Raw genomic sequence first — 285,090 nt, 5'->3', positions numbered from 1 at the left:
TTTCATGACCTTGTGAACAGGAAGTAATTTGGTCAGCGTTCATAAGGGTTGGCAGCTTTCAAGCACCCAAAGGAGGATGTGACCGTCTCCGACAGCAACTGAAACAACAGATGCTTCTTTGACGGGTCCCTTTGCTGCACATCTTCTTCATGAGTTGGTGGCTTGTGTCCTAAGTTTGACTTTGCTGTCCCAGCTTCCGCCCCCGCCTCTTTCCAAGTGGGCTGCCTGGCAGACTGGGTCATAACCAGTCATGACTGGGTCATAACCAGTCATGACTGGGTTTCTGCTGGCTTGGCTCCGTTCTTCTCATCAGTGTCCTCGTCATCATCAGGCTCCAATGCTGGACTAAGGTAACGAGGGGCTGAACTTTGTTCTGACAAAGAGTAAGAAGCTCAAGGCTGATGCAGGTTTGGGTTGTTGGACCATGAAAGGGTCAGGTGGGTCTTCCATAACGCCTCCAATGTGTCTGCATCAGGAAATGTTTTGAAGCGAGAGCTGCGATGAGGCGCAGCCAGCCAGTAAAGCGCTTGATCGTATAAATAGTCAAGTCACGTGCTCCTGTGACCTACCTTGTGCTCATCTTCTGCCAATCCACACGCCACTCCTGGACCTCACCTCTCACTGATGATGCTGTTGAGCGCTCAGGTGAATGTGTTCTTTTCCAATGACGGGGTTATTTATGGGCTACTGTCAGCGAGCAGCGTCTCCTATTAGGGAAGCGCAGGCGAGGGGCCGCCACCTCTTTATTCAGCCCGGACCCAATGATGTCTGGGCTGAGTGCGCCCGGTCTGAAGCGCGGTGCCCGTCATCCATCTTGTTGAAGCGGGTCTCTGAGGGATCCCTTCCAAAGTGAGGCTCAGCTGGATCTGCCCGTGGATTGTGTCTGGCTGTCCTGATATGTAATAAGCCCAAGGAAGGTTATATCACATCCTGATGCTCTGCTTCTGGTCTTTGTTGCCTCCCGTCTGTGCCCAGGGGTCCACGGCTGCTGTGTCCACTACTTTCTTGGCAACACTGCAAGCAAAAGGCTGCCGTTCTTCTTGGTGGAGGTCACGAGTAAAGAAAAAGAAAGTCACAAGTGCGGCGGCTATAGTTTCCAAGATGCGGTATTGGGTGAAAATAGGAAAAGTACGCCAAATAAGGCAAAAAGGGTGGTTTGGTAGAAGGTACTCTACCTCTACTTCTATCTGGAAGTCTGTCTGCACATTCCAATACATTCATTCATATGTCATGAAACTATGTCATGCTTTGTTTTTATTTGCAGAAACCTCTCTCTTGGAAGCGGACCTAATGCAAGCATGGAGAGACATTCCATGAAGGGAGCAGAAGTTGACTTTGGCTGCAAACGAAGTCCTTGGCTGTCATAAAGCTGAGAGAATCAAGCCCAAGTATTGATGAATGAATAAGTATCTATGTTTGTAAATGCTAAGTATTGATGAATGAATAAGTATCCATGTGTTTGTAAATGCTAAGTATTGATGAATGAATAAGTATCCATGTGTTTGTAAATGCTAAGTATTGATGAATGAATAAGTATCCATGTGTTTGTAAATGCTAAGTATTGATGAATGAATAAGTATCCATGTGTTTGTAAATGCTAAGTATTGATGAATGAATAAGTATCCATGTGTTTGTAAATGCTAAGTATTGATGAATGAATAAGTATCCATGTTTGTAAATGCTAAGTATTGATGAATGAATAAGTATCCATGTGTTTGTAAATGCTAAGTATTGATGAATGAATAAGTATCCATGTGTTTGTAAATGCTAAGTATTGATGAATGAATAAGTATCCATGTTTGTAAATGCTAAGTATTGATGAATGAATAAGTATCCATGTGTTTGTAAATGCTAAGTATTGATGAATGAATAAGTATCCATGTTTGTAAATGCTAAGTATTGATGAATGAATAAGTATCCATGTTTGTAAATGCTAAGTATTGATGAATGAATAAGTATCCATGTGTTTGTAAATGCTAAGTATTGATGAATGAATAAGTATCCATGTGTTTGTAAATGCTAAGTATTGATGAATGAATAAGTATCCATGTTTGTAAATGCTAAGTATTGATGAATGAATAAGTATCCATGTGTTTGTAAATGCTAAGTATTGATGAATGAATAAGTATCCATGTTTGTAAATGCTAAGTATTGATGAATGAATAAGTATCCATGTGTTTGTAAATGCTAAGTATTGATGAATGAATAAGTATCCATGTGTTTGTAAATGGTAAGGTGAAGGGCGGCTTCCCACCACCCAGCAAGTAAAACTAGAATCCTAAAACTATAAAAAAGTGTTCCCTGTTAAAATGTCAACGTTTAACGGAATGGATGAATTGGATTCCATCATTTGGGACTTGCAGTCGGACCTTCTGGAAGAAGGTGCAGACAGAAACCGGGTTCCAGTAGCCTCCCTGGTGACGTTCTTTCAGCGGGATGCCAGGCGTACCCCCCAAGGTGGTGGTGCAGCTACATTTGAACTCTCCGTGAACTTGAACAAATAATGGATTTGCACTTGTTGGTGGAAGCATCACCACAGAGAACTCCAAGGCTGCCTGCATGAGGTGTGAGGTCAACGAGGAGCACCCAGAGTCTTTACAGATTTGCAGGGAGCACCATTGATCTCGCCCCAGTCAGAGTCTGATCTAAGAGATAAAAGTGAGCAAACGAGAGGGAAACCGACTCGCTGTCAGCCGCAAGTCAGCAAAGGGCAATTCTAGCCTGCAGGCTGCCTTTGAAAACGTGAAGGGCGAAGCATGGCGGATGAAGCCACGAGGCGGGGGGGGGGGGGGGGGGGGGGGGGGGGGAGCCGCAGCGGCTGTAGTGTTTTGTGTATTGTGAGAACACGGAGGGAGCACGCAATATCTACTCGCTGACAGGTTGGCCTTTTATTGGCAAGCATGCCAGTGAGGGCATCTGCCATGCCTTTTCATGAATGTGTGCACTCATCTTTGTACCTGTTCTGTCTTGTATATAGGGCACGGGTAAGGGAGGGCAAGGGCAAGGGCAAGGGCAAGGGCAAGGGCAAGGGCAAGGGCAAGGGCAGGGGCAAGGGCGGGGGGGGCAATGAAGCTAACGGGGGAGGGAAGGCGGAGTAGCCAACATGCAAACAGGGACGGTGTGCAGGCCCACAGGTCAGTCGTACGGCCCCCCTTTCTGTGGCCTGATTGCATATAAAGAAGCCTGATTGGCCACTCCCCCTTTCCACCGGTCCGGTCCATCTTGGCACCCCCATCCGGGTTGCGCTGGGGTGATGTAAGGCTTGCATGCATCTGCTCAGATATGAAATATTCCACAAGGCTGGCAGTTCTTATGTTGATGCTAATGCTACAGGAAGTCAGCAACTTTGACACACTGCCCGCCTCAGCAGTCGGCGATGACCCCCTTCCGAAACCTCCCGGGGGCTGACATAAAACTCTTCCACGACTCCACAATGGTTTTATTGAACGAAGCAGAGGCCCAATAGTTTGTTCTTTTGGTGTCGTTGCAACTTTCCCTGACCTTGAGCGTTCCGTCTGAGCAGATTGCTTACACGGAATGGAAATGTTCCGCTGCGTCTTTAGACATTCCTGGTATTTCTTAAAGCTACGGTATGATACGAGCAAACGCCATCTGTAATGGCGGCTCCGCCTGAGTTTGGAGCAACACACATCTTGATGGTGACACGGTGATATTATTCATGAGGCGGAGCGGCCGAGCCGTTCGCTAAACTTGAGCCAAACAAAACTGCTGCTCATTAGGCAGTGGGACATTTGCATCACTGCCCCCCCCCCCCCCCCCCCCCCCACGACAGCAGGCGCAGGCGGGGATGCGGGAAGCGCCTTTCAAAGAAATCTTAGTTTTAGCTCTGAGGATGATAGGCTACACGGGATTGTGACAGGGAAGGAGAGGTCCGGGGGGGGGCGGATTTCTGGAGAAGAGAGGAGGGAGGTGACAGAGAAGGGAGAAAAGGAGAAGAGAAAGGTTAGCGAGGAAGAGGTGAATAAAAGAAGGTTCATTATAGATTCACTGAATCGACAAGCTGTCAGGCCGGCGAGGCCGCGTTCATGTCGCGGCCCTCACCCCCCCCCCCCCCCCCCCCCCCCACCTACCACCCCCCCACCCAAAACCTCGGCCTTCTTTCTTCACCTTTGGCTACATTCACATCCTGTCTTTGTGCTCTGACCCCAACCAACTTAACCAAAGTCCTCCCATCATCCCCGCTTGCCCCCTCCGCCTGCTCATCACTGGCGGGCCAGCGGTGAAATATGAGCTGCCGGTAGCTTATTGATCCCTCGCTCTGAAGATGGATTGATCAGAGACAAGACAAAGCGATCCTCGTGCGTCCCGCTTCTGCAGCAGAAGCCGTGCCAGCGGCTTCAACGCTTCCAATTGATTCATGTGATCAATCTGGCCATGATGCACCGAGTGGGACGCCGTGCTTCCATGCCGCCCTTGTTTCACTTCAAACGGGGCAGGTGAGGAAACGCACACCTTTATCTGATGGGAAGGAGGCGTGGCCTAGCTCTCTCGGAGGCTGCATCGGTCTGTCTCGCTTCGGTGTTTCAGACCATCAATGGGGGCTGCATGGTGGAGGAGTGGTTACCGCGGAGGCCTCACAGCTAAGAGACCTGGGTTCAATTCCACCCTCGGCCATCTCTGGGTGGAGTTTGGATGTTCTCCCCATGCAAGTGTGGCTTTTCTCCGGGTACTCCACTTCCCTCCCCCATTCCAAAAACATGCTAGCTTCATTGACCCCCCCCCCCCCCCTTGTATGAAGTCAAGACGTTGTGGTCTTGATCATCTGCTGAAGACCACTCCCGTCATGCAGCATGTGTCATTTCTCTGACTGGACCCATGCGTGTCCATCAACAACATGGCCTGCATGTCCCGGTCCAAATTAAGGAGAACAACGTATGTAGAAATGTACGGGGTGCATCATCACACCCATATCTCATGGAAAAGGAGGAAATGGCAGATTTCCCACAAATGTGGGTGTTTTTGTGCATGCGTGTCCATTGAGGCGCTGAGTCTGCGGCGGTACCGTCGCTCTTCCCCCATCACAGTAAAATATGCACAAACATGCTCGGCAATCTCGTCCTGTCTATTGTGTATATGTGGAACCTAATAGAAGTATGGATCTGCTGGCATATGTTCTGCGGCACGGTGACATTTGATTTCATGAGCTCAATACCCCGCCTGGCCCCAATCTGGTGTCCATGTGACACGCTGACACTTTGGGCAACTCTTGACAAATTGTCAACATGTAAGTGAGAAATGTTTTCACGCCGCCGGGATGAACTTCCTCATGAGAATGCAGGGAATATAACTCAGCCCACATTAGAAGGGCCCTCTTCACCTCTGGGTGACAGGAGAAAACTTTGTGTGGTAGCGATCAGCGTTACGCCCTGTGATAGACAATGATTATAATTCTGCAACATAAATGTTACATCAGATTGTCCTCTGCTTGCAAATGATGACCTTTCAAACAGCAACGAGTGAGCACTGAGGGAAAAGCTAACCTTTAGATTTAAGGACGAGTTGCTGCGGTGTCACAGTGCCATCTAACGGTGGAAAATTGCACTACACGCATACTTTCTTTGGGGATACTGAAAGGCAATTTATGTCCTTCAAAGGCTCATGTTCAATGAGGGTACGTGTGAATTAGACGTCTTTGTCAATTGGAAATGTACATCGTTAGCTCTGCATGTATAATTCATGGCTCAGCTGTCAGGTGCGATATTTTATGCATTTTCCTTTTGTGCATATGGAAGCATTTCCAATCTAGCATCTGTGGTCGGAAGAAAGTCCTTTTGGACTGACATGTTTGATTGCGTGGTTTTAAAAAAAGAGTTCATGCGCTAATTTCACAATTCATCTCTCCGATAATTGCCGCCATCAATATCAGTGGAGACATTTTTGCCCTCATTTGCAGAAACATAGTTTGGGATTTTTTCAAATGTCTAGCAGTTATGATTAATCCAGGCTGACAAAGGGTAGAACGCCATCCCACAATGGAGCACAATGACTTTGGGGTACTTTGAAGGGGAAGCCATGCAGGGGGAATGAGTATACAGTATGTGCAAACAATACATGACATCCATCCATTTTCTGTACTAGAGTATGCTGGAGCCTACCCCAGCTGTACAATACATAACATAAAATATCTTCTGAATAAGAATTATTCCTTATTTCTCACAACTTATTGTCCACATTTAATGTACAGTGGTGCGAAAAATGTTTGAGCCATTTTTGAGTTCTCCTTTTTTTCATGTTTGTCACACTTTCATGTCTCAGCTCATCACACAAACGTAAATATTAGCTAAGGACAACGCCACTCAACACAAAATGAAGTTCTTATATGAAACTGTTTTATTATTGAGGGAGAAAAAAATCCAAACCGACATGGCTCGAAGAACGTAGGGACAACTCATCCAAGAGGTCACAAAAGGCCAATCTTGCTTTTCCTATCACTTCTACTTTGCTGAATTAGTACAATTTCCCTGACCTGGTGGATTATTATGTCCAGTTTTTCTCAGGGTAGGCTGATTGCAGGCCGGCGGGGGCCAGGAGGGAGGGGACTCATGCTCAAGTCCAGCCTGGATGAATGGCCCAGTGTGAGCACCCCCCAAGGAATGGCTGCCAGGTCGGATTCAGTGGTGCCTCGTAACACCACGACACAAATGTGTGCCTTCATTTCAAACCAAAGATACTTACATACGTTTGGAAGAATGAGTTATGGTAATGAATATCGCTTATGCAAAATTTCTCACTTATTTTACGTGTTTCCACGTTTCCACGGACGCCATCTTGGCTCAGACCCATTTCTCGTCTTGGTTTGAAAGTTTGAAAACAAGTAGGCTACATGGAGGGATGAACCGAAATTGACACTTTATAACAAGTCATGTTTGTTCGGGATATCTCTGCACCTCAATCGGTGCTGAGTGACTACTTAGCCGTTATTTCGGTATCTTGTCTCCGTGCGTCTGGGAGATCCTTGTAGTAAAGCAAGCAGCTTGACTTTCCCCTCCAGACCGGTAGGAGCGCCGTTGAGTCGAGTCACTCGTCCGCGCGTCCTGTACACTGTCAGCCATCTGGCGCAGTCAGCTAGCTCCATTAGGATTTGGAAAATGGAGGCTTGACCCAGCGAGGAATAAACGAGTGCTCATCGTCTGTATTTCTCTCGTGTAGGTGGGTAGAGCAATTCGGGTGTCATTTTAGTTGCTTTTACTTGATGTATGTGAGATGCACTGGTTCTTTTACTACTGTACAATTTGCAAGGTTTGTCCAGTTAACGCCTACTGCCGTAACGCCATGCAAGGTTGAAGGTGCTTAGGCTCGCGTTAACTTAACTCATCACATAACTCAGATTTAATCAACACTGGTGTTGATAATCGATTTAAATAAGAATATCCACTAATTTATTCATGCACCCTTGAATTGTTGTTATAGGACACGCAACTAGCAAGTTCTTTGGCTAGCTAGCGAGCTCATGCTCGTGGTTGACTGTTGAGCTACAAGTGCATTAACCAAATGTCGACATCATCGTTTGTTTCCAACATAATACCAACTACGATTCGTTTAGTACGTAAAATTGACGTGATCCGGTTGGTTTGGGCAAGACACCGTGATTTATCACATGCCCCCATGTCACACTGTGCTTGTTTGCACTTTGCTTGAGCTAACACCGTTTAGCGGGTCGCTAGCACCATTAGCAAAGATGGCTGAGCGGCCATTATCAGACAGAGTGTGATGCGAGAATATATGCTCGTGGCGTCGTTCCTTCATTGTTTTTCAACACTAAAGTTGAATTCAGCAGTCTGTCGACATTTTACGTGATTGTAAATCCTGCTGTGATGAAGGTGTTTGCGGTCCCGGGATCATGCGTATTTAAGGCCGTGTGCAGCCTTGTGCTGGGCCAGCTACGTCACCGGCTAGCAGAAGCGCTACTCGCAACGGCCTGGTTGACATGTTTACATAGAAAAATACATCGTAGTCCTCGCTTTCTTGCGTGCTTATATTTGTGATAGATACATTTGATAATCATCCGTACCGTCACTGCTTTTGGGGTATTAGACGCCCCCCCAGTCACGTGGCTCGGTACCGCCACACAGGCGCAATGTCGGTGGCGTTTCAATCCCCTGCCGCCAATGTTGCGTGTCATTTATTCTATTCGATTGAACTTTTAAGAATATCCTAAGAAGAAAACGTTAAACAACGTTAAAATGGTTCTACTATGACTGCTACTACTACGACTATTGTGCGATTGTTTCACTGACCCCTATAAAAGAAAAAAAAGCCATCACAATTCTTGATGACCTGTGTAATATTTGTTGGAATCAATTGTAATTGACAGCTGGAGACCCCTGTGATTAGTATACTGTTGTGAATAACATTAAGGTAATAGTTCATGTGGGCCATTTCAGAAATAATGTCTTCATTGTTTACATATTGGCCAAAAGCTCATATCTTGAGCTGTGGTTTATTTATCTGGCAGATCTATGTTTAGTTTGAATAATGGAAGGTACTGTTGTCCAAATTGTATTCTAGTTCTATTTTTTATATCATCCACCTGTTGACAATTGACATGAACTTTGTTGACTGCTGGAAATGAAGCACATATTCAGAATAATGACTCAAACTGTTATTGTTGATTTTTATGTCAACTTTGGTTCACTGACCTGTTTTGTAACATTAGGCCATGCATTATGGTCATTTACAGATCTTGCCACCTGCGTTTCACTTCAGCACTTACATTATAGAATCTAATATTTGCAGGTTGCAGTATTTTAACCTAGTGAGAGTCAATGGAAATTTGTTTTACACGTGGTAGCATATTTTCATAAAACACTAAACGCGATCATTGTGACTTTGAAGGCACGTAGTATATGATAAAGGACTTGTTGGAACTCACTGACTTGCTTCCTCTCTGTGCAACATGCGGCTCTAACAGTTGGGCAGTTTTAAACGTAGACCTGCACAAATCAGATTTTCCAAATGAGTTGATCTACCTCCATTGCAATATATTAGTGACCCTGTTGTGCTCTTCTCTTATACATTCAGTTTGAAAGTAGTGATTGACTCCATCATCCATGGAGGAGAATGTGAGCCCTGAGTTCACTGTAGCTCCTGAGCCAGAACAGAGCCAGGACCAGAACTGCTCTCAAGGTATCTTGAATGAGCTTCTTCTCCCTTAATAATGCGGCCCTGGGAGGCCTGCGCTGTACCGGGTGGAACTGTGGTGTCACTTCATCTGCAGATCACGTTGGTGGTTGGAAATTGAAGGCACATAAGAGCCAAATTTGAGCACCCCCCCCACACCCACCCGTATTTGAAAAATGCTAAAGCTTCGCCGTAGCAAGTGCTGTGATTTCTTTTCTGTGATCGTCTGTCCACAGGTGATGAAGAGCGGCCCAGTGAGCAAAAGCAGACAGAAAGTGAAGATGTGGTTGAACAGACAATAGAAAAATCTTCCAAAGCCAGTGGTGAATTAAAGAAAACTTGGGGGTTCCGTCGATCCACTGTTGCAAAGAGAGAGATGCCGGTGGAGGCAGCGACTGACAACACGGACAGACGTTATCCTGTACGCCGCAGTGGCAGGCAGGCCAAGCGTACAGACAAACTGGAGGAATTCCTCTCTACTAAAAGAGTGCAACGAAAGAGCGCTCCCCCAACTCTGGAAAGTGCAGATCCTCCTTCACAAACCCCAACTGATGCAGAAACTGCATCCGAGGCCAGCTTAGATGGCACAGCAGACACAAAAACGCTGGAGGACAAGCCTGAGCCGTCCGACAGGAGAACGCGAAGTAGCACGAGGGAGCAGCAGGCTCGAAAGTCGGCGCGATGTGGCAGATGGACACGACAAAGCGCCACAGTCGAGGGAAGCTCCGACAACGAGGACAGCAGAGATGGCACTGAGACACAGGAAAAGGATGCGGTCAAAACCGGGGACTCGACTCACTCCAAAATAGACGAGGGAGGTACCAGTAGGGATCAGCGCCAGCCGGAGATGGATTCAAAGGAAAAGGAGGAAAATGAGCAAGCCGACACCGGGGGCGACGAGGAGAGCACCAAAACCGAAAGTGAACAGAGTGCAGAAAAAGCTGGACTGCCGGTAAAGCGTGGACCAATTAGAACATACATTAATAAAAAAAGGGCCGCCAATGTGAACAGTAGCAACGCAAAGGGGTCTGGCTCCGGGCAGGCTGTTGGCACCACAAGCAAGTCTCAAGCACAGGAGGACAGTGACGACGATGACGATGATGCGTCTTCCTGTTCCTCTTCATCTTCAAGCAGCGAGTCTGATGGAGGCTATGACCCCAACGCACTTTATTGCATCTGTCGGCAGAAACACAACAAAAGGTTTGTTTTCAATGTTTACCTGCTCTAAATGTCAACACGCTGTCTGGGTTTAGGGTTAGGATAATACCTACATCTGCGTACTCCTTTAAATGCTTACACAATGCCAGAAGTCCGACTCGTGCAATAAATCAGAATGTACACAAAGAAATGTTTAACTGTACTGTTAAGCTACCAATGATGTGGATGATGATGTGTATTGGACAGCATGAGGACATTTGAACACAGTGAAGCTATGGGAAATGCTAGTCAGGTGGATTGGACACAGAGTAGCAACACCCCCCCCTCCCATTCATTCAGTTTGTGTGAATAGAACCAGTTCTCTAGAACTGGGGTTTACAAACAGTCTCAACCTGGGACCCACATTTTCAATTAGTCATTTGTCACGGCCCACTTTTATTTATCGCAAACAAAGCAAATGTATTTATATGATTTTTATCATCTTTTTCAACATCAATATTCGTGACATTGAAAAGGCACTCACTGGCTGGGAAGAGAATCAGCACCTCCAAGGAACCTCCATGGTTCTCGGCCGTAAAATGGGAGTGTCATCTCTGGGTCGGGGTGGGACCCTGCCCCAAGTGGAGGATTTTAAGTACCTCGGGTTCTTGTTCACAAGTGAGGGAGGGGTGACGCACGAGATTGACAGGCAGACTGGGATGGTGTCTGGAGTGATGCAGACTTTGGCTTTGGGTAGTGGTTGCTCAAAGTGACCAAAAAGAGTTTTTTCTGTTGGGGTGGCTGGACTCTCCCTTGAGACATCACGTGAGAAGCACTGCCATGCGGGACAAACTCCAAGTAGAGTCGCGGCGAGTCAGATGAGGCGGGCTTCCCGGACGCCTACATGGGGAGGTTTTCAGGGCACTCCGGCCTCAGGGAAGACCCACGACTCACCTGGGAACGCCTCAGGATCTGCCGGGAGGAGCATGACAAAGTGGCTGGGGAGAGGGAAAGTTCGGGCTGTGGCCCCTGTGATCCGAACTTTGATAGGCGGAACAAGATGAATTGATGAGGAGGAACATACCTCCATGGATACAAATTGCATAGATATGCCTTTATTCGTCCCTCAGTGGGGAAATTTGTAGACTACATAGACTACAAATATGCAATAAGCTATACGACAAAGAAGACTAAAATATTGCTCAATTTTCCTTCATAATACAAAAATAAGTCCAATTGTTTAAATGTTGCATATTTAAATGTAGTCTTTGCCTAGCTCTCTGAGCCACCCAGAATGGAGCCGTGAGCCACATTTGGATCCCGGCCCACCAGTTGAGTATCACTCAGAGACAACTCAATGCATGAGTGCTTGTTGTTGATCAACTCTTAATAATGCAACCCCCCAATGTTGATAAGGGGTACAGACTCTGGAATGTAGGACATTTGCACTCCTGCCACATCTTAAGCCCGCTTAATTGTAAACTTTCATCACATCTGGAAATTCAATAATAAAAGGATAAACCGGATCGGATTAAGTCTGATCCCCCTAAATTGACCAATGAGCAATCTGGATACAGTACGTTAGCAAAAATGTTTTTTCTGTCTTTGATAGATGATGAAAGCATATACTATACATATATATTTATAATGAAATATTTCTATACAGACAAACTTTGTATTTTGATAGCAAGAAAGTAAACGAGTGAAAATGCTTTGATAAAAAAAAAACACAAACTTGAACACTTCATATCAGAAGACAGTCAAACTCAAGCTGCGAAGTAATAAATATATATTCAGGATTGAATTTGTACGCCAAGTCCACAAATACTAGCTATGTATTTTGAAGCAGGAGAAATTGACAGAACGGACTTTGCTGCCATTACAAGTGTCCTTGCTCACTAGGTTCATGATCTGCTGCGACCGCTGCGAAGAGTGGTTCCATGGCGACTGTGTGGGCATCACAGAGGCTCGGGGGCGTCTGATGGAGAGGAATGGCGAGGATTACATCTGCCCCAACTGCACGGCTAAGAAGAGCCAGGTGATCAGGCCGGCGACCTCCACGCTGTCTATGAGCATAGACATGGGCAAGCCCAAAGCCGGCACGGCTCTTCAGATGTCAGCGCTGCAGATGGCTGCGGGTTTTGCACCTTACGCCGACTTCAGTACCGCAACCAGTCCAAGTTTGGCAGCGCCCCCATCTGCTGGAAGTGAGGACATGGGTATCAAAGGCAGGATTGAGAAGGCCTCAAACCCAACGGGGAAAAAGAAGATAAAAATCTTTCAGCCGGTAGGTCCTAACAAATATTCTGAGCTTGTTTATGATGAAAAACGGATCTAAGTTTAAATGTGTGATTAATGTCCCAAATCACAGGAAAGTTGGGGGGAGAACGCCCCCATTATTAGTTACTGTGATGTTCTTAAGGTGCTTCACAAAACATTTCTTACTGCCTTGCTCATCGTTAGCTGTTGATTGTATTGTGTACCGACCTCAAGCAATCACCACAGCCGGTGCCACCACATGCTGTCCAGAAGGGGGCGCCAAAGCCGGGAAAGACTGCGGCGGCCACATCAGAGCTGAAAGCGCCACAGATGGAGCAGAAGGTGGCTTCAAACGTGGAGGTGAAAACAACGGCGACGGCGGCAGCAGAAGAGAAAACTAAGTTGGCGGCACCGGAGGATACTTCGCTTCCCAAATGTATTGGGCCCGGCTGTGGGAACAACGCCCAGCCCGACTCGGTGTACTGTGGAAACGACTGCATCCTGAAACATGCTGCCGTGACTGTGAAGGCATTCACTGATGTCAAAGAGCCCAAGGACTCGGCTCAGAAATCCAACTCTGCGTCAAAGGTAATCTTGACTGCCTTACGTTGAGACAAGATGTTCTTTACCTTCACATAACGTTTATCTCGTGGGCTTCTACTGCTTTGATATATTGCGCAGATGTAACTGCCAATAATGCCTTCTCGCTGTACTGGCATATTTAGCCTTCTCCACACGCGTCCACACGTGCAACATAGTATGACCACAGACTATTGATGTGAACACGACTGGGAGTCCAGAAATATTTGTTTTCACTATTTTGTCAGGCTGTAACGGTGCCACATTAGTTACCTTGCTATTAAGGGGACAGTCTGGGTACAAATACATTTTTGGGCATAATATGCTCAAGTAACAAATTACATCTGAATGAATACAATTGGCCATCAGGTTACAATTTTTTGTTTTTAGGAAAGCATAACACTGCAGGTAAGTAAAGCAGTAAGCATGAATGATATTTAGAATATGTAAATTATTTGTTGGCAAGAAAGTTCCAGCTTGTAGCTTTTATCTTTGTCGGTTTGCGTCTGGGCTTGCCTTTTTTTAAGGCCAACTTTTACCTTTTAAAAGATCAAGACAAATCTTTTTTTAATTTTCAATTCTATGTATTGAAATGTTACATTATCCATAATTCCATAATTTTTGCAGTTTGTGCTGCGGGTCAAAGAAATAAACAAGCCATGGTCTGCAATTTTTGGACACCCCTGGTTTACCCATTTCACCAGGAAGGCTTGTCTAGTCAGAGGATAGGCTGCATGCTTCCACGCCTTGCCTTTCATGGCGGTGGTAATGCACACTCCCCGGGCTTGTGGCGGTACCGTGCATGCCTGAATAATCTGCCTTTTCATGACAGCTTGTAGTTGGTTGCAGACCAAACGCACGATACCAGAAACCTGTCGCGTCTTTTACTTACGATGGGAATTTGGTTGGCCTCAGCGGACTGAAAGATCTCAACACATGTACCGTTACACCCCTCCCGTTTCGTCTTTTTGTCACTATATGACTAAACGCTTTAAACGCTTTGTGATGTCAAGTGTGATGTGATCACAGCTTGCAAGCTTACTCAAGTTTGCAGCCTGCCTCTTAAAGGGCCATACACGCTGCTAAAGTGTTGGTGCGTGCCATTCTTGGTCACCTGTAAGTAAATATTGCTACCTTGAACGGATTTGGCATTTATTTAAAACGGTAGGCGGATACATACTCTACAGGCTTTGCTGTAGCTGTGCATCACAGTCATTTGGGTATTTCATCATAATAATTCTTAGTACTTTTATTTCTATATGAAGTATTCACTCGCTGTACCTGGTGCAAAACAGGGCATAGAGACTGGTGCTGCATCTGCATATGAATCATGACAGCTAATGAACAATTCCTGCCCATACACCAGGAAGCTCTTAAATGCAGCTACTCATCACTTCAGTCAAGTAGAGGAGAAAATAGGAATGGATCTTGAACAGATTCTCTTGGGCTTGTCAAAGCGCCTGGGTAGAGGTATTCATTCAATCTCCTCATAGCACCTCACTGTGTAGAAATAACTCCTTGTCCACCCTTGTAAATGATGTTCAATGTCGCAAGGAATCAATGAGCTTCGTCTGGAATGAAGTTTGTGTAGCTTAGTTGAGTAAGGACGGGTTTTTTGCTGTAAGAAAGGATGACGTTCTTTGAAAAAAAAAATATATATATAAGACCGCCGCCACTGCCAGCTAGCATATATTAGCAGTAGTGCTTAAAAGGAACACATGGTTTTGCACAATTCCAAATGAAACTGCATAGAAATTGTCTTGAAATTGAGTATGGCGTGAATAAAGTAACCGGCGTTCATGGCTGGAGTGTGTGGTGCCTCCACGCACACAACAGCAGTCTCAAGTGAGGCCATAAACGATTTCCATTCATGTTATGACGAGACATGCACGGATGGCTAACGTGAGTAGCTAAACTTAGCCAAATTGCTATCCTTGGCTGACTACAAACATTGCTAGTGCGAGTGCGCGAGGGTGAGTCTGCGTCCTCTAGGCAGCAAGAGCAAATTGGCGCCCTCTAGGCAGCTGGAGGAACCTGGTGCATGCATCCCCCTGAATGCGTGTTTTATGTATGTACCGTACAGTCTATTTGGTTGTCCCAGTCATCCAATCCAAGCTGTGGAACTCATTAGGGGAATAATGAGAAGTCTAAATCGTTTGTGTTCCCTAGCAACGGTGTCCCAAGATGTTAGTTTTGACTCCTGGTGTTAGCTGTGATTGCACAAGGATGAATAGTCGGACAAAAAAAACCTTTTCAAACGACAAGACTGCACGAGTGGAAGCTCCAAACAAAGACGTGCGAGTGTGGCTCCGAGTGCCGCGTTAAACTCCATTGGCTGCCACTAAACTGCGTGAATGCGTGTGCTTGGTTTGACCCCATCCAGACCGGAGCTGCCAGCGGGACTAAGAGCCCTAAGGACAGCAGGGGGGATGCGGAGAGCGATGAAGGTGGAAACTGCATTCCTGATGATGACGACGAGGATGCTCATGCTGTGGAAGAGCGACCCTCGCCTGCCACCGCGTCCTGGTCCAGCGACCATAATTACATTGCAGTACCACCAGAAAAGACTACACCCATATCAGCAACAGTGTTAAACAAAAAGTGTATGTATCTCTCTGAGGGTCTTCTTGTTACTTGTACTTTGTTTTTCCATCCTAAATGTGCTGCCCTTCATGCTAACCTAAAACAGGAGGGCTTGTCGTAGTTGTTAAGTGTTGTGATTTGAATGATGTAAGCATGCGCCCCCGGATGGCATGGTGGCAGCTGCTGCAAAGGTAAGTGCGTGATCTGGCTTTTGGGTGAGTATGATCTAATTCGGTGTAGACAGATCCTCCACATCAGCTTCAGATGATCAGATTTTGAAGGGCACACCTTTTATGAATCTCCATGAGGGTTGTCTGTGGCAGTGTGGCGGTGACCGTAATTGTCCCGCCCTGCCGGAATTGGCAATCTGCATTAGCGGTGCTTGCTAAATGAGGATGCTTGGGCCTCTGCTGCTACATTCTCTTGAGGGGAAGACCAGCTGAGAAAGCATTTAACATCCTGATGCCCATAGATGCCCATAGATGCCCTAAAATCATTTTGGTTGGAGCGGGTAGTTTGTTGGTCTGTGTGGAGGGTCATTTCCAAGAATGTCAAGTGTGAGTTCCTGACACGAGCAGGTAGGTCTCCCAACACCTTTCATCTAAAGTATGAATTTGTCAAGCAAGTGGCATTCTTTTCCCCTGTAGGCTGGCATGGCGTCCTTTTTTGAACCTTTTCAACTCATTAAATCCAATGCATCACTGACCGTGGGAAACTGGCTCAAAATAAAAAGATGTGACAGATTTATGGATGCCTTCATTGATTGATTTCTGAGCAGTGTTGGCTTGCTGTTGGATAGCCCGTCAGGTTGAACTGAACAAGAGCGTATGCAGCTGCTAAATAAACACGCAGAAGGTGGAGGTGAAGATGCTCGCCCGCATGACCAGCAGCCGAAGCAAGAGCTGCTGGCTGACTCCGTCCAGGGTGCGGAGTCCAAGGTCACTTGGAGAGGCTGCAGACAAGTTGAGAGGCGTGAGAAGATGGGCTGGGATTTAACAACACACGGACTCACAGAAACCTCTGAAGATGGGATGTGATTGGACCAACACGGCGTCACCCAAGTGTCCCCATGTGGAAACGTTTGAGTGGGGCCGTGTCACACCTTAGTCTGGATGCTTTGTATGTTTCTCTGGAGTGCCGCTGAGGACCCTGCTAGACCTTTTATGAGTGAATGATCACTTTGGACACATGGCAAAGGAGAAGTCAACATGATCCATAGTCACAGGAAAAGGGCTGATCATAGAACAGCTCGTGGTGGTTGGCTTACAATTTTATGAACACTCCTTTCATTTTGGTTTGTGAGGAATAATGACTGCAGTGACATGAAGATGGATGGTGAGGGAATGTTGCTGAGCTCATCAAGTTCGGTTTGAAGATTCATGATGTTTGTGTCCAGACCAACCAAACTAATAGTGGTGGTCCAAATTGTAGTGCTTTAGGGTGAAACAACTTCCATGTTGAAGTCTGGTGCTTTTAAAAGTTGGCGAATGTTAATGTCAAGTATTGTCAGTGGCGTTCTTCTTAATCTTCACAGCATGTTCACCTTGCTCCGACTTTTTTAGTGAGGGAAGTGTGTCCATAATGGGCTAAAACAGCATGACGTGTTTGCTGTTTTCACAAATAAACACGAGTTATGCAATCAATGCAGGCACACGTGATGTAAACTCAATGACTGGCTAATCTGTGTTGCAATATGATTTGAATGCTTTGAGTGATGCTGTGGAAATGGAGCTGGATTGTCATGCTATATCTAAACATGTTGGTATTTTGTGATTTCCAGCCTCAGCCAAAGAAGAGAAGCAGACTAAGGAAGCAGCCCCAACTCATGAGAAACCCTCCTCTGAGTCCAAGACCGTAGTAAAGGGGAAGAAGACCATGACCACCAGGTCCTCCAAGGTGTCTCCAAAGGGGAAGAAGCCTTCCCCTCAGTCCACCAGTTCCAAGGCGACAAAGAGGCCCGCGACTCCTCCCAATAAATCGTCAGTAAAGTCCAAGAAACTGCGGACGGCGACCACCCCTACCCCGTCTCCGTACCCCCCAGGCCCCATCCACGTCACAGGAGCTCTGAGAGTCACAAAGTCCAACTTTACTATTCCCAAGAAGCAGCCTCAACAAAAAGACCCCCCATCCCGCAGTCCGTCCTCGTCCTCTCCAAGAGTCCCATCATCTCCAATGTCTTCAGCTCCCCCCAGTCACTCTTCCTCACCAAGACCTCACCATCCATCCTCCTCAGCCCCGCCCGTATCGCATATGCCGCCTCCCCCCAATCACCAAATGAGACAGAATATCCGTCGCTCTCTCACAGACATCCTCTATAAGAGGTGAGAATCCTCAGAACAGGTTTTCCAACTCCATAAAGCATGTTCCATGATGTTCTGCTTCCAACGCCTGTGTTGTCCTTCCCACCCACAGAGTGAGTGACAGCGATGATCTGAAAATGACCGAGAGCGAGGTCGCCCGGCTGTCCTTTGCCATTGAAAAGGAGATGTTTAACCTATGCCTGAGCACAGACAGCAAGTACAAAAACAAGTACAGGTCGCTCATGTTCAACCTCAAGGACCCCAAAAACAAAGTGAGTCAACACACTAGTGTTTGCATGACAGGAAACGCTAATGCCGGCAATTCCAATGTGCCATGTACGTCAGGGCCTGTTCTACAAGGTGATCGGAGGTGAGGTCACACCCTTCCGACTGGTCAGGCTGAGTGCTGAAGAAATGGTTTCCAAGGAGATGTCAGAGTGGAAGAAGCCAGATCCACCTCAGGTAAAGGTTTTTCATCTTCAAACTACAAAGACATTTGGGTCTATGACATGCAGACTTTATGATGAGGTGTCGTTGTTGGACCCCCAGGCGCTGTCATCCAGTTCAAGGGCCCACTCAGGGCGTGCCAAACAAGGCAGTAGGTATGACTCCCACAGCATGGATGTGGAGGATGTCCCACCGTCATCGGATGCGGATGTATGTATCTCTGCCACAACTTCATCTGCTCGCATGGCTTCTGCTGTAGTAAGTGGTGGCGCTCTCCTTCTACCACTTTCACACTTTCACTTTCCACTTTCACCTTCAAGTAAACACGGTAGCATGGCTAGTACTGTCCTTCCTCTCTTCTACCGTGCCCCACACCGTGCCCCACACCGTGCCCCACACCGTGCCCCACACCGTGCCCCACACCGTGCCCCACACCGTGCCCCACACCGTGCCCTGAATGACAGTATGAGCATCAAGCCAGTTGCTAGGCTTTCTATTAGGGTTTCAGGACAAGCCTTTTATTGTGCCCCCAGGACCAAGATGAGCCTGGCCTCGCTCCTCCGGCTGCCAACCAGTCGACCGCTGAGGGGAGCAGCAGCATGCCTGATATTTTCAGTAGATTGCTCAAAGACACCACTTCAGAGCACAGGACTCACCTGTTTGACCTCAACTGTAAAATATGCACAGGTAAGTAGAGAAATGACACACTTGTCCTGATCTCTGTTGTTGTGTATTGTTTTACCTTCTGTAACTTCACCGCAACTGCAGAATTCTCAGTCCAGCGTGACATTGGCAATTTATGGTGCCATACCAAAATCTGATTACTAATAGAAATATTTTTATTAGGCCTGCTTTCCATTCGTCGTTTGCACGTTTTCCTCCAAATTAACCGTTATATTAACTGTATTTTCAAACACAAAATGTTAATTGCTACAAAATTAGAACTATATAATTACAATTTCTATATTTATTCACTTTTTAATTTTTATTATGAATACTATCCCTCCTTGCATTGTCACCCCTAAATAACGGGTTACTGCCGTTGCTAAGGGTATTAAAAAAAAAGCCAAACGTCTTTGCGTGATGCCTGTAAATTACCCTTCAGGTCAGAAAACAGAAGAGGAGCTAGCATCAAAGAGAAGTAAACACACCAAGAAGCCCGACCACCCCAGACAAGAGTTTCAGTCAGCCTCTTCTGGCGGCCAGCCACAAGTGTACCAGCAGCACGTCCCTCCGCCGTACCAGTCTGGCCTAGAGCCGCTTGTTCCAGACCCACAGACACAGCTTTACCAGGAGGACCCCAACAGCATGGCCCCACCTGTCCAGACCCCCCCGGCCATCGTCCCCACCATTTCATCTGTCAGCATCACACGCCGAGACCCGCGCATGGCCAGACATGGATCAGGCGTTACTGTCACCTACACTGCTCCGGAAAAACCCATCAACAACATGGTGGAGTCGCTCCCAGGTCCCGCCACTCTTCCCATGGAGGTTGCAGCTAAGGGACCCCTACCCATGCCCCCTGCTCCACCACCGCCGCCGCCCTCAGTGGCTTTGTCCAAGCCACCAAAAACAAGGTAATTCATGACAATCTGACCAATGGATGCACGCCACTGAAGGAAGTTATAACAGTTCATTTGAAAACGGTTGTCAGTCTCCCGATCTTCAGCAAGGGGTTAAATGGGGTGACACGTGATCAATCAACCTTTGAACATTTCTCCTAAATTGGCTTTGCTCCTTGCAGTACCTCTGATCCGCCTCTTGAGGGGGAGACTGCAATCTTCCTCCACGGCCAAGAGAAGATATGGAAGGGCTTTATCAACATGCAGTCTGTGGCCAAGTTTGTAACTAAAGCTTACCTGGTTTCCGGCTCTTTTGAGTACATAAAAGAGGTAAATAGCATACTACTATTTAGGGATTTGTTCAGATTTGATGAGAAATGTCCGACTCCTCACATCTGATGCATGTTGTGCAGGATTTGCCAGACACCATTCATGTGGGAGGACGAATCTCTCCAAATACAGTGTGGGACTATGTCGGGAAGCTGAAAACCTCATTGTCCAAGGTTGGTTTGCACAAACATTTCATTGTATTATATCATTGTAAAAAGCTGCTCATTAATTCCTTTGCTTCATCACAGGAGCTCTGTCTGATCCGGTTCCACCCAGCCACAGAAGAAGAGGAATTGGCCTACGTGTCGCTCTTCTCTTACTTTAGCAGCAAGAAAAAATTTGGTGTGGTGGCCAACAGCAACCGGCGGATCAAAGATCTCTATCTCATCCCGTTGAGCTCGAAGGACCCACTGCCCTCCGAACTTTTACCGTTTGATGGACCAGGTAAGCTTTTAGACTTGAGGAAGCGCTCATGGGTGTGAACTAGAATTTAGATTCATGCGTTTGTACTGTAGGGGGCGCTCTGACCATGTAACATTGACTGCTGTGTGCTTTGCATCTCTTTTCTTCCCCATAACTGATGTCAATTAATCAGTGCTTATCTTCCACAAATGCACATTTTTATCAATAGAAAGGTTATAGATATGGAGGTTATGGGTAGGGGTGCTCATCAGCATCTAAACAAACGTAATGAAAAACACAACATGACACAACAGTCCTGTCTCACCTGCCTCCCCTGACTGAAGTCACTGAAGAACATGATGAAGTGTTTGGTCTAGACTTAAGGTTGTCCTTGTGAAGCTCTTGGCATCCTGTTGGTTATGTTTACCGTTTTTAATTGCTCCATTTGCAGGACTTGAACCAGCTCGGCCCAACCTGCTCCTGGGGCTCCTCATCTGCCAGAAGGACAGAAAGCGTGCTGCTCCTCCGCTGGAAGCTGACGAGAAACGTTCTAAAATTCAAATGAAAGATGCAGACGACACCGGGCTTCCGAAGCCACTCCCCCCTGTCAAAGTGGAGCGAAGCACACGCCAAAGTTTAGAAATTCCCTTCAGCACAACCCCTCCAGGGTCTCCTCCAGCCAGCTCCTCCGAGACGTCAAGCTCTGCTGTGCCCACCTCATCCGTCTTTTCTCTCTTGTCGTCCGTTAAAGCGCCTGCCACATCGACTGTGGCTGAAGTGGAATCCCCATCCTCCTCCAGCGCTGCGGCTTCTGCAGCAGCAGCTGCCACTCCTCTGCAAACCATCCTCAACACGCTTTTTGGGAAGAAGAAGCATGACTCGGAAGCTTCTAACTCTCCATCTGAGCAGGGCGCAGAACATTCCATCCCACGCGCTACAATGTTAGATCCAATCGTGCAGCAGTTTGCACAGATTTCAAAAGACAAACAGGTAGACGAGGATGAAGATGACCGGCCCTATGACCCCGAGGAAGAGTATGACCCCAGTATGGGCTACAGTGTGACTAATAAACCAGCTGAGGTCATAAACGCACCCGTGACAGCACAGAGCGAAGTAGATGATATAGCGTATGACCCTGAGGATGACTCAATATTTGATGAGGTCAATACTGTGGCAGGTGGAACTGTTTCAGGAGAGTATGGTAGCGATCCCGAAACGATCCCAGACAGCCTGAAGCAGAAAGGAGATCCGACACTGCAAAAACAAGAAGAAGCGCAGATGCCATCTGCTGGCTCCGCCGGGGCTTCACTGATTCCCCCGACCCTTTTGGGGAGCAGTCAGCTACTGCAGCTAGGCAAAAAAGTGGAAGAGCTTGTGAAAGCTTCGACTGCTCCGCTAATCAACCAGAGCAGGGACCCTCGTCAGATGCCTCGCAAGGTGGAAGGTAGCACGAAACCAACAGATGAACCCGAGGACAAAGAGGAGTCGTCGACAGGCAGCTCTTCTCCACCACAGCATTCGCTTCACGAGCCACGGTTGCCGACCGCCGCTGACCCACCCGACTCTTCACCAGACTCTCAGATACCGCCGTCGGAGGAAGCCAAACCCGAGTCCCTGCCCTTCATGGACACCGCAAAGACAGAGGTGTCCATTCCTTTACTGGGAGAGACGGTGGACCCTGACATCGAGTTCCACTACACGGACGACAAAGAAGAAGAAAGCAAGCAAGCTGAGCCAGTCAAGGCTGAAAAGGAGATGGACAAATACAGTATTTGGCCAAATGCAGCAAGTATTCTAAGAAGTACTGAGGAGTCACAATATGACGACACTAGCCAAGACGCAGCCATTTCTATCTCCAGCATTGAGCCCTCAAATTCGACTTCCACAATACCAGTTCTCACTCATAGTCTACCTGGGAGTGACACTCACTCCCACCATGTGCGACATCACCTGCCGGCATCGGGATTTGACGAGTACAGGCCTCCAGCCGACATCCCTCCTCCGTCAAATTTCCTCCTACCCCAGCAGATGCAGGGACAGAACCCCGTGATGAGGCCTCCACCAATGTCAATACCACCACCCATACAAGGTCTTCCTTCAATGTCCGCTCCCCCTCCTATGCAAGGGCCCCCTCCATCCATTTACCCCCCCGGACACGGTCCTCCTCCGATGCAAGCTGACAGCAACCGTCAGTTCGGTCCTCCTCCAGCTCCCTTCCCTCCCTACCAAAGCCAGTGGCCACGCAGCCAAGGGCCACCACAGCAGCAGCCACCCCCGAGACCACCTCAGAACCTTATACCACCCAGAGTACCCCCACCCTACCCGCCAATTGGCCAGAGAGGACCTCCACCTCAAATATTTGATCCTCTCATCCCTCCCCAGCACACCGGACAACAAGGACTTCCTCCAGGCCTTCCTCCTCCTGCTACCTTTGATGCACAGAATCAGCTGCCCCTGCGATTTACCGGCCCACCTCCACCCTTTAGTTTCCCTGGAAACAGGGGTCCTCCTCCTCCTTTCTCAGGACCCCCACCGGGACATTTTGATACCAGGCATCCTCCTCCGTCCCACTTCCCGGGGTCAAGGGGCCCCGCTCAATCACAGTACGGTGACCATGCAAGTCAAACGGCAATCCAGGCCCAGCCACCAATGTTGGACCAAACCCGCGGGCAAAGGGACCAGTACAACAAAGAGGGGCACTCGTTCACTCATGTGGACCAGCATCAGAACCATCCTCACCATCCTTTTAAAGACGGTCCGGCTCAATCACTTGGTCCGGTTTATCGTGGCCCCCCTGCTCCCCCGTATGAGGACTCAAGAGGCCCACCTTCCGGTGTGGAGATGAGTCCGCTTAACCAATTTGGGGGTTCGAGGCTGCACTCGCCACCACATCGAGGATCTTTTGATGAGCGCATACCTGTTCCTCCTCCTCTTCAGGAGGGCAGAGCCCCTTTTGGTGGGTCGGAACGTTACCGCTTTGATCGGTTTTCAGACGACGCTAGACCCATCCGTCACAGTGGTCCCCTGCTCCCGACTCCAACAGAAGCCCCCATTGGTCTTCCAAATCGCAAGGGAGGCCACAGTCCAGACCGGCGACGGGATGACTACTGGCGTCGCCATTCCCCGGAAATCTTGAGGAGAACCAGCATCAACCGAGAGGACTCAGAACCCCGGAGCACGGATCTCTTCAGTCACTTTGAAACGGCCCTCAGAGAATCCAGTTCTGGTCCCTCCCAGTCATTAGAAGAAAGACTGAAGGAGCTCTCTGGTGATCACAGAAGAGACAGAGAGCGTGACGTCACTCACCCTGGGAGGACCTTACTGTGGGAGAGGAGCAAGCGCTGGAGCAGAGAGCGAGACTGGGACAGAAGCCGAGAACGGGACGTCAATCGGGAGCCGAGCCGTGAACGAGATCGCAGCAAAGGGAAGGAGGCTGAGAAGCATCAAGAGGCAGACGTGGAGCGACATGGAAGTCAAGACGCAGACAAGAGGAGAGACCGCGACAGAGAGAGGGACAAGGACAGGACCAGGGACAGGGAGGCTGACAGGAGGGATTCCGATCGCGACAGAGGAAGAAATGTCCGTGACAGAGAGCGAGAACAGGACCACGAGCGGGATAAGAGACGGGACAGGTCTCGAAGCAGAGACCGGGATCGGGGCAAAGACCGGGCGGGTCGGGAAAAAGACAAAGAAAAGGACGGTGACAGAGACAAGGACAGGGAGCGGGACAGAGACAAAGATCGGGACACTGACAGAGACAAGGACAGGGACCGGGATCGAGACAAGGACAGGGACAGGGACCGGGATCGAGACAAGGACAGGGACCGGGATCGAGACAAGGACAGGGACAGAGACAAGGACAGGGAACGGGACAGGGAGCGGGACCGAGACAAGGACAGGGAACGGGACCGAGACAAGGACAGGGAGCGGGACCGAGACAAGGACAGGGAGCGGGACCGAGACAAGGACAGGGACCGGGACAAAGATCGTGAGACTGATAGAGACAAAGACAGGGAGCGGGACAAAGACAGGGAAAGAGAAAAGGACCGGGAGAGAGACAGAGAGAAAGAAAGAGACAAGGACAAAGACCGAGACAAAGACAGAGATCGAGACCGAGACAAAGACAGGGACAGAGAGAAAGAGCGAGATAAAGACAGACACCGAGACAGGGACCGAGACAGGGATCGTGACAGAGACCGTGACAGAGAACGAGACCGGGACCGCGACCGGGATCGGGACAGAGAACGAGACAGGGACCGAGACCGAGACCGGGACCGCCGAGAAAGGAGGGAAGACAAGAAGGACAGTAAACACGAAGCGTCCAAGGAGAGAGAGAAGACTACAGAAAACGATAAAAGCGTTTCCTAGTGTGTTTTACCGACACGACTCCATTTGGAGGAGAGACTTTCGATTTGCGACCACTGGAATTGACCGATGTGGACGCCAGTGGCCATATTTCATTTCCATGGATTCCACGTTTTCTATTTTCTATCATACGAGGTTATGAAGTTGTTTTATCGCGTCGGCAAAACAAAAGCCAAGGCCAATTGGGGTCACGTGACTTTGCTGCGTCCTAATACTCATCACTCTTGTCCAACACGTTTTAACAAGAAAACGACATCCGGTCTCACACACCATGTAAATATGAATGTATCTGTGTACATACTGATGTTTTTAATAATACTTTTCTAAGTAGACAAAATAAAGCCATATACCTTGATGGATGATGACGTAACTGAACCGCTGGGCTGCACAGGAACAAATGGCTTCCTTCATCTACAGTACCTAACACCTTTGTTTCAGATCAACCGATTAAACATTTTTCATCACATTGGATCTGTCTGTGGAATTCTTAAAGGGCATCCCAAATTCTCAACACGGATAAGGTTGATGGATTTAACCAAGGTTGGACAACACCAGACTGTCACACATTCCCGCCACAAACCAAAAAGCTGCCTCCTGCCGTCCACACGGTAGGACGCATGACCAATGAAGTGGTTTAGAAGGCCAGCGTTGCAGATGCTCTTCATCTGATGATGCGGCCTCCGGTCCTCTGATGTGACCCCAATTAGCACGACATGGAGTTGAAAACCCAGCAGATGCTCCTCAAAACCTCTGTGAGCCTTGCAAATGACACGCAGCCCGTGTGCTGTTAATGAGGAGGCTGGGGGGTCACTCAGGGACCAAGTGTGCTTGGTAAAGGTCAGCCTCTCCAGCTCCTGCTTGAGTCCACACAGCGGTACTTCAGGCGAGCCACGCCCTCCATGCTCACCTTCTGGTAAATTAGAAGAAAGGAGGGAAGGCCAGTCGCTTCCAACGTGGGGCGAAGCAACCCGAAAGAGGAACCCAAAGGCTGAAGCAGCTCCAAACATGTTTGGACACCATCTAGTTGTGGTTACCAACTTCATGGAGCATTGAAACCGAAATCAACCCTCCAGAAGTCTATATCTGTTTTCATGAAACCTGGTTACAGATATATGTGCTATTATAGCTTCATAAAAGGTTTGAAGTGGTGCGTTAAATATCAATAAACCAGCATGACCAGTCAGCAGGGACAATTAGCACCTCGTCCAATATGCTTGAGGTTGGAGCTGGTTGGAGCTAGCTGGCGCAGAGAAGGAAGTTTCTCTTCCAATCTCATTATTGTGCTAGGCTGACCGCCGGTGATGGTATTTATGGTATTTATGGTATTTTCACTATTTACCAGCATTCTTGTGCGTGTTAGCGTCAGTTAGCATTGGCTAGCTACGGTGACGTTGCTAAGATGGCCATCGCCACCGTATTTGGACTTTCTTGGTCGGACTCTAACCTTCAAGGTATCACAGTTGATGTAACCAACTTGTTGTGCGTCTCTTCGTGTCAGCAGCGTAGAATGTGGTTTTTATGCAACTTCATCGTACAAATCGGGTGTCCCTTCTCAGCCACCGTAGCCGGCAACAGTGGCAAATCACAAATGATCGTCCGTTTGAGGAAAATGGCGATTTAAAAAGCTTTTACGTTGCTTAGGATCATTTGATGCAGCATAAATATTACAACAGACTGTGTATAGAATATATTATAATCCAGTTTTACTTTAAAATAAATTTAAAGCACAGTTGAGAAAAAAATTGACACTGGTAGAACAGCGCCCCTATCTGGTCGCAATGAGGAGTGTGCGGATGTATCCTGTGGGTTTGCTCATTGTCGTGTATTGGAATGTATAGTACACTCTAGAATTAGTACAATTATTGATACTTCATAGTCTAGTACTACATTGGTGAACTCCATTGAACGGAAGGTCAGTATGTTTTCTACGTACCTAATCCTTCTTTACAAACTTATTTCAGTCATGTTTAGCTGACTCTGACTGGGATTAAACATCATCATGGTATAAAATAAAATCATGGTATAATTATGTACCCTTTGTTGCCGCTAGAGAGCAGCATTGCCGCATGTCAGTTTTGTGCACAGCAAAGCCCGCAAGGCACATGGTGAGCACTAACCTGACGCTCATAAACGCAATGAAACACATTTATTGGAAAGAATCCAATTTTACAGCTACTTTTTATCTTCGCTATCATTTAGTCACTTTGAGGACAGCCATGGTTTCAAATGAGTGTTAAATTGAGTTAGAATAGAATGACTGAGCCCTTCCAGCATGGTGGTCCTAAATGGCAACTCAAGTTTTCATCTGCAGGTGGCGCTGGCGACCTTTCATAAAATGTCCAATGTCTGCGTCCACAATCATTTTGATGGCGGGTTGATGGCAAGTACGGATATGCTGGCAAACCAGAAGGACAAATCTTCTAAATGATAATCCCGGTAATCCAAAGATACCCAAGATACCAAAGATACGGTTCCTCACAAACAGAATATTCAATCCACTCTTACTGCACGGCGATGGAGTGGTTAGTGTGCAGGCCACACAGCTAGGAGACCAGAGTTCGATTCCACCCTGTGGAATGTTCTCCCCCTGCAAGCAATGACTCTCGGGAAAGGTCTCATTGGAGATTGGAGGCCAGCTTCAGGCGGAAGTGGTTGGAGTTGCTTGGACGGTCCAAGAGTACCAAGCAGGACCTCCTACAGTCCGTGTCAGGTCTTCACATCTTCATGTCTTTAATGTAAGCCCGACGTGCCTCACCAGCCGTGAACCTCCCTGCTCTTGGTGAAGACGTTCTGCTGTTGATGGCTCTTTCATGTCCAGCCTGGCAGTCAGGAATGCAGGATTCAATGGGGGGGGGGGGGGACCAAGGCCTTTGCAGGAGTAACTAGCTCTAACCTGGCAGGAATATTGGCAGCCTGAAAAGAAAACAGACGCATTCAGTCTTTGCAGAGCTTGGCTAAGTAGTCATCTGTGCTGGGGGAGAAGGGGGGGGGGGGGGGCACAAGGAACGGTGAAGCAAGTAAGACGAACGTTACTGTTTATTCAAATTGATCAAACGTGAGGAAATCAGGATTTGTGTTGGGAAAAGTGGTGATAATAGAAGTTCATTTGGGAGCTAATTGCTCATTACTTTTCATTTCCAGGCAATTTTCTGCTTGTGAGGAACAGCTTGGGAAAGGCTGCTAGTTTTCCACGCTTGTCTCGTTTGGTGTCAGACAGATTGCCTGCTTGACGAATAGCAGTTTAGGCTGAGTGGGGAAGCAGCCATTAGACGGCTGCTCATGATTGGCAGGACCCCCGAAGAAGAAGAAGAAGAAGACATCATGAAGTGGCGCCCAAGACCGTGTTGCAAACATAATGACGTTCAGGTTCGATTCACCCAACAACTCTGAACATGTGAGCGTGTTAACGGCGTTTACTTTTCTTGGACGAGCGACTGATGTGCACGACCTTTGACCCAGCAGCGAACGCAGCGGTGACTGTGGAGGTCCAAGCAGGAGTAAACGAGGAGCATAAATGGCAGAGGAAAGCGACTAGAATTGAACCTTGAACCTTTAGCTCCCCAAGGCTGGTAGCCAGCATCCACACCAGGATCAGCAAAAGAAGACAAACGCAGTCGTAGGGTTAAGGTTAGGGATGCGGCCAGGCTGTGGCCAGCGACAGATTCATGACGTGGGGGTGTCTTCATCGGTGGCGGGGGGGCCTTGGTAAACGACAGGCTGTAAAAAGTGTGACAGTAAGGAGCGAAGTGGGGGCAGGTTGAAGAAAAACCCCAAAGGACGAAATGCAAAAGTCCTCCAAGTTGAGTCCAAGCACTTGAAGAAGTCGTCACAGGGAAGAATCAAATCAAACATGGGAAGCGTTCGGGAACATCGTCTTTGAACAGCAATGAAAAAGATCCGGCCACGGAGCACGAGACAAACAAAGAGCCATCCATTATGTCGGATAAGAAATATATCCTTCAACAATGTTCAGGCGTGGGTGCGGAGGGAAGGAGCGGGACGTCGGTTCCCAGTGGAGAAATGAAGCCAAGTTATTCATCGTCCTTTAGCCGGGATGTGTTGAAGATTGACAACCCCAACTGTTAATCTTTGGGAATGAGCAAGTAGTCAGATCTTTGCACTAAATAATTCACTCGCCCGTGCCTGACTTTTATTCCATTTAGGACTTTTTACTCCTGTCAGCTGTGAGGATGCAAGTCATTGTGGTTGGATCGTGTAGTACTTTGTTCTGCTCCCGGCCTGCGCTCAATTATGCACTGACTGAAGAACTAAAAGAAAAGGAAAAGGATGCTCTCTGCTGTACGGAGACTATTTAGTAGCGAGTATCTGCCACATCCCAGTGGGATCCGGTCCTGGGATCCAGTCATAGACGCATGCTCGTAAAGCATAAAAGACCATCCTTATGTCTCCCGAGGATTGGGGATGACAGCAGTATAGTGTTTACCATATAGTATACTGTATACTGTATACTGTATATAGTAGTATAAGAACACAAGTGCTGGCTAAACTCTGTTTGGCGTGAATACAATAATTGGCGTTGATGCCGGTCATGCAGAGCTAGCATTCACCAACACAAAAGCAGTCTGCCAGACTAGTTACTGACTATTTACTGACTATTTATACACTATTTACAGTCTATTTACTGACTATTTACTGACTATTTACAGACTAATTATTGACTATTTACAGACTAATTACAGACTATTTACTGACTATTTACAGACTAATTACAGACTATTTACAGACTAATTACAGACTATTTACTGACTATTTACAGACTATTTACTGACTATTTACTGATTACTGACTATTTACAGTCTATTTACTGACTATTTACTGACTATTTACATCGATGTTGCTGCTTCAATAGGCTATGAAGTCAATGATAGCTAGCGCCAGCGTATTCCAAGTACCAGTAGTCGTACTGATTGGCCTAGTACCGGTATTTTATTGATTGGCCAAGTCCCAGCAGTCGTACTGATTGTCCAAGTATCACCCACATTGCGGCCATCAGGGGTATCTCAGTAGAGGGTAGATCCCATGGGGGTGAAATGATGGCCTCGTCTTTCCTATCGTACTATTTTTGTTGAAGCCAGCGCTTGAAAAATGCTTTATTTTTATCATTCTGTGATATAACGACTTTCATATTCCATTGAGCGTCTTTGCTGGTCTGCTGAGCAGGAAGCAGACGTTTCCATCAGCAGAGCGGCGCCTGGCATTCATCATCAAAGGTCTATGCAGGAAACCCAAAGCTTATGCTGATCAGCATCTGCTTGGTATGCCAATGGTGTGAACATCCTCTTCATCCTGCCCACACTGTTATTTCTCATTAGCATACACGCTACGCTCTGGCTACTCATTTGGTAGGTACACACAAATAAAACTAATGCCGTATAATTAATAGTCTGTCCATACTGCCAATTATGTCCCATTGTATAGAAAGTGCTTGAAAGAGGAGTTAACTCACGCTTACTAACACGACATTAGACGTCACAGCAGGTATCTTTTATTGTTTATACTGTATGAGTTACACCTCATGGATCATACCACAAAATGACTCAAACCAAATATTACCATTGCTAGTAGCAATAAAGTTATACGGTCCAAGAGAGGATCAAGCTCTGTTTTTAACTGTCAGATTAAGGCTGCTACTAATTAATTCACTTCTTAGTCAATTCATCTCAAGCTCGTTGTTTGCATTAATGGAGTTATGGTTTGGGCCTCCGCCATTGCTTCTCGTCTGGCGGGGAGTGAACGTAAAGTGGGTTGCCGGGTCACGGGTCACCATGGTAACGTGACCACCCGCTGTCTGTGAATGCACCTCCCATTCTTGGGGAAGGACACGAGTGGGGACTCAACACGCCGGCCGTCGTGCACACAGCTGCAGATACCCGCTGGAGCGTCTCAGCGCTGCAGCTCTCCTGTTGCAAACACTTCCTTTAAATGTGCGACGTTTGGGTGGAAAACCTCCACAATTTGGGTGACTGCTTGTCATTGCGGCGTGATGGCGGGTCCCGCAGCTAAACCCGTTGAGAGCGAGCCGATGCCCGAGACGGACCAAATCAATATTCCTATCGACGGAAGATGCGGCCTTCAAAGTTGGCGTGGAATTGTAGGCAAACATTTCTCTGGATTTCTATGCCACAGTAGGTGTTCTGCTGAAGGTGTAGCCTTCCACCCCGTGTATCGATTCCCTCCGGTCGGTGGTCCCTGGCCAAGCATGGAAGCCAGTGAGGCGATGATTAATGGAAAGAGAGTTTTACCGCCTTTCAAAGTTCTTTATCCTCTGAAGAACTGATGGTGGCCTACCAGCTGGAGGACTGGAGGGCTGGGACTGCTAAGATCCACCAGTCTTTGGCGGGGGCATGCTGGAGCCTATCCCACATAGACAACCATTCATACCCAGGTATGGTACGAACCGGGTCTTCCCATCTCAGGACTGTGTGGCCTACATGCTAACCACTCGTCCACCGTGCGGCCTGTTGCAATATTCGATACTAATATTGTCACTGTAATACCTCAGGGCAGAGTATAGTAATGGTAGCAACAATATGTAATACTTTACATTCCATGGAATGTCATGTCGATGTCAACCACGGATGACCTTTCTTCTTGGTGGGTCGACCTTGTACTCAAACTGCTGAGACATTACCTTTGCGTCCACTAGATGTACATTTCTTTTCTTTTTGTCAAATAACAGAAATTGCATGATCCACATTTTCCATGTCTGCGGAGGTCAGCAGTTAGGCGACAAGAAGAGATCAAACGTTGATATCAGCTTTAGAGGAAATAAAGACAGAAATGATGGAGAAACTGGTGGAAACAGTAGAGGATATTTTAACGTTCTTTCCAAAGCCACGTTGAGGAATATCAGGTGGTTGCACACCAACATGGCCAAAAGTAGGAAGAATCCGTCCCACCTGGTCTCCGTGTGTCTGTGTCTTGTGTTAGTCGGCTTAGTAGCTTAGCATGGGGGCATTTTCTAGTCGGGAAGAAGAGAGTAAATAATGTGAATGAAGAAATGGCTTCTTTATGACGTCTTCCCGTAGTTAGGCACATTAGACGTTAGCATGGTGTGGAAAACGCTAAAATGCTAAAGCTACTTAGCATTGAGAGGCGTATTGAAGTTTCTTGAGAGACTTGGGACTGGCCAGTCTCTACTTCTGGATGGGATTGGGGGTCCAACACACATGGGCGGATGTTAAAAGGCCACATTTGAAAAAGATAACTCCTATAAAGTCTTTCTAAAGTAGCTGTTTATGATCAGCTCATAGTTAATAGTTTGAGCAGAAACCGTAAGTGTTTCTATGCCCTTGGCAATGTGACCAACCACATCAGAGTGGGCGTGTCTGGAGGCGGGCCATGGGCGGGATCAATTAAAACAGACGGTTTTCACAAGAACCACAAAATCCAAAGCAATACAGATGAATAGGTGCAGATTCTGGAAGAACTTTGGGTGCTGGTTATTGTGTGGAGCTGCTCTATAGGAGATGGATTGGATTTGCATGATTTCACAAGAGGAAAATGGATTCGGTTAGAGTATGTTTCAGTTTGAGGTGCCTCAGAGCGGATCATTTATTACTTAGCACATAAGCGGGAAAAAAAGGTGTGGTGTTGGCCGCTAAAGGCACGGCGAGAATGAGAATTCAAAGCAAGTGCTTGACGAGTGAAGGTACACGTATGCGAATAACTCCCCGCGTGTTCCCTGAATATGCTGCAGGGACTGAATGAAGCCACCTTGAAACGCCACATTTTTTAAAAGAGCCCCTTTTGACGTTCAGTAATTGTCAGGCATCCGCTCGGCTCCTGTATGCAGGTGAGGAAGTCATTAAGCGATAAACATTTCAATACTTTCAGCGCTCATGAAGAACTGCTGCCCGAGGACCTTGGTCTTGCTCCCTTGAAAAGATCTCTGTGCGCCTATGCTGGGATTAATTAGCTGCATCAAAGTGCTGTGTGTGATTTCTCTCAGGGTCGGAGCTAAAGAACTGATCTATAGAACCTAATACAAAATACAAACAATTACCAATTGCTTCTTACAACCCACTACTTCCTTTTTGGTACATATGATAAGGAAAAAAAGATGCCCATCCACAATCCTGAAGGGACGCAAGAAGACCCTTTCCCATTCTGTCCGTTCTGGATTGCCACCTGCTGGTAGTTTTTTGTTCATAACAATACGCTTAGTAACGGTGTGAGGATCAACACTGAAATATTGATACTTCCTGTAGCCGCTCTTCATGCTCTAAAACTGATTCCCAAATCACTCAAGTCGTTGAAGGGAATATCTGTCTGAAACATTTGGAAACCACGGCAAGGTTTTAGCACCAACTATTCTTGGTTGGTTGGCATGCGGTCTCTTGGATCATGAACCTTTCCATCCATGGTAAGGGCGGCACATTCACCCCCCCCCCCATTCTCATCACCCTCTCTTCTTGCTTCTAAAATCTGGAGCTCATCCGTCATCCTTTCCGCCTGAAAAGATACAGTTGTGGCGTCTCCTTGGTCCCAAAGTCTGCTGGGTGTTGTTGTGGTTGACGGAAGGACCGTTTCAAGCATAAAACCTTGAAGGGCGTTGATGTTTTTTAGAGGGCTTTATTGTTGGAATAGGTGAATTATTACTCATATTACTGCATTGCTAGTGAAAAACCACCAGCATCAGGCGGCTATTTGGAACACACAGAAAAGACGTGTGGTCTTGTCTCACATTGGGATTGTGGATGATAGACAAAATTCCATAAAAAGCACAGTTTTCCCTGAAGAATCTAAACTTGCTGAAAAAAATACCTTTGACAGCCATCAGGCAACGCTGCATGACATAACCGCTTGCCATTAGCTGCAATACTTGGCCTTGGTTGGTTGGTTGGATATTGGTTGGTTGGTTGGTTGGACATTGGCATTGGTTGGTTGAATATTGGTTGGTTGGATATTGGTTGGGTGGTTCGTTGGACATTGGCATTGGTTGGTTGAATATTGGTTGGTTGGACATTGGCATTGGTTGGTTGGATATTGGTTGGATATTGGTTGGTTGGACATTGGCATTGGTTGGTTGAATATTGGTTGGTTGGACATTGGCTTTGGTTGGATATTGGTTGGTTGGATATTGGTTGGGTGGTTGGTTGGACATTGACATTGGTTGGTTGGATATTGGTTGGTTGGACATTGGCATTGGTTGGTTGAATATTGGTTGGTTGGATATTGGTTGGGTGGTTCGTTGGACATTGGCATTGGTTGGTTGAATATTGGTTGGTTGGACATTGGCATTGGTTGGTTGGATATTGGTTGGATATTGGTTGGTTGGACATTGGCATTGGTTGGTTGGATATTGGTTGGTTGGACATTGACATTGGTTGGTTGGATATTGGTTGGTTGGATATTGGTTGGTTGGACATTGGTTGGGTGGTTGGTTGGACATTGGCATTGGTTGGTTGGATATTGGTTGGTTGGACATTGGCATTGGTTGGTTGGATATTGGTTGGATATTGGTTGGTTGGATATTGGTTGGTTGGACATTGGTTGGGTGGTTGGTTGGACATTGGCATTGGTTGGTTGGATATTGGTTGGTTGGACATTGGCATTGGTTGTCTACATTTTTAACCCAGCCAAGCAGAAATAATTAGAGAGATTGAAGTTGCTTCTAATTCATCTTGAGCCCAACATACTTTGAGTTATTACTTCTCCCAGTTCAAATATGTCACTTTCCATAATGAAGCCAATTTGTTTGTAATAAAGCAGCAATAACTATTCATATAGAAATTGTAGCACTGGTGAAACAATCATTTTCTGTATTTTGTTTATGCTGCGATGAAGTGAAACACTTTCACTTTGATGGAGCCGATTTCACTATTCCCAAAAAGATACACAGCACCAAGATGTCTGCTGTTTAAATTGGATGTAAAAGGTAAAGGTTATTTTTTAAACCGTGTGTGTGTGTGTGCGTGTGTGCGTGTGTGTGCGTCCTGCCTGCAGCTAACTTGGCTCCGTGGGGCTGTGCATCCCTTGGAGAGGTGATTAAACAAAGAACCGGGAGGCCTCGGTCTGCCTCTGCTGGAGTCCAGCTGGATGGGCCAGTTCCTGTGGTGCTTCACCTGACCCTCACATCCTCCGTGATCCGACATGCTCAGATTACACGCTGAAAGACAGAAACTGCAGTACAAGTGCAAATCCTTACTTGCAACACTTTGGGGAAACATCAGCGACTCCATTATTTTCCAACTGGCATGATCATGGACGCTTATGAATAATTCTTGCTGGATGGTCTGCAAGGGTTCATACTCAAATGATGGGAAATACATTTATATTCATATGAATTCATCATTTCTCCAAGGTGTTTTCCTTTGGTAGCCGCTAGCGAGCAGGTCACGGCATCAGGTGGAGATCTTGAGCTGATCAAAAACGATAAGTCCTCTGAGAATCCGGCCTCACCCCCGCTGCATCCAAACCCCCGACAGCACCTTTTTACGACTTCTGTGACAGCATCGTGTTTTGTTTTTACTCTTCTAGCAGCTTCTTTCGTTGCGGAATTGGTTGATTTAAGTTCACAAGGTTCTTCTATACTTTTACCTTCTAAGTGTGACATTTGAAAGAACTTTTTACTCTTCATCGTCACTCGACTCCGAGGGAGCCAAGAACCGCTGGCAGTCATTCAAATGATGAAATGTGGCCGCCTGTTTTGTTTCGGAACAATCAGCCTGCAAGGAAGCACCCCCCCCCCCGTGTCATGTGACAGTTTGTTTAGGTGGACTTGTGTAACCGTTAGTCGCCGTGCCCTCCACTGGTACTTGGGTAATGTATGGCACGCCAATCTAGTCAAAGCGCTAAAGCAGCTCGTGGCGCTTTTATATTTTCGAGGATAAAGTTTATCCTCCGCTTCTTATAAAAGGAGAAAGTTGAAATTGTAATAAATGGCGATTGAATGAAAAGAGATGCTGCACATCCGTTTGACCGAGTACTTGCAGCTCAAGGCCACCCCGGGCGGGTGGGGGGCGGGTAGGGGGACTGTATTATTAACATTCTTTGTGTGGTCTACCTGCCTCTCTTAAATAATGTACAGCATACGCCTGCGTGGCGCGCGTTTATAATAAAATCAACTACAAGGTTTTCCCATCCGATGTCGGAAGGCTTAGTCTTCTGTGGATGATAAAGGTCGGATAAAAACAGACTGAGATGATCAATTGAGTTATAGAAGTGTAATAGAACGGTATCATACTCATTAACCAGCGACGTGCGGACTGGGGAGGCAAAATGATCAATGATAATTCATGTGCTTCAAAAACAGCATGAGAACCAGTCAGAAGCATTGACCAACATCGGTTATGGCCAGTTGAAACATCGGTGAGGAACCGGTGGTGAACTAAGTGAATAAGTAAGCTGCAAGTAAATAATCATGAAATCAGAAACAACCTGCAGCAGGTTCCACTATCCATTCTTCATAGAAGACTTCATGAACAACCATCCAATGGCAGCCATTGGCAGCCAGAAGATGTTAGCAGGACTCTTAACAAGGTCTGGAATGATCCTCACAACGAATGGTCCGTGGAGCTTCTGTCTCACACCAGCTTTGTGTTCTTAGCGTGGAAGGACTGTCCAGCCTGGAAGGTCTCCGTCGCCAGAGGTTCTCCCCTCGTGGAGCATTGGACCCAAAGGCAAGGATGTATTGACGTGGAGGAAGGCGTACGGTGCCTTGAGTGGTGTGCCAGCAGACAGTAATGTATGGCTTTTAAACCTGAAGAAAGGCGAGGTGAAGTCATTTAGAAACATTCAGCGTTCAGAGTGAAATCCGACCAGGAATGCTGACACCAGCACGACTCCCGAGGGTTCTGGGTAATGCTCTCCTCTCCAAAAGCAAACATCCACAGTCAGCCTTAAATAAACTGCTGACAATTTCCTATCAAACTCCCATAAACAGTAAAGACGTACGAGTGCAAGCTAAGCTCCGCATCAAATGGAAACAGCAGGATGGAAGATTCCGAAATGATTCCATTGTGTCGGACTTCCATCTAGGAAGAGGACACAATGGGGGGGGACGTCTTCAAAGGCTTTGTGGCCACGTCACGATAGATCACAGCAACGTTTGAGAGGCAGCAGAGTGGGGGTCGTTTCTAAAAGAGCTCCCGCCCCCGTGGGTCGGCGCTGCAAAGTAAGCGTCCCATTGCAGTAACAATAACCCCACTGCGACTGGCAACGCGGCATGCCGCCGCTTTGGTACCTCTGATGATGAACGATGCCGCTCGGAACTTCTTTCAGACGAGCATCACACCGGCTCTCATTTCGCCAGGCACCGTTTCACGCAGCAGGCCGGGAACGGCCCGGAAAATAATATCCATCAACATCCAGCCAAGCACTTGCGCTAACAGCCAACACAATTTGGAGCGCCCACCCCACCCCCGCCAAAGCCCCCCCGTTTGCGTCATGATGAACTGCTGGTATGGCTCATTGGAGGAACACGTTTGATAACGTGGACGTGATAAGAAGGACTCGTTTGGATTTGGGAGGATACTTCCTGCAGGTCTTGTGAAAAAGTCATTAGAAGATATTATTCATGCAAAAGTGTTGTTTCATGTTAATATTCATTGGACATATGAATTGGACATGATCTTTGTGTGTAGGCAGCGCTTGCTAGTAATGACTTTTTTATTTTACTGTCCCGGGATAATCCTTAATTAGGGTTCATTATGCTTGCTTGTCTATACGTGCCCTGGGATTGGCTGGCCACCAGTCCTGGGTGGACCCCGCCTCTCGCCCCAAGACAGCTGGGATAGGCTCCAGCATGCCCCCACATTTGTGCTCCACATCCAGCAGCTGGTTTATACAAATATATCTAATGAATGATATATGAATATGAATGATGCTGTTTGGGCTTGAATATGGGGAATTATTCTTTTTATGAATATGCATATTGAAGCAAATGTCATGTATTTTGTCAAGCATAAAAAGGAACTAAAAGACAGTGTGAACGATATGTAGTATTACACACTAGTCACTAGGTGTCAGTAACATTACTGTAATGTTCGGGGAGACAAACAAGCACCAGACTCTGCTCCTCCAGCATTTACATTTCCAGCAACACCAGACGGCCACTTTGGTGTACTTGCTAGTTTTTCACGATGCTTAAAAAGTACTTTCCTAATCGTAGAACTCTAATGTTCCGGCAGGCTCCATCAGTGGTTGACAAGATGAATTCCTCCTGAAGTCCGCTTGGATCCCATCTGGGTGCCACTGGAGGGAACCATGGACGCCGTAAACCTCTGGAGACCCCGTTGAAAGGATGGATGACGACTACTACCTCCCAATTCATTCAGAGTGAAAGACCCCCCCCAAACACAAATGGAGGTCCCAGTTGAAGACAACCTGCACTCTGAGAGGTAAAGAGCTTGAGGGTTTGTTTTTGAACTATTTGGGTTCCTGATAGCGGCGGTTAAAGGGAGGTTATGCCCGCTTTAATTATGCACGGATCACTTTATGAATGCGGCTCTTTGTCTTTGCGTTCAACGTTCCTTATCTCCAACTGGCTGGAAATGGAATTATGTAAATGCATGTTATGTTTAAAAACAAGCGCGTCTATTGAGACAAAACTTCTAAATGTGTCTTCTGGGACTCGGAGTGGAATGTGAATACAAACAGGATGAAAGAATTCCCAGATAATAATAATGCTACTGATATGCTAATCATTGGCTTAAAAGGCCCCTCGTGTCTTTCCAATGTTTTATGTGAAATGATGGATGGTCATCATGAGGGCCGTCTTGGTGACCAGCAACATGCGAAGTGAAGTATCAGAAGTAGTATTCGCTTTACCACCAAAGTACACACATGAACTGCCATGCAAATCTTCTAATATCTTATTCGCTAGCAGCCTTCCCGGCGCTGGTTTGGATGGCGAACGTGTCAACAACACAATTTCACAGCCCACAGATTAATCTCATCACCCCCCCCCCCCACCAACGATATTAAAAGTGCATTTAGTCTTGGTGTTTATGAACACAATCTTACTTATTCGTGTTCTCGTGTACGTGCGGAACAACGTGCTGGATGAGGAACATCGGTCACTGTCACTTTCTTTGGAATCTTTCTTTTATTGCCTTCATGACTTTCACATCATCCATCACATGTTTTGAGATGGGGGGGGGCGCTGAAAGAGGAGTTCAGCACAGCAGGGGACATTAGAACAGCAGAGGTGGCTTCTTCCTGCTTTTGGAAACCATTTTGAAAGGGTAGAAGTTGTTTTCCATTTTCTGCTCCTCACTACTGTATTAGCCTAGCCTAGCCTAGCTGCTAGCTCGTTCATCTTAGCAGTATGTTTAGCAGACAGGAATATAAACAAACATTGATTCCACTGTTGAAAGTGTTACTTTAACTATCTTATCTTATCTTATCTTATTGTAAATGTTTGACTCCACCACTGAAGCACAGCTTTTGGAATTGTGTAGCCGATAGCCGACAGTAAAGTTGATTTTGAAAAGTAGTTGCTGTTTAAGATGACAAAAAGAACGATGAAGAAGTGGCGCATAGTAACAAAGACAGAGTACTTTAGTTGGATTTACTGCCAAGTGCCTCCAAGGAATAAAGCCAAATCCTTGTTGTAGGACCATACGGAATTCCACTTTTCCCTTTGCTGATTTGCATCATGTTGAATTGGATCATATGGAATCAGATCGCATTGACTTGAACTAAATGATTATCGTATCGCATCGTGAAGAGGGTGAAATGTGTATTATGGAATCGTCCTCCATGCTGAGCCTCCGCCACCGAAATGAAGAGCTCACCGCTGACTAATGATACCCCCCCCCCCATCACATGAAGCAGCCACCCCCAATTTGCAGTCTGCCTCTCTCGTACAGTAGATGGAGGCGTAGCGATGGAGAGTCGATGCCAAAGAAAAGTTGGACAAGACAGTTGATAACTAAGCAGCCATTTTGGTATAACGCCAGCTAGCATATGATGTACGCTAGTACGCTTGGCTAGCTTTCATTATGGATAAAAGCTAAACAACACAAAGGGTATCTTTGTCATCACCTCAGATGCAGCATTGTGTTGTTGGTGTTGGACAAAAGATGCAATGCAGTCATTAGGGGCAGTTGCATCCACCACCGAAGTCACATGTTACATAGCATAGCATAGCATAAAATAGCATAGCATAATATAGCATAACATAGCATAATATGGCATAGCATAATATAGCATAGCATAGCATAATATAGCATAGCATAGCATAATATAGCATAGCATAGCATAATATGGCATAGCATAATATAGCATAGCATAGCATAATATGGCATAGCATAATATAGCATAGCATAGCATAATATAGCATAGCATAGCATGATATAGCATAGCATAGCATAATATGGCATAGCATAATATAGCATAGCATAGCATAGCATAGCGTAATATAGCATAGCACCTGGGCCGGTGGCCAGCCAATCCCAGGGCACCTGGCTGCGGTCCAGTCTTCCACAAGTCATTGGATGGGAATGGCAACGATGTGTTCAATGTCATTGTGGAAAGTTGTGGATAGATCTTTCAACTTCAATCCAAAAGGAACACAAAGTTGCCCCCACCACAAGACGCAAGGGAGCACATTAGCGTGCCTGGAAGCAACAAAAGCATATTTTACGTAGCTGCTGTCATAATTGTGCTTTCCTTTTCTCCCCATTATCCTCGTCCACTCGGGATTTCTTCTCTCCAGCATCTCCAGTGAGGACGCTTGTTAGCTAGTTTGTCTCTTCGTGTACGCACTGGCCGGTAGTGATTGTGTGCACGCCAACTTTGACCCTGAAATGGCGTAGTAGTACAATAAGTGTCCTGTATATTATTATTAAACGAAAGTAAGTACGAGAAAGCCAGTGGATACTTCATCTTCATCTTCACATCACCACGGATACGCCAACTTGGTAGCCTGTTAGTGGATCCATGGATCCATGGATCCAACTTCCTCCAGCCAGATGTCATCAGCGGAAGTAAAACGACTCCAACGTCATCTGGAGCAGTTCCCAATCAATATGTGACAAAACGTAGCATTTCAAAATAAAAGACATCTGCATTGATGGTCCATCAGCCAATTTGGGCGTCAATGGAAGGACAGTCAAATGCGGACACGACTGAGGGCCCGCCGTCGGGAAAGGAAGATCATCAACTGCTGGGAATAAATGAGTACAACATCACGGAGCAAATACTGCAAATACTGGTGTATTTGTACATGTAGGCCAGCAGGGGATGCTTAGCTGACCTGCAGGCCGCCATTGCCCTTAATATGAACATAATAGCATATTAGCATATTAGCATATTAGCATAATAGCATAGGCAGCTGACTCAAAAGTGCAGGTGGGACTCTTGATTTAGTTTATCTTGCAGTACATGTTGGGGGGGGGGGGCAGGCCTGTTGGTCTGGTCCCATGTTGTCATGTCCTGGCAAGGATGCGTTCAAAGCACAGAAAGGCAGTCTGCCATTTGAGCGTTATGATTTATTTAGGAAACAACAAAAACACATGGAAGAAGATTTGCTGGTTGCTTCCCGTTAAAGTGGAATGAGATGCCGTGTGGAAGCTTGTCGTCTGGTGTCCTCATCGCCCATCCTAGATTTCCTTCTTTACGTGAAATCCTTTGGATTGAAATCATCAATCGCTTTCTAAGGCAACACAAACTCTATTTTGCATTCTGTTGGTCAAGAATCGTGTTTTTCTTTGAGTCACGCCTTCTTCCACATCCTCTAACGCAGGAGACGATGCCGTTTTCTGTGGCCGGTGTTAATCCTGAAACCGGGAACCGAGTGTTTTTACTGGGACAATACGCCTCTTTATTTGATTCAGCCTTTACTGTGCTACCAACTGTAAATGACCCCTAACTCACCACCGTCCTTCCAAGTGGAAACACCACCAAACCGGATTGATGGAAAAGCGTGAGCAGATGAACGCCAGCACTTGTTACTTGGCGAAGGTCGGGATCAGCGGTGCAGTTAATGGCGGTCCTCCATCCGTTGGAGAAAGACAGCTGACCTCACACGGTCTCCAAACAAATGTCACCGGAGTCAGTCTTCCTGGGATTCAGTGGCGCCCGCCGGAGTCCGGCCAATTGCCGGCAGACAACAGAAGAAGATGGGAAGACGATAATACGGAAGAGCCTCGCAGGTGACATTTTGAAAAGGCTTGTTATTGGCCCGCAAGGTGGAATTACGGCACGTGTAGCTGTAAAGACCTCGGCGCGGCGTCTGGAAAGATGTCAGCCGCGTTAACAATATGTCAAGCTAGCAGGCCGAGCAAAGAAAACAAAACCAGGAAGACAGAAAGCATCGGAGCGGCGAGGTAATTGGCGGTATCAATAAGGAGGCAGGCTCGCCACAGAAGCATCGTAAATGTAATCAGCGTTGGCCGGGAGAACGGCTCCTTCAGGATCCATTTGGGGGGGGGCGGTTAACATACTGCCGTACTTGAAACAACATAAATCATGGAGGGGGGGGTCATTTGTCATTATTTGTAATATGACAATATGACAGTCATGCCAATTGATGACTCAGTCGGCTTTAGGGTTCGTTCCTTTCAAGCCCTCATCATTTTCCTGCTGACATCCATGACGTGGCTCCGCCCATGATGTATGGGACCGTCAGCGGGACGCCATCATCTAATTATTCCAGAGGTCATTTCAAATGGCGTAAGAGGGAGTCCACTTGGCCAACGCAACATCCGTCTGGAGGCAATTCCTTCCTGGGATGAATAGTCAAAAGGAAGATTTAGCGGCAGAACGAAGTGTCCTGCTGGACGCCATTATGGCTGCTATTTCTTTCCATGTCCATCTCCGCTACCTGTTGATGCTTGCACCTCCTCCTGTGTGATGTTCCATAATTAATGTGTGATGTGTCGCAGACGCACGGTAGAGTACATGCGGTTCCAAGTCCTTTTTGATGGACTCGTACCGTGTGCCATGTACAATTCAAGATGAAATGAGACGATTAAATCAGGACTATGTTGTGATGTACGCTCTGAGACCAGCCGTGAACAGCACAAACGACGAGTCGTCCACTAAAACCTGGACTAGCTAAGACTAGCTACGACTCGCTAGGACTAGCTAATACGGCCATAATATAATCGTACCATAACGTGCGTTCCCCTCACTACAGGTTCTTTACTTCCTGCTGTATGTCTCCAGCCAATTACAAATGGGCCCAGGCTCCAGGGCCACACGTTGGGCACCCTTGACTTTGTGGCCCTTCATCGGCGTTTGGCACGCGGCGTTGGCTCAAACTCCTTATGGCTCCATTTCTTCTTGTCGTGGGCGAGCGATGGTGGTTGAGGTGAGAGGAGCAGGGGGTTATCCTCCCATTCCGTGTGGAAGTGGTAAGTTTTTGGCTTCTTCAGTTTAGAAGAAAGAAATTGGAACATGCCAACTCCACACAGAGATGGCCGAGGGATGTTCCCATCTCCTGACTGTGTGGCCTCCATGCTGCTAGCATATATTTTGACTTGAATATTATATATATATATGTTATTAATGTTTACGTAGATTTTGCCACAATATGAAATATGAGTGCAAGTGCATTTTGTTTTTATTGCATTGTTGTGAACGTGAGACATCGAAGATGACTTCAGAGGACCAATTGAAGCTTTGTTGCCATGGGAACAAGACGTCGGTTTGTCCCATCAGTCATGATTTGTTGCTGGCAGGGCATCAAGCCTGGCAGAGAACGGCAGAGCACAGCTTGGAGACAACAATAAAGTTCCATCGTTCTTATTGACAACTTTCCGGGATAGTTGGGAAGTAGAGTCGGGAGGTTGTCAAGACTGGACCTGGGCCTGGGGCAGGCTTGGAGCCGGGTGAAGTGGAATCTGGATAGTTTTGGGATGGGAAGCAGGACTCCAGAACCCAGGCAGCTTGCGGAGGGAAGCAATGAATGACGTGCGAGTCAGGCTGAGGAGTCTTTTCCCGAGTTGAGAGAGAGAAAAGATATTTAAAGCGGCGCCGTGATTGATTGTTGACAGCCGCCGGCCTGACTCCCACACTCCAGACTCGGCAGACTTCAGATTAAACACCAACGGGGGGGGGGGGGGAGAATCCTACACGCGGGTAAAGGTCCAGACGTAAAGGTCTGTAGTAACTGGTGGATCTAGTCATTTGTAAAAAGTAATTATTATTTTTTGGATGTGAGGGCCCCAAAATCTATTTTTGCTTAGGGGCCCATGGAGCAAGGCACCATTGTCGTAGTTAGAAAACACGTGTGACTTTGTAAATATGCTTTTTAACACGATCAGAGCCCTGCAGACATGAAATAGCATCCCTATGGTGAACCTTCCACTCGTCTGCTACGAGACGCCACATTGAGAACTTAGACTGGATCTCTAATAATAATAATAATAATAATAAGACTTACTAATAATAACACTGATAGCAGCCATCTTGGAGACGTGGGCTGTCTTGTTTGCAGTATTGGATTCATGCTCAAGGATAGTTCTGGATGGAAGTACAAACTTCCATTGAGGGCGCTGTGTGCATGGGAACCGTACCCCCCCACCCCACCCCCCCGACATCAAGGCCTCTGTCATACTTTTTGAAGTGAAATAAACATTCACAAATGAATAATTGATTTTATATGCATTATTTGGGGGGGGGCTTGGGAATATGCATGTTTTGGGTTCTTCAAAGAAATACCTAATGCATAAGTAATGCTTTACACTTTCAAGTGTAAAGTCCCTATTTTGCCTCAGGTATCTTCTTTCTTTTCTTTATTTTTTTGCATCTGCTTCTTTATTCTTTACAAACAAAAATGAATAAAGTGAGATTGTAACAAAGACATGAAGGATTAAGATGAATTATTATTACTAAAGCAGGCTTGCTTACTTCTATTGTTTATACACGCAGTACGTACATCACGTCACTTACTAGTACTTCATAAAATACACAGGAAACCATGAACAACACCGTGTCGCTCTCCTTTATTCATGTTGGAAGAGGATCAGGGATTCTGTAGGCTCTGCTGCTCATGCGATGAGGCGTTCAAGGCCTTCAGACGTCAGCCAATCACAGGACTTTACCGTACGCCTGCTAGCTGGCCTTGTGAGGGAAATCTGAACTCCAACCGGTTAAAGAAGCGGATCCTCGATCTTATTGGCTCTTTATTTGCTCTAATCTGCATAACCAAGAGTTTGAAGGAAGGACAGAGTCGCCCTCTCCGTGGTCCCCGGGGGTCGTAGTCATCCACCCGGTAGCAACATGTGATTACGTAACAGCCTGCAGGCCTCCTGTAGCCTGAGCCGGTCACCAGTTACGGGATGGATAATGGAAATGTAATTCCGATGAAGAGATTAGATTCCGGCGACTTGACCCTGCGGCCTAGCTTAGCTCTCGCCGTAGCACATCTGTTTGGACGTTAATTGGCTCCCGTGGTTCAGGAGTCCTGCTTGGACCGGAGCTGGGCCGAGGGAGGAAGGAGGAAACATGGCGCAGACTTCTTTTAATCGATGTCATCCTCAGGGGTCGGCGTACAGGAAGCCATTAAGGAGACAACGACAGGCGCAGGAGGATTTGACACTTTCATTGGAGGCTATTTAACAGATACCAGGAACACTGGTATCTGGTGTACACGCTGGTATATTCTCTCATGTCACGGCTTCTTTGGCTTAGGTAATTAGCAGTCACATGATAACGGGATTGGATCTTGGCTTCCCAACATGGATTTAAGGTTGGACTAAGGTACAATCTCAATATCTTCTATATTGTCGCTCTTCAATGACAAGCGTGTTTGTCAAAGGGTATTGATCCAAATACGGAACAGTGGACTCTTACTGTGGTTAGTATTTCATATACGTATTGTATTCATATATATATATATATATGTATATATACATGTGGGTACCAACCCTGCTATTGGCCCATAATCATACAAGGATAATAAGATGTTATTTTGTTTACAGTAAAATCTGCCACTGACGTTCGCTTGATGTCAAAGTGTCCAGTTGGGCACCAGAGGCTGAAATTGCATAACAAGTCCTGATGTGGTATTAGCGTGAAGCATCACACGGTCATCCTGCCAAAATCAATATCCTTTCAGACTATATATTTATAGAAAGGACAATATCGGTAGAAGAAGAAATAGATGAAAGGCAAAAGTAAAGATGTGTTTTTCACGCGTGCAGCCATGATGGACCAGTGGATCAGTGTTTTATAAAGGCGACGAGGGTATTGAGTACTTGTTGTGAAGCTAAGTGCAGCAGCATATTATGCTACTGACGTTTCAACATTTAGCACTGAGAGTCCTTCCAGCCTCTCCCCACCCGGTTGGCCACAGTACTGGTACTGATTTACAAATCAAACACCCCAGCTAAAGACATGGCAAGGCGGGGAAATCAATGGAAAGTGTGGATGAGCTCGGTGACGCGCACGCTAGCGTCTTGGGGTTACTGAACAAATGCTGCTGATTGGACCGTGTGTCTTAAAGCTACACTCGCACTGACTTGGGTCATTTCCCGTTGACTCCGATCCTCCGGGAGAGAGTAGAGATATACTTGCTTAATTATTTTTCTTCCGCTGGAGCAGGGATTCTGCAGATAGTAGCATGCATGCAGAAATAATAAAAACTGAATGACTGATACGGCAGCGAGGGACTCGAGTGTCTCAGGCACGCTCAATCCCAAAAGGAATGACATTTCATTCATTGTGTCTTAATGAGCTGAAAACAAAAGCAACATCAGTCGTATCATTGATTAACTTCACATCAGCAACTAAAGTACTCTAGCTGGAACGTGTCGGTTTCAGCACCATGGCCAGCGTCTCATCAAGCATCGTTGGATGGTATTGAACAAGTCAGGCTCTTCTCTACTTGAATACGACCTATTATTATTATTAGTCACAACACTTGCACATTTAAGCACATGGTATGTTGTTTGGCCTAAACGAGGCACTAAATACTAAATCATGAACTAAAATACAAATAATATGTAGACATATTACAATGGGCTCTATGTGCCCTGTGATTGGCTGGCCACCAGTCCAGGGTGTACCCTGCCTCTGGCTCCAAGACGGCTGGGATAGGCTCCAGCATACCCCCACCCTAGTGAGGATAATAGTGGATGAATTATATAAAAATTTAAAATAATGATAAATAATAATTAAAAATTATATCATAATGTATTATAATGACTTTGATTACCTGCAAACTTTAAAATGTGAAATATTCATCATAGTATGTCGTTTCCAAGTGGACCTTATTCATATTTGATATCCTTTACTTTTTATATACTTTATATTTCGTATTCTTCAAGCCTGTGGTTAGAGATGGACCGTGTTGACTTATAACTCGTATGCTGAAAAGGTGCCTGCACCCCCGCCATCCATACTTTGCTATATTTATCGGCCCTCGTAGGCCTCGTGTGAGCCCCCTGGTACGCACATACGATGAAGGAAAGCGAGGTGGAGCCCTTGGACACCTCCAACAGCGAAAGTTGGCCCCACGGGTGAAAAGGTTAAGAACCTGCGCTGCGTATGAGCATTCAGCCCCACAAGCAGCACGCCGCCTCGCCACTCCCCCGGTCACTCGCGTGCGTCACGTTGCATAACCAAGGTTGCCACAGAAAGAACGGCTGACGGTAAAACGCTGAAGCCCATCAGTCGGCCAATTAGCGTGAACTCGACAGCCTCGCCTGTCCTTGCTAGGACTGAAATCAATGGCGTCAGGGTCGACTCACTATCTTCCACGCACATTTGGCTTAGAAGACCCAAGACTCTAAAGTGGATCGGTGGCACGCAGGACATGTAACACTGAAGGTACGGCGTCGTGGACATGACACGTTGGTACCTTCAGAGACAGGAAGCCAAGAGAAGAGAAGGAAGCGCCAGTGGTCACATGGAATTCATCAACGCATGATGAATGAATCCATTCAGGCCGTGGCCGAATCCGCATTTTGGTAAACAAAGTGAAACAATGTGCAAGAGGAGCAAGATGCCCGCGGTGACGACACAGATGAGTATTCCTGCTGTAGGCCTAATGAGGCCTGGTTCCATGTGTCTTGTTCTCGTGCTTATAATGAGGGTCAGCCCGTTAGCCCAGTCAGCTCGGATCCCTCAAAGAAGGAACGAGGAGGAGAGGAAGACAAAAAGTCGACGGTCGGGTTTTCTAGTCTGCTGCTCCTGGTTTATTTTAGCGTGGAAATAGGATACCCTGAATGCATCTTAAAGATTCTCTTTGATTTTCTCTTCTATCAGCAATTAACGACGAAGCAGCTGATACACAGAGAAGCCAATTCTAATTACGCTTGGATTCACGCACACGTTGCCTCCACCGCGTCGGCTCAGCAGAGGCTCTGTCGTCTGCTGGCTGCTCACATTTCTTCACCCTTCAGCAGCAAACCAAGCGGCCAAATAAAAAGAGTAAAAATCAATCCATTAAAAGGTCCCTGGTGGCGGGAACATGGAAAACACGTGGAAGGAGGAGAAATTACTGCGCTGTCCAATTCCACTTCCTGGTCGCTGAGGTCACTCGGAATTAACTGGGCCAAATTATTAATGAGTGTGTTGAAGTGGAAAAACCCGCAATAAGATCAAAGGGATGCCATGTTTTTGGGAACAAGCGCCTGATAATGACCCATGATAATTCATTTTCCACGGTTAATAAAATCAATCTTCTGTCGGTTTCAAGATTGAAGTGATTGAAGAAAAAAACCCAGCAGTGGTCCCTCGCCAATATCACGGCTTCACTTTCAAAAGGACACCCATTCATTAAGCAACCATGTGGGTTCATGGAATGTTGTTTGGAAAAATGCACATTTAAGCTAATTGTACACATGTTTTTAATGAAGCCTTTTCAAGCATAAAAATGGCAAAATGATCCAAAACACAAATATCAGCCATTCAGCCGATGCATTCAAAGACGCTAGGAATGACATGCATGCTTCACTGCTCACTTGGTGTCAGTAATGTTACCTTCAACTTTGGGGAGACACACACGCACACACACACACACACACACACACATAACCCACAGCACTTAAACGCAACTCTGAACCCCTGATGTCACTTCCTGTCTGCCGCCACTCAGCTCCCCAATGGAACACATTTACAGCAACTCACACTTATTGATGTCTTAAAGGGCTCATTTACCCTTATTATTTACCCTTATTTACCCTTATTATTTACCCTTATTATTTACCCTTATTATTTACCCTTATTATTCACCCTTATTATTGACCCTTATTATTGACCCTTATTATTTACCCTTATTATTTACCCTTATTATTCACCCTTATTATTTACCCTTATTATTTACCCTTATTATTGACCCTTATTACTGACCCTTATTATTGACCCTTATTATTTACCCTTATTATTGACCCTTATTATTGACCCTTATTACTGACCCTTATTATTGACCCTTATTATTTACCCTTATTATTGACCCTTATTATTGACCCTTATTATTGACCCTTATTATTGACCCTTATTATTTACCCTTATTATTCACCCTTATTATTTACCCTTATTATTGACCCTTATTATTGACCCTTATTATTTACCCTTATTATTCACCCTTATTATTGACCCTTATTATTTACCCTTATTATTTACCCTTATTATTGACCCTTATTATTTACCCTTATTATTGACCCTTATTATTTACCCTTATTATTCACCCTTATTATTCACCCTTATTATTTACCCTTATTATTTACCCTTATTATTTACCCTTATTATGTCTATTGTCAGTATTTTACTATTCACCATATTTGGTACTCACCGTATTCTATAACCTTGTGATGACCTTGAAGGCCAGCTCTTAAATGTTTGTCAGGTCTTTGAACCACGAGGGTCCTCAGTGGACGCTTTTCCAATGTCACTTGATCCCGGGGATCCCCAAGCAACGGTCTGTGGTTTTGGAAAGGGGGCCATTATCGATACTGTGTTTCTGTGCGGGCTTGGAGGGAGGTGGTGGAGCCTACCCCAGCTGACATTGAGAGGGGATGGACTGATGAGGAGGGATGAGGACGGATATTTCCAACATAAGTTGGAAGTGCTTTGTGTTCCATGCTGGTACTTAATATTAATATAAGTACTGTAATATTACTGTAATATTCAGTAAAACTTCAGAGTTCCAACTGGTGTTATGACTATCGGTCAATAATCAACGGGGATGGGTGGTTGGACTGTTTTCAAGCTGTAACCCCCCCCCTCCCCCCCAAGGTTCTACTAGGTTCTACTCCCTTGAAACCGAGTTTACTTCATTACTTTCCAAACATTTGAATGCACATAACACTCTCTGAAAGCTTCCTCATGAAGAAGATATGGCGGAGCTAAACGCTAACAATTCCAAACACACCTCAGCAACATCAAGGACTTTTAAGTCTTTGGCTTCGTGGGGCTCGTCTTTTAGAAAAGGGAAAGGTCAACTGCCGTTTGAGCGCTCCGTCTAAGTGGATTGTTGTGTGCTGAAATTCAAAGGAATTTGGGAATTATTGAACCACCTTACACTTTGTTTTCTTTCCCTCTTTTTCCCGTCACTTTCTATCCTAGAGAACCAGTACGAGAGGATTGGAACCACTTCAAAAGCAATGATGGGCGCCCAATTTGCCCTCATCTGTCCCAGATAATGAACTGACTTCCCTCCGGCTTGTGCTGCACGACTATGGATTACAACGCTTAGCCGCCTGTCTAAAGTTACACCTGCCGGGTGGTGTAGACGCTAATTTGGTTAGCTTTATTGACATTAAGGTAAAGACAAATGATCCTGAACGACATCAAACGCTAAATCGCTCAATTCCAAATGTTTCATTTCCTTCTACGGAGTCCAGCTTTCTTCTGAGATGGAGTCAGATAGACGTTTTCATCACTGGGGGGTCCCAACGCTGCGCAACTGCTCTCTGCTCCAGCGCCACTGAAATCAATTTGCAGGCCTTAAAATGAGCTGTGTCCAATTCCCATGGATATGTTTATTTCATTCACTCCAAATGAGATTACACAACAACGGAGTGACCCTGAAAATTCCCATGGCAAATTCATTTCTCCATGCATGGAACGTGTGGCGCTCGTGGAGGAAGTGCACCAAGGCGGTCTGTGAGCACCGAAAACTATTATGTGAGATCGTTGACAAAATACAAACATAGACGTTGGAGTTTATGATAAGAGCATATGGTTCAAATATACGTATGTTTGCTCCTCTGGCTGGCTTGTAGTAGTAGTGGGTAGGAACTGCAGGAACTGTAGGAACTGCAACCAGGATGTCAATCATGATGTCTGCAATGAACCGAATAAGGAAGATATCAAAGCCATCGGGGTTTGGTGCTGCCGATACCAATCCCGATCATCCATGAGTGAAATCGTCCGATACGATCATATACAGGTACATGCAGTATCACTGTTTAAATGTACTACTGGCTATATGGGGGGGGGGGGGGGGCAGGGCTTTTCTAGTGAGATACTTTACAAAATAAAAACGGTGAAGAGCTGCTCATTTTGGTAACATTTATTTTCATATTTTATTCCAAGGCAAACAAAGCCCCCAACATGGCGTCAGTGGGCAACAACAAAACCTCCACGGTGTTTTTCTTGCAAAACAGCAGAAGTCGTGGGCATGCCCCCCCCCCCCGGTGGACACGTCTGTGTTGGCACGTTTGGCGACCTTGAGTCCCCAGAGAGCTGACTCATGGCCTCTGATCTGATTAATTAGATGAACTCATGTGAACTAAGCCCAGCTCTATGCAAACTAAACAGAAACCACAAATCCATCCGAGTTTCAGCCTCTGGAAATTGCTGCGTAAAAACATCTCTGAGAACCAGAAGAGGGGCACAGATCAAGTCCTACTTCATTGGACACCAATTTCAAATCACTCAGAGTGATACACTTAGCTGGGGGGGTGAGTGGGGGGCGGCCCGGAGCCCACCGTAATGAGATTCATATAGCCGCTACCAATCTTGGGCCAGCGCTGACATCCCAGCTCCGTCCTCAAACTTCCTCACTTGTCACTCAGCCTTTCTTTTCAGTGCACGTGGCGTCCGATGTCCATTAGCGATAACGCAAGGAGGTTATGATGTCATCGTGGACGGGGGAGCATGGCGCCAATTCCAACGCTAAATCCACTGGATGCGGTTTTACATTATCCATACGTCTAATTTGGCCTGGCCCGCGTACGTACGGCGCCCCCGGAGAAAATGCACGGGGAGAACATGCTAACTCCACGCAGAGATGGCTGAGGGTGGAATTGAACTCGGGTCTCCTAGCTGTGTGGCCTACACGCTAACCACTCATCCGCCTTGCAGCCCGCTGCCGCTGTTTGATGACATCATAAGTAATTGCGAGTGTTCAGTGCGCTGAGGCGGGCCTACGTTTACTGTATTCTACTGTACTCTTTCATTAAACGTACATTTCTATTTCACAATAATGTCTATTATTATATTTCATTCATTCTAACATGTTTGCATCCGTTTTTAGAGCTGAAAGTCAAATAAAAACTAATTGGCTTGGAGCCCTCGTACACCATTCCCACTTTCACCCCCGCGTGCGGGTGCGTGTGATCACTGGGACCTGCTGAGCGCACCCAAGCGCACCCAGAGGGGGGCAGGGGACAGCTGCCAGGGAGGGCCAGGAGTGGAGGCTGCCAAGCGGCATTAGTCACGCCCATTACTCGTGGACTCGGGGCTGGCAGACACACAAGCCACGGCGCCCCCGACGTCCACGTAGCACAAAACTCTCATTAGGAATTTCACGGGAAGAAACGGTAGGGGGGCAATTAGAGATGGGCTCAAGATGCTTTGCAGAAAGCGATGAAGGATCATCATCATCAGTCCTTGGCACGGTAACACGCTCAGACATTAGCGTGAATTCCCCGGGGTCGTCTTGCCCAAAATAACAAAATGCTAGCAAACGCCGGCTAATCTATCCTGACAGTCCGAGAAGTCTGGGAATGTGCTTCCAAGGTTTCGCTCGGCCTCTCCCACCTTGCCGTGCCTCGAAGGACAAGTACGTGTAAAGTAGCGATGATGATGGTGATGATGATGATGATGATGATGATGATGATGATGATGGTCCCATGCACAGAGATGCGATCTAGGCCAGGCGTTCGTCTTCCTCTTTTAGAAGCCTGCTAATGAAGTCGCAAACAGGCGGACCCTGCGGGACATGCCCCGCCTCCAACGCCAAGGCGGAGTGCGGCATGCCGACTAATTGGGAGCATCCGTGCTTCCGGTGAAGAGTCACCTTGGCGGGTCACCAGGAGACACCGGATGAATTGACCCCGGTGTTGGCGAATGAAGTCGCATTTTTGGGCCGGAGTTTGTTTGATGTCCCCTCTGCTGTGACTAACAAACGCTTGCAGCCGTTTTCCTTTTATAGAATTCCCCATGATCATCATTCCGCAGCTCTACTCCCACCAGCCCACTCTAATGGGTCAGAGTGTGAGGCTGTAATGGCGGTGCTTTTAGCTTGCTCATGTGCACGGGAGTGCGGGGGAAAACAAGCTGGCCAAATATTTGAAGTGGGATGTAAATCATGACCAGGAAGTCAAGTCTGTTGTTTGCCATGTGGAATTTTCCAAGGATGGTGAAACTCGGTGTAGAAGACTCCCTCCTTTATTGCGGTTAATTGGTTGTGGATAAGTGATAAGTGAATTTCTGCAACCTGATTACGACCCTCTAAATACAGCTTTTAATGTTATTATATTATTGGAGTCCTCAAGCCATGAAATAGCACCCCTATAGTCACATTTCCAGTTGTATGGACATAAGAAGAGAAAACAGCGATGATTTATCGATGAATACATTCTGAAGTCCATAATGGAGAGAATCTGCTTGTGGCAAGGAGACGACTGTAAAAGGAACCATGTGACGCCATTTTGGTGCGTTGAATCTTACATTCCTGTTCAAGGTCATCCGTCACCTCTATTTCTGCAACATGGTGACCTTGCTGTGCTAGTCCGGGTTGATATTTGCAAGGCTCATAAGTCTGGTCCAAGGCTGAGGGCCTGGTCTTTAGTCAATGTCAAAGGTCTGGCCAGATCAGCTCTTCCGTGTTGATGACTCAGCAGGTTTGCACGCTCTCCGGAGATGCAGGTACCACCACGGAGATGGCAGTCAGAGAGTGTGGAATCATCAAATTAGGCCTGATTTCAATTCATATGAACTGTCTGGTCTCCTGCAGGTCTCCTGCAGGTCTCTTGCAGGCCTCTTGCAGGTCTCTTGCAGGTCTCTTGCAGGTCTCTTGCAGGTCTCTTGCAGGTCTCTTGCAGGTCTCCTGCAGGTCTCCTGCAGGTCTCCTGCAGGTCTCTTGCAGGTCTCTTGCAGGTCTCCTGCAGGTCTCTTGCAGGTCTCCTGCAGGTCTCTTGCAGGTCTCTTGCAGGTCTCTTGCAGGTCTCCTGCAGGTCTCTTGCAGGTCTCCTGCAGGTCTCTTGCAGGTCTCTTGCAGGTCTCTTGCAGGTCTCTTGCAGGTCTCTTGCAAACAGAGGACTGACGGAAGCCAAAGAGTCTGCTGGATGTCACGCAGGACGCAGCGAGACGAGGCGGACCCAAACCCCAGGACTGCATCACGGATACGGAATGTGGTGGTGACCATGCATAGCCATGTGGGAACAATGCGTGGGCGTGGTCAGTTTTGCCACCATTTTCGGGCACAAATTGCGTGCCAAAGTATGCGGAAGCAGGACCCAAACTAGTCTTCAGGCGTTGTTGCCACGTCGGATCAGAAGCAAAGAATCCAGCAGTTGTTGATTTGCTGCTTTGGTGGATTGATTTGACTTTCAGGGCAAAAAGACAAAGCAACTAAAATGTGAACGTGAACACGAAGGCGCCCACCAAATGAACTTCAGAATAAATAAAAGAGCAAAAAAACTTGTTGTGATCAAAATTCCTTAGTTCATTTCCATGCTGATGTTGTAGTTGGCCGCGGAGCAAAGCAGGAGCTGGAACCTTCTCTGATGCCTTCTCAGTAACGCGTCTGCTGGAGTTGCTGCTTTGCTGCTGGAATTGGTCCCGTGTCTCCGAGTGTGCTCTCAGAGGAAGGATGGAGTTTGATGGGCCTGACCTTTCATTTGCGTGCGCCTCCATGCACGGTGCACGGTGCGCCGGGCCAGAGAACACTTGTCAACAGCGTGCGCTCAAACAATATGTTTGTGAAGTCAGAGCAGGAGGAAGGAAAAAGGAGGCGGACGAGGAAAGGTGAAAAGGTCCTCCTCCTGCTCTTCCACTTTGTGCAGGCGGTAAAACCTGTTGGCGGAGTTTGGAATAAATGTGTTACACGAGGACGGGGGGGGGGGGGGGGGGGGAGGAACATGGGCCAAGCCAAATGTCAACATGATAAATCCAACCTTTACAAGAAGTCTCCGCCCCGAGCCGGCTTGTGTTCCGGGATTAATAATCACATCTCTCAAATTGTCTTGGAATCATTCATTCCCAGAGTTTGTCATACGTCGCCACTGCCGGCTCCATAAATCCTGCGCTTGTGGCTAATATATTCGCTGAGTCGTCTCCGTGAGACGCCTGCGGGGGAAAAAGGAGCGTTTTATTGGCGGCGAGGATGCTGCTTGTTAAACAAGCCTCATCAAAGCTGGACGGGCGCCGAGCTTGTGTGTCAGGTGGGGGGGGGCATCGTCATACACCTCGGCCGCACTGAATGCACCACACGACGTGCTGTCAGACGCCGTGCCTGCCTCGGACGCCTCGGACACCTCAAGGCTTCAGAAGTAAGATGGCGACCTCGTTCGAGTCTGCGCACCGTCGATTATTCCTTGTGTGGAAGACATTGGTGAGGAAAGAGCCGGAACACTCGATGTTTTTGTTCATTCCTCGGGATAAGAGAATCCTCATTCAGTAAATGAATAAAAGTCACTTCCTTAAACTTGATCTTCCTGCCATCACGTTCCTCACCACACAAACAAATCCGACTTTATGACCCCAAAACCTACGAGGGGCGTATTAGCCTGATGACATGAATGCTACTAATCCAATAGCCATTCTCTATATGATCTCCATCTAGGTCAACATTTCTATCCAGTATTTCCTGAGTTGCTTCCTGAGCTGTGTAGCCCCCCCCCCCCCCCAGCACTTAATTAGTGCAACGCGGAGGGCAAAGATTGATGGTTTTCATTGAGATAAAGGTAACCTTATCACATGACTCTTAATAAAACATTATTCACCAGGTCGGTGATGAAGCGCCCGTCAGTTCCTTCCCATGCTGGCCACGGACAGGCGGGTTCGACTCCCGCATGCTAGCTCTTTCATCTCAGCTCGCTAATAGGGGGTCACGTCTTTTAACCTGCCTCGGCAGAATAACGCACAATAATACGTTACGGAATTCACACCGCATCGGGAATCATTGGGAATGTAGCGTACATGCAGTCCTTCTTTTTAAATCATTTAAAAAATACTCTATATGAATTCATATAGCATGATATTTCATGCTTGAATACGCCATATTAGTATAAAAATATGCAGATTGAAGCAAATTCTACATATTTTTTCCCCCAAGTTGATCATTTTCAAGCATAAAAATGTCTAGATGAATATATATATATATATATATATATATATATATATATATATCAGGGACATTCAATGAAGAGCCAGCAATCTCAATAATCTGTAATCAGAATAATCTCGTCTACTGTTGCTACAGCAGCCCGCATCAAGCTAAAACTCAACACTGATGTCACTTCCTGTCTGTCTGCCACTCTGCTCCCCCATTGGACTCTTCTATAGCAACACAAGTTAACATGAGCCTATTAATCTCCTAAAGGCTTAATCACCCTCGTTATGTTTGCTATATTGGACAGTATGAGCGTAAAGGTGACTATACGGGTATTTCATGTCCCAAGAGTTCTAATAAAAATAATACAACTTTATTTAAAGGGTAGTGACCACACTCAAAGATTAGGTGGGACACGCCCATCAGACTAGATAGGACGGCCCTCGTCTAGTCCAAGTTCCTGCTAGATAGGACAGCTTTAGTCTGACCAGACCTGAGGAGAGCTGTCCTATCTAGTCCGACTGCTGTGTGTCCCACCTGGTCTTTGGGCAGGAACTGACGAAGCCGGCTCGGATGGGAGGCGGAACATCGGAACATCTTCAACGACAACCTGAACATTCCAGTTGTGACTGATTTCATCTGGGAATGGAATGACCTGGATGAATAAGAATATGGATGAGAAGTTGGTCAAAATATGTCATCCAGTATACGTACAGCATTTCTATACGGGAGCATCACTCCCCCCCCCCCCAATTGTGATGCCAGCCTTGAAGCATCACAGACCACTTTACAGTTGAATTTACAGGAGTTATTCAACTTAAGGTCTCACTGCTCAAATATCGGCTTTGTGGGCGAGAACGTGAGAACGTTATAAAAATTCCCCAGGACCCCCCAGGGACAAACGACAGACGACTGTACTGCCGTCGCTGGTTCATGAATATGTTTGGAAGCATGCCTTGCTCGTGCTCGTCCTGCTGGCTTGGCTCGGGCGCGCCCATTGATCTCCGCTTTTCAGTTGAATCAAAGTCGGTGGCGGCCGGCGTCTCCGGGCTTCGCCAGTTCAGGCGTACGCGCTTTTTGAAATGAAGACCGTTCTCAGGCGCTGGGCTCAACGAGCCAAAAGCATCTTTTCCTTGCATGTATTCTCGGCTTTTGCGGTCTCGCGCCGTGGGGCAGCACGGCTTTTAAACCAGGCTTCTTGAACTCATCTTTCCAGGGGCGGGGCTTGACTGGATGATCACTAACAGCAGCAGGCTGGTCCACCGCTGCGTTCAAGGCAGGACGGTGGGGATTCCAAGAAGGACAAATTGCCTTGCTCTTTTAAAGTCAAGTAAAACGCTGCTGAAAGTAGAAAACATCTAGTAGAATCTCAGGAGGCGGAGTCCGCCTCGCTGGATTAGCATACGTGCTAAACAGCTACACAACTTGTTGGTTGAAGCATCACATGCGGACTTAAACGCTGGATGGGGACTTTATTCTAGCATTATGTAACAGACGGCAGCTGGTGAGAAGCTACGTTGGAAGACCTCGCTCCCTGATGCCTTCACAGTCGCACTGGACATCAAGTCGGCAGCTTGGGATTTTAGCTGGACGGCCAGCTTGGTTAGAAGATGAGGTGAAGAGCGTAGTACTCTATATCTGGTGTGTAGTCAAGTCGTAGTGCAAGTACTAGTAGTAGTACAAGTGGTAGTAGACTGGACTAGGTGGGTTACAACTACACACGACAACAGACCAAACATGTTTAATAAAGTGACGTAGGCCGATCATCAGCTGAGACCTTAGCTGGGCTTTGGTCTCTTAGGTAGTATCAGTAGTACGTAGTTACGTAGTAATCAGTAGTACGTAGTTACGTAGTAATCAGTAGCAGCACCAGTCTTCTTAACCCTAAGAACCATCTGGGCATGCCTTATGCCAGCGTTTCCAGGAGGCTGATGGGAATGTTGCTCCAGGTGGTGAAGATGTCGTTGATGTTTTGGGCGTTGGGACTCTGCTGTTAATCTTTAACCATTTAACCTTTAACCCATATCAAGACTCACATGTGAATGTGGTAGACGCGTGTTGTTATGTGCACCGTAATAATGAGCCATAGCATCTACCACGCGACTAGATGCTATGGCTCATTGTCTGTCCTGAGTGATAACACCAGATAGATCCAAAGCAACGGAAGCGACAGGAAGCGATGTCGCGATAAGATACAACAAGGACACGGAGCTCCATCATGTGCGGCCATCTTTCCAAATGACTTTATTCCTTTTCTTCCCAGCTCTTATCAACCAGCAATAATTAAAGTCACGAGGGACTATTTTATGCTGGACATATAAACCTATTCAAAGGCGAATTAAAGATGTTATCGCCTAAGCTGAAATAACAAAAATCCTGTGGGGAATTATCACCTCGGGCTCCTCTCTCCGCTTCCATCATCCTGAATTCAAAGGAAATACGTCCTCAAATTGGAATATGAAAAAACAAACTATCTTGCTGATCTGAAGCATGTGTCATTTCCTCATGCCTTGACATAGCATGCTCACGTACAAAAGCAGACCTGCGTTACTGTGCATTTTGGACTTCAAGCAAGCGTCAGTGAAGAATCCGTGTGTGAATATTTCTTCCAGCGCAGGGAGCATGATGAGGAATGATTTTCACTGAAATTCACACGATGGAAAACGGGACACAAAGCCCCAGAAGAACCTGCGAGGGAGTTTCCATTTTATTGAACATACAGCGTCCCACATAATCACAACCTTCTCCTCGGGCCTATTATTCCGACTGGGTCATGGCGACCCCTCATGGAACGGCAGGCTGTGTTCCATTACCGTATTTCAAGACTAATAACGCTGAGACTTTCTGTCTGGAACACAATAAGGAATACGTGGGAGGCCGCCCGCTTTCGTTATGACTCGTATCTCATGAGCTTCTCATCAAGTCATTCAGCGTCTCTGCTCTCTGAATAAAATATATATATATTATATCTGAATAAAATATATATATATTATATCTGAATAAAATATATATATATTATATCTGAATAAAATATATATATATTATATCTGAATAAATATATATATATTATATCTGAATAAAAAATATATATATATATTATATCTGAATAAAATATATATATATATATATATATCTGAATAAAATAGGGGCTGCATTTGTTGGAACACAGCCTGGGAGCCTGACACTCCTAATCCAGATTTCAGAGTTAAAAATCGGACTTATTTACATTTTGCGGTGTTGGACCCAAAGGAGGTTCTCAGTTTTCAGTCTTCAGAACGCAAACCAAGCATTAAAGTCTTGTTAAACGGGCTGTTGATCAGCTGATCAAAGGTTTAAGACCACAACCTTTAAAAGCCAAAATCTTATGAATTCAATGTCATCTTTTGTCAGGGATTCACACTGGCATGGTCTTTTCATGGCAAAGGCAAAAGCTTTCTCTCTTTGTCTTGTACTTCCATTTTATTTTGTATTTTATGCTTGGAAATGCTTCATTTAGGCCAGGAATAAATACTGTATAATTAGGTTAATGAGCATATTGCTTTTAGTAATAATCGGCTATAAATAGGCTATATTTAACCACAAAAGTGATCTTTTATGGATTGATTCCTCTGTGAAGAACCGTGACAGAGCGAGGACGTGATGTTCAAACCACTTCAGTAAGTGACTTGTCATGTTCCTTTTCGATCTTCCTGCTCCGCCTGATGGCGTTCCCATCCACCTCTGCTGGCAATTAGCCGTGTTTCTTCAACCTTCTTCACGGATTTGGGATCTGCAATAAAAGTGTTGTAGCACATCCATTAGTTCCAGATGAAGAAGCTCTCTGCATGGTGCTCAAGCTGCCATTGTTTGTTGGCGTCAAGCTAAGTAGCGGACCAGCATCATGGTCTCCGCTGAAAACACTGGCCTTAGCGCTTGGACGGAGAAGTCCACGGTACACGGCCGTGACGGTGTGATGACGATACAGTCACGGCAGAAGGACAAAGAGCCATCTTCATCATCCTTGGACCATCCTGCATGTTCCCTTGATCAAAAGCCAATTGAGAACTTTTGGAGATGGCTAGCAAGCGGAGTTTGCAAAAGTGGACGTGAGTTCCAGGTAGTGGATGCCCCCCCCCGTGAGGCCATCTTCACAGCCTGGAGGAACGTTCCCACTGGGCTCCTGGAAACGCTGGCATCGAGCATGCCCAAACCTATTTTTGAGGTGATTAAGAAGAACGGTGCAGCGATGTTATTTCCATCATGGGGGGGGGGGGGGGGGGGGGGGGTTGTGTTTTTAGCTATGATCTTCAACGTTTGATCAGCTGATGAACATCCTGGTGACTCAAACGTTTTGTTGTCTCCCATTTGGAAGCTGGACTGAGAACCTCTTTAAGATGGAACACTGCAAAATGGTCTGGGGTAGTACAATAGCGTTCACAACTAATCTGGTGGGCGGAAGGTATAAAGGTACGTAGTAGTCATTACAGCCAAGTATTTCACACCAGTAAAATCAACGATACAATACTAGCGGTATTGTAGTACTAAGCGGTATACTACAGTATATTGTACTCCAAGCTACAGCCGCATATAAAGTCAAATGTCCACTTGGGTTGCCTGACGCAGTGTTATCCTTCTCGGTAGCTTTGCGTTTCTCCAACACTAAGTGCGTGATTAAAACCTCATTTGAGCAGTAATTCCAGCGTTAAGCACCTTTCCTTGTCCCGGGTTGGATTCTCATAATCCTCCCCGTGACGTACGCCTCTGCCTTGCCGAGGCCATTCCAACCTGCCAGTGCAACAAATGTTTTAATTAAAGGAGGAAAAAGCGAGCGCGGGCCGTTAGACATGCTTAATTGAGGTTGAGCGATGGGCCTTTCAATGTCAGAGGAAAACAAACAAAGAGACAAAGCTTTTTCAAAACGGGGAGAGCGAGATGGCGGAGATTTGGTTAGACAAACAGCTCACACTCGCATCAGCAGAGCAGGAGCTGGCACCATTAGGAACATCAAATAACGCGCTGAAGGACTGAGGCATTAAATATGAATGGGTGCCAGATGAAATCCTTCCTTGAGTAGGAGTTTGCCATCTTTTCCGATTGGTACGTTTGCATTCGGTTTGTTTGGACTTCCTTCCATCCGTGTTTACTTTGAGTTTAAAAGCACACATGATGGTGGTGGGAATTTGATATACGTCAGGCTCCTTCCCGCCGGCAGCAGGAGCACAGAAGCATGAAAAATGGTGCCGTCAATAGCATGGACTTATTTCACCATCCGATATCTTATTCATCGTCAGGTCAGGAACACTTTATGATTCATTTAACGGCCTTAGAAAATCTACGCTATTGTATCATCTCTGGATTTGCTAAGAATTGGACCTCGTTTCATAACTGGAACCAAATTCAAAGCAGAACGAGATGGCTGATTCGGGGTTGGACCAGTTCGTATGGGAGATGGGATGTTTTTGTAATTTGGTGTTATCAGAATGGACGCCCGCTCCATTATTCAGATATCCCGGAGACCGGTCCAACACATGCCTCGCCTGGGGCAAAAGTCTGACTTTATTGCAGGGAATGAAGCAGCCCGTGGTAGCACTCGGGTATACGCATGCAATCAGGAAAACTAAAATTGTTGCTCGATGACGCAATAGCAGTGCAATTGATCTGAACCTGGGTAATGGACGCTATAGGGACATTGGGTCTGGGGGTCTTCACTGAAACGCCACGCCAAAGTTCACCACCACAAAACGGTTGGAACGCTCTTTCCGTGCACTCCATGGGGTACTTAGTGTACAGTACACATACAGTACACATGTGTAGAATGTATACATGTATACATGCAGTATACATGTATATTTTTGGTTGGCAATGACTTGGGGCGACGTTGATGGCTGTTGAAGCAGTGACTCCTTTTAGGGGTTTTTTCACGTTGCTCATTAAGAGGATGACAAAAAAACAGAATAATTGACTTTGGTTGAATATAAAACCACCTGGCGAGCCCGGAGACCCTGTCTTACTATCGCCATCATACTATCGCCATCATACTATCGCCATCATACTATCGCCATCATACTATCGCCATCATAATGCCGGACACACTATGCTCATTAAACAACCACACAAAAAGTGTTTGGAGTACAAGACATAATTAGTTCATGACAACAAGAGAGTAAAAGTGTTCAGTGACGCTTGAGAGACTTAGTAGGACCTCATGAACATCATCCATCAACTTGCTGCTTCCCTGTGGGACAAAATCAGCTCCAAACTAACCACACCGCTTGTTTGTTTTAAAAACAACATGTCACTGTGGTAAAAAGTCACATTTGGAGCCCAAAGATGAGAAGCTAGGCGGCCAGTGACAGCGAGGTAACGCGTGTGAAGAAAGATGAACGGCAGTAGGTTTGGCAAGGGAGGGAATCAAACACGCTGGCATCAAAAGGCGTCGCCTGCGTCAAGCTGTCAAACTCAAACCATTGAGCTTTTACAGACGACTGTTGGTTCTCGTGGCAATACGGCCCAAGTCCTTCCTTTGTAGGCTCAGTACGGGTGTTGGCTACCATATGTGACACAGCAGACATGCACATTCATGTCATACATGTCATACATGTCATACATGTCATACATGTCATACATGTCGTTCATGTCGTTCATGTCGTTCATGTCATACATGTCATACATGTCATACATGTCATACATGTCATACATGTCATACATGTCGTTCATGTCGTTCATGTCATACATGTCATACATGTCATACATGTCGTTCATGTCATACATGTCATACATGTCATACATGTCATACATGTCATACATGTCATACATGTCGTTCATGTCGTTCATGTCGTTCATGTCGTTCATGTCATACATGTCATACATGTCATACATGTCATACATGTCATTCATGTCATACATGTCATACATGTCATACATGTCATACATGTCATACATGTCATACATGTCATTCATGTCATTCATGTCGTACATGTCGTACATGTCGTACATGTCGTTCATGTCGTTCATGTCGTTCATGTCGTTCATGTCGTTCATGTCGTTCATGTCATACATGTCATACATGTCATACATGTCATACATGTCATACATGTCATTCATGTCATACATGTCATACATGTCATACATGTCATACATGTCATACATGTCATACATGTCATACATGTCATTCATGTCATACATGTCATACATGTCATACATGTCATACATGTCATACATGTCATACATGTCATACATGTCATACATGTCATACATGTCATACATGTCGATCATGTCGTTCATGTCAAAAACATGTCAGCTTCTTTGGCCACTCCAAATTGTCCATAGGTATGAATGTGAGTGTGAATGGTTGTTTGTCTATATGTGCCCTGGGATTGGCTGGCCACCAGTCCAGGGTGGACCCCGCCTCTCGCCCGAAGACAGCTGGGATAGACTCCAGCATACCCTCGCGACCCCAGTGAGGATAAGCAACATAAAAAAAATCAGTGCATCCGAAGTCAAAAATAGTTGGAATCATCGAGAAAATAGCTTAGAGTTGAGTTGAAAGGACAAACTTTCTATTATGATTTGTTTTTTATTCATGAGGGTCTCTGCCTCCCCTGCCCCCCTTGACTGCCCGTCACTGATGGTTGGGGAAAGAAGTATTTGATCCCCTGATTATTTTACCCCCTAAAAAGCACATGGAGAGTCGAGATGTTTTTTGCCATGTTTACTGTTACTTTAATGTTTACTGAGAGAAAACAATATTTGATCAAGTTTAGAAATGAATTAGTGTTTGTATTCCATCCATCCTTTTTCGATGCCGCTTATCCTCACAGGGGTCGCGGGGGCACCCTGGAGCCCACACATCTGTATCATAGTCCCAAACGAGGGCAAGCTCTAGCTTAGTTATTTTTAATTATTCTTTTGTTGACAAAGTCATTTTATAAATCATGTAAATCATATACTGATGCAGAGGCAAAAATTAGCATCCTTAAATGTGGAAAAGCCTTTGGAAGATAAATAGTGAATAAGATAGCAGGCGTGTTGAGAAAGTGGAATCTGATATTAATAAATGTAACCTTCTGACAGCTATAATAGAGCTGTGAAGCCGACCTCGGAGAATTGAGGCATGAGGCGTGTTAAAGTGAAAGTGTTGAGGTCAGCCTATTGGAATGCAATATTGAATATGTATATAACCCGACTTGGAGAGGGCAGCGCTCGTTCACGTTCGCCGTGGTAATGACGCTTCCGGGCATGCGGCCGTTGAAGGCATGTGTTGAGTAATTGGCATACAGGGGCAGTTTGTGGAACGCTGACCCCTAGGGGTCAATCAACGGTCAATATTAATCGCCCAAGAGCAGGATGTCTAGACAGGAGTGAATATTAAACTCCAGCTATTACTTCACGTCACATGTTTTTAGTTCCAGTACAATAGTGTCGTAGACATGGGTCTAGGGTCTAAAATCGCCATCTTTTACATTTTTCAAAAGATCGCCCATTTGAGACTATTTTGGTGGATTTTTGGGAATATTGCCCATCATTCCCAATCCGTATGTGAAACATGAAGGCATATTTCTTTCCCTTTTCTGTGCATTCTAGCTAAGCTAGCTAGCAATGGACGTTATGGGAAATGATGACCAAGCAACAGCGGCGTTATTATTACTGTAGCAGCTAACATGAAAAACCATTCTTATGAGGCGAACTAAGACGATGCGTCGCTCTCCACTCAACAAGATGCTGGTTTGCCGTCAGCATTTGTCAAGAAGACACGCATGAATCAAGTTACTGAAATGGAGATGTGTGGCGGGGTACACGCTGACACGTGTCACTTTAGTCTGCAGGCTTTTGGCGGCTGTCAATACAATAATAATAACAATGCGGCTTCTATTGAAATGCAATATGAGAAGAGAATGTCATCACCCGTGTTAAATTTCCCCTCCGGAAAGTGGACGGCAATAAATCAGTGTGCCTTGTAAAATTGGAGGCGTTGAGCAAAGTCGGACAATCTGTGAGGTCCAGCTTAAACAATAGACAATGTGTGCTCATGGCTGCATTGGGTGATTAATTACACTTGATGCAGCTTTTTTATGTAGGTCTATAGTATGGACCCTCCTATTGCTGCCGTTGACTTTATATTGTAGAGATGCACGCTCTTACCCCAGATAAAAACCTTTAACAATGCTGTGTCTGCTGCAGTGAGGCTCCATCCATCAACACCGATGCTGAGTTAGGGTGTTTACGTAGCGAACACGAGACGCCTGCCAACCAGCTGAGAAGGAAAAAAGCTCTCAATCATTGATAATGATCCATCGCTATTTCCAGAGGCAGGAAGCAGACAGGTAGCTTCGGCAGGAAGTGAATGAATTTTCTTTAAGCTCCGGAAAGTAAATCACTTCCAAGACAAGCCGCCGCCCTCCAATACAAATGTGTGTGCGTGGTGCGCTTGAACGTTCTGGCCACCGGCAGGTTTTGGTGACGCGTCTGCACTGTCCGCCGATTTACCGTCACGTAGGCTGCGCACAGCGGTGCGCTGGACCAAATTACCGCTGCGCCACCTTGCGCTGCGCCACCTTGCGCTGCGAAAGTCATAAACAGGTCTTGTATGCTCTGGCTATGAAAATATTCCATGTATTAATATTGAATCGAACTTCTTGGAAACGCCCGTATCGAGGTCGGCTCTAGAACCAATTAACTGAGATAAACGAGGGATGCCTGCAAATCTTGAACAGACAGCTCATGTAGAATTGTCATTAACAGTGAATGAACCAAATCGTTTATTAAGAAATGATATCATCCTCATTCAAGAACATATTGACACCAGATCACCTCCAGATGGCAGCCATGATGGGCGTACTGTACCCTCACCAGATCACCTCCAGATGGCAGCCATGATGGGCGTGCTGTACCCTCACCAGATCACCTCCAGATGGCAGCCATGATGGGCGTACTGTACCCTCACCAGATCACCTCCAGATGGCAGCCATGATGGGCGTACTGTACCCTCACCAGATCACCTCCAGATGGCAGCCATGATGGGCGTGCTGTACCCTCACCAGATCACCTCCAGATGGCAGCCATGATGGGCGTACTGTACCCTCACCAGATCACCTCCAGATGGCAGCCATGATGGGCGTGCTGTATATACACGATCATGCTGTAGGTATGTCAGAACTGGTGAGAAGCTGTCAGTGAGACATGTAATGGCAACCCATCGGACCATTAGAGCTGCCCATTAGACCCGTGATGATCGTTGTCTGTCCGGGCCCCACGCCCCCAGTCCCACTTTGTCTTTGACCCAGGGCATTACCTCCCAAACAGCGACAGGGCTGACACTTAATGACTTTTCGCGATCCCACATGGGACTCGGCACATTCCCCCGTGTGCTGTTTGATCGGGAACGGCCGCCATCCAGACAGGGAATTGGAGTGTTCACCCAAGGCTAGAAAGAAAAAAGTCATGAAGTCATTTCAGCGCAGAGAATATTAAGTGAAATCACTCGTGCCCCGGGAGAGAAAACATTATGGAGGAAATGGGAGTGAAGATTCGCTATATTAAATCATCATCTGTCAGCACCAACAGTTTGCAGGTACTACTTCTTCACTCAACATTTGAAATGAAAAGAAAACACAGCCTTTCGGAACATTTTGCCAGAGGTAGAAATCAATAAGAAAACATCCACAAATTTCAGGGAGCATCCAATGCAGTCGGAGTGGATGATAATCCCGAGGCTGCAGTCGGCATTGTCCGGCTCCTTCCTCAGCTTTGTCAAAACACGATGGTCTCTAGCATGACACGTCAAATTCTATCTAATTAGAGCTCAGAGCCAATAGCACATCGATCCTTTCCTCATCCGGCTGGAGTACGCCATGTACTCGATGTATTCCTGCCAGGAGAAACAAATGGGGAATTAGGATGGTGTCCACAATCCCTACAGGCTGCCTCTCCTCCTGTTCCAACACCAGAGGTATTGTGGTAGGCTCCGGGAAATGGGAAGCTCATTTTGTTGTTGGCTGTCAACAACAATTTTAAGCATGTTCCTTTTAGAAGAGAACAGCAAATTGTTACATTCCGAGACACGATTCATTAAAAGACCCATCAAAATGTTGATTTGTGACGCTCGAATAAAGCCTGGATGATGATGCTCACCCCCCCCCCCCCCCCCCCCAAACCCTTCAGCTCGCTCCATGCTGACATTCTCGTTAGCTCTTAGTTCAGGTACAACAACCCTCCCATCTTTCTTTAATTGCCATTGTTCGCTCACGACAAAGGAAGCTAACAAGCTAAATGCATAGAAGCGTAATCCAGCCTTAATCCCCACGTCACCATAACCCACACTCTGGTCAACGAACCCTGGTTAGCATCGTTTATCTGTTCCAGAAGGGCAGACTCAAACCAAAACATATTTTTTCCCATAACAAATAATGCGGAGTTTGCATGTTCTCCCCGTGCATGCGTGGGTTTTCTCCGGGTACTCCGGTTTCCTCCCACATTCCAAAAACATGCTAGGTTAATTAGCCACTCCAAATTGTCCATAGGTATGAATGTGAGTGTGAATGGTTGTTTGTCTATATGTGCCCTGGGATTGGCTGGCGACCAGTCCAGAGTGTACCCCGCCTCTCGTCCGAAGACAGCTGGGATAGGCTCCAGCACCCCCACGACCCTCGTGAGGATAAGTGGTAGAAAATGAATGAATGAGTAAGATTTGGAGTTGAAAAACAATGGCCTCTTACTAGCCCGGGACAGCCATAGCGGCTGAAATGTACACCAGACCAGGGTGGAGAGTTTATTTTCCAAGACAGTGCAGCAGCATTTCCCCCAGCACACACAACAGGCCTCTCTCAAACCAGTTCACCCAGCCCCTTTCACCTGTGAAGGGCCAACCACAGGTCCCAATGAGAGGGTGAAGCAAGTCCAAAAGGTACCCGATTTACATTCCCAACACCCTTCATATTAAATATATTAAATATAAGTCCTTCAGGAGTCCCCCACTGAAGGGTCACTTTCTTCCACTTCCTACCTCCTATATATATACGTATATATATATATATATATATGTATATATAAACACTCAAGTACACCTAACAACTTGGATTCCCCAACGACCACCCAGTCAATCCCCCCCTCCTCCAGGTGGCATTTGGGAGAGTCCAATTGAGGTGATCAGCCTCTGGCCTGCACTCCCATGGGCGCGCCTCCATGTTTGGTTTGACGACCAATCGCCTCAAACAAAAGGAGAAAGTGATGAGAAATTAGGAAGAACACAAATGACTTCTAAATGAAAAACTAACTAACTCAAGTGGCACTTAAACTTCAATGGCAAACAAATATGATTACAGCACTAACCAAAATATATGTAAATAACTAAAGCCAACTATATACACAAAGAGAAACCGGACAGTGTAGGCGGGGCATACACCTGATCAGTGAGGGAAGATGGCAGCTCCCTCACAATATGAATGAACAAATAATGCACAGTTAGAGTCATAATGTATATTAATAACATGACACGACGTGCGCCAGATTAGATGCTAACTGGAAACTGCATGCAAAATTTTGGTGGTATTTTCTATGTAAACCGCTACATGGTAACCGGGGTGTACGCTAACCAAGGTTCTGATAAGGTTTAAATAAAACAGATCATCAGGTTTTGGACTCCATTGGGGTCAGAGTCTCCTAAAGCTTTAAGAACAAAAGCTGATGATATCCAGCCATCCACTTTCTATGCCACTTACCCTCACTAGGGCTCGGGGGTGTGCTGGAGCCTATCCCAGCTGTCTTTGGGCGATAGGCGGGGTCCACCCTAGACACCCTAGACTGGTGGCCAGCCAATCGTAGGTGTCTGTTCCTTCCCCAACATGCCATGGCTGTTATTGTGTGTAACACAAAAAGGTAAGCTAAGACATGTCTTTATTAGTCCCTCAGGGGTTAGGGTTAGGACATTCCAGATTAAAGCAGCAAAAGGTTCTACAAAATCAAGGAGCTCTATCCAGTATTTACAGTCGTGTACATGTTGATGGGCATGGGCATGATATACATCATGGGTATAACGTGGGCATTTGCACACTTTATGATGCACTTTATTATACATTGATATTGGACGGGATTTTTGGAGCAGTTCATATTGTATTGTGTTGTATTTGCCCACAACACCCCCACCAAGATGGTGATTTGGGACAGGACCGGTCAGACCTCCTGCTGGTGGGGCAATCATTATTTCGTTTTTTATATATGCCTGTTTTGTGCTACATAACTACTGTCACGGATCGAACATGTTTTATGAAGATGTGCCCGGTGATGGACCAGCAACCAATCTCGGGTGACCCCCGCGTCTGGCCCAACCCTCCAACGGCGGCTCTTAGAGCACAAGCGCCATAGAAAATGAGAAAAAGGAAAGAAAAAGAAAAGGCAACGGCATCCGGCCACCTGTAGGTCTCGCTGACCCCACAGTTTATTGTTTAGTGTTGCACTTAGGCAGGGTACTTTCATGTAAACACACGCTGTAAGTCAGTCCACCGCTAGCTACACTTTGGTCGCTATTTATTTCCGTTAAAGGTCAGAAATGACACGCAATCCCAACACCATTGCCGCGACACATACAAATGTGTTTGCTCAACATTTTCAAATACCACAGTAGCTTATTTCCTTTTGACACTTTAATACGTAACATAAAGTACCAAGGTGCAGTAAAACATGGAATACGTCTCGTGCTATCTGGGCGGGGTAAAGCACGGAGTAGCCTCTGTCTTCATCGAACAAATAGCATCGTTGGCATCAGTCATCTGTTCACGAAGGTCACATTCAAATATACATATTATTATTCTACTTTCCCAATAACAGGTAATACTACTATGTGTTCCAGACACCAAAACATTTACTGTCACTTTTACTTTGTTTGAAGGCTGGATTGTTGACAAAAACGGCCAGTCTAACAGGGACGTTTTGTGTTAAAAATGTTCCAAATAGACTATTACACGCAGCGTATTAATAACGCGACAAAATGCATCCCATATTCCACACGAATGGAGGCGAACCGAGGCAAAATATTTGTGTGCATTTGTGACATAAACTGGCAAATACGTACGCCAACCAAGGTCCGTTGTATTTTAGGAATCAACCAAGACTAGGGAATTAAAACCTGGTGCTATTTCAGCAGTAAAATATTGTTCATGCACATTATTAGCGTAGCTTTCAACCTTCTACTTCAATAATGCCGTACGTTTCTTCACCATTTTAATTATGACTCAGAAGCCTGCAAACATATGCCGAGGAAAAACAAGCCCCTCAGAAGTTTATACTCGGCTTGAATCACTACTTCACTTTTTCAGCTGGCAAAACTCTGTTCCGCCCACCCTCGGCCCCCCAGCGGTGAGCATAGTGGAGCATTTAGCAGCATGAGAGTGGCCGTGATGGTAATCATATGCCGTTGCCTTCAGTGTCCAATATCATCCTTCTGAACATGAATATCATGGATTTTCCCCCTGCGGATCATTTTGGATGACTTTCTTCAATAAAGTCTGCGTCTCACAGTTGTCGCTTGGACCTACGGAGATAATCCTTGGACTTTTAAAGATCGATTGACCACACAAAATATATCAGACGTATTTGGCTCTGTGTCGCTGGCGTTTATTCTTCTACAGCAGCAGAGGTCTGGGATGAGGACGTGTATATTTGTATGTATTCATATGCATTTGGAATAAAGAAAGATTTTTGTGTTGACCAGTTAATGGATTTACATTATTTCTCATGGGATACTCGGTTAAGGCTGCTTTGGTTAGAGTCAGACCGTGTGGAAAGCATTAGTGACGCTAACTGCATCACTGTGATGGATACAGTAGAGTATATGACATTTGTATCGTTATCCGGACCCATCCATAACGTCTGAAAATGAGGAGAAGAAATAGAAATAGATATCAAAGATGATGAAGACAAAGCTTTGAGTTTTCAAAGGGAGGCGGATATCAGGGCTTTCAAACCGCTTGACCGGGTCTGACATTTCCACTTACTTACCTTTCATGTGAAGGGCTGGCCCTTGGAAAGAAATGATGGAAGGCTGTTCAATATTTAAATACATCCGGGCCTCACAAGTTCATGCTTCTATTCAGAACCGCCATGAATATTGAAAACCCTCGTTCATGATCTCCAAATGCTGTTTAGGAAGACCCAATGAATGAATCATCTCTGGGGGGGTGATGAGGAGGCTTAATCATACTTGGGGGACTTGCTGACAAACGTCACGTGAAGGGGTTAGTTATTAATTATTATGCAGTAATTGTAGTCAACGGGTGATTGGAGAATGTTGGGTTGGTTAGTTGACTATAATAATACTTCATTCTATCCATTGTATATGATTATTATTGTGACATAAATATGTGTATATTCACAAACAAACACACATATATGAAGAAAACCAATGACACGCTAGCGGTCAAAGGTTTTAGAACACCAGTTCTTTGTAGAAATTCAGGTTGTTCAAGTCCGATGATTAGTTGGAAATGGACCAGAGGTTTAAAAAGGATAAGGTCAGAAATTGTGTGTATTTCAGATTTATACAAAAATGCCTTCAGGTATGCTTCAGGTACCCCAAAATGGGTCAACAGTTTAAATCAAGCCTTGGCAGTTGGTGCAACCAATTCCTACAGGAAGCGAGGCGAACCGTCTTAACACTTGTAGGTTTTTCCTCCAGAGAAATTGGAGTGTTCCTATACTTTTGACCGGTGGGTCCATTGGAGACAAAGTGGCGAATTGAGCGGCCGGGGGTTCCGTTTGAGACTGCTTAACGATGTGTCATCTTGAATAGAATCCCTTTGTTTGAATCCAGTCTGCAGGTCACACAGACTGAGTTTTTGCGCACGACTCCGCAGGAAGGGAAACATGACAACACCGCGAGTCAAAGCCATTTGCTCCACTTAGCTGCCATTCTGTCCACACGACGGCTTGTGGGAGTTTTATTCACAGCGCGAGGATGAAATACATGAATGGCGGACGACAAAGAGGCCGATTTCTGTTTCCATATGTTCACTCCCACATCTGCTGTAGCTCAGAAACAAACTTTCCAGAAGAGTCCACCGTGTGGGAGGCGCAGGGCATGCCGAGACACTTGCTTTAGCGGAGGAGCGCTACCTGGGAGACGGTACAAGCTGGTTATTGGATTCCAGCACATCTTGTTAATACAGGCCTTCTACTCCTGTTTGCCACTGCAATTTCATTTCGATGCATAATGCACAACATTAATATCAATACGCGCCCTATTGATTTTTCCACACTGCCTGTTTTGAAAGATAGGGAATTTTAGTGCTGAGAAAAGGGACATTCGATTGCACGGAATCCAATTAGCTGCTTTCACATCAGCCCAGATATCCTGAATCCGACCGGCTCCTCTGTTGGACTCAGACGTTAGAGACGCTTTGATTCTGGATCTCCTCCATCACACCTAAAACCCAGTGCCAAGATCCTAATTGATCATAATTATGATTGATCAATGCGCTTGACAAAGATGATGATGAACACATGCTCGCTTATCTGAAACCAATCCATGCTGAAGCGTCTATATTGGGAGTCCGGATCAATCATTAGTCTGCCATTATTGGCGGCAGGTTGTATATATATGACGTCATGAGGCGTTATTGCCATAACTTACCGTCCATTAGCAACCTTGTTTGTCTTTGTACTTTATGAGATCAAATGCAAATAGGAGGATGGCTGTCGCTTTCACGAGATGAAAATATTTCCATCGACGCCCCTTAGTGGGGAACGGCTGTAGCAAAGCAACCTGATTGGACGCCATTTGTCATGGTTGCACAATACAATAGCCCAATAGCATTTCTTACAGCGGTCTGTTTTGTTTTGCTTTTCACATTCGAGCGCACTCATGATGGTACAGGAAGTCGATTCCATCGAGTCTACCAATTAGAGACGCCATGAGCCACCGGATCACATCGGTGTCGGCTTTACTGGTAATTCTGTACGTTGGTAAAAGCTGGCTCCCTCAATCCTAAGGTTGACAGTCCGGGCTTTTGGCCCAACGATCAGCGCTCTCGTCCCGCATTCCGAAGGTCCTGTGTTCGAGCCCCAGTGTGGGGCAGCCTGACACAGGCGGGTGACCCGGGTGGGGTTGGAGGGGGTGTAACTGACGCTAGCCAGAGCGACTGCACAAGCGTATGTTGGTAAAACCTGCGCTGAACATTGGGTCAACAGTCTGGGCTTTCGGACGCTCCCGTCTTCCATTCCAAACCTTGATGCGATTTCTCAGCTTGCGGTATTGCCTGAATTGTCACAAAATTTGAACTCCCATCCTGTCAAGTGCGTTGAATGCATTCATCCGCCAATTCCCAAGCTTTCCTTTCACCCTTCCCTTTCACACCACAGAGGTCAGGGATTTAAGTGTGGGAGATGGAGGAAAACAGCTGAAGTGAGTATGGGGAGAAGCTGTCGTCAGGTCTCCTGTGCCAAAGAACCCCTCGGTGTCAGTGTGCCCCCCACCTCACCTTGCCCTGATCAGGGCCTGATATCAGCTTTCATCCGTCGTACAAGTGCAGACACTGAGTGTGAGTGCCCACTCGAGCGTGACAACTTGCTCCTTTTTCTCCATGTGCTTCTGTGAGGAAAGTGTGTGTATGTGCCCCCCCACCCCCCAGCCCCCCCGGCTCCACCGTGCTCAACTGTTCAATATTTATCTACGGCACATGTGGTGAAGACTGACTTGAGGATTAATGCAGTCTTCAGTCAGAATACAACATGTCAGATTTTCACACCGCCCCTTTCCCCTGGTGGCCAGATGTGATGGTTTTCAAAAGGAGGAGTGAAGCCCCCCCGCCCCCCCCCAAACCACCAAAAGGAGAGCCGCAGTCACACTGCTGCAGTTTACTGACACTCAAAGAAATAGAGCTCAACATTTCCGTTGCCCGTGCTCTACAGAACGTGAAAGTAGCCGACATGTCTTCGTTCCGGGGTCCGCTTTAGCTTCCCTTCGCCAGCACCCCCTTTGGTTGCTTCTCAAACGCTGGGGCGGGGTGCAAGAGGCAGGGAGTACTTTCAATGCTAGTGCAGACCTGCCAACATGTACAGAATCGGGGGGGGGGGGTTGAGAAGCACTGCGTTAGAGGAAGCATCATCATCATCATCTTACTCAAATGTAGCAGAAATGATCCTGCTCCATGGGAAGCCATGTTTGGTGTGGAACAACATGAACGGAGCCCTGACCTCAAACCCCATCTGCCACATATGGGACCCACCACAATAGATAAACTGGACATGTTGCTCCTGGAAATGGGCCAACATGTCGTCAGTTGCATAAAACGATGTGAGGACAGACCTTCTATCCACGTTTGAAGATTTTTTCAAAGGAAGAAAATGTGAAGGTTGAATTTTATTGTTTTGTCTTTGGAGCTGCGTTGGCTTCCTGGATCACGAGCACCAGAGCTGTGGTCAGGCTGTGGACTTCCTTGCTCCCAAACAGGTTCAATGCCCTTTTCTTTGCAGCCCAAAAGTGCATCTCCAGCATTTTTAGTCCCTGGATGGAGTCATTCATGGACAGCCCCTGACACACACACACACACATGCGCACACGCACACACACACACATGCGCACACGCACACACACACACGCACACACATTTGCCTTTGTCCATCCATCCTCAAGCAGCAAACATTGGGTTTCCCTGTAGAGAAATGTTCTTGCTGTGGTGTTTTAACAAAAGACCAGGTATTGTATTCTATACTGTTTATCCTGTGCTGTGCAGAGTCACTGGGAGCTGGAGCCTATCCCATCTGACAGTGGGGGAGATAAGTCCAGGCATTGTGTCTATTGTGTGTGTGTGTGTGTGTGTGTGTGTGTGTGTACAAGCTTGAAATGAGCCTCCCATGGTGTTGTTCCTGTCAGATTTCTTCTCTGCTTTGTGCTTGACTAACACGTTGGAGTACCGACAGGATACAACATTTGTCTGCTCCATTGTTGTTATTGTATGGATTGCAGGTTTCTCTGCCTCTGATTAAATCCAGCCTTACTTGGGCTCTTCCATCGCCGCCTGTTCATCTGCCGTTTGCAGATTGTTTGAAACCAAAAATAGAAGCGTTTACCAAATGAATCCATGGATTTGTAATTCATTGGAATCATGAAAGAATGTCCATGTCATAAAGATGATAGAAGCCCTTTGATACGGAATACCACAAATTACTGCATATTTCATGTTAGTAGGGATGCCCAGCCTAGCCCAGCTTAGCCCAGCCTAGCCCAGCCTAGCCCAGCCTAGCCCAGCCTAGCCCAGCTTAGCCCAGCCTAGCCCAGCTTAGCCCAGCCTAGCCCAGCCCAGCCTAGCCCAGCCCAGCCTAGCCCAGCCTAGCCCAGCCTAGCCCAGCCCAGCCTAGCCCAGCCCAGCCCAGCCCAGCCCAGCCCAGCCCAGCCTGCCCAGGACAATCTGCCCTAATGGACTCGCTTGCCCGCCTCGGCTTGTCCGAGTTCCCTCACTTGACAAATTTCAAGTGAGGGACCAAAATGTGAGGTTTTGGGCAACATGTACATGCTAACACTAGCTTTAGCCAAGAACTGGACGTCATTCATCGTACTTGTTTGGTCTTTGCATGGTTATGCTAAGCTTTGTCTATTCAGCATCATAAGACTGTCCAACACACAAGACGTTTATGTTCACGTTCAATGACAATTTAAAAAATGATACCATTGAAAGCATCATGGAGACCTTCCACCCAAGAACTTGGTTTGCCACCTTACCTCTGAAAAATATCGGCATGGAGAAACCAAGATCAAAACAAGGAATCGGAACCGGAATCGCTCCAAGTCCAAACGATGCCAACTCATGTGACAGTTTGCCGTCGTATTCTGGAGTCAATCCAGCAACATGTTGTCCGCTTCATTATGCATGGCGCGGTTCTCCGCAGCCGCAGATCTTCCCAAACACCAGCTGCTTTACGCGTTTTATGGAAAACGTCCGTCTGTGGAGGACCCGTTGGCCTCTTGGTGACCTCAAGTCCATTTGCACATACAAGTTCATCTGTCACGTATGGCCCGCTCATGTTTGATCCCCCGCTTGCCGGCCCATCCCCGCTGCTGCCTGACAGGAAGCAAACCGGTCCTGACGGGGTCCTCGACGGTGTCACAAGCTCACCGCAGAGAGCGCTACCTGTCTCCGCTTATTTCCTCTTTTCTGCTCTTGTGACCTGAACTCAACCGCTCTGAACCTCAGATGCCCCCCACACCCCCCCCCCCCCCAGCTCTCTGCTGAAACTGCTTTTCGCTTTTCCGTTCTGCTAGGTTTTTTGTAGTCATTCTGTGCTCCTTTGTGCAGGCGATGCATATTGTTATGTTCAAGAACCGTGACAAAGCAGCAACGACTACACAGTGATGAGCGCCACCCATGAGCGTTTCTTTCACTTTTTTAGCTCTGGTCTTCATGCCTTTCATTTTGTATTACTTTCGTTTTTGGTCCGTCCTGCTTTCCTCCTGTTTTACCGTTTTCTTCTCTCCTGCTGCCAATTTGTGTTTTGGATGATTTGGTTCAGCCGGTAGCGTGATCCGCTGTCGGAGCGTTGTTTGACGTATGCCGTTGTTGATTGTCAATGCGACTGCTCAGCTGTGGATCCTGCCTCTGCATAGCAAGACTCAATCATAAAAAGACTTTTACCTGCACTCGGGTCCTCGCTCTCCGCATCCCTGGGGTGGAGCCACAGTGCCGCCGGCGTGAAACGTGACGATGATCCGATATGAGCATGTTGTGGATGCTGTCATTCTCGGTGGGTTGAGACTAAAGTATTCTAAGTATTAATACTAGAGGATTAAAATGTGTCCCACAAAGAACAGGACATCATCAGGCAAAAATATCAAAATAACAAAACAAGTAACACATCAACACAACATGTAACTGCAGTATAAACACAAACGTACACACTCAGCAAAATCTCAGTTCTCAACAGAAAAGGGAGAAGAAAGGCTTTTTGTGAAAATAAACATGACGAAATAAACATCTACAATTTACAGCAACTGAACTGTTTGTGCATTCGTTAAAAAGTGTAACCTCTTATTGGCTACTCGGCGAGACGCCTTTTCACTTCCTGGTTGTTACGGAGGTGGAGAGACGCATGCCGAGGTCTTATGAAATGCACTTCCGCCACCAAACATGATGTCTTTTACTGTGGGGTTGCATCATCACCTCGGTGTACATCTCGTGCAAGAAAATGTAAAAGACGTATAACTACATATCTGGGAGCGAGCGGTTGGGTTGATAAAACGTATAAATACTTTGGTATCTTTGGTATCAAATGAGTTAAATGGCAAACGTATGCTAACTGCTGCAAAAGCTGATTTTTCTAAGAAAGTGACTAAAGTATGAGTACAGTGTGGTTGGCCATCATGGAAGCCAATGAAACGAGTGAATTGGATAAATGACAACATATGACATCCGCAGTCCCGGGGAATCGACCATTCATGCAGGATAACAGATCCCAGTTGCCCCATTTGTGTCTGGGAAAGATGTTTAAATGGCTGAAAATCGGCCCTCATTTGATGTTTGATCCCGCTCACCCGTAACGCAGAATGGTCTAACGTGTGATCCTGTCCATTGAGGGACACGATGAAAGCATCTCCACATCTCACGTCTGTTGAAAAGAACGTTGGTGCCAATGAATGTTGATGAATGTGCTGCCTTTTTTCCCCGAGAGATGACAGATATCATTTCATTCCCCAAAGCACACGGTTGGACCACACGTCCAAACTTCACAAGCGTTTTAAAGACGCTTCAAATCTTCATCCCTCTTCAGGCCACGTTGCCTTCAGAACGCTTTCTAACCGTTTTCCGACAGAGCGGCTCCAGGGGAAGAGAGGGTGACCCTGCTAATGGAAGAACTCATCTGCTTCTTCCTGGCTAATTAGTCCAATTAGCCAACCCCCTCCTCGCTGAGGTGACCCCAACACAGACGTAAGCGTTTGATGTGCAGGAAGTCTCTGCAGCGAGGATTAGCTCCTGGCTTCAATGTGCCACTATTGTTCGCTCCGCTTGTTGAAATCTGCTGTTTTAGATGTAATCAATGGGAGCTTTGATCATCATCCAATCATCATTTGGCTCTTTGGAATGGAAATAGTGTTGTTGTCTCTCATAATCTGACGGCTTGATTCAAACGTAAGTTAAATTAAAAAAACAAATCTTTGTCATCTTAAAGTCTAAAGAGTCTAAATATTTCACGAGATGATGATTGTGTAGTACATCAACGGTGACTAACCCCGCCCATCGTCCCGTGAGCCCAGTTCTGGTCGGATTTTGGTGAAAAAGACTGCTTGGTTTTCCGGGGCTACTGAAGTAAAAACATGGTTTCTGATCAGGAAATCGGCAAATTCAACCATTTTTGACTAAGAAAATGATAAAAAAAACGATGTGAACCAAAAGGAAAATGCATTTGTAATACAGTTCAATGGGGAAATATTCATATTTATCTTATGCGATGTATTGTTTATTGCTATCCATGAGCCATCTGGGTAAATGGCTTTCCAGCAACATGCAATCTGTCCAATTCCAACCTTTTATCATCTCTCTCCATAAAAAGTGGTGGTGCAGGCTCTGTTTCCTTAACCTACCCAGTCCCCTTAATGTCTGAATTATGATTTCATCCTTGGCTGACTAACAGCAGGTTGGACCTCCACTGCCTTTTTGTGCTTGACTGGCCATTGAAATGTCTTGGAAGTGTAGCCGATTCCCTGCTCGCTTTGTTTCTTCCCGTTATCCGCCAGCATGTACTGTATGTTTACAGGCAATTATTTGTAGGCATGTGAAGGTCGTCTCTCACATCCTTGTGCGTGTGCACCGCCGGATGAATGTCAGCCTGTGCAAGAGCTTTAGTAATGCCCTTAAAATACGGCGCCCATCCATTCCATTCATTATTTGTGCTCTTAGAAATAGAGGACTGTAAAGCCTGCATGCATCAGCGTGCTTTAATTATCCACGATTAGAAACATTATAGACTAGCCCATTTCATTTTTTACCATTTAGTATATGCTGGGGTTACAGGATAATTATCGCTTTGATACCAGGATCTAAGATGTCAGTGTCTGGAAAGCCTACGAAGACATCGGCACTGCTGAAGAAGCTGGGATGGAACGACTTCATATTAGTGATTTCAGGTACAGGTACAGGTACAGGTACAGGTACAGGTACAGGTACAGGTACAGGTACAGGTACAGGTACAGGTACAGGTACAGGTACAGGTACAGTTTGTGATTTTTAAAAAGTCATAAATAAGTTATCGGTTATCGTATGAGATATTGGTATTGAGAAGCAGAAAGTTGTCGGTATCGGTTTAAAAAGAACATGGTCCATCCCCCGTGTATACCTTCCCCCCATTGTGTTTATTTTCTCCTCCATTTCCTGTCAGGTTGCTCCCACACATCCCGGCTTCTCCCTGACTTTCCAAGTGAATATTTAACCTTGGCGAGGCTCAGGGAGCAGATGGTGGGCCCTTATGTGTGTCTGGCATGATCCACTGCTAATGAAGTGATGTTTCTATAAACACCTGACAGTGGGTCGACCTGGACCGGTTTTGGCTCTCGTGAGGCTGCCACTACATCATAACCGGGCTCTTTACTGCCACACTCCTGCGCCCGCCAACACTGTCCTCATATTGCAATATCTAATACCGCTCATCAAGCTCAAATGAGATACGCTCTCGTACTTGGTGTGTTTTAGTGTTGGAACCAAAACAGCCGAGCAAAGAAAGCATGGAGCTCCAGGTAGGAATGAGCCAGATACTCCTTATGAACCAGTATCCAGTACGGATAACGCATTTTTAATGGATACGAGTATAAACGAGTCATTTCGTCTTTATATGTATTCATGTTTTTAAAAATGGATGGTTCGATGACTGATTGGCTCCATTTCTATTCTTTATTTAGGAAGTCAAGAGCATATAAAACCTGTTTTTTTAACATATTAGAGCCTTCCAAATATGAAATAACACCCCTATAGTCACCTTTGCATGCCAAATGTTTAGTTTCTAGAGACATAACAGACTGACATGTTAGCATGGGGCACTTCCTTATTCCTGCTGTGGCGGATATTGGCTAATCATGTAACGTTACTGACACCTAGTGACCAGTGGGGAATACTACATCTCACGTCTTTGAATCATCCTCTGAATGCCTTTCTATGCGTGAACATGCTTAATTTACAACTTCCCAACTTCACTTTGTGTAAAGTCAAGTTATGTAATATGATGACATAATGTTCTCATCACAAAGCCACTCCTTTATACACTTCCTGTTGTTTTTTCCATTCCTCCCGTTGTCAGCACTGGGGCCACACTTTGGACACCCCTGCTCTAATCTATTTTTTTTGAGTCAACGTCCGGTCTGGTTTCCAGCCTGTCCTGGTTTTCGGTAATAAAAATATGGCGGCCCTAAGTTTTCCTCTCCTATCAGAAGCGTGCTGCTTTGGAAGTCGACAGAGTAAAAAAAGTCTGGTACGGGGTCAGTGTAAAATAAGGTGGACCAGGAAAAGTAAGCCTGTTTTTAGAAAGAGCTTGTTCAACACTGCCGGGAAAATGACCCCGCCATTATTCCACTCGTCTTGTTTGCACCCACGTTAGGTTCAAGCTGTCATACGCTGCTGCAGGCACACGGCGACGCTTGGAACTAGGCTAAGCTTAAAATGGACGGTTCACGTTTGCCAAGGCCTCGCATCTTTGTCAATAAACCACATGGATTGTCCAACAATTCAAATAAAACAACGTAAGAAAATGCACGGTATTAAAAATAAATACACAAAAACAGGACATCAGTTTTAATAAATGCTGTTTTTCACCACCGCAGGGAAAATGCAGAATATGAAAATGTATTCATCACTTCCCTTCCTGCTGGAGGCAAATTTTCAAATGTTCTTTGTCTTGCATCTTGAAGACAAAAGAGCTGTTTTAGTACGTCTAATTTTACGCCTCAACTCTCTGCTGGAGTCTGTGTAATCTTGGCTTAAGCAAAGCATTTGAGTGGCAATTGTTAGCCTTCGCTTGGTAAAACACCGCATTAGCTTTAGTCGTCCTGCGGTGGAATACGGCAGACGGGCGGACCGTATTCACGGTCCCACTTTTCATTAAGCCGATTAGCTTGGTGCAATCAAGACAAACATTGTCAAATACTCTTCCTTCTTTTCAGAGTCGTTTCTTCCACGTTGGTTGCCTCCGCTTCCCTGAGTCTTTAGGGATCATCATCAGTCTTCATTTTCAAACACAACGAGTCGCCGCAATGAGAAAATGGTCGCCGCAGCAAAAACCTCACAAAAACGTTACTGTTCAAGTCTTGGAAACATTTGGATGACAGACCAGGACAATCCTGTCCCGGCTGATTATGACGACACACACGTACTGCGAGCTGGGGTGCATCATCACCACTTCCTGGGGTGCATCATCACCACTTCCTGGGGTGCATCATCACCACTTCCTGGGGTGCATCATCACCACTTCCTGGGGTGCATCATCACCACTTCCTGGGGTGCATCATCACCACTTCCTGGGGTGCATCATCACCACTTCCTGGGGTGCATCATCACCACTTCCTGGGGTGCATCATCACCACTTCCTGGGGTGGATCATGACCACCACTTCCTGGGGTGCATCATCACCACTTCCTGGGGTGCATCATCACCACTTCCTGGGGTGCATCATCACCACTTCCTGGGGTGCATCATCACCACTTCCTGGGGTGGATCATGACCACTTCCTGGGGTGCATCATCACCACTTCCTGGGGTGCATCATCACCACTTCCTGGGGTGGATCATCACCACTTCCTGGGGTGCATCATCACCACTTCCTGGGGTGGATCATGACCACTTCCTGGGGTGGATCATCACCACTTCCTGGGGTGGATCATCACCACTTCCTGGGGTGCATCATCACCACTTCCTGGGGTGCATCATCACCACTTCCTGGGGTGCATCATCACCACTTCCTGGGGTGCATCATCACCACTTCCTGGGGTGCATCATCACCACTTCCTGGGGTGGATCATCACCACTTCCTGGGGTGCATCATCACCACTTCCTGGGGTGGATCATGACCACTTCCTGGGGTGGATCATGACCACTTCCTGGGGTCCATCATCACCACTTCCTGGGGTGGATCATGACCACTTCCTGGGGTGGATCATGACCACTTCCTGGGGTGGATCATGACCACTTCCTGGGGTCCATCATCACCACTTCCTGGGGTGGATCATGACCACTTCCTGGGGTGGATCATGACCACTTCCTGGGGTGGATCATGACCACTTCCTGGGGTGGATCATGACCACTTCCTGGGGTGAATCATGACCACTTCCTGGGGTGCGTCATCACCACTTCCTGGGGTGGATCATGACCACTTCCTGGGGTGGATCATGACCACTTCCTGGGGTGCGTCATGACCACTTCCTGGGGTGGATCATGACCACTTCCTGGGGTGCTTCATCACCACTTCCTGGGGTGCATCATCAGCACTTCCTGGGGTGCATCATCACCACTTCCTGGGGTGGATCATGACCACTTCCTGGGGTGGATCATGACCACTTCCTGGGGTGAATCATGACCACTTCCTGGGATGGATCATGACCACTTCCCAGGGTGAATCATGACCACTTCCTGGGATGGATCATGACCACTTCCTGCACATTATGCTATTCTGTGTACAGTGTGTTTATGTTTCCCACTCACTCATTTCTGGTTTGGTGATTTGGTGTCTGTCCATATTTTTATATTCTGTCATCGAGCCTACAGAGTCTACAGGTCTATAGATCTATAGGTCTACAGAGGTCTACAGAGGTCTATAGATCTATAGGTCTACAGAGGTCTATAGAGGCCTATAGATCTATAGGTCTATAGAGGTCTATAGAGGTCTATAGATCTATAGGTCTACAGAGGTCTACAGAGGTCTATAGAGGCCTATAGATCTATAGGTCTACAGAGGTCTATAGAGGCCTATAGATCTATAGGTCTATAGAGGTCTATAGAGGTCTATAGAGGTCTATAGATCTATAGGTCTACAGAGGTCTACAGAGGTCTAGAGAGGCCTTTAGATCTATAGGTCTATAGAGGTCTATAGAGGTCTATAGATCTATAGGTCTACAGAGGTCTACAGAGGTCTATAGAGGCCTTTAGATCTATAGGTCTATAGAGGTCTATAGAGGTCTATAGAGGCCTTTAGATCTATAGGTCTATAGAGGTCTATAGAGGTCTATAGATCTATAGGTCTACAGAGGTCTACAGAGGTCTACAGAGGTCCATAGAGGTCTATAGCAGCCCACATGGTTTGCCATCATGACTATAGATATTTCCTCATCCATGCTTTCATTGTCTGTTAAATCCTCAGCCATTGTATATACTGTATGCCTCCTGCTTCTGCCCCCCCCCCCCGCCCCCCCTTGCTGTGCCAGCACTTTGATAGCAGAGTACAGCAGCGTGGCTTAATGGGGGTTTGAGAACAGCCCAGCATGAGAACAGTCAATATTTCATATCTCAACCTGGAAGGAGACGTAGAGGGCAAAGTCAATTCAAATAGGGCGAGACGTATGACAACCCCCCCACCATTGTAAGCATTTTGTCAATGGGGGCCGCCACAGACGGCCGTGTGACGGACAGCTCCTGGATTCTATTAATTTGAACATTTGCAAACAGCCTCCGGTTTACAAAAGAAGGAAGCTGAAGATTGAGCTGATAGACGACAATAGACGTGACGCCACTTTAGCATTTACTACATTGTCCCACTGGGATGGATTCTGGACATAATGTGGGCAAGGCCAGGACGGCGTTGAATAGAAGTGAAGGCTAGTTTGGCTCTCGGCGCTGACGTGCCATTATGCTCGGCTGTTTTCAGCTTTGTGGCAAACTGATCCATTGTAGGGACCAAACCTCCTGTTTTCCCAGGATACGACTTGATTCTGAACCCCAACGTCACTTCCTGTTGGGTACTGGGAGTGTAAAGGTGACTATAGGGGTGTTAGTCCATGGCTAGAGGGCTCTAATCATGTTAAAAATTCTATTTAGAATTTAGTCACCTAAACAGGTCTTTTATGCGCTAACAACGAAAATATTTGATTTCTAAAGAAATCCTACTTCATGAATTTCCTCATCCTGACCGGGTCTGGTACCGATGAACTGCAATGAACGAGAGATTTCCGTCTAACTCTTCTATCGATGCAGAGGAGGCATAGTCTATTTTTTTTACTTTTCTAATTACTTTATTGTAATTATAATGAACTCAATAATTCCAAGTAAGATCTTTGATTATGCCTCTGCTGTGCCGACTGCCCTGGGCTTCTGTCCTGGAAATATGGCCACCGTATGATAGATGAATATGGTTAAAAGGGGTGTTGCCTTTTGAGCCGCCAAGACCAATTCCACCATCTGAACTCAATCATCATCCAGGCCTTTTCGCCGACGCTTGAACAAGTCATATTGGCTTCCGTTGCCCAGAGAATACGTTTACAATCAGTCGACATTTCTTCCAATATGCCCACAGGTTGGGGACATCTGCTCCCCTTCAGCCCCCCCCCCCCCCCCCCCCCCCCCCGCCACTCACAAAGGAACTCCTGGCTTGTCAGGGTTGAAATAGTTACTCAGAATGAGACAGAGAATCATGGCATGTTATTGTTATTCGCCCACACGGATGCTTATTTCTATGCTAATGTATTAGCCATTTCTAACATTTTCTTACAGCAAAATCAATAAAGGCAAAGAAGGCTGAGTTGTCTCCATTGTCTCCATCGTCTCCATCGTCTCCATCGTCTCCATCGTCGCCATCGTCTCCATCGTCTCCATCGTCTCCATCGTCGCCATCGTCAGCCATCCGAGCACAAGGATGCGGGTTCACCTGATGCAAATGAGTTTGGAGGCCAACGGTTCAATGATCTCTCTGTGAAAACGATGTCCTTTTTCAATGCAAGCGTGACAGGCGGAGTCCACGGCGTTGTACCTGCGGCTTTGTCTGGCCCTGCTTAAATGCTGCAGCTTGTGTTTGATCTTTACGCAGAACGGAATTTGGCTCCTGAACAGGGCCTCGCCACCCGGGTTCTGAACTGCTCTTTCCAGTTCTGTGTTTGTTTGTTTAACGCCAGCCTCTGCTGCACAGACATAATTAAATCAAGCCTAATCCACTATTTATGCATTCTCCTACTGAATTATTTGCTCAACATTTTTATGTGTTATTGCTTTTTTCCAAACACTGATGTGCTTGTGCCATTATTTGATGGAGCTTGCCTCCGCATCCGCACTTTTATTAATTAACCCGCACATCGCATCATATCCAAAGCAGACTCCATCAAAAAGCAGTAAATATGCATACTGCTCCTTTGGAAAGGACATCAACTACCGAGAGATGTAATACAGCACTAAATATTTCAGCAGATTTGGGCTTCACTTTAAATGGAACAAAGTGACACCCCTGTTTTTGGAATCGAGTGTGCAAGCAAAGCTTTATTATATGAATCATAGTTGCACATTACTTACAGACACAATCTCCGAGGCAGAATTACAAAGCGTTCCGTAGCAAAGAGCAACCAGAATGCCTTCTGTCATTTATTTTGTTTGCCCAAACTGTTGCGAGTCAACACAAGCGCAACTCAGTGAATGCTTGCAAAAACTTAAAGGCAGAACACGTTCAATTACACATCTACATTTTGATACATACGTCGCATCTGATGATACGAAAAGTGTGCCATCTAATTCAAAACACATGATAGTCACCTGATACTTGACCTGCGTGCTTCCATTACTGTATGTCCAAATCCGACGTTATCAGCCTTGTTTACTATTCTTTTTTCTATTTGCTATTTTCTATTTCCTTAATGTCTGACAATGAAGTTGGTGAAAGAGCAGCCAGGAATGTGGAATGCCCGTCCTGAGTTTGGAATCAGTTTGGAAAACAGACGGCTGTCAAAGTTTGCTAAGATGAAACGGACAGAAACATTTTGGAATGTTCCCACTCAAATGAAAATAAAACGCCTGGGTCCAGTATCCGTCACGGCCCAGAGGCTGGTCATGTTGTATTGAAATAGCAGTGAAATAGGATTGATGTCGGCATCCGCATGCGCTAATTATGGAGGCCCATAATACTCTCAGGGCACAGTTGTACTGTCTGTAATAACAAGGGATCCATTATACATTCTCCATGTCAATATTTGGACACCCGAGTCGAGTCTCAACCACAGAAAGTGCTTAACGATCATTGGAAGAACCGTATGATTTAATGATGGCAGCATAAAAACGTGATCATTAGTGACCTTTGGCTGTGTTGGGTGAACATATTTTCAACCTGGACTTTCCGCTTCACAGATCATTTGCTTCTTGTGCTTTTCCTTCACCCACACATATCATCAATATCTGGCAAATATGAAACTGGAGTGTGATAGCTCTCCATTGAAAGTGTCCAGGCAGGTCAACTCATGTTTCTGCCACAATGGAGGATGACCCGGGTTGCCATGGCAACAATGAGGCACGACTCTGCTTAACGCCAGCTCGTGTGTCATCAAAGCTTTTATTTGTATAATTATTTTACGTATATGCTGTTTCTCACTTTATTGATCCCCAATTGGCTAAATTGTCCTTACGCCAAGAAGACATGGACGTGATCTTTCCTTCTAAGCTGCCACCATGAGGGAATAGCGACAGACCTAAACTTCAATTCATTACTCAAAACGGTTTGGAAAAGCCTCAGCAGAATCGGAGCACGCATTTTTGCAGGACTGGAATCATGTAGTGCGGCATTAAACCAATTCACTTAGCCAGAGTTCACAGAATGACGGTGGAGACCGTTAGCCATCCCGCTGAAAGCCCGAGCTGTCATCTCGGAGTCTTATGGTGTCTGGGAAGGAAGTTACCTCTCTGTGCTTTTTCACAGCAACACTGGATGCCATCCGGGTGACGGCCCCAAAAGTAACCCCCCCATCCGGTACACTCGCTCCCATTGACAGCGACAGTCAAACTAATTCACGGTTGTATCTTCTTCCAAGCACCACATTCAGCTTCTGCCCCCCCCATACTTGTCTCCTGGTGATCCTGGTCTATGTAAACAGAGCTATGACTCATTCTGCTGCACAATTAAAAGACACCTCCAGCTACATTTGGTAGTTAGATGCAGACGCTACAAACCGGGGTCAAAGATCAAGCACACAATGGGGGGGCGATTGTTGTGTTGCCTCAGGTCTTTGCATTTGGATGCATGCAGGCTTTCTGGGTAGGGTGGGAAAGGAGCTGGAGGACTAAAAACCAACATTTTCACACATTTCTGCACATTGGATGCCAGATATTCACGAGTCAGCATTTGGATTTTGGAATGTCCCGTAATTGTTTGTGTGTAATCTTTGCTCAAACAGACCATTCTCTCCGCTAGAAACTCCTGAAGCTGAAAGCCAGACCAGACTAAGATGAAATATGGAGTTTAGTGGTTTATGCAGTTTTCATTTATTGTAACTGTTACACAAACGGCTCACAGACAGACTCGCCCTTCTGGAACAATCTGCCCAGAGAATGTTCTGCCAGAAGAGGAGGAGGAGTACCATACATTTAGAATAAAAATATTCCTACTTGAACTCACCACACAACAATAGATACATGAGACCAACACGGCCAGTTTGAAAGCTATTGAACGTCCAACAACGTACGTACGTACGTACGTACATACGTAGAACGCCTGCCCAGTGGCCCAGTGGCCAATCATGGAGGAATTCCTGGAGCAAAGGAAGGGCAGAGGCAGGAGTATATGTGTGCTGCGGTGATTGACACCCCAGTACTGTCCTATTCCTTTTGATGGGATTAAATTGTCATGACCTCTCAGATATGGAAATTGAGGCACGGATCAGAGGCTTTGGAAATGTCAACATTATTAAATTGTGAGACCAGTTAAAGGCACAGTTCACACACTTCCCAGGCAATTATTTGGGTGGGGGCCACGTGGAACAACTGTTACCTGACCTGCTATATAACGTCTCATAACGCTCCAGTCACAGAGAAGCTTTAGTACACAGGTCGGCTGATGGCGGTGACTACACTTGCAGAAAAAGGAGATGGCTTCATCTCGGTGGCGTTTTTCTGCCGTTAATGAGTGATGACCTATTTCATGGGGAAGGCGGAAGGGAGAAGGCCAGACATGCTAATCTTGCTAATCTAAACTGCTGGTTTTTGCTGCCACACTCTAAATAAAAATGGCCTGAAGCAGGAGGAAAGTTTCCTTCCTTCCTGAATTGTTTTGTGGAAAAAAGTCCAATCTCAGTTTTATATGAAATAAATAACCCTTTGAAAAACAAGTTTCATGTGATGGTGTATGCTTGTCTCTCAGTGTATACAAAGTATACAGTATGCAGTATGTAGTATCCAGTATACATTTTCACCATAGAATTAGAGTATTTTTCTCCCTTGTCGGTATCCACAAAAGGTCATTTTTAAATTCCAAGGTGAATCATGTCTGTGTGAAGTTCAGAGCCCATGGACATCATGAAACTTTGAGAGTCTTCCCTGGAGATGCTGGACTGAAAGCACCTTCACTTGCTGCCTTCACTCCACAGCGGCTTGAGATGGCGAGTGAGCTGGAGCCCGTCCAGTCCTGCAAAGGTCATCCCCAATTAAGCTAACATGATGTTTGGGTTGGGGGGGGGGGGGACGAGTGCTCAGACAAAAGCACGCAGGCAAATGGCAAAATAAGTGAAATATCAACAGAAGTGGAGAAGACAGGACACGTTTTGACTTTAAATGCAGGAAGTGCAAGAAGGTGCACATTTTTATATATTTTCATAAACGGTGGATCCCCAAGACGTAGTGGTCTTTGACATTTTTGTGTGAGGGGCAAAAAGAGGTGATGATGTAACTGCATGCTAAAAGAGGTCACTGTTCCATCGGTTTTAAGCCGTAAAAACCACCATGAGGTGGCTGCTAATGGAATATGCTCACTGGAGCTTGTTGGTGACGTGAGTACTGACATAAGTAACACCTTGAATTGTACATGAAACTTACCTGAGATTAAAGGTAGGCTCAATGTTTATATTTTATTTATTATCTTTGTCATGATAGAAATAGCATGTTCCGTATTGGATACAGTTGTTGAGTTTTTGGTTGAGCAATTGTCAAAATAAGGTTTGGCCTGTTGGAGTTTGGGTCAACCACCTTGGGTGGATGCTTGCCTTGGTGTGGTCCCATTGACGTTTTGGATGCACAAACGGCCTGAGTGGGACGGTGCGACCACTCCAGCATTAAGGCAACAAAACATTCCCTTTTTCCATCCATGATGTGTCAGTAGAGCCAAATTCCAAGCCCCTCGCCCTGCCCGCCCCCCCCCCCGTTGGAGGTGGGAGGGGTCGCGGTGACGCGGGGATCCGGCGGTACCGGCTCCCTCCGTGCGACCAGCCTCAGCATCTCTGCTCAGCGGCACTTGGGCGCCAGACAAGTAGGACGTTTTCTCCCTCCGCTCCAGAGGAAGAGACAAGATCCGGGATTTACCGAGACCCTCCATCCGTCCCGAAGTCGCATTTTGCAAAGATGAACGTAGGCTGCGCCATCCTGGCGTGCACCTTATTCGCGGGAGCGTCCTGGGTAAGATGAGTTCAATGCTTCGTGTGTTGGTCCTCCGTGGACTCCGTGGGCTTCCACGCTGACGGCACTTCCTGCTGCAGCGATGCGCTAAAAAGCCTCAGCGTTTAAAGTTGACAATATTCGTCGAAGATGGGCTGAAAAAGTCAGCGGCAAGTCGGCTCTTTCCGCTAATAGAAGCCGCATCGCGGTTAGAAGATCCACTCCGTGTTGGGGGGGGGGGCGGGGGGGGGTGCCATCAACTTGGTCAGCCAGGCTGGCTTCTACTTTGCTTTGGTTATTGCAAGGCGCCATCCATGCCAAATTAATTATGGTATGGATTTAACAGTACTTTGATTATTTGGGGTTGTACTATGCAGTAGTGTAGTACTGCACTGCTGTCTACGCAACGTATGAGATGTATTTGTACTTATTTGTTTCATTAACAAAATATGAAGTTAAGTTCATTTGTGGCTGCACGGGGGTAGAGTGGTTAGTGTGCAGACCTCACAGCTAGGAGACCAGGGTTCAATTCCACCCTCGGCCATCTCTGTGTAGAGTTTGCATGTTCTCCCCGTGCATGCGTGGGTTTTCTCCGGGTACTCCGGTTTCCTCCCACATTCCAAAAATTGGCCACTCCAAATTGTCCATAGGTATGAATGTGAGTGTGAATGGTTGTTTGTCTATATGTGCCCTGGGATTGGACAGCTGGGATAGGCTCCAGCACCCCCGTGACGCTCGTGAGGATAAGCTATATAAAATGAATGAATGAAAAGTTCATTTGTTCAATGAGCTGGGGTAGGCTCCAGCACCTCCGTAACGCTCGTGAGGATAAGCGGTATAAAATGAATGAATGAAAAGTTCATTTGTTCAATGAGCTGGGGTAGGCTCCAGCCCACTCATGACCGAAGAGGTGAGCCATAAAGTGAATGAATGATGGATACCTTCATGGTATTCATAGAAAGTACACGTCTGCCTTTAAGCTGTAGTACCGACACATGAGATGGTGTACAAAGCAATGCTGGTTCCCCGCCAAGCCGCCTCTCGGCGAGCTGCTGGTCACCATCGTTGGCGTTGTCATGATGATGCCAGTTGCTACGAGTGTTGCAACGACGCTAATAACAATCATCAAGATTAGCCATCAGCATTGTTATGGTCATTGTGCAGCAAATGTTACCCTGGATGTCGATTTCCTTTCTCCGACGTCCACTCCAAGGTACGGGAAAGCATCAGCGTCGCCACAGCCAATGCTGCATTCAATGGCATTGTAAAAAGGCGGTGAAACCATCTATTACCATCTATTAGCTTGCCGATGCTCACCAGTCCGCCTGCTTTTAATTCACAGGGGAGTAAGGCGGGCCTGTCCCTGAAACCTCCATGCAGACCAGGCTTCTCCCAGAACTTCTACACAGTCATAGTCCCCAGACTTGTACTGCATGGTCAGAACATTCTCAAAGGTACGTGCGCTGCCTCTGTTGAATCTCATTTCTCGAGTTGTCATTGAATGGCTCTCCAGTTGGTTTCTCTCCATCATACTGTAGAAGGTCAGAGTGCATTGTGGTCCTGAAGTGCGGACTAGAGCAGAAAAGAGGTAGCAATGGCTTAAAAACGTCCTGTTTTCTCTGCGGTGGTTGTCATGTTCCAAGTATTTGTTGCCGGGTACACAACTTCATGTGAGAAAGAATGCATTTTACTTTGCGTTCTCCCAACGTGGACTCATTTGAACGTCTTGGTGCCTCCTGTGGATGTTCACACCGATGTGGATGTTCACACCTGGAAGAACTAAGCTATTTTATTCCCTTGGTTTGTTTGCTTTTTGTCTTGTCAGTGCAGCCCGTCTTCAGCATCTACTGTGAGGTTCATTCCTGCCATGAGAAATCATGCTGCATGTTCTCCCGTCGGTCTCCTCTTTGTGCCGGGGAATCTGTCGGAAGGGAAAAATCTATCACAACCGCAGCCCGGTGTCTTGTTTTGCATGACTGACTGATAAACTGAGCAAAAAAGAGCCAAAAGCAAAAGGACGTAGTGATTAGTATGTCTAGTCCAGATTGACTTTACAGGAACGGTTTTGGTTTTGGTTTTGGCAACCTGCTCCCATTTTCCTGTTGAGCTGAACACGACCATGACAGTTTCCTTCAGCAGCCCAACATTTGTCTATTGTTTGGTCAAATCTAGCAGGAGGAAATGGCGTTCACGTAGTCGTAGCGGTTTGGACGTTTTGCGGCTCCCAGGAAAACAACTGAATTATTCTGCAGTTAATTTTGTTATTTTGAAGGCAGAGGAGGATTGCACCGCCGGTCAGCGGGGAACACGTCTGCCTGAAGGGCCTTTGGACTCAAGGTTTCTGCCTGTTTGGAAATGGGCCGAGGTGTCCTTGCCGACCCAAACTACGTTAGCCAAGTGAAGTACGTCCACTAGCCCGATAATTCATCTTGATAATTCCTCTTGTTGTCGCCGGATACCTTGTCGTCACTAAGGTTCATCGTGATTCATTAGCTCAGACTTTTCAATCTGGTAACCATGAAGTTTCCTCCAAATGCTTGGACTCCAGCAGCATCATCTCTGCTGCAGTGATAAATGTGCACTAGCTTGATTTCTATACGGTAGGACGCTAAGCCAGATGGATTCTTTATTTAGTATTAACGCCGTAACATTGTATGTGTAACCTGAAACTGTCAGGTTCCAAGAATACCAACGGGTCAGGGATGATATAATGGGGGTCCGGGCTGCTGGACCATTGGGACCGTGGCTGTTGTCTCCCTGGGGACTCTGACAGTGAACAATAGCGGAAGGACCAAAGAGGACTCGGTGTGAAGCAGCCTTGTGTTTTTCGCGGCATCGAGCCTGGAGCAGCAGCGGAATGGGAGTTGTTTTGTTGTCAAGTGTGGGTGGTGTGGATGTGATGACATTATAATTTTTAACACTAATTGACCCCATTCTGCATGCATTTGCTGCACGTCTTGTCAGTGAGTAAACACTAGCTTGTGTTTACTTTCATTTCGCTCTCTTCTCACTTCTTAAATAAGGTCTTATTAGCAATCGTTGATCAGTACCTGGAGGATACACACTAGCCACAGCCCTCATTAGCATGTTTCCTTCATTTGTCATCTACCCCTGGTCTTACAATGTGATGTTCATGAATCCATCTTCTAATTGGATGGACACCAAACCTGGCCTTTGTATGAAGTGAAGAAGAAGAAGAAAACATAAAGTTGGTCGTTCCTCTTTTTGGAAGTACCGTATTTTACAAACTATGAGTCTGATTTTTGTCATGGTTTGGCTGGTCCTGCCACTTTTACCCCGGTGCGACATTTATATGCTTTTATTCACACTGACAGCCACGAGAGGGCGCTGTAGGCTTGTAGGCCAGCATCTGCTACCCCTACCACTGCTCTACCATTGCGAATGTAAACAATGTACAACGTAAACACCAACTTAAAAAGACAAAGCAGAACGACAGAACACAAACACCAATCATACGGACACTGGGGTGTTTCTGTAGCTTCTGCCATATCGTTCCCTAGAATAGGATGTTTGATCATTGCCCAGAGTGGACTCTTGCAGATCTGATACCTCTCAAAATGTTCTTGGAAGATAATGAATACATTTTGAGCTCCCTGAAAAACGAAAAGACAAGGCCCCTTCTACTTTTGTCAATCTTTATTTTACCTCTTGAGTATCTGCACTTGAGTTGTATCCTGCCTGCCTGCACATAGAAAGTGGAGGAGCCTTGATGGTTGCTGTGAATAAGTCATCCTAGCGATGGAGATGTTTGTCTGAGAGCTGGGCAGGACTGGGGCCCCAATGGGTGGAGGGCTGGGGCGGAGGGCTGGGGCGGGAGGCTGGGGCGGGAGGCTGTGGCGAGACTTGGGTTGCAGTCGTGGTTCGTGCAGATTCCCGCTGTGGGCAGATAAGCCATGAAAAGAAATATTCCAGCGATTGTGCATTGCTGTGTAAACCGTCACCTTGCTCCAAGAGCCCGAACAGACACCTTATCTCGTTCTCTCTCTCTCTCTCTCTCTCTCCCTCACACACATGCTCTATAGAACTTGTTCAGTGTCAGGAACGGCAGCAGTGAGGTGTAGCACGTGGAAGAACACGCTTCTAACACGCTTTCTACGTGTTGCCAAGATGAGTACTTTGATGTCTGTAAAATCCACCCAGCGTTTCGCAATGGTTGACTTGTTCTTATTCCCCAGCCTTCGTCCTATAGACAGTCGATTAAAACTGTGCCATTGTTAAATAAAATGCAAAGTATGAAGAAAGAACATGAAACCCTTGGTAGTGTTGAAGTTATTTTAATGGTAACATTTGTGTACCATAGCATACCATTTATTGGAATAAGAATTTCTTGTTTATCGATCAAATATGTTCATAGTTAGCACAAACCTGTTTACAACCTTCTAAATACGCTTTTTAACATTATTAACGTTTGAAACGACACTCATATTGACTCGTATTGCCCAACATAGCGGCAATATATAGAACAGGAAATAAGACCGAACATAGATTGGCACAATCAGATCAGAGTTGCCAGGTCCACTAATTTTGCGAGTTATTTGCTTAGTTTTGGTAAAATGGCGTTGGTGGTTTTAGGGAATTGGTTCTTCAGTGGGACCTGACAACACTGACATTCCTGTAGCCCCTTTTAGGCATGACAAGAGAGAAGAACCGTGATATCTGTCTTGAAAACAAAACACGCTAAAAGTAAAAGTTGAAGTACAAAGTACGGCCGATGACTACATTTGTCATTTCGATTGGATTGATTCATTTTATTGTTCTATTCTTCTGTTTTATGAACCGTATGACTGAGAAAGTACACAGACATCCGAGCATCCATTTCTTACCGCTTCATGTTCAGGGTCACAGGAAGGATGCATCCCTCCCCAGCCCACGATGGCCGCCATTCATATTCACAACTATTGTCACAGAGTGGAAGATAAAGCCACGCTGACTGGGATATACAAGCATATACAGTATACACTGTGTATACAGTACTTTTACTGTACATACAGTACATATTGATATTTGTGAATTCAGTTAGAGGAAGGTAAAATTAGGCAGGTGGGCTCTTGTCCCCCTTATTTGCTCTCATATCTAAAGAGATGAAGTGCCTTTCCTTACTGGTCTCGTCCCAATGCTTTTGATTTATGGCCTCCTTGCAGCACCATTATGAACTGCTTCAGCTTTTGCAGGGCAGAAAAAAAATCACTCTCCGGTACGGTAGAAGATAAATTTAAGTAGGATCACGCCCTCAACAGCTAAACACTTCAGCACGTTTCCTATTGTTTTGTTCAGCTTCTAAAAGTTACTCACACGAAATGACTTGCATGGTGACCCCAATTAGACGACACAAGGGAAATCTGGCGAGGAGCCATATCTGCTCCGCAACAGCCCAATATTCGCTCCACACCAAATCAACGCGCTTCTGTAAGTTTGTCCAGACACAAGAAGTGTGTGTGTGTGTGTGTGTTTGTGTGTGTGTGAAGCGTTGGGAGGGATTATGTGTCCCTGCATTTGATAAGTGGGATGCCATTTTTTCTTTGACTCCTGAAGGTCTCTCTTGTCCTCCTGAGACTCTTTCATCTGTGTAGCCAGGACCTGCGTGTGGAGCAAGCTGATAGAATACAGGTAGAGACGAGGAGCCACATCATTTCTCTTTATCTCACTAGCCTTCCCACAAACCGTGGTGCGCTCCTTTATTCCTCAAAGGCCCTGCGACATGACACGCTAACAGAGCCAATTCCATGGAGCAAGCCACCCAAGACTTGGTACGCGCCACCGCACAGTTCTTCTCATCCTGGTCTGTGGTTGTTTGCTCTGTGGAGGTCGTCCATACAAAGTGGTCAGATTGATAGACTGCGGATGGTCTGTGTGGTAGGAGAACTATATGGACTTCAGTTATTATTTGTGTACCCTATTAGTCCCTGTCCACTGACCTTTGACCTGTGTTTGGGATCTTCCGGTGGCCGTGTGTTGGGTCATGCCATCGTCTACGTTCATGCAGGAGCTTTAGGTGATTATATCCTGGTGTTGTCACGTACTGTGGAGCGGTCCAATGGCCGGACCTCGGTCTGAATGTGGGCGTCTCTAAAGTCAGTCTCTACTGACTGACTGGTCACCAGTCAGCCAGTCCTGGAATAGGTTCCACCTCCCCGAAATTCTACTTGGTTTTTCTTTTCGTTTTGGGTGAGCTTTCTTATTTTTGGTTATTTGAGTAAAGATTTGCCATTGTTGATACTGACATTATGATACGTTATGATACATTATGATACATTATGATACATTATGATACTGTATGCCTCGGTTATCATCTGGCCAAACAGAGCCAAGCAATCATCTTGATATGTGGGTAGGTGGTTTATTCACTCACAAGAAGCAGTCTTCTCCTGCTAACGTTATCATACTAGCATGTTCACATACTCCCATACTCGTTTTTGCTACTTTCTTATGTAGACTCACAAAAACACTTACCACTGCATAGTAGCATTTTCAGCCATTTTCATAGGTAGACAGTTATGATAAGTGTTAGCATGCTAATGTTGGGATGTTAGCATTCTTTAAGTCATTCATCCCTTCCATTGTATGTTTTGGTCAAGGAATCTAAATAAGGAGTTAAATAAATGCAGGACTAATATTCAAGGTGGAAAAGACAATATGGGGGCAACTATGGCACTCCACGAATGCTTTCTAGTTTTTAATTTGAGCCTTAGTTAACTTTAGTTTTACATAGTTAACGGAATGAAACGGCAACCGCGTGGCTCCTCCCCCCTTCATCAATAAGATGTCGTAGCCGATTCCATCATTTAAAATCTTTGAACCAGAAGACGTCTTCACCAACGGGCTGACGCGGATGCTAAAAGTTGAGATTTAATCATCTGAGTTTGGTAAAAAGCCAAAAAGGCCTGTGATGACTTCCAGTGGTTAACACCCCCATGGATTGCCCTCTTCCCGGTGCCACTGCATTTTCTAACAAAATACGTGCAAACTAATAGTGCTCCGGATTCTGACCTTCAAATGGAGGTAAATGCAGCCTCCAGCCCGCATCTGCAAAAAGGCTGTGTGGGAAATCATGAAGCAATTATGTGAAAAAGGCCGAAAGTAGGTAGCTCTGATGGTGCCAAAACTCCAGTCGTTGGCAAGGGAATGAGGACGCCGTCGAACAGGAAATTAGAGGCAGCGTAGTTCATTAAATGGGGTAAATGTACCTTTCTTTCATGTTTCTTGGAAACAAATGACCCATCTGCTTTTACACTGTGCCATCAGAGAAGGACATGGATTGATACACGATGTACATTGATGGCAATAATTTATTATCATAAACCTATTTTCTATCGGCCGATCCATTTGTATCTCTGAGACCTCTGTGGCAACTACTTTTGCTGTAAATGTAAATCCGAATCTTACGGTTCATTACCAAGGTTTTTACCCCCGCCCTTTGACCCCAGGATTTACATTCATCTGAATTTCATCAGAATATCATCAGCATTTAAGATGATTTGTCACTGATATGCTGTCCTGTGTGGATGACCTGCTATTGTGGAGATGTCTCCGTCTTTTAGTCGGTTATTGGATTGGTAATAACCGGCCCAGCAGGTCAAATGTACTCACAACCAGACCCTGAAGTAAGACAATCTCAATCTCATAAAGTGGAATAACATTTTCCTGATCCTGACCCACTTCCCCTCAGAGCAGCACCCTGGTCAGCTTGTCAACAAATGATCATTCTTGTATTTATCTATTTATTTAGTTATTTATTTATTTATCTATTGGACTTTTATTACTGTGCGTGACTGACATTGGAGTTCATTTAGGTATAATAATAATAATAATAATAATAATAGTACAGTGCAGTAATATCGGTATCAGACCTGAAACCAAACTTGTCTGACATCACCGTCTTGGACTGTGCGTGATATATTCATGATATATAGTATAGTGTATGTATTATCAGTAGGGCTGCCACCAGCCAATCCGATCACAAGACGAGACGATACATGAGATTTGGTCTCTGAAAGATGACATGAGATCAAACATTACTTTTAGGAAACGTGCAGTGAAACAATTTATGGCAATATATTACAGTCTACTGTAATATCATCCTTTCGTTTATGCTGGCAAAGCTTGGATTACATCATCCAGCTTTTAGGATGACACTAATGAAAATGAATGGGGATGAGGTTTGAATAATAGCATCCTTTTAATAAAGTCATAATGAAAGGAAAAGGCTGCAATAAATGAAGCATCGATGAGACGTGTATCCAAGGTATTTTGCCATGTTTTATTTTGCCGTGGACAGAAGTCTTATATTTAAACTGTACCAAGTCTTTGGCACTGGAGAAGAATATATGTGTATGCACGACCCAGTCGTACTCCCATCATTTGTAAAACATCCAACATTTTCAGGGTAATCCGGAGCGTCGGACCTGGCTTCATACTCTCTTTCTGGGGAGTCACCATAGCTTTGCTCTTTATGGATGAGTTATGGCCAAACACTTTGACCTTGTGCTGCCACTTGACCTTGCACGTTCTGTGGCGCACTCAGCCGCCAGCGCTCGAGGAGATGAGAAACATGGGCCGATCCAAATGATTTACTTGTGGTCTGGCGTGGCGCATAGATCCCTTCCTGTGAGAGCAGCCACGGGTCCTCGCTAGGAATTCATGGATAAAATGCCACAATGTCAAAACGCCTCTGTGCCCCACGTTGACACAGGAATCTTCGATCAGTGGCTGCTTGCTGTTATTTACCAACACTTATTTATATGTGAATGGATCTGATTTGGTGTTTACTGGCAGTGGAGAAACAAAAGGATTACCAAGCAGCAACTTAATCCAGCCATCAATCTTAAGGCTCATTAGTAAGCAATGGAGAGGACTCCAAAATATATACTGAAAGAGAACGAGCGAGAGAGAGGGACTGGGTCCAAAAAGAAAAGGTAAACGAAACGTTTGGCACAAACGTAGCTCGTTATGGATTATTATAGATGTCCATCGTACGAGCGATACAAGCACAGGATGCGGGGGGTGCCATTAAAACGGGAAGGGGGAAAGTCATAGAATGATGACGGGATTTCAGTTTTAATCAACGATCACCACAGTCAATCACAGGCAAGCTGGAGCCTATCCCAGCTGACTTTGGGTGGAGGTCGCCAGTCCGTCACATGGCGCAGACCATTCACACCGTGGGGGCTTTTTAAGCCTCCTGATCTGAAACTCTGGATGGTTTAGCACCAGAATACAACATTCTAACTCCATGTAGAGGTCAGGAAAGTGGAAAAGCGTCACACGTCCCCTTTGAAAAAGTCATGTTTCTAGCTGGTTATTGTTTTCCGTTTGGCTAATATCACTCGCCTGTCTGGAAAATACGGTATTATGACAAAATTCCACATGGCTTTCTTGGAAAACGAGCCAGTAGTCAGCGATGGCCGCCCCAGGAAACGCAGGCAGTCTGGCAGGGAAACATCACTTTGAATTTTCACTGACTTTTTAACCGCTCGCTCACTTCATGACACATTTGCGCTGGAATGATCGTCAACATCTGGAAATACACATGAAGTATGTGCATGATGTCAAACACAAGCGCCTTTCTTTTGTCGAGCGCACCATAAGACAGCACATCTTTTGTCTTTACTTTGAGAGGGAGCCTGCTGATTTGCGAAAGAGAATATGCAGAGACAACCTAGATTTTTGACTGAAATACAAATCAATAGATCCTCCTTTTTGCTGCCAATGCACGTTGCCGGGACTTGTTGGTAGCATCGATTCCGGCTTCAGAGGAATCCGAGTTTTTGCCGCTGTCTTGTTTTGTCTGTCAGTGCGCCTCCCTTCCACTCTCATTCTTTTCTCGTCTATCCTCTCTGTAGCCTCCAAGCCTTTCAGATAAGAATAATAGCTCAGTGAACTCGTGGAGAAGACAGGCATGGAGGTGGAGGAGGGGCCGGTGCTGGTGACAGTGTTTACGCTTTGCACCACAGCAGTAAGACAGAAGAGACGCTAACTGAGGCCACTGGGAATAGGAGCCTTCCTGTTGCCATAAGCGGCTGTTTCGCCCGGGAAGAAGAGCGCCAGATGTGAGGGAATGGGATGGCGGCCGCCAAGTGAACGATGAATGGAACATGCCCCACCTTGGGGACGCCTCCCCCAATTTAAAATACCGATCATGCTAGTTATTTATTGTACTGTATAGACTGACATCCAAAGTGAAAGCAGGGAACTGCGACAAAACGGAGCGCTGAAGCATTCAAGCGTATCGAAGAGTCAGACCAATTTCCACATGATGGCAGATCTGCGCTAACATTGAAAGTCCCCTCGTGCCCCCCCAACAGTTCCCCACTTCAGTCTGGCTTGCTAAAGTGTGGTGCAGGGGCCATCTGTGGAACGTGGCCCAAATGTTGATACCAATGACCAATAAAACCGATAAAACCGACAAAAACCAAGAGATTTGTCTCCATGATTGACAGATGATTTGCCTGTGATAAAATACGTAACACAAACACCAACGCTGCTACTTGACAGAGAAAGATGACGGAACTATTGAATTAGAGTATTCTTTTTTTTACTATATACGTTGCATAAAACCTCCAAATCTGGCAACTAATTGGACATTTAAATGATGAGGCATAATAAACATAACATACGCTCCGGTAAACATTTCGTACGGCTCAAAAAGAGGCAGGTCTGGCACATTGCACATCCCGACGGCGCTAAAAACATGTTCAAAAGTCAAATTCATTATTCAATATTCAAAAGGAAGAAGCTGAGCAGAGTTTGTTTTAAAAAGTTTGCAGCAGCCCGTTTTCTTGGTCTGTTATTGGAAGTGGAAAGCGTCCAATTCCAAAGTGAGCTGAGAAGAGCCGATGCTCTGCAGAGTAAACGTAGCAAGAGAGACAGCCGTTTACATTAGAACCTGGCCGATGTTCCGTGAGCTTGTTCCTGCCTGTCCAAGGCCTTCTTCCGTGACCCCAACATACCGAATGGCCTTCATGTGAGCTAGTGATGCTAACAGCTGCGTCATTGTGTCTCCAGAGCTGAGCATCATTTCAGGTAATAATTACAGCGTTAAACAGATTTTGCCTTTTTCAGGCAGCAATTTGGCACACTCCCTTTCTTGCACTCAAAAGACTGGAGCAGATTTTGAAATTGTTCTTCACAGGAATCTCAGAATGTGCTTATTTTAGATGGAGGCCGAACACTGAAAGATTTACATCCCTGTTAAAGCGAGCATCAAATTTATAGCTGTGTAAAGCACTTTAGCATCAAGGCTGATCCTGACAATGCCGAGCCGGAATTGACACATCGTGAATGATGTCCTGCACGGGCTGGACGGAATACTTCAGATCACCGGGCCTGTGTGTTTGCTAAAAGCAGAGGGATTGTGGCTTTGCTGGAATTGGAACACAGCCGTGTCTGAGCTTCCACATGTAGCCTTTGTGATTTGCAGCCCACAGGTTACCGACTTAACAGCCTGTCGTCTTTTTCAATCCAGCCATCTGAATTTTAACCACGGGATAAAGCTTTGGACGGCTCTCTAAAGGTACTCTTGGAAAACACAGAGTAAAATGTCTGCTTGAATGAGAGCGGCTATCTGCAATGGGCCACCATCACCCACCCATCCATTCATCCATCCATCCATCCATCCAACCATCCATCCATTCATCCATCCATCCATCCATCCAACCATCCATCCATCCATCCATCCACCCACCAGCCATCCATCCAACCATCCATCCATTCATCCATCCATCCATCCATCCATCCATCCATCCATTCATCCATCCATCCATCCATCCATCCATCCATCCAACCATCCATCCATTCATCCATCCATCCATCCAACCATCCATCCATCCATCCATCCATCCACCCACCAGCCATCCACCATCTACCCATCCATGCGTCCATCCACCCACCAACCATCCACCATCCATCCATCCATCCACCATCCATGCATCCATCCATCCATCCATCCACCATCCATCTATCCACCCACCCACCCATGGTGATGGTGATTCACTGCTTGATTTGCATTTTCCCTTTTCTTCTGTATGAAAGCATCAAATGACGTGAGTGTGAAGCCAGGATTGGACCCACGTCTGCTGTTGTCAAGTAACACACGTGCCCCTTTGGGTCAGACCCAGAACTCATTAACGGAGTGCAGGCTCAGTGTTGGATGGCTGCGATAGAATGTGAACCCTTAAGGCCTGACGTGGGGGGGTGCATGAAGTAGGAGGAGTTGGCAGAAGACATGAACATCCATGCATTCATCTGAGTGATCATCATGGCGAGTTGCAAACAAGCCCTGCGCTCAAGGGGAGTGATTATATAAAATGGATTCACCACACACATCGGAAACGGATCGGACTTGATCGTCGTTCGCTTTGCTAAACCTCGTTGGCTGCCTTGCAGGCTCTTGTATGGAGTCTGCACGCTTCATAGTCTTAGTGAGGCCTTCACGATCAGCTTTGTCAAAGATAAAAATGTCAACTTCTGATGGACTCAGTGAGCGGCACCAACGTTGGATGTTTTTATTTACTCTTCAGGTGCACCAGCTGTGTTGGACTGAGGTGCTTATTAGCCGTACTTGTGTCATGCCTTTTAATTAGTACAGGGAGAATTGTTACTTCTACCTTAAATGGAAAGCAATGTGTGATTTCACCTTCAACATTTGTCACACCTGCCATCCGCTCTGGAGGACATTTTTGTGGAAGATCTGGAATTTTTTATCATGAGAATATTGATATTCTTTGTTCTTATGAGTAACACAAAACCAGGGTTGCGGGCGTGCTGGAGCCTATCCCAGCTATCTTTGGGCGAGAGGCAGGCTACACCCTGGACTGGTGGCCGGCCAATCCCAGGGCACATACGTATAGACAACCAGCGAAAACAATGAACCACTACGAAGGAGGAATTAGGAAATGGGCATTCATCTACCTTCGGCATCGAATCCACACACACACACACACGCACACGCACACAGGCAAAGGTCATTTGATACACTGGTGTCATTGTAATAGTTTGAAGAGAAGTTGGCTGCTGACTTAATGAACTCTTGTCATACTTTACCTTTCCCCGTCTCTTCCACTTTAAGACTTTTAGCTCCACTTAGCAGTCTCGCTGTGTCTGCTGCCATCTTTACAGCTTCAGTGTACGCACCCCGAAGCTCTTTGTGAACTTCTCCACACACTCCAGAGATTGTGTATCCCATGTAATCACGGTGTGAGATGTTGACTCGCATCTACTATCATTTCAGTATTTCTCCAAAATGTCTGATGCATATAGTCTATATTTTCATTTATATGGTTGCATTTCTTTTTTTCTTTTTTTTTGCCCGTGTATCTTCTCTCTATTTTCAATCATTTTTACCACACGCCGCCATAAGTCAGTACCCTTGCAGGCTGCATTCTAAATACTCTCAAGGCTAGAGGCAAAGCAACATGAATTTTAATGAATTATTAAAGAGGATTATTTATTTACTTCCTCCGCACCCTGAGCCACCTAACTGCCAAAGCATTTTTTGAACCTGTGGCAAATTTGTATGCATAATTTACACTCGCGGTTGAATATTTTCTTTAGGTTGTCAACTGGAGTCTTTTCTCAGTGCACGTTGGGGAATCCTTCCGCTGGACGTTTGTTGTAACGCTAATGGACTTGGATTGTACATTCCATTACATCGGGGCTCCGGAAGCCATTGCACATGAAATGACAATTAGCATGGTTTGTTTTGTGGCAATCGTGCGGGGCACCTGTATTTGGCTTAAAACCATGACATGGTGGGAATCAAGTGGTATTGTTCTGGTGCTGGTGGGAGTGTGTGTGTGTGTGTGTGTGTGTGTGTGTGTGTGTGTGTGCGGACTACGTTGGCTGCGGGTGAAAGAGATGAATAAGCGAACGGAGAACAGGAGACCTGCCAGCTTGTGAGACTCTGACGCACTGCAGATGAACCAAGCCTCCATTCATTGACATGGAGCTCTTCATGTTGCAGTGACCCTTTAGCACCCACGTGTGCATGTGTGCGGGTAAGATGCTATGCATAGCGTCATTCAGATTATGGAGACCCTGGAGCCTCCACCATTGGATTTCCTATCAAACTTTAATGAGAGACCCCGGTGAATCTCACAGTAAGCATCATTATTTATGAATGTTGCCTCAGATTAGCGGTCACTGACCTTTTTGAGCCCAGGATTCCTGGTCTTGGCCATGAACCTGCTCAACATCTCTGGAGGTGCACGTCCTATGGAGTTATATTTGGGCCGCAGTTTTGAGGTAGCAGAAAAATAAGCCAGAAATAAAATAGTTTGAGCCAAATGAATTTTGTGCAATAAACGTGTTTGCATATTTGCAATTATGCATATGAATGTTGAATTCAGGTACGCTGCCTGTCAACTTCTGCACTCTCTCAACGCCTGTTGCTTGCGAGGCGAGCTACGCCGGTGTGGCGATGGGTGATAGTACATTTCTTGTTCCTAATATATAGCGGAATAGGAAAGGAATGGAATGGATGAATGTGGGTGGGAACAGTTGTGCCCTGTGATTGGCTGGCCACCAGTTCAGACAGCTGGGATAGGCTCCAGCCTTCCCCCACCCTAGTGAGTATAAGCATCATAGAAAATGGATGGATGTTTTTTAGTCCCAGGTCCAGCCGTCCTATGAAAAAGGCCAGACTTATAGTCAGGAAAATACAGTACTACTTTCTTCCAGTATATGAATTTGCTAATGATTCAGACATTTTTATATCACAAATGATACTTTTCATTTTATATTAGTCAAATGATGTCACTCTGTATTCTGCTAGCAAGGAGGTTTCAGTAGGTTTTTTTGGTCACAATTTTATTAACGCACGTATTTGTACACACATCTTAAATATTGGATGAAAAAAGTGCGTGCCTGAGAATCTTGGTGGGGATCATTTGATTTCAGTATGCATTTATTCACAAACAGTATGGCACATGAATGAAATAAACATGCAAATGTATGCGGGCTAAACATGCTTGCAGCAAGTATTCCTCTGACTGTCAATATCTTGATCTTGAAGTCGTATTTTGAATACAAGATCAAAAGTCCTTTTCTGTGAAATGATATCCAAGTGCAAAGATGCGGAAAGGTGAAAGCAAATCGGTTTCTTTATCAACAGTGAAATCCAAGAAGAAGTTTGAAGATGCCCAAAGACAAAAAGTCAAAATTCACTCCTACACAAAAAGTTTTAAGGGAGTAGCTGTGCGTTTTTATATTATAATGAAACTTCATTTTCTTTTCCTCAGTACTTTCAAGTTTTTGTCATCATAAATATTCATCTCAGAATAATCCTGACTGCCACACATCAAAAGGTCTTACTTAAATGTTGCATGGCACCCTTGTTTTACTGTCGCCGTCATGGCACCCCACCGTGTGGCGCAAGCATTTCCCAGTTCAGGCTATGCCGAGAACTATGAATGGTGATGGTGGTGTAAATGGTGTAAAGGGGAATCCCGATTCTACCCCTTTGGCCTTCACCTTCGTCTTACCCCTTCCCCTTAAACCCCAGGGCCAAGGGGAGGAAGCCACTCGTTACATCATCGCTGGTGTCCATGGGACAGATGCTACACAAACCTTTAATGAAATGAATGTTTCTCAGTGGCAAACGGTGTGTGCAATACAACTTGTTAAACAGTAGCCTCTAGAGAATCCATTTATTGCTGTCCTCATCCTCCTCCTGAGAACTAAACCCACCAAAGTTGTCCTCTTCAAGTACCAAAGTACCGGTTGAGGTGGCTTGTGTGCTTTCTCCAAGACTTGAAAAAGTAGAGGGAAGATTGGTCAAATTGGCCTGTAGTTGTTTCCTTTCCCCCCCGTAATGGCAGAATCTGTCACTGGTTCTCACAAAGCCCCGTGGGAATGACGGGAATGATTGTTCTGCACATGAGAACAGTCAGGCCAAAGGCATGCATCATCATCCTGCACGTTTCTAGTGTGTAGATATGGAAAGTATACAACATGTGTACAATGATGTGAGGCTTTGATGACTGTGCTGACTGCGCTGTTTTAGTCCTGCAGCGGTACCCCCCCTCGCCCCCCCACGGCAGGTTCACCGCCATGCTGCTCGGCCCTGGATGTTGCTTTGAAGTGCGGCTGGAAGGTTAACTGCTGACATAGCTGTATAATGGCCTCCTCGGGTTGCGTTATGCTGAGGGAAGAGCCAGACGCTGTTGTGGAACGCCTGGTTGGAACGCTCGGTTGGAACGCTCGGTTGGAACGCTCGGTTGGAACGCTCGGTTGGAACGCTCGGTTGGAACGCTCGGTTGGAACGCTCGGTTGGAACGCTCGGTTGGAACGCCTGGTTGGAACGCTCGGTTGGAACGCTCGGTTGGAACGCTCGGTTGGAACGCTCGGTTTGAAAGCTCGGTTGGAACGCTCGGTTGGAACAATCTGAACTGCTGCTATACCAAATCCAGCAGTGCTCGGCTTACACGGTTGTCATCATTTGACAGGATGCCAACCAGTTTTGGGCAATTTTTGCTGACCTTCCAAGGAATAGTTAAAAAACGGAGTTTTAGGATTATATAAACACTGAAACTATGTCAAGAAACTTCAGGCTCTCTTCTTTCATCAGAAAAAAAGATTTTGTCTTTGTGTTTTAAATCGTCAGAGCAACATCAGGTGATTTTGACCAAAGAGCTTTTTCTGCAGAGAAGCAAATTCAAGCAGAACGGTGACTGACGTCCGTATTTTTGGTTTTAGTGACACCTCAAACATCTGAACACCTGCTTACTTCTACGAAACAACAAAACTACACAGGAAAAAGATTTGGATTTGCACAGACTATTTATAGACCAACAACCAATGGGGTGACCAATGCCCCCCCCCCCCATCCTTTGTGTTCACAGCCAGACAAACTCTTTGCCATCTAAGCTGCCGTACTTTGTCTCTGCCGGATTCCTCGCACCGTGGTCCGTCATCAATACCAGATCTTGAGAGCCAGAGCCAATGTGTGCCATAATGAGATCTACGTAAAGGCAGTCCAATGAAATATTACACTGTAGTATACAGTATGTATATATATTTTGGCCACACAGCGTATACATATCCGTTATTGCTCATTACAAACACAAAGAAGCCATTTTGAGTTAGTTGAACTTTATCTGTCACTAAAGAAGCCAACTTTTATAGATTGGAGTAAACCAATAAATCCTCCAAGTAAAATGTGTAGCGGTGGCCAAAATAGAAGTGGAGGTTGGTAAGCTCGGGCTGCACTCTATATTCATTTTCCATCTGTATCATTTTTCTTTGGCCCGTACTTTTTGACATTCACAGCCCTCATTCTTCTTCCCGCTCATTGAAAAATCTTTGGTGTGGTCTCTCGTCCTTTCTGGAGTTGAAGCGCTCTGTAATGCCGGCGCCTGTTTTATTTGTTTGAGTGAATCAAGGCCACAACAGTCAGGTCTGACAGCCCCCTCCATCATGCTTGGCCAGGTGATTGATCTCAGATGGGCTTCTGGAGATTAAGGACCAACAAAACAAAAGGTGTGCACAGACAAATACTGCATGTGTGCAGAGCCTTTCACGCTTGCCAACCTTTCTCAGAGGCGGTGGACGTTAGGCTAAACGCAGGTGGAAGTATAATGAATGAAATTCCTTCGTTTGGGGTGAACACGTTGTCAGCTTGGATATGAGCTCTTTCTGTCAAAATGACCTTTAATTCACACTTCTTGATGTTAGGCACCATCAGTCAATGAGCATAGACGCTGCAGTCCCTGGCAAAACCTCGTTTTCAGACATCCAGCTTAATCATTTACCCCCGCTCGTACCGACGTTCATATCAGGCACCGCATGCTCCTCGGTGCCTCTGCAATTGTATAAATCAATACGGTGCTGAATAAATCACATTCAGATGAAGGACAGAATTCATTATTTACATTTTGTCGATGCAGCAACTCGCCCTGAATTCCCCGATAGCATTTTTCAAAGGCGTGACTGCCACACTTGCCTCTTTGGAACTGACATCCAAAGTTGACGGCGAGATGCTTCCACTAGACAGAGGATGTCATTCATAAGCGATGACAGCAAACTTGAGCATAATGCTGGAGTTTTGTGACAGATGGACAATCTGATGTCCATCACAGTTGGCTTCTGGAGGCAGTTTGCGACACCAGCACTTTGGAATTTGGGATGATTTTGTGCTCATCAAAGGCTGCCAATGGATGGCTTCGTTCCGGGAGTGGAAACTTTGCCATCTTAAAAACTTCATTCTGCGTTCATCAACTCATTGTTGCAGCTCTAAAGATCTAACACTGACGCCTAAAAAAATGGCAGTTTGAAAGGTCGGCTATCACTCGCTGATATCCTTTGGCCTTTCGCCATACTAGCATACAGTACGTCTATTACATCATAGTACTACATCCATTAACAGACTGTAGAGTACTCCACTCCGTTTTGAATAGCAGGATTTCGCCAGTGATACTTGTTATCGTTGCTCACTCACGTGTCAGCAAATGCGACATTTAGCCCGTTCCGACTTCCGGTTCATTTTATTGTGATGATAGCGGTTGTCACTCTGGATGCACATATCAGGTCACATGTTTCGGAAAACACCGCATCAAGGCTGCTCTGGGCGTCTGAAGGTGGGAGGCTAATTCCTTTCAGGGTGAGAGGCCGGGGTAACTGGAACACTAAATCATTAGTCTTTAATTGAATTGGAGTTGTAGTATTTTCCTGGTTATTTGCTGAAGCAACAGAATGGCCTCTCATCAGCTCAGCCAGGGACAGAGTTAAAGCGAGAGTGAGAGAGACAGAAAGGATGAGTGAGTAAGGTAATGAAATTCCCGCGTGGCTTGTCCATCTCGGAGCTCGGCGCATTAACGGATGCGCAGAACCGGCCTGTCACTCTGGAATTGGAGTGCACACACAACAATAGCCCTTTGCCTGATGAGGAGCACAGTGCAGGAGGGCTTCAATTTGCTTCTCCTCTCCCACAGAGCTTGGCATTCAGCAGAGCGTTCCTTATTCAGTGAAAGCATCTGCGGCAAAATAAAACTAGCGCCATCTGCTCCGTCTCTCCTTGTGGCTTCCCGCCACAAAGCGTACGATTGTCGACTGGGGCCTGCTCAGCTTCAGCCGGGCAGGACAGTTGGGCTGGATTGGGAAACTCTGGAAGTTTCGGTCTCGGTGTCGTGTACATTCCGGGGAATGTTTGTTCTTTGTACACATGATTCATTGGCATTTTCTAAAATATGAGGTGTTTGAAATGCCATGCATAATTACGGCTTATGTAACTGTCTGAATGCAGGCGCTTGTATTCTAGTTTTAGCAGAACTGCCATGGTGATAATGGGCCGCCTTACATCTTATAATTGCGTGCTCTTTGAAGGCTGATATTTTCGCTTTTATATCTCTATTGGCACTGACAGACACTCTCGGGCCGCACGACCGAACGCCACGACGTCCTGAAACCATGGGTGCGTTTGACTAATTCTTCATGCTTTCTGTTGGTGGTACATGACTGGTTGGTAGTAAGTGTCCTTTGTACACTATAGCCTAGCCAATTGAAAAGGTCACCGCTTGGATTTAACTCAAATTTAGCAAATAGGATTGTTGGTCAGGTCCAGGTTCTAGCTAGTAGAATGCTAAAACTACTTACCATTGAGAAACATCTTGAAGTAAACACTTTTCTTGAGAAACTTTGGACTGTCCAGTCTCTACTTCCGGACCGGATTCAGGATCCGACGCATATGACTGGATGTTAAAAAGATCAATCTGAGTTCATCAGCGCCTATAAAGTCTTTCTATGCCCTGGCAGTGGCCGAAATCGCCATTTATGATCAACTACCGTTTATGAACTCCTAAATAGTTAGCAGCACAAATCAGAAGTGTTTCTCTGTCCTCGGAAGTGTGAGCAACCACAGCAGAGTGGGCGTGCCCGGAGGCGGGTCATGAGTGGAATACATTAAAACAGACAGTTTTCACAGGACCACGAAATCCAAAGAAATAAAGATGAATGGGTGCAGATTGTGGAAGATCTAGAAAGCTTTGTGTGCTGGTTATGGTTGAGTCCACAACTCAATCTAAAAGGCCAAAATGAGCATAATTGGTTGGCAATAACGTTTAGACTGTGTTGCATCACAAGACCATCTTACATCTCACTTACAATGTCACCTTCAAGCACTTGGTGGCCGAGTCTGCGCTAGTGTTGCACCAAAAGGAGGCACCACTAGCCGGTTGTAGACCCCAATTACTCCCGTCTGTGCCATTGTGGTACCGCTGGTATGCATCCCTGTGTAGGAACAAGAACTACAGTGCAGTGTTCTCCAGGTCACATCATTTATGGTTTGATAAACTTAGCACTGCACCTTATGGTGGTGTAGATCATCCTCAACACAGCTCCAGCTCTGCCAAGCGCTGGGTCAGGTCAAGGGATTCAAAGTTGGAAAGAGTATGAATCCAGCCAATTGCTGCATCCTTGACGTTGCACACCACAGTAAAAATAGACAGGAAAAGACAAGAATAACCGCGTTTCCGCAATGACATCTCGTCCAGAAAATGAACAAGCTAGCAATTAAAAAGTGGTAACATTCCATGAAACGCACAGCATCCTGTCCTCGACGGCACCCCAGGTTCCCCTCCTGCATGGTCCTGCATTCTCAGGGGCTCTCCTGGTTGAGGCTCATCACAGATGGATAATTCAAGTCTTGCCTTTGTAGAGCTCACACTTAACGCTTGAGTCGCTGCCACGGCGTGTGTGCTGGGGATTTTCAGAACCAGTTGACTGCAAATTAAAATGTTTTGCTGTTTGAACAAGTTTCAACACTCAGCAACCCCCCCTCCGCCCCCCAAAACACACATATATTTGTGAGCGATTTGTAAAAGATCAGGAATTAATTTGGAACTAATTAGGAGCCGAGTGGCACAGACAGTTTGCAGTCTAGCAAACCTTGTTCCTCTCATCAGAGTAAACAGGATGTGTTCAATCAATTCATCAATTGGATTTAGGTACACCACTGTAGCAAATAGTTGTCCTTGTTGGTCCTCGTTGTGGAGCGACATCGTCCCTGCATTCCGTCCTCTTACTTCTAGCTTTTTCTGCGACAATAACCGTGGATTACAAAGAATGTGGGATATTCTCTGGAGCCACAATGGGATGCAGTGTCTTCCGCGGCGGCATTCAATTTGAAAGCTTCCTCTTTTGTGTTGCTTAGCGGCATTCTCTGAGCTTGTCACCGTCACATGATTTCAGACAAGTGTATGCCCTGCCTGTCATTGTACATACAATGTCCACCCGATCTCCAAACGCTCCCCCTTGTCCGCCTTAATCCGATTTGCAGCCTATTTGTATGCCTTATAAAAGCCTTTAGTCCGACACTTGGGTTAGACGCTTTTTTTTTGTTTTTCCCTTTCTGTTTTTCACGTCTCAGATCTTGGAGACAGAGATGACGTGAGGACAGGGGGAAAGTGGAGACCAACGATCGGGACAAAATGCATTACGGTGAAGCCGCCGTCACAGACAAAGCGGCATGCAGACAAGAACACATGCAGTCATCATATTGTCTTACGTCTGTGGGGTCTGTGGGGTCTGTGGGGTCTGTGGGGTCTGTGGGGTCTGTGGGGTCTGTGGGGTCTGTGGGGTCTGTGGGGTCTGTGGGGTCTGTGGGGTGAGGATAAAACATAACCACATGCCAGCAGGCGATAGAGTGTGTTGCAAACAAATAAATGAAACAGAAAAGGGGCTGTTTGCTGTAGGAGGTCATGCTAAGATGTATGCCAGCTTCCAAAAATGAACAGCCAGAGGGAGGAAGGAGGTTTTATACATTTGCTGTTTATCAAAGCTGAAAAAGGACCGGCTTGTTCAAGCTACGTTTTGGAACAAACCTGATGACACAGTAGAATCAGTTCAACGCAGCGGTGCATGGAGCCATTTGATGTCCGTGATTGATGAGCAGTTCCCATTGAAAAGCATCTCTGTCTTTGAGTCGGTGGCACCGGGTCCTCGATTTACTTCCTTTGCCCGCTATTTAAAAATCAGGTGACGTGAGAGCTTTGGGGCACAATTTACGTTGACTGAGATTCATAAAGTTTATATGTGACTCATTAAATCAGAAGAGTCATTAAATGGGATCAGAGCCGGAATAATGTGAACATTAGGGCAACCCATGAGCAATGTAGATGCAAATAGAAGGGGGCACAAATATTTAAATTTGGCCAATCTAATATTGAAGCCATTGTTACAAAACACTGGGAGGGAATCTAAATGAGAACAGAAGTGATCATCTTTTTCGCAAACAGGAATGTTTTACCATGCTGTCACACACACACACACGCACGCACACGCACACACACACACACACACACATTTTTCATTATTTGATGCTTTGATAATAGTCATCTGATCTTCAAAGGGCTTTGCATACATGATTAAGTGTACATCTATTTGCATGTGCATATCATTTCCATATCTGTGTGTGATGGCATGTGAAAGATTTTTCCTCCAGAGCCCCATACCCCCCCCCCCAACCCCCCCCCACCCCTGATGGATTGTGATGTTATAATTTGGCAGGACAGCCTGTAAAGGATAGAAGAAAGAGCGAGTGCGGGAGAATCATCAGGGATGGGCTGAAAGATAATGTTTCATTAGCTTGGGCATTCGTCACTTGGCCCGCCATTACTCTGCTGTAAGCCTTCTGTCGCTTCCTGTCAGGTAGAGCGCCAGCTGCTGCCGTGCGAGGGACGCCGAGGTTAGTACCGGAGATGCACAGAGGGAATGGAGAAGGAACTCAATCGGTACTGCTCTATCCGTTCCAATATGTCTTATATGTAAATACATCACCTTAATAACTCACCTACCTTGACCCTTGACCTTCACAAGCTGCCGTTTGTTGATGTCAAAACTACACGTGGTTGGTCGTGTCATTGTGTTGTTCTGCAATCCCATGAAAGATCTTTTTACTGTTTCCATTAAAGGTGACAATGTATTGATACTTGGGAGTACGTGAATGGGGTGGGGGGAGTCCATGGTGGACAGTGAAGAAAAGTCTGGGCGGCGGCATCGGGTAGATAAGTCGGTGAACCACATTGCACATAGTGCAAAAAAACCAGAGGTCACAAAGAAACAATGTTACTTCAGCATGGAAGCTAGCCGCTGTTAGCATCAGAGACTTAGTGACAATCTGGTCTTCTTCCGGGGGGGGGGCAGTTCCATCCATTTCCTATACCGCTTGTCCTCATGGGGGCTGTGGGGGAATGCTTGTATTTTAGAATGACTATTTATGGCCGCCCACCATGCGCTACCATCACCAATTTAGAAGGTAGGCTGCAAGTATGTGTGACAAGTACGTATGAATATATGTACATATCTCCTCCACAGCAAACCAATCTCCTCCATCCAACCCTGTCTTCTGCATCTGTCTCTCTCCCATGTCCCAACCATCTCAGTCTGGCCTAAAGGACTTTATCTCCAAGGTCTCGAACATGTAATGTCCCTCTGATGTACTCCTTCTTGATCCTATCCATCCTGGTCACTCCCAATGAGAACCTCAGCATCCTCATCTCTGCTACCTCCAGTTCTGCTTCCTGTCTCTAGACCAAACAACAAAGCTGGTCTCACCACAGTTTTACTTTCATTTTAGCCAAAAGTCTTCTATCATACATCACGTCCCTTTGTTGTTGTTGTTGTTGTTGTTTTTAAAAAATACGACTCAGCGTTTCATTAGTGTTAGAATACGGTTTGCACTCATACCAAGATGAGGACATTTTAAATATAATTTCTTCTACGATCAATGCAGTGTATTTGGAGTACTTTAGACTGAGTCATGCAGTACAGTGGGTGTAAAATCAAGGTTATGTTTAAGGTACTGCTGTGTACAACAGGCATTTCATGTTAATGCCTAAGTGCTTCCTCGTCAACTCCTGTACTGAGAACCGTGATTCTGTGTATCAAGTATCAGTACATCAACATAACAATATACGGCAGTAATTCAATGTCAATGTATTTGTAAATATGGCGTGTGTTCATAATCCCGGAATAACAGCACAGGACCGCAATGAGCTATTAAAGCAGGCCAACAGGTCCGAACAGACGAAATCCAGTCTCTTCTGAGCAGCAAGATGATGTAGCAGACAGTCCCGCTCATTGTTAAGCTAGCAGCAGTCTGGGGGGGTTGGGGGGTAGCTGGGATGAGGACTATCAAGTTCATCCAGGGGATGAATAGAAGATTTGATAAAAGCAACAAGTGTGACCCCACTTTGAATGAGGCCACGTTTATGTTCAGACTGATGGGGGGGGGGGGGGGGGTAGAGGGTAGAGGTCAATAGAGAGAATTGGCGAATAGGGAAGCAGCGGGATGAGGCAGGCAACAAACAAAGCCTGGCATTTTGTGTCCCCCCCCCCCCCCCTCCTTTGGGAACCTTGGCTGAATGGTCCTCTCCAGGAGAACAACTCAGTCAAGGCAACCATGCTTTGCTCTTCATTTATCGGAATAACAAGTCAAATGAGGCCGAGGAAAAGGAACAGCGAGTGGATGCCATATGATATATAATATATCAGATCATATCATATCTGCAATGTATTGTCTTACTCAACATGTCCTGGTGTTGGCTGATAAATGCTAAACCAAACATGTTCATCTTCCTCGCTCCAGATGTCTCCTGTGTAGCAGACGTGGAGCTCTAATCCCGTTGGTGTTCCCCGAGGCGGCGGGGGGGGGGGTATTTGGGGGTGCTCCTCTGTGCTCCTCTATGACTGTCTTGTCTTGGCTAGCATCTCTTTGGGCCCTTGTCCATTTCATATCAAGCTGGTGCCAGCACAGGAGAAACCTGCGGTCCACTTGGTGCACCCAGTCATTGGGATCGATTGTCTGCTGCTAGCTCAACGGCAACATTCCTGTGAATATTCCCATCCAGGTCGCTGTATTCTCAGGGCATTGAATCCATCGCAACGAGATTTATAAACATAACAGTGCAGTTAAATCCCGGAGAACTCAATGGGAACCGTTTGGAAAAAGATGTCTTATGTTCCAAAGCACCAAAGCAACTTAGTCAAGCACCTTGGATCCAGAACACAAATTATGAGCCAGGACTCACACATTTTCCTCTGGATGGACTTAACCAAATGAATTCCCATAGACAAACTCCAGAGCTCCCAGTACTGCATCATCAGTCAATGATTGACAGGACAATGTACCCTGAACACATCAATGGCCGTCAAAGCCCAAGCCCACGTAGCTTTGGCCATGATGTTTCACTGACGCCTCTGCCAGTGGGAAGTGACGTCAGCTGGTAGAAAGCTTTGTTTTGTCTGCCATTCCTGCTGTATTACTCAGCCATACCCAATCCCCAATCCACTGTTGCCCTGCGTTCTATTTAAGCCTCCTCGGCCGAGACGCCTGTTAACACGCTAGCGGTGAACAAGCACTTTAGCCTACCTTAGAACAGGTGATCCTTCACAGATGGAAGATGGCGTACCCAAGAGAGTTCATGCTCTATCGTTTGCATCTTCGGCTCATAAATCTTTTATAAAGGATGTCAGTTTTGCTTACACAGAGGGGAAGTGAATGCCCCACAGGACCGGGATACGGGTACAAAAGGCCTTCATTGGGTTGCATGTCTGCATGCTTCTGAGGACAGACCAACTTCTCTCTGTCTTTTCATCTGGTTATTTCACAGCGGTTCCCTTTGGCGATAACGTCTTCCAGCACATTTACCGTAATATCGCGGCTCTAAACATTCAAATGAACGAGTCCCGTTGGGAATGCCCTCACTCCTTTCATGGTAGCGATATTGTCATACAAAAGCTTCACAACACATCATTAAATGTCAGCGACATGTTTACACGGATGTACGCTGTGGCTCTGCGGAACGCCGTTTGTCCTGCGTCCCGCTTGCCTTCACTTTGTTTGCTGTTCGGAATCCGGTGGTTCAGGGACTGTCAGCTGTGTCTAGCTCTAACTACCTTCGACAGCACTGCTGCTCACTTTCATCTTAGCATATTTTTCTGGGCCACAACACATTTAATGTGAAAACAGGACTGTCAGAAAGTCACCGAAACAAATGCCACTGGCTCATACTGCATTCTGTCAACACGCCGTTGCCGCGGAAGACTTCTTCTCTGTAATCTGCTGTGCATTGGAAACGGGATTAACTTCAATTACACAGACTGGATATTCATCGCCATTCTTTACCATCAATTATACTTTAATATTCAGTATTCTCAACTGATGGGTAACTGTTTTCAGTGTGTCGTGGAAAACATGCATGCATGCCCAGTGTGTCCGCCCGACACAGCTGCAGATATCTGCAGGAGAAGAGATTGCCCTAAAGAGAGATCCAAGCGTCTCACTGGCTTATGTTGTGCTGCATGGGGGAATTCCGCCCAAAATGTGGACTCCCAGGTGCGACGGCAAAGCAGACATACAGTGAAGAAAATAAGTATTTGAACACCCTGCTATTTTGCTATTTCTCCCACTTAGAAATCATGGAGGGGTCTGAAATTTTCATCGTAGGTGCATGTCCACTGTGAGAGAGATAAACTAAAAAGAAAAATCCAGAAATCACAATGCATGATTTTTTAACAATTTATTTGTGTGATACAGCTGCAAATAAGTATTTGAACACCTGTGTATCATCTAGAATTCTGACCCTGAAAGACCTGTTAGTCTGCCCATTAGAAGTCCACCTGCACTCCATGTATCATCCTGAATCAGATGCACCTGTTTGAGGTCGTTAGCTGCATAAAGACACCTGTCCACCCCATACAATCAGTAAGACTTTAACTTGTAACATGGCGAAGACCAAAGAGCTGTCCAAAGACACCAGAGACAAAATTGTACACCTCCACAAGGCTGGAAAGGGCTACGGAGCAATTACCAAGCAGCTTGGTGAAAAAAGGTCCACTGTTGGAGCTATCATTAGAAAATGGAAGAAGCTAAACATGACGGTCAATCTCAATCGGAGTGGAGCCCCATGCAAGATATCACCTCGTGGGGTCTCAATGATTCTAAGAAAGGTGAGGAATCAGCCCAGAACTACACGACAGGACTTGGTCAATGACCTGAAAAGAGCTGGGACCACCGTTTCCAAGGTTACTGTAGGTAATACACTAAGACGTCATGATGTGAAATCATGCATGGCACGAAAGGTTCCCCTGCTTAAACCAGCACATGTCAAGGCCCGTCTTAAGTTTGCATATGACCATTTGGATGATACAGAGGAGTCATGGGAGAAAGTTTTATGGTCAGATGAGACCAAAATAGAACTTTTTGGTCATAATTCCAATAAGCGTGTTTGGAGGAAGAAGAATGAAGAGTACAATCCGAAGAACACCATCCCTACTGTGAAGCATGGGGGTGGTAGCATCATGCTTTGGGGGTGTTTTTCTGCACATGGGACAGGACGAGTGCACTGCATTAAAGAGAGGATGACTGGGGCCGTGTATTGTGAGATTTTGGGGAACAACCTCCTTCCCTCTGTCAGAGCATTGAAGATGGGTCGTGGCTGGGTCTTCCAACACGACAACGACCCGAAGCACACAGCCAGGAAAACCAAGGAGTGGCTCCGTAAGAAGCATATCAAGGTTCTAGCATGGCCCAGCCAGTCTCCAGACCTGAACCCAATCGAAAATCTTTGGAGGGAGCTCAAACTCCGTGTTTCTCAGCGACAGCCCAGAAACCTGACTGATCTAGAGAAGATCTGTGTGGAGGAGTGGGCCAAGATCCCTCCTGCAGTGTGTGCAAACCTGGTGAAAAACTACAGGAAACGTTTGACCTCTGTAATAGCAAACAAAGGCTACTGTACCAAATATTAACATTCATTTTCTCAGGTGTTCAAATACTTATTAGCAGCTGTATCACACAAATAAATTGTTAAAAAATCATGCATTGTGATTTCTGGATTTTTCTTTTTAGTTTATCTCTCTCACAGTGGACATGCACCTACGATGAAAATTTCAGACCCCTCCATGATTTCTAAGTGGGAGAAATAGCAAAATAGCAGGGTGTTCAAATACTTATTTTCTTCACTGTATTGTGTTTCATGCCCAATTGGAAGGAATGGTCCTCCTGTTATTAGTAAACTTGGTTCCCTCGTGACAGTTTGTTTGGTTTCCGTTTTGGACTCTTATGTTGGTATGTAACTTCCTGTTTTGCCCTGTCTTTGTCCGTTGTCATAGTTACCCACACCTGTCCCTAATTTCAGTGTCTATTTAGTTCTGGTGTGTGCTTCTCCCTGTGTGGGATTATTGTTAGTTTGTCCGTCAGCCAGTTGAGTTGCTTTTTCCTGTTGCTGCTATTATTACACAAAATAAATATAATTTACCTGCAATTGGTCCTGCTCTCTGCATCCTGGGGTCGCACCGCAACACAGACATGCCGTACCGTGACAGAATAATCCCACCAAGTGACGACGACCTCGCGGAGAGCGATTTTTGGACCTGGCAGCGTTTGAAGGCCATGCAGGACGAGGAAATGGTGATACCGCTATGGGAGATGGAGGACTTGGTGCACGGTCCGGACGACACGTTCGTTGCTACGGCGTGGCTGTATCCCGGACCCACCGACGACGCTCCAGACCGCCCGCGACGCCGACGCAAGCCGCGGCGCCATAGAGCGACGCCTAGCTCGTCTTCCCCTCCACGCCAAGTCGAGGTGCACCCGCCCTCATGCCCTGCCGGCTTCAACGAACCCGACGACGATCTCGCGGAGCTCGACGAATGGGCCCGGCAGTTCTTCAAGGCGATGGAGCAGGAATGAAGGTACACGCCACAGGAACTGGAGACCATGGTGTTCATTATTACACAAAATAAATATAATTTACTTGCAATTGGTCCTGCTCTCTGCATCCTGGGGTCGAACTTTAAAGCTCTCGAGACCGACCGCGACAAAACTGACCTAATGGATTAATCAAATGGTCCGATCCATTCCCAGTCCATTGCAAATGTCAGCCAAAGGGAAAACCTAAACAGAAATGTTGTATTTAGGATGTTAACTGAAAACGTGCTAACCGGGGTGTACGTTAACCAACGCACCACTTACCATGACTGACAACCTTGACAGGCACTACAGACACCCCTAAATAGTATAAACATTACTCTTCCTGAAATGAGCATAAAACTTGCTTTCTCCTGACCCTACCTCTAGTTCCAACTGCATTTTCATGAAAAATCCAATTTTTGAGAAATTCGAGTTCAGAAATGTCAGCAGTTTGGGTCGCCGCCTGTCATTTCAGGGCAATGTCGGCTCCCACGGCCAAACCAGTTGACAACAACTGGGGAGAATGGGACAGCTCATTGTCCAACTTGGCCTGGAGCCGCACACTGTACAAGACAATCATTGGGAATCAAGTCGGAAAGGATTCACCTTCCTGCTCCGTCTGTAAATGTCAATGTGCATTTACGCTGGAGGAAAGCCAGTGGCAACTGCTGATAAGTTCCGCCACACTGAAGTCATTGTTGCCATACGCAGTAATTGTATTTGCACGGCTTACCTGTTTGCTGGGGGAGCGATTCCGGCTCTGGAAATCAAATTATGTGGTTTATTCTACCTCTAATGAGCGATTTAATGATATAAGTGTGCTGGGCTAATGCCAACCGACGGCCATAAGGAAACATCGTCCCACTCAGGCAGAGTCAGCAGCCAAATGGATGCCATTATTACTCGTGTTGTGCATGAGTGGAGATGATGAACAGGAAAACAGCGGCGCTGTCTTCTGTTTGATTCTTCCGTTTTCAGCTCGCTGACAATTTTCAGCCACACACACGCCTCATCTTGATCATCATCATCATCATGACATTGCATAGATCCTTTTGCTGCCTTTTTTCCATAAGATTCCATACGTAGGAAGAACAATCATTCATTGGGCCAGCTGTTTTTATTCATGTGTATAAAATGCTTTTTAAGATGGCCATTGTTTCATAAAGACATATTAATGGGTGTTTACTCCTGTTGGTGAACTTGCACTAGAACAGTTGAAGTCGTAGCATTGGTGATGCATTCCTAGATCATTTCCGTATGATCGTATGCTTGGACTAATAATCCATCGCAGTTTACCGCAAAACGGCAAACATAGCGAGGGAGCGATCTTCGAGCCGCGTCATTGCAACTACTATATTCCTGAAAGTGCAATAAATTCAACCAAATGTATTTTTTACGTATGGATTAGAAATCCACACGGGCTGCAGGACTGAAAAAGAAATGGAAAGTAAAGGTGAAACTCTGTCCGTCAGAAGGAAGGACCTCATATCTCTTCCTCGTCCCGGTTTGAAGGCAACAGGAAGTGGGCTCGCTACATGTTTTTTTTCCGTTGATTTGAAAGGCGAGTAAATGACAATCGATTGGCCAGCCGCAGAGTTGGGTGGCCTGCTAACTGCCAGTCTGGCAGAGAGGCTATTATTAGCATTGCTCAGCATGTCGTGCCGGGATCAGGTAAGTGGCTGTCTCTGACAAATGCTGTTTGCCAGTTCAGTCCATTATCTGTGGGGAGCACGATGACCGCTGAGCCTCAGTGCTAATATGCAAGGAAATGCTTATCAGATCATATTAAGAGGAAGCCCTCCCTGGGACCGGGGGCCGTAATTGTTTTTGACAGGCCACAGCTCCGCAGCCGTGAAGCCTCCAAAGACCAAATAGAGGCTACACTTCAGAGGATTGAAAGCCGAGGGTGAGGCTGACTGGGGCACGCGGATATGGGCCCCCCGTGTTTGGGCCCACCTCTTCTGGTTCTCGTGGACCCAATCTTGTGCATCGTCCCGTCTTGCAAGTTGGGTGCCTGGTGACACCCCAAGTAAATACCCCCGGAAGGCGGGGTTTGTAATTGCCGCTTTTTTTACTGCCTATTGTACACTTAATTTGATAGTGTGACCAAAAAAAAGCTGCAGCTGGTGCTCACAAATGTGGGGGAAAAGGGTACGTGTTTTGGAAGATTGCACATAAATGCTGCTCCAGGTGGGGCCATCGCTGTTGCTGAATTACAATCGAATTGGAACAGCAGGGGATCGCCGTGGAAGAGAAGGGAAAAAGAAGAGTGATAGACTTAGTGCAAGATGCGGTGCTTGGACATCTTCAAAATGATGGGGGGGGGGGGGTATATTTATATATATATATATATATATATATATATTCCGTTCAGGATTATGCTGCTGATACCGATATTGATAATCCATGAGTGAAATCCTCCCATTCTGAAACCGAATGTGTAAATGTACTACTGGCTGTATTGGGGGAATCTTAATCCAGACTCTGATGCCGCTCCCACACACAACCAAAGTTCCTCCTGCACTAAAAGTACCACATAATGTCTGCATGCTACCAAATCCATTGTAGTACTACTCATACTACTGCTCATCCCCAAATGCTGCAATGTGCAATGATCATAACATCTAAAGCCACCAAAGAAACCTGTACATTTCCAAACCTAGCTAGCATCGCAGCTCTCTGAAGTGATGATCAACAAGCTGCCTTAACAAACAACAAATCAAATTAGCATCGCACACGGAGGTCACATCTCAAGCAGCAAATGGAAGCGCTTCAGTCAACTTCCCTTGATAAACAAAACCAAAATACGTCATCCTCAAAGATTCCACTTGACGCCCTAATCTACGACGGTTGACAAGAGGCAAACACACGCAAGCAGTCGCAGCGGCGAGATCTGAAACCAATTTAATAGCTGTCATGTCCCCACTAAAATCACAGTGTTAATTACACCTTATAAAAAGCCTGTCATGTTTCATAATCCCACAAGCGGCGACAATTCAAACTCTATCAGCCACTTAGATCTGGCATTGAATTAGCACCACTTTGGATGTGTAATTGAATGGTTGTACCGGCCGGGCTCAAGGTCGCCAATTTAAACATGTTTATTATTCCCATCTCCATCTCATATCTGACCTTGAAGCCGCCCGGGCTCATTCTTCCTCCTCGCTGCTCGTTGTGAAGGATGTAGCGAGCTGCCAGTTTGCCAGAGGACGAGTGCCTTTGAGATGCAGATCACGTCAACCTGCCGTCGGCTGGGGGGGTGGGGGGTGGGGGGCTGCTCAGAAGCGGACTAGTGCTCGCTCATCTGACCCGGTTGCTTCTGTTTGTTCTGCTTCGTTCACTCCACCTACACGCAGCCATTTATTTCCTCTGTGCAACTTTGTCAATAGACATATCCTCCCTTAGAAGGGGGGGGGGACTTAGGGGGGGGGCATGCTCTTTCTTCAGAGGAACTCGTCTTTCCTTTGTTTTTCTCCATTCAAAGGGGAGCATTACTAACCCAAAAAATAACACACTAAGCAAAGATTATCCGTACTTGGGAATGGCTAATTCAACATATGATCCTCCATCACGATGTTTTGGTCAAGGAACTTTTGTGTGAAATCACACGGGCGGAAAAATGAAAAGAGAATGAGAGGGACTTGACACTTGGGGGTCTTTCTCATGTCTGCCATGGGATGGAGATTGGGTTATGGATTACAGGATTATTTTTTAAGGGAAAACTTCCCTTTATTGAAATTTTGCCAATAATTCCCAATGTGAGACAAAATCACACATCCTTCTCCTGTCTGGGTCCTAAAGCCACTGCTTAAAAACGTCCAACATCCATTTCCATACCTGCTGTACATATAGTAACAGGCACGTTCATCATAACACGTAATACATGACTTTACATAATACATTATTTTGGTCACCTTAAGCATTGTAACTTTTTCCTGGGCACATTCCTTTCATAGCATAGCAACTAACACTCATCAGCCTCAGCGTATTCTGTGGTTGCTATCGCTAACCGTGGCAGGCTTCACAAGAGCCGCTGCTGACGACTACTTTGGGACAAATGGGGATCCGGAATGTTATCTTTTTGAGCCTGAATATACGGAGGATGAGCTTCAGCTTTTAGAAGCTGACGGGTTCTGGGAGACTCGGGACCGGTGCCGGCATGACTCGGTGGTGTAAATACAGAGCTTGCCAAGCCGTGCCGACAGAATGTCTGCTGAGTGTTTCTGCTGCACGGAGTGGGACCCACTAGGAGTGGGACCCACTAGGAGTGGGACCCACCATCCATGGAAAGGCAAGGAGGATCCTGCTCCAAGAGAGTCTATCGTAACAAAGGGGCAAAATCACCACCTACCCAAAATCACCTGGAAAACACTCCCAGGTGAGCTGGACCAGACTGACAGCTGTCCATTGAATGAGTCAGCATACGGTGTTCGATACCAGAGCTGTACACCCAGCTAATTGAGCTGATTGCGTTCTCCATCCATCCATCCCCCATCCATCCATCCTCCATCCATCCATCCGTCCTCCATCCAGCCGTCCTCCATCCATCCATGACATCGTATTGCCTCAGTTTTTAGTTGGTTTTGCTGTCGGAATACTGTTGAAAACTCCAAAAACACGGCACATTGAAGGCATTATTGGGAATGAGACTTGCAACAACAACAGCGGAGGAGAACAAAGGTGTCCTGTAGTTTATTTTCAGCATGTGGCTGACTTTTATTCAAGTGGCGACGGGGGGGGGCAGAAAGAAAATGGATTGCTGCATCAAACTGGAGATTGTATTGGGATTGTACTAACCACTAATCATAGGGCAAATTCCTTCACTTGTCTTTCATAACCTTATGCTAATCTTAATAATATACGTGTTTGGGGAGCGGATGCCAAACCATCCCAACCTGAATCTTTGGCTGTGAGCAGCAAAGCTAAACATTCCGGTTGATTACATTTCAGAAGTGAATGCAGTTCTGAGTTTTGTGAAGTCGACTTAGAACAGTGCGGAAATGACAAAGGTGTTGTGGTGTTTAGGAACTACAAGGAAGTCATTTTTAGGAAGTCAGTTATTTTCCGTAAATGTCCCTTCTGATTGGATGTCCATGTTCACAGGTATATTTGAGGTGCTCCAACATCTCAGCACCTTTTCAGAGCTTTAAATACAATGACAGGAAGGTTGTCCGACCAATGCTAGTGCAAGTATTAGGTAGTACAACCATTGGTATTTTGGAACGCATTAGTATTCATCCCTGGAGACATACGTATCTTTGCATAGTAGGTCTTTGCATCCAACCCGTCTGTGAGATCCGACACAAATGCAGCCTACCTGCGCTAGAAAAGTGCTTCATATGCGCCAGAAGAAAGAAGTCAGAATGGGGCTCAGGGGCTGAGCAAAAACATTGCAACACCCTGGGGAGACGGCGGTTCGGTGCATTGCTCAAGGGCACCTCTGCTAGTCCCAAAAAGCCACCTTCAATCCATCCCGATGTGCATCCTTTGCGGTCTGTGGCAGAGCTGTCGTAGCTTAAATCCTTAATGCACACGTGCCAACGGAGGGCCCAAGTACGGCACGTTTTCTCTCCAGCGGATCATTCCATTGATGGATCCTCCCTCAATTGTTGCTTTGGTGACCGGCCCTCCATGGCCCCCCAGTTCGACACCCCTGCCTTGAAGGTCTGTTTTTCTCATATGGGCTCCAACGTCCAGATGTAAGGACCATGACATCATCAGGCGTATCAAAGCCAAATTGTACCAGACTTAAGATGCAGATGAATGAAGAAGTCAGTATTATCTTCACATGACCTAAATGATCCCCGGATGTTATGAAACAAGGACATTTTAGTTGTGTTCTTCATTTTCCTTAACCCTCCCCCATTTGAGAAGGAGTTCTATTCCCTTCCTCTTCTTTTCTCCGTGCGTGTAAAGCGTTTTTTATGCTGTTGCCCATTCTCTCATGGGTGAAATGAATATCCGGTGCTGCATGGATGGGTACCTGGCCACGTTAAAGTCACTTTGACAGATCCTAATAGCCTGGTCAGTGCATTAAACGAAGTATTGAGATACGTTATGTTGAAGACTGCCCTTCTAAAACCCATCATGGATCTGGCTCTTATTTTCAGCAGTCATGACAGCTGAGTTGAAAAGCAAATCCATATATTTATATGGACCTGTATACTATATGCGAGGGGAGCAATAATACGTGTACTTGTAAATCCATATACTTTTATGTATATATATGCTAGGGGAGCAATAATACATGTATTTGTATCGAACTGTTCGAGTCTTAAACGTATTGGCTGCACTTTGACGTCCTGATTGATCATGATTGATGACTGAGGTGCGGCTTGTGGAAATGGAAGTGTTCAGGGGCCAGCTAAAAACACGAGCAACGGAGCAGATCATTGGAGCCATTGGCCAAACGATCTGTGGTCCGTTTAAATGCGAGAAGCTTAATATGGAGTCAAAGGCTTTTTTCCCCGCCCTTCTCTCCTGCGCTCCCTTCCATGAGCGCTCCGGAGGACCACGTTTAGCTCTGCTGACATGAACAATGGTACCATGGCTTCAGTCGCGCTAGAAGGAGCAGCCTGACAATTGGCACTGATTGTTCCCAAATTGGCCGGGTGGGAGAGAATCACCTCTTCCGCTTTGAAGCTTTAAAGTACCTCGGCTTCCGCTGGGGCAAGCTTCTCCGATCCCCGCAAATTTTTCATTTTTCAATCCACCCCTCCCTTTGTTTTGTAAGGGTGAGAGATTGGAAGCGTGGTGGTGGAATTCCGGTTGTGATGCTCAAGAAAAATCCAGCACAGCACAGAGGAGCAGCGCTTTATTCCAGGGCCCAATTCATCTCAGTCGGCGGCAATCTGCTGAGAGAAAATACATTTTGCTATCTTGATGTGTTTGTGTTCTTACCAAAATATTGTTTGGACCCCCCAGCCCCCACCACCTCCGCCCTCCACCACCAGCCCTTCGTCAGACCATATGTTTGTTACATTTGTGCCACTCACAGCTGAGAAGTGGAGATGCTGCATTAAAGTGAAAGATGGATTATTTTGTTCTGCACTCCATCACGCCACCCACCGCCTGAATAAACCCCATAACAGTTAGAAGCACTTAGCGCCAGTCAAAAGAGCATTTTCAGCCCCACAACAACATTGTGGAATTTACTGTCGCTGACAAGCACCTTCTCATGCTAGTAGATCAGTGGCGATGGCGATAGCCTCAGTGTTGAATGGCTACAGTTGAGACCAAATGACAGTATTCATATCCTCGTCAGAGGAAGGTCATTGGACATTTTTCTAAATTCAACTTCTTTAGTATCGGCCAATTTAGACAATTCGGACTCTTTTTACTCTCTTTTATAAGGCGCATGGAATGCTGTGCTCTATGGCTATGGCATTTTGCCTCTTTGCGGGACGGCAGCCATGTTGTGTCATGTGACAGGGATTAGCACGACACCCATGCACATGCATGTATCTTGTTTGAACCCTGGCCTGCCTTTGAACCCATTATCTCTGACAAGAAAGAGCTATGTGCGACCTTCTGGGCTGGGCTTATCACCCGCCGCTCTATAGCTGTCACCTTGTCTCAAGCTTGTCCATCCCTGGCACTCGCGACGACCTTTGCCCTGTGAACGAAACCCAGACCTTTTTGAAGGATGCTGCTGCGCTAATCCCACCCTGGCTCTGCATTGACGGCCGATGTCTATAAGCCAGCGTAGCAACAACTGAAGGAGACACGGCATGAGTGGGGAAAAATATAGATTGCAGAAATCAATATGAGTTGCGGTAGCCAGCTTGAAAAAACAACGAGGAACGGCTCGTGATGATTTGTTAACGAAGAAACCATCAAGTCTTCACACTAAACTTTGTCATCTGGCCGCATTTTGCAGAACTTGGGGAAGAAAATAAAAAGAAGAACCCTATCCATCCAGTTTCTATAGCTCTTGTTCTTGTGGGGGTGGGGCGTGCACTTTGGTGGAGAGGCGGCGTCAATCACAAAGATTTAAATATGGATCTCCTGGCTGCGAGGCAGACGTGCCAGCCAGCAGGCCAACACGCTGCTTTCACCCCACATTGCAGTGAAGCATCCTTGGACGATGGCGGCCTGGTGGAGGTTATTGTCTTCACGTTGCCAAGGCTATTAGGCATCCATTAGGAAATTACAACCAATGGGATTCTGTCGTATACCCCCCCCCCCTTCAGCCGTGAGTGTAACTCATCCTGTAGTCTTGGCGGCATGCAAACTGTAGCCACCGTGAGTGATGAAAAGCTGCTTGTTGGGGCTGCGTCTTAATGTGGCTATTGGATTTCCCGTCCGTATTGATCAGCAAAGAAAAGCTGCAGATGCGGTTGTTTTGCCTCAACCACATTATTACTCCCGGCATGTATTTGTACATGCTGTTTTGCAATAATTGCACTGCATCCTGTTCTTTCCCTTTCACATCAAATGTTATGATCACTATAATTGATGCCCAATTTCCCGTCTGTGCAGCAACGTCACCGTTGAATGAATGACAAGCGCAAGCAACACATGAAACTGTCAGCTAGATTAGAAACAGGCATGGGCAGTATGGCCTCAAATCCATATTACGATATATATTGCAGCCTCTTGTATATACAGTTGGTCCTCGTTTATTGCGGTTAATTGCTTTCAGACCTGACCGCGTTAAATTAATATCTGCAAATTTGATTCAATGTTGATGAATGGAATAGACGCCATTTGTAGTTAGATAATAGAAAACCCATTTATGACTTTCTAAATACTTTTTTAACATTATTAGAGCCTTGTAGACATGAAATAACACCCCTACAGTCATCTTTATTTTTACTCCTATTGTTCATTGTCACTCCTATTATTATTATTATTATACTGGAACATGTATGCAAACCAAGGTAAAACTGAAAAACCAGGACGCACATCAATGTGGGAGGAAACCGTAGAACGGGGAGAACATGCAATGCAACTTTATGTAAGACATTTTTCACGACACCCTTATTTTGTTTGCACAATTAGACAGAATGCGGCACTCTTATTGTGAAGGCCGGAAGCGTATCGGGTGTGTTTAGCTGGAAGCTAAAATATACGTTTGTGTGAGATAACATTCAATACTTCCTCCGATGACCTGTTGGGTGGAGAGAGAGGGGAAATCATATATGTCCATATATGATCCACTTTGTTGTTATTTGTTGAGACCAGAATTTCCAGAAAACAACACACTTGTGATTTTTCATCCTAAAGGTAGCGTACTGCAAATGCGTTGAACGCAACAAATCCGATGTAATGAGCTCATATGAGCGTGGCGACTTAAATAGATCATCCCAATGAATTTGCCTGGTTGGCTTTCGTGTTTGAAGGCGTTTCATGATGAATACCACACTCGGTTATTCTCCCATCTTGAGGCTCTAATAAGCCCAGGGACCCCGTCAATGCTCCAAAGAGTAGCCGGATTTAAACCAATGTAACAGAGCATGATTTACGAGGTCGGGCTTCCTGCGGCGCTGCTCATTTCTTACACGGCCTCCTCTGTAGCCAATCATAGCCCGGCACTCAACATGTCCTGCCTGGGCTGACTGCGGTACAATCGCTTGCACTCGTGTCACTGGCTCCAACCTGCTTGATGAATTATCTGCCTAATCTTTGCTATTCCCGCACCGTGTCTTTCAGGGAAGCTGGAAGGGTATTTGATACGCTCATGTCATTGTACTTCATCTTTATGGTGAATATACATATACTATACTGCATATCCAATACCTACTATATGCTCCAACATGTTTCTCTGCAGCTTCACCCAACAGCAATAAGACTTTGGACCTGACCCCAGTATGACAAATACTACCTTCAATCACATAAACCTTCCTAGCAAATACCCCTAAAGCTGGGTGCCACCAACGTTTGACTAAAATGGACATTCCCAAGCAGGTTTTGGTGACCAAAAAGCCAAAAGAGCCTTTATGACGCATGTCATCAGAGGGGCAAAGCACTGCAGGTTTTTTTCCAACCAGTTTCTCCAGCAGGTCATGTCATTGACCAGCTCCGTTAATCATTCAACTGATAATCAATCATTCAATTTATCAGCTGCTTAGTGACCGACTGTAAATAAAACCCCCATGCCAGGAGTTTGACACCCCTGCTTTATGACTTTATGTTCTACTCGGCCTTTAGAAGCTCTTGAGGGGATACGAAGTGTACGTATATATTTTAAGCCTCTTGTAGTGAAATGGCACCGGGAACAAAAAGTCACAACCTTTGACCTCCAAGTATGGCCAGAAGATGTCATTTGAGAGTTGACTCACTGTGACAAAATGACTTGTATCTTCTCAAATGTGAGGAGAAGATGGACCAAGGTGTGTGCTGTCTGGACAACATAGGAATTCAATCAGAGAGAGATAACACAGAAAGCTCAATAACATTGAATGAACTTCGAGTTACTCAAAAAAAAGTGTTCACACTTTTGTCTTAACATTTTTGACTTCCTGGATAGGATGAGGTTGATGGATGTTAGAGTTGGAGTTGGACCTTCTGGAGCAGATTCATGAGGTTTTGATCATTTTCCAAGACTAATACAAGTAGGAAAGTAGCTAATGAACGATGGTGTGATTGCCAGGTCCATTTCCTTCCGATGCAAACGCAAGCTCTCACCTGTACCTTTACACCCCCCCCCCCGTCCTCCATTAACGTGTAGACGTGCTGCACGTGTGTCACTGCTCGCAGCCAATAATCACCAACTGTCAAGCCGCCCGTCATGCAGCAGTCTTGCAGCTCGATATCTGTAACAGTGGGGATGCACTCCAACATGAAAGCACCCGTATTAAAATGCTTCTTTAAAAAAATGGAACAAAGTCGCTCTGCGTCTGATGTCTTAAGCGGATTGAGAGAAAATCCATCTGCTTTAATGTCAGCTCTGCTGTCTATAGAGAAGTACTTTTTATGGATGCTGATGTCAGTGAAGTGGACTCAAGCCGTGACAGCCAAAGGTGAAAAGGGGAGTTGGATGTTTCTAGCGATGACGGTGAAGGTGAGCAGACTCCGTGGCGGATCTGCAAGGCGCGGTGGTGGTGATTAGGGGTGGGGGTCATACACAAATCGTAACTCCAACGCGCGATGGCACGTCCTCGTATTTGCGTAGGACTCCCAAATGTTTGTGTACGTGCATGTTAGATGCGTCGTTGTTGAGTCCATGTGATGTGTTGATTCTACGTGTGTGAATGAAACCATGAAGGCATCGGACGGTTGGCCGGCGTATCTACTGGACGTGTTGCTATAAACAAACAAAATCCCTTTTAATTCCGCCTTCTGGGAAATGACTGCAAACACAAGCATTTTCTTAGCGGTCATTAGTAGTTGGAAGCAAGTGAGTGCATTATTTGCCAAGGACCAGCATACATTTTCAGTGCAATATAACATGCAGATTTTATGAAAGGAAATTTAAATTTCCATTCCCCTCGCTGATTGTACTTAATGCTACTTGCAAACTAAACTGATGGTGATTTAATCAAACTGCCAAGTGCTTCTAATTTAAATCAAGAAGCACATTGTAGCTTATTATGCAAAAATAGCTCTCGCTTATGAGAATCGCAGGAAACTGCTGAAGAGCAAGGGAGCGGCTGAGAACAGAACCCGCAGCAACAGATGTTTAGTCTCCATGTACAGTATATGTATAAGTACGTATGTATAATATACACATCATGCAAATAACCGCTATACTTGACACCTCAGCTTATTATGAATTGAAATGAACAAGAGCGAAAGATCCAGGATGCTAACAGCATGTGATGGGTGTCCTGCTGTATGTTTGGCCTGGCGTGTGATGCGTGTTAATGTTAGATGGACCTCCCGGGCAGCACTTGCATGGCACAACTTTCCCTCAGGGATCACTGACTCATTTCCGCCGTCCTTTGCACAATCCGCCATATGCTTATGCATTATGTTTTTCGTGATCTGTTAACACTTTTTTCCCATCCCTGCGCTCAAACACCTCCTACTATGCCGGACAGCGTGGAACAGGACACGGTGATTAAAAGCAAATGTCACTGCATTCATTGATAATTCCTCTGAGTACTGCTGGGCTCGCTGAGCTCGTTCGGGAATTGTCCTGTGTGGAATGTGAGTGCGTGTACGGTCCGTGTTATATTTCCTCACTCAAACAGCTGGCCGCTCACTTTGTCTTTAGCGTACTTCGCTCCAACCTCGTGTTTTCTGTTTCCGCTACGTCTTCTGGCCCCCGGGGGACGGCCACAGCTGGCCAGACATGGAGGCACGGTGATGCCGGAGGGAGCGCCGTGAAGCCGGCAGATGGACGGCCAGTGTATGGAAATCATTCTGTATATGTACTGTAGGTCGGTAAACATCGTGGTTCCTCAACCCCCCCCCCCGCCGCCACCCAATCCTATGGTTTTTCTTTTTGCTTCACAAAGCGTGAAACGTGTAAGGCAGCAAATAAAAGACCTCTGTAGGTTTGGTTTATTGATAAGCCATGGAAATATTGGAAAAATCATAGAAATAAGCCCTTCGCTTTTCTTATCCTGCACTTTAAGATGAAAAAGAGTGGAAGCTCCTGATCCACCTGTTCCAAAGGGTCCATCTAAAACCAAAACCCACAACAGCTGGAGCTCGTTTCCTCCTCGGGAACAATGTAACACCCAAACAAGTTAACACATCACACATTCAATGTGGCGTGATTAGCGTTCATCAGAGCCAATTATAGGACATCAGACAGCTCTTTGAAATGCATTTAAATGCAGGTTATATATAAATATTCCATTTATAAATTAAAGAGTCCTATTTTGCAGACATTCATTTATCACTGTTGAGTCAGGAACCAATAAAGTGTGAAAAACGAGGGATTACTTTCTTGTTTCCTTTCCGCTTTTTCCTGATTACGGAGTCGCCACAGCAGATCTTTTTGATCCGCATCCTGATGTTTGGCTTACGATATCGTGTACAACGAGTACAGCAAGATTTGGTTTTGGGTGTGATCCAAAATGGCTGGCTGAACAACATCCAACATGGCTGGACGAACAACCAATGCCATCCATCCACTGTATTACAAGCTGACAATCTTGATTATGTAGGGTTTATAATATACTTCCAATTGAATTGGGGGGGGGGGGTTAGGGGGTGCGTCTCCTCCCTTGCTGAGGCCCATTTTTTCTTGTAGCATTTCTTCCGCGTCTTAATGAACCGCATTGTTAAGCTGCGTGTCGGAATGGAAGCTGTCACCGTGTTACTCTACCAATTGTGATGCGTCTTTGTCAGGAAGACAAGCAAGCGAGTCGCTGAGTCACATCGAAACGGAGGCTGACACCGACGGTATCGAGTTCCTGCCCAATGGCTGCATTGCAGACTCGACTTGAGAACACGCATTTGTCCTTAGACATTTCAATTATTCATCAGAGTGACTCCGTGGCACTAATCCAGTGGAAATTCAATATGGAAGTATGAAGTTGGGGTCGATGTGGACACCCCCCCCCCCCCCAACCTCGTTTTGTATTATTAGTGTCATTGGACAATCAGGCAAAGTGTGGTAGTTCACACGTTCAACTTCCGTGCTGGCCGTGTGGGTTTAGTTCCCACTAAGGGAATACAGGAATACTTGGATTGGCATGACTCATCCCAGTTGACATTTTCTCCATATTTTGGGTCTACGGAACCTGAAGACGGACTTAGTGCATGTTCTTTCTTCTTTGGTAGTTTTGGTATCACCTGGTTGGTTCTGTCAGCACCGCAGGCACCTTGTATACTTCATGTGTATATATCAAGTGATACTTTACTACCTCATCTATTACATCATGTGATACTTTACTACCTCATCTATTACATCACGTGATACTTTACTACCTCATCTATTACATCATGTGATCCTTTACTACCTCATCTTTTACATCATGTGATACTTTACTACCTCATCTTTTACATCATGTGATACTTTACTACCTCATCTATTACATCATGTTATACTTTACTACCTCATCTATTACATCACGTGATACATTACTACCTCATCTTTTACATCATGTGATCCTTTACTACCTCATCTATTACATCATGTGATACCATGTTACCATGGTTACCATGTGGAGCAACTAACTCGGTGTAGCAACGTAGCACAAAGCTAATGGCGAGGACTAGCGTGGAGTCAACCAAGACTGGAGAAGAAATCCACAGACTAACCAGAGGACAAGAAACAGACAAGAAAGACGGTAGAGGAAGTAAAAAGTCACTTGACTGACGCAGGAGAGTTTTTGCAGATGAATGTGATGCCATTCATGCATGATGAATTAATAAGTCATTAACGAGCCGCCCGTGCACGGTTCAGCTTTGCCCCCTGCTGTGCCAGGGTTGAAGTGGAGGCTGGGTAGTCGTGCCTCTCCTGCGGCCATTCTGCTGGCGTTAACGTGTTTGTACAGCTTCACGTTGTGTAAATGGCAGAAGGGTCAGCGTGTGCGACAACGTGTTAGGAGGCGATAGGAACCCGTACAGCCTCGGGTCTGGGCTTCAGCGTCGGGGGCGGATGAGGCGGACTCGGTGTCACAGCAAAGCCTTTGTTCGGCGTCCGCCGCCTTGCACTCAGCTGGAATTCCATTTCTTTCCGTTGACTGGAATCAAGTCACATTGATTGTTGGCTGAGGTGGATGATTGGAAGTAGTGGCGGGAAAATGTGGAAAAGGAACGAGTGATGGAGGAGCAGAGATAAAGAAAGAAGCAGATGGACGTGGAAGGAGACAGGCCAAGAGATGGTGGTGGGAGATAGAAAATGCTGGAAGACCACGAGCTTCTGCTAAACTATGATAGGACTTGAAAGGGACAACAACACAGGGAAGGGGGGATGCGGGATGAAAGAAGGGGAGCTTGGCATCACCGCCATGGAAGCGGGCGCTGCCTGTGACGGACTCGTGCTCAGATCCCACCCGGCGGGATGCCTCTTCCACATTCCTACCTCGATTTTAACTATTAGAAGAGAGTGGAGGGACGTGGGAATCCGCTTCCAATCATTCATCTTATGACATCATTGGTAATGGGAATGGTAATGGGAATGGGAATGGGAATGGGAATGGGAATGGGAATGGTAATGGTAATGGTAATGGTTTTATTTCATTTGAACATGCATAAGATTCCAATTGAGTGCATCCCATAATCAGTTCCCAGTTCCACATGTCCAAAAGGAGTAGGAAGAAGCAAAGCTTATTAAATCCTACCCCTCCATCTGGTACTTTTACAATCACTAACTGTTACATTTGTTCACTTCCTGCTTTCCATAATACAGTTTAAGGGTTGTTTTTTGTTTTTTTTAATAATGTACCTCGTAGCGAAGTACTGGGTGATATGAGTATCCAATGCCATAATGGGTACCATAGTAAGTGTCAATATAGTGATATATATAGCACATCATGACTGGTTCAAGACTCTTCATCCTTGTATTTAGCAAACATCAAGTGCATTCATCTTCATCTGATTCCCTCACAAAATCTACAGTAGGAAACTTCGTCTGCACTGTCCAGTATCCGGGTTTTCATTTCAGTCAGACTGGTTGACGTTTTGGCAAAGATGTTACGGAATCGATTTAAAGTTACTGAATTGTTTTGATGAATGTGAGTGTGAATGGTTGTTTGTCTATATGTGCCCTGTGATTGGCTGGCCACCAGTCCAGGGTGGACCCCTGAATGAAGGAATTGTTTTGGACGCTATCATTATAAATGAAGCAATATCATCCTTGAATCGTATCAGTTATACTCCGAACACGCAGTATAAATGGCGTATACATGCAGTATACGCACAGTATACATTCCGTATACAATATTCATTCCATTTGCTGCTGGCTGTTCCCCAGCCAACCATCGGGTTTTGAACAGCAACCAGCCCAGTGAGCCTTACCTGTGGCTGGTGTAATTCAGGCTCACAGACGCTCTCTCCCGGGAGACAAATTTAGCTTCGTTGTTATGAATGTGCTCGGCAAATTCAGCTGAGCTTTGAAGATACCCGATCGTGTCTGGTTGTCACGCGCGCACACACACACAGCACGCATACACACACACACAGCACATATACACACACACACACACACACACACACACAGCCGTGCATTTTAGCTTCCATAAAAATGCAGCAGGGAATTGCACAGACAGAAAAAAGCCCAAAAAGATGACATCAAAGTGGAGTGGTCAAGTGTGGAGCTCCACCTTTCCCGAGCAGCTTTCAGTCTATCCATTTTATTTCTATCTGTCAGTCCAGACTCCATTCCCTCTCCACGCGTTGACTCCAGGGAGATTTGGCTGACATGCCTCCGGCTAAAGGGAATTTGCTCTGCACATCAAGTATGCATCATGATGTGTCTGTGGGCAAGACGCTCCCGAATATGTGAAACAGAGATAAAAGCCCATGTTGAATTATTGCAAAGTAGCCATTCTCCATATTGGAAACGTGGGAAGCTGCTTTTACCGCGGCTCAATGTTGCATTGCGGAAGATAAGTTGCATGCTTGTAATGTCTGCTGTACTCTTTGGAATGGGAATTTCCCTTCCAATGGAAATGATCCACGCGTAATTGGCAGCACCCGTGGCCAATGTGGGTGCCGCCCTATGAGCCGATGAATAAACGGCATATAGTGTACATTTCAGCCCGAAATCATTCATACGCTTCAGTTGGCGTGATTGTCACCTCCTTGCTGGAAATGGCTCCAGGAAGTGGCCAACGACTAAAACGGGGCGTTCAAGCTCTACTTAGGGTCTCATGCAGAAACATCAGAAAATGAGGGTGGCCTTTTTGATATTTTTAATGACAAATATCATTTGTGCTGTTTTTTGGTAATTATATATTTTTAACAATTATATTTGATCGTGAAGCAGTAAAAAATAAGCTGCAGGCTGAAAATAGCCGCCAAGCTGCTCTTTAGACGATGTGTTGAAGATAGTAATTTAGAGGATTAGAAGACATTTTGAAGGAAAACCTCCACTTTGAGGTCCCTAATTATTTATACTCCCTCTCAGTACTGGCATATCTAAATAGAAGAAAAAAACTATCCTTTGGTCTGGTCTGGTTTTGACCTGCCCCCTTCCCTCTAATGCAGCGAATGGGACCAGTCTTTCATTTTGACACAGTAAGGTGTAGACCTACCGCGTTGTTAGCATATATGCTAGCTAGACCTGCCAAATTATGGTGTGAGAAATAGGGAAAAAGCTAGTGGCGTAGTCTGACCGCTACAGAGACATTTTTCCTCGTCTGGATGGATTAATATTGAACAGCACTTGGAATTACTGACTCCCTGAAATGCAGCATGGTTGTTGCGGGGCGCAACTGTCAGTGAAGCGGAACAGAAGTTGCATGTACTTTATTCAATGGCGGTACCATTTTAAAAATCATCACCTACAACCGTACTTCAATGACATATACGTATATTTATATTTGTATTACATATTTTTTTGATGAGTACACGACTTAATACAATACATCTCAGTTTAGTACCTTGTAGTAGTTTGTGTCACAACTCTTCACTGCTTTAATCGGTTCCACATCCTGCCATCCCCGCTCAACTGCCCAGTGGAACCAGTGACGCTCCAGGGACAGAACCCCCCCATGGCCAATTAAACCATTAATTGCTTATCAGATCCAATTTCGAAAGGCAGCAAATGAGGCATAGTATTCTCAAATCTGTGTGTGTGTGTGTGTGTGTGTGTTGGTGCCAGTGTTTGCATGCATATGCGAGTGTGTTGCCCCTGTCATCCCCAATCAGTGGAATTGAGATACCTAATTGCTTAGCTCCTGCTCATTTGCTTTCCAAACTTTCCTTTGTTTTCCTAATCAGACAGGCGCGTGGAATTGGACCCGAGCTACACTAGGGGCTCTTGGTGCACGCATGCACACACACACACACACATACACACACACAGAAGCACACACACACCAACCAAATATGGCATGATAGTGCTGCCTAACAATGCAATACTCCAGTACCATTCTTGAAAATGCTAACTTTGTTTTGATGGCAGGTGCTACACTAGGGGGGCAGTGCTTGGTGTTCCCCAACATCTTCAGTACATCTTCATCTTCAGTAGGACCGAGAGTGGAAAATGATGACTGAATGCATGTCTAAAGTCTAAAGTATATTCATGTAATACATCGGTACAATCAATGAGGGCCACCCCCCCACCAGTAATTACCCAAGCCTTGATTTAGTGAACATTTTGAGAGTCAGGTGCTCATCCACACCCGTACAAACTAAAACCGTATTGGTACACCCCCAGAAAGTGGCAGTGACAAGTGAACAGGATTATTTTAACAGGGCAGATTTTTGTGCTTAAGTGCTTGTATGAGATCTCATTAGTTGGTGTACGTTTGGGAAATGTGTTAAGTGCACACACTAGCAAAAAGCCACTCACACGTCTCATTATATTTAACAGCACAACATCTCATTAAACCTGGAGTTGACTTGTTTAGGGGGGGTTTGTGTCATTATTTGTGTTGTTTATTTATTTTCTCTGGGAAAGTCACCGGGTCACAAAAGTGAACGGCAAGGGTCACGTAGCTGGCCGCCCCCAAAAGGGCTTCACACTGTCTGTGCAATTTAATCCAAACCAAATTCCTGTTTGGAATAAGCTGCTTGATATAATGATCTGCTTTTGGGAGGCCAAGGTTTTTATGCGATTTGATTCTCAACAAAAAGTAAAAAAGTACTGCACCCAACAAACTAGTCTGTGGAATCGGGCGGCCAAACAAATCATCCAGACGTTGGTGACTGAAGAATGGTGGTTGTTTTTTACAAATATTCCCAGCCGGGAACCCTTAATCGTCTTTGTTATGCGTGTGGGCGGGTTATTTGCTCATGGAATGCGCACAGAAAGATAATCAACTTGTATATGTTCCATTTCTTCCACCTAATAAACCCAATGAGGCGTTTAAGCGCACTGCGTATTTCTGTTACAGGAATCTGTGCTTTTTAAAAATGTAATGCAACTGTAAAAAAGACACAAGTGCCAGAACTTTGATCAAGAAGGTGAGGAAGTATTGAAGCTTAAAAGTACCTTTCAGCAAAGTACGAAGGTAGCCGCTGTCAAGTTTATTTTTAGCTAGCATAGCTTGCAGGGGGGGTGGTTTAACAGACAACAAAATAACTATGCCTACTAATATGTTGTTTTGCATCAAAATGACTTTAAGTTTTTTATCTTATTATTTTAACTTCTTTACTTTAACTTGAGTTTATAACTATTTACAATTTTCACATTTAGAACTGAACTGTGTGTGCACATGCTTTCCTGAAGGTCTGCATGTGACACTCCTCCATGTAACACTTCCATGTAACACTCTTCCATGTAACACTCCTCCATGTAACACTCCTCCATGTAACACTTCCATGTAACACTTCCATGTAACACTCTTCCATGTAACACTCCTCCATGTAACACTTCCATGTAACACTTCCATGTAACACTCTTCCATGTAACACTCCTCCATGTAACACTCCTCCATGTAACACTTCCATGTAACACTCTTCCATGTAACACTCCTCCATGTAACACTTCCATGTAACACTTCCATGTAACACTCTTCCATGTAACACTTCCATGTAACACTTCCATGTAACACTTCCATGTAACACTTCCATGTAACACTTCCATGTAACACTTCTCCATGTAACACTTCCATGTAACACACTTCCATGTAACACTCCTCCATGTAACACTTCCATGTAACACTCCTCCATGTGACACTCCTCCATGTAACACTCCTCCATGTAACACTACTCCATGTAACACTCCTCCATGTAACACTCCTCCATGTAACACTTCCATGTAACACTTCCATGTAACACTTCCATGTAACACTCTTCCATGTAACACTCCTCCATGTAACACTTCCATGTAGCACTCTTCCATGTAACACTTCCATGTAACACTCTTCCATGTAACACTTCCATGTAACACTCCTCCATATAAGACTTCCATGTAACACTCTTCCATGTAACACTTCCATGTAACACTCTTCCATGTAACACTTCCATGTAACACTCTTCCATGTAACACTTCCATGTAACACTCCTCCATATAAGACTTCCATGTAACACTCTTCCATGTAACACTTCCATGTAACACTCCTCCATATAAGACTTCCATGTAACACTCTTCCATGTAACACTCTTCCATGTAACACTTCCATGTAACACTCTTCCATGTAACACTTCCATGTAACACTCCTCCATATAAGACTTCCATGTAACACTCGTCCATGTAACACTCGTCCATGTAACACTCGTCCATGCTTCTCCACTTGGTCTGCCCCGTGGGGGGCACGTCGCTTGTCCAATCAGACACTTGAATGAAGCGTCTGTGCCTTTAGGCGTGTTTACCTTTCATGGTTAAAAACATACGCTTCCACATTAGAGACTTGGTCTTATTTATTTAGCGGATACAAAATCCCAAGGACATCGTGTGTCAAAAGCCCTCCAAAGCTCTCAGGACCGAATACGTGTCGGCGAACAGGACGGATCTCGACATTAGTTCTTCTAAGTGGCTGTTCAAGGATGTCTGCACTTATTTCCTCCTCTCCGCTTTGTCTCCCGTTGTCTCGCTAGTGGAATAATGCATGCAATGCGCTTATTTCCCAAACACACACTTTGCTGTGGGATACTTTGTATTATTATTTGTGCAGCGCCAAGCTGGCAACAAATGATGAGAGGAGGAGGGGAAACACTCTGGTGTTTACATACTTCTGATAAATGACTGGCTGTTTGCTTTAATAGCTACAGTGAATACAGAGACGCATGTAATTGCCTTTATGTTGATAATGGAGTCGGTTGGATGCCGGAGGCATACACACTCAAGCACATGCACAAACGGAGTGCACAAACGTGACAATTCCCTCATCCCTCACCTCTTCTATTACCGGGTGGCTTTTTTCACCTCCGGGCTTGATTTAGATGAAATGTCACTTTTAATGGAAAATGTGATGGACGCAAAACAACAGCCTGGAATATTGCCTGTGTTGGGAGCAGAAGAGGAGCTAGGTGCCAGGGCAAGGTCAGCGCTAGGGGTCCCCCCCCCCCATGTTGACCATAACATTTAAGGAATTCACGGGCTGCCTGTTGGATATCAGCATGGAGGCAAAGCAGGCTGTTCTTCGTCATAGATTAGCTTGACCGTGGGAAGTCCTGGTTCGGGGCTCGCTTCGGAAGGGCGGGGGTGGGGGCGGGCGGTGCACAGCAGCAGTAAGCGTCACGGCAGCCCGTCTTATTAGGACTTTCATTTATGTCCATCTGACTTATGGTGTCTTAATTGCTTTCATATCTTAGCTTTGCATGAGTTGCTCGACTTTAATGAGTCCCAAACATCCCTTGCGAGCCAGCCTTTTGTTTTTGTTGCACATGTCTGTCATGCACGCAGTTGCATCAAACCCCCGGTGGTTATTTTTCAGCATCAGTGATGCACAAACGGGGAAAGCGTGCCACAGGCTCCCACGTGCTCTTCCTCGAACCTCATTTGTTGCAGGATGCCAGCCTTCAGACGTTCTGTTGACCGCTATGCAGCCATGTGTTCTTACACTTCCTTTGCCAATACTCCCATTCGCCTGCGTCGTAATGAATTCATCTATTGATCGCATCACGTATATCCCTCACGCCAGGGCGGCCTGAAAGCTAAAAGCTGCATTGTTGATTGAATACACCATCCATCTCCAGATTGCAAATCAGGCCTCGGGGGGATAGCTTGGTGTACGCCGGATCAGATTTTGTTCACTGCAGAGGTGATGATTCATTTCGTAGTATGCAAGACTGTCATCCCGGATTTGGGGGGGCCGCAGTCTTTGGCCCGCTCATGTCATGTCCTGTCAGGTCTTGGAAGAGTTGTTTCCAAAACGGCGTTGATATCCATCAGAAAGGAGGCAAACCAATTAGCCCAAAACACACTAAACCCCACTAAACACTTTTGGGTGTCCTTTTACTCTCCACTGCTGGATCTTTTTCAGATTTTGACGTCTGTTCTTCTCTTTAGCGGACGCCATTGTTCTAATCTATACGGGCTCTATACGGGCGCTGCTGGGGCCACAAAGGAGTCCAGAAGATTGGAGATGCTGGCAGACATCATCCATACTTGCTTTTTGCTGATATCGATGATCAATATGGGATTGGGACGCCCCAATCCGCACGGATGACACCTTCATGCTTTGCATTTGTTGAATTCAGTGGTCTTGTACCAAAATGTACCAAATGGAGATTCCAACCGAGGTCTTCCCATCTCCTGACTGTGTGGCCTACATGACCACAAACCACTCATCCACCGTGCGTGCCAAGAGGGAACATTTTTGCGTGAATTCTCACCTTAACCGTGAATCACGCTAACCAGGTGCACGCTAACCAAGGTTCCACTGTATTTAGATGGGCTTCATTATTTAGTCGTGGCGCCACGATGAATGACAGGCGGCGGAAGCCCTGCCATTTTGTTTATGAGCAATCCACGGGAGTGGAAAGGAAGGGAGTGAAGAAAGGATTCTTCAAGAGCCAACCAGCATCAAGTTGCTTTGAGTAAAATCCAAAGATGAGAGCCTACTTACGTTTGAACCCAGAGGTGCTCCTCTCGTATTAATAGCTATTGAAGAAACAAAAGTGAGCCAGTGGAAGGGACAAATATTCGTAAAATGCTAATGCCTGTAAACGTAGGAGACAGGAGAAGCCGACCGACAAACCGATGTGCTCGGAGTGAGGTTTGATTAGCTCACCTGAAGTCAGTCTGTGTGGCAGAAATGACATGGAAGTTGGGAGAGTGGTGTTGTCATGGAAACTGAATTTTGTTCAGCTGACAGGCAGGGCGGCGGATAGGCTGTGTTCCTCCCGTACGTGACAATGCCCGCCGATAAAGACGTCATCCTGAGAAAAATGCCGCCTGTCAATCATGGTGAGTGTTGACATGGTTTTCGCCGAGGCCACACCGTCCTCGGTGGTCCGCTGGGGGCTCTGAAGCTAACTCTACTGGATCTGTATTTTCCTAGGATTTGAACAGTTTAGGAAAACAGACGTGACGTGGCGGCCACGTGTCGCGAGAGGATGGCGAGTGGCTGCAGTGTGTCAAAGTACAGGACTTGAACGTCTTGTCATAAACCAACACACCCAAGAAGGATAAGACAAAGAATTACTATTAGAGGACGATGGCCGTGTCATCCTTCCACCAACAAGTATGCCGCAAATAATATCAAATATGCGGAATATTCCATTTGCTTTCCTGACATGCTTGGTGGTTTGGAGGCACAACTCCTGGTTTAATCCAAGCTGACGGCAACGGTAGCTGCAGTTTTTCAATTAAAACTGTCCCCATGGTCCTGAATACCGAGAGGTGTGATCACTGCCTGTCACTTCAACTCAGCGCAAACATGTTTATTTTTGGTCCCGTATTCATTTAATGGGCTTGTCAAAGCTGATGGAAATGAGAGCAGGCAGAGAGCGCTGATAAGCCCCCCCCCCCCGCTATTAGATGGGCCGGGGCTCTTATTTGTAAGGCCGAGTACGAGCGAGCCGGGAGTAAAACAAACACCATCCTGCGTGTCTCATTGTACGATTTTGCCAGAGTCAAACTTTTAAGGATACATCCCATATTTCACACTCCTCGTCTGTGAAGAAGTCCCACGGAGGAGAGCAGCGACTCCACACTGCTTGTGCTTCTGAAATGTAGGGGAGATGTGGACGCATGGGAGCAGACATTCTGCTCTTATTCTCTTTGGAGCTCTCTTCTATTTGTTGTCGCGACTGAACATGCAGGAGAAAGAAAAGACTTGGATTTTTTTCCCATCCAGTTGTCTCGGGAGGGCTAATAGCTTACATGGCGCATGCTGTACTTCAAACAAAATACATCAATATCGGCATCAAATGAAACAGGGACAGATGCCATCGTATCATAAAATACAAAGAAGATACATTTTCACACACACGGAGGACCGCATAGTGAAAAATGATGCATTCAAGAACCACTTTGATGTTTTTTAAACCCGCAAGTGTAAAATAAATCAAATCAATCTTGCGCTCGTGGGTCTCCTGGATGTGTGGACAGGAAGTGACGTCAGGGATTCAGAGTTGAGTTTTGGTGTCTTTTGCGATCGAGTCCGGCGTGTGTTGCTGGTGACACCTAGTGGCCGGTGTAGAGTACTGCACATTAATGTGTGGTATTGCCTGAAACTGCATTTGTATTTCAGCTCATTCGCCACATTTTTATGTTTGGAAAGCCACCTTGTTCATCACCTCACAAGATTAGACTCCCATCTTGCATCAGGAATAAAAGTGTGTTTCTACCTGCTCCCATTCTCTAGTAATCAGCATTAGAACATGGGCAGGTTTCAGGAAAATATCAGTTCCCGACTAGAAAAGCTACATTATTTGTTGCTTCTGTAATAACTGAAATATGAAAAGAACAACACCGACATAAAGAACAGCACAATAGCAACTTCTTTACAAATACAACACAAGGAGGTGTTTACCATTTTCACATTTGGAGCTGAAATATGTGTGTGTACGTGTGTGTGTGTGTACGTGTGTGTGTGTGTGCACGCTTTAATGTTTCCCGACAATGCTAACCTTCAGCGCCCTACACTCCTCCACGCTCTCTCACTTCCTCCTTCCTGTCATGTGTCATTCTTACTTTGAGGTGTTAATGCACGAGTGGAGAGTTGCATCATCACCTTTTTTTGCCCCTCAACGTCAAAGATGTAAAAATACATTGTTGGGATCAGGCATAGCAAATGTATACTGGTATGGACAGCGTTAATGGGAACATTATTTCTGTTTGGGTTCAACAACTGGCAACACAAACAATGTTTGCAAGTGTCTTGCCGAGGAAGCTGAAGGTGAAGGTAATGGGGTGTCCAAGTAGGGACCCCCAAACCTTAACTGTCATGAACTGCAGATGTTTGCGCCCCAGAAAGGTGCTGACCACACACTGAAGGAGAAGGAAATGCATCAAGCATTCTGCTTTCACAATCTAATCTATAATGTATTTACTTTTACGCCGGCATATAAAGAACGTCGCCGAGCACAAGCGCTCCAACACGTGCAAACGTGTGAACGCGTATAAAAGCCACTGAAATGCAACTGCTGCAACGCCGCTTTCCTACTTTATGGGAATGCTTTGAAATGTGTTTGCTGTTTGACATCTGCACTTTACTTGCTTGCCGCTCATGTGAGCCACTCTGGCTGCCTTTTTTTGCTGCCATTTTGCTTGAACTATAAACAAAACCTTGACTTGGAATATCAACATGAGAAACAAAGTACCATCGTGGCACTTTGGGGCCATTTTACGAAATGAAAAATACCAGGGAGTTGGTGGAAATATCCGAGGGAAACATTTTCCTAAAGCTTTTTTTCCTTGTCTTTTGTCTGCTTTAGACTGGAGATCAATGTCGATGAGTTTGTATCTGGCCTGGTTTGGGGTGTTCCCTCACTACATGGGGGTTCACCTTTTGGAGATTTACTGCTTTGCATTTTAATTTTCTTTACAGCATATGAACGTTCCTGTGCTTATGTCTGCTATATTGGGTAATACAAGTGTAAGGTGACTATAGGGATGTTATTTCATGGCTGGAGGGCTTTAATCCTCTTTAAAGTCAGTATTTAGAAGGTTGTAAACGAGTTTTAAATGCTTAAAACATACTCTGTGAAAATATTTCATTTATATATACCAGTCCAGGGTGTACCCCACTTCTCGCCCAATGTCCGCTGGGATAGGCTCCAGCATACCCACACGACCCAAATGAGGATAAATGCAGAGAAAATTGAGGGATGGATGGATGGATGAGAAATTGTGGAAGTTCACTTATCAGGATGGGCTAAGGAACCAATTAAGCGATCAGCAAGGCATTACTGTAATGCGTTTATTTTACGATATCAATATCAGGGACGAGCTGATACCGAAGTCAGTTCTGACTGATATTGTTGTTGGTGCTGGACAGCATTGGTATATATTAGATTTTAAAAAGCCGTTTTCAGAGTTGAACATGTTGATCTAAAACTATAAGCTGTTTTCTTAATATTTCCCTCAGGGATTCAACCTCTGTTTGCATATGTCTTTATCACAATCCTGCCAGTCTAGCAATATTTGTAAAACAGAAACAGATTCCACTCTTCGCCCCTACATCCCAAAATGCAATTTTACAAAGAGTTGGAATTAAATGCGTTTGACTACTTGACATCTTGCGAATGTTCTCGCCCTTTTATGACAGCCCTTTCCACCAGATTGCTCCTCTTTTCCAAATGATACCATACAGGAGCGCTGATGAAAGAGCGTTGGCATGCATCTCATCATCTACCACACAGCTTCACCAGCCGACACATAATAGACTGGGAAGAGACCCAAGGGAGATTGTTAAAATAGAACGGCAGGTTAACTAAGACCAGCAGTGAAGTATTCCCACGTGGGGATCATCAAATAGATACCTAAGAGATGGATGGCAGCCTTTAGTTGCCTTCTAATAGTCACACATTGGACACATAACTGCAAGGATGGCTCCCAGGTGGACGGGGAATACTTCACAGCGCCCATTACCTCCGTGGTTGTCAGTGGAATCAAAGCTATGGAAGGACGCAAGGCAGACTGGCGAGCAGGCAAGGCGGCCTCTTTTTGGCTTAATGTCTAAATGGGACTGTTGGGGGGTGCAACAGGGTGCCCGAGATGGTGACAATGTGACACGGAGCACAACAGAGGTGCACTTGTTTGGAAGAGTTTAGCTCTTAGAAATGCATTAGCTAAGATGGAAGCTTGGGGGTCAATAAAAGCACACGGGGGCTTTGAAAAGTGCTTCAGTGTCCATGTTTGTTTTCCACCATCTTCATCTCCTCCCTTGCACTGAATCCACAGGATCTAACTAATCACCTTGTGCCCGGACCAACACACCCAGCTCCTCATCTCCCCGGGCCGTCGACCAGCCTTCACTGCTCTTAATAACACACATTCGTTTCATTCAAGCGGCTGGGAAATGAGATTAGTTTCAGAGGATAGAACACGGCTGCAGACCAGGGAGCAGAAGATGAGAGAGAAAGAAAGTGAGAATTTGTGTGTCAATTAGCCCATCAAGCAACCCCCCCCCCAGCTTGGAGCTCAGCGTATCGCCGTATCGTATAGCATGATGGTGCAAGCGGACTTGATGATGACGAGTTGTTTTTGTCGTCTGTCGCTGATACCGTTCCACTGGCACGGAGAAAGATGCTGCTGATTCCGTCTTTATTGGCAGATATTTCTTTATATTTCTCTAAATCTGCAGTCGTGCCTCCGCTGAGATACGGCTTCCCTGGAAATCGCAGCGTAAGATACCATATGTTAGTGGAAGCACTGAGTCAGCTGCGCCTTTGTGGGTGTGTGTCCATTTCAATGTGTGAGCCACTGCAGTCGCCCCCCCCCGAGGTATGACACAGTCCACAGTGAGAAGATTGCGACAGGAGACCTGGGATGCTGGACTAAAGCTCTCCTTGCCGATATGCATGCACATACAAATGTACACACTCAGCTAAACGTCAATTGTGTGAGATAAAGCATACACAGCCCCCGGCTGGGGCGGCAGAGGGGGGCACTAGGCTGCCTAAAGCCCCCCAGCACGTGTCAGCTCCTCCTACCGTCCCTCGTTGGGGCTTTGCATTTCAACTAAACATCTGGCTGTGTCAGCACCAGTTCATCACACCCCCCCATCCCCCAATCTGGGCTTGTTGGGCGGCGTAAGAAACCTCTATGTTACCAAGTATGATCACATTGGTCCGTTCCTGGCTCACTGAGTTCAGTCCACGTGGAGAAGTAAGAACTGAACCAGCATGAATCGGTGCCGGTGTCCGTGCACGTAAGCCAAGACGTGTTTACACAAGCAATGCAGAAAGGGAAGAAAGCCGCCACCCACTGGGCTGCAGCTATTAATCGGTTAGCAGTACAATGGCGACAGGGCCATTAGCTGGTTTTAGCCTCCAGGAAGAGTGCTTCAGTATTAACTGGATTGTTATTCAAAGGGTGGCAGCACACATTTTACATTAACGCAAGCACTTTACACAAGACCAATGGTTTGGACCTTAAATTGCCAACAAGAGGTTAAGACCATGACTAGCAGAGGAAGGACGGGGGGTACGCTGTGGAGATGTACATTAGAGGTGAGCGAGTACACCGCTACCTGGATCTGGATCCGGATCTGGATCCAGAACTGCATCTGGCTCTGGATTTGGATCCGGATCTGGATCCAGAACTGCATCTGGCTCTGGATTTGGATCTGGATCTGGATCCAGAACTGGATCTGGATCCGGATCCGGATCTGGATCTGGATCTGGATCCAGAACTGCATCTGGATCTGGATTTGGATATGGAGCTGGCTCTGGATTTGGATCCAGATCCAGATCCGGAACTGGATCTGGATCTGGATCTAGAACTGCATCCGGATCTGGATCCAGAACTGCATCTGGATCTGGATCTGGATCTGGATTTGGATCTGGATTTGGAGCTGGCTCTGGATCTGGATCAGTGTCCATATCCGGATCTGTATCCTTATTCATATCCGTATCTGAATACATAATGAGTATTTTCTTGAACCACAAATAATGATGAAATGTACTTGTACTAAACGCGTCCTCCATAACAACTCATCCTTATGTAAACGTAATACAGCCCCAAAAGCCACAAGCCGGCATCATCATCACTCTTTATTTTGGCTTTGCGTTAAGTAACATCATCATCACTGAGGCCGCTTTCCAAAACATCAACCCTCGCATACTTTCCTTTTCCCTTTTCTTCCTTCGGACACCCCTGGACTAGTCCTGTGTTGGATAGTCCCTATATTGGAGATAAAGGACCACATGAATGGAGGAGACAAAACAAATTCCCTTCTGGCAGCGGTTATGTTTTATGTGTCGCAACGGCCACTGCAGCAAGTTGGCCCCCCCGGCGGGGCCCTCATACCACGCAATGTCGGCGCTCCGTCTTCTTCTTCCATTCACAAACTTTGGTGGCATAATTGATGAAAATGAACATACAGCGTGCGACAATAAGACTTTATATTCTGCAGTAATCAGACAAGTCATTAGGCAGTAATGAGCCGACGCTGAATGCTCTCGTCGGGTTTGGGGGTAGTTTGGGCGCACGGGGAGTGTCTGCATGCGTGTGAGTGTGTGTGCAAAATGACACATTAGTACGCATTCACCCCGACACACAAACACACACTAGCCGGCACTCCTGGAGTCCCACTCCAATTACGGCATCATCTCACCCGGGAAGAAGCCCACTTACCCAGCATTCACTTCATGAATAATTGATTCTTTGTGCCAGTCTTGTATTTGTAAATACATGTTTGCTCTCTGATTAATACTTTTCTAGACATTCTCATTGCTTCCATGTGATTACATTTAAATGTATTATTTATTAGGCCAAAATGTTTTCTGCTTATTAGGTATCAAAGGGGCCGCGACAATATTTGCCCTAATCTCACATCTACATGCAAACACGCACGCTCGCCGCACACTTGGGCTCCCCGCAGGTGGTATTGTGTTAGCGTGGTGGAACATGATGAGCTGGACCCTTTGGATGACTCGCAACGTGTGAATGCCGGCTCCATTCACAGCTTCCTTTAATTGTCGGTCAACAAACAAGCGCTTTCAAGAATGTTTTACCTATGGTCGTTGCATCCACTGTACGTACCGTATATACTGTATTTTAACTGTCAAGTAGTAATCATGTCCTGTACTACACATCTAGAACATTCCCATTGGTGGTTGGCACTCTAAGTCTTCCGAGAGCTTACTAAACGGACTTAAGGATGTATCGTCTGTGTGATTTGGGGTGAACTCGTGTCGATGAAATGTGACCCCACAATGGCGACAAATGGACACTAATTCAAACGGAAGCAGTGGAGCCAACCCCAAATTGCCTTACGGGTTATATACGTGTAGCTGTAATGGCCGTCGGCTGTGTGAGGCTTCAATCATTGTGTTCCACATCATGGTGCAATGTTTTGGCTGAAAATATTGAAATGAAATACGAAGAGATCATAGACGAGCCGTGCACCGAGTGGCTTTCTCTGTGCACGGCGCATCATTACTGCGCGCGAGCATATCTGTAAACGTACACACATTTGTTAGTTTATTGCATTTTGTGTCGGTGTACTCCTCAGGAGTGCGAGCTCGCCAAATGAAAAGACGTGAAAAAGCAGCGCTGCTCTGCACCATATGCCAAATCCACGCCTGCCTGCCAATTTGTGTGGGATACTGGCAAGTGCTAGCAAGGCTGAATTTTGACAGCGGGAGATGAATAATTGAACATGTGCGGAGGGAAGTTCTATTGGGATATCCATGCAGAGAGAGAATAGAGATATGCAAGCCTTTCCGCCAGCAAAACCCTCATTTGTATGGGGGTGTTTCCTTTTTCAAGTCAATAAAGGCAGCCACTAATATGAACTTGGATCGTGTTTTCGGATGAGGCACGGCCTATACGGAAGAAAACTTGACAAATGTTTGTTGTAACGAGCAAACAAAGGCGGAAAACAAAGCAGCTCTATGGAAACGTGAAGTCATACAGCAAATGTACTTTATACTAAACTACAAATAATAACAACTCTTTTGCTTTTGCTCCCATTTTTCAAAGATTTTTAAAACTATTCTGAAATGTCGTTGACAAGCCTGAGTTGATGTGCATTCACGATTCGTCCACCTCTCAGGTGTGGCATATCAAGATGCTGAATGGACAGCACGAGGAATGCACAGTGGCCACAACAAAAGGTCACTCAAATATTGCAGTTTAACTGTAATGAGGAGCATCCAAAAATCAGTCGCTATCCGGTGGGACCCTACTTGCCTCTAATACCGTAACGCCAAGCGTGTTTGAACTGGCCTGCGCTAACGGTGACGACTAGCAGCTTACAGTTGGAAGCCCTTACATCACCGTGGTGCACGGAACCCCCCTTTTCTACAAAAGAGTGGATGGAGAATATTTTTGGAGTCCATGCTTTTCAATGTAGTTTACGACACGACTTGTTCACAAGTCACCAATCCTTTCAAAGTATTTCAAGGCTTAACGGGGGGTGGGGGGGCATATCCACACAGGTAAAGAGGTCAAACGAAATGCTGTGCAACATACAGTACATCAACATCAATCCAACAGAGCAGGTTTAGCCTTGAAATAAAAATAAATACAAGCGTGACTTTGGCTGTCTTGCCGCCAGCGATAGAATATGAGAAACCTTTCATGAGGGCTTCCAGCATATGAGCTTCCAGCATATGAGCTTCCAGCATATGATCTTCCAGCATATGAGCTTCCAGCATATGAACTTCCAGCATATGAACTTCCAGCATATGAGCTATCCCCACGCCACTTGCTGCATATTTCCATTACATTTGGTGTCATCATTTCAGGTCTGCCATCCATCAACATCCTCTTTATCAAGTCTATTAAACATCATTGGTCACAGGGAAGACGTATAGTAAAATGAGGCTGTTATTTTACGATTAACTACAATAAATCAGCCCTGGGAAAGATGGAAGACAAATGTTTTAACCCTTTTACCACCTGACAAAACATTACCAGAATTAAGGGAACAGCGTCTAGGGCAGATTTCAAGCGACTAATCCGTGCCTTTGTCTCCAGCAGGCTAGACGACCGGAACGACGTTCTCACCGGGTTCTCGAAATGAGCCGTAACTAGGACCACATTAGTCCAGTACCAGGGTCTCCAACTGGCCTCCTGTGGCTTTTGTGTATCTTTGTATGTTTTATGGAAGGATTTTTTGGGGTGATTTACCCTTCTTTTCCTTAAAGCACTTTGAACCACCTCGCGTCCGAATGGCGCTCGATAAATAACCTTGCCTTTCCTTGCCGCGCCTCGCCCTTGCCATTCCACAAGTGTCTTAGCCTTACATGTCACTGGAATGTTTAGTTTGTTGACATTTGAATGAGATACACGATTCCAGGCTACTGTTATTATGATTATGATATTGTAACTCAGGATACTACGATAACTACGGACTTGTGTTAGACCGCAATGCAATTTACCTTTGAAGCCTCACGGTAAACAAAGCAGACAAAAGTACGAATAAAAAGCTGCTGTTATGATGAGTTTGTGACGACTGTGACCAAATGAGCCCAAATATCACGCCTTAGGAATCCTCGATCCTAACTTTAGTAAAAAGTGTGTAAAGTATGCATTTGTTGTCCAATTATTGTTAAAAGTCACGTCCAAACCTCCAAACTATGTTTATGAAAAAATACAGGCAACCCTGAAAAATATATTTAAACTCCTATTCCTTAAACACAGTCTGAAACTCTTCCACAGAACCAAACGCCAACAGGACTGAAGTACTTTACATGTACTTTGGGTACCACATTTCGGGGTGCTGTAGTCGGGGTACCCTGGAATATTTCCAGCTTAATACCTAATTAAAGGCAGGAGCAGCGTGTTGCGGAACCTCATTTGGATGTAAAGCGGATATGATCACGGTTAGTGTTTGCTTTATTGATGTAGAAAGGTTCCCTGATTAAAATATGTCAGCCAGGAATGTAAACAAGGGCCATGGAGATTGCTTGTGATCAAATGTGAACAAGCTGGAGGACACCACAAGGGCAGGCGAGCGCTTTCTATCACTCAGCCATAATGCCGGCACTCCAATGAATACCACCCAAGACAATGCACCGAAATGTGGGCAATTTCTATGCAATAGTCGTGTTTGCCATCGAGCACAAGAAGGACGATGACAGCGACGTGAACCCTGCCATATCTTGAGGAAATATTGAATGACGGCTACGGCGGTCTGTATCGACCGGCCCTTGGTTTCGCCGTGGAAGCGTCTTGATGCTGATATGAAAGGAACCACAATCGCCTAAGCTCGTCTTGGTGGGGAAGCACAAAGCCGCAGACGGCATTTACATTTTCTCCCAGCCATGTTTTGTTTCTCTGCAGCATGCCATGACAAATGTTGCAACAAGGAGAGGATAGTCAAATGGACGTCGTTATGAAAGCAGCATCCACAGGCCCGTGTGGCCAATCATAATTTGGATTTACCTCATTTCTTCCTCGACCTACTTAGCCAATTTACCCCCTCTTGGCTACCACGGTATTTAATGATGAGCCAATATGGAACGTATTTCTCGCTGTGTTGTCCATTTGTACTCGTTGCGCTGGATGACACGCTAGCCTCCCACTCATCACGTTATTAAAGACTTCCCAAGTGGGCGCCACAGGTTCATGACACATAAAAAAGGTTCTTGATGTTGTTTTGGATCTACTCCGTACGTGCGCTCGACTTTACTGAACTCATGGAGCATAATTAGCATAAATATGCAATGGCTAAAATCTGCTTGGATCAGTCAAGTCATGAATGGACGCCACTTCAATGATTTGGTGGTGGGAGACAACAACAAAATACAACGCAAAATATCTGCAGTTTCTGTATCTCTCTGGTCAGATTGTGATACCGGAGCTACACAAAAGTACAAAGTCCCCGGGGAGCTTACAGGAAAACTGCACTTTTTGGGAGAATGTTGCCCATCATCCACATCATGTGAGACATGAACGCGTCTCTCCTTCCTGTCAGTTTTAAAGGTAGAGATACACACAGCTTAGTACTGTATGGAATGGAATCCACGATGAAAACACCTCCCACAACTCCAACAGTGTTTTATATCCATGCTGTGACCATGTAGTAGCAGGTACATTCATGATCACATGGAGTACTTACAGTGTTTGGCTGTATTTTGGACATTCCAAGCATTACTGTAACTTTGGCGCTTTGATATCACATAGCAACATAGAAATGAACGTCTACGTCAGCAGTGATGTCATCGCTAATGTGTCGCCTTACCCCTTTTGTGGTGGTCTGAGGGGCCGTGAAGGCGATGTTGATGCGACATTGACGCGACATTGTTGACATTGTCGTCACTGTTGACGAGTATGTTGTGATGCTAGCCACTAGCCGACTTGTTGCCAGCTGCTGTGTTATGACTAAGTGTCAACACACCATCGCTTGCTCATATTCATGTTACATTATATGTAAATGAGCCATAATTGGCGCTTTTTTGAGTATTTTTCAGAAAACGTAGGTCCAATAAATGCAGTAATGAATGTCTGTTTTTATCTGTTTGTATATCTTTAGAATGACCTGTTCATGTCTCACATCAGGACTGTGGATGATGGGCACGGTTCCAAAATAGTTCCTTGGAAAGTGCTCCTTGGAAAGGGCGGAGCACATACTTTGTCCCCGTAGTGTCAGACGGAGACACAGAAAAGAAGCTGAAAAAGTTCATTGCCAAACCGTAACAGGTTCCAGGTACCAAACGTATCACAAACATCCTGGTTTTCCACCCATCACACGTCACTCTCCCACCACATCACGCCTGAGATGCCTTCACTGACTGATGTTCAAGACCACATGAAGAACATTACTGAGCCATAGCTGGCATTGCCGATATCACCCAGGCTGTAAAACAATACCACAATACCACCAGCTTCAGATAGATACATAGATACTGTATGCAGTATACTGTATGCAGTATACTGTATGCAGTATACTGTATGCAGTACTGCCGCCCCACGTGATCAGCGTGTTTCCCGGGTTGACTTAAACTTAGGACTGAGTTCCTGCTGGTCTAAAGTCTAGTATGAACATCAGTTTGGATCCTCTGTTTACATGAACAATTTGGGACTTTCCCAAAAATGCGTCCCGGCACGAGGCGGGAAAGCCGAGCAAAGCATTAGCCTTATCTCTGACTTTATAATCCAAGTTATTCTTTCGCATGAAAATACTCTGCCGTATCTACGTCTGTACTGCTGAGTCGCCACGTTACGTGATATTTCACCATGAAAGACGGCAAGAAGAAAACGAAAGTAATGAGTGGATTTGAAGCGAGCGGAGGAAATGTTGGGGCAAGGTCTGCGTGCCCTTGGACCGTTTAAGCAGCCATGGAGCAAACGTCTCTTCACTCACCAGCCCACCCGCCGTCCCCCAAAAATCAATAAACATAATAAACATGACAGTATGCCATACCTACCGTGGAGAATACTTTACACGGTCTTCCTCCCCGTGCCGTACATCAGGGCTCCACTCCGCCCCCTTCGGCTTTGAATCATCTTGCAGGCCTTCTTCACGTGAAGTGGCTGCCGGCTCATCCTCATCCTCATCCTCATCCTCATCCTCTCACAGCTTAATTGGCTCCACCTGAGGCTGGAGGGCAAGGTGTAATTGCGATAAGAGAAAATGCTGCGCTTGGCTGGTTTTAGTGCCCTTATCTATAATCTCCGGATTGATTATGGTTTTTCTGCCTGCCGTGCAAATTGGTCAACCCCATCAGCTGCCAGTGGAACCCACCTTAACTCATCTTGGCCACCGCACAGCACGCATCAGCGCACGATGAACTGCATGATGCATGTACTGCTGATCGGGCTGCTGTATGACGGCTGGCCCATCGCTGCTTTTTCACCCGTAGTCTGTAGTCATCGTCGTATCTACATGAAGGGCTTCTGGTGGGCCCTTGGAACATGCGGACATCCAGATGTTTGTTGTGCAACAAAGCACTGAGATGTTTCTCAGGCATTTTGAAATGAACTCGTACGTCTCTTAAATGTAAATGTATCCGAGATCAAATGTCAGCTTGCCAACTGATAGCGAACTACAAAGGTTCCAGCAAACGCCAAAACGATTTTTTTCGACAACAAAAAACCAAATGCATGCGACAACTTCCTGCGTTATCATGTCCGCTTTGTTTTCCAGTGAATGGATCTTCCCAAGCTAACCAATGTTTCCAGCAACCGTTGTTCTTGCGGCTGATGTTTCTTCTTCTGCTGACGGTGAAAACCTTCCGCACGTTCCTCATTGTCATGCTTTTGCAAATGTTTGATCAAATGTGTGGCATTGAAATGTCCAACGTTGCTGCAGCGTCGAGAGACACTGACTTGTAATGATTTCCAAATCAAAGCTAATATTCAGATAAAAGAGCAGCTGGTGTTTGACTCCAATGGAGCCAGGTGAAGTACGAGGTGAAGCACAATTTCTGCTTGATCTGTCCCTGCAAAACGCCACAGAGTAGAAGGCTTCTCCTGCGTCTTTGCTGCACTACCAATTAAAGCTGTTTTTCTGCCGCATATCTTGAGCGAATGGAGGCAGCCGCTAAAAGCTCTTGAAGCCAAGTCACAAAGGACTCGTGTGGCAGATGGTTTGTGTAAAGGTATGTGCAAAGAGGTAGCGGCGAAGAACGGAGCAAACAAGCATGAAAATAGCAGGCTGTCTCCAGTGTGCCCCCCGCTTTACCGCATACCCTTACCGAATTTGGAACTTGGGGCGGATGCCCGTATGCCTGGCTTGGTTCCTTCTTGAGGGGCTTCCTCTAATCCTCAGCTACTCATTTATATTATTATTTCGGCATTTCAGGTATTTCTCACATAAGCTAGCTACTTGATTTGAGCTCGGACTGCTGCTGAATGGAAATGAAGGTGGACACGTCACGGCACCGAAGGCCGAGGGCTTGGCGGATGAACGGCCATTTTCATCCACCGGATTTGATGCTAAAGTAGGATAAAGCTTGATATCGCCTCGGTATTTTTACTGGCCGGACAACTTAGTATTCTTATCACATTCATCAACGTTTAGGGCTCAATCCCGTGTCACTTACAAGCCAAGTGTTTGTTACCTAGCAACAGAAGGTGCCTTAACTTGAGCAACTTTGTGAAATCTGATGGATGTTCTCATTAAAATATAAAAAGGGAGATATCATGGCCACTTCAAGATAAATTAGTCGTGTTCATGAGAACCTTTAAAAATACTTCTAAAAATGTCTTTTTGAATGTTGGCCATTTTTGAAAAACAGGGACTGAAATAATCCTCTTCCTTTGGAACAGGTGAGACTCGGCATATTTTGGGTTCTTAGCTGCTCACCTGTGTAAATCATTATTGGATTCTACCGTAAGCTGCTTAAAAATACATCTCAGTCGTACGCTGGCTGCTCCCATAATCACACAGCTTTATTATTTCAGCCGTGGCGTATTCTTGACCAATTAGTTCACACTTTATTTCAACACGAGCTGGGACTAATCATACACCATTTCCTTTGGCTAATTATAGCGCCATTATGGGACATTAACAGGATAGGAAGGATAGGAAGCAGGGGCGTGCTCCTATTTGTCACACTCCTGATGGCCAGTCACTACAGCATAGACCCCCCCCCCAAACACTTCGTTTGGGGTGGGGGGGTTATTCCGTTATTCACCATGACCGTTATTCACCATGACCGTTATTCAGCTTCAGTGGCCGCTGTGGGAGGCATGAGAAAAAAGCATATTGGAATATCAACGCTGACACTTGAATGAGCCTCAGCCCTCAGAGTGGGCTTATTGCTTGTGATTGACACCTGAGTTTTGCCGTTTCCATAAAGAGCATTAAGTTTTGTCTTCTAAAAAAAGAAGTCATATTTTTCCAATCATTTCACCTCAGACTCAACTTCTTCAGGAGCGTCTGGCTTCCTTTCATGCAAACTATACTGAGGCCATTTCTGTGGATGCCTTTTAACTTTGGTGCTTTCGGTTCCTGTCTGTCAGGTGGGCGTTACGGCAGGAACAATTTACCTGCCAGTCAGCTCTACCTCTCGGTGCACCCGACATGTACGCATTCCATTGCAGAACAAAGCGGGCCTTCGTCTTCTCTTCGCATTTGAATGTTTTTTATGCCTAAGTGGGAGGATTGGCCTTTTGGGGTGCACTTCATAATCTCTCACTTTCATACAATTACTCCTGAAAATCATTAGCTCTTCATATCCCTAATGACTCCATCTACTGACTGGTGATTGACATGCTGTCATACATACATACATACATACATACATACATACATACATACATACATACATACATACATACATACATACATACATACATACATACATACATACATACATACATACATACATGCATACATACATACATACATACATACTACATACATACATACTACATACATACATACATACATACATACATACATACAAGCATACATACATACATGCATACATACATACAAGCATACATACATACATACATACATACATACAAGCATACATACATACAAGCTGTGGGGTCACTACAGGAATGCCAGACGGCCGCCGCTTTAAGCCACGGGGTACTTCTTGGTACTTCTTGGTATTTCTTGGTATTTCCTGGTATTTCTCAATATTTCTTGGTATTTCTCCGTATTTGCGTTGCTCTCGCTACCATGTGGTGTCTTTGGCAAGAATCCCATCTTCAGAGTAAAAGTAACCCTAAATGTTCATTCGTATGAAGTCTTGATGTCCATAAGCAGCATTAAAGTGTTTAATGAAGTTTTTATAACGATTGCTTATGGCCACTTGAAGGCAAATGCCACAAAAACACATTTCACTAACTAGACGGCTACACACAAATTACCAATTGTGTCGAGCAAAAATGGCCAAGCATATTGTTTTCATTGCAATTACTGTTGATGAGCGAACTCCTCATCACCAGCAAGGTGCCCCCACCCAAGAGAAATGCTATTTTCATTTGATGCATCTTTTAATGTATCTCTTATTCTGCCTTTTCCACTCCGGGATACAAATACAGTCTCCGCGTGCGCCTTGATTTCCATCCTCGGGGCTCAGACACTGAAATAGCTCTGGGACTGCGAGACATTGCAAGCCTTCTTTTTGTGGAGAGAAAGCTAAGAAACATTGTATTCTCCCTCCGACGAGAAAATGAAATGAATGTTTTCTGTGAAGTATGAAGAGAGACATTTTTCACCTGTGACAATCTCTAATTCGCTCTGCTCCCTCGTCACGCAACTGTCACAATCATTTTACTCCAACTGTTTTATCCCCATTCCGTGTCCAAGGTAGCATGTCGCCGTCAACCAGTGATTCGCACGCAGCGCCTTACGCTCGTTGGTGACCTTAGATGTTGCAATATCGGCCCAATTTCATGATGTTACACATTCTTAATATTATCTAGAATTGATGTTTTGTTTTTGTGTTACTTCTAGTTTATCTTCCATTTCCACATCAGATCACGTTATGTTGACTTTTTAGTCCGTCCGATCTGCTTTTTAAGTCTTCCTCCATGCAAACGCATGGTCAATATGCTCGTTATATTTCTTTCATTTATTTAATTCATGGATCTACTCTATTTAATTCTATTAAAACACAACACAAAATAAACAAATGTTAGCAATATTGCTGACTCTCATGGAGTTAAGACGTTACACCAGGAACTTCGTAGGGCTGGGCGATATGTCAGTATTTTTAAATATTGATATTTACTTGATATCTACACGATATCAAAACCAACCATGAAGCTTCAAAATGTGGCTTTGGCATGGATTGATATCGGGATATATATCCTATATCGATATTTGACCTAAATATATCAGGATGTGAGCTTTTGGACCATATGGCCCAGTCCTGGGTCATAGACTTTATACATGGTATACTTGAGCTGATGCTAGGCTAACCGCGTTCGGGGTAGCAGGTGGGGTCGTGGTGGGTTGTCAAAAGACCGGTAATTAATGGCGCCCCCGTTTTGAATTGATGGAATTGTTCTACACCCCTTTGGGACAGCGTGTTGTTGGTTCCGCTTCTTCCTCTCAGCCACCCAGACTGTAGATGGCTATATCGGACCTGCACAGGTCTGGTGGTGAAATTAGGCCAGGCTGAATCAAACATTAATCAGCTGTTGTTTTCGACGACTCAGGCAAGACATGCCCCCCCCCCGACCTACTACAAATTGTTAATGTGACTGCCATGACTCATTAATGAGCAGTCCCAGCTGGCATATGAACACATTCAGTTTGGTTTGGTTTGGGTTCGGCCCAGGCCTTCAGGAGTCTGTCAGTCTTCATGAATACTCTGCAATTGGTGAAGCAAATGAACACACAAAGATAAACGAACACAACTGCAAGGAACATGGATTTATAAATTAAAGTTGATGATTTGTATTCATAAAACAGGCTGTCGTGATCAGATTATCATCGGACACAAGTCCATGGTAAGACAAAGTGCCTCGCCTGTGCAGACATCCACCCGATGAGTTAGAGCCCAGGACTCGGTCTTGTATCAGCGCAGGTCGTCAAACAGGGAGCGTTGCCGTCAGTGCCAGACTGTGTGGCCCAAATTCCAGAGCGGAGGGGAAATGGGAGTCTGAGTAGACCCGAGTAGCTGAGTTGAGGAAGCGTGCCAAAGAGAGAGGAGTGCAATCGTGTTGGAACGTGGATGCGTCCGTGTTGGACTGTGTCGCTGTTAGCTTGTTTGCAGCATCCTCATAAAAACGTGTGAAGTGGTGGACGGCCCAGAATCCCACAAATTGCCACGCGATCCCGTTTCCCATGAGGCTCTTTGTCTCACCTTTCCCCCCTCGGCACCGTCAGTTCAATAGCGCCGAGTGGATCGAGTCCACCGAAGCCGCCCTGCCTTCATGCATGTTTAATGCCTCCACTAGAATTACCGCAGATGGAACTCTGCACCGCATGTCAACATTTTGCATGTTGGCGTTTCCGTGTTGGCCGCGTGTACAAATGCTCATGCCTGAAACATATCAAGAGCTTTGAAGAGTGTTTTTTACATGCGGAATATTTGAGCTGTTATCACTCAGCCCGGCTTCACAGATTGCAGGATGTCTTCCCGTCTCCGGCGCCTGGCTGTGAAGCCTCGGATATTTCAGGCTTAGGGGGGAAACATGCAGTAGAAATAGATAGCGTATAGCCTGTGGCTAAATGTTAGATACTTCTCCCAGAGTGTGACACAGTACACATACACACTTGGATATTTTTCCCCAATGGGATTACTAATCCCCGAGAGATGAAAGGCAGCTCCCTTTGCGCTCTGATCCCGGTATCCAGATGGGGCGGCTCATTTGGTGCTTGATGGACAGAGACCGGTCCGGTTGATGCTCCCCCACCTGATGTCCTTGACCGAGACGCCAACATGGCCGAGCCCCATATAGACCCGGAGATGGCCGTTAGAAATCGATGTCTGTTTGACTTGCCTTTCATTCAAGCTTTTTGTTGTGCTGCCATTTAACCATGGGGGGGGCACGATGGAGACACCTTCACACCTCATGATGTTTCCTCATCGGAACCACATGACCTATCTGCTCTTAGCTAGCAGCCGCCTGGTTCACATGATTCCCAGCAAACACAGACCCAAGCGTGATAAGCGAATTTCAGCAAAGTAGGAGTCCTTATTTATCAAACTATTATTTCTTTATTGAAAGCATTGAAAATCAGTTTGCAGCCTTCTAAATATGTGTTTTTATTCTGATGATGATGTCATTATTATTCCAATAGGATCCCATGCGTGGCTGTAGAGTACTGCAGCAGCTGGCCCATCCACGTCTACGTAGGACTCCTCAATATCACGAGTGTAAAAGGATGCATAATTAACTCCAAGAGCCCTGATGCAGCACAACACGCTACGAAAAGGAAATTAGCGCCCTCCGCCCTCTACATTTAATCACAAACACGGTCCAGATGACCATCTCCACATCTGATCCTTAATTCCCTGCTTGACTGGCGTCCTGATGAAAACTTAAAAGAACGAAAAAAAACATGAATCAGCATTGGCTCAAGGTGTTTTTTCCTTCAATCTGCATCCTTTTATGATGACAAGGACTCGCCTGGTCCTCATCCATGTGCACTCAGAGTGGAAAGCGTTAGAGTTGAGTGACCTGGCCTTGCTCTTTGTTGCACAATGGCTCAAATGTTTTATTAATCTTCTTCCACGATCATCATACTTACCTTTGTCATCAGAAGAACATATTTTTACCACATGAATACAGTCGTAGTCATTATTCGTTTGCCCAAAAGCTCAGAGGAAGACTGAAATGTACTATTTTTAATGAAGGAAATCATGTAAATACAATGAATCCACATATTTTATAAAACACCCCCCCCAGCCTGGCCATTATTCTTTCTTGACAGGAAGACCATGGAGATGATCCTACTTTTCCTGCAAGTCATGTCCAAGTGTTTCAGTGTTGAGTTGAAGGTTCCAAACTATTCTGTTCATCTTATCGGACACTTTAAAGGCGAGGCTAAAACAGGTTTCACACCGGCTCTCGCCTCATAAATAACCATGGTGGATGTTGGGGCGGTGTCGTACACAAGGGGGTCACCGCCGCGCAAGTAGGGCACGCTTGTCTACGCCAGATTGGGAGGGCGGAGGTGGGGACCCTCCCAATCTGGGAGTCTATTCAGGAATGGCTTCGCTCAACAGTTTTCCAGCTGCGGGTACCTGATTAATATTTAGGACAAAGCAGGCTGAACAATTGTTCTCCCCGAGGCTCTCCTTTCCTTTCTCCTCCCGCGTCGGCCGTGCGACGCCTGTCTCTTCAGCTGCGGATGTGATCAATGGAACGGCGTTTGAGCAGAACATAAAATGCCCCCCCTGGGGCAACAAATAAAAGCAGACCTCTAAGACATCTTGAACCTGATTGCTTAAAGAACAAAGACGCCCCCCCAGAGATCCGGCCTGATCAACCACCTCATCACACCGCCCCTGATAGCTATGCATTCATAAAAAGGTATACACACGCAGTACATACACCAACTGGAAGGTCTTCCTCTCGTCTGGCAGGACTTCTACAAGATTTTGGACTGTCTGGGGCTTTGGGGTCTTTGTGTCAGATCAGATATGTTGATGTTGGACCTCATGGAGGTGGTTCATGTATTTAGATATGTTGGACCTCATGGAGGTGGTTCATGTATTTAGATATGTTGGACCTTATGGAGGTGGTTCATGTATTTAGATATGTTGGACCTCATGGAGGTGGTTCATGTATTTAGATATGTTGGACCTTATGGAGGTGGTTCATGTATTTAGATATGTTGGACCTCATGGAGGTGGTTCATGTATTTAGATATGTTGGACCTTATGGAGGTGTTTGATGTATTTAGAGATGTTGACATTGGACCTTATGGAGGTGGTTGATGTATTTAGAGATGTTGGACCTTATGGAGGTGGTTGATGTATTTAGAGATGTTGACATTGGACCTTATGGAGGTGGTTGATGTATTTAGAGATGTTGACATTGGACCTTATGGAGGTGGTTGATGTATTTAGAGATGTTGACATTGGACCTTATGGAGGTGGTTGATGTATTTAGAGATGTTGACATTGGACCTTATGGAGGTGGTTGATGTATTTAGAGATGTTGACATTGGACCTTATGGAGGTGGTTGATGTATTTAGAGATGTTGGACCTCATGGAGGTGGTTGATGTATTTAGATATGTTGATGTTGGACCTTATGGAGGTGGTTGATGTATTTAGAGATGTTGGACCTTATGGAGGTGGTTGATGTATTTAGAGATGTTGACATTGGACCTTATGGAAGGCCTTTGATCCACTTTGTGTCCTCGTTCATCCCAAAGGTCTTTGGTGAGGTTAAAATATTTGAAGTTATTCCTCACCAAACTAATCCGACCAAGCCTTGACCATCTGGAGCAGAGTCATGGAACAAAAAAGTGCTGGAATTGTTTCTGTTGCCTTGAATGGGTGACACACCGTCTCACAACTTGTGTCCTTAGAGTTGGACCAGTGTCTTTTAAAACGCTGCTTGTGTTCATTGTGGCAATTAAAGGGATGCTGTACGGCGCTTTCTAGGAAACGTGATTCACTTCATTGTCACACTGTCTTTGTTGTTGTTCTATTGTTGCATCATAAGTCGAGGAGGCGAGGCCCTGCTACGCGGTGGCCGAAGGGACAGACGACACGTACCTACCTTCTCCCGAGGAGCCCAGCACTCGTGGTTGATGTCATCGCAGCCTGGATGTCAGACGGCGCTACATTAGTTGGCTATTTATATTTCATGACATGCATGTCCAAGTGTTGCCTCGTGGGGCGTTCAAAAGCAGATGCCGAAATAGTTTTGTCGAGCAGATAAATCCGCCAACAGAAAGACGGCTGCAGGTGGTTCATAATGAAAGTGCAACCAAAATCGGAAAACTATTCGGCATCGGTTGCAATCCAACGTCCCCAGTCAGACGAATAACCACGAGGAAAAAGGTGTAACGTGCAGGAAGGAGCCGTGTCGCACGACAATGACAAATCGTCAACATCATACATTTTGCATCGTTAATTAATACTAAATGACTTACATCGCTCTTGCTTTGCTGAACAGTGATTGCGCTATGCTCGCTGTCATGTGACACGGTTAACTGTCATGGAAGCACGGCAGACTAGTCCTGCTGCACGCCGCCCATCCCGTCCACCATCACACGTTCAGCTAGGAGAACAGAATGACCTGGTTCTGCCAAAACCCTTCCATCTCCTCGCTCTCTCTCTCTCTCGCGCTCGCTCGCTCACACACACACACACACACACACACACACACCAGGCTATGCTGGGTTCAGGCTTCCAGCGAGCATGCTCCCTCTGCGGACCGGTTAAGTGATTAGCTCGCACAGTTCATACATTAAAACTGCCAGCTAGTTTTATTCCACCTTTGGCGCTCCAGCCTGATCTGATGAGCAAGCGATTCGCTCCAGAGTGCGGCTTTGTCCTTCATGAGGTAAAATGGGCTCTTTTCACAACATCCTGTCTGAGTGGTCTGACAGCTGTGGCTCTGGGGCTGGGAAGCACACTTAGGGCTGCTTACCATAATAAGTTACCATAATAATACGGCAAAAGAAGAACAGTGGCCGGGCGTAAGGGGTGCAATTATGAAATGACGAATGGATGTATGCTATAACTAAATACCCCTCAACAATAACAATAAATACCTGATGATAATCAATAAGCAATTATCTGATGAGCTGGCGAGCCACCGTCTGGTTCACTGAGGCCAATGTAGAGACGGATGGTACCATTCTGATCCAGGGGTGTTCCATGAAAGTGGACATTTAGCATGGTACTATAATATGTACTACATCCCTCCACAGGTAAACATGTTTTTAATGTAGTGACTAACTGGACTAAACCAAGGCAGCTACGGTCTTTGGTCTATGGTTCCATTTGAACTTTTATTGTGAAGTGGTTGTGCTCACCTTCCCTTTGGGGCGGCTGGGGCTCAGGGAGTCGAGCAGGTCGTCCAGAAACCGGAAGGTTTGTTCCCGTACACCGCTTCCTCCTTCCCAATCACTTCCCAATTGTGGCGGCACAATTGGGAACCAGCAACCTGATAGTTCCCTCCGCGACCATGCTGAAGTATCTTTGGGCAAGATAGTGAACCCCCATTTCCTCCTGAATGCGCTACCTTGGAGTACCGGGAAGGTAGAAACGTAATATCCAAGCCAAAGCTCCCCGGCATGCTTGCTCATTTTCTTGCTTCCCCTTTTCTCTTTTTTCTCTCCTTAGACGTTTGATGGCCTTTTGTGTCTTTTTTTGCTCCTCATCTTCAACATTTGACGCATTCCACCCTTTTTGACGCACCTTGGAGGCTGAAAGGTTTTCTTGCATTAATAAGTGTGACTTGGAACTGTCAGTGACACCGCCGGCAAGAACCGTCATTAATTCAATTTGTTTCACTTTCGCTTTTATGTACGTGCGATCTCTACGTGAAATATTAGCTGCGTGACTCATTTTGGCTTTCTTTGGTTGGAGCCATATTTTTCTCTTTTCTCTTTTCTCTTTTTCATTTTTATTGAATAACTGGACAAAACTATTGAGCGTTTATATGTTTCTAACGGACACACATTCAGTCACAGTAGCAGTTTTATCAGAACTGGACAATGTTTATTCATCAACTTTGGGTTTTTTTGGCCTGCTGGCGAATGTAAAACTATTTATGTTTTCCATTTCATATGAAAATGCATCCATCCATTTTCTGTGCCACTTAATGCTCATGGGGGTCGCAGGGGTGTGCTGGAGCCTATCCCAGCTGACTTTGGGCAAGAGGCGGGTACACCCTGAACTAGACAAACGATGATGAAAATGCAATTTGAGAAAAAAAAATCAAGGATCAAAATCAAGGATTGCAAGGTTTAAGGATTGTAATACATTTTGCCCCCCCACCCCATAACGGATTATTTGGCGATTCGCTGATCACACCTTGGAAAGGTTTTCTCGTTGTCATGAAACTTCCTGGCCGGGTGTGCATGCTTTTTCTGCTGCAGAACAATTCTAGTTTGATATTTGCATGCCCAGATCTGACTGTGCATGCCCTTATTTAATTTGGATCGGCCTCTACTCTCGATACTCTCGACACTCACACGACCAACAGGGCCCAGGGCACGATTCTTCCCAAATGGATGTGGAGTCAATAACATTCCTGACAATGATTTGTTTTTGAAAGATTTGGATGTGGATGTGCTTCTCCTTCAATCTGCTTCTTGCAAGACAGCAGACTAATTGGACTTGGCAGCGCAGCACCAAAACTAGCCGCTACAAGTGGTTACAGAAGTAGGCGGTGACGTTGGCACGCTGGACCCAAACAACCTTGGATGGACGGCATAGGCGCCCTGGTCCCTGGTCCCTGGTCCCTGGTCCCTGGTCCCTGGTCCCTGGTCCCTGGTCCCTGGTCCCTGGTCCCTGGTCCCTGGTCCCTGGTTCCTGGTCCCTGGTCCAGAGCATGTCCGTCCCTGCTTTTATGCTGAAAAGAACCGAAGACCATCATAACCACTCAAACCACAGCAAGTCCGCACTTTCTTTCATTTCAGCCAAAATGCAAACTTGCTCTCATTCGATAGTGAAAGATGAATATTTGATGAGCAGATTCAGCGAGCGGCGGCGCTGCGGAAGTTCATTTCAATCTTCCTGGATCAGTGTTCCCTGCCACTTCCCATCAGATCTTCATTATCGCCCCGTCCTTCGATTATTTTCATCGATGAATAAGCACAGCCAGAACAGGCAGAAGATGTTCTAGCATCCACATGACAACAGAAAGCAGCCATGATGGACTCCTTCTTCCCATTTTCCTTCACTGCCCGGCTAAAGGCAGGCGGGAATAGCGCCAGTTTGAAGGATTGACACAGTGAGTCAGAGCGAGCCGAGAGGAGCGTGAAGGAAGGGCGTGAAGGAAGGGCGTGAAGTCGTTCCGACGTCTCACTCCTGCCGTCTGACAAAGCTCGCTTGAGCATGCGGGGTTTGGCTCCCGGGTTTTACCGATGTTGGCATCGCAGTCGGGGCCCAACCCCGACCTTTTCTTACACAAACATCCCGTCTTCTCATGGCGACTTACGCCGTGAGGCCGGATCCTCTTTCACGAGGGGAGTCGCTCAGGAGAAAAGGCTGTCATGACTTGACAGATGGGCCTCGCCGTCTCGTGCGCTGGTAGCTCGGCGTAGTGATGGCCGCTGCCATCTGCGCCCCGCAACAGATGCTGCAGACCATACCGAGAATCTTTTTTCATACTCGACTGTACACGCCCGCCCCGCGCGGGGCATTTGTTTGGGGGTGTCGGCCCGACGGAACGTTGTTTGATTTCTGCTGCTCGGTGCCGTAAACCTCATTCTGTCGCTCTCATTTCTCTTTCCTCCCGCCCGCCTCGCTGTCTGTCTGCCACTCCGGCACGTCTACTTCCTGTCTGTTGGCCTCTCTTCTTCCTCGTCTCCCGCCTGCTGCCTCCTTTCCTCCTTTCCTCCTTTCCTCCTTCCTACCCACCGTAGTTATGAGTGAACATGAAAGATGAGAAAACATGCCGCCTGTCACCGGATTCATTTCCAAGCCCGGTGTTCTCCAGCTTTCTCCCTGACTGCCCCCCCACCCCCCCACCCCCCACCCCTTCTCCTGCTCCCTCTTGGATGGAGCTGAAATGGGAAATGCATTGTTTCCTTCATTCACTGCAACCAAAGAGTAATTGCGACCTGCCTGACTTTCGTCTGTGGTGAAGCTGGGAAGATTAGCAGCTCTGTTGGCGGAGATGGAATCTGGGTTTTACCCCATGAAATAAAAATGTCACCTGACAGCAGTCTTGACATTTCCTACCAACGCGTTTCTTGGAGACGCTCGTTCACAACTTTTTGTCCTTGCAGCACAATTGAAGGAAATGCCACGTCAGGCCGTAATGTTCATAATGTTCATATAAACACAATCATCATTAGCGGCTCTCCTGGTTGTGTTGAATAAAAAATATCTTATGGTCGTCCCTGGTCGATGGCGGGTCATTGTTTCCAGACTCCATTGTGGTCAGTTCGCTTCCACTTTATTTTTGTCTTATTTGAAGCGTTGAGCAGGGGGTGTTGACTTTGTCGTGCATAAGGACACACTGTACTGTTATTGTACTACATTGTACTACATTGTACTTAACCTTGGCTCACTTTGCCCCAGACGCCATCAAAGGAGACTTGATTTAACGGGATTCAGTCTCTTCCTTCTGTCTGTTCTTGCATAATCCTTCTCTCGGGTCAAATGTCTCCCATTTGCAAGGCTTTTAGATTTCACACGTTTTCATATATGATGGTACCCTATAGAGGTGCTCAGTGAGTAGTTATCGGGTCTTTAGGTAGTCCCGGTAGTCCATCAGTCTGTCTCCTTTATTATCTAGTCCAGTTCGCTGGGCTGTGCCCCGAGTTTGGGAGAAGTGCTGACAAAGCCAAAAGGCTCCAGTCTTCAGGCTCAGGAGTGGCTGGATCAATGCTGTGCCATCGCTAGGGCCCGGGGGGGGGGGGCACCCATCATCCTTCATACCGCACCGGATGTCCTCATCTGCCTCTCCGTCACCACTCTGCCGAGAGCAAGGCTGAGATTTATGCACAGCAGACAGCTCAAGTCCTAGCATATGTTGCGGGTTTGCAAGCTAGCAAGGACAGAAGTGGCGCTGTTGGCTTTTGCTAAGACGGGCTCAGTGTCGGAAACGTCCGTTTCACAACATTTACGTTGACAGCCAAATAGAACTGCAGGTAAACACGTCCCGAAGGGGTTAATAGTATAGTAAATAATAATAGTAAAAGTAAAATAATTCTGATTCTGATCGGATTTCAATATTCACAAACATTTCCTGCACTCGATTTGTCATAATTTGAATATTGAAATAACATCTCATCATGTATTCTTATTATATGTCAACGTATTTTACAAATTGTAATCTTTGGGGGGAAAATAAAAGCAATTTTTCCCAATTCCAGCATCCTGGTGTGAGTCGTCAACTTGTGCTTCTGCTGCATTATCCAATGCAAACAATGAAAACGAGGGCGATGTCGAGAGAGCGGCGCCTGCCTTGCAGACACTCCAACTGTTGATTGCTTGAGTATTTGTATTTTGTTTTTCCACGTCTGGCCTTCAGCCACGTTTTGTTTGCCAAAACTGTCGGCTGCCGCACATCAAGTGTCGGCGATGAGAGTTTTCAGCGGCGGTAATTCATCCCAATGAAAGAAAGTCGTGGAAAGAACGACCTTAATGGACCTTGCTCAAGTAGAGCAATTAACAACCCCCCCCCCCCCCCACGCTCAGTGTGATAACATGTTAACTTATCCGCACCTTTTAACTAACTTGCCATGACTCCTGATCGATTAATGACTGCTCTCCAGTTATTTTATCACAAGGTCGTGTGTGATGCATTATCAGTTAATGAGAAATAGGGAAATGTCCGCTTCCAGAGATGCAGGGAGGCGGTAAACACGCACACACACGTCAGGAGACACTCTCCCATTTGACCTTTCCAAAGGCTTTTTGGCGGCCGTGGTGAGTTGTCCTGCAGTGATAAGAATAATGGTTTGGCTGCACGGCCCATCGGAGACCAACCTCCCATTTCCTCTCATCGTTGAGCCGAGCTGCTCGGCCTCGCCTATTGTGTCTCCTTCATCGATAGCAGACAATGAGGCTTAGTCGTTCCCTCTTATGGGATTGCTCTGCGCCGACTTGAAGCATCACCGACGATCCTTCTGATAACTGTCGCTCTGGGACTGGAAGACGGGACAAGAGCCGGACACGGTTTGCCATTCATCCGCCAATCGCAGTCAGCCCAAAAACGGCAACACCTAACCTTGGTTTAAAAATAACCGCACCGAGTTTTGAGCAACAACATGAAGCAGACGGTCCTGACTGAGATCCTGCCGTCACTATCGCTGGGATCTCAGCGTTTCCACGCTCAGACGCTGGAAAAAGGAAAGTGAAAATGTTGGGTGCAAATGTATTAGTCATGTCTTAATTGATTTTTTTGGCGGGGTTACTTCAAAGCAAAAAGCTGTTAAAAGGAAATCAGATTTGTGGCTTTTTTTCGAGAGGATTAAACTCTGGAAGGCCAAGGTAGTCTTTTCATATTCAAGTGTCTACAAGCTCCGAAGGGAACGTGATAAATCCGAGTACATATGTTTGAAAAGAGTTGATGAATAGCTGTTGAACTCTTCAAATGCTTGCGCTCGCTCATACTGGCTCACGGGAACACACTTTGCTCGAATAAACACACAACGGTACATTTTCTACATGTTCATCTTGCTAATGGTAATGGTAATGGTAATGGTAATGGTAATGGTAATGGTAATGGTAATGGTAATGGCAATGGCAATGGTAATGGTAATGGTAATGGTAATGGTAATGGTAATGTAATGGTAATGGTAATGGTAATGGTAATGGTAATGGTAATGGTAATGGTAATGGTTTTATTTCATTTGAACATGCATCAGATTCCAATTGAGTGCATCCCATAATCAGTTCCCAGTTCCACATGTCCAAAAGGAGTAGGAAGAAGCAAAGCTTATTAAATCCTACCCCTCCATCTGGTACTTTTACAATCACTAACTGTTACATTTGTTCACTTCCTGCTTTCCATAATACATTTTTTTTGTTTTTTTTTAATAATGCACCAATAATGATATAATATGAGCATCCAATGCCATAATGGGTACCATAGTAAGTGTCAATATAGTGATATATATAGCACATCATGACTGGTTAGCATAACGTAGTCCTTGAAGTGTAAAGCGTAGCCTAATGCAGGACGCTCATCTCGCCTAATTGCTTTAGGAAATAATTGCAGGCTAAAAATCCATTGCACAGTGAAATTGCCATCATCATCAAATTCAAGTTAACCGCCCCAACGTGAGGTTATGCATATTTTCCCAGGAAATCGAACCCACTAATTCTAGCGGTTTCACTTTCTTCCAAATTCAAAGCATCTTTTCTTGATAACTTTGAGAGATATTGCAGCCACAATCATCACCTGATACGATCGCAGCACAAGTCATGGATACTCTACTTGGGGAATTACTCACACGGAGAACAACAGGTAGCATCAGTAGACCATGGGCAGTTTAGTCCCTTGTCTTGGGGACCTGAAGGGGCCTTGGGGGGCAGGGGGGGGGCAGGGTCAACAATGGACGAGACTTGAGTGTAGTGGAGCTGAAGTGGAATCACAGGCTTTTTCAGACCTTCGTACTGGAGAAGTAGAGAAGATCAGACTCCTTATTTCTCAGCACTGATTTCCAAATACTGTATGTTGTTTTTATACGCGCTTATACACCTTTCATCAGAAAATATTGTCTCCCCCCCAGCGTCCCAAACCTTGAATTAGACTGTCAGGCCTAGTAAGATGTCTCCGCTCGTTCCTCTGTGGATATTCCTAATGCTAATTAGACTAATTGTAGGGAATCAAATAAAGAGCAGCTAAACAATCACCGGGGAAGGATTGCAACGCAGTTATGCTAATAACACACGGGGGGGGGGGGGGGGCGGAGAGAGAAAATGAGGCAAATCACAGACAATGAAGGTTGATTTTAGCAGATAGTGAGGGCATGAAAAGGGGGGGGGGTCGCCTGGTCGCCACGACTCTTGGAGACGCTCGTCCCAAAGTTCACCAGAAGGAAGTTCTGCTCCGTGTCGCTTACGATGAAGTTGAAGCCTTATCTCCAACTAAAAGTTTGCTCTTCACATGAAAGCACGTCCTTTAGAGCCGCGTGGAACCTCCAAAAACTACTTACATGAGAATAATGACTTTTCATCACTCATTATATGCTCCGCTGAAAGGCGCTGATATTACCCACAAGGCCTTTTGTTCACTGATCCGCACCCAAAGTTCACTCGGCCCAAGTGATGTCCCGCCACCTCGTGGGGGGGGCATTTAAAAGCGTAAATGGCAGCGTGAGATAAGAGACATTGTGTAGACAGACTTTGCCTTCAGGCCGTTTCCTCGCTTCACCTCTTTATAAAAAAGATATGGCTACGATAAAGCGTCGCTCCTTTTCTGCCTGCGCTAATCGAAGGGGGGCCCCCGGGCGAGGTCCGGCCGTCCGTCTGGAGAACAAAAGGAAAGCGATGATGTGTTTGCTATATTTCAAAAGGAACAATTCAAATGATCCCGGGACAGAGAAAAAGGCCACTGGATCAATGGGGAACATTTCCGAGGCATCGTTTGCCATCTTCGTGTACGTTCCGTGTAGAAACGGGTTTGATGGCCAGCCAGATTCCGGGTCCTCGGCGTGGGCAGCTGCTTAGCCAACAGGCTTGCAAAGTACATTTCAAGGGGGCGGCTGTTCATTAAAGTTCCCAGCTGTGTGAACCCACGGAAGGTTTTCACCATTTCCATGCTATTTCTGAACCCAGGGGTAAAAGATGATTGCGGGTCTTAAAGTAAAAACGTTGCAGTCAGCAATTTTATGACGTTTGGCTGCAGACAAGGACGAACCTGCTCAAGCACGGCGTAGAACAACAAGCATTTGAATGTGACACAATGATATAGTGGAGGCATAAAAGAGCTCCGCTAACCAAAAAAGCAAAACACACAAGAGAAGTAGCTTAGCACGAGGGGGGGCAGGGGGGGGGCTGTATCAATCACTGACGCCTGCAACTACAGTCTGTGACCTACTCTTTTAATTGCATCCGCTCTGCTTGCCTCCCACTCGCCTGCTTTATCTGCTTCCTTCCTCTTTGTCATTCCTCAAGCCTCCATGAGGGCAGGAAAACACGGAGATAAGCCGCAGGGCCCAAGGATGGTCGAAACATCTACCTGGAGTGGGCCGGCCCTCGGTCACAGCTCCGTGACTGGATAGGCTAAAAGGAGTGACAGACTTCGTGCTGTCATCACTGTCCATTTCATCGGAGCGGATCCTTTCACGTCTTGGAGAATATCATCGTCTTCTTTCAGCAGCTTGAGTTCTCCATCCAGAAACGTCTTGAGATGTTTGATTGGACTTTCACTTGCAGGCGCTGTCACCTGATGCGTCTGCCTCAGTGCCTCACTGCCTGGGATTAGTCCAATTTAATCCAGATTAAGTAGAAATAGTTCACAGAAAAGAGCAAAGGTGACGTTCCCGTCAGCGTAGCGTTGAGACTCCGCCAGTTGGCCAATTTATTTGGCGTCTGCCTATTTATGACTGCGCCATGCTCACGTAACGGTTCAGCTTTGTACACTATTAATAATTCATGGCCCGATGTTCATAGCCATGAAGCGGCACCGTAAAGCGATCACCATGTGGCCTACACGACAACCAGCAGTGAAGACCTCCGCATCATGACCATCTCCGTGGCTCCCAGCCTTTACTGCTCTTTCACGGATGTTCCACCTGCAAAGGGACGAGGTGGCGGGTGGGAAGAAAGAAGGCTGGGTGGATGCCACAAGTGTGGGGGCGGAAGTTGGACGTCGACGAGAACGTGAACCGCTGAAGTGAGAAGGTCTCAGTCAATCCTGGAGGTCCACCAAACCAAGCAAGTGTTAGAAAAGAGAAACCAGCCGGCAGACACAAGACGTCTAATGTATTCTTCCACGTACAAGTACAGCGACACGGCTATGCTAGCAGTCATTAGCTGCAATAATTGGACATGCGAAGATCGCCTCACATGATCACACGCTCACGGCCGTCTCGCTCGCCCTCACTCGCTCACACGCTCAAGCGCTCACCGCCAGACTCACACGTATGTTCGCTACAGACGTCTGCTTTCTGAGTTGGCAGTTGGCGGTGGGGGGGGGGGGGTGATGGCTTTGGAGAAATTCACTTAGTTTTAAAACCAGCAACATGAAATGTAAATATGAAATACAAGCTTTTTGTTGGGGGCTGGCTTTTAGTGTAAAAGGGTCTGGATGAACACCATGGGTCGCCCCGAGGTGGCGGCGCTACAAAAACTATAATAACATCAAATAATATGAATATTTGTCCATTGAACCGTATTACAAATGCATATTGGTTATGATTTCCACTAATGGAACAATAAAATACAGTATAGGGGTCAGGCCTGCGTGAGCTGGAAGGTGCTTGTCACTGCCATCCTTCCACAGAGAAAAAGACAGCGCTTGTGGTTTTATTTCTTTTCGCTTGCGAGTTGAAAACCCAATGCGTCCAATACATTTCTGTGCTCTAATGAATGAATGAACGATGAAGGATTTGATATCCAAACTCACCAGGAGGTGATCGGACCTTTACAACAAAGCATCATGACTTTCAAGAACACAAATCGTTTATAAAAACTAAAGAAATGTGTCTAAGAGGTATCCGAAAAACCAAAGAAAGTGAATGATTCTCCCCTCTTTGGTTGTCCTCTCCAAGCAGGCTGCAACGAGGCCTTCCTGGCCACCGACGCCAGACGTATTCCAGACAAATTGTAAAACTATAAAAACGTGTTTGGAATGGCATGATTGGATGGACATCATGTCTTATGGAAAAATTGATTCAGTTAGCATCCATTTCGGGTGGAGACAGACCTTCTAGAATGGATTAATGATGCTAACCAAGGTTCCATTTTATTTTTAATAGCAGAAGAGAGGATATTATTATTATTATTATTATTATTATTATTATTATACTGTATACTCTCGTTCTGTGCTTCTTAACGCTTACGATGCATTCAATTTGCATTAACTCTGACTAAAAGCAGTGGTTGTGAGGACCACCCGCAGGTATAATAAGTACCTTCACTCCCAGGCTTGGAGGAAGCTGAAGGACGTAAAGAGCATGCTGGGTCGGTGCTGGCATGGGGGGGGGGGCTTCGTGGGCCGTTTTGTCCAATTGGGGATGGCTGAATTGTAACCTTTGGGATTTAATGACTCGGGCTGAGTCTTAATGTAATTAAATAAATCCTGCCACACAAATGAGTGAAGCTTGCTGGTGACGTTTCCCAATGGAATTATGGTCATGGCAATTCCACACTCGTGGTATGAGTGGTGAGTGAGTTATGATCAAATGAAGTCAGTATTTTACGTCACTTCATTTTGCCATGAGATGCGCTGTTGTCTGTCCCAGCTTCAACCTTGGCTGTGCACCAGTTATGACTTCCATTGGCTGCTAGCTAAGCACCGGAGCAGCTGTTTACTTAGCAATATGGCGTTATTGTTATGCTCATCCACACTTCAACTAAACGTGCTGAAATCAATAACTCCTTGACAGTGAGTGAGTGCATAACCCTGAACTCTCGTAGTTGATATATGCGTGCATGCTTGGAAAAAAAAACCAACCCGAGGACAGTTTGGGTGCTTCTCATACGCTGGTTATTAACTGACTGCAATAAACGTTCATATTTCTACCACCACTCTTGTACTGCAGAACCTGATAAGATCCAATGAGAACAGTTCTTTGGCTCTTTGAGGTGTTTTGTAGCAATCAGTTCTTCTGTGTGGTCTTTTTCAGCAGTAGCGGTCCATCAAGGTGGTCAATCTGTGGATGGAGACATTTGGGAGGCGGGAACTTGAATATTGGGTGGGCAACACGGGCGACTGGGCAATGCGGTGCAAGAGCATGTTGTTCTATTTGGAGGTTGGCCGTCATAGCTGTCTGGCCACTCCATGTTAGCCCCACCCGCGCTATGCTAGCCGCTCTGTTGGGCTCCATGTTCTTTGCCGTGTGTGGAGGCCTGAGTAACCAAGCAGAATGACAACACCCTCAGCAGCCTGTCAGATGATGCCGTGGGTCGCAGAGACACGCATGACAATGTTCGCAAACAGACACGACCATACACTTCAGATGCTGGCCTATTAGGAATTTCATGTGCAGAAAAATCAGCAAATATTTCTGTTGGAATGCAAGATATTGGCGTGTACGCGTATTGTTGTTGATGTGCCACTCACTAAAAGAAGTGAGTCCTCACAGTAGAATCACCTACAAAGCTGACGACACGATCAGGTGATCAGTCAAAAAAGAGGGAGCACACCTGGGAAGGCTAACATAACAAGCCAGCACGTCCAACAAGCAGGGTACCAGTCAGCGATTTCACCGAGCTCCCGATCTCATTCCACATTGTTGACGACACGATCAGGTGATCAGTCAAAAAAGAGGGAGCACACCTGGGAAGGCTAACATAACAAGCCAGCACGTCCAACAAGCAGGGTACCAGTCAGCGAGTTCACCGAGCTCCCGATCTCATTCCACATTGTTGACGACACGATCAGGTGATCAGTCAAAAAAGAGGGAGCACACCTGGGAAGGCTAACATAACAAGCCAGCACGTCCAACAAGCAGGGTACCAGTCAGCGAGTTCACCGAGCTCCCGATCTCATTCCACATTGTTGACGACACGATCAGGTGATCAGTCAAAAAAGAGGGAGCACACCTGGGAATGCTAACATAACAAGCCAGCACGTCCAACAAGCAGGGTACCAGTCAGCGAGTTCACCAAGCTCCCGATCTCATTCCACATTGTTGAATGGCAGCATAAAGTGTAGCTGTCGCTAGCTTAGAGTGCCCTCTTGTGGCTGCCGATGGTAATGTCCACTCGCTGGTTCACATCAGTGTGTATGAATAAACATAGCAGCATTAGCACCGACTATAAGTCACAGATGGGAAAAAATGTCTGGTGTGTGTTAGCATAGCTGCTAGCTATGTTCAGACTGCATGCAATTATCTTCTCGTATAGGAATTGTCTTGTTGAGACTGTTTAGTGTGCTCTATTATTATCAATATTTATGATTATTATTTCAATCTGACAGTTGGCAAGCACCGTTGCTGCCATCCCCGAGGACATAAATAGCAAATGAATAAAACCAGGGTCAAGTACTCACCCCCCCCCCCCCCCCCGGAAAAACAACCCTGGTTCCCTTGTCTAAGGATCCAAAACTCCCTGTTTTCATGAACCAGATTAAGGTTTGCATGCCAGATAATGAACCCTGGTGGTTTTCCAGGACCCCTTGAGACCTTGTTGGCGTGATTATGGAATCAAGAGTAAAATGACAATATATGCAGCGGCTCAGTTGTCAAACTCCTCCGCACGTTCCGACACAGGAACACCGACTCACATGAAAAGCGAAAGTGGCACGTGTCCTCGCCCCCCCCCCCTCGGGCAGCACCACAAGAGACCTGCCTGGCTGACAACAATTAGCCCGCTGGCTTCAAGTAAATGGAAGCCATTTCCATAATACATGCCTGCCATCACAGTTTTAGCAGGTCTTTGTTATCTTGTCGCAACCTGTTGTTAAATCGCCTACCGCTTTTTGCCTGGCATGAAGCCAAGCGGTAATGGCGTCAGGACATTGTTCAGCGCCACGGCTTGTTTTCGTGGAAATACAAAGACGGAGCCACACACCGCATTTCACAGCAGCGCCGTTCGTTGGGCGCAGAGGTGCCTCGGCGGCGAAGAGTCCTTTTATTAGCCTGTTGTTTGGGTGCTACTTTGACAGGAAGCTGAGCCATAAATTAAAAAGATGGCTTGATAAAAAGCCGCTGTGTAAAATTCTTCAGTCTGGATTTTTGAAAAATCACTCTGCCACGCTCGTAACAGGAGCTCAAATGCCTGAGTGATTTATGAAATCAATTTGTCTTCTTATCAGCAGCCAGACTTTGAGATATGATCACAGCGCATGCGTTTCAACTTGGCGTCCGGGCGTCTGAACGCGGCAGGCGAGCTGCAAACAGCCATCGTTCAGCCATCGTTCATTCTCCGCACGCGTGCCGTTGCGCCATGCTGCGACTCGTGTGATGGGCTGATGATGATGATGATGATGCATCGACTGTTGATTCAATTTGGCACCGGGATGGAATTGTGCTGTCTGGGATGCTGTCGCTTTGTTCTCGGTCTGCGTATTCGTGTCAGCTGTCACTAGAATATCTGCTCTCGTGTTCATACGTCTGCAATGTTTCCGCCGTGGACACGCCTTCATCAATGGCGGCTCCGGCTCCATCGCCGACTCCCCACTAAATCCATGCTGTCGTTTAGTCGGAACAGTTGCGGGAAGCCCCTTTTCTGCTGAAGCATGACTGTTCCCGGTGCATAAAGCCGGTTTCATAAAGACGTGCTTAGATGAGATTAGTGTGGGAAAACTTGGGAGCCCCGACTTTGGCGCTAATGCCTCTTTTGGATCAACTGACAAACAGACGCATCCCTAATCTTGAACAAAGTCTTGCTGGAAGAGAACAGAGAGACCTACAGTAGTTCCTTCTCTTGTCAGCTGTCACTGGAGGTTCGGTCATCGGTCTTCTCAAATGGAAAGATGCACCAAAACACCAAAAGCGGCTTCCCACGTGCCTCAAAGCAACAGGATGTCCATTTGGCCGAGCAGGAAATGGTAGCGTAATCGTCGTTTATCGCGGGTCGTTGGTTCCACAGCCAACTGTGAGAAGATTCCTTATTTATAAATGGAATGTTTTCATAGAAAACCTGCTTACATCCTCGAAATCCACAAAAAAATATTAGAGCCCTGTAGACATAAAACAACACCCCTATAGTCACGTTCATGTTCAAGTTAGCCAATATAACACATTCAAATCAAAATAAAGAAAATAAGACGTAATATAGAGTCACAGGTTAGCATCGGGGGGGGGGTACTTTTTTAAACTTTGGGTTTCTGTGCAGTACTTCCTCATCAGTATTACATAACTGACAGTTTGGGACCAGCGCATCTTCTTTGTATTTGAAGTTATGTAGCCATTTTTATGCTTGAAAATACTTCATTGAGGCATTTTGTGTATTTTGGAACGAATAGACATATTCAACCACAAATTTATGAATGAATACAGTATTGTTTTGAAAAACGGTGATGGAGCAACGTGGGAAAATTCCACCAGAGTGATTTGGGATTGGGCCAGGCAGCCTCCTATCTTTTGGAGCGACTGCTTACGTTCCCGGGAGAAGTTGAGAGAAATTCTGTTTTGACATGGCTATCTGTCTAGTTTGGGGGGGAAAGGATACAAAAGAGAATAAGGCTCCCCCGTGTATGCGCTTCAGAAAAAAGATAAGCAGTTCATTTTGCCAGAGATGTCAAAGGGAGGACTCATAAGTGACAGCAAAGGGGATGAGATATCTCCAGATATGTTTTGATGGCTGCAGGTTCATCTTAAAATGTGTCAAGGATTTGCAAAACCCTCATGGAGTAAATCTCACTTTCATGTTCTTTAATTCTGTAACCTCTCTCTCTCCGTGTCTCTCCACAGTCAAGTTCGAGGACTGCCAGCACAGCAGAGAGGTGGGCTTTGTTAGCAGCGAGCCCAACTTCGGCGTGAGGCCTGATGGGACGGTGTACGCCGAGCAGGAGTTTTCCAACCTGTCAGAGCCCGTCCAGTTCATGGTGACGGCCCGGGAGCTCTTTGACCCCCACATCTGGGAGACCACCGTTAAGCTGGCGCCACCTGGACACGCCCACACTTTACCCCTGACGAAGGTACTCCATTGGAGAGAACGTTTATTATGTCATCACATTGTTTCCCAAATCAGCAAAAGCAACGCTGGGTCCTCATCACACTGAAATAGATATAGACGCCATGACATAGAATGAAGTGTTTCCTGTAAGGGTGGCTATATGGGTACATGTCCTTGGTCCTTGGTCCTTGGTCCTTGGTCCTATGGGACCACGGATGGGGGAGAGGAGGGAAAAGTTCGGACAATTCCAAGGGCCCCTGACTGGGCCCCGGTGTCGCAAAACCGAGACAGTGTGAAAAGTATCCACAGCTTTTCCACTAAGGGCCACATACTGAAATATCAAAGCATGTGGGGGCCACTTTTACGTGGTCTCCAGCAACCTATGTAGATATCACGCAATGTTGTCAGTGACGACGTGCGTTACTCGGATGGCGGCGGCTCAGGAGGTCCAGCAGGTCGTCCAGAAATCAGATTGGCGGTTCCATCATTTGTGTCCCTGGGCAAGGCCCCCACCGGTGCCCCCCCAGGTGCATGTGAATGAGTGTTTGGTGCTGGTCAGAGAGGCCGTAGGCGCACATTGGCAGTTTCTGCCAGGCCAGCTGTGGATACAGATGTAGCTACCGCCACCAGTGAAAGGGGGGTGAGGAATGGGTCCGCTTCATTGGGAAGCGCATTGGGTGCCTTGAATAGCACTATATAAAATCTGTTATTATTATTATTATTATGTTGATTAATGAAGATTTTCTCCTTGCATTACTTTTTATTGCAGATTTTTTGTATTTTTTATTATTCTTTTTTGTTTTCATGATATTATGACTTTATTCTTAGAATATTTTAAACTGCCACTAAATAGTCCCGGGCCGCGCCGCACCGCACCCCCGGGGACTATAACGTAACAACATCATGATTGTAAATTGATATGAATATTTGGGCCAAACGTTGATTCCTATTGACTGTCATTTGTAGCATGCTAACCGGTGTTATTCTCCTCATGTTTGTTGGCCTAAAAAATGTCCGCCCTATTTAGCTTGTGGTTTCCAAGTGAGATGCATCTTTTTCTCCGCTGATGAAGAAGTACAGACAAGCCTCTTGTTTTCAAAACATCATTAGCAAGCGTGCAGCAACGCAATGCCACACTTCCTATACACCCGCTAATGCCAGCGCCATTATCATTTCTCTTCTATTCTGGTTCGTTGCTAGCGGGCCTAATGCGCGCTTGTGATTTTAATCATAATAAAAAAATCTCCAAACTAATACAATAACTGTATTCCCAAAGTGGGGGCCTAGATATGCCCATGACTGCAATATCGGGGCAACCTTTTAGCACGTTTGTATGTTCTTTATTCATGTGAAAATGAGCTTATTTTGCAGACGGTAGAACATCTTCTCTTTCTTTTCTTCTGCAACATGGCAACATCACATTAGCATAGCAGCTCAAGAAAGCGCCAAAAGCTGAGACATAATGTCAATGTCACGCTAGACTCCAGCAGGCGCGTTCATTTGCTTTTAATAACGCCTGCTCACGTGTTTGAGCGACAGGAAATAGCTGAGCTGTAATGTTGGTTTTCCAGTGTCTAAAAGCGCGTATTTGGCCTGGACGCGCTTCTGCTGTGTTTACGCTCTCTATTGCTATCACGCCTCACACAGGTAGGGCTTCTCATTGAGTGCTCTCCAAGCCATTCTGATTTCACGGCACTTTGGCTGGCGTCCCCCAGCAGCTTAGAGACCATTAGTTATGCACCAATGCATCTCAAAACCACTGCCTCCCGAACAGGTTTTTAGTGCTTATTTCATTTGCATTTTTACCACACTCTGTTCAGGATAGTCTCACCTGTTCAAGGTAGATTACAACCGGAGCTGGCTGGCTGCTCGCTGAGCCCCCGCACACTCGCAGGTCACTGGAAACAAATGTCTGCAAGGTGGAAGTGTGGCGCTTGCTGCGATAGGAAGCGTTTATGGGATTCCATGTGTGTCTTGTCTATTTAAAACACGTCATTTCTTTGATTTTATTCTTCACTACGGTTTCTTCAAAGCATCTCTTGGGAGGGTATGTTCACACTGAACTTCAGCAAGGGGAAATTGTACTACAACCGACGACAAAACGTAGCTATCAAAGACCTGGATGAAATATTCCAAAGTACAGAATGCTCATATGGAATTGTTCTGCCTGTTTGTCCAACTGAAAACTTCCAGATGTCAGCTCCACAGCTTGAGGGGCTTCAGGCTTGCAGAACGTGCAATGTGTCCGCCAGCGGAGAGCTGCCAGCTGGCCCTGGCCGCCTCTGGCTTTCCGAGGCCGAGGTACACGAGGGACACGCTCACGACTCCATGGCGTGCCCGCACGAGCCCACGAACACACCGCGAACACACCGCGACACATACAAACGTGTCAATGCATACAATATGTCGTAGCAGAGTGAAGAAGAATGCTTTCACACACAATTATGCTTACAGCCTCCACATGACTGGAAATAGTCCATAGCAGCACATTCTGCAATTACTCGAGGATTTTGACTGAGCACGCCGCATCTTGCTGGAATCCCTCGGGGGGAATGGGCAGCTAATGCCTGCTTCACTGCCCCGTGACGCCCCAGCTGATACCCTGATACCATGACCACGGAGTCTATATGTTTGGTTTGGTGTCGCCTGGCCAACCTCTCGTTGTCATTTGTCTTTGGCTTCGTTTGTAAAGCATTGTTTCAAACGCGTTAGTGAAGTCAGCACGCTGCTAGCATCCAGCAGGTAGTCAGTCGTCAGGTCGTTTGGTATATTCATTCTTACTTCTGATTGAAGGATCACCATGCAGCCTTCATCACAGGATTAGCAAAGCATGCTGACTTAAGAACTGCAGAGCATCAAAGCGGAGCAAAACATGCTAGGTTGCACATGATGTCACGTTCGGGTGCAGTCGGAAATCAGCTTATTTGTAGCGAGAAGTCGTGTCACATACGTGTGGTGTCTCTGCGTACATGGGTCTGCTCAAAGGGGGCCTCCAAGGCCAACAGGCGAGGTGTCCCTGACGCCTCCACATCCCGGTTCTCCCGACCTCCAAAGCAGCACCACAGCTAAAACGGTGAGATGAAATTCTCCACAATCTACTAAAGGCCTCAGGGAAGTCAAATTCACCTCCCGTTTTGTGTTCGTTAATCTCCAATTAAGAGAAGAAATATGACCTACACACCAGGAGAAGGTTAGCAAAAATGGATTCTAACCATGTCAGACAGAATTCAATCACAGGCTTTCAGAGCTCTGGGCTAAATGTTTCTTCTAATGTTCTCCTGCGGCCTCCTGACCAGAAGAAGAAATCGGCCCCTCTGCCTTTTGTAGTGGTCTCTTCAGACCACCGGAACCAAGATACGCCAAGATATCTCATACTTCTGATTTTTTGGTGGTCTTTCCCTGACATGGCAGTCTTTCATCAGCCCCTTTTTCTGTACAGAACAGAACCTGCCGAATAGAACCCGCCCACTGTCATAGCGGACGCCATAGGAGAAAGAAGGATCATGCGTTGTCTGGGTTTTTAACGGTCCAAGTAGGAGACCGTGATAGACAGGCAAGACCATTCCCTCTCATCAGCTGGAGCGAGTGATGTACTGTTTTGGGTTTTTTTCCAATATGTCCGATTCCATTCAGATTTCAATTGGCTGCAATGAGCCCAGGCAAAGAGTGTGAACAAACACAATCCTTCTACCTGCTGCTGTTGGCTGCTCGCCTCGTGCCAGTCAGGACCTGCGAGTGCTTTGGTTGATTGGCGCTGGAAAAGAGCTATCTTATCAGGGAAACACATCTGGTCCCCCTGCCCCAAACATACCCCCCCCCAGTCCCCACATTGTGCTGCTGTCCAGCTCCATCCAAACCCCTCCCTGCCGGTCCAGAGTCGGCCTGCAGTGAGCTCGGGTTCCAGTTCTGTCAACTGCAAAGGTGTGAGGTGTTAAAGAACAGATGAAGCGTATTCCTTGTTTGCTCGGGGAGCTTATAGCCTGGCTCCCTCCCAGGTAAACATGTATACCTGGACGGGACGTGTGTACACCTGCGACCTGTAATCACGTATGACTGTGTTGTTCTCAGTGTCTTCCTGTTGGGATACGCAGGAACATTTCTACTGTGCTTCAGGTGCCAAAATAGATCAGGTTTTGTGTGTGTGTGTGTGTGTGTGTGTGTGTATTGTGAAAGACAACAATAGGATTAGGTGGATTACACCAATACAAACATCTTACAAGGGAGGACACCATAGAAGATAATACAATAAAAAATACATTTCCCCAGCATCCTAAACCTCATTTCACCCGATGACAATATCATCTTTTGGTGCAAGCGGCACGTGATATCATGGGAACATGAACAAATAGTTCCCTGCTTTGGGGGGTTGCTTTCACAGCTACACTGATCATCTAGCCATCCATCTATCCATCTTTATCCATCCCTCCATCTCCATCCATCTATCATCTCTATCCATCCATCCATTCATCTCATCCATCCATCTCCATCTATCCATCTCTATCCATCCATCCACTCATCTCCATCCATCTCATCCATCTATCCATCTCTATCCACCCATCTCCATCCATCCATCTATTCATCTCTATCCATCCATTCATCTCATCCACCCATCTCCATCTATCCATTTCTATCCACCTATCTCCATCCATCCATCCATCCATCTCCATTCATCTATCCACCTCTATCCATCCATCTCCATCTATCCATCCATCCACCCATCCATCCATCCATCCATCGCCATCCATCCATCTCCATCCATCCATCCATCAAAAAACATAATAATCATGTTGTTGCTGCAAATCATGCTGCAAATGAAAAATAAATGTTATGTATATTTTTAACTTTAAAAAAATGAAAATGTCCATTTTGGTAACATTTATTTCCATATCTTATTTCAAGGCAAATGAACCTAAAGTTCATGTTTTTCCAGATTACAAACCAGATCTGTGTAGCATGCTAACCGCTAGATACGTACCATTGTCTACCTGAAAGATGCAAAAGCAGACCACCTTTGACCCCCCGCCCCCCCCAGGCTGCTTAGCTATGTTGCCAAGAGTCTCATAAAACAAAAAATGTTTTGTGACACCAGATATTTTAGATTGTCTTCTTGAACATTTGCAAAATAATAACGTCTTTGAAATATAAATATGTGGTACTCTAGTACTCTATACACCGTATGTTGACACATCTGATAGCATATTTTGGGTTTTTGTCTCCAGGTTGGAATCGAAGAAATGCTATCAAGAGTGTGGGACTCCCAGCCCAGAGTCATCAAGTTTGCCCGCAAGCATCAGAGAAGTTCCTATGCTAATGGCCTAAGACGACAGAAGAGGGACTGGGTCATCCCACCCATCAACGTTCCTGAGAATTCCAGAGGGCCCTTCCCGCATATGCTTGTCAGAGTGAGTGACATATTTTCAAATCATTTCGGTTTATGCTATTCTACAGTTGTTTTCTCTTTCGGCGGATGCCTGCAGGGGGCGTTCCCAGCTCCTCAATCGGATTAATGCTTTTGGCTTAGTTTGTACCTACTTTGTACCTGCTTTGTACCTACTTTGTACCTACGTATATATCAGATACCGACATATTTGTCATTCAGCATTCACGGCCTCATACATTTTTGGTCAAAATAAACTTCCTTTGAACTGAAGCCATTTTTCTGACTGGAAACGTATTTTATTGACCCTGAGTCGGTCGGAATTTCTAAATATGTGATAATTCATGTCAAGTAGGATTCCTCAGTTACAGCAAAGAAAACCTTCCAGAACCTTCTAGACATGAACTAACACCCCAGCTGGTGTGTTGCTTTAAATGTGTTGCCGTGGGGAGCTGAGTGGCGGGCAGACAGGAAGTCCAGAGTTGAGTTTTAGCCTGCCGTGGGTTACTGCAGCAACAGTAGACCTTGTTTTTATTAGAGGTTTCTATGAGGGATTATTATGTGATTGAATAAAAACAGTTTTTATGTGTCCTGAGACACAAATCTCACCAAATATTACAGTTTATACATTGTATAATATAAGATATTATATGACATATCATTCACAGCGTCTTCCAATGAGTCTACTGCCAAGGAGTCAGAGAAAAACATATAAAACTGTTGGAGATATAAGTCATAATGGCGGAAGATGTGCCCCATTTAGCGAGAACAGAAGGCGTACATATGCCAGTCATGCGGGGTCTCGGAGGAATACATCGAAGGATTACTCAAGAGCTCGTTCTCTCGGCTCCTGTTAGTAGTGGAGTATTTTTCACATCTCAGTTCATCTCTTATAATAGACCACTGACATTAATTACTGGAGTTATCAAAACGCCCACATTTGCCAACTTTAGGGAGCACAAACTCTCGGGAAATGAATGTTTGTTCATTTGCTGTGAGGGTTTTTTTTCCATGTAATAAAAGTTGACAATAAAGCAAACGCATCGTATAGCGTCCTTGAGTTCCATGATATTTATCAGCCTGAAAACATGGTCATGGTAATGGTAGTGGTAATGGTAATGGTAATGGTAATGGTAATGGTAATGGTAATGGTAATGGTAATGGTAATGGTAATGGTAATGGTAATGGTTTTATTTCATTTGAACATGCATCAGATTCCAATTGAGTGCATCCCATAATCAGTTCCCAGTTCCACATGTCCAAAAGGAGTAGGAAGAAGCAAAGCTTATTAAATCTTACCCCTCCATCTGGTACTTTTACAATCACTAACTGTTACATTTGTTCACTTCCTGCTTTCCATAATACAGTTTAAGGTGTTTTTTGTTTTTTTTTTGTACTGAAGTACTGGGTGATATGAGCATCCAATGCCATAATGGGTACCACAGTGCGTGTCAATATAGTGATATATATAGCACATCATGACTGGTTCAAGACTCTTCATCCTTGTATTTAGCAAACATCAACTGCTTGTATTGTTTCTTGAATTGGCTCATCGTTGTGCATTGTTTGATTTCCTTACTCAATCCATTCCATAGTTTGATTCCACATACTGAAATGCTATGGCTAGCATAACGTAGTCCTAGCATAGAAGCGTTTCAAATGGAGTTCTTTCATATGGGTTACATCTTGCCAGAAATACAGTATATGTGTGGAACATTTGGGGTTGAGCAGGTCGCTAGCAGGTGCAATACAAATATTTGAAGACATGAAAATAAGAAATAGCAAAGGAATGAAAGAATTGGTTGTAAACCAAAAAAAGGATGTTCTCATCAGTTCTCATCTTTTGAACCTGCTGTGCTACACTGGGATGTTCTGTATTCATTTTAAGGATCTCTGTTCTGTGGTTCTGTGGTCACACACACGCCCCTGTAGGTGCAAGTGAGAGCTGATTGCCTATATTTTTGGGAGAAGCAGTTTTGGTGACAGCTTTATACGTACCCCTTTATGATTGGAGCCAGCTGAGGACAATTCAAATAGGAACGTGTCCCTGGAAGGCATGGAAGGCATACTGTTACGGTTGCCGCGTTGCTGCTGTTGTTGATGAGCAGCTTCTCCATTAGGCCAATTTGGGAGATTGTGTTTAGGGGAACGATTAACTGTCCTAACCGGATGCACGGCCAACACCTCGCTAAGGTTGTTTTCTTGCTTCGGCTTCCGCTGCTTCCGCTGCTGCTGCTCTGGCCGCTTCTTATCAGTCACCCAGACAGACATGCGGCTTTTCTGCTGGCATTTCTAGCGCACACACAAATACCCACACAAAGTCCCTTACGCCCATTTGTACATGGAGGCTTACATTGCCGCATTACAGAAATCGCCTTTCCCAAGAGTGCTGGCATGAGGGCAGATTTTGCTCTAAAGCACGGGAACAAAAACACACATAAGATGGAGGGCGAGAGAAGGAACCAGACTGTGATGCCCTCACTGAGAAATAGAAACTCCTTCATTCCCCTTTCTATGTTGGAAGTTGGATTTCCACTCGGCAGATTCCCTTTTTGCTTCCTATTTTTACGTCTATGCATCCGTGTGAACAACTGGAGCCAAATAAGGATGTTGGAAATATGATTATATCCTTACCAGGGTGGTTTTCCAGCCAGTTTCTGCCTGCATGCCAGGCGAGGCCTTGCCGTGGAGTCAGTCCAAAGAACCATTTACGCTTGGATACCACAAATGTTTCTCATCAGATGTTCAAGACTGTCCGGTGTTTCTACGTCTTTCACGCCGTTGTCTTTGAGTTTCCTGCCTTTGCAATCAGTCAAATCGATCACAAAGACCGATCTGTCCAGGGAACTAACGACTGCGGCTGGGATAGACTCCAGCTCATTTGGGATAGACTCTTCATTTCATTTGGAAAACCAAGGTCCCAAAGTCTGGAGGAAGACTGGAGAGGCACAAATGTTTCCCTCCAGAATCTGTACAAAATATGGGTTTCATATTCTGAAATATTGAACATTTCCTGATACTTTTTAGATGTACGTACCTGTACTTCTTAGTGGTGCTCAGTACAGACAAGAAGTGACTAAGTCTAACAGCAGAATACGGCTCTACGGTTACACCACTTATTGGTTGAATTGCGCAACAGGCTGTCCCTCCACTTGAGTATATGATGTAAACTCCTGTCTGCCCATCAAACCTTCCTCTCCAAAGGCCACTTGGACACTTTTGGAAGGTCCTAACAGTCCAGACACTCCGCCAAAGGCTCCTTCTTCACCTTTCTACCAAAGAGGCTCCAAACCTTAAGTTCCTCTTCACTGTTGATGCTGAGCCTGGTGGCCTTGTGGTATCATTTAATGAAGCTTTCAGTTGAAGCATCTTCTTCCAAAAAGACATACTAAGGGTTTTTTGCAGGTCCTAACAGTCCAGACACTCCGCAAAAGGCTCCGTCTTTACCTTTCTACCAAAGAGGCTCCAAACCTTAAGTTCCTCTTCACTGTTGATGCTGAGCCTTGTGTGATAGTCGTATCATTTAATGAAGCAGCTTCTTCCAAACCGACATACTATGAAGTACTTTTCCTGCAACTCACTTCTGTACCCTGGCATCCGTCTTATCATTCTATTTTTATGAAGAGTTATTTAGTGAAAAATAATACCACATTCCGCTGCTCAAGGCTTCTGAGATATCCACTCCACTTCCTCAGATGTCAAAATAAATGTCGTTTTTGGCTTTGTCAGGTGAAGAATCCACTGTACAAACGCTGCGTCCGAGGAAGGTCAATTGTATTGCGACCTTTAATTAACAGAGCTCCCTTCTATTGAAAGAATTTCCCGAGTGGTCCCTAATGATCAATTAGCCTTTTTCAAACGAGCGTGTGGCATTTTTGGGCCACAGGAGTGAATGCTGAACGCTGGATGGATTGGCTGAGGAAAAAATACATTTCTGTAGATATTCCAATAGAAACCTGCCTTTTCCTGATAAGACGTTCATTTACCACATCAATGACGTCTAGCTGGGCCCTCGGTCTCCAAAATGAGGTACGCTAATTGCCGTCGGGGAAGTGGCTACATTAGCGCCTAGCACTGGGAGTTACATACAGCAAAGAAGTTGTTCATAGTTCTGTGTGCCTTGTATGAAAAATGACGTATAATTCATGATTCTATTGTGCATTGTTTAATGTTGAAGATTTATTATCATTTACATTACATGCTAAATGAGAGCTGTGGTGCCGTGACGACCGTAGTTGAGCTGTGAATTTGCGGCTCTATAGCGTGAGGTTTGTGTAATGACGAGGAACGCTCGTTTGCCTCGAGACGAAAAACAACAAGCGAGACAGAAAAAAAGAGGGAGACTGACAACGTGTGTGACAAAGGAAATACGATGCTGTTCTGACGCTATCGTAGTGGTTTTAGGGTACTGTTAGATGTGACATGCCCTATTTAGAAATTCCAGGTTTACGGCATTGAAAGTAGAAGAGCACACGAGAATATAGCACAAAGCAGATCAAGTGCAAAATCAAGGCAATACAAATCCAGAAGTTCTATTCACTATAAGCAGCTGTATACATGTTGACCGAGCCACGGGTTTATTGCACGGTTTATTGCATGGTTTATTGCAGGGTCTGACAGCATTCATTTCATCAAAAGTTTAAAAAGTCCTAGCGTGTCATCTTTCTGTGTACCACATGTTGCATATTACAACATGGACGCCTACAGCTTCTCCTCTGCCGTCCAGAGGTTATTATAATTGCATAATTGACATATAAAGTATGTCAGAAAGCCCACAGTTTTGCTTCTTTATGTTATTTATGGTTCACCAATAATGTGTTTTGGGGGGGTCGTGACGGCCACTTTATTGGCCTGTCCTTGAATGCACCATAGTCGTGAGCCGTACAATGCAGATGGAGACCCGCATGGCTTTTTCCAACGCTGCTTTCTATTCCTCCTTTCACCTCGTCCTTGTTCACAACTGTTAATGGTGTGCGTAAATGCGTGGCGGGAGGTTTAATAATGTTGTTAGTGCTAGGCTAAGTGTACATATTTGTTGCTGCGTAATTGTTTGCTGCATAATTTCTTGTTTTTGTTAGCTCATGTTTATTTAGCTCAGTAATACGTTTTGTAGGCGATTGAGTTAACGTCCTCATTCATTTTGATAAGCTGTGTTTTCTTTTCATGATACATACATAATATACATAATAATATACATACTGTGTGGTACTCTGCACCTAATATATTCTAATTACGAAGTGCATGTTGCTGCAGGTCTCACAATATGAACCATGAACCAGGACAGTCTGGTCCTGGAAATATAGCGAGGAAGGATGTGAAGGATGACGCATTTTAGGAATTGAAGCTTGAACAAAGAGGTTTTTTTGGGAGGGTGGGGGTGTGATTTTTCCAAGCAGCGTGGCTTGCGTGAGGGCGTGTCACTCGCAGTGTTCCCAGTCGGACAATTAGAAGGTGACAGTCCCATTAGCGGCGGCCCAGTCGTACAAAGGCTGAGCGCTGTTGTGGTGACACAAAGCTCAGCTTCTCACTAAATAACTGTCAGTCCGCCCTCAACCACTCCGACCTCACTGGCAGCCTCGCTCTGAACCAGTCTGACTCCCCTCTGGACTCTCATTGGCAGCCTGAGCGGCTCCCAGAGCCAAACACGGCCCCCCTTTCAAGCCCGGCCTTTAACTGATTGGTTGGAGCCTGCCCGCCTTGGGCATGCCAGAAGGGCTTTCAACTGGCCTCGGGGTGCTGCTGATTGGCCAGGCTGTCAAGGCCCCCGCGCCCCCTCTGGGAGCACACAGCAGCAGTTTGGGCTGAAGGATGCAAGTTGACAGTGAAGATACAGTAGGTGGGATGAAATGTGCAAAAACAGCACAAAGCGTCTCAGCACACCCGACTGCCCCGTCCGTACGTCTTATTATGGCGATATGTCATTTTCCAGACGGCCACCAGCCCCCATGGAAGACCCAGGGTCTGGTTTACTGTTTGTCCTTGTATTGTGGCTCCGCGCATACAATAGGACAATAACGCCATTTGGACCGACAGTCGGCAGCCTGTTTTGTAATTAAGACAATGTCGGCCCCCGCCTCCGCCATCCCATCACATTATACACTAAATATCTCCCTCCTTCTTTAGAAAGGAACTTAATAGGCGTATTTGCTCCATTCTTCTCCCACGCTGTGGAATTAATGCTGTTGTTAATGCAGAGAGACCGCCGGTCCATTTCAACAGGATTCCCTTTTCTTGCAGAGCTCCTCTAAATTGCTTGGCTAATGTCATAATTGGGTTTGTTCGTCACTTCTTAACTTCCATTAATATTTGTTCTTCCTGTAATTGCTTCTTTTTTTAGCCCGATCCTCCATTCCGTTCCTGCGTCTGCTTAATGGTCTGATGGGGAAGCAGTGACTCGCATGCGTGAGCGCCAGGCCACGGCTGAGGAAGCAGCTCATCTATATTTTAAAAATACAAACTGTTAAAAAGGTGGAACGACTCTGGCCTGCGGGTAACGCGTGAGGAATAAGACAATGAAGCTGATCATCTTTCATAAGCGGAGCCTGTAAGGTGAAATACACAAAGACTACTGTATTTGAAATATTGGATTTATAGTCAGCAGGGGGTTCCTCGTCACAGCCACCCGAGCTAGACTGCTAGCTCGTCTGGGGTTGCTATATTGCTTATTGCGGTTAGTTGCTTCCAGAACCGAGCGTGATAAGTGAATTTGGTGAAGTAGGAACAGAATATTGTTGCAGTTAGACCACAGAAAACCTGTTCCCTTCTTTCGAAATATGGTTTGTATCATTATTAGAGCACTGTAGACATGAGATAACACCCCTATAGTCACAGTTGCAGTCCTATTATTCTTTGTTTACGACATAACGCGAAGGCTACGGGCTTCAGCTAGTTGAGTAAAAAAAATTGAGTGAAAAAAGTTGAACTTTGAATTGTGACAAATGTTGACATTTTTGGTCAATCTGTCCCTTTAAACTACTCAATTTAGCGACTGCCCTCAATGGTAATTATTTCCTCTAATTACCTTTGAGTTGCATTCAGCTAAATAAATGGTTAAAGGCTAATGATGGGAAAGATAAATGGCCAAAAATAATAATAATACACAAAATCATACCCCATTACGCTTCCATCCAATTCCACGCCTCGGAAGCTAGCTTGGGGCACCCGAGTCGCTTCAACCGATCGATTCAATTGACTCTGCTCGGAAGTGAAAAGAACAGTTAAATGGCGCTATCCGCGGCAGAGCACATAAACCTTCATGCGGCGACTCCTTTATATTGACAGGATTGTAGTTTCCTCCTGGCCGATGGGGAAACGGTGGCAATGAGGGAAATGGGGGGGTGGGGGGGGGCTGATGTGCCAACACAAACATGGACAGAACGGGCGAACACATTTAATGATAGGGAGGGAGCTTTACGGAGTTTTATTTATTGTGTGTTCTGTTCCGATCCATAATAGACTAGCGCCCCCCCCCCCCCACTCCCCCCCAGGAGTATCAGGGAAGACTGTGGACGACGTTGGCTGTCAGCACATCTCACTTGAGCGATATTAAAGCCGAGCTCTGCAGCTTCTCTCCTGTGTGACTATTTTTAAAGCCAGCCGCAACGCCCCCCCCCCCGATGACACCACTAAACTGAGCCCCCCACACGCACACACCCCAGACTCTTTATCGCCATGCATGTAAGCATGTTCTCGTATTTTGCAGCAAATGAAGCGGGAAGGTTGTCTCCATCTTTTTTTCAGTTTGTTCTTATGTCAAATAGTCTGGAGTTTGAGTGCCTGAACCTACCAGACCGCAATCACAAGAACATGGCATCATCTTGGACCAGCAGCAGAACGGCAGGCGCCAAAACTCAAATTTAGGAGGAGGTTAAAAAGCGCATGCTCATCAAAGAAGTAGATACTAGAACAGCAGGGAGAAATGGGACGCCATCTTCAAGGATGTGGTTTTTTTCGAAGCTTTTGATGCTGCAGTCTTACATCTATTTCAGCATAGCAACGTGTACTTAGGAGCTCACGTTCCCAGGTCCGCGTGCCACAACTGGGCAGCCCGGCCTGGCAATGAAACATCTCCTTCTCCAACAATTGGGTGCTCGGCTACGTTCACACAATTCCCATGTTTTGACTCGTATCTTTCATATTTTCATTTAAGCATGAACGGTCCAATTTCAATTTTTTTTCAAATGTGAGTGTAGATGTGATCCAATCTGTATCCGATCTACTGGAGAGTCAGGTTGTGTATATCGGACCTAAACGTCCTCAAAAGGTGTGCACTGTTAAAAAAAATCCGTAGTAAAAAAAACTGTCAGCTGTGTTTGCCAGAATAATCCTGAAAAAATGAAATGTAGAAAAGTAGAAATGTAAACAGTCTAAAAATCAAAATGTCAGACATGGCCGCAAGTTCTCCTCGAGCTGCCTGGAGCCAAAATCACAAAATCCAAATCAGTGTTTACTTCCGCCACGCATGCACGTTACTCCATCACTTCCTGGACTGGCTTTCCCGTTTCAGGTTGCATTTTCCAAAGGTTGGATTTTAGCACAAAATGCTAATTGGTCATCAACCCTGCACTTGTTGGACTCGTTAGCCAATAGACGAGATGACGGATTCAAACTCCATTCCGTCACAGGTAGTGGTGGTCTAGTCATGTGGAAAACTGAGGAGACGTACGACGTATGGGCATGCCCCAGCAAAGATGCTGTTTGAAGCCGTTTTGCTGGGATTGTGTATATAAGTGCTTATCGGTCCCCCAAGGTGTTTGCACCAAACGTCGTGATCATTCTTGACATTTTCCCATGTCAGCACGTACGTGTCTCTTTGGTGTAGCCAGCATGTCATCGTAAAGGTCGTACTAAATGTAGATTGGCGCCATCAGGTGACAAACTAAAAACAAGCGTACCAAATGGAAAAGGAAACGAGGAGTCATTTGATTCCTTGTTATTTTATAGGTTCCTTTTGTCCCTGGTGACTGATATGCTTTGCTAACCTGCGGGGGGCTTTCAAGCACCCTGGCGGGAGAGTGAGGTGAAATAAAAGGCAGCGAGAGGACGCCAAACACGCCCGAAGCGTTAAGTGGACACGAGACATAAAAGAGCCTATCAAAGAGTGAAAAGCCACACTTTGTCCTTTTTGTGTGACGTGGACCCACAGCAGCCAGCAGCCCGTATGGAGGCAGGGGGCGCCTACAGCTTTAAGGACTTCGGTTTTTCGAATGGAGCGAATGCAGGAAAAAGAAAAACTTTTTGGCTGCTGGGTCGATCACACAGGGTCAGATCATTGAAGAGAGATTTGGAAAGACGGCGCGTTCATATCTCACTAATTAGGCAGCAAGTCGCTCTGCTCAACGACCATCCTTCTGTTTGCACGGCCTCCGTCACCCCCAGGAGCTTCACAGAACAATAATTCTTCATCTAATCTTCCCAACTCCCCACTGCTTTGGCTTCCTCCATCCATGGCAATTTTTCTTCTCACGCTGATAGCTTGTCCCAGAGGATCCAGTGGTTGTCAGTAATCAAGGAAATCACTCTCAAAGAGCTACAAATAGGTCACTTATCTGATGTCTGGTCTGATCTGAGGGAGACAGACATCAAGTTAAGTCCCTCGCATCTGCCTCTGCTATTTTTAGTGTGATTAGTATCCCGTGGCTCCACCGGGAGCTAGTCGAGTACGGAAGGGAATGAGCGATACGGACTGAAAGAAAGGCAGGGCGAAGAGAGGATTAGAAAAAAATCCCAGCTTTTGTCATTAGCATTCCGTGCGGATGCTTCAATTGCGCACTTGTCACTCATGGGGTTCCCGGGACTCGGAGAAGTCACGTTTCTTCATTATTCCACTTATTCATATCAAGTCCGCTTATTAAGACGCAGCCGAAATGTGACATGTGGTCCCAGGTGACCCGGCTGCGGAATGTTAAGCGGGCTTGGCGGCAGAGGTCACATGACGCCTGAGAAATCCGCATCAACCTGGCAAGTACACGGGGCTGCTTTACGGTTCCTGTCAAAAGAACACGTTTGTTATTGTCATGTTATGTCTTTCCCGTTTGACTGGATTTGGAATTATTGAACCGAGCGGATCCTTTAGATCCGTGACCACATCGTGACCAGCGCTTCACACGCCAAGCTTCTCTTGGGCCCACGGAGATGCTGGCATATAGAAGTACCAGGAAGCTATTTATAGTCCGTAACGCGGTTTTTCACAGACAGGATCCGTGTTCATCACGGACATCACGCCGTTGGTTTACTTTTACTACTAGTTTTTACTGAATGATTGGTATTGATAACGTATGAGGGTTCTTGGTCCTTGGTTGGGTCTGACTTTACCATAAGGTACACAAAAATACAGTACTTACTGTGATTAAGGGACATACATTTAGAGTAGTTACTGAGGAACTAATGACTAAGGCACATACATTTAGAGTAGTTACTGAGGAGCTAGTGATTAAGAGACATACATTTAGAGTAGTTACTGAGGAACTAATGATTAAGGCACATACATTTAGAGTAGTTATACTGCGGAATTAATGATTAAGGCACATACATTTAGAGTAGTTACTGAGGAACTAATGATTAAGGGACATACATTTAGAGTAGTTATACTGAGGAACTAATGATTAAGGCACATACATTTAGAGTAGTTATACTTAGTAGCTAATGTTTAAGGGACATACATTTAGAGTAGTTATATTGAGGAACTAATGATTAAGGCACATACATTTAGAGTAGTTACTAAAAAACTAATGATTAAGGGGCATAGTACATTTAGAGTAGTTACAGAGGAACTAATGGTTAAGGCACATACATTTAGAGTAGTTACTAAAAAACTAATGATTAAGGGACATAGTACATTTAGAGTAGTTACAGAGGAACTAATGGTTAAGGCACATACATTTAGAGTAGTTACAAAGGAGCTAAGGATTAAGGGACATAGTACATTTAGAGTAGTTACTGAGGAGCTATGAGGAACTGACAATAAATGTTTGCCCATATTTCCCCTCATACTTGCCAAAATGACACACATACAGCATCTTCCTACCGCAAAGCATGCTGGGTCATTATGCTAATGAGGTAAGTGTGTCCTCTGATATGAAGTATAATTGGGGGGGGGGATCTGTCACTCAGCAGGCAGCGGCAGCGTATGTGACGGAAACGGTCAGAGAAGCTTCCTAAAGGTGATATTTATCAGCCATTTGTTTTTTTACCGTCGGCCTTCATGGTTTGGGGAGTTTTTGCAGTTTTTGCTTGTTCATAGTTGAGACAGTAAATCACACATCCTTTATTGGTGTTCATCCCAGGTGTCTTTTTTGTTCAAAAATAATCAAAATATGTAAAAACCAGTTTCAAGTGTTCTGAGGAACAGAAGACAAATGACGTGACTATTTAGCTTGAACCAATTCAGCCAAGAGTAAAGAATTCGGTTCTGGATCCGAGATCATGTTAGCTATGGTGGGCATTATGAATAATAAATGTAATCAGAGCAACAATAACACAGTACGTGATTACATGCAGTACATGCCAAGACCAACAGCCTGAGCGCTCTGACTGATTGATGTACTTTCCATGGCATCTGGACATGCGGGGTCTCCGTGCTGATTGAAGTGAGCCCGGGGAGGAAAACGGGAGCCTGTGAAAGCATGGCAGCAAACTTCTGTTCCGTGGGTGTGGGAGGACGACTGTGGAAATTAAAAGAGAGGGTATCGTGTTCAAACAGAGAGATGTTTTATGCAGAAGCCTCCGTCAAAGCTGAACGGATGAAGTCATTTCATTTTCATGCATGATCTGCAGCCCCACAGACCAGGGAAATTGCATGGGAAAGGAAGAGGAAGATAGAAAGAAAAGAAGATTCAAGCCTTCCTTTTTCTCCATTTCAATCTGTGATTATTGCCTCTGAATTGGAACCGTAGCAATGGTCCAGACCCCTTTGGAAAACACCGCTGGGACATTTAGTGAGTCCGGGCTGCGTATCGCAAAGCAGCATGCAGGAGATGGTGATGTTCCAATCTGGGTTTGCTTCTGGAGAGATGCGAGTATGCCTGCGAGCGCTGTTGAGCAAGGCACCGAACCCGCCAAAGTCATCCTAAGCGGTCGGCACCTTTGCACCAACCTTAGAAAAGGAGATCATGCCTTGTTGGGAATTTGGATGCGGACACAAATATGTGAAAATTCATGAAAAGGTGGAATAGGTGGAAATCCGTCCATGAGTAACTGGAACAACTGGAACGTCCCAGTCTAGTCCCATTAGTGACATCAGCGAGTCAGATGTCTTCTCGGGACGTAATGAAAATCAATGCTGCTGAAAGAAGCGCTACAGATCCATCTTCTTTTGTCAGGAAGGTGCTGAGCGAAAGTATTGATATTTTTATTGTCGAAGCAACACGGGAAGACTAAAGATACTAACGATAAATAACAGCTAAGATATACACGGGATATTACACTTCAAAGACTCGCTGTTTGCAATTCTCACTTTCACATCAACGTGGAAGGAAGCCTTTCATACGAGAACGCCATGAACTCGTCAGTCTGTTGCAGAGAACCTGGCGTTTAGACAGAACAGCGTATGTCCCTTTACCACGATGCGCGCCTATTCATCACAAAGTGGAACAGAAACAACCAAAGGCGGCCTTCGCCGTGACGACCGTTTTCACTCATTTTTCCAGGCGCACAAAATATTTCATCCTAAATATCCTATAATGTTATATCCTACCTTTTTCCCTTCTTTAGTAATCAGTCGTAGATACATTTCAAGTAACTTTCACTTTCAATATAAAAAATATAAAAATATATTTATCCAAAATATATAACTATGCACAAGATAAAAAACATAAAAATGACAAATTATTTACAAGTATAACACCATGAACTCATCGTATCAGGCTGCTCCCCCATGTTTTTTCACAACCTTTTTATGGCTTAATACTCCATACCAGGGGTCAGCAACCTACGGCTCCAGAGCCGCATGTGGCTCTTCAGCCTCCTTGTTGTGGCTCCCTTTGCAATGCTCAAATGTTTGTTTTAACACCCAAATGAGGAAAATATGCATCTTTTGAACAAAATCTGACTTTCAGTGAGGCCGTATACTAGCAAGAGTACTTGATCAACTCCGCTTTTTCTCTACTTTGATATCCCAAAATTCCCTCAATCAAAATCTTGGGAGACTAGCAAATTGCTCTGGATGTGAGCATGTTGCTACACATTTCTTAAGGCGTGCATGGGGAGAACATGCAAACTCCACACAGAGATAGCCGAGAGTGGGATTGAACTCGGGTCTCCTAGCTGTGAGGTCTGCACGCTACCCACTCGACCGCTATGCAGCCCCTATATTCTGCTGTTAAATTATGTTTCGCGGCTCCATTCTATTTTTCTTCAGTGAGTGAGGGGGTAAAATGGCTCTTTTGATAGTAAAGGTTGCCGACCCCTGCTCTATACACTAAGCACCATCTCTGCTATTGTGCAAATAAACATAAAAGACCATGAATAGGTTTTTGGTTTGGGGCTCGGGGTTCGGGTTTGGTGGTGTCTTTGTTAAAAGTACTAGGAAGAATAGGAAGGCAGGCTGGGATTGGCCAAATTGGCCTCAAACATTGTATGGACTGAAGATGTACGAGTACGTGTCCATTAAGACCTTCTCACTTGTCTTCTTTCTCTGATTCTTTCTCAGATTCGCTCAGACCAGGACAAGGATGTGGGAATCCGCTACAGCATCACCGGGGCAGGCGCCGACCAGCCCCCCAGTGGCATCTATAATATTGACCCTATTAGTGGCAACATGTTCGTCACCCAACCCTTGGACAGAGAAGAGAGAGCCTCCTTCCACGTAAGGCAGAATTTGTTTGTCTTGTCTGTCGGGTTCCTTTTCCCTTTTCCCTTTCCCTTAGTTAGCTCCCAATTATCCCGAGTGGGAATGTTGCCCGACATTTGGTCTTCTGTCTACTTTTCATTCTGCATTGATGTTCCAAAACAGAAGCACAGCCCCGATGACGCAGTGCTTGTGTTCCATCACTCCATCCCTCTATCCCTCCATCCCTCCATCCTTCCATCCCTCTGTCCCTCCATCACTCCATCCCTCTATCCCTCCATCCCTCCATCCCTCCATCCCTCCATCCCTCCATCCCTCCATCCCTCCATCAGAGCTCATGAGCAGGTCACTTCCATGTAGTAATAGAAACGCTCTGGTTGCTGTATTGTGAGTTTAGGTCAGGGGTCAGGAACTACCTTTGGATGTTTGCTTCTGGCCCTCACTGGTTTCTTAACACTTTAAATGTTTTTATTTCTTTGGGAACGGCTGTCCTTCCGGTAGTTTCCAGTCAGATGCCTCTACATGATTAGAATTGGCTAACATGGTAGCCTACTGCGGCGTTGAGAGGTTAAGAGGTCAACTTCGCTAACACTATCTTGCCAAAAAGAAACTAGGAAGAGGGCGTGCCCAGAGATACCTTCCAAATGCTAGCTAGCTAGCTAGCTAGCGTAACTTCTTCCATGGATGTGCTTGGAGCTGACAAGTGATGTCAGGTGATGTCAGGTGATGCCAGGTGATGCCAGGTGATGCCAGGTGATGTCAGGTGATGCCAGGTGATGTCAGGTGATGCCAGGTGATGTCAGGTGATGTCAGGTGATGCCAGGTGATGCCAGGTGATGTCAGGTGATGCCAGGTGATGTCAGGTGATGCCAGATGATGCCAGGTGATGCCACGTGAAATAATACTATATGGCTGTCATGGAAATGCATTTTTAAAATTGTGGCTTTCATGGCTGGTTTAGGAAGTTGAGGTCCCTCCCCCACCGCCGCTGCCTCTTGGTGTTCATGACCTTTCACCTGAGTGTCCCGCCGCTCTGTTTAGCCAAGGCAGCGCGACACAACGCTACGAGTCAGTCAGCCTGCAGGTTTCCCCAACACTTCCTGTACAGCCGCGTGGTGGCAAAGGATGGCGGCGTCCATATCGTACACATCTTTGCGGAGCCGTGAATTAAACATGCAGACCACATGAGAGATCTGTTAACACGGGGTCGTTGGCTAATATAAACACATTCCAGGTTGGGCTTGATGTCGCCAAGGAGTGTGACACCTCCACTCAAGGTGCGCCGGCGTCACCGCCGTGTAGCCCGCCAGCCTGTCATCGTGATAGATGGCCGCGCCGCTGATAGAACTAATTCAAAAGCATGCGCCTGTCTCGGAGGAGAGATGGAATAAAGGAGAGTTGATCTCTTCAGAGTCTCCGTCAACACACACGTTATAGACGGCGTGCACACGTGCGGCGTGCGCGGCATCAACAAACACAAAGATTCAGATGATTGTCTTCTTGATTGAATTGTCTTGTACTTTGGAGGGTTTTTCCATTTTCTTTGAGACGAGGGCCTTGTTACCGCGTGCGCCGCCAGCGAACACCGACGCCTATTCCGGTTTGTTGTTTGTCGACTCTGCATGATTTCCCTTTCACAGAAGCGGTGAATCGGGATCAATAACACTCCAGATTATTGGTCCCCAGGAAAGAAGAGGCCCACGGAATACGGCTCTTACATTCCACTCCCTGTTGAGAGGTTGAGGGCACTTCAGGTTGAATGTGGCTCCTCATTAGACTTGTGTGGACCCACGCCGCTTGGCCGCTTGGCCGTTTGGCCGTTTGGCCGCTTGGCCGCTTGGCCGCTTGGCCGCTTGCAATGTGATGTATGATTTAGGGTTAGGAATGTTGCAAGCGATCGGCCCAGGGGAAATTTAGTCCATCGCTCATTTTATTTCAACTTGACAGGAAGTTCTAAGTACTGCTGAGCTCCTGCAGGCCAAACTTTGCTTGTTAGTCCACGGCTCGAACCAAAAGAGAGAAGAGCCTGCTGTTTTTGACAGAGCGGCACCGTGGGGAAGTGGAGAGACTGGATCGTGGTCGGAGCTTTGGCTTTGTCCGACACACAGCTATTGGACGAGTGGCGTTTCATTTGTCATGCATGGGTGTGTTGCGGCACGACAAATGTCAGTAAATCTGCAGCGTTACAGGATGGAAATTGGAATTGTTTCTTCAGATATTATAATGTGCACTGGAACCTCGGGTTTTCTCATTAATCCCTTCCAAAAGGTCAAAACCCAAACGTACAAAGACCGAATCATGACGCTAATCGAATGAATCCAAAAATATGAACACAAACATATTTCATGGATTATACTTTGAACATAATTCCCAGTAAACAAGCCGCAACTTTTTTCTCCAACTTTCAATCCTGCAGCTTTTGTTGTGATGCGGCTAATTGATAGCTAAAAGTAAATGTACCGTGATGCTTGGAGTGGCGTCAGGAAGCAGTGATGCGCACGAGTCCAGCGGAAGGTAATATCACGTTTTGAAGATTGATTTGGCGATCATGTTTTGATCAGACACATCTTAAGTACATTTGATCAAGTGTAGAATTAAAGATCTGGCCTGCTCGGTCTGCCAACCATTCATTCATTCATTCATTTTCTACTGCTTTTCCTCACAAGGGTCGCGTGGGGTGCTGGAGCCTATCCCAGGCCGCCTGCCAACCATTTTACGTATAATAAAATGACACTAATGACCACTATCAGCAAAAGGCTGGACTATTGCTTTCTGAAAACGGTTAACATGCCTCGAGTCAAACGTGACTCAACGAAAGAGAGAGGCTGACAAAATGTGTGATGAAGGAATTATGGCTGTTCAGCTCTGATGCTGAAGAAGATGACTTTAGTGGTCCTAGTTTCCAGGAGGAACCCTCATCCCTAGCTGACATGTTCCAAGCAGGAAGAGTTCAGGATATAATGCTTGCAATCCTCGGTATGTTGGCGCCTTTGAAGCAGCCGGAGGAATCCACTGCAATCACTCCCTTAAAGTGGACCAGTGGGCCAAATACAAGCCGTATTTCTCCCGAGTGTGGTCCACTTACGCCAAAGCCGACTCTGCAGAATGCTGATGGCATTGCACACATGCATTTGGAATCTGCACAAACACATAAACTCCTTCAGGCCCACAGATCACGTTTCCATTTCTTCCAGCAGACACAGAAAGACCCCCCCCCCCCCCACTGCAGGCTCCGTCCAATCGGGAAAAGCTCATACAAATCGGCAAACAACAGGACCAAAATAAACAACGCCACAAATGAATGCAACCAGAGATGCAGATTGATGATCACACACGCTCGCTCAGACGCAGTCACGCATCTTTCAGCGTGCTGCATTCAATGCCGAGACAACAGATTGGGCTGTCGGCTTTCTTAGTTATCTTCATGTTTTTCTTGTTGTTGTTGCTGTCATTCAGCCAATGGGAAAATTGCATTCTGAGGGTCATTAAGTGGCTGGCGGAGGCTCTTTTAAACGGCCGTGCGTCTCCCTGGGGTGTACTGTACGCGTGCCTGCATCAGCACTGTTGTACGGTGAGCGCATACGTCCTGTAGATATATTTACTACAGACGTCCTGACAAGCAAAGATTGGCATATTTAATGGTGTCACAGTGGAGGCAGGTGCGGACTTTAAAGCAAAGGGTATTCAAATGGGCTCCCACGTACTCTAGGTCTTCTTTAACGCGTCTACGGGGAATAAAATGCGGCTATACGGTAAAAGAGAGCAGCCATTTCTGCAAGGATGTGAATTTCTAGTACAAAGAGATGAATGGAAGCCTGAGTGAAACATGCCGTGTGGTTATACGGCCATTACAGAGCCCTAATTCCTATCAGACGTCGTTACTGGTAATTGGTGGGGAGCCATGGAGATGAAGACATCTCACTCTGGACGGAGATTGCTTTTGTCAGCCCAAACCAACCAGCCTCGTCTCTCCGCGCCTATTTGAGTCCCCCCCATCACTCAGACCTTTTTATGTATGTGGGGGTTTGGTTAGTTTGCTTTAATGATAAAAAGAAAATGTACAATAGTTGAATTTTACAGGATTAACACACAATATTATGATGAAATTGAATTGAAATTGAAATTAATAAGAAGATATATTTAATATGTGCTGTGATTGGCTGGCCACCCCATTGTCAGCAGTGACTAATGGTGCTCTCTGCCGTGTGTTCACAGTTGCGAGCCCATGCGGTGGACATGAACGGCAACCAGGTGGAGAACCCAATAGATTTGTACATCTACGTCATCGACATGAACGACAACCGACCAGAGTTTAAGAACCAGGTGTACAACGGCTCTGTGGCCGAAGGATCCAAGCCAGGTAAGACCGCTGCCGGAGGGAACCCAAACCAGTCCGTCAAAGACTCAACTGGGCATGTTGGCGTTGTTGAAGAACGGATGGTAGATGCCCACCTTTCACAGGAAGGAAGCATTTCCAAGAATAAAAATTACTAAATGCCAGATGTGTTTACCTGGAAATGTTAAAATGATCCCACGCCAGGTACATTAATAATAACTTCATCACCATAAGAATACCACAGGCTCCCCACGAAAAGCTACTGCATCTTCTATTTACTTGCTTACTCGTATTACTTCTTCTCTACTGGGTAATACGAGTGTAAAGCCATTTAAAGCCGCCACCACATTGCACTGATGAGACAATAGCCACCGTGGGAACAAAGAAACAAGGAACTGCTAACATGGGAGTCTGTGTTATCTTGTTTTTATTATATCTCCACTACTATGCTGGGACTGTAAAGGTGGCTATATGGGTGTTTCATGTCTAGACGCTTCTTATCATGTTAAAAACGTACTTAGAAGATGCTAAACAGGGTTTCTATGTCATAACTCTGAAAATATGCACTGCATTAATATTGAATCCAATTTCTGCACGGTGGTCAAGTGGTTAGCATGTTAACCACACAGTCAGGAGATGGGAAGACCTGGGTTAGAATCTGCCCTTGGGCATATTCTCCCCTTGTGAAGCATGCTAGCTTGATTGGCCACTCCAAATGGTCCATAAGTATGAATGTGAGTGTGAATGGTTGTTTGTCTATATGTGCCCTGGGATTGGCTGGCCACCAGTCCAGGGTGGACCCCCCCCCCTCCGATTTCAGGGAACAGAGCTGTGGTCAGTGCCAAGCTGAGGATGAGAGCAAAATGTCGAAGTATCTTTCCTGTGCGGAATGGAAGAACCGGGGCCCCGAGGACCCACGTTTGCCTTCACAGCGTTCAGTTATTGTTCTGTTGCAAAGTTTGATCTCCTGGGGATTTGTAAACAATATAGGAAGGCAGGATGTGTGCCTGTGCGTGAGGCTGCGGGCTTCTTCTCAGTGGAGCGTGGCTCCATACCGTACAGAGAACCTCATTAGAGAAAGCAGCCAGACATTCGCTGTCTTTATTTCACGTTATCATGTTTAGACGCCGTGCTCGATTCCAAATGGAAACATGAAAGGGTCATTCCACTGCATCGGGATGCAGTTGGGATGATGGAAATGAGCAGACCATATTGCGTGATGTTTGGCATAGTCGCTCCACTCCCTGTAAAGTCAGGTGTTAACTGTTTGATGTAGAAAGAAAAACAGGCTTTTTGTGGAGCACAAAGCTCCCCTTTCTCTCTTCTTGCTCCCTGGATTGATTCATTTGAATTAAGAAACCAGGCAGCACAGCCTGTTCCCAAGAACAGAACTAGACTGGCTGGGATTTGGTACATGGTGCCAAATCCTTGTTACTCCGATAGCTTTATTCCCGCCCCCACCGCCTTGATAACGGACCCAGTTTCGGACCATTGGAAGTCAGGTGTACAAAACCAAATCATTGTTTTCATGATAGGCAGCTTTGCTGAGCAGTTGAACATGGGTGTGGAAGCTAAACACGAAACAGGAAAAGGTGATTTCAATCAATGATGTTGGTTTTTAGGATGTACATCAGGGGTATTGAACTCAAACTCAAATAATACTCTAATACTCAAGCTGAGGTCCGGTAAAATTGAAACCATTCATGGTGTATAGGTCCAGTTTGGTACTGGACCATGTTTGGGTCCTGACTTGGACTGCGGTCTTCCGGTTACTAATCTCTGCTATACATCCATTGACCTCCATTTTAACCTACTAGAATTTGGACACACAAAACGAGTCAAAGAATGTTGGGTTTGATAAGACGAGACCTGTCATCAAATATCCCAGCATGACGAGCATTCAAACATCCAAAATGGCAGCTTCTCAGAGGTACAAACCCAGGCTCCGAGGAGGTTATTAGCCAATATCTTATCAATATCAACGACGGTTAGGGCTGCTTGTCCACCCCTAGCCCCTCCCACATCACAGATCGCTTTCGCCCTTGGGTCGTTGTTTTGCACTTTTTCCAAGAGCATGGCGATAGGAACAAGCCCCGGGCATCGTAGCAATGCCGGCACTTCCTTTGGCTTATGTTTTCTTTCTCCCTCATCACAGAGCATGTGAAATGCTTCCTTCTGAAACAGTCAATGTTTAAAGTGACAAAAGGCTACGAACGTTCCAATCTTACCATCACTGCGTTTGCCCCCCCGCCCCAGTAAAATCACATTCAAAAAATTCCTTAGAGGAGCAAATCCGCAAAAAGTCAACCGCGATGGAGCGAGGATATTGTTTAATACCCACCAAGAAAAGGGCTCACTCTGTTCATGCCGTTGTTCAATAGAGGTGGTGGAACCAATGCACAGAGTGAGACCTCTTCCTGCCGTTTGTTGCCGTTTCTAAGCGGAGGCAACATGTCATCATGACTGTCAGCATTAAGACTAATATTCATCCACAGGTGAGACTTCCGGACTATTCTGCTGATTTATTCCAACATCGGAAGCGCAGTGAAACATGAAACCTTGAGCAGCGGCGGCGGTGGCGGCGGCGGCATTGGATGCGTACCTGCAGACACACTTATCAGAGGTCGACTGAAGCACTACGACACATGTCCCGATCTAATGTAGCATGAAGAAGATCTACAGGGAGCTATTACCATCACCAGATGTTCCACTGGGAGAGATCCAAGCTAGCATCAGGCAAACATACCAATTTGAATCAGCTTTATTTGTCACTTTGTCACCACGACACACAAAGATTCCTTCACCTGGCAGAATGATAGCGTTCGTCTATTCTCTTGTTTTTGTTGACATGCATACCCAAATTCCAGTTACTAGCTAGTTTGGCAATATTTGCAAAGGATTACATTAGATTAGATTACATTAGATTCTATACGGTCACAGTTTTGTAGGAGATTGTTCCTGCCAACCAATTAGTCAGTGATTAGGGAAATTGCATACAATATCACGTTGACAGAAGGATGTTCACATTCATATGAATTGTGTTCATTGGTGGATTCAACTCGGATATTGTCAATAATTCTATTTCCACTCCTCGTTTGGAAATACTAGTTGAAATGAGGATTAGCCTAAAATGCTGTTAGCCTAAAATGTCGTGTCCTCTGCTTTTGTTGATTTAGTGTTTCGGCCTTTCAGGGTGGGAAGTCACCTTCCCAAGCATCTTCTTTTATCAGATCCCAAAGGTTTACCTATTCAACCTGGGATATACAGGATCTGTAATAGTTTCATATATTCCGGTATTCAGATTTGGGCATTTAACTTCATTTTGTGTGCACAGTATTACAAATACACACTGTAATTTGCTCTGGTGCTGTTGGAAGACGCTGTAATCAATTTCAGCTCATCACATTATGATAATGATTATGATTGGAAGAGGAACAACCGATTCAAACATGACGAGAATGTTATGACTTTCTCCCAAAACTCTTTAATTGGCACAAATTGTCTCCAAAGCTTTTGGTCGGAACACCGCCATGATCCACGCATACCCTGCAGTGTACGCGTGGAAATACTACTATGGCTCTCTCATTTGCATATTTGCATATGCATATATAGACAAACAACCATTGGGGGGGGGCAATGAAGCTAACATGCATGTTCCACCACGTTATCCCAATTCGCCAAATGCTAGTTGTCTGTTGGCACCACTAGTGTACTACTAGTTATACGTACTGTACCTGTTGGCACCAGTAGTGTACTACTAGTTATACGTACTGTACCTGTTGGCACCACTAGTGTACTACTAGTTATACGTACTGTACCTGTTGGCACCAGTAGTGTACTACTAGTTATACGTACTGTACCTGTTGGCACCACTAGTGTACTACTAGTTATACGTACTGTACCTGTTGGCACCACTAGTGTACTACTAGTTATACGTACTGTACCTGTTGGCACCACTAGTGTACTACTAGTTATACGTACTGTACCTGTTGGCACCAGTAGTGTACTACTAGTTATACGTACTGTACCTGTTGGCACCACTAGTGTACTACTAGTTATACGTACTGTACCTGTTGGCACCACTAGTGTACTACTAGTTATACGTACTGTACCTGTTGGCACCACTAGTGTACTACTAGTTATACGTACTGTACCTGTTGGCACCACTAGTGTACTACTAGTTATACGTACTGTACCTGTTGGCACCACTAGTGTACTACTAGTTATACGTACTGTACCTGTTGGCACCACTAGTGTACTACTAGTTATACGTACTGTACCTGTTGGCACCACTAGTGTACTACTAGTTATACGTACTGTACCTGTTGGCACCACTAGTGTACTACTAGTTATACGTACTGTACCTGTTGGCACCACTAGTGTACTACTAGTTATACGTACTGTACCTGTTGGCACCAGTAGTGTACTACTAGTTATACGTACTGTACCTGTTGGCACCACTAGTGTACTACTAGTTATACGTACTGTACCTGTTGGCACCACTAGTGTACTACTAGTTATACGTACTGTACCTGTTGGCACCACTAGTGTACTACTAGTTATACGTACTGTACCTGTTGGCACCAGTAGTGTACTACTAGTTATACGTACTGTACCTGTTGGCACCACTAGTGTACTACTAGTTATACGTACTGTACCTGTTGGCACCACTAGTGTACTACTAGTTATACGTACTGTACCTGTTGGCACCACTAGTGTACTACTAGTTATACGTACTGTACCTGTTGGCACCACTAGTGTACTACTAGTTATACGTACTGTACCTGTTGGCACCACTAGTGTACTACTAGTTATACGTACTGTACCTGTTGGCACCAGTAGTGTACTACTAGTTATACGTACTGTACCTGTTGGCACCACTAGTGTACTACTAGTTATACGTACTGTACCTGTTGGCACCACTAGTGTACTACTAGTTATACGTACTGTACCTGTTGGCACCACTAGTGTACTACTAGTTATACGTACTGTACCTGTTGGCACCAGTAGTGTACTACTAGTTATACGTACTGTACCTGTTGGCACCACTAGTGTACTACTAGTTATACGTACTGTACCTGTTGGCACCACTAGTGTGCTACTAGTTATACGTACTGTACCTGTTGGCACCAGTAGTGTACTACTAGTTATACGTACTGTACCTGTTGGCACCACTAGTGTACTACTAGTTATACGTACTGTACCTGTTGGCACCAGTAGTGTACTACTAGTTATACGTACTGTACCTGTTGGCACCAGTAGTGTACTACTAGTTATACGTACTGTACCTGTTGGCACCACTAGTGTACTACTAGTTAGACTGTATTCTGTGTTCTACGGTGTTCTGTTGTAGCAGGTAGAATTAAGAAATATTGAAACCTTTAAAAGTTTCTAAGATGTCATGTTTTACGCTTCCAGGCAATTTTTCGTTAATGGTGGAATGAGCAAAATGGCTGTTTTGATAGTAAAGGTTGCCGACCCCCGGTCGAGACCGTATGTGTCATTTGGCAGGCCACAAACAAATCTTGTTGAGGGCCACAAAAAGCCCGGGGCCTGGACTGGTGGTTGTATCTAAATTCAGATCTCCAGCTCTCGTCTGACTATCTCCACTTGTCCGCACCGAGAGGAACATCAGCCCCTGGGGACATTGGGTAATCTGAGCTCCACATACACGGCGTCTCTGAGAAGCACCCCATGCCTTTAATGTGACCTTTTCATTGGTACGAAGGATCGGGACTGACCGAGTTTCCAGTGGCTGGTTTTCCCAACTTTCCACCCTTTTGTCCCTTCGGCAGTCAGCCCCATTAGAGACTGTGTGATCATGGTACCCACTCATTGTTTCAGCCCTTACGACCTCTGCCCCCCCCCCACCCCCCCACACTGATAAGAGCAGACCATCCATCCATGCTCGCTATTTGGACTTTTTTACTTCCCTTCCATCCCTTCTGCTGCCTGGCGTTCCATTCTCCGTATTGCTCTCCAGCCATCGTCCTCTTCCTTTCCAATATTCCCTCTAATTGAGAGGCAGATGTTGACACTGGCAGACTTTATCTAGCCGGCGGATATAGCTCACATGATGATGTCACATGACCAACAATACGCTAAAATGATTTTGGTGAAAAAGCAATTAGGATTTGGTATTAGCGTTGAAATGAAAGTGGAATTAAACAGGCTCAGAGATGAAGCCTTTTGGGTCATCTTTGGATATGAGATGGGGCTATCGTCAATCCTTGTTATGATGGAGAAAAGCGGTAGAGTCCTCATGTGGAGGGGCTGATGCTAATTGAAGCAGGAGGCCGCACTGTCTTTCCTTTCCGGCGTTCCACGGACCGTCTCCGTCTCCGTCTCCTTCTCCTTTTGGATGCGACAAACCTGCTTAGAAACTTAATGAGCTTTGAAATGGAATTCTTGGCCACAATTATCCTGCCCACCAAGGTGGTCACAGGAGCCGTTGTGCCATCTAGAGCCAATTACCTGCCTGTACCCGCTCACCTTCTTAAACACCAAACCATCTTCCTAAAATGGATGAATATTAGAAACTCTCCAAGTGAAAGACATTTCTATTTGTTGTGGAACCTCAACATCATCCAAAGCCACTATATTGGGACGTTGACTCTCTTATTTATTTTTATATTTTTATTTTAATGCGGAAGAAGAGAAATGCTTCCACCGTCTCACTCAAGCACGCTAGAGCTTCAGTCCTCTCGTTCCTCAGCTGGCCGCCTCTGGCGAGACAGTTGTTTCTCTCCGCAGTCGCAGCAGCCTGCAAATGGCTGCCTGATGCAAAGTGACATTTCCACAGAACCCTGGCGGAGAGACGAGGTAATCTCTCCTTGTTCCCGCACAAAGTGTTTCTAATTGCCTGGTTGCACCCGACGGCCCAGCTGTCAACACGTGTTGATCAATAATTCCCAAGGAAGGCGGCGGCGGCGGCGGCGGCGGTGGCGGCGGCGGCAACAGGCTCCCTGTAAACACGTCATGGCGACACGTGTATGCATGCAGATAACCCCCCCACCCCCACCACCCCCCCACACCTCCAACATGCAATACGGCTATGAACTGCTGCACTGACAATTACCGTAGTACTACTACTACTACTACTACTACTACTACTACTACTACTTGACTGAAGCACCTTTCTTACCTGGACATTTACCTGCACACCCTAGCCTGTCTCTTCACCTGGAAGGAAGGAAGGGAGGAAGAAAGAAAGGAAGTGAGGAAGGAAGAAAGGAAGGAAGGGAGGATGGAAGGGAGGAAAGATGGAAGGTAGGACAGAAGGAAGGGAGTGAGGAAGGAAGGAAGGAAGGAGGAGGGAAGGAATGATGGAAAGTAAGAAGGATGGAAGGGAGGGAGGGAGGAAGGAACATAGGAAGGAAGGAAGGAAGGAAGAGAGGAAGGAAGGAGATGATGAAGGAAGGAAGGTAAGAAGGAAATAAAGGATGGGAGGAAGGAATGAAGGAAGGGAGGAAGGAAGGAAGAAAAGAAGGGAGGAAGGAAGGAAGGAAGGAAGGAGACAAGGAAGGAAGGAGGGGAGGAAGGAAGGAAGGAATGAAGGAAGGAAGGAGACAAGGAAGGAAGGAAGGAAGGAGACAATGAAGGAAGGAAGGAGGGGAGGAAGGAAGGAAGGAAGGAAGGAAGGAAGGAAGGAAGGAAGGAAGGAGACAAGGAAGGAAGGAAGGAAGGAGACAATGAAGGAAGGAAGGAGGGGAGGAAGGAAGGAAGGAAGGAAGGAAGGAAGGAGACAAGGAAGGAAGGAAGGAAGGAGACAATGAAGGAAGGAAGGAGGGGAGGAAGGAAGGAAGGAAGGAAGGAAGGAAGGAGACAAGGAAGGAAGGAAGGAAGGAGACAATGAAGGAAGGAAGGAGGGGAGGAAGGAAGGAAGGAGACAAGGAAGGAAGGAAGGAAGGAGGGGAGGAAGGAAGGAAGGAGGGGAGGAAGGAAGGAAGGAAGGAGGGGAGGAAGGAAGGAAGGACGGAAGGAAGGATGGAGACAATGAAGGAAGTAAGAAGCCACAGTGAAAGAGCATCGTAGCGTCCACGGCAGCCACCGTGTTGCCGAATGCTGAACTAATGTGTGCCAGAAAGGCCAAGATGGCGGCGCCGGTCACCAAATGGACTTCAGCGATGGAAGGATGTTCTTCCAGCTCGGCTCTAAGCAGAAGACAAACGTTGGCGCTCGGAATAAGAGCTTATATAACTGGTTTTGTTTTGGTGCTCTTCCGGATAAAAGCTCCGGCTGGAAAAGTCTCTGCCAGATAAGACGGGATGTCAGAGCAATTTGCAAAGTCTGATTGACTCGTTCGGGGGGTTGTAAGTGAAATTCCCGGCCTATGATATCGTGCCAAAAGCCATTAATGACGGCATTAATCAGCCAACCCGCTGAGCGCTAAATCTTCTTTGTAGTTCGACAAACACCGTGTGCTTTTTTCCACAGGCTCATCGGTTATGCAAGTGACAGCCAGCGACTCGGACGACTCCACCACAGCCAACGGCATGGTTCGATACCGCATCCTCTCCCAGACCCCCCACAGTCCGATTCCCAACATGTTCACCATCAACAGTGAGACCGGAGACATCGTGACGGTTGCAGCCGGCCTGGACAGAGAGGTGCGTGGGGGTCGTTCATCACGTCATCCGTCCGTGTCCTTGGTAGCCAAAGGTCATAACCCGGCCACCGTGTGGGTCGCCAACACAAAACACAAACACAAAAAAAAGAGGGAATTATGATAAAATGCCCGTCTAAAATTATTTCAGCCATTTTGGGAAGCTCTTCCCCCCCAGGAAAGGAGGGAACAAGGACGTTAAATACCGACATGCTCCAGCCTCCTCTGGAAGGACGATGCATCTCTAACAGCATCATCTCCCTCAGCCGAGGAGGTCTTCTTTTCTCATCAGCTGCTGGAACGCGTGTTCACCAACCTACACAGCAACGCCACCGCATCACGTCCCTGCACCCTCGTCTAGCTTCTTCTGCTAATGAGGGCCATCACGCAGCTTCTCCAGCACTTTAGCCACGGTCGAGGCCAGCAGTGCATCCCGTTCTTGCCGCAGGAACCCCAAAATGGAAAGATTGAAATTCCGATCCTGTCGTGGTGACTATAATTTGGTCCTCATAACTTAGTTGGTTGGCTTTTAGGGCGGCCATAAAAGCACTATTGATTGTATGTCATAATGTTTATACTCTGAAAAGTCCCGGCGGTCCTGCTCAGCACTAAACCCAGCCAGTCATCGCTTTTCCATGGAAGCTGGGTTTAACAGGGAAGTGAGCATCATTAGAAAGAAAAAAAGCTTCAAGTTAAAATCTAAAGAGCAACAGCAGAATCAGTCCCAAAAGTCCCCCTGGCCCCCCACTGAAGGGGGGAGGGCCAGACTCACGTGGGGGTATTTGCTGAAGCATGACATAAGATCACTCCATTCATGAATACTTCCTGCGTGAACAATGTAAACACCTTCATGTGCTGGTTCTCGCCTTCTCTCACAGTTCAGCTAATCCTCATCCACCACGCTGGTGTCTAATTCAAATATTCATTGCTAATTAACAGCCGCAGGTGGGGGGGGGGGGGTACATGGGTTTAGCGTAGCCATGGTTTCCCTCGACGTTACTGAAAGACAATTATTGTTGTTAGCATTCTCCTCCAATAGCCTTGCTCATCCGCCCCCACATTGTGACCCCACGTGCCCCCGCTTGCCCCAGTCAACAAGCTACCAGCGTTGCTACACGAGCATGTCGATGTTGTCCGTGTGCATCATCCTGGCGGGAGGACGCTTGCAGGCTTTTCCCACGGATTGTGGTATTCTTCCGAGTAATTCGTGTTTAACGTCACTGCAACTGCTCATTAGTCCTTTTCTCGTGATACAAGAAATACTTCAACGTTGAGGAGAAGAACTCAACAACTAATGCTATAATTGATCTGATGATCATTTGACACAAATACTATAAATAATCGCAAAGAGTGATGAAGTCATGACACTAGAAATAAAGCTCCAAGGTCGCTGTGACATCATCGTCTCCACGCCATTCTCCACTGGGATAGCTCAAGAAGAGTAGCAGCACACTTGCGGCATGTGGTAAACATCCTCCATCGCCACTTTGTGGTTGGACTACAGCCAATTAGTCCACGTAGATGGATATTTAAGTCAATGCTAATTATTCTTTGCCTAAATGATGCATCTCAACAATCCAAATGTGTAAACGGACTAAAAGGAGCTCATCACACGAGCACAAGTTGTTTCATTTCAGTCTCTTATTATGTCTACTATTTCGAGAAATGTGAGTAAAGATGACTATAGGGGTGTTATTTCATGTCCAGAGGGCTCTAATAATGTTCAGGACCCTATTTAGGTGGTTGTAAACAGGTTTTCTATTCTCTAACTACGAAACTATTCCATCCATAAATAAGGACTCGTACTTCTCAGAAATTGACTTATCATGGGTCTGGAACCAATTACCTGCAATAAATGGGGGTTCAATACCCGTACCAGAGAATAGTCTACCCTTGAAGGTGTTTTGCTGGACCTCTTCTGGTGTGGCATCCATGCCGCCGCCTACCAGGAAGCTGCTAATTATCACAACTCCACGTGACATAAACATGGCGCGCCCCAGCCATGCTCGCCGCCACAGCTGGTGTGGAACTGGTCTTTTGTAAGCAGCGGCTGTCCTGGCAAAGCGAGCCGCTGTCTTTCATTACCCCGGGATGTCTCAATCCCACACGAAGCCCAGCCTGGAAGCGTCTGGTGTGGCATGATGTGATGTGGCTCGACGCCAGGCTCTCTGCCGTGCGGATGCCAGCCCAGAGCGGGACCGCCTGGCCTGGGGTTCCTGCAGGGGATGGCTTCCTGCAATCTGGCCCCATTAGTGCCTTTGGAGTCCAAGCGCAGAAACAGGCAGCGGGTCCGCATCCTTGAAACAGGCCGGGGGCCGTATTGTCTCTAAACTCACAGCAGCGCATCCACGGACGGGAGCGGGCCAGCGAGTCCACGTGAGGATTGTGAGCAGGTTGGCGAATGAAGAGGAGGCGGAGGATGTGGTTTTGGAGCCGTCACTGAATCAAGAGAGCAGGAGAAGGCGTTCACAATACGGTTTTTACATCATTTTGTGTTGAACTTGGCTTGGTTTTCTTCCCTGCTCAAGATGCTAAACGACACGTTTGCTTTTCAACACCAGGCAACATGTTCCATTCTTATGACATCAACATATCAGATGATTTGGACCCATCTGACCTTCTTTCTTGGGCCATTTTCTTATGTTTAATGATTGCGTACCTGCGCCATGTTGGTCATGCCCCTGTTTACTTCCTGCGTTGTCATGGTGATTTGGATGGTGGTCTGTTGTTCTTCATTCTTGCTGGTGCATCGATGTGATGTCTGTTTGATTTAGTTTGTGAGCTGCGCTTAATATGACAGACATGTCTAAGTATTGATTTTATTTCTCTCTACAAAAAGGATGAATAATTACCATACTTTTTCATCTGAAAAATGAAACTCAATGAAAAGGGGCGGGGGCGGGGGGGGGGGGGGGGGGGGGGATTTGGAGCTGCTCACAGCCAGGAGATGGAGGACTTGAACATGTTGTGAATTCGGTGTGATCGATTATGGATAGTTGTCAGTCTGTCGGTGCCCGCCAACTGGGGGGCGGACTGGCGATTGGCTACCAGTCTTCATGGGGTTTGTGTGTAGATCTGGACTGTACAAATAGAAATACCACAAGTCCTAAATTGCTTCCAGACTCGACTGTGACAAGTGAATTTTCTCAACCTGGGATTCCTTATTTATAAGTTGAATTTAGTTGTAGTTTATAGTAATTATAATTAGTTATAATTTAAAAACCTTCTTGTGACATTTTAACATTATTAGTTAGAGCCCTCTAGAAATGGAATAACACCCCTATAGTGACCTTTACACTCATATTAGCCAATGTAGTAGACTAAAAAGTCGTTGCTATGAATGTTAACTTGATTCAGGCCATGAAGTTTGCTAAAACATGCTAATGGACAGGAATGATTTATCAATTAGTATATTTGGTAAAAACATGACAGTGAAGCTGAGTGAAGACGACTGCAAGCGAAGAAAGCCACGAGAGTAGAACTGAAAAGAGGATGTGTTCTGTTCTAATGACCAGGGTGATGGTCAGCACCGTTGCCTCCCAGGAACCTCCCCAGGTTTGTTCTTCAGAGCTTTCCGTGTGGATTTTACGTCTTGACCCACGTCCGTCACTGTAGTTCTCCCATAAGCCAAAAGCATCCATGTTTTTATTGCCCGGCGTTATGGATGTGAGTGTAAATGGTTGTTTATCAATCTCACCCTCTCATGGAGTCAAGTCGCACTCTCCTTTGGTTCTTCGTCCGCCATCCCCCGAGCTCTTTGGTTTTGTTTACTTTTCCTACCTTGTCCTTGGCCGTGAATTAAGCCTTAAGCAAACACAACCACGAGCAGCCGCTATGTTTTTATCTGATCAAGTGCTTGCTTACGACCTGACTCGCTAATGAAGTGACCCTGCTGAAAAGTCAGTCGTGGAAAAGCAGCGTAAAACACGCACTTGCATGCGGACGACATGGATGGAAGATATCATTCCGCTTGACGTTGTCTATCGGGATGAACGTCTGTGCTGGGATTTTGGGACAAGGTCGTGCTAGGCTGTGATTGAATTGCTTTGCATTTCCCAAAGACTAATTAGAGAGCTTCTTAGTAGCTGGTTTGGCCAATTTGGCCGTGTGTGTGCGTACGTTAGTTTCCCACCTGTTCATTCTTACTGGAGCGTGCACGTGGGCCCTGGAAGGTCCATAAACATGGAAGTACCCTCTGATGAAAGATAAAACCCTGCGAGAAAGGCTTCGCTCTCATTCCCGACTACGACAGAGCTCCGCCTGCTGGCGGCCTGGAAGAAGGAGGGGTCCATCATAGCTTTGCGTTGTCAGTATCCACCGTATTTATGTTCTGATGTACGTGATCGGCTCTTAATGAGACTGCTGAGCCACTCGTTCAGTCTGAAGTACTTAATGAAGGGCCGAAGTTATTGATATTTCATTCTTACACTAATAAAGGTCAGGCTGCTAAATGCGTCTTCATGAATAGGATTGTTTGGGTGTGGACTAATGAGAGTCTGTGCACTTAATAATGACTCAGGGAGATCTTAACGATCTCAGTTGACGTCCACTACGGTCTTGATGGGGCGGTCCATCCAACATCAGCTGCATGTTTAATTACCAAAAAGCGTTGGTCGGAGAAAATGAAAAAAGGAGTTGTGGAACCAACATGTGATCAGAAGTACAGTAGAACCTCGGTCTTCAGACGCCATGTTTTTTGTCCGATTCAGTTTTCGACAAAAATGTCTCCTAAATATATGTCTCAGTTATTGTATGGCCAAACCGCGGCCAAAGAAAGCATCCAAGCGTTGGTTCCTCAGTCTCAGTGAGTAATGGATAGGGCCTCATTTACAGTTGGGACACTATAGACAGATTCCAGCCAGGGAAGCCCTTTATTGATTCATAGACATGGAATGCAAACATAACGATGACCAACTCTGTTTCTACCTCCTTTCTTCCTCCTTACAAGCAATGTTGAGGATGTGCTCAATTGCGTAATCCAGAGTGTTACGTGTACCTTTTTCGAGTACAGTTGCAAACTAACCCCCGATGACGCCATCTTACAGTATATTCATGGGTAGTATCAGTTTGTAGCCGACATCTAAAAACATGCTAGCTTCATTGTCCACTCCAAATTGTCCATAGGTATGTGGGTGGGAGTGGTTGTTTGTCTATATGTGGCCTGTGATTGGCTGGCCACCAGTCCAGGGTGGACCCCGCCTCAGCTGGGATAGGCTCCAGCAAACCCTTGTGGCCCTAATGACGATCAAGCAGCATCGAAAATGGATGGGACAGAATGAAACAGCGTCCACACCCCCCCATTCAATCATCACCGTGTTCAACAAGAGTTCAATAAAGCACAACTTTATTTATAAGGGTTAATTATCCATGTCATTCATCATTTAGATGTATTTTGCATTATTTTCTGCTTGTAAAAATGTCATTATCTTTTACAAAATATGTTCCTTCTTCATATTTTTGGGCCTTGTGATCGGATTAATTGGATATTCATGATCTCCTGTGGGAAAAGTTGCTTCAATTGCCCTACGTTTGGCTTTCCCTCATGCGTTTACCCATACTGTACATTGAGAGATCAAACCTACGTTGAAAACGCGACCGACCAAGAGCACACAATAAACTCAATCATCTCAACAAAAATGAAAAGAAACGCCTGACCCGACTGCGGTGTCATAGCCCTCTCATCTTTTCCTAGAAGCGCCTTTATTATTCTCCCCTCAGGCAGCCCTGACATCAGCGGGGCTTGTTGTGAAACCTTTTAAAAACACAAGCCTGAGGTGAAGAAGCCAAAACTAGCCAGGCAACACAAGACCATCAGTGGAATTCATTGTGAATGTTCAATAAAGCAGCAGGCTTTGTCGACACTGACCTGTCCTTGACGTCCATTCTCTCCTCCTTTATCTATGCAACCCGACACAGTGAAGGCTGGCACCAGATGGATCGTTTAAGGGAAAGGAGACCAGACTATACTGATTTCTTTGGATGGAGACACACAAAAACTTTCTTTTAAAACAAGCAAGTTCCACGACCCCAACTTCGGCGCATAAGAATGGAAGTAAACGGGAAATGGCCGTTGTTTGGAATTTTATATCAACTATTGTGATGTCAGAGATCATTAATGCTGGGCAAGAAGTCTTTCATGGGGTTCTTCCACAAGCGTTTTTCTGACTTGCTTTGGGCACTGATACATGAAATATGAATACATCCCAAAAAAGATGGAGGCAGGCGTACATTTAAATGTACAACATGTATTGTGGCATTCTGAAGCAGAGCATGATCCCCACCCCCCCACCCCCGAACGCACCTCCAAGATGGCAACTGCCTGCCAAGTACGCTCAACAAAAATAGAAATGCAACACTCTTGGTCTTGGGCTGAACCCAAAGATCTAAAACTTTTTCCGTCCACAAAAGGCCGACTTCTGTCGAGTATTGGTCCCAGATGAGTCTGAGTCTGTGTTGCACTTCTCCGTTCCGTCCGCTAAAACTACACCTTTTACAGCGGCCTTTTACTGTGGCCAGTCTGAGAGTCACCTGTGCATCCAAGTGAGGCGTGTGTAGTAGGTTCCTACCTACGCGTATACGGTCTGGTGTCATACAGTACACAACATAAATCATGTTTGCATTCACTTCTGGTGGGCAGTCTGAACTTTCAGCACCACGGACAGCTCCCAGATAATGAGCCAGTGTTGCAGCCGGTTTCCGTGCCTGAGTAGGTGTTTTGCTTCAATGCTGGTGTATAATATTAGTAACTGTACGTTTCATCTTGTTTCTCGCTACTTGTCTGTGCAGAAAGTCTCCCAGTACACCATTATTGTCCAGGCCACGGATATGGAGGGAAACCTCAACTTTGGCTTGTCCAACACGGCCACCGCCTTAATCTCCATTACGGACATCAACGATAATCCCCCGGAACTGACCGTCAGGACGGTGAGTGAGCATTCATCTGTTTTTATGTCCTGTAAGGCTTACTGTTCAATGGCGATCCTACTGCTCTAATTTAGTTAGACTTATATTGTTAAGGATACCAGATTACAAAACACCGTATGATAATAATTAAAGAACACATAATATTATTGGATTTGAAAAAATGCAGCTCAGAAAGAAAAGTCTACCTAGCTTGAGGTTCCGTGTGAATGTTTGTAGCCCGACTTGCATCTTTGACATATGGCGTATACTGTAGCACACGGCCTTCAGACTCAACTTACCTGGGGGCCGCCGGGGGTAGAGTCAGGGTGAGGCTGGTCCACATCGAGTATTCAAAAAAAGTTTCAAGTATTCCAAAGAAAGTATAAAACATAAATATCAATATATTGTAGAGTAGCTGGAAGTGCTTCCAGCTGCCTAGCATGCCTTGCGGCACTTGTTTTGGAAGAAGCTACTAAAGTTACGTGTTTAGATTTGATGTAGTAGTGTAGTATTCTGCATGATAGCAGTATTTGTCCTTTTAGTGTGTAATCACCTGTCCCACTGATGTTGGAGTTTGTTCCCCTTCTGAGTGATAAGTTGACCGTTTCAGGCGAGCAGCGGGACGACTTTAATATCAAGAAAGGCGCCACAGAATAGGACCCGAACTTGCTCTAGCGTCCCTTTTTCATTTTCAGGCCAATCGCCCCTGATAGTTGGATGTTGATGCACGGGCACCCAGCAGGTCCCCATGCTGGCTTTCTGAGATTCTAAACGGAAACAGATGCTTTCTGCAGCAGAACCTCGTGCATCAGCGTCACACGCCGCGATCCCGCTCCCCTCGGCCTGACTGCCATTACCGCATGCCAAAGCAGTTCCGGCCGCATGCTCTGATAAGAGCTCCCCAGTTGGCGGGACTGGAGTCCCCAAACTGGCCTGCCAGTCCTCCCACAAGGGCTTGGTCTCCATCTGGCCCCAGACTATAGTCCTCACGCTAACAGACACACGACATTGGTGACAATTGTCAAATGTAATATTGCAGATATTATTTGCATGATATTGCAGTGGTGTACATGGTGTACTATTTAATACACGGTTTCTGTTGTACGCTGTAGTCCACCTTGAACATCCACGTGGATCTCGTTGAAACTTTGCCGTCTTTGTCAACAATCAAAGTAAAATAACCAAAAATATAAATGTATCCCTCGCATTTGTCATTTATATAAATATATAAATATATTTATGGACATTTTCTTTTTGTTTTATTTCACCTTTGCATGGTATCTCAGTAGGTGGTGTAATCACCAAGCAGCTTCATGACACCCATTTATTTTATTTTATTTTATTTTATTTTATTTTATTTTATTTTATTTTATTTTATTTTATTTTATTTTATTTTATTTTATTTTATTTTATTTTATTTTATTTATTTATTTATTTATTTATTCCTGCCGCATTTCAACTCAGGACGGCATGACTCAGCAATTACAGTTTGCCATTTATATTGCTGCATATAGAAATAATAATGCTATCTATTATGACCGACTTATGGCAGACACTAGAAGGCCTTGTAACTAGAAGGCCTTATAACATATATGTTATGTATGTTACATATATATATATATATATATATATATATATATATATATATATATATATATATATATATATATGTTATGAATCCAGTCCAGATTGTCTTTTCCTTTCCTACTGCTGCACTGTGCTTTAGCTACCACCATTAGCCTTTTAGCCATGCTAAACGCATACAATTCCCCCCATAAAAACGATGCTGGCACTAAGATATATTTTTCAATCACTATCATTCCGTTGCAATTTTCAAGATGTGTTGACAATAAAGCGGAATTAGCCTTTTATTTTGCATGTAAAGCGCCACGCGAGGAGGCTTAATGCGGCAAATACGTTTCATGGTATAGCCAGCCAGGCCTCGCCTGTTTTCTCTGCTTCCTTTCAATTTGATATTCCGCTCGTAAAAAGGACCGAGCTCTCAGCGGCCATTAACCGCGATTGGATCTAGTTTGCCCCCCACACTCCAAAAGTCTGTTTAGAGAGTTAGAATTTTGGATGGTGCCCCCCCCCAACAGTCGGCATAATTGTGTATGCCTCCGAGGCGGACGAGCAGCGCTGCCAAACAAGCTTGGAAGGTTCTTGGTCGTGTTTGTGCTAAAAGCTGGAGGTGAAGATGAAATGGAGGAGCTGCTGGGCCTGAGACGGGACATGCATTTTTAATGTTGGACTCTGCACTTAGCAGCCAGGTCGGCCCCAAGGGGGGGGGGGGTGGATTTGGGTGGCTGGGATGCTGCTATGATGATGATGATGGTGATGATGATGCTGATGCCATTAGCGAACAGCAGCTGGCAGACACACTTCATAAACAAGTTGAACTCATCACGAGAGGAAATGTGGATAATTGTTTGACAATGAGAGTCCTTCGTGTGTGTGTGTGTGTGTGTGTGTGTGTGTGTGTGTACCTTTTATTAGCCATCCCTCTGTTGCCAGATACAGTAAATCCCTAGCGAGAAAAGCTGAGAAAATCCGACTACATCGTCACCAAGCTTCGTTCAGAAGGGACATGTTTCAGATTTAATTTTAATGAAGCTCATTAGTGAAACACGACTCCCTGCTGTCGCCTTAATTACACTCATCAAGTTCCATATTGGGGGAGATATGGCAAAATGTAAATATGTACATGTGGTAAGTTGGTTGGTTGTGAGAAATGGATGGCATCCGCATCACCTTCTCCTGCTCTCGGCCTTGTGGTGTAGTTTTCCGGAGAGGTTCCGGAGAACAAGGTGAACGTGGTGGTGGCCAACCTGACCGTGGTGGACAGAGACCAGCCTCACAGCCCCAACTGGAACGCCGTGTACCGCATCGTCAGTGGAGACCCCTCCGGCCATTTCACCATCCGTACCAATCCTGTCACCAACGAGGGGATGCTGACTGTCATTAAGGTGAGAGAAACGGACATTTTGGAAGGGACCCTAATCATCAATATGTCAATACCATCATTATGACAATATCATCAATATGTCAATATCATCAATATGTCAATATCATCAATATGACAATATCGTCAATATGTCAATATCATCAATATGTCAATATCATCAATATGACAATGTCATCAATATGACAATATCATCAATATGTCAATATCATCAATATGTCAATATCATCAATATGACAATATCGTCAATATGTCAATATCATCAATATGACAATATCATCAATATGTCAATATCATCAATATGTCAATATCATCAATATGTCAATATCATCAATATGACAATATCGTCAATATGTCAATATCATCAATATGACAATATCGTCAATATGTCAATATCATCAATATGTCAATATCATCAATATGACAATATCGTCAATATGACAATATCATCAATATGTCAATATCGTCAATATGACAATATCATCAATATGTCAATATCATCAATATGTCAATATCGTCAATATGTCAATATCATCAATATGACAATATCGTCAATATGTCAATATCATCAATATGACAATATCATCAATATGACAATATCGTCAATATGTCAATATCATCAATATGACAATATCGTCAATATGTCAATATCGTCAATATGTCAATATCATCAATATGTCAATATCATCAATATGACAATATCGTCAATATGTCAATATCATCAATATGTCAATATCATCAATATGACAATATCGTCAATATGACAATATCATCAATATGTCAATATCGTCAATATGACAATATCATCAATATGTCAATATCATCAATATGTCAATATCGTCAATATGTCAATATCATCAATATGTCAATATCGTCAATATGTCAATATCATCAATATGTCAATATCGTCAATATGTCAATATCATCAATATGACAATATCGTCAATATGTCAATATCGTCAATATGTCAATATCATCAATATGTCAATATCATCAATATGACAATATCATCATCGTCTTTTGGTTTTATGTTGCTGCTCTCACCAAAACTCTTGACTCCACCCCCCCCCCCAGCCAGTGGACTTTGAGATGAACCGGGCCTTCATGCTGACCGTGGTCGTGTCCAACCAAGCCCACCTGGCCAGTGGCATCCAGTCGTCCCTTCAGTCCACAGCGGGGGTCACCATCTCAGTGCAGGACGTCAACGAGCCCCCCGTCTTCCCCGTGAACCCCAAGATGATCCGCTTCGAGGAAGGTGTTCCGGCGGGGACCACCCTGACTGTGTTCTCTGCTCAGGACCCGGACCACTTCGTCCATCAGATTGTCAGGTGATCAGAACGATGACATCACAAATCCAATATCCTTGAGGCCAACAGGATGGGAATCAAATGTTAAACTACGTAAAAACAAGACGTTGCTGCACAGGAAGTGAGTTTATTTCGGCGACTTATGAAGCGTAGCCTAGCCTAGCGCACTTTTGAGCTACAAGCGGAGTTGGGATGTCCTATTCGGGTGTTAAAACGTTTCACACGTTTTGGTCTTTTGTCCGTGGGAGCCCTGTTCCTTCTTCCTTCCCTGTTCCCTTGAGTGGATCCTTCTTCCTAACCGTCCCTCCCCCCAACTTAAGAAGTGGTTACTTCCAACGGCTGGCGTGAGGACTGAGGAGGTCATCCTAAAGCGAGCGGGACATTGTCTGTTTCGCTTGCTCGGTTCCCCGTCCTCTCCTGTCCTCCTTATTGATTACGTTGTCCATCCTTTCTAATGGGGCTGACACACAATGGGCATCGTGCCACCCAGGCATCGACCCTGCCCCCCCCACATGCCCTCCAAGGTCTAGTGATCTTTCTTAATGTCGCCGAGATGATCTCTTCCCACTGCGTACCTCCGTACCGCCGCCTACCACAGCGGCCGTGTCGCCATTTACGAAAAGGAAGAAGCAGCTCCTGTCTTCTTCGTCAGTGCGGTTCCTTAGTGGTGGGAGCTCAGCGCTACTGTCTCCACCGAAGCAGCTTGTCGGCAGATGCTCACCCCCCCCCCCCCCCCCCCCCTTCTTTGACGGCGCTGTCTCTCCTGCTGCTGCCGCTCGCGCTTTGGATGACCTTGCTTGAACCTCCGCACTCGCACACAAAAGAATCAGAGATGCTCAAAAAGTATTTCTTTAAACACCCGCCATGATGCCAAATTGCTTTTTGGACGTTTCCTTTGTTGCGGAGAATAAGGTAGCACCGCTTAGACCATAAGAGCTGAGCAGGATGGGATGTGACTCGGGTTCCGTGGGTCCAGGGAATGTTTTGCAATGCAGTCAAGCTTGCTTAGCATCGCTAACGTCGGTTCCAGAAGGTCTGACTGGAACCGAAACGGCCGCTAACCAGCCGATCTTATCCCAGAAGACAAAATGCACCTCCACCTCCATTTGTTTCGGAACGCCGAGAACATGAACATTAAACCACAACACCTTTCCCAACTTTTGGGAATGGCTTTTGTGACACTTGCTTTGGGAATGCCTGGCCCGTGGTTTTCCGACCACGCTGTGTTTGAAATGCTTTTACTTCCTGATGAGACAGTTAGGATTTCTCAGTTGAAGCAAGCGAGAATCTCCTCTCACTCGCTGCTGATGTTGGATCCGCTAATTGGATTTGCAGCCTGTAATTGGACGTGTCGCTTTCAGCCCCGTTGACATCGACGTCAGTGACAAAAGCGGTTGGAGTAGCTGTCACTCCTTCTAGGTATGAGGAGCAGCGACGTGTGCTTCATGCCAGGTTTTCATCCTTCGTCTTTTTCTAAATGAGCTCCTCTTTCATACGCCTGGCAAACTAACGTTCATTCATGTAGTTTGGGTGTTCAAACCTCGGTTTGCCAAGCCCAAGATTTTTTTTTTTGCCAATTTTTTCCTCAAATTTTGTTTGAAGGTTTTCCTTCAGTCTTGAACGTACCAAACTAGACCATTAAAACTAGACCAGCACTGTGTCGTTTATGGTCTACACGTTGCTGCGACTGCTAAATAACCTGCCATGGGGCCAAAGAAAGTACATCACTAAAATTAACCAGGATGTACAAGAAGTCTGCATCGCCAACGGGTTCCATTCATTCATTTTTTAGATTTATTTTATGTTCTCTTCTGAATGTACAGTTATTAGTATTCACCATGAAATGTGTATTTTGTCGGGCCGTCACATGAATAAAAGTTGTAACGACCCGCTCATCTCTGTGGTACCTACTCTGTAGATACTCCAAGCTATCGGATCCAGCCAACTGGCTGAAGATCAACAGGACCAACGGTCACATCACCACGATGGCCCTGCTTGACAGAGAGTCCATGTACGTCAAAAACAACGTCTATGAGGCCACCTTTCTGGCCTTCGACAATGGTAAGTCTGGTAAGTGAGGATGACTGTGGTTGTCATGGTGATGATGTCAACCGTGGACCCCCACAAATGTTGCTGAGTGTTTAAATTAGTGACACCTGTCAACTTGTACACTTGTTTGAACTGTTTCCCGCTTTATGGCGGAAGTTTTTACAGCTTTTTGCAACACTAGACAGGAAGTACGGAAGCCACTTCAAGGCTATTTTATTTTTATTTTGTTTGGAACGGAAGGAAGCAAAGTCATTTCCAATAAAGTCCATTAGATTGGGTAACTATAAAAAACTCCTTTATGCATTCTGAACGTAACAAGAATAATAATAATAATAATAATAATAATAATAATAATAATAATAATAATAATAATAATAATAATAATAATAATAATAATAATAATAATAATAATAATAAATGTAACTTATAATGGGACTCAATGAAGAATTGACAGAAGGGGGCGTGACATCATACATACTAATACTACTAATGTTACTACGTTCATTCATTTTCTACCGCTTATCCTCACGAGGGTCACAGGCGTGCTGGAGCCTATCCCAGCTGTCTTCAGCCGAGAAGCGGGTTACACCCCGGACCCTGGACCACTCACATTCATACCTATGGACAATATGGAGTCACCAATTAACCTAGCATGTTTTTGGAATGTGGGAGGAAACCGGAGTCCCTGGAGAAAACCCCGTTACACAGAGACGGCCGTGGGTGGGATTGAACACGGGTCTCCTATCTATGAGGTCTGCACGCTAACCACTCGACCGTTACATGTTATCCAGTATTATAGATTGAATGTTGTTTCAGTACCTAATTGTGATTGTGTGCATGCATGCGGTGCCCCCCCCCCCCCCCCATAGAAACAATGTTATCGTAGATGTTCGAGTTTAAGGCTTCGTGACCCTGAGGCACGCCAGCTGATGCTGAAAGTGTCATCCGTCTATCGATTGTCGTGCCGACAGTCAACAAGGCAACATGATCCACTCGGACTGAGATGGTTTTTATCCATTCAAGTGTAGCAAGACGCAAGAGGAAGCAACAAGACGCCATCCAATCAGAGCTGACAAGACGGTCAATGGGCCTGGGGGGGCCGTGGCAGCAGACCCCGGCATCGTCGATGCATCAAGTTACTGTCTCTCAGAGAAAACACGGTCCAAGTGGCGTTGATGGGCTGCGGGTGAAAACTGTCCGTGCTCGCACCGCATCAGTAATTTAGTGCAGCTTGCTGACAGCGTGTGAGCGGGGGGGGGGTTGGCAAACAGAATATGAAGGCAACAATATGCTCCGCCGTAGTCTGTTTGTTTAGCAGAGCAGCACATGTACTTTTACTTTGAAAGGCGTAGTCTTGGGAGTAGATGAAACCACCTCACCTCCATTTGGGAGGCTGCTTGACCCCTGCTTGACCCCGCCATTGTTACTCAAGACAATAATGGCAACACATCAAACCGGAAATTAAATGTACAGACATTTTGTAGCTAGCATTTAGCATTTGGACACTCTTACCTGGCACATGTGTGTAAAAGGAAGTGGAGGGCGCCAACAGGTTTGCCCCCTTTTTGGCGTGTTTGCCACACTTAAATGGTTCAGACCATCAAGCAAATGTCAATACTAGTCGATGACAACGCATTCAACAAAAACTAATATTTTTTTAGTGAAACTTTTTATTACTAAAAAAAAATTACTAGAAAAACTATCCAAGCCTCCATGCCAAGGTTATAAAGCCATTTCTAAGCATTGGGACTCCAGCAAACCACAGTGAGAGCCAATATCCACAAGCAGCGATAACATGGAACCGTGGTGAACCTTCCCAGGAAATCAGGAAGGGGATAAACGCTTTTTCCCACCGCTGTATATCACGCCCTCATAAGCCACGCCCCACATGACACACCCCCGTTGATGTCAGCTTATGGTAGTGATTTGGCAACGTTTCATCGTAACAACATTCTTCCGAACCAGTCTTGGCTGTGTTTTTATTTTGGTTGAAAAAAAAGTGACTTTAAGCCCGTTGCAAATAATCCCTTTAATTTGATGACGTCTTACATTCGCCAAATTATACGACCTTGGGGCATTTGACTTTGGCTGGAGTGTATTTTGGTAAAACTGCAGAAAACTTCCACCAACGTCTCCCATAAGCTAATCCTTCAGCTGTGCCGCTTCGAGTCGGCGTTCCTCGTCAAAGTCCGTGTCCGCCTGCAGTGCCGAGGAAAGATAAGAGAATTCCTCATTTCCAGACGGCCTCAAACTCTCCTCTCTTGTTTCATGCCATCTGCATTCATTTGAAGCTCACCTCTTCCTCCCCCCCCCCCCCCAGAGTGTTTATCCTCCTGCCTCATTTGATCAATTGGCCCCCTCTCCCCTCCCCCCTCCCCGCAGGTTCGCCCCAAGCCAGCGGGACGGGAACCCTCCAGATCTACCTGAACGATGTGAACGACAACCCACCAGTACTGATCCCGCAGGAGGCCCAGGTGTGTCAACGGGCACGCTCCAATTCCAGGATAAATATCACCGCTTCGGACGCCGACTCCGACCCCAACGTGGGACCGTTTGGGTTTGACCTGCCGTCCTTTCCTCCCAGCGTGCGCCACAACTGGACCATTAGCAGACTTAGCGGTAATTAGCCTGCTATTTCATGTCAGGTCAAATTCCGAGATGCTAGTGGCGGGATGAATCCGTAAACGTAAAACACGGGATGCAGAAATGATTGGAAAATGAAATAAATAGCAGCATCACGCCTGGAACCGAGTCCAAGTCTCACGCTGAGCGATACCGGGTCTATCCGGGGTTGACATGTGATCTATCATTGGAGACAAATGAGATCCATTCATCTCCTTGTCCCCCCAGTCGCCCATCTGTCAACTGATCCACCCGGATGGATGGATCACAACTGTTGCCTTCGGGACAAATCCCATCACCTGGATTCTTCTCCCGCTGGGACTCGGGTCTCTGCGACTGACGGATGCATGCTGGATGTTTGATGCTGCGTGTCGGTCTTTCATCCTCACGTATCCACGCGTCAATCTTTCTCTGTGTTCATCCCGTAGGTGACCACGCTCAGCTCCGATTGAGGATTCCCTACTTGGAGGCCGGCGTGTACGAGATTCCCATCACTGTGTCCGATTCCGGGAACCCCCAACTGTCCAACCGCTCCATGATCAGAATCAAAGTGTGTCCCTGCGACAACAACGGGGACTGCAGCGCCACGGGGGCCGTGGCGGCCGCCGGCCTCGGGACGGGGGCCATCATCGCCATACTCATGTGTATCATCGTGCTGCTCAGTAAGTACCAGCGGGTACCCGGCAGCCATTGGCTATTTGGTATCATCGTGCTGCTCAGTAAGTACCAGTGGGAGTACCAGCGGGTACCCGGCAGCCATTGGCTATTTGGTATCATCGTGCTACTCAGTAAGTACCAGTGGGAGTACCAGCGGGTACCCGGCAGCCATTGGCTATTTGGTATCATCGTGCTGCTCAGTAAGTACCAGCGGGTACCCGGCAGCCATTGGCTATTTGGTATCATCGTGCTGCTCAGTAAGTACCAGCGGGTACCCGGCAGCCATTGGCTATTTGGTATCATCGTGCTGCTCAGTAAGTACCAGCGGGAGTACCAGCGGGTACCCGGCAGCCATTGGCTATGTGGGCCTCCTTTATGGGACAGATGTCTGACTTGTATTACCCTGGGGGGCTGCCATGCGGTCACAGCGGACACCCGCTTATTCCCAACTCATTCACACATTTTTTTCATCATAACATTTATTTGTGGGAAGTGGAACTTCCAAGGAATGATCCGGACTAGCTGGCTAACTGGGGGTTTGTTCATGAACGAGTCTTCTGGGGGGGTTGTGTGTGTTTTTGGCTTTTGCGGGATTTTTCCTTTGCATTTATTTTGATCCTGTAGGATTCCTGTGATGGCAGCATCGAACTCGCCTTTTCTGTTGTGTTTTGTGGAGTTTTTTGACTTTTGCGTCATTTGTGCGTCTGCGTGCTCCAACGACTTCCTGTAAGCGAGCATCTGCTTCCTGATGTTCTCTGCAGGCATGGTGCTCCTGTTCGTGGTGTGGATGAAGCGCAGGGAGAAGGAAAAGCAGGCAAAGCCGCTGCTGATCGACCCCGAAGACGATGTCAGAGACAATATTCTCAAATACGACGAGGAAGGCGGAGGAGAGGAAGATCAGGTACACGGCGAGCGTATTTACCCCCAGCCAAAATCATAAAAAGCCGTTATCAGACGCATGCGTCCCTGACATGCTGAACACAAAACTTCCATTACCTCCTCAAATAAAAGAGCGCTAACACGGAGAAGAACTCCCTGGTGGTGTAGAACTGAACAAGACTTGGCAAATTGAGGTCAGCGGGACTGCAGGTTTGCTTTGTGTGGAGCAGAAAATGCTTTTCTCACAGCGAGATAAATGTGCTCTCTGCGCTGAAGCGAGGGCTGCTGCTCCGAGCGAGTCTACCGCAGTTCCGCTTTCTTCAATCTGGAATGTTCTGTGATGTTCTCGGATACGCCTGCTAATAATGTTGACGTGCTGGGAAATTCTCTTGTACCGTTCTACGGCCCAGCGCACCGAGAAGAAGAAGAAGATCAGCACAGGATGAGACGTGGAAGAACCGGGGGGGTCAAAATCCCCGGTGGTGACCTCCCGCCTCATGGATGTTCTTGTCCAAAATGATACAGAAGGTCTTCCTTGGAAGTGGACCTTGTGGCTGCACCTTATCTTTCCTGACAGCCAGCTGTCCCAATACTTTTGCCCATATCGTAATATTTTTCTTTCTCGCCCAAAACCTTAATCGCTGATGCGCACATTGATTATTTGTCCTGCTTCCCAACTCCTACGCACACGGTTGGATTGAATAAAGACGCACGACGTCGGGCTGTCTGGCCCTGTGGGGGGGTTCAACAGGTGCCGCCGTGCTCTGTTTGTGACATAGCGTGTTGCTATTTCTATTGACAAATGAGACATGAATTTAGCCTTCCAGAAAGCAGCAATGAATATTAATTTGCCAGCACTTCAGAGTAATTAGCATATGAATAGCAGCCAATGGGTTCGCCGGGCTTTGTGTTGTGCGCCTGAGTGGGTGTGCGGATGTCGAGCTGTTTACGTAGCACGGAACAAATGTTGAGGCTAAATTATTTCTAATTGCTCCGAGTGGGCTGCCTTTTCCAAGGCTTGCTCTTAAACACTGAAAGACACAAAAACGTTCAAATGAAATCAAAGTTTTTTGCATCCTCGTCTGGCTTGTTTTATGTTTTAAATCCCAACCAGCAGCTCCGCTTAGCCACCGCACGACTAAAACAACAAATGTAACCGCCCGAACATGCTAGCCACTGAATAGTGACGTCTGATTTGGAATTAAAGTTTTTTGATGTTTATTTCCCACTTCCCACTTTTCTGACCTTGATCCAGGACTACGACCTGAGCCAGCTCCAGCAACCAGAGTCTTTGGACCACATCATCAGTAAGCCAACAGGAGTACGCAGGGTGGATGAGAGGCCCGTCATCCCCGAGTCGCAGTATCCCGTTCGACCCAGCCTGCCCCACCCTGGAGATATCGGCGACTTCATTCATGATGTATGACGGTCCATGCAGTTCTTGGACTTTTCTTTGTAGACCAGAATCTCTGCTCGGAGACGACGACTCTGGATCCCACAAACCTTTTCTGGATTTTCCAAAACACAGGCGGTGTTGTTAAAGGGGTCTTCAAATTTTCTCCAAATTTCAGGGGCTTTTGAAATGATATTGGATCCTCGTGAGGCGCTAAAATACTCAATAAATATCAAGTTGGGTACGGCGTCATACTCTGCTGCCATTGGTTGAGGGTTGGCTCCAGCCCCCTACACCCACCCACAAGACACGCCCCCTCAAGCGGTGACATGTGAATGGTTATCAGGGTAATCGAAGTAGTGGCCTCCATGGTAGGTCTTTAGCTCCCCTGAAAACCAGACCACTTCCATTTATGATAGTCACGCTATGTAGAACAGCAGTAGAACCTCAGTTAAAGAATGTTTTGGTTTACAGTCGTCCCTCATTTATTGTGTTTGACTGGTTCCTGATAAATGAATTTCTGTGAAGTATGATTCAACATTAGGAACTAGAATATTTTGGCACTGATAGAATATAAAACCAAGTTATGGTTAAGACCGTCTACTGATTTTACCACCGTTTATTCCGTATTAGCATTGACAGCGTACTTCCTGGTGGTTATTGTCTCCTAGCGGAAGGATACTGGCCGGTGTAGGATACTACTCTACGGTCGCTATGGGAACATTGGGCGATAACTCACCTCTCTCGTGCCTCCAGGGTCTTCGGGCGGCAGACAACGACCCCACAGCCCCCCCTTATGATTCCCTGCTGGTGTTCGACTACGAGGGCAACGGTTCAACCGCCGGTTCGGTCAGCTCACTCAACTCCACCAGCTCAGGGGACCAGGACTACGACTACCTCAACGACTGGGGCCCTCGCTTCAAGAAGCTGGCTGACCTCTACGGAGGAGGGGACGATGACTGAGAGCGGAGGTGGGGCGGGGGAGGGTGCGGGGTCTTCGGGGTCTTGAATGGGTCGCAGCCAGGAACGTGACCCAGGCCCACATGGCGGCAGCGGACCCTCGCACGGGCCGCATTGGCTCGCCGGAAGTCTGGAAGCATCGATTCCACGGCAACTGTGTTCTGGCTTTATACTTGTCTATGGCAAATTTGTAGGGTGGTGTTTTTATGTTCTCTCGCCGTGCTGGACCCCAAGCTGGACCCCAAGCTGGACCCCAGCTGGACCCCGAGCTGCCTGGGGACGAATCAAGGCGGCACTGAGAGGCACACGTGCTGAACTTCTGCTTTTAATGATTGTTTCAACGACAAACATACAATCTGTTGCTTTAGTCTGACACTGAAGAGAATGTTTGTGGGAAGATGCCCTCGGACTCGGACTCGGACTCGGACTCGGACTTTACGCTCTCAACTTGAATTTCCTTAGAACAGAAGCACTGTCATTTTATAAAGTGCCTTTTGTGCTGTGTTTTTCTATCAGACTCCTGCTATCTCAGGATCGCTTGCCATTCATGCAGTACAGGGAAGGTCCTATCTTATCATCGCCCCCCCCCCCCCCCCTCGCGCCAATCTTGCCTGTCAATCTCCTTTCCCTTCGCAGGTCCGGGAGGGGGGCTCCAATCCGGGCACACTTAGAGATCCCACCCCAGATGACCCGACAAGCGTTGGCCAAACGGACAAAGATCAGCTGTCATGAACCGACATCGTGCGACGCCATTTTTCTAGTAGTTTGGGATTTGTAAATTAGCGGGAACGCCTGCCTTCCTCTGCGGACTCTGGAATTTAGGAGCCTTGATGTTGAGATGCTTGCCTGCCCTGTTTGGTTTCGTGTTGCTTTCTCCACAGTGTAAGCGTACTTCTAGGCATGAGCGGACGAAAGCGGGGACCTGAAATGACTCGGAATCGGAATGAAGGCCTCCCGAAACTCCACAAACATTCCCGTTTTTACAGGCCAACAAACACGATTAAGGTGCATGTTTTTTTTTTTCTTTCTCCAAATTGTTTTCCTCACAGCACTTATTAGTATGTGGTGAGAATGTGAAAGTAGAAACTGTATGGATATACTCTGTATAAAGACACTGAGAAAATAAAATACTGTAACATACCTCTTTTGGAAGTATCCATGACGTCACCTTTTCCCGTTGCTCTCCTTGGGGCCAACGTTCTTTCTTCTGATGTGGTTTGCTTTTCTGTTCATCTCTACACTACAATACAGATTCCAATGCTTGCCTACAGAGTCTGTAGCCTCTTATTTGACATTTTGCATACAGTACTTAAAAAGTACTCCTTTTATAGAGCCACCCACTTGTACTTCAGACAGTACGTATTCCTCCCACTGGTCTCAAGCCAAAAGAACAAAAGAGATTGACAGCTTATGTCTGCAGGCCGTTGTTCTATCGTTGGTTCAGATATTGGATGTGTGCTTTACAAATAAAGGAGACGTGTTTTTAAAGGATGTATCCATCATTTGGGAATATTGCTGTCCTCCATTATTTCTCCGGTGACCAACGCAGCCTTTGGCGTTCCCGAGGCCACACCGAGGTCACTAAAGGTGCAGTGCAACATCCAAATATGCTTTTTGACTTCCATGTATTCTGTAATGTTAGGTTGTGGACTGCTATAGAGCAGATAGATGCAATGACCCGCGTAGAAAGCTTTCTAGAGCTTCCAGGTCCTGCAGCGCTTCCTGCAGGGTTTCCATTGACTTCCTGCTTAAGAGCTCGGTGGTCTGTTTAATTTACTGCACCCCCGGCCCTCCTCCAGATACGCCCACTTTGCAGTGATTGGTCACACTCCCAAGCGCTCCCGAGGACTTCCGGCAGACAGTCTGCAGACCATATAAGGAAGTCTGGATGACTTTGGAAACGCAAGTGTACGGAAGATAGACAGTCGCTACAGTACTTACTGGGGCCCCTGTCAGTCCTGGGCCCTTGGGGTTGTCCCCACCTTCCGTAGAACACCAGTAGTCACTTGATGGTCAAAATGAAATCATTTCAGAAGTGGAATTGTTGTATTTGTGTGACTTTGAAAAAAAGGTTAAAAAAAGTCATTTTTCTTCGGACTGTTGGCCCTTATCGTGGGATGGAAGTTTTTCCCACTTCTTGGATGGAAAACAGAGCGGGGGTGCAGCCATGTGGGGTCAGGGTCTATATTTGTGTCCATTCCTGTGATTTCAATTACTCAGCCAAAGTGGCAAAAACCCACCAGGGACTTAAAGGATTTAAATCCTCTCTGGCTGTATGTCTATCAATTAGCCACACCATTAATCCCCACGGCGTAATCTCATTAGATAGAGCGCCTTTAATGAGACACCCGGAGAGCAAGCCAGGCAGTCAGCGAGGAGAAAAATGAGGTGGTGGCGATCTGCAGGTAGGCCGTGTGGAGAAGTGATTAGCAGGATGGGGGGAGGGGGGGGCAAGGAGGAGGATTTAAGAGCAGGGCCAAAGCACTTCATTGGAAAATGTTTGAGAAGAAGTTGAAAATAAATTTTGTTCAGCGTGCAGACATTAGAGGAGAGTTGAAGGATCTGAGGTGAACCCCACGGACGCTCTGGAAGCATCGTCAGGTCCACCTGCAGATCTCACGCCAGGTTTGTTCTTGTGGTTGGAGCTTTCAGGTCAAAGTAGGATGTTGGATCTTGAACATAAGTCACATAAGTATGTAAGTAAGTAACATAAGTATGGCTTTGGCCACTCCCAGCAACTAGAAAGCACTTTGACCTCTAAGAGTGTCCAGGATAGGAATCATTTAGTGGTCCAGAGGAAGTGGATTATGGCGCTAAAAATTATTTAGTTTTGGTTCCTACTGACAATTTCTTGTTGCTCCTCTTTTTCTTTTACATTTTCCAAATATTTCAGCTTTCTTCTCGTAGCGTTTCTGACTTTATTCCCATAATCTGGTGGCTCTATTCTGCCTCTATTTCCAGGAAAGATATCATAATAATAAATAATATCATAATAAAGACGTTGCTTATGGATGAGATTCATGAGACATCACTGGGTACCGGTTGGCTCCCAAACCTCCAAATGTTAATCACGTTGGTAGAAGGTCATGAAGGTCAACAGTTGCCATGACAGAAGTATAACTGGGGGGTCTTTGCAGCCTCCCTGGACGATGAGCATGAAGGAAGTCTACTTGATGAACAAAACATGGAGGCTGAGATTTGACTGCTGGCGTGCAGCCAGCGTCTTATGTGTTGGAAATATATTTCTCCTCTTTCAACGTGTTCTTCTTACGCTTTCCATTTCCCCTCCACGGCCCTGGTGAGCATGGTGGGCTTTGCATCTTGGGACCGCTCCAATCGCAACAACTCTACGGGATGTTGCTGGTGATGCTGGATGTCTAAACGGTTGTTTAGGGGTCCGGTGTTTACGTTCTCATTCAGCTGACGTACACAAATGTGAGGGATGGATTCTATTTTTGGATTCAGAGAAGCTGAAGAAATATGAGGTAATCATGGGAGAAAAGAACTTGTCACCTTGTCTTCAACTTCCGGTCATTTGTTAATCCATGGCTAAGTTACTTCCTCACAACTAAATGCTGTGATGTCTGAGTCAGTGATGAAACCGTCACTAATCACGATGAGACTGTGGACCCGTAGGAAATGGCAGGAAGTCAACATAACAGTCTGCCTCACGGTGTCATTACACAAATAACTTTAAATCATCACACAGGAACTTAACACTCAAAAGGTATCAGTAAGAAATATGCAAACAAGTACCAACATGAGTTTAAAATGAACAAAACAAGTATAATAAGGTTTTCCCATGATGCATTGCCTCTGAGCATTCATTCATTGGTGCCTGCCAGGGTGCGGCAACTATAGCAGGGCTCCTCTGGCGGCCTCTAGTGGACAGATGCAGCATTGCAGCGCCATCCATCCATCTATCTTCTATGCCGCTGACTCAGATGCCTCAGATGGATGTGGAACAGTGAAACATGTTCCATTCCAGGCTGGAATTGGATGTGAAACAGTGAAACATTTTCCATTCCAGCCTGGAATTGGATGTGGAACAGTGAAACATGTTCCATTCCAGGTTGGAATTGGATGTGGAACAGTGAAACATGTTCCATTCCAGGTTGGAATTGGATGTGGAACAGTGAAACATGTTCCATTCCAGGTTGGAATTGGGTGTGGAACAGTGAAACATGTTCCATTCCAGGTTGGAATTGGATGTGGAACAGTGAAACATGTTCCATTCCAGGTTGGAATTGGATGTGGAACAGTGAAACATGTTCCATTCCAGGTTGGAATTGGATGTGAAACAGTGAAACATGTTCCATTCCAGGTTGGAATTGGATGTGGAACAGTGAAACATGTTCCATTCCAGGTTGGAATTGGATGTGGAACAGTGAAACATGTTCCATTCCAGGCTGGAATTGGATGTGGAACAGTGAAACATGTTCCATTCCAGGCTGGAATTGGATGTGAAACAGTGAAACATGTTCCATTCCAGGTTGGAATTGGATGTGAAACAGTGAAACATGTTCCATTCCAGGTTGGAATTGGATGTGGAACAGTGAAACATGTTCCATTCCAGGTTGGAATTGGATGTGGAACAGTGAAACATGTTCCATTCCAGGTTGGAATTGGATGTGGAACAGTGAAACATGTTCCATTCCAGGCTGGAATTGGATGTGGAACAGTGAAACATGTTCCATTCCAGGCTGGAATTGGATGTGGAACAGTAAAACATGCTCCATCCCAGCCTGGAAAAGAGTGTCTTCATCATGTCTTCATCATTTGGGTGAAATTCCTCCCCTCAGCTGCAGGTTAAATGTCTTCCAGGGAAAGCGACTCCGGTATTAAAGATGATTCTTTTCCGCTTCACGAGTCGCACCCTGACGTCCTTTAGGTACATTCCCATCTGCCCCCCCCCATGTCCCTCCGCCAGCCTCTCTCCAGGAGGACAGCCGAGCTGGGGATGAATAATAGATGTATAGCAAAGTCATTAGTAGAGATACATAATTGATCACCACACGTGTCCGGGATTATTCTTGTAAATGTTATGATGATATTACAGTAACATGACAGCGAGGAACGGCGAGCTTTCAGGTCGTCTGCTTGATGAAAGGCGATTAGTCCCAGCGTGACATCAACGCTCTAATGGAGTGTTGTTTTCTTTGTTTCCTGATGAAAGGTGCGTCATATATCATTCATTTGTGTCTTATATCATGTCTCTACTCTGTGCCTTTGCTGCGTGCTAATTCATTCATATTCATGTTCTCCATGTGGTCACACTTAACGAGAAACACCTCTCGTTAAATGGGAACATGCAAACAAACATCCAACCCGAACCCAGGACACCCATCTCATGACTGGCTGACCTGCATGCTAACCACTTGGCCACAGTGCAGCCCTGGCGAAAATCTTACTTATTAAAGGCATCTTAAATGGTAAAATATTTAAGACCAGCTGCTCATAATGAACGACGACGCTGGCGATGATGAAAGTTGAGGTGCGGCGTCGAAAGCTCAAGACGACGCGTCAAACTTTAAAGATGGTCTCCTGCTTTCCTTCCTTCGTTGACTCCATAATGGCGGCGTCATCACCGTTTCTGTTGCTCATTTCCTGTGAATGTGGCACCACCAGCAGGAAGTGCAGGGTAGCGTGTTGGGGGGGGGGGGGGGTGCGTGTGGAATTCCCGGTATGACCCGTGTTAACACTGATGACTCCGTGAGTGACATAGTGGTTGGAGTTGATGACCCTCTGTTCTTCTGTGCAGTGTGGGTGGGTGTTTGCTAGCTGCTAGTAGCAAAGAAAAGAGCACTTCCTCGTTGAAGCTCTGCTCATTTCCTGCCCCCCCACCCCCCCACTAGGTTGCATAATTCAGTTATGAATGAGTTATTACGTTTACACAAGTACACACAATTATATAATAATAATTATTATATTTGTAATTAGCCTATTATTATTACTACCATCATTATTCTTCTTCTGATTATTACTACTACTACTACTAGTAGTAGTAGTAGGCTAGTATTAGCCTGCTTATTAGCTTGCTTATTAGCTTGCTTTTGCTCTATTATATGAAATTTGTCAGATATTTTTTGTAGAATAACAAATTTTGAAAATCAATAAAAAATATCAAATTATTTAGGGGGACTTAAGAACATTTTAGGTGGGCTGACACCTTAATAAAAAAGGCAAATTTAATTGTAATTATCCCCCCCCCCCATCCTATGGCAGTAATGTGATTACTGAGGGTAGTTTGGTGTAAATAAATCCCCCCCCCCACATTAGATTTCATCATTTCAATTAAAATAGGCCTAATGACGCCACTGTCTTGAGCCTCATGTTGTGTCCTGTGACTGCGTGGGTCGGTCTGACATCCAACACCGCCCCGTAAGACCAGGCTAGCGTGGCGCATCGCCGTGCGTGGGACACATTTCCCATATGCTCAACACATTTTGGGACCTGCCCCATCCTGCAGCACACAGGCGATGACTTTGTAAGAGGGAAGGTTCCTCTCCTGCAGACCGCCACTGCTGCCGCCAGGCCCGATGCGGCTCCATTAAAGAGGGCAACAAGCTATTAACCCCCACATCAATACCTTGCAGGTGCGACTATACTTGCTAACCGTTCCAACAGCAGTCATAAACAGAGGTCCTATTATAGCATCTGCGGGCCAAAGCAAAGCGCCCTGCCGGACCTCGTGACAAAAGAGTACTCAAGTCGGCATTAACCCTGCTGCCACCAGGTCACGGACACGCACACGCTGGAGCGGAGACGGACTTGTTAGGAGGCGCAAACACACCCAAACCGCTGATGCATGCGGCTGAAAAAGCCTAATCAAAGTGGTTAAAGGTCAGTGGGTTTGGGGATGATGAAATGCGGTCAGTAAATCACAGAACGCATCATTCTCGTGTCCATCTTTGATTATTTCAGAGTATTTTTTTTCTCAGGAGGAAGAAATGAGCAGTTTCTGGCTAATCTAAATGAGTTTTATGGACGGGTTATTTCTCCCTTTATGCCTTCCTGCTTCTTTGGGTCAGAGGTCAGTGGTGAAAGTACACAAAGTCTATATGGCAGCCCCAGTATTTTTACATCAGTCGTATGTAAGTGTTGTGCAACTGTGACTGTGCCAAGTCTAACCGTATTTTACAATACAATCTTTCCTCAGTAGCGACACTACTATGTATTATTCCGCCAACCTCGTACTCTTGTGTACTCATGTTTTTATTCTTAGCCCCTCATGCTGACCCACCTGGGAAGTGTGAACCAACCTTAGCAAACTACAGGCGTGCTGCTAATTTGATGATTGATGAATATTATGATTATGATTAAAGATAGAAAACACATTTCCAGAAACGGGTTGTGATTTCGTTGTGGTTTTGTTATCGATTAGTTGATAAAACAAATCAAAAACCATAACTCAATCATTACATCCTGAAACGTATCCCGGCAGAGCCGGTCCCACCAGGTTGTTGACTAATGGATAAAGTATAAGCCCACCCCGGGGTAGCAAAGAAAATGACATTTCCAAAGCAGTGGCTTTAATGTGTCAGAGTAAGGAGAGGGTGATGTTACTTCTCCCCGGTTCCCTCTGGCAAGCTCAGGGTGTTTACCCAACACCCTCAGGTGCAGTGACTGAGACGTCGCTAGGCAACCTCATCATCCCTGTTGCTGCACTGCCTACGGCGCTCAAGTGGGAGCTTATGTGGACTTAAGTCAGAAAGAGCAGCACTGGAGAAGAGTGGAGGAGGGCTTACCGTGAAAAATATTGGACTGGCTGAGGGACAAGGGCGACGGCTTACCTGGACCACCGCGCCGTCAAACAAACAATGGTGGGGGGGGGGGGGGGGGCAATCATGATACATTTTAAAATTGGGCTGATATTTCAGTTTGGTTTTCTCGCTTTTCTTTAAAAAAAAAAACACACATTTGTGTTATTGTGTCATTTCAACATTTTGTCCTTAAATCCTTCATTTTAACTGTTAGTAATTGGAGCTGGACATGACTGTCTTGGTGAAAATCCGATACCGGTCATTGTGACGTAAGCTCACTGGCCCACAGGCAGGAATGCTTTTTGTGCTGGGCTCAAATTGGCCTCCAAAAGTGCGTCCTTACCAACCAGGAATGTCTCCCTGAATGATGCTGTTCAATCACGTGCCCTGTGATTGGCTGCCCCCCCCCCCGTCTTGGGTGTACCCCGCCTGGTGCCCAAAGCCAGCTGGGATAGGCTCCAGCCTACCCCTGTGACCCTACTGAGGACAAGCTGAAATGCATGAATGGGTGGCTGTCATGTTTTCCATACAATGCTGCCCTCTGGTGGAGACAATATGACAAATATTATTTTGGCAAAACAGACAAATTTACTGCAAAATGTTAATTTATTCAAAATGTTCAATAGATAAACATTATTTTTTTATACATGGGTCAATTCTTAAAATATGTAAAAGTTAATATGTAGCATTTACAAATATACATGACGGGTTTTTGAGTCATAGATTGTAAAAGATAAAGGGGAGATATAGCGTACTCAGGTGGAACAGGTGACCGTGGACAGGTAGACGCTCTTCTTGGCATTATTCTAATGAATTTCTGAGACATAAAAATGAAGTGATTTTAAGAAATAATAAAAAGCATTCACTCTCACACGGTGAAATCTACACACCCAAAGAGTTAAAAATCATTAGCAATTACATGGAGCGCAGTCAAATGCACATTTCCATTTGATATATAAATGAAATTGATAAATAAGTACACATTTCCTCCAGCACATATTGAGTAAATCAATACGGTGGGAGTATTGGTGCAGCAAGAAGAAGTTACAGCAGAAGAATATGGCTTATAGTTACAAAGGCAACTCAGTAGCTCACAGTTTGAATGCAAACTGCTGATCAAACTTTTAAGACCTGTTGAAAAATTGCAAGAATTTACATTTTTTCACTGTTGGATGATAAGTAGAGCTCTGAAATGCAAAAAGAAGAAATGGGATGAAGCTAAATGTCATTAAAAGTAAATGAAAGTGGACTCAATGTGATTATCAGTCAGGTACTCACAGTCATGACCTCTCCGTGGCAAAGGCAAACGTTGCCTGACTTTGAAGGTCAGATTGTTGAGCTCCTTAAGCAAGGCCTCTGAGGCTGGATGTTAGAAACAATCATTTTAAACTTCTTAAAAGATCCTGGAACCAAAAAGTCATGTAGTAGACCCCCCCCACCCCCCAAAAAATGTCACTGGGCCCGAGCCGCAAGATCCGACTTGATGCCTGTCAAGACACGAGGCGATCCTCGGAGGAAAGGAAAGTTGTTACCGGTGCCGAGTGGAACCAAAAATGTCTTCCGCGCCCTCGTCTCTTTCAACGCCAACCAAACGTGAGACGTTGAACGGTGGAAGAAAGTTGGATTCTCTGATGAGATAACATTCAACAAGAAGATCCCACCTGAGATGTTTCCGCTTTTTTCCTTCACGGAACAATGGAGCTTCAGTTTGTGCAGGGGTGTCAAATGTGGAGATGTTGCAGGGGGCATCCCTCCTGACTGAAGGCATGCGTCATGCCTTATTTCCAAATTGTACTTCTATTTTAGCATTGTTTAAGGTTTTTGTGCTATGGCCTGAAACTTTAGATCATCTAATGAACTTCCCATCTCAGCTGAAGGCTTGTTTACAATACTCTTTTTTTTTTTTTTCCTCACTCCCCTTTGCTTTCGTGCATTGTGAGCCGTACTTAGAACCTCCCTAAGATCCAATAGTGCAAAATGTAAACACCTGCCATTGTTCCAACAGCCTTAAAAGCCTGACCAGGAGTGTATTACTAATTCCGTTAAGTAAAAGATCATCATTTCCTAGAAAGTAGCAAGGTGGTTTCAGTGCTTCCAAGCCTAATGCACACACCAAGAGTAAGAAAATGAATAACTAGCGAGTTACAGTGCATACTAACATTTGCAAAAAGCTTTTCCAGAAAGTCCATTGCTGCTCAGGAAAGGTCATCGAGTCCTTAGGGGGAGGTAGAGAGTGATTCAATATATACAGTGATCTGACAACAAAGGGAAATCCAATAAGGGCCTCTTCTGCCCTCTCGTCACACACCAGACCCCCCGGCCTCCTATTGGACACCTTACCTATTTGAGAAAGCCCTTGTATAAGAAATAGGAGTTACTGGTAAATCTCTCGTTCTCCAAACAGAAGAGCAAGTCCCTGAGATTGACACGCGTGATGCGTTGCCGTGTGGGTCTGGATCCTGAAGAACCGGCGCCTCCTGACAGAGATGGAGACGATCCCTGCCAGGAGAGAGAAACCAGTAAGTGCTCAACAAACTTTGTCTGGTGTAGTCAGAAAGATAACGGCACAGTCGACAAATGTTCGCCCTCTTGTGGGCAGATCAGGAGTATGTCAGTTGAGTTAGGACAAATTAGGACACTCAATGTAGAAAGCAAAACATAACCCTAACACCCCCCCCATGGCTTTAACGGGGACTACAGGAGGTATGGTGGCCCCTCTGGAACATCACACCTTATGCACCTTAAACAAATTCATCCATCACCCAATAAATGAAGAAGAATGTGATTGTTTTTCTGGCACATCACAGTGGAAACGTAAAGAAGATCAGGGGTTACTGTTCTGGTAGACATGGTGGATGTAACCACAGTAAACATTACCTCCGCTACAGCAGAGGCGGAAGGCGAGTCCGGAATCTTCCTCTTCTTTCTTGGGCCGATGGCAGCCAAAGCCGTCAGATTAGCCTCCCTCTGTCTCATCTGGGCCAGCTCCTGCTGCTGCATCTGAGTGGAACACATGTTCCAGCACGGCCGTCAATCACGTGAATAAAAACAGACATCTTGGCTTCTCGACTCCTCTCACCTCTTTTGCTTTCTGCTTCAAACGTAGCTGCTCTGGGTCTTCTTGACGAGCTCGAGACTGCAGTGGCAAAAACAAGAACCATCCACACACACGTACTGTCAGCACAAAGACTCGTGAGCGGGTTCTAGACGACGAACAAAAATGTCAGAATTGTGTGTACGAGAAAATGTTGAGATGGACCATGTCCCAATCAACAAACTGTTACAATAGCAGGTCATTTTCATTTAGTAGTAGTCACAGGATGTGCGTGCTTCTACAAGTACTGTAACATTACATTATGGACAGGTTGAAATAGTATTTGTGACCTTACGATGTCCAACAATGTCCTGAATTAGAGAGGCGAAGGCGACCGTGCCACCTTTGCTGTACCTTAGCGGCCTTTAAAAGGATCTCCCTCTCCTGCTCTTCCTTCCGCTGTTTCTCCAACTGGTCCAGCTGCTCAAAGAACTTCAGCTGAGCACGAACATCGCTGCTCTGTTCATGGTTGTCCTCCTCCTGCCAGCAGAGTGGTAATTACTAAATAGTGAAATAAGAGCACTGACAACCATTTAAATGTTGGCTTCTACTTTACAAACGATATTTCCTGAATGTCCTTCTGCCAACAGACAGGTAACAGCAACAGAACACGTCAAATGCAAGTTTGTGCATGCAAACGAGACGGACCAACCTGGGAGTTCAAACATTTATTCTATACCACTCACGGGCGGGCTGGAGCCTATTCCAGCTGACTTTTGGGCAAGAGGCAGGGTACACCATAAAACATACAAATGTGATGCAAATGTTCAAACACAGGCAAATACTCCAAACCGGAAGGTCTGAGCTGGATTACGACCAGAACTGATGTGCTAACAACACTGCCACCGGCCAGCCAGGTTAAATGTAAAACAATAAATATTGACTGCATGCTAAAAAAAATATGTTGAGCCTGAGCAAGAATGTTTCACAAGCGTAATAATAATACGATCTGATTCTAAATGATAGGGGACCAGGGACCGACTATGAATGCAATAAACCTATGAACAAACCTTGAAATTTCCGTTTTTCTGCTGGGCCACGAGTGAAACCCTTTCCACCAGATCGCGGAGTCGCTGCTGAGTGGCGTGTGAGACGAAATTGATCACCTCTGAACTGAAGTCCGTCACGCCAAACCTGCGGCCTGGAGGGGAAGCGCTGTTACGTTCCGCTCTCAACATCATGAGGAGGAGCGCAAGTTAGTGAGAACGTATGAGCACATCAATGTCTCACCAATCTCCAGCATTCTCCTCTGCAACACGGCACAGGAAATAAAAGCCTCGTCCTTGCAGGAACGTGTCACCACTCCTACGAGTCCTGAATTGGTTGCTAGGATGTTGGCACTTTCCTCGGATAGATTTACTCCAGCCATGGACGCTACATCATTAATGTCATCGTCATCTCTGCGAAAACACGTGCACATCCAAACCCCCCAGGTTGGAAAAACTCTGATGCTTAACCAACACACGTGTAGATAAAGTAGTTAGGTGCAGGGACCATGTTGATCAAGAAGTTAGTAACCAGGTGAAAGTATCCAAACACCACCATGACACTTACTTGAAAGTACTGCCCGCTTCTTTCAGCCTATTCTTTTGAGCTAGAGCCAAGACTGCAGGCGAGCTCTGCCTACAAACAGGTGACCCCTCGGACTTCACAGGAACTGCCAGAAACAGAGCAGACGTTCTGCATCAGAAGCCACCTTCATGGGGGGAAAGCATGCACTGGACACACTCAGCAAGACGTGATCTCCTTACACTGCTGCAGCTCCTTCAGCTGGACCTGCGGCTGTCCCAGCACGATGCGACCAGGGGCCTGATGCCTGAGATTCACCATGGGAGACACTGCTAAGGGGACCTGAGGTCTCAGCACTGCTCTCTGATGCTGAGGCTGGAGAACCTAGCCAGAGTTAAGATTACTATGACTTTAAAAAGTCGTTCTACAGTTGAGTTTGTAATGTGTGGCAGATATCTACAAGCGACGGAGTCTGCCCGGGCTTGCTGGCGTTCGTCTGAAGCTGGGGTCTGTTGATCTGAGCTGTGAGCCGAGGAGCATGGCTACTCAGTACCACTGTGGTGGGGCTAGGTGAGGAGGACACGACAGGACTGGATGCTGGCTGGGGAAGCTGACTCTGCTGGATGAAGGCAGCTGAGTCTGGGGTAAGTTGCCTCAAGGCAGGAAGATTTTTCTGCAGAGAAAATGGAAAATATTGTTAGCTATAATCACCCAAAGCTGCTTGTAGCAAAGTTAGAGACATTTACTGAACATGAAGACGGATGCGCACCTCAAGGAAAGGCACGAGGTATGGTTGTGGCGAGGAGTTGAGCTCTTTATATAGTCTGCTGGTGAATTCCTCAGCTTCCAGTTTATTCTCCTGACCAAACATAAAGAAGACGAGAAATTGCCAAAGAGAACAACGGCATGTTCATACCATACACTCCTCCCACAGGGCCTGTCACTCACCAGCAGGTCTTTAACCAGCTGTTTCACACTGGCTGCAGCCTCGCTTGATCGCTTGCCAGTACAGGTCAGCTTGATCAGCGTAGACAGGAAGTTCCGACATTTGTTGACATTTTCCATTGTCTCCTAACAGGATTCATTAAGGATTAATTAAAAGGATTCATTAAGATTGGTTTTGACTTTGTTTTGCAGAAAGACACATTTGCTATACATCGTACAACATCAACTATCCTGTCATGAACACCACACCAGCTCTATCTCACCACGGTGACATGACTCACTTTACTCATTGTGACTGATGTAACTGTGGTCCCAGCTGTTTGAATCCTCTGGGTTATTCCGGGTACTGCCGTCCCCGCTGAACTCTAAAGAGAGGGAGAGAGCATGAATTATCGTCATCATTTCATCTACTTGTTTCATCTTGGAAAAATAGGGTCTAGAGACCTATGATAAAGGCCATAAGGTCACTTTCACACATTAGCTAGTAATGTATATAGCTCAAAGAACAACAGTCATGTAACAAATGGTTACATTTTGTGATCAAATTTCAGGACTGCCAAATAAGCTTAAAAAGCATTGAAACATTGATATAGGCTTACCTGAAGAATAGGAGGCCTATGAAGAGTGGTGGTGGCAGGCAGTGTGGTCGGAGTCGGACAGCCCTGCCGGATAATGGTGGTGGGAGCTGTTGGCCTGCTGATGGTGGGATTTCCAGGAGCCTGTGAAAAGGCAGGAACAGAAACATATTTGTATGATATTCTTCACATTATGTCTTTTTGTTCTATTTTCCCATTGTTTATGTTTTTCCCCTAACACCTGCTTCAGACCATAAAAAAATGGAGCTACTGGGCACAAATGGCCCTATGGACACTCCTGGTGTAATATCACCTGGCCTGGAGACATGTTTGTTGGTGTAGCAGTCCGGGGAGCCATGCCTCCTTGCGCCTGTGCCTGCATCTGGGCCAGAGCCTGCTGAGGAATCATCAACAGCTGCCCACTCTCACTGCGTACAAGCACCATCCCTGTAGCAAGTTCGTGAATATATGATTACAGGACTTTTTCAAGAGGAAACTATATGCTGTAAAGTTCATTTGGCAAATCAAAGATCTTAAAATATGACAGACTGCCATGTCAGGCATTTTAACATAGAGTATTCCAAGAAATTCCAACTTTATTTGGTTTTAGGAGGAATTACACACTACTTACAAAATAATAAATCCTCACAATATCGAGGGAATCCATTATCAGGTGTCATAGTCTTGGTCTGATGATGTCAACAGCAGGAAATGTATTGGCATGGTATAGTATGTATTTGTGAATTTTGCGACTCAGTTCCTTGTCACAGAACCGCACGTTGTGCAAAAAGTACTGAAACTTTAAAAAGTTAGAATCGAGTGTTGAAAAGTTTAGTGAAAGTCCAAGAAAGTTGGCCTACATGTTAAATTCCATGTTAGATTCATCCTGGGATTCTGTGAGTATAGCGTATGTGGAATGTGCATAGGACACTCACCGGGGGGAAGTTGGATGTTATGGATACTGGGCTGACCGGTGGATGGCAGAGGGAGCCTGGGTGACAATATCTGTTGCGTCAATGTTTGGATCCCACCTGGACCAGCAGCTCGAGGGGCATCTGAGGTGGCAACCTGCTGCTGTGGAGCCTGTATGGTGGAGGTGGGCTCTTCCTTGATGGTGCGCGCCACCGAGTTGAACGACTGAATACCCGTCTGGCTGGTTGTCTTGGCAACCGCCACAGGTTTCTCGTCATTGTTCCCGTTTAGAGTCGGACCCGCTTGCACCGTGTGCACAGGAGGCCGAACCAGAGTCACAGTGGCTCCCGATGCCGGAGTCACGGTCGGAGTTGAGGCGATCACACCCTGCGAGTGGGGGACAGGAGTCTGGATGACAGTGGGGGCCATGGCGGCAGCGCCGGGCCCCTTAGACAAAACGAGTCCAGCGCCACTGACAGTTGTGACAGATGTCATGGGACAGCTGCCGCTGCTACAACTTGTCGCTGTCGTCCCCACGGGAGGAACAGCGCTTCCTGAACTGTGACAGTTCATTCTTGGTGGTCGAAAAGTCCGCGCAGAGTCTGCGCCCACTTCCGCTTGACGAGTGAAGAGATAAGTCACTCCAACTCTGATAATGAGTGTTTTGTCAACGTCGTGTCCCGTGGTAAAGTCCGTCGACTAACCATGGGGGCGTCGTGACGTCGAGACCCCATTCACTTAACTTTCCAGCGAAGAAAGTGATGGGGCTACGCTTTGATACATGTACTCATCCCCCTGTCAGCTTGTTCCTTCCTGCACAGGGAGAGCAACACAGCGTTAGGCGTGATAGCGTACCTGCCTAGCTACCTTCTTGACCAAGTCCCAGCTGAATGTTTAACCGCTACAACCCATGAGTTACATGTAATAACAACGTGTATCGTGCCTTCCCTAGTGGTTATTGTGAGGCGAGAACGACAATGGTGAGTCTACAAAGCGTACAACATGACAAACTACGGCTTTATTCACCTCTGTGTGTAATTTAAGATCGTCCAGCAGACCAGGGACAGCCGCCATCTTTACTCTCCCGCGAGCGAGCGAGAAGTGACTACTCGTGAGGTACTTACCAAGTGACTCGCGCATGCGCTAACACACTGGGCGTCCTTGGTGGGGGCACTTAGCTGGGCTGTGATTGGCTGTTCCGGAGCGTATAAGGCGGTCCTAATGGCTTCAACTGTCATTCCAGAGGATTCGCTACCGGCTGTAAACACCGTCGGTGGTTTCCGAGTGTTTTCGCCGAGTAATGCGTCGAAAACGGCCAGCTCCAAATGTACAATCGCCCATTGTGACTTTTAGTGAATTTTCACTGTTTTTACAGAAGACGAAGGCTCCTTTTTCCGGATTAGAAGCACTGTAGGGTCGCGGTGCAAAGATGGCTGCACTGCTGTGGCTCGAAGTGAAGTTGCCGTTGAGAGGAGGCGGAGTGGGCGTCACACCCGCCCAGTAGAGGAAACACAGCTGTCAGTCTCCAGTGTGCGTGTGCGTGTGCGTGTACACAACCGAGGTCAATTCTTGTCCACGACAACCATAAATAAACAAATAGTTGTACATTTTAAGAAGAATTCCACGCCTGTTTAAGAAGAGGCTGTTGCGTCACAAAGCGTGACAATACGGTATTGTGTGATTTAATTGTGAGGGAATTGATCAGAAAACAATGCAAATCAATTGTTATAGACGCATACCATGTGAGTATGCATTTGTTGTGTGTGTCGGGCATAATGTGTACTCATATCGTATATTCCAAAATAAGTTAAATGCCCCCCCCCCCATTTATCGACACATCGGTGTACGCCAGTTGAGGAAAGAAGCCAACCCTTGTTGCCTTGAGTTGCGTCACTGCCGATCTTATAAATGACACAGGTGCGTTTAATAGTGCACCTTGCTGCTGATAAATGTCTGATGAGTCTTGGCGCCTCTTTCGGTCTTTGTTTGCTTAAACTGCTGGAAGCATGAGTGCCAGAGGTGGGACGCCATACATCGGCAGCAAGATAAGTTTGATATCGAAAGCACAGATTCGTTATGAAGGTATATTGTCCTCCGTGGACACTGATAGGTCCACTGTTGCTTTAGCCAAAGGTAAGTTTTTATGCTGTGTCTAAAATTGTATCCAGCTGCAGTCACTCCGTTTCATTTTAAACAGTTAAGGCCTATGGGACAGAGGACCGACACACTGGCAGCCCGGTGCCGCCTAAAGATGAAATGTATGAATATATAATATTTCGAGGAAGTGACATAAAGGACATCACTGTGTCTGAACCAGCAAAGCCACACCATGGCCCCCCCCGAGACCCTGCTATCCTACAGGTGTGTGTTTGGCTTTCTCTCGGAACGGTTGTGGTTGAACTGAGAAAATGGTTACACTTCATTTTTGCCGTTTAAGTCGTCTCTCAGCAGCTCCTGTGGTGGCTACCACCCACGCTGGAGCCCCTACAGAGACTACAACTACCCTTACAATCCCATGGCGGCTGGCCCCCTCCTCAACCAGCAGTACAATGCAGCGCTGGGTCTAGGTACAGCTTCTTGGGCTCCGGCCCCCCCAGTGTACGTGCTTCTTTACCGCAATTTGTCTCCCAGTTCCAGGATTCCACGGTATCCCCACCAGAAGAGCCCCCATGGTTGAACAAGCTGTTCAGACCGTACCGTTGGCTAGCAATGCTCAGAAAAAAGGAAAGTCCTGGACCCAGCCGCAGGTCAAACCGGCTGCTCGTCCGCCCCAACGGTCTGGCCCCCAGGTTCAGAAAGAAAATGTACCCACCAGTAAGATTCCGTTTTTCGTTCTGCGCAAACAGCTGTTGGTATTCACCTACATGCTTGTGGCGCGTACACACAAGCGGTCTGAACAATTCATGTTGCTTTACGTTCAACATGAGTAGCTAAACATTGCCTAATCGCTATCTAGCTGACAAATGGTGTGTGCATGTTATGCAGGTACAGAGGGCAGGACATTAGTTTGAATGTTGGCGCCCCCTCGGCATGTTGCATACAGCCCCTTTAACACCCAAGACCCCAGTAGGCCACCCATCTGCATTCCTGTGACGCATCTCGTCTTTTAGGTCAAACGGCCTCCCTTCCAACTCCAGGCAAGACTGAAGGCCAAAGCTCGGACGCTGGCAAACAAAGAGCAAAACAAGGTATCGTCTGGAATGATGCATTTATTGGCCGTTGGAGCAAAAGTAACCCAAATTTGTCTTTCCTCTTGTACCAAAAGGAAGTCGCAGGTCCAGGAACCGGAGCAGAGGCCAGCTTCTTGTAAAAAACTCCAAGTCCACAACTTTGAAGTTTGAGTCAGATTTTGATTTTGAAACTGCAAATGCTCAGTTTAAAGACGATCTGACGAAGGAGATTGTAGGTATGTTCCTGCAAATGGATCATTTGGCGATATTTAGCCAAGGTAACGTTGGTCAACCTGCTGCAGTGGAGAAGGAGGACCCTGGGAATGCCCCCAAGGGCCCGTGTCCACAGGAAGAGGAGACGCCTGGGGGGGATAAGTACTACGACAAGACTAAGGGCTTCTTCGACAACATCTCCTCAGACACGAAGCCCAGGTGATGGTGCCGCCTTTTCTCCTTTTGTTCTGGTTTCCCGAGATGGTTGGTGATCGTTTGTGCATTCCCAGGAGGACAACGTGGGCCGAGGAGAAAAAATTGAATATGGAGACTTTTGGAGTACCAGGCCGCTTCTTGAGAGGCAGAGGATTCCGGGGGCGGGCCCGCAGAGGGCAAAGCACGGCCGAGCAGCGACCCCTCCCAAAAATTGTGGGTGGGAGAGTATAAAGATTTTTGTTTTTTTTGTAAATAGATTGTAATTTTCTACCTAAGTGCCTCCCCTTTTTCAATTTGAAGCACTAAGTGTTTTTGTTTATCCCAAACGGCATTTATGGGAGTGTTGTACATTTTGTATTTTCTATCATGGGAGAGAGATTTGTTTTAATGCAGCAGCTGTACACAAAGTCAACGTATACATTAGTAGTTTAGCATGCAAAGTAAGACTTGTCCTGGAACGGCGCATCAGACATGCAATTTCATTTAGTTTCTGTAGTTGTGGATGTTATACTACCTGCTCGACTGTCCAAACTGGCCTTCAAGATGGTTTTTTTATGTTCTTTATTTTCCCCGACCTGTAATGTTGAAACACTGAAGTTAAGTGGAACAGTTGCTATTAAATAAGTGGTTGGTAGAAACATTTCTCCTTGTCTCTGTGCCGCCAATGCCCATGCAAGAAGAAATATGGGGCGGAACCTTAAAATACTCAAAATACACCTTCCACTTTTGACAGGAATGTCGCTGATCAAAACCTGGGCACCATGTCCGGAGGACAATCTTTTATACGCTAAATATCTGCTTTTCATCAGCTATTGTCATGAATTTGACATTTGCAATTAAAGTGATAGATTAGATACAACTCCAGAACCCTCCTGTCTCCAATTGCTGTTGCTCATGACAACAATGGTTAAATATGCATTACACGCTTAATACATTGAAATGATAAAATGTATAGGTACTCTCCACTGATGAATGATAAAGATGGTTAAAACAGATGGAATCCGTCATCAGGTTGACCTTTATCCTGGTGATCAGGTTGACCTTTATCCTGGTCATCAGGCTAGCGCTGCAACTACACTTGTCTGCCGTGGCACCGTGTATTTTGCTCAAGTGGTTAGCGTTTTTTAAATAGTCTAAATTTGAATGCATTTTTTGACCAACACGCCTACAAATGTGCAGGAACGTGAAAGCTGAATCGCTAGTATGCAGGATCCACGACAGCGTGATGGAGAAAGTGTCGACCAGCATCCAGCACGGGGCCACCATCAGTGCTTCTGGGGTTCTGGCACCTTGACGCCACTAGTAATTACACTCAGTCACGCTGAAGTTAGCAATTCTGTGCATGTCAGACATTTTTACATCAGGGATGCTGACTGATGGTACTTTAGCTGAGTAGTTTTATGACCTGCTGTTATATTTGGCTTGCATAATATTGCTAGGAAGACCAGAGGCAGGACTAAGGACTAAGCCCCTGCTTTGCCTTGAAATCCACCAGGATCTCCAAAGGCTGTGATGCTGATCATAGTGGAGACCACGGCCATTCAGTCCTTGCATGTTCAATGTAACCCCTCCTCCTCCTCGGGCAACAACATATTACTCTTACTCAAGGTATGAAAATAAAGATTGTTGGCCTGGATGTCGGATATGTCATCTTTAGTCTTGACTTTAAATAACCTTGCAAAGCAACAACTGCAACGGCGCGGTTGACCTCACAATTCTCTGGATGAATGGACAAACATTCCCAAAGCGCAGTCCAACATCTTGTAGAAAGTCTTCCCAGAAAGTGGGGGCCAGTTCCCTGTAGTACTAAAGCTGTTATTAAAGACAGAATGAAGAATCATCAATAAAAAAAAGATATCTTCCCTGTCATCATCAAGCATTCCCCATGCAAAACAATGGAGAAAGTCATTACTCTATGAAAGCTAAAGTGAAGAATTCTGGGAAATCGTTTTTAGGGCTTTTTCTTTAATATTCAACAAAGAACACAATAGGGAATACAACCATCATTGGGACATTTTAAAATACAAACGTGTGTTAAAGCTAAGGAATCATTCCACGGCGCTCCTATTGCTGCAGCCAAACAGGAAGTTGCAGCTATTTACTCCAATGCTGGCCAGCCCAAACCAATCGCTGGACTTTTCCCTGCTGGATGAAATCATCATGAGGAACATTCGCCATCGACTGAAACTTGTCAAGCATCAAATTGACCCAGCTGTATCCTGCATGGTGATTGGAAAAGCTTCTGTCAGGTTCCAAGTGTCAAGTTGGGAGACTTATGGTATTTCCCAGACTATACGCCACATCTAAAACGCATCAAGAATATAGAAATTAAAGTCCAAGACTCCCTCCTCCCAAAGTAGTGAAGGCTCTCAGGAGTGATAAGTGTGTTGTGTAGATTATACTCATAAGTCTTATGACTGCAGGTGGTGGGGGGGTTCATGCCAACCTCCTCCTTACAAAGTCACACCTTTCACCGCCTCCGTCTTGGTCTTAGTCTTCAGGGGCGCTACTGTCCGCTTAACGGCGCTGCTGTGGGCGACGTGATTATCCGCCACCGCCCCACACGTCTTTTCGATGTTGGCATTGTTAGTCTGACTGTCACAGGAGGAGTTTGAAGAAGAGGAAGATGTGCGAGATCTCAGGTCAAGACCCTGAACGCCAAGTGGAAAGAGTCCATTAGTGATTGATCCCTCGGGGTTGTTGTTTCCGTTCCCTGAAAGTCAAAAGGAAAACATGTTAGATCCGCGTTTGGGAAGCTTTATGTTCCCAGCCATTCCTTTACCAGGCATTGTGGAGTTCAGGAGGTTGTCTTCCCCCCCGGAACTCAAGAAGACATCCACAGCCTCCTGGTCAGAGATGTCAATCAGCTCCATCTGGTCTAGCAAGTCCACATTCACCTCCATAGATGAGATGCTCCCAATGGGGGCTGCAAGGAGAGTATTGGGTGCATTAGGTCCATGCGTAAGAAGCTGGGCGAAAGATGCCGCCATGCCAGCTCACGTCTGGCGTAGTCTCGAATGGAGAGGTGTGCCGAGGACAGGAAGACGTCCACATCATGCTGGAAGATCTCCTCAAAGAAACGCTGTCTCTCTCGAAGTTTCAGCTGCTGGGCTGCATCCATCTCCGGAATCCTCTGGCCGCATTCTGGCTCGGCTGGAGATAGCATACATCATGGCAGATATAAAGCTGTGCCTGGTCATGTGATGCAGACGGCAGCCAATCCAACACTGCCGGCCCAAAGAAGGGTCACCACCTGGATTTCATTACACAAATGGCTAAAATCCTCCCATTGGATAATCACATGTGGTACTGGGACTGGTCAGTGGATGCCAGCTCATTCAAGGATGTTCATCTGCTTCAGAATGGGGTCAACTTATCGGAGTGGTGATCGGGTGAAGAACTGTCCAACACATTATTAAAAAGTGGAAGGATGCTGCAAATTCCCTGTCATCAATACAACATCTTGTGAATAATTAAGGACCATTTATTTAGCCAGGCAGCGTATCGCATACATCCTCTACCACAGCAATCAACTTATGTTCTGAACGAGGTACTTCACTTCTGAATTACTAACAAAGCTCCATTTCAACAGATACTGCGAACTCCAGCCCCATTGTAATGTCACACAGACACCAGAAGGGGGAGACATTGAGTATAAAGTGGACTGTAATGGGAGGTGGAAGTAACTTCTTTTAATTTTAATGTATCTTTTACTCTGTTTACTTGCTTTTATTCAACTCCATTCTTCTGTAAAGTGTCTTTGAGTATTTTGAAAAGCGCTATACAAATAAAATATATTATTATTATATTATTATTAACTCTTGTGTGCTGAGAGTCTTGTTGTGCTCTTTGACTTTGGGGTCATCATAGCCAGTCCCGGAACACCCCTCCCACCTTTGGCTTTGGGACCACAGCTACACTAACAATGGCTGGGGAAAAGTTATTATTATATCAAAGTAGTTGACAATTCAATCTGAATTGTGATAACCAAAAAGAAAAAAATATGATAATTAAGTATATGAGTAAATGCTGAGCATCTCTATCAATAATACATTTAAGTCATGGATGAAGATAAGAAACAGACAAGTTGACACAAATGTGACACTGATACTTCATAATGAAGTACTGTATAGTACACATTACTGTCACATGGCTGTCATTGTTACGCTGAGATAAAGCAGCGGCCTGTCTGCACCAATTAGTCAGACTTCTTCCGTGTCTCAGCACAATCCCTCCATGAGTGGAGTCCACCCAGAACCCCGTGCGTCTGCATCACGCCTGCCATCAGCACTGTGCTGCGTTCAGGGTGACGGCATGTCTCATGGGCGCAGAATCTTGCTTCCTCTTCAATGTAGTCATGTTGTTTGTTTCTGCACGGTCAAGTCCTTAGACCGTCTGAGTATCCAGAGTAGTTTCCACTGACACTCTTTATTTGTAATTTCATTACAAATACTTATCTGAATATAATAGTCAACAAGCAACCTGACTATTCATCATATGCTAATATTGGCACATATGTAGATTGTCCAGAAGTGCAAATATGAATTTGTGTTTGCGCCCTGTGATTGACAGTTTACCGTGTGTGCTGGGATAGGCTCAGGACAGGACATGGTGGCCTCCTTTGTGCTTTATGACTGGCTGTGGAAAACATGTCCGCTGTTGTACTTGGTATGCTGCGACATGCTTTCCATCTGTGTATGTTCGCAGGGGGACTCTTGGTTGACTTTTATTTTGAAATGTGTTCAGAAGAGAGGTCGGGTAAGACGGCATTCCAGTATGCCACACCCTCTTTATGGAATGACCTGCAAAATGACTTCGGTTGGTTTGAACCTGTGACTTGAAATAAAGAATTGAAATGGAGTCAGACAGACGGTTCTGGTGTTTGTGTGTCTAAGTGGAGCTTTAAGCAACGTGAGCATCCTGGATGTTCTTAAGCTCACTTAAGCTCATTGATGGCATCATTGATTGCTGCGACGTACGTAATGCTGTATCCCATAGATAGCTAAAGGTTAGCTACAGATGCACATCTTCAGATTGATTTGGCTTCTTTAGTCCAGGTTTCCTACCGAGGCATCATGATTGATGTGGCGTTCCCTTGCCTCCAACAACCTCTGTGACCTCTGATGAGCGCCATTGGCATGGGAAAGCCGTCTGGTTTTAGGAAACTACGATGCTGATAATGCTGAGAGAGCGAGTCATATTTATACTTTTATTTGACAAAATGCTGATTTTATTGGACTCTTCCTGCTTGTCTATATTTGTTTTTATAGCCATCTTTCTTCTGTCTCTGTTTTTCCATCTCGAGTCCAGAGTCTTTCTCTCCGAGTGTCCTTCCTGTTCCCTCGCCATGTGCTTTTGGGAGTTGAGAAAGAAAAGGTCATAGTCGAGGGCTCAGGACCAGCTGGAAATGCGGAGTGACAGGAACAGGCAGAAAGGCGGAGGTACAGGACGTGCCTGCGTGACATTCTGTCTTCCCACAAAAAGACAGACGTCCACTCTGAGGGCCGGCGTCTATTCAGAGCTGCATAAAAGCACAGCTCCGAGGGAAGGTGGCCGACCCGGACCGCTGAGACGTGATGCAAGGTACAGGAAATCACTTTGGATGCGGTGGAGCGTGAATACATCTAACCTTGAAAGTGTTGGACTTGGCCTCTCACGGGACATACAGATTCTAAACCTTCTGTTTGCTCATGTGAGTAGTCACATGATGAGGCCTCACCGTCAGTCAACAAACAAATATAATGCATCATGTCCATGTGACATGGGACATCAGTCGTAGAGTCGTAGAGTCGTAGAGTCGTAGAGTCGTAGAGTCGTAGAGTCGTAGAGTCGTAGAGTCGTAGAGTCGTAGAGTCGTAGAGTCATAGAGTCATAGAGTCATAGAGTCATTGAGTCATTGAGTCATTGAGTCATTGAGTCATTGAGTCATAGAGTCATAGAGTCATAGAGTCATAGAGTCATTGAGTCATAGAGTCATAGAGTCATAGAGTCATAGAGTCATAGAGTCATAGAGTCATAGAGTCATAGAGTCATAGAGTCATAGAGTCTTAGAGTCTTAGAGTCTTAGAGTCTTAGAGTCTTGATTTACTTCTCTGATTTAATGTCTCCACTTATTCAAACATTTTTCTATTGATTGTTGACAATTTACTTTTCTATATATTTCAACACCTTCCCCCATTTTCACCAAAAAGTGAGCAACGTGATGAACGTGTGAAGCATGTCTGAAACAAACAAACCAAGCCATGCCAACTTTAGGGGACACGTTGAGGGGATCCGGCATGACTGGTGCACAAAGCCACGTCTGCTTGCAGGAGTTTGGTGTGAAGGAAACTTCACAGAACCTTGACTTCAAGCCCTTCAAATACCTTTGGGATGAACTAGAGCGGCGACTGTGAGCCACGCCCCCCCACAACATCAGTGACCTCAGACCTCACAAATGTTCTTCTGGAAGAACGGGTTGAAATCCCTACAGACACGCTCACATTTCACAGCTTTGTAGTCAGACTTCCCAGAAGAATGACCAGCTCCATTGTTTCTTTTCAGTTTTTTTACGTATGGACGCCCTGGCCTGCATGTCAATCATTCACACTCACATTCACAGCAAACGCCACACAGTGATGCCCGAGCAAAGAATCAAACCCGGGTCTTCCCGATCTCCGGACTGTGTGGCCTACTTACAGTCCATAGCAACAGGAAGTGTGTCCAGGCTTTTGATTGGCATATTCCGGAATGATCCAGCCCAGTTTGTCAGCCTAACAATCACGTCACTAAGCAACACCAAGCATGTCCTGTCCTGCATCCCAACCACGCTTACGACAATGGGACTGTTTGTAGGTCACTTGGTAGCCCCACTGCCTCTATAAGCCCAAAATAACCACAGGATTTATATTCTATTTACAATCTCTTTATCCAGACACACTTGCTACTTAAGACACTCCGGTACCGTGGTTCTCAACTCGTTAGGCGTCTAATATCATCGCATTAGCTGCTCTCCTTTGCCACTGACGTTTCTGTTCTAGTTTGTTAGCAAAAACATGTTTTCATATGGAAATGGAAATGTTCATATATTTTTGGAGCCTTTTCCAGGCTACTTTTTCAGGTGGCATAAGTAAGTCCCAGTCCCATAATGAGTTGTCTCTTTTTATCTGTTTTTATATCTTTCAAATACAGTGTTTGTGACTCACATAAGGATTGTTGACCATGGGCAACATTCCACAATTTTAAGCTGCACCGACTAAATTTAGAGAGAAAAGCAGATTTCTTCAAACTTTGATGACCTTTTAAAAGCGTTGGAATCCAGAATCATTATGAACAGGAATCGTTCAAATTCAAACCATGCCCAACCCTAACTGTGATGGTGCATAGAATCTCCTGGAAAAATGAGAAGAGAAGTTCCAAGCCATTGTGGTGGTGACAATGAATTACAACCAGGGGCGGACCTACCATGGGGCAAACACAGGCACCTGCCTGGCCCCCCAAGATGTCCAGGGGCCCTCAAACCTTTCATAAAAACTCATTAGTGATTTTTCTCCTTTGCTTTAAAGTATACTCTTTCTTCATAGCAGCTCTGGAGATGGAGCCGCTCTAGTCGTCGGGTGAAGTCCAGAGTCTCGGAGCAAGGCACCAGATGGCTGACTGGAGTCAAAGTTTGATCCTTCATGGCACATTGATCTCAGGCCTGCAGTCTGGTGGTATCTCATTAGAAATAAGAGGCCATTGTTTGGAGACCCATGGTGGCCCCATCCGGTGCGTGTACGTGCTTGGTGTTGTACTCTAGTATGTATTAGAGTATTATGTATTGTACTCGAGTGGAATTAGTGGACATTACTCAGGCTGATGAGTCAACATTCCTGCCTGATTTTGGCTGCTAGTGCAGTCACTTCCAGAAGCATCACAGCACAGCTGTCAGGCAGCCTGACGTAATATCCATCACAGACAGCAGTACTGTAATATCCATCACAGACAGCAGTACTGTAATATCCATCACAGACAGCAGTACTGTAATATCCATCACAGACAGCAGTACTGTAATATCCATCACAGACAGCAGTACTGTAATATCCATCACAGACAGCAGTACTGTAATATCCATCACAGACAGCAGTACTGTAATATCCATCACAGACAGCAGTACTGTAATATCCATCACAGAAACGCAGTACTGTAATATCCATCACAGACAGCAGTACTGTAATATCCATCACAGAAACGCAGTACTGTAATATCCATCACAGACAGCAGTACTGTAATATCCATCACAGACAGCAGTACTGTAATATCCATCACAGACAGCAGTACTGTAATATCCATCACAGACAGCAGTACTGTAATATCCATCACAGACAGCAGTACTGTAATATCCATCACAGAAACGTAGTACTGTAATATCCATCACAGACAGCAGTACTGTAATATCCAGCACAGACAGCAGTACTGTAATATCCATCACAGAAACGTAGTACTGTAATATCCACCACAGACAGCAGTACTGTAGGTAGACCTGGACAACTGAGGTGAGACTATGTCACTACTCTAAACTCACAGGCATGATGAGAAAAGTAGTCATTTCTCTTCTTCTGAGTTCTTATGAACACAAATACAAATAAATCCGCATCCTATTCTCATGTCACCCTTTCATGTGCAAATATTCCAGACACCCAAATACGGAACAAAGCATTTTGTCATTTCAGAACAAAGATGACGACGTGACTTACAGGGAAGACGCTTGTGGTGAAGGTTGCCTGATGAGGAGCTCATGTCGTTTGGGTGATCAAACACTCTGATGTACGGTTAGAGTTAGTGGGAGACTTCAGCAGACAGACCGTCCATCATCATCTCCCACCTTCTCTGCATCCCGGACCAATTGAGGCTGAGTCCCACACCGCAATTTTCCCCTCTTTGCCTCGGCCGACTATGCGCCCCTCGCATCGGAGAGGGGAGAAGTTTGAGGCTTTGTGGAGCCGAGCAGCTGACCAATGACGGGGAGGAGGGGGGAGGGAAGAGGGAGGAGGGAGGAGATAGGAGATAGGAGGGGGGAGAGAGAGGAAGGGATTGAGACGAAGGGTTTTATGTAACAAGGTGTTATTTTTGTCTTCCTGTATACAGTACACTCTTGTCCCCTTCAAGTAATTTGAATCATAAATCCAGTCACAATATGTGACTAATTCCCAGGCAATTTTTCTCAATATTATTATTTTTTTCCGTCATATTTTGTCCTTTAACTCCTTCACACCATTCAAGCATCAAGTGGTTTATCTCGTTCATTAGCATAGTAGCATTTTTAGCTTTCATGTAGCACTGTCATGCTAGGCTTAGCATGCTAATGTCAACATGCTAACATTAGCATTGTAGCGTTATTGCTGTTTTCATGACTAGAACCAATATAAACATTTAATGCGATCATGTCTGGTGTTAGCATGTTCGCACTAGCATGCTAATGTTAGCACAGAGTGTTAGGAAGCGCTTCCGAATAAAGTAAAACAACAACTAGCTTCAGGCTACGAGTTCTTTGCTGGCGCTCGCTGTCGGCTGTGGGTCACGAGGTCGAGCAGGTTGTCCAGAAGCCAGAAGGTTGGCGGTTTGATCCTCTACCCAGTCACCGCCGTTGTGTCCCTTTGGCAAGCTTGGACCAAGAGGGGGGCCACGTTGAATGGGTCCTGGTCTCGTACACCCTGCCCCGTCTTGTCCCCTGTCCCAAGGGGGCTACCATTGTCTCCTGAGACAGAGGGATGTCTACTACCAGGTCATTTTCACCTTTCGTCTTAATATTTATTATTTTTCAGTTCTACAAAGGTAAAAAAAAAATCTTTTAAAAATAAGTATTTCCAGCTTAAAGGTCCTACTTCATTTAGATATCAAAGTATGAAATCTAGTATACTGCAAAGAGCTGTTTGTTATTTTAGCTGAGCTGTGCTAGCGCCTTAATTCCGAGTATCCGCTGTCAGCCTTAAAGGAAATGCTACTTATTCCTCCCTTTTATGTCATATGTGTAGGACCAAGAGTCCTTTTGTTAAACTGCGTTACAATACACAACCTTTTTAAAGAAGGAAAAACAAATATTTATACTGTAGACCAAAAAAGCCAATAACTTGACTCTGAGTTGTCTGCAGTGATGTAAAAACTATGGACTAAGTGCATCGCTTCAGACCACTTTGTAGAATGACTCCATAGACGGGCTTACGGGCCCAAAATGAGGTCATAAAGAAGGTGTGGTTCCATCTAGACGCATACCTGCTTCATTTTCCATGTTCTGTAACAAGACGTCAATGTTGGATTGCTTCTTCTGTTCACCTTTGGGTCATTGCAAGCGTGGCTGCTGGTGAGCTGCAAATAAGAACAATACCACCCCCTTGTGTGGACCTTGGTCCATCCTCGTCCTCCAGGACGCTGCCGAGGGAGCATTTGCTGTGCTGCAGACTGATGCCACGTTTCTTAAAACGATCCCATGTCAACACGCTCAGCTCATTCATGACAAGCTGGCTACCGAGATCAGGATTTACCGAGAAGTCCAGTATTTACTGTAGTTTTATATTTTCTGTTTGTAAATGAGTTGGTCTCTACTGGTGGGAAATCATTTTTAATATTTCATTGCTGTGACATTGCTCAGGAGGTGGCCGCACGGTGGACGAGTGGTTAGCGTGTAGGCCACATGGTCGATGGGGAAGTAGTCTCATGTCGGCCTAAGTGGTTGTACAGTACAGTACAGTACAGTACAGTACAGTACAGTACAGTACAGTACAGTACAGTACAGACATAGACTCTGCGCAGGTTAAACAAACATGTCTTCACAAAGAAGCTGAAATCTGATTGGACAAAATAATGAGCATCCAACCGTGCGACCAAGAGACACGCTACCAATGAAGATCCTAGATTGTTGGGAATAAATGAAATGAGAGCATTGTAGGCCAGCAGAGAAGACCTTGCTGGCCCTGGTGGCCCACCACTGTGCAGAACACATGCAAAGGTGCAAAACCCGATGTGTAACTCATGAGCATGAATCCCTGCCATCCTTCCGGAAGCTACCGTACCGTACGTACGCAGCAAAGACCTGGACGTGATTATTTATTAGGTCTGCTGTAATTTCCCGTACACCCGACTTGGCCCCGGTGTCTGTTGAAGACCAGTCCAAACCAGTGAAGCTTAAGTTCTGCTTCATCTCCTCCAGTCCTTCCAGAACACGATGTTCAGACTGGTGGTTAAAAGTTCACGAGACGTCCAATTCATAATCAATCTGATTTGAACGGTCACAACGGAAATCCATAGACAGTACCTGGTCCAAACGGGAAGTCCAGTCCAGTCCAAGTATCCCGTAGTGCCTACTTCCAAGTTGCACGGATGAATACAAAAATAGGCAGAGCAACCAGTGGGGGGTCTAATTGCTCAGCTGCTGGTCATAAATATTCCCAAACATAAAACAATTCCGTGACGGACAATAAAGCATCCCCTGCCTCTTGGTGAAAGCATCCCTCAGAAACGGGCTGACGTAAGGACGCTCGTGGCTCAGTGACAGCCGCAGGACCGGACCACCATGTTGCGGTACTTCTTGAGGATGACGTTGGAACTGTCGTCAAAGTAGAGCACGGAGATCCCGTGGAGCTGCGTGGGAGCACAGCAGGGCTTGGGCACGGTTCCGGGGTTGATAAAGTGTACCTGCGGGTCCAAGAAGCAGAGGTCAGGTGACACGTTTGTCCCGGAACACCAAGTCTTGACTTCCCAGACTTACTGGACTTACCAGGGTTTGAACGATAGCGTGATTGGTGGCGTTCATGTAGGAGTTGAGAGGGAAGGCGCACTCCCCCTCGCAGTAGTACGCCGCATAGCCTTCTGGTGCGATGATCCAGTCCTTGGTCCAGACCAGGATCCAGCAGACAGAGTCAGTGAATATGTTTTTTATATACAATAAAATCCTAACTAGTCCACATACCTGCCATCCCAAATCTCTGAAGCTGACATACAGCTCACGTTTTTTGCATCCATCCTTGGAGATGCCCAGATGATCTAAAAAGGAAACAAATATTAACAATTAAAATGTGTATACATACAGTAGATACAGTATTTAGGTAGTATCACTACTATCGCTTTACTTAAAAAAAATTATATTTCAACAAATTGTAGGTATTGTTGGCCCAAATGATGCATCAAACGTCATAATGTTACATCATAATATACATCATAATATACATCATAATGTACATTATAATGTACATCATAATGTTACATCATAATATACATCATAATGTTACATCATAATGTTACATCATAATGTACATCATAATGTACATCATAATTTATATTATTATGTACATGATAATGTTATGTCATAATGTACATCATAATGTTACATCATAATTTATATCATAATGTACATTATAATGTTATGTCATAATGTACATCATAATGTACATCATAATGTTACATCATAATGTACATCATAATATACATCATAATGTTACATCATAATGTACATCATAATGTACATCATAATTTATATTATTATGTACATGATAATGTTATGTCATAATGTACATCATAATGTTACATCATAATGTACATCATAATGTTACATCATAATTTATATCATAATGTACATTATAATGTTATGTCATAATGTACATTATAATGTGCAAATAATACCAGTGTTAAGGTGACTATAGGGGTGTTATCTCATGTCTTGGGGGCTCTAATGGTTAAAAACAAACGTGTTTTCTATTCTCTAACTATAAAAATATTTAATGTATTAATATTTAATTCTTCTCAGTAGAAATTCACTCATGGTGGTCACGTCTGGAAGCCATTAACCGTAACGAACGATGGACTGTTTACCCGTTGCGGCCTCGACTGCCTTGAGCGCGTCTTGGACAGTCCTCTGGGGTTTTGAACGGTTGGAATGGCGCCCCTTGTGGCCGTGAGCGGAGCGGATGTTGCGAAAGCGAACCTCGTTGGATTTGAAGAAGGCGACCAGGAAGGGCTGCTTGTCTCGTGCCCCGCTGCCCGTCAGCAGCCCGGCCAGGCGGGGGTTCCTCCTGTGGCCTGGTGGGGTAGCGTGATGATGGGAATAGCATTACGGACTGACGGACCAGGCGGATGGTTTTTGGTTTGTGTTCAGTAGTTATGTTGATTTTTTACTTTGCTTGAATAAAGAAATAAACCAGACGTGAAAGCATCTAGGATCCTAAGGATCTAGGATCTAGGATCCTAACTGACCATGGCTGTCCTGCAGCACCAGATGAAGGCCAAGGTTGTGTTCCGGGTTGCCCAGCCAAAGATTGCTGGTGGCAGTCAGGTCAAACATGAGCCAGCCCTCCTCTGCAGCCCACACCTCTCTTTGGTCCACCAGCAGCAGATCCACTTCGCTGGGGGGGGGGGACAACACGGGTAAGGAGAAGAACTTGCCAAACATGTGATTGTGGTTTTGGTATACACACAACAACTTGAGGTAAGTGTAAAAGTACTACATCAGAGGTTCATCAATCAAGTTCAATATGATTTTGTTTTTTCATGAACTTGATAAAGCAGCCAGTCAACTATCGAACTATCCAAAAACATCCCTTTAAAAGTACCGCTATGCTAAAGTACCACCACCAAGTGGCACTTTGACTGGTGTGTGGTCTCTACAACAACAAATACGGGTAAGTGTCATCTTACAGGCCGACAATAGGAGCCATGTTCAACCCCCAGGCAGACGTCTGTCTTTTGTCCTGACGCCCGCTCGTCTGCGCCGAGTGGCCTTTATGTGTGGGTCTGCGAATGACAATGGTCTAGCCCTCATCTGCGTCGCCGACCCCCCTGTCACCGATGAAGGACCCCCCCCCCTCACACGAGGTACTGCCAACGCTACAGTAGTGATGCTACCGTACTATTAACTGTTGTCAACACTTATTTTGGCTGTAAAAGTGTCATATCATCTGCTTGGATCTCTCTGGCAGCTGTTGCTACAGGTGTAGTTTACCACCAGCAGTGTATGACTGAGAAGTGAATGGTTCACTTCACTGGGAAGTACTCTGAGTGCCTTGAAAAGAAGTATTCATGAAATCAAATCCATTATTATTATTTTATATGATTAATGAAGGCGGCACGGCGGTCTAGTGGTTAGCGCGCAGACCTCACAGCTGGGAGACCAGGGTTAGGGTTAGGGTTAGGGTTAGGGTTCCTCGGCCATCTCTGTGTGGAGTTTGCATGTTCTCCCCATGCATGCGTGGGCTTTCTCCAGGTACTCCGGTTTCCTCCCACATTCCAAAAACATGCTAGGTTAATTAGCCATTCCAAATTGTCCATAGGTATGAATGTGAGTGTGAATGGTTGTTTGTCTATATGTGCCCTGTGATTGGCTGGCCAGGGTCCAGGGTGTACCCCGCCTCTCGCCCGAAGACAGCTGGGATAGGCTCCAGCACCCCCGCGACCCTCGTGAGGAAAAAGCGGTAGAAAATGAATGAATGATTAATGAAGGTTGTTTGTCTATATGTGCCCTGTGATTGGCTGGCCACCAGTCCAGAGTGGACCCCGCCTCTCGCCCCAAGACAGCTGGGATGAATGAATATTCTAATTGTACTATTACTATCAAAAGACAGTACACAACATAATACTAACCAGAGGGATGCCAAAAGTAGTTTACCTGAGTGCGGTCTCCCGTAAGACCTGGTAGATGCTGACTCGGAACGTCTCATTCTCGTAGCTTTCCTGGATGAAATCTTTAAAAATCCTGAATTCCGCCGCCGTGACGGCCTCTCCCTCCGGAATACGGGAAAGGTCAAATCGGAATTCCCTTTGGTGCTTCTGGTACAGAAGTTCTTTATCCTGATCAACTGAAAAAACAGAGACGGGACATTGCGTATTTCGATATTCCAGTCTAACATCTGGCAGAAATGTAAATCAACATTTGATTGAGGCTTTCATGTGCAATAAATTTACTAGCGTTATAATAAAGGACATGACAATAACAGCAGGCTTTATTGGTTTCGAGCAGCTGCCGCACGTTAAACACACAAAGGTTTCTCCCTTGGGAAGAAAAGTCAAGCCGCTGGGAGACGCCGAGCCAGTCAGTGATGTCAAGTTCTGTCAAAGCTGTTACAGACTCCAACCGTCCTCTGATGTGTGTCGCCTTTCGCCACATCTCGGAAGCGCCGCAGCAGGAATAGAAAAACTCTCGCCTCAGTCTGCAACGCCATTGATCTAAACATCACTTAAGTCCGCCCGACATGCCAACAGGGGGGTTAAAACACACCCTGCACCCAGTTTGGCTCACACATGTGCGGACCACAAGAAAAGGCCCATTAAAGCGCTGCCCGGAAAACCGCAGCTGCCAGGGTGCTTTTCCAAACACATTCACATTCAGGATGGAAATCCACACAATTCATGCCCCTGCCAGACTGTCCCGCACACACCTCCCGGATCATTTTCCCATGGGTCACCGCCCCGGGACTTCATCCTGATTGTTGACGATGGACGTCAAGCTTTGTGGCACTGTGGGTTCCCGTCCTGCTTCCAGGACTCTGGCTTTCCAAAGGAGAGACCCCAACGCTTCCCCCATCTTTCTGCAGCATTAGTCAACGTGTTTGCCCTGGGAAGGGGCGCCAAAGGTCTCCAGCGGCGGTGAAGCGGCGCAGCCATTAGACAGCCCGCTGACATCACCGTGACGTCATACGTCACAATTCCAATGTCTCAGATTGGCTCAGCCTTCTAAAAACACACGGCCGCCCGCTCCGAGGAAGTGTGCGTTCGGAGCCCTGCTAGCCATTTGTGTGACCGCAATTAAATGCTGGAGGGAACGGGGGGGGGGGGGGGGGGGGTATTTTTATGAAAGCAATAATTGCTTGTAAGGACTCGGTGTGTTTATGTTAGGGACCATTAGCTGCAAAGATCAGACCTCAGATATGCAAACTTCCCTCTGGGAGGCATTTCAACACTTCACTTTGCCCCTGACACCCCCACTCCCCCCCGCCCCGCCACAGACGTGGGGCTTCCATTAACCATTCGGGATTTTATGGGCGGGTTTTTTTAACAATCCGCTTGGGTGGGTTTCAGACGTATTCCAGTGGCCGCAAGTGTGGCCACACCGTTTTTTCGAATGACTCCCCAAGACTGAAAATATCGTCTTCCGATGTCCGTCCCTCAGGAGAAGATGTGATTCATTCACAGCATTGAACATTTTTCTTGCCGATTATCACAGCTTCTGCCACCGCGGTGAGGATAAGCGGCCTGGAAAATGGAGGGATGGATGACCTCAGCGATCAAAAGGACCCCGTCTAAGCAACGTAGGCTTACATCCGCGTCAGGAACGTCTGCTGGTTGGACAAAGTGTCTCATCTGCAAACGCCTGCAGGGATGACAGCAGGGGTGTGCAAACTGTTCCATAGACTGTAATCCCTCATTTATCACGGATAATTGCATGGCTGAAATTCCACAAAGTACCATTCCTTATTTAGGAATCTAATATTTTTGTACTTAGAGCATAGAAAAATATGAAATAAATATGAAATAAATATTAGAGTCCTCTAGACATGGAATAACACGCCTATAGTCGGTATAGCACCGGTTTCTGTGTAGCCGGTGTTTTTATTTGGGATTTTATTGCAGATTTATTCGGCATTATTGTGCCTTTTGTGAGATCATTCACACCTGCTATAAAAGCCTGATGTTCCATCAATCAAGTGGGCCGTTTGTGTGTCTCATCACACATTGCAGTATCATCACTGATAGTCTTTGAATTTGCCCTAAATGCTGAATGTGTTCCCGAAACGTATTCCTACTGCTGATTAGTAAAGAACAGAAAAGGGAAGAAACGTGATAGAAGATGGGAGCCCATGTTTTTGCAGAAATAGGACATAATATTCTGTGTGGCTTGAAGTCTAGAATGGCCTAGAATGGTCTAGAATGGTCTAGAATGGCCGCTATGAAGGGGTTATCTTTTGAAAAAAGGCTGTGATTGAATAGTTCATGAAGGTCCCAGATACAGCAAGATGTGCAACGTGCAAGTCGAATCTCTGGGATGCATGGCGTATACGCTTTTACACCTCTAGAATCACACTGATTCCCCCCACCCCCCACCCCCCCCCCAACCCAGGCTAATAAAATGAACACCCAAGCACTCCCCACCTGCAGGATACACCTTCATCTGCTGCAGGCTGTGATCTTTGCAGCGGAAATACCATAATCCATTTAAGTCTTGAAGTCATCATGCGGGGACCACCAGCACAATGGGGGGGGGGGGGCTAGAAACTCCAAAAAACGACCGGCCTGGGATGCTTTGGTGTGCTCCAGGAAGAAACACCCCCACTAATTATGTCTGTCTGCATTCCCATTCTTCCATTTTGGAGCGGGAAATGCCGCCCGGCTGATCTTCATGGTGGGGTTTTCTCAAATGGTCTGAATTTGGGGGTTCACACCAAATATCTCTTGGTTGGTGTGAAACCTGTCGCCCTCCACACACTAAGAGGACGAAGACTTCACCGGAAAGTGAAGTGAAGAAGAAGTGGTAGGATGAAATGAACTCCTTTTCCTTTCCAGACATGTTGAATATCATAATAATAATATAATGTCACTTATTAATAATCACGTCTAAAAGGTTAGACAAGCTAAACTTTGGGGCTGCTTGGAGAAAAGAGGCCCACTTCCACTTCCACTTCCACAGCATTCCCATCCCAAACTCACCCAGATTGACAAAACTCATCACCATGTCGGCGTCATCCAGGAAGCGGCTGTCCTGCAGGGTGACCGTGTTGGGGGCCAGGTGGGGGTCGAAGCCGGAGTATCTGCTGTGCGGTGCGTCCGCCGAGGCCGTGTTGTACAGGTCCAGCATGAACATCGGCGCCGCGGTGTGTCTGCTCCGGACGGGAGCGGGTCGCGGCCGGTGGGGCAGCCCCAAGATGGAGAGGATCTCCCGCTGGATGTCCCTGCGCTCCTGGCTCCTCAGTCGGCGCTGGATGAAGCTGGAGCGCACCTCGTTGTCCGCGGAGAAGTTGGAGAAGGAGAGTCCGCAACTGCAAGTCATTACAAAAACCATGACAGTCCCCAAGGCGCATGGAAGCCTTTGAAGCATATTTTACGCGCGTCTCTAAAAGATGTTTGTGGAGTAACAAAAGGCCCATAAACATCACCGACGTGCGGATGTTGTACACGATGTTCTTCTAAATGTCCATCTGCAATCATCTGCTGCTATGCCGGGCTGCTTTGTGGGATCCAGTCGTGCGTCTTTCTTATGGCTTTCTTGGAGGTGGCTGGTCCGATAGTAATACCGACGGCGTCGATACCACAAGTGGTGGTGATATCGGATCGATACCAGTGTGATGAGATCGATATTTTCGGTTGTGTTTTACGTTTATGTTCACAAATACAATGTTGTTTGTATGGTTGCATTTATGAAGAACCCTGCAGAGATCTTCTAGGAAGGATCTTCATTCTACGATTTTTTGATTTCTTTTTTGCATGCCTGTCACACTTGGACGTTTCAGATCATCAAACAAATGTAAATATTAGACAATACAACACAACTGAACACAAAATGCAGTTTTTATTAAAAAGTGATTCCCCCCTAAAGCTGATAAATGGTTGGCCCCCCTTAGCAGCAACAACTGCAATCAAACGTTTGCGATAACTTGCTATGAGTCTCCTCCAGAGCTGTGGAGGACTTTGGCCCACTCGTCTTTCGGCCTTCAGGATTCATGCTTCCATTTATCACAGCGAGTCTTCCAGGTCGTGAAGCAGCCAAACGGCCCCGGACCATCACACTACCACCACCATCTTTTACTGTTGCTATGATGTCCTCTTCTGAAATTACTTTAACAGCATTTTTGTCTTGTGTTTTTTTCTCATTATAAGCATGAGCAGTTACATAAAAGGGGGTATGGGGTCCCAACATCTTCTTGAAAGTGTACTTGGTATCGTATAGATACCTATACGTGCTGTATCGCCCACCCTGTTCCAGACCCTATTTCAGGGGAGGAGGGGCGGATTCAGGGTGGGATTAACATCAGTAAAAGAGCAGATGAGGAATGGTTCAGCGTCCTGAAGCCTCCTGTCCCGAATAGGTGAGGAGGAACTTTGTTTGGATTGCCTTCCCTGCAAATGTTGCTACTAGTCCTATACTTTGGAGATATGAGCATCCAGCATCACAGTAAGATGCCTTACATGTCATTACAGGCTCAGGGTCCGGTGTGGCTACCTCCATATACGACTCTCCTCTAGATGCTCATCAGGTGATGAAGAATAAAAACAAGTAATCCCCTTGTCAGCCCAGACATCTTTGAACTCAAACAATAAACTCGGTCCCACCCGAGTTATTTGGGGGTGATCAGCTGCAGATCAGGGGCATGAAGGGACTTGCCGATGGCCCAAGTGAATTAGTGCAACAATGTGCAAAGTGCTGTTACTTAATGGCTGCGGGTGTGATGAATGACAACAGTTAAATCCAGCCATGAGGTGCTGACGATGGTGATTGAATCAAATAGCACTCCTGAATTGGTGTGACGCTAACCAAATATTTACTTTTGACTCTTCATCCCATCCTAAATGAATATGTCGTCTAGGCACTGTGTAGGCTAGCAGGGTTTTCAAAGTCTGAGGTAGTCAGTGGACCTCCTGTGGGAGGCGTCACAAGACTGCTTGACACAAGACTTTATGGGGAGGTGCAGCAGTTTCAGAAAAATCAAGAAAAACAACCCGCAAAGCTAACTTCACATAAAAGTGATGTTTCATTCCTAAAGTGAGCAGGAATTCATGGAGAAGGAGAGGCCTCGACCCGATTGAACTTTGAAAAACCCTGATTGTGTTGATTTACTGTCTTTCTTTGTTTCACATTGACATTCATGTAGAACAGGGGTGGGCAAACCGCAACATAATACGGCCCACCGGGCATTTCCAAATTCTTTTCTTTAAATCTTTAACATCAAGACAGTAGCCGGTGAGATGACTTTCAGTGCTATTGTGGCACGCTTGAGTCATCAAAACAGACATGCAATCTGTAGAACGCCATCCAAACAACACACCTCATCAACACACCAGGTGACCTACCTGCTGCACTGTGTGAGCATTCAAATGTCAATGCAAAATACCCATGCCAAAAAAATTTGGACTTTGCAAACCTCATCCCCTGAAGACCCGCTACTGGGCCTTCAAATAGCTTGTTAATGTAACAACCTGTACTAAAGAAAATCTCTTCTAGTTCTTCACTTTTCAGAACTATCAAGTCAGTGAAACTTATGTAAATTCATTTTGAAAGTAAAAATGCCTGGTGACTGTCTGGTGAGGGTGGGGTTGCAGAATTTGACGCTACGGCCCTGTTGACTGACTTGTGTAACACAACCCTATTCCCCGTGTCACTACCATTCTGTCCTACACTGCCCCCAAGCGTCAAGTCTGCAAAGCGCATCGTCTTCCTGGTGCCTCCTACGTCACTAAACCGCGACGCACCGCAAAACAGCGCCACATTTTGGGTTGCGCCGAATAATTTCGACATATACAGATCAGTGCAGCCGTCGAGTCGGAGATTACCAAATACACGGTATGTATACCATTCGACAAGGGGCGGCGTGTACCGATTAAATAGTGTCTTTAACATGGTTGCTAGCGGGAAGCTAACCGGTACCAACCAGAGTGGAAGGTTTCCAACGTAGGCTAGCTAATAGTAGCTAGCGCTGCTATTCGTAACAGTTATCACTGGCAAAATACTGCGTCATTGAATCACAATGCGTTAAGTGCACGCATAAAACACATGCATGTCACATTATTCATCTTATGAGAGTAGTAGAAATGAACTCCAGTGTTGGCATTTGTTCGTTGACTATTAAGACTTTTACATGCACCAGCACCAGAAGATGATCCCAACCTGTAATATTGATGGGCGCCGAGTGGACCAATGTGTACATTCTTTCTCTCACCAGGCATAGATCAGGAGTTACAGTAATGCACCATGAGCCTATTTGGCACAAACTCCGGGTTTGGAACAACGGGCACTAGTGTGTTTGGAAGCACAACGGCTGATACACATAATCCCATGAAGGTAAAGCTCCCTTTTGCATTGATTTCTTTTGGTTATTGTGGTTATCGTGGCTCAACCTAAACAGCTCAACTTTTGTCTGAAATTCTGTGGGTGAGTGATTTATTTGTCATTTTGTGATGTGTCTCAGGATGTTGAAGTGACCTCCCCGCCAGATGATAGCATCAGCTGCCTGGCTTTCAGCCCACCCACCATGCCAGGAAACTTTCTCATCGGAGGATCCTGGGCTAATGATGTGAGTTATTGAAGGTGTTGGGCCATGAGAACTGTACTAGAAGTACGTGGGAGGTGCGAGGCCAGCTCAAACCACCGGCAGCATACAGCAGTCTGAGATATAACAATAATTCACATTTCTTGTTGCCATCAGGTCCGATGCTGGGAAGTACAGGACAATGGCCAAACGGTGCCCAAAGCCCAACAGATGCACACGGGTCCTGTGTTAGATGCCTGCTGGAGTGATGTAAGTCCCACCATACCGTACATCTACAGCATTGTCGTAGGTCACAAAGGAATATTCCTACGGTTCCTTTTCCTCAGGATGGGAGTAAAGTGTTTACTGCGTCATGTGACAAGACAGCCAAGATGTGGGATCTCAACAGTAATCAAGCAATGCAGATTGCACAGGTAGTTTGAGGGAGAATCTTTGGAAGCGTGATGTATTCATACCGTATATTCTTCACACCTCTTTTCTTTTAATATATTTTCCATTTTTTGTTGACAGCATGATGGCCCAATCAAATCAATTCACTGGATAAAAGCCCCCAACTACAGCTGTGTCATGACGGGCAGCTGGGACAAAACACTGAAGGTACATGTCCCACATGTCGGCACTAGGAAATACATGCAGTACATTTCATGTAGGACAGTACATGACATGATTTTGCTGTTTTTATTCCAGTTCTGGGACACCCGCTCCCCCAATCCTATGATGTCTCTGCAGATGCCAGAGAGGTGTTATTGTGCAGATGTTGTACGTTGACTAGCGTGTTTCATTCTCAGTTCTCCCAGTGGATGAGCTTTAGAGGTTTTTCCCTAAATATCTCTGTGACTTGGCCCATAGGTGTACCCCATGGCAGTCGTGGCCACAGCTGAGCGAGGTCTCATCGTGTACCAGTTGGAGAACCAGCCGTCTGAATTTCGCAGACTTGAATCCCCTCTTAAACATCAGGTGACTACTTGGAATGCATTCTTTATTTTCATGTACATATCCTATCGTTTAAATGTCATCTACTGCATTTGTTCAATTCCAAAATGTAATGTTATGATCACCGTCTACGGATTGTAGCACCGCTGTGTGGCCATATTCAAGGACAAGCAGAACAAGCCAACTGGATTTGCACTGGGAAGCATTGAGGGTCGTGTCGCCATCCACTATATCAACCCCCCAAACCCGTAAGCATCTAAACTAAAAATGCATTACTGTGAATATTCGCAGATTCAGCATCATTGTTCATGCTGGCAAACTGGCAAAGGACAGCGTGACACAAACGTCTGTCTTTTTTTTTTTTTACAATCAGAGCCAAAGATAACTTCACCTTCAAGTGCCACAGGTCTAACGGGACAAACACAGCCACTCCACAGGACATCTATGCCGTAAGCGTTCTAGTGTCTTATGTTTTATAACGGCTGTCTCTCCATCTGTGCATCCAATCAGAACAGGTACACGAGATGTGCATCACTGTTACATACAGTGGAAAGAGACACCTTTGCACTCAATTGAAAACAGACAAGTGTTAGGAATGGAATATTTTAAACAAGACATTTTGATGGTTTGTTGGTAATAGAGAGGGAAAATATTCCATTCCTAACATAGCCTTCCGATATCATGCTCGGTATGATGCATTTAAGCTAAGGTGGTCAGCACTATTTCAGGTTATACCTCAAACAGTCCAGTGCAACAAACTGATTGTTATTTTCTGCAACCAGGTCAACGCCATCTCCTTCCATCCTGTTCACGGAACTTTGGCAACCGTAGGCTCAGACGGACGCTTCAGCTTTTGGGACAAAGACGCCCGCACCAAGTTGAAGACATCGGAGCAGCTTGATCAGCCCATTACAGCCTGCTGCTTCAACCACAATGGCAACATCTTTGCATATGCTTCCAGCTACGACTGGTCCAAGGTACGGGGGCTCCAACTTCACCTTATTTTAACTCCGACTTTTGGGGGTTCTTCAATGGTGCACCGCATGCCTCTAACGGCCACTCTGATTCCCTCAGGGCCATGAGTACTACAACCCCCAGAAGAAGAACTACATCTTCTTGAGGAACGCTGCAGAGGAGCTGAAGCCTCGGAACAAGAAATGGTGAGAGACAGGAAGCGATTGTCCATTAGCCTGGAGACCGTCTTCACCGAATGGGATCCTCCATTCCTCAATGCGCTCGTGGCGTACGCCGGGCCTTTGCGACCGCCTCGCAGCCACGAGCATGCAGACAAAGCCACAACTTCTACACGTAGAGATTGTAGCAAAGTTGTTGAGTGGGGATGGTGCTCTACCGAAGTGAGCTAAATCACTTTGATGGCTTGCGTGGTTTCTGCTGCTGTAGCACCTCAACTGTGTGCCGTGGAGCCTGCAGGGTTTGCTTTTAACTGACCTTTGGGTCAACCTTAGCCTGGTGTGCTAAATGCTATTTATTGAAACGCAAGGGGTGAAACGGTCATTTATAATTTATAAATAATCCACTGTTATTTTTGCTCTTCATATTCTGAAATAAACAGCCTCCAAAAACTGTTCTCTTCGACTGATTGCCTCCCCTCTTTTTCCCCCCTAGATTATCCGTGCCAAGTCGCATCTGGCGTGGGAAACCGCGGACGACCGGGTGCTTTAGTGTACGTATACGCTCAAGAGAGACTCCTTCCTTTCAACAAACGCCTGGACCAGCTGCTGTGAGGCTGCATCCTGTGTACGGACCAATCAGAAACCTACCCAACCCGGCACCGCTGACGGCTGCTTGATAACCGGTCATGTATGTTATCACACACATGGAGGGTTTGTTATTCATTTAGATCGGGGGGGGTTCTTCTGTGTCCTTATTTTTGCTTGTTTTTTACACATCTCCAAAGACTTTTAATTTGACGTTACTCTGTGGTTCAGCTCCGTGAATGAAATTTGGATGTAAAATAAACAATTAAGTGCATAAGCTTTGATTTGGTGAGCATGGTTATTCCACAGTAAGCTGATGTATATTGGTCTTTGTATTTTATTGAACATTTCTAAGTGGATGCATATTTCAGAGGTAGGCCTAGACAACATTTCTTTTTGTGTCGGGTGAACGTTTGTTTTCATCCACGTTCACCAGCAGGTGGAGCATTTAGTCTTGTAGCTGTTCTCTGAAGGTGTCTGGCCCAGAAGGACACATGAGATCAAAGGTCCTTGATACATGTTGAGTGTTTTGACCTAGGGAGACAGCTGGGGGGGCGGGGGGGTTACCAAGAGGATATGACTGAGGTGACAGTGGCGGGCAACAAAGCCCATGTGTGAAAAGTGAACCAGTTCATAGAGCAGAAGGTGTGAATTAAATGCCACTTTATTGAGGTTATTAGAGTATCACCTCACTGTCAGCCTGACCCTGGGTACTTAGCAGAAGACCTCCAAGGCACCATGGGTGGGAACGTTTACTCCAGTGTCTCCTCAATGTCCATGAAAGCAACTGGCACCACTTTATTACACCGCGGTCCTCTTTTTTTTCTGTGTTTCTCTGTCAACTCCGTGAGATGATATGACAGGGCCAAAGTCAAATAGTCACCCAGAAAACAAAAGTTGCATTTTTTGCCTGAATTCATTGGCTTGGGTGAAAGTAAAATGGCACAATAGTGTTTTTGTTATCACAAAATGTATTTTTATGCAACAACCTTTGCAGAGGGTAGCGGTATGAACTGCCAACTGAATAATTGATTCATATTTTCTACGTTTTGAGTTTTATGTAGTATATTCTATCCATCTATGTAAGGTCGCGGGTATGCTGGAGCCTATCCCAGCTGTCTTTGGGCGAGACACCCTGGAAGCACTGACACTTGCGGCTTGGACTTTTTAATTAGTTAATTTAATGCCCACACTTTTCCCGTCATATTATGAATGACACTGCAAACATTGTTTACATGTGAGGAGTCATCGTGTTGGCATTGTAAGCTAGGCTACCCTAGCTTAAATGCTTCAGGTTAAAGGACAACGGCAGGTGCCACGGTGTGTCCAAGTGGGCGGGACTAAACCAGACGTTGGCAGGCCGGGTCTACTCTTATTGGTTATACAGTGTGGGGGCGTGGCCGCGTCCCCGGCATCTATATAAAGGGACTTCTCATTGTGGTGGAGAAGCAACCAGTTGTGCACGCGACCAATCGGAGAGCTCCCGCGTCGTAGCTTAGCTAGCGGATGTTTCAACTTTTACTACGACAATTGACTCTTGTTGTAGTATTTGTAAGCTCTTGTTGTAGTATTTGTAAGCCGCTAATGCCGGGCCGTCACTGAAGCCCGTTAGTTTGACTCAGCGTGTCCGCGGTGCTTCAGCCGGCTCGCCAATGCTTCTGCATCAGTTCATGAACGGAGCCCTGGAAGCCATGCATCCCACACTGCTACAGAAAGACACCACTTTTACCAAGATCTTCGTGGGCGGCCTGCCCTACCACACCAGCGACGCCTCGCTCAGAAAATACTTCGAGTCTTTCGGGGACATTGACGAGGCTGTGGTGATAACGGACAGGCAGACCGGTAAATCCCGGGGATACGGCTTTGTAAGTACAACAACATGGAAAACACAACATGTCCATATGAATATGAATATGATTATGATCTGCCACTTGCCCTTTCATGTGTATGACGAAACGTATAAGAGGATCCATGTCAACTTTATTCCCTGATCGTCTAATTGACTTGTTTTTTTATCTTAATGAGGATAAGGACTCAAACAAGTTGGATGACTAAGAAGATTATATTTTTTCCACATATGTCTACCCCCAAAGACCCCCCTCCCATTCTGGCTTATGGCTTAGCAGTGAAGGAGAGACTGTCTGCACTTTGTTCCTTTATATGGTTACTTTGGAGAAGCAGACGGGCTGACCTTGTACAGCATGGCTTCTATGGCCATCGACACCCTTTGCATGATTTCCGCTGATGCATCGCTGCTTCGGAAGCAGAAGCTGCTTATCATTTGGAGGTAGAAGTCGTGGCCCCCCCGCTCGAGTTTAGGGTCTCCAGTGGGACATGGCAGCTATGTAAAGTGAACTCTGTGAGCCTCTGGTATTTTCCTGGCTAATAGGTGACTTATCCCACCCGCCCAGCCGTTCCCCCCGCCGACACAAAGCCCAGAAGCCATGCAAGCAATGCAAATATTTACCAGAACTTTGGAAAGACCCATCTTGCTCTGTCAGGCCAAAGAAGGAGTGGAAAAGGGTTCTATGCGTGTGTTTACAGGCACAATGCGAGACAATAGCTTGGTGTTTACACATAAGCGTCCCCAACCAGACAAAACTGTCCTGCCAGGCGTGTTGCTAACGGTTGAGTCGGGAGACGGGTGTTTCCGGTTAAACAGGCTCGTTGGGATGTGGGTGCTGTTGCAAATGTACACAGTGAGCCGGCTGACCAGCAACTTGGAATTGCCCGTTGCTCTGGTGTGGGTTCCAGCGAAGGAGTGGGATTCTGCACAAAATATCAATCTGTATTTCTTGCTTTGAATTACGATTGGCACTTTTCAACTAATATTATTATTAGACTTCTCAATATCTCGTTTTGCTTTATTTTTCATGGAAGGTCCCGGAAGAATAGTTGAAGACTTTTTTTCATACAAAAACAAAATAAGTCTCATCACATACCTGTGTGAAGTCACCCCCTCCTGCCTATGCCGTTTGTGCCGTTAAAACAGATCATCAATAGTCTTAAATTGTAGATCAATTGGATTGTTTTTGTAATTTTAAAGGTCGGCGTTTTCTCCAAATTACCAATGCCTGTAGTCACAATCATTAGGGTTGGTGTAGTTTTTGGGTTATTAAAAAATGATTACCCCCGCTCTGAACGAAACCAAAATAGTCTTATTGTTTTGTGCTGATTGTGCTATGTTAGTAGTTGATGAGTAAGCCTATTACAACTAAGTTCATCCACGGCGTGTTTACTCACTCCGCAGATTACATCCATGCGTGTCATAAAGAAAGTCCAAGGAAAAGTCAATGAATGGATGCGATCGCTGATTAATGATGGTCAGCCATATTGCCAGCCAGGGCGAGTTGACGCCGCTGCCCTGGACTGGCTGGGATGGGAGAGTGAGGAGTAAAAGCTTGCTAAATAAAAGCTTGCCTGAAGCAGGAGGGAAGTTTCTTCCTTCTTGAAGAGCGATGGTCATATTTTCCTTCTGACACGTAATATTACCACTTTGTTAATTTACCATTTTATTCTCATATGGTACAACTTTTCTCTCGTAAATGTATGACTTTACTCTTGTGGACGACAACCTTTTTTCTCAGAAATGTATGACCTTATTCTCAAAATCTCAGATTAAATGTTAAATGTAGAATCTAGAAATTTGATGGCAACCTTTTGCACACCCTGGTCCTAGCTGGGTATAAAGCTGGCAGAAGGGGCGGGGGCTGCCCCAAAGCTAAGCTCACCTTTTATCCAAACACACTTCAGTGGTGGATTAGTGGAACCCCCCCAGAACGGCTCCACACCGTGTAAACAAAGCCTTGTTCCTTCCTGTGTGTTGACAAGGCAGACATCCGAGTGGGCTCTGTCGCCTAAAGAGGCGTACTATCTTTTAAAATGGCCCTTTTTCCTAAAACCACGCTCGCCATGGCCTACATTCACAGCTCGGTCCGCACGCCGAGATGACGGAGTTGGCAGACGTGGCAATCAAAACAGAAGGGATTGTGTAATACCAAGAGGGGGCAAGGAGGGGGCGGACTAAGACGGTCTGCTTAATATTCCATCCCTAATTGAATAAGCGCTTTAATTGTTACTCTGCTCTGATCCATATTTCAGCAGATGTTCCTCAGCTGCTGCTGAGGGCAGCTTTAAAGGACTACATTTGTATTTTGAATGCTCAATGAGGAAAGTGTGCTGCTAATCGTTTAAAAAGCATGCTAGCGTACTAGAGACGGGGCATTGGGCCAAATCAACAGTTACCAACTAGTACTTAAAATGCTTTAGAAGAATCTCTGTGGATGTTGACTAAAGGTGTCCAGCAGAGGTTTGAAGTGATGTAGCATCTCGTCCCTGATGTCAGGTTTGGACCGCAATCTAGCTGAAACGGCGCCTCCTCTGGTTGCCCGAGTACCACACCGCCTTCACCATCAACGACTCCATGATTGACGCCTGCGTCTGTTCTCCTCCCACCAGGTCACCATGACAGAGCGAGGAGCGGCCGAGAGAGCCTGCAAGGATCCTAACCCCATCATTGACGGCAGGAAGGCCAACGTCAACCTCGCCTACCTCGGCGCCAAACCCCGCAGCATACAGACAGGTGAGACATGTTTGTTTGTTCACACTGCGTCCCCATCCTGACCGTATTTTGGCTTCCGAGACCTTTTTACCAAACGTGCACTTAGCAGCATTAAGTAGGGCTTAAACGGGCAATCTAGCCTTTTAATGACTCTGTGGATCACAAACATCTGGTCATATGCCCTCAGGGATAAGAATCCATCTTTGACAAACGTAATGTCGGTCAGCGGGGTTCTCCTATTGCACATTGTTTGCGCTAAAACCGAAACAGACCCTGCCTCTGTCTACCCATGCCCTCTGTTTATTGTTCCCCGGCCCTCCTCTGTAAATGCAAATGCGTGCGTTTGTATATGTCTTGTGTCTTGACAGTCGGCCTCATATCTTCCAGGCTTATCCATCGGAGTGCAGCCCATTCACCCAGCATTCATCCAGAGGCAGTATGGGTAAGTCAGCCGGAGTGGGCGCTTGTTTTGTGCTCTTGTGTTGGATGCTTTGTGCCATGCCACCAAGCGACCGCAGTGGTTCTCGGACAAAGGGGGCCTCTGCCAAGTCGATGGTAGTTCTGGCCCGGCGTGCGACTCCAGAGTGAGTACGATTAGCATATTAGCGTTTCTAGGCCAGGGAGGTTGCTCGCATATCTGTGGTAACGAGGAGCATTCCAGAGGTGAATGTGTGACTCACTTGTTAAGTTTTGTCAGGCGCTTATTGACTTGTGGGCTCGGCATCCTGGAGGCAGCCATGTTGTAGAAACAGCCTGGCTAGCGTCACAGAGACTTTGCGCTGCGCGGCTAATCGGTAGCCACAAGTGAGCTGGAACCTACCCCGGCTCACTTCCATCCATTTTCTATGCCGCTTACTTCCTTACCCAGCTGGCGGGAATTTCTGAGAAGTAGGATGGGATATTTTTGTAGTTTTTAGGAACTTCTCAATATAACACAACATGACCATTATTAGAGTCCTCTAGACATGAAATAACACCCCTATAGTCACTGTTAGATTCATATTACCCAATCTAGTAGATATAATGATGACATCAATAAAACTTGGTGGTTTTAGCTTAGCTTAAGGAGCCATGTTTTAGTGATTTTTGGAATGGGGGGAGGAAAGCGGAGTACCCGGAGAAAAGCCCAAATATGGTCATTTTTCCTACTATTCATACTTTCATATAGATTATGGTTTCAATTTCAGGGCTGTACTGAAACAAGACTGATAGACTCTATCGTATGAGGAAGGTGCTCTTCCTCCAGCAGTGCTTCCCAAGATTGTCTGTCCTCCGCAGAGACGATGACAAAATAAGATGGTGGCTCTGGAGGTCGCTGAACCTCCTAAAAAAGCTCTTGAACTGGTAGTGATTCTCCACTCATGTCCCCTTCAAGCCATACTGGGTCTGAATGATCCACTGGGACTATGTCCCATCTTGTTCCTAGACCTTAGGAGGACCCCGGAAAGTCCCCTGGCCATGCCTCTGTTACCATGGAGACCACTGCCTGTACAAAAAGACCTCAAGGGTTTAAAATGTGGAGCTCGCTGGTGGTTTGAGGTATCTGGCCGACAGGTGCTGGCTCATATTACAGTTCTTTACGCCCCCTAATCACCCATGACCACCACCCCAGAGACGTGGAGGGCCACGCGAGGCACCTGTCCCCCCCCCCCCCCATGCCTCTGAGTCTTCTAGATGGTGAGTGACAGACGCAGGCCTCCCTAAGACGCACAGCGCTCAAGTGGCTTTTCTTTCAGCCCCCCCTTGACAACATATGGCGTGCTGACATGGTCAGAAGTGGCCTTGTAAGCAAAACTGGAGTATTACAAAGTTTGTGGATGTGGGCTGCAGACTGGAAGGCTGGGCGCATGGGGGGCGGGCGAGGCGTGGAGCCTTCTTTCCATAGGATGACCTCCATTACATTGAGGCCGTCCTCCTGCATGCTTGTTTTATTGAAAGCCATCTCCAGGCCGGCTGGCAATGGCGGTGTGAAAGCTGACACCTCGGTGAGACTGGGTGGGGGTTTAGTCGGGATGGTTTGCTTCATTCTGGGGCTGACGTGTAATGAGGCAGCATGCTTCCGAGGACGCGCACCAATGTACAGTAGGTGTGAAACGCCCCACCCCAGTATTCAACCTCAACGGAAACTAAAAACTAACGAGCTCGTCTCGGCCGATCGTTTATACGCCAACAGCATTTTGGGACACATGCCAGCCTATGGCTCATTATTCATGAACGGCAGAACATATGGCGGGAAAACAAGCTTGATAACGTTGCTCCAGCGGAGATGCTGGTATACTAAGTATTTCAAAAGTACTCCACTGCCTTGCAAATTGCAGTACTTTTTGTAGATGCCACATTGCTCCATTTTGCCGCAGCCTCAGCGCCGCTTTCTGGACGATATTCGATGAGGAGTCGGGGAAATGCCGAAAATACATTCATAAGACAGTTGATTCATAACCATTATTTAGGCCCCCCCCAGTCCCTTCTCATTCACTTCATGTGCTGCACTGAGTAAACTGATCCAACTTCATTTGTGGTAATGAGTAGAAAGCCCTAATGAGTAGAAAGCGTATCGTGTGGCCTGTTAGTGGCCATCACGTATTGGGCTTATTCCACGCTTTGTACACACGCCGCGTTCAGCGTCAAGTGTGTGTTTGGGGCCGTCCGTCAGCTCCAAACCAGCTGACCTGGGATTCCTGGCCAGTGTCCACGGTAATGATGCTCATTGCTGACTTCTTCTGTAGCCGACGAGTGGAGAAAAGCATCCAGTTTTATCCCAATTCCCTCCTTGTCCCGTCGTTCTCCTGCTGTAGAGATGTGATTATGAAACATAATTTCAAATGATTATTGTAAAGCATTTGTGAGCTCCTCGTGACAGCCCAGTGTCTTGATGTGATGATGCCTTCATGTTTCTGCCTCACCATAATCCTCCTCCTGTCCAACTTTCTGCCACGGTCGCTGCCAGCTGATGATGGGAAGACCTAGTCTTGAGGAGGGCTTTGACGGCACATGTCCCACCCCCGCCACCCCCCCTCTGCAAGGTGCCAGCGATGGCTTGGGAGTGCAGTGCGGTGTGCTGTGATGGATTGGAGTGCCTTTTTATCTTTTGCGTTTTGTGTGCGAGTGATGTGGAGTGAAGAGGATGCACTGATTGCGCTCTGACTCTTTCCCTATTATGGCATGGTGTGGGGTTTGCCGTGCTTCCTGGTGTGTGTGTGTGTGTGTGTGTGTGTGTGTGTGTGAGCGTGATGACATCCCTATCCTTGCATGCTTCCAGCTCTTGCTGTGTCCATTGCGTCCAAGGCCGCCTCTCATTATTGATAAATGAAGACTAAAGCAGCACATGATGTGTTTTTATCAGCACTGGGAGGCGGCTGAAGAGTGTGTGACGTGTTGTGATGCTCTTGTCTCTGTCTAGGAATGCTTCCCCATTCCGATGTGTCCCGTACAACGTTATTTCAACACCACCTTCTTCCTAGTACAGCAGTCCCAACAGCTGCTCCCTTGACCTCTGCACTCGTATTAGCTAATGTACGGTCGTAGATGTAATCAGACGTGTGGCGTGTGGCCAGGAAGTGACATCAGGGATTCAGAACTGAGTTTTAGCTGGATGACGGCAGCTACGGTTGCGGCATGATTCAAACCTGCAATAAAAGGCTCTTGTTCTGGCAATCACGTCTGGCGCTTGTATGCTTCGCCTACTGACCCAGCGTGTGGAGGACTGCGTATCACAGTTTGAAAACCTGCTCTTTATGCAGTGGCTCAGTTATTTCCTGCCATGCCACCGCCGGGGCATCATTGAAAATGGAGAGCAGCAGGTCTGCACTAACATTGAAAGTCCTCCCTGCTTCTCGCCGTGCCCGCCCCACTGGTGGAGAAACACTAACTAACTACTAACAAACACTACTGGTCCTGACCGGAACTGTTAGGTCGGGCCGCGTCTTTACCAAACGATTTAATGGAGGCGATGAGGAAGGAAGAAGGCAAGACTTTGGGCTGTGGCAGTTTGTGGCGAACTAGCGACGTCTGTTTCTAGGAGCGAGTGGGGGAGGAGTCGGAGCCAGGAGTGGGGGGGGCATTGACGTAAAAAAAATGGATGCGTGGGTCAGGACAAAGGTGCTCCATGGCTTGTACCTGACTTTTAGTTGTATACTCCTACACGGGGGGGTTCCAATAAGTGGCACAAAGCACATTTGATGCATGTGTGTACCAGTCCAGTTAAGTGGGAACCTAGTTTTGGAGACCCCGCCCCGTCCCCCACAGCTTTAATCACCTGTCTAAGAGGCCCCCCACGAGGCACCCCATGAGGCACCATCCTCCATAAGCTCCCTTGCCACCATCACATCTCTCAGCACGCCTCCTCACTCACCTGCACTGGATGGATGGCGTGATGTTTACACGCTACCTGAGGACAAGGCTACTTCTGCTCTGCACTTCTCTTTTTGTGTGTGTGTGTGTGCGTGTGTGTGGTTAAGTGAAAAGCAGCAGCTGTTAAAACACTCTGCCGGTGCCTGAGCTTGAAAAGCTGCCAGTAACGGCTGACTCTATCATTCACCCGCCCCTCCCCAGCCGAGCTCAGGAGGTCCCACCTAACGTGTTTGGTAGGTTTTGCTAACCGACGCAGACTCCTAACCTTTGCCTCTCGGCTCGGTAGCGCTTTAGTAGTGGCGGATATCCGCGTGGGAGACCTTTTCCACCCTGGGAGAAAAGTCGTTTCCTAGAGTTGGCTGTCGCCGCCCCGTTTCGGTAACACGATTTGTTTTTTGTGTCTGCGCAGGTTGGCCCAACCCTACATCTACCCCCAGACGTATGTGCAGCCCAGCCTGGTGCTGCCCACCCAGCTCTCCAGCTCCGTGAGCAGCAGCCCTTACCTGGACTACAGTGCGGCCTACGCCCAGGCCGCCTTTGAGCAGCAGTATCCCTACGCCGCCTCCCCGGCCGGCTTCCTGGGTTACAGCTACGCTGCCAGCCCCGGCGCCACCGCGGGGCCGGCCCCCGCTGCCACAGCGCCCACCACTGTCCACCCCACCTTGCCCTCGGCCGCCGGCCCGGCCCCGGCCTTCCTGCACTACGCTCAGCAGCAGCAGATCCAGCCCGACCGCATGCAGTGAGCAGGCGGGGGGCAAGGAAGGGGGACTTTATGAACAGAGGAGGGGAAAATGCCCTTTGGGGTGACCCCGTTTTCATGTACGGGGGGTTCAGCGAAAGGGGTGGGACTATTGCACTATATGCTAAATATCAGGAGTGCCCCTTTGCTGATGTGATTGGGTTAAAAAGGGTAAAGGTGGGAGGGATGGGGGGGCGGGGCTGAGAAGCTTTAACGTGTTTGATTGCTTCCAACAGCTTCTTGAAGCTGACACTTCATTTATTATTATTATTATTATTATGATTGTTCTTTATATATCAATGTCATGTCGTATTCTAGTTACCTGCAGAATGACGTCTGTGGTACATGTTGACGTTTGAGAGCTTTCTGGGACATATTTCACGCTCCAAAGTATCTCAGCTGGATGTGAGGGCGACTGCTGCTTTTGGACGCGGCGGGGGCATTGGGAGATTACCTTGAGACGCCGCCCGCTATCTGGAGTCCTCGTGCTCTCCACGTGGTGAGGTAAAGCTCTACGCCGTGACCAACAAGCCCCACCCTGGAGGACACCATGTTTCACCTGCAAAAAAACAGGAAGTCTCAACATGCAAGACTTGGCGCCGCATGGTACTCGGCCTGGAGTCGTATCAGGAAGACGTTTTATTCTTTTTATTAAAGGGGCCTTAATAAATACAAAAGCACGCCTTTTTTAATCTCCCGAAGTCCCAAGAACTCATCTTGCCAGAGAACTGTTTTCCCCGACCCGCTGCTGTCTGGGTTGTTCCACATGGATGTAGACCACCACAAGCAGGATGCGGCGCTTTGGGTCCGAGCCCGGCAGGCCGCCTATCCGTATTAGATGGTAGCTGACACTGAGCGCAAACACCCGTGCGTTGTTCTGTCTCCTCCGTATGTCGCTGTCCTAGCACTGCATTCAACATATTCAGTCCTCAAGTACATGGACAATATTTATATGTAGGTATTTATAAGAGGTACTAAGTTAAGAGCTTTTTTACTATGTAGTGTAGCACTGATGCCATTTAACCTGCACAAGCATACCCGCACGCTGGCTGGGTCGTATCACCGTGTCAGTGGATATGCGTGGGTGCTGCTGCAGATGATGCCTATTTGTAGATGTTTATCTGACGTCGTCAGCAAATGTCTTTTATAGTCCCTTCAAGGAAAGCCATACAACAAAATGAGAATAAAGACTTTGTACTTGGCAAGGACTCCAGACCTGTTTTTCCTCAGTCCTATTTCATATTGGGTCACAGGGTTCACGTGTGTGTGCTTGTTATCAAGGCGCTGTGTGTGTGGGGGGGGGTGCAGGAGGCCCCTGACTTATCAGGTCTCAACACCACCACCTGCCAGGGTGCCGTGTGTTCCCTCGGCTTTACTGACGTTTGGGGGCTGTCCCAAAGCCTTTTGCGTGCGGCCCTGTCACCCCCCCCCCCAACCTCAGGCGGGGGCACGTGTGCTCCCTTGCTGCTCGACCAGCTCAGCTAGATTGTTTGTTTTTTACTCCTGGCGTCTGTACTTGTTCCTGCTTACATCAGCTCTTGGAGAAGATGTGTCACTTCCACACGCCGCAAAATAACGGCGGAAAGAAGAAGCTTCATCTTCATCCATCTATAGCGGTGTAGTCTTTCACCAAAAACTGGTCTTTTCAAGAGATACATGTTTATTTTAAAGAGAATACTGGGATACTGGTACTCATGTTGACTGTTTTTATTGTTTTGTTGCCTTCCTTTAGCACCTCCACAGGCTTATAATATTTGAAATGCCTCGGAGCATCATGCTGTGGTCCACACCACAGCAGAAACATACATCGGTTTTCATTACAAATTCCTCTCAAAGGATCAGACAAAAACCAAAAGAAATGATTTAATCTAACCCCCAAAATATTAACAAAAAATACATTTTCTAGACAATAGAACACTGCTTTTACCTTAAGTACAGTAATCCCTCAACTATTGGGATAAGTGAATTCCCACAAAGTAGGATTGCTTATTTCTAAATGAAATAGAGGCTTCATAGAGCAAAGAAAACGTGTTTACCAACCTTCTAAATATTGCTGCAACATCTTAAAAGCCCTGTAGACATGAACTAACACCCCTACAGTCACCTTAATCCCAATAAGCCATTTAAGACATCAATACGATTTGTGCTTGTGTGTTGCAATAAACGTGCTCCCTCGGTGAACGAGTGGTGGGACAGACAGGAAGTGACATCAAGGGTTCAGAGTTGAGTTTTAGCTTGTTGTGTTTTTGATTTAGCCATAATAAGGCAAAATATATCCAAAATGTGCTTAAATATGCTAATGATGGGCCATATTCAATCACAAAAGGATTTCTGATAGATAGAGTGCAGCCATAAAATTCAAGGGGACGACTGTAAGATTGAATAATGAAAAATATGATATTGTTTATTGGGCTCTGGCTATGGAATATGGAATCTGTGTGCTGCCTTCATTTTACCGTGTCTGGTTTTCCGGAACATTCAGGATGTGTGCAGAGATAACGCAACAACAAAGATGTGCTGTTGTGGCATGGAAGTGCCGTGTTACAATGGATTTGTTCTACTTCCTGTTTAGCCTGAAATACTCCCACGGCTTTTTAAAAATGTTGTTTTCCTTCTCTGCCATCGTCATTGTCGTTTTCAAGCACTACGGGGCTTTCTGTGCTGGTTTCGGAGTTAGCTGCTCCATAGGAGTCCACGACTCGACAGAAATGAGCATAATAGGCCCCCTTCAAGGTCACGGTTGAGCTGGCCTCAGGTACACCCTGTCAATCACAACCATTCACACTCAAGCCCCTTTTCAGCCGCAGGAACCTTTCAGGAACGTTGAAAAACCCCACTGCCTTTTAGGAAAATTACCAGGGTAAAAGAGTTCCCCCGACAGACCAGATAAGTTCCTCCACGGAGCCACCAAGGATCCTTTTTAAGAAGCCCAGGAACTTGTGTGGGGCAGTCTGTGATGAAGAATGCTGATTGGTGGAACACCTGCCGTTCTCTCCTACGGACAACTTGACAGGTTCCGTTAGCACCTCTAGACCTGCGTGTTTGGGATGTAGTCCAGAGCGGGTTAGAGCGGCTCAGTGGCAGTTGGATTTTTGGACTGTGAGGCACGCGTACTGTACCGGTTTTTACCCAGCTTTCTTCCAGTACAAAACAGCGTTCCAAAATCCATGGTGGTATTCAGATAGACGTAAAAAGCAGGGAAGGCAATGTGTCGTTATCCAACCATGACCTCTCCTGTTTTTTTCCTTGTCTTTGTGACTGTTTATCTTTCACTATCTCACCTCCCTCTTCCATGGCTGTGCTCTCACTCACACCCTCGTCTACTCAACCCCGCCT

The 285,090-nt window shown here is 46.0% G+C and overlaps 8 protein-coding genes across 16 annotated transcripts; 5 read left to right on the top strand and 3 right to left on the bottom strand.

Moving 5' to 3' along the window:
• The first annotated feature begins 7,005 nt into the window (after positions 1-7,005).
• Positions 7,006-25,571, top strand: LOC131135193 (uncharacterized). Of its 3 annotated transcripts, none has more exons than XM_058081080.2 (16): positions 7,006-7,170; positions 9,043-9,147; positions 9,378-10,341; positions 12,181-12,565; positions 12,772-13,125; positions 15,500-15,719; positions 17,480-18,020; positions 18,112-18,271; positions 18,345-18,461; positions 18,549-18,656; positions 18,980-19,133; positions 19,552-20,023; positions 20,191-20,338; positions 20,422-20,511; positions 20,587-20,782; positions 21,192-25,571. In XM_058081080.2, the coding sequence occupies exons 2-16, from the start codon at positions 9,072-9,074 to the stop codon at positions 25,106-25,108; spliced, it is 7,902 nt and encodes a 2,633-aa protein (XP_057937063.2). In that variant the 5' UTR covers positions 7,006-7,170; positions 9,043-9,071; the 3' UTR covers positions 25,109-25,571. The 3 variants fall into 3 exon arrangements, with proteins under 3 accessions (XP_057937063.2, XP_057937062.2, XP_057937064.2); XM_058081079.2 differs by having other exon boundaries at positions 18,549-18,704; XM_058081081.2 differs by lacking the exon at positions 9,043-9,147 and having other exon boundaries at positions 7,009-7,170; positions 18,549-18,704.
• Positions 25,572-89,829: 64,258 nt separating this feature from the next.
• On the top strand, positions 89,830-231,003 carry LOC131135265 (cadherin-4). Of its 3 annotated transcripts, none has more exons than XM_058081086.2 (16): positions 89,830-90,030; positions 91,352-91,463; positions 177,816-178,042; positions 183,240-183,422; positions 197,046-197,201; positions 201,399-201,543; positions 209,956-210,128; positions 216,911-217,048; positions 219,808-219,993; positions 221,064-221,317; positions 223,215-223,357; positions 225,728-225,964; positions 226,396-226,629; positions 227,386-227,525; positions 228,759-228,923; positions 229,653-231,003. In XM_058081086.2, the coding sequence occupies exons 1-16, from the start codon at positions 89,977-89,979 to the stop codon at positions 229,857-229,859; spliced, it is 2,754 nt and encodes a 917-aa protein (XP_057937069.2). In that variant the 5' UTR covers positions 89,830-89,976; the 3' UTR covers positions 229,860-231,003. The 3 variants fall into 3 exon arrangements, with proteins under 3 accessions (XP_057937069.2, XP_057937068.2, XP_078650591.1); XM_058081085.2 differs by having other exon boundaries at positions 223,215-223,366; XM_078794465.1 differs by lacking the exons at positions 89,830-90,030; positions 91,352-91,463 and adding an exon at positions 129,540-129,713 and having other exon boundaries at positions 223,215-223,366.
• A 7,213-nt stretch (positions 231,004-238,216) lies between these two features.
• taf4a (TAF4A RNA polymerase II, TATA box binding protein (TBP)-associated factor) lies at positions 238,217-246,124 on the bottom strand. Of its 3 annotated transcripts, XR_013629373.1 has the most exons (17): positions 245,681-246,124; positions 244,678-245,467; positions 244,056-244,189; positions 243,767-243,886; positions 243,449-243,532; positions 243,171-243,293; positions 242,992-243,081; positions 242,683-242,895; positions 242,465-242,606; positions 242,268-242,370; positions 241,944-242,113; positions 241,724-241,854; positions 241,068-241,193; positions 240,699-240,755; positions 240,497-240,619; positions 238,898-240,118; positions 238,217-238,806 (listed from the first exon to the last, which is right to left on the bottom strand). XR_013629373.1 is itself a non-coding variant. In XM_058086810.2 (16 exons), exons 2-16 carry the CDS (start codon positions 245,225-245,227, stop codon positions 239,960-239,962), a joined length of 2,325 nt encoding a protein of 774 aa, XP_057942793.2. In that variant the 5' UTR covers positions 245,228-245,467; positions 245,681-246,124; the 3' UTR covers positions 238,217-239,959. The 3 variants fall into 3 exon arrangements, 2 of the variants coding, with proteins under 2 accessions (XP_057942793.2, XP_057942796.2); XM_058086810.2 differs by having other exon boundaries at positions 238,217-240,118; XM_058086813.2 differs by having other exon boundaries at positions 238,217-240,118; positions 245,779-246,124.
• Positions 246,125-246,507: 383 nt separating this feature from the next.
• On the top strand, positions 246,508-249,033 carry LOC131138145 (protein LSM14 homolog B-like). 2 transcript variants are annotated; one of them, XM_058086836.2, is made up of 8 exons: positions 246,508-246,787; positions 246,852-247,015; positions 247,092-247,221; positions 247,286-247,468; positions 247,765-247,842; positions 247,920-248,056; positions 248,127-248,256; positions 248,328-249,033. In XM_058086836.2, the coding sequence occupies exons 1-8, from the start codon at positions 246,661-246,663 to the stop codon at positions 248,357-248,359; spliced, it is 981 nt and encodes a 326-aa protein (XP_057942819.2). In that variant the 5' UTR covers positions 246,508-246,660; the 3' UTR covers positions 248,360-249,033. The 2 variants fall into 2 exon arrangements, with proteins under 2 accessions (XP_057942819.2, XP_057942811.2); XM_058086828.2 differs by having other exon boundaries at positions 246,520-246,787; positions 247,920-248,060; positions 248,328-249,031.
• A 1,648-nt stretch (positions 249,034-250,681) lies between these two features.
• Positions 250,682-257,187, bottom strand: LOC131141616 (dysbindin-like). The gene is made up of 4 exons (XM_078794466.1): positions 256,968-257,187; positions 251,254-251,406; positions 251,036-251,179; positions 250,682-250,966 (listed from the first exon to the last, which is right to left on the bottom strand). The coding sequence occupies exons 1-4, from the start codon at positions 257,008-257,010 to the stop codon at positions 250,707-250,709; spliced, it is 600 nt and encodes a 199-aa protein (XP_078650592.1). The 5' UTR covers positions 257,011-257,187; the 3' UTR covers positions 250,682-250,706.
• A 2,565-nt stretch (positions 257,188-259,752) lies between these two features.
• Positions 259,753-266,287, bottom strand: LOC131129255 (bone morphogenetic protein 7-like). Its single transcript, XM_058072586.2, has 7 exons — positions 265,900-266,287; positions 262,865-263,054; positions 261,457-261,605; positions 261,076-261,282; positions 260,177-260,250; positions 259,985-260,095; positions 259,753-259,902 (listed from the first exon to the last, which is right to left on the bottom strand). Exons 1-7 carry the CDS (start codon positions 266,285-266,287, stop codon positions 259,753-259,755), a joined length of 1,269 nt encoding a protein of 422 aa, XP_057928569.2.
• Positions 266,288-268,596: 2,309 nt separating this feature from the next.
• rae1 (ribonucleic acid export 1) lies at positions 268,597-272,388 on the top strand. Of its 2 annotated transcripts, XM_058074972.2 has the most exons (13): positions 268,597-268,747; positions 269,127-269,245; positions 269,373-269,477; positions 269,610-269,702; positions 269,780-269,866; positions 269,964-270,050; positions 270,141-270,212; positions 270,303-270,410; positions 270,528-270,634; positions 270,760-270,835; positions 271,169-271,363; positions 271,461-271,546; positions 272,013-272,388. In XM_058074972.2, coding segments are annotated over exons 2-13 (1,107 nt in total). In that variant the 5' UTR covers positions 268,597-268,747; positions 269,127-269,155; the 3' UTR covers positions 272,014-272,388. The 2 variants fall into 2 exon arrangements, with proteins under 2 accessions (XP_057930955.1, XP_057930948.1); XM_058074965.2 differs by lacking the exon at positions 272,013-272,388 and having other exon boundaries at positions 271,461-271,550.
• A 1,154-nt stretch (positions 272,389-273,542) lies between these two features.
• On the top strand, positions 273,543-282,671 carry LOC131140152 (RNA-binding protein 38-like). The gene is made up of 4 exons (XM_058090321.2): positions 273,543-273,969; positions 276,563-276,686; positions 277,053-277,107; positions 281,425-282,671. Exons 1-4 carry the CDS (start codon positions 273,757-273,759, stop codon positions 281,756-281,758), a joined length of 726 nt encoding a protein of 241 aa, XP_057946304.1. The 5' UTR covers positions 273,543-273,756; the 3' UTR covers positions 281,759-282,671.
• The last annotated feature ends 2,419 nt before the right edge of the window (positions 282,672-285,090 follow it).

Source organism: Doryrhamphus excisus, linkage group LG11, assembly GCF_037039965.1.
Source record: "Doryrhamphus excisus strain RoL-2023G ecotype Guam linkage group LG11, RoL_Dexc_Guam_v1.1, whole genome shotgun sequence".
NCBI lineage: Eukaryota > Metazoa > Chordata > Actinopteri > Syngnathiformes > Syngnathidae > Doryrhamphus > Doryrhamphus excisus.
Note: the sequence above shows the minus strand (reverse complement) of the source record. Positions and strands in the feature narration are given on the sequence as shown.

What these genes read in the sequence shown, in the direction of transcription:
- taf4a (XM_058086810.2), bottom strand. Translation starts at nt 245,227, where the DNA reads ATGAACTGTCACAGTTCAGGAAGCGCTGTTCCTCCCGTGGGGACGACA. An exon ending in GAGGAGAATGCTGGAGATTG is followed by an intron (nt 241,855 to 241,943) that starts GTGAGACATTGA and finishes CTTCCCCTCCAG; the next exon opens with GCCGCAGGTTTGGCGTGACG. An exon ending in CCGCCTCTGCTGTAGCGGAG is followed by an intron (nt 240,119 to 240,496) that starts GTAATGTTTACT and finishes CTCTCCTGGCAG; the next exon opens with GGATCGTCTCCATCTCTGTC.
- LOC131135193 (XM_058081079.2), top strand. Translation starts at nt 9,072, where the DNA reads ATGGAGGAGAATGTGAGCCCTGAGTTCACTGTAGCTCCTGAGCCAGAA. An exon ending in AATCCAACTCTGCGTCAAAG is followed by an intron (nt 13,126 to 15,499) that starts GTAATCTTGACT and finishes GACCCCATCCAG; the next exon opens with ACCGGAGCTGCCAGCGGGAC. An exon ending in CAACTGTAAAATATGCACAG is followed by an intron (nt 19,134 to 19,551) that starts GTAAGTAGAGAA and finishes ATTACCCTTCAG; the next exon opens with GTCAGAAAACAGAAGAGGAG.
- LOC131129255 (XM_058072586.2), bottom strand. Translation starts at nt 266,287, where the DNA reads ATGCTTCAAAGGCTTCCATGCGCCTTGGGGACTGTCATGGTTTTTGTA. An exon ending in GGCAGTCGAGGCCGCAACGG is followed by an intron (nt 260,251 to 261,075) that starts GTAAACAGTCCA and finishes TTTCCTTTTTAG; the next exon opens with ATCATCTGGGCATCTCCAAG. An exon ending in TCAGAGATTTGGGATGGCAG is followed by an intron (nt 260,096 to 260,176) that starts GTATGTGGACTA and finishes GTCTGGACCAAG; the next exon opens with GACTGGATCATCGCACCAGA.
- LOC131141616 (XM_078794466.1), bottom strand. Translation starts at nt 257,010, where the DNA reads ATGAGCTCCTCATCAGGCAACCTTCACCACAAGCGTCTTCCCT. An exon ending in TCACCACAAGCGTCTTCCCT is followed by an intron (nt 251,407 to 256,967) that starts GTAAGTCACGTC and finishes TGCTATCTCCAG; the next exon opens with CCGAGCCAGAATGCGGCCAG. An exon ending in CATTCGAGACTACGCCAGAC is followed by an intron (nt 251,180 to 251,253) that starts GTGAGCTGGCAT and finishes CTCTCCTTGCAG; the next exon opens with CCCCCATTGGGAGCATCTCA.
- LOC131138145 (XM_058086828.2), top strand. Translation starts at nt 246,661, where the DNA reads ATGAGTGCCAGAGGTGGGACGCCATACATCGGCAGCAAGATAAGTTTG. An exon ending in CAAACAAAGAGCAAAACAAG is followed by an intron (nt 247,843 to 247,919) that starts GTATCGTCTGGA and finishes TTGTACCAAAAG; the next exon opens with GAAGTCGCAGGTCCAGGAAC. An exon ending in TCCTCAGACACGAAGCCCAG is followed by an intron (nt 248,257 to 248,327) that starts GTGATGGTGCCG and finishes GTGCATTCCCAG; the next exon opens with GAGGACAACGTGGGCCGAGG.
- rae1 (XM_058074965.2), top strand. Translation starts at nt 269,156, where the DNA reads ATGAGCCTATTTGGCACAAACTCCGGGTTTGGAACAACGGGCACTAGT. An exon ending in AAGCAATGCAGATTGCACAG is followed by an intron (nt 269,867 to 269,963) that starts GTAGTTTGAGGG and finishes TTTTGTTGACAG; the next exon opens with CATGATGGCCCAATCAAATC. An exon ending in GCTGGGACAAAACACTGAAG is followed by an intron (nt 270,051 to 270,140) that starts GTACATGTCCCA and finishes TTTTTATTCCAG; the next exon opens with TTCTGGGACACCCGCTCCCC.
- LOC131140152 (XM_058090321.2), top strand. Translation starts at nt 273,757, where the DNA reads ATGCTTCTGCATCAGTTCATGAACGGAGCCCTGGAAGCCATGCATCCC. An exon ending in AATCCCGGGGATACGGCTTT is followed by an intron (nt 273,970 to 276,562) that starts GTAAGTACAACA and finishes TCCTCCCACCAG; the next exon opens with GTCACCATGACAGAGCGAGG. An exon ending in ACCCCGCAGCATACAGACAG is followed by an intron (nt 276,687 to 277,052) that starts GTGAGACATGTT and finishes CATATCTTCCAG; the next exon opens with GCTTATCCATCGGAGTGCAG.
- LOC131135265 (XM_058081085.2), top strand. Translation starts at nt 89,977, where the DNA reads ATGAACGTAGGCTGCGCCATCCTGGCGTGCACCTTATTCGCGGGAGCG. An exon ending in ACACTTTACCCCTGACGAAG is followed by an intron (nt 178,043 to 183,239) that starts GTACTCCATTGG and finishes TTTTGTCTCCAG; the next exon opens with GTTGGAATCGAAGAAATGCT. An exon ending in GCGGAGGAGAGGAAGATCAG is followed by an intron (nt 227,526 to 228,758) that starts GTACACGGCGAG and finishes ACCTTGATCCAG; the next exon opens with GACTACGACCTGAGCCAGCT.